Source organism: Melopsittacus undulatus, chromosome 5 (assembly GCF_012275295.1).
Source record: "Melopsittacus undulatus isolate bMelUnd1 chromosome 5, bMelUnd1.mat.Z, whole genome shotgun sequence".
Taxonomy (NCBI): domain Eukaryota; kingdom Metazoa; phylum Chordata; class Aves; order Psittaciformes; family Psittaculidae; genus Melopsittacus; species Melopsittacus undulatus.
In genome coordinates, this window is record NC_047531.1 from 33,531,637 (window position 1) to 33,819,994 (window position 288,358).

The 288,358-nt window shown below is 37.5% G+C and overlaps 1 protein-coding gene across 2 annotated transcripts; it reads right to left on the minus strand.

The window, feature by feature from the left end:
- Window positions 1-22,248: 22,248 nt before the first annotated feature.
- SEMA3A (semaphorin 3A) lies at window positions 22,249-191,111 on the minus strand. Of its 2 annotated transcripts, none has more exons than XM_034062860.1 (17): window positions 190,920-191,111; window positions 141,984-142,141; window positions 139,183-139,245; window positions 122,423-122,542; window positions 90,065-90,158; window positions 83,316-83,435; window positions 59,784-59,926; window positions 58,536-58,650; window positions 58,373-58,442; window positions 57,172-57,316; window positions 51,085-51,304; window positions 45,385-45,476; window positions 42,338-42,379; window positions 36,858-37,015; window positions 33,417-33,484; window positions 27,499-27,641; window positions 22,249-26,572 (listed from the first exon to the last, which is right to left on the minus strand). In XM_034062860.1, the coding sequence occupies exons 1-17, from the start codon at window positions 191,029-191,031 to the stop codon at window positions 26,117-26,119; spliced, it is 2,319 nt and encodes a 772-aa protein (XP_033918751.1). In that variant the 5' UTR covers window positions 191,032-191,111; the 3' UTR covers window positions 22,249-26,116. The 2 variants fall into 2 exon arrangements, with proteins under 2 accessions (XP_033918751.1, XP_030904183.1); XM_031048323.1 differs by lacking the exon at window positions 190,920-191,111 and adding an exon at window positions 146,753-146,801 and having other exon boundaries at window positions 26,117-26,572.
- Window positions 191,112-288,358: the final 97,247 nt, after the last annotated feature.

Sequence of the window (288,358 nt, forward strand, 5' to 3'; positions counted from 1 at the left end):
TTATTTTGCCAGGGAGGCAACACACTAGGTCTAGCAATTTGCATGGTAAGCTGAAATTTTGAGAAAGAATCTCTGGCAGTTAATAGACCAGACCTACAGAAGAAAACTCCACACAGCTCACAGAATTGGCTAATTGGCATGTGTGGTAAATCTGAAGTGTCTAGAATGTGATGGACTCGAGACACAGATCAGTTGTGCATATGCAATAGATTTGACACGGTTTAAGTTTGACAAAGTTTAACAGTTGCCATATTAGTCAATGTTGGCAAGTGTAAATGAGGTATAGTCAGGCTGACAACAAATTCATTATTTAGGACACACCAAAAGCATTTTTTTGATCATCTTAAAACTTAAATATTGTCTTCAAATCAATCTGATCCAAAACATTTTATTTATTTTCTAAGACAAGAAAACACAAGACTGTTTTCCCTTTCCATAGAAAATATATTTAATAGAAATGTTTGAGTTTGTGTTTATCTTCAAAACAAGATTGAATATTTCCAGTTTGTCTGCCTTAAACTTTGAGAAGCCAATATGAATAACTGCAGTCAAACGATAGTATCTTCAATATTAGTAAAAATTGCTCTCAAATTAATTAACATATTGACATTAGGCTTCATAAAATCAAAATTTTCTCCATATGCGTATTTATGTAATAATGGTCTTTACGTAATATTAATTTTCAGAATGTGTTACAATTTAACAGAAAGAAGAAAAAGCAACTGCTAGAAAAACAATAAAAAGATGACTGATCCTTTCTGTACCACAGCAAGCTTAATATACATATATATATATATATATATATATATATATATAAAGAAATTAAAGTCTTCTAACATTATCCAAGCTACAGTACTGGGAAATTCATACCCACATATCTAAACATTTTGGGGAGAACTGGGGGGGTTTGCTTTTTTGTGTGGGTTTTGTTTTTCTTTTTTTTTCTTTCAGCATTTTATTTTAAATCTGCTCTTGAATTTAAGCTTCTTTTTTAAATGCATACTGGAATAATTAGATGCACCATGAAGCAGCTTAAGCTAATTGAAGTGGCCACAAAAAAACTGTCAATGCAAATTGAGCCATCTGGATGAACAGATAAAAGCTTTGGAGACATTCAAAAGACAGGTGGCATTTAGTTACTTTCCATCTCTTCTTCACAGTATGGTTAGAAAACTGGGAGAAAGAAAAGTAAAACTGTTCAGGCCACTGAGACAAAATCTAATGTCAACAAGATATTTCTGAAATAAGAATAACAGAATAAGCATTATTCTGTATTAGGAAAAGTTAGTGTGGCACCACATGGTAATAAAAGAGGATAAACTCGAGTACATAAGCCAAAGTAGCAATAACTACTCAGTATACAAAGCAGGATCAGGTCAAACTGCAAGATAAATCATTATCTTTATAAAGTAATTATTTTTTTTTAAATTGAAGATACTTAACTGAATGCAGAATGACTTGACTTCAGTTTCAACTCAGTCATATATTTTGTGAAGGATTGGGAAAATCACCTAAGTACTAATTTTTAATGACCATGAGCATCCATTTTTCTATTTCATGTGTGTGAGAACTATGAGTGTTCAAAGGTTCTAAAAAATCAGGTTGGACTGGTTTTGAAGCCCTGATTGCAAATGATTCTGCCTTTTTTTCTTTTCTCCATTATGCCTATTCAGATTGCCAATGATTTTTATTTTTTTCTTTTTAAATATTTGTCCAGTTGTTTTCTTTAAGAAGATGAACATTTACTGTAAACTGATATATCCCTTTGTATAGTTCAGTTTTCAGCCAGCATCCCTAAACAATACTATGAAAAAAAGATACCAGAATTGGGCAAAATTGTTCAAGCCTCCTGACCCACAAAAATGAGCTTTTTGTTAAATGGAAAGAACTTGGATGGAATGTCATAATTATAAAACTTGTCTTTTGCATACATTCACAACTAGATTGTATTTAAGGTGATTTTTAGGAAGGCTCAAAGAAATAGTTCAATGGTGTTTTTATAGTATTTCTTCTTAAGATATTTTGCATAACATTTTACAAAAACAGATAAACCCCAAACATGAGCTTTCCTTTCTAGATTAATAGAAGTTAAAATTTTTCAGCCTTTAAAAAATAACCTAAGAAAACAAGTAGGTCTAAAAATAATAAATAATAACCACAAGAATTACTTGGAAAATCTCAAAAAATAAATCGATTCTGATATGCTTATGGATAATATTTGAGCTCACCTGGAAGAAGCCCCTGTTGAGAAAGGCCAATGTTTTCACAGCTGCTCTTTTTACTCAAAGATAAATAGTTCTTTTATTCTCACTTACATGTATTGGAATAGCTTTACATTTCAAACACATTTGGATTGTTTCACATGTGCTACCCCACATTTTTTTTTCTATAAACTTTTTTTGAAGTGTGGAATTTCCTTCTAAGACATCTGGGGATTCTGGTCATTATAGTGTCAAGAAGTCTGTATGAGTACCTATAGACTGGGAGAGACATGGCATCTGACCACTACAGAACCATCAATCTTATAATTATCCAAACCCTTGGAAATCCAATAGGAGAGGAGCTGCCTCTCAGGTCTCCATGCTCTTTCCCCAGTAGGTCATAAGTCTCTTCTAGGAAGCATCCTGCCAGCTAGCCTCTGAGGGAAATGTCAACTGTATACTGAGATTTACAACAGAATTAAATGGGCTTTCAGATTTAGTGTTTGAGGTTTTCACTGGGTTAATCCTGCAGGTCTGGCCAGGTTCAACACCTGTAGCTTTTTTGAGTGTGTGACCAGCAACGATCTAAGGTGTGTCAAATACTGTATCTTCTAGTGTACAAACTTTCATACAGTGGGTCATTTCAAGGGGTGAAAAACAGCAATATTAGGTCATATGGTGGATATAAAAAGCATAGTTACAGGCTGCAAAAGGGACAGACAACTTTTAGTGGGCTTTTTTGAACATAGCTACTAGTTGTGTACTTCCTAGCTATAGGAGGTCATATAACAGGTCCTTCAATTCATTACCCCAGTTAGAAGGCATATCCAGAGATGATAGATCATGAATGCTGTAGTGTTGTGCTACATGCGTGAGGTATAGTTCTAGCTGTGGAGTGCCACAGGGCATAGGCAGAGGCTGTTTTATGAGTTTAGACAGGTAAGATGTGGTAGCTCTGTAGTTGCAAACAACCAAGGGTTCCCTGGTGCCGACTTATAATAAATTTTATCAAAATAAAACATAATGGAAAAAAGACTATGAAACCAAACACAGATTTGAGGGCTACAGATTACCACTACAGGCTATTCTTGCTCACTGCAATAATTTCCAAGTGAGACCATCTCATATCAAGCACAAAAGTCATGGGACAATAAGTAAAAATCAGTGAAAAAAATCCTTATTTAAGTGTGGCTGCATTTGTCAACATTTTTTCTCATTGCACAAACCTAAAAAGCTTCTTGAGGCAGCTAAAACTCTGCATACTATTAAACCAGGCTCTGTTTTAGGGCGCTTGTCCTTACTCAGGTGCATGTGTTTCCAGAGGCCAGCTGCAGAGACAGATATGAAAATGTTTGACACTTAATAAAATATTAGAAGGGAAATTAATTAATTATTGTCATTACTGTACCTTCCTTATAGTGCAAAGATCAGGAGTGATTTTGGTTTTGGGTTTTGTTTGTGCTTTTGGGTTGGTTTCCTTTTTAATATAATCTACTAGTTTTTATTTTTGTTATCAGTATAGAGAAGTGGCTGTGGAGTTATTTGCTGAATAAACTTTCTAATCTTTAAATTGACATATGTCAAATAACATTAATTTTAGGGAGCTATAACACAAATGTAGTATAATTAATGAAAATATGCATGTTAAGCATGTTATAAGAGGTTTTTTTTGTTTGAGGATGTAAGAGAGCAGTGTTGGCATTTCATAACTTACATAGGTACTTGCTATCTGATCTATAAAACAGGGCTATTCATTTCTGATAGTACAGCAATTGTTAGATAAGTCTTTGGCAATAAACTTCAGATATGAGGGATTACATGTAAAAATACAACTGCTTCATTCTTCTGACTTAAATTGTCCTACAAATTTAGGAGCCCTCTATTTGAATCACCTCAAACATGTTCATCAGTTGAATTACCATCTCAAGCAAAATAGACCAGATTTTTATATTAGTAACTGACAAGAGGAAAAATGCTTTTCTTCTCTGCTTGTTCAATATTGTGTTAAAAAGAAAAAAAAAAGGCAGAGCATTAGTAAGGGTCATTAATGGATTTCAATAAGAATAGACTAAAATCTTTAAAATTAATCATGAATCTTCTTATGAGTAAAGAGACTTCTTCCTAGGTGGTCCTCACTTAGATTATACTGGAAACAGAAAGCAGAATTCATTTGTCAAACTTAGGCATCTAAAGTCAGACATCTAAAACTGCGCTAGTCTTGCTAGGTTCTTCCCATAGTCAAAGAAGATAAATAGGCACCTCCAAAGGATGATTTAGCTCATCTTAGCATAGATGTCTAAGACAAATGTGTTGAACAACCTTAGAGGCTAACTACCTCATATATAAATGTTCAATTTTGGGATGTCCAAAGTGAAGCAAAGTTAATTCACTCAAAATGGCCAAAACCCATTTAAAGTTCCTATCCTCCCAATATCCTGGAGTGAAAAATTGCATTAAGTTTAGTTGGTGTTCTCTCTAATCTGATTATTCTATCTGAAGGACTGGCACACAAGATATAGGAAATGAGAGAGGAGTGTTGCTTACCATAAGCAGAAAATGCTGAAGGTATTTAATATTGTAGCTTTGTATAAAGAGGCGAAACAACCTATGGTCTCTAAAGGAAATATAAAAGAAAAAAGTAAAAATTATTTTTAGGAATACATTTTTTCCATCAAAAAAATCACTCCTAGTTGTGTTACTAAATATATGACTGATTGAAATACTTTAATGTTTCACACGTAAGACATTTTGAATGTGAACATTCTAGTATTTTCCAGTAAAAGTGAGCAACTGTTCCCTAGATAGTATATCCTTTTAAACTTACTTCACAAGTTTCCTTTCACTAACTTAAACAATTTCTAACAATTATTTTTAACAATGAAACAGTTTGTACAAACAGCTCCATGTATTAGTACATCCTAAAGTCAAATAAACCCTTGTGATAATCTAGCTTGGTCTATGGGGTAAAATAGGCTACCTGATTTCTCCTTGTAAGTCCATGTTCCAAATTAATGATTTCCACAAAAATATCTAAATTTAGTTTAAACATCTGCCCCGATTCTGAATCTGCTACAACTCAGCTAACTTGCTTCTTAAGCATTCTTACTGTTGTCATTCATGTCCTCATTTGCATCTGAATTTACCCTATTTCATCTTAAGAACTGAATCTTACTAATACTTTCCAGTCTGCAGTCCAGAGTTCTTCATTAGCTGAATTCTGTCTCCCCATAAAGAACTATTGAGCTGTGATGAAAGCATGTCTTTGCTTTCTTTCGGTTAAACTAAACAGGTTAGAGAGTTCTCCTTGTTAGAGAATTTATTGAAACAAGAGTACTTGAATTTAATAATAACACCTAGAAAGACAGCTCCCCATCTTCACTGGTGCCCTGAGAGCCAGGGGGGCTGCTAAGAATTATCAGCTAGGGAGAGGCAGAGTGGAAGAAGTTGGACAAGGCAGTCTCCCTCAAGCCTTTGATAGGTTGATGTCTTGTATAAACAGTATCAAGAAGTACAGAAATACTCACTTGTTCCTGAAGAGCTCAAAATCCTTTGTAATTCACAATGTATTGAATTGCACATCCTGCCTGCAAGCTAGATGAGCATTATCCCTGGTTTAGACAGAGGGAAATGGAGGCAAAAGAGACTTGCATGATTTGCCTCAGGAGAAGATTACCCTTCTGCCTTTATTTACCAGCATTAGCTTCAGCTTTTCAATAGATAAAAACATCTATATTTGAGTGGGATCTTCAAAGGGATAAACATCAGGAAATTTCCTTCTAATGCAACCTGTTGATCTGGTGGTCCCTAGAGAGGAAGATATGTAATATGCATGATAATTTTCCTTCAGATTGCATAACTTCAAATTTCCTTTTTATTCAAACACAGCCTGATTCCAAGCCTGTTGAAAGATGAAATGATTCTCACAAGCTTTGAATTAAGCTTATAAATGTGTCTTTCATTTTAAAATGTGGTGCATACATTAAAAGAATGTTATTATTTCAGCTATTAGTTTTGGGTTTGTTTCTTTTTCTTTTCTCTTTTTTTTATTATTTTATGCTTATCTGTAATTCCATGTAGGCAAATGATTATCAAGTTGTACATATAAAATTCAAGTCAGCAAGAAGGAAAGCTAGTGATGATTTAAAATCAGTTTCTTTTCTCAGTGTAGTTTGAAGCTATTGTGTTATCTATACTAAAGTTAAAACAAACAAATAAGAAAAAGAAATTAGCAAATAAAGAGATCCTCATTTAATTCAAGAGAACATAATTATTTTCTCGATCGTGTTGCTGTTAAATTCAATTTTGTGATAGAGAAAAGCCACTGGATGGCAGCCTTGCTCCTTACAAATTAAAGGATCCAGCTTGGTTAAACAAGCTTTGTTATAAAACCTGCAGTCCAACCGCGTCCTTTGCCTGTGCCTTGGTAACGGAGGTGCCTTTGCCTGATTATTCAGAGGAATAGGGATTCTTCACATGCAGGTGCACTTAATCTTTTCAAGATGTAACAAAACCTTATAAAGCCGTTGGTGAAACATATTATGTCTGCTGATCTTTCATGTTTATTCAACCTTTTTGGGGAGGGAGAGGGTGCCATAACAAAAGAGTGGTAGAATAAGAAGTATGCAGCTTGCATGTTTAAGCAATAAGAAGATTGTTCTATTGTCTAGCATAAACCCTGCCAGTGTGCAATTTCCTTTTTCCTGTTCTCCAAATTAGTTGGTAGAACCAAGCTCCCCCAGGTGGAAATCAGTTCTCCAGACTGGTTGGGAAAAGCTGACCAAAAGTTCACTGTACAATTCCACTTTCTCCTTAAAACAACTGGAAAGTTTTGCCAAGATGCCCTGTATCCTGTTATAGTCCTAACCCTAAGCCAGCTGACATCAATATCAAATTGTATCTAGCTGAATTTGGGATTGAGTTTTCTGTTCCTGAAAGATATGTCCTGAAACAATAAAAATCTGCTTCTACAATAGCTATATTTGTTCATGTTTCTGTGAGGCATTTTTCTTCAGATGAATAAACAGAGGTAAAGGGTGGGTCAGAGCAGGTTGATCAACATAGTCCAAACACAAATCTTTTGTAGGATCCAGGTGCCCCAGTACTAAATGTGATCTTGGTATAGTTCTCAGCATGTCAGTAAGATTATAGCTGAAGAAAACTCATCTCTACTATGTTGGACATGTGGCAGATTGAGTTTCCACTTCCTAGTTTCTTCCCCCCTGCCATGCCCCTGCCAAGGCTGAGGGAATCCTTCCTCCATGATCTTCTTCTGCCAGCTGGCACAGTTGTTTTCCTTGTGTCTGTCACCCTGTAAATATTATCACTGTTCATGATCTATCATGCTGCTGTCTGTCGACATTTTGCTGCTTGTCATTTCAGTCTCAAGGAAATAGAGCCTATTCTGAAACCTTCTCATCTCTGTGAACTACTTGAACAAATCCATGGTCTGTAAAGATTTCTGCTTTTCACTGTGTGGTCTGACATTGCTATTTAGAGCTTAACAGAAGAACCTTTTTAACAACAGAGCAAGGACCCTGCTTAATCACTGAGGATTAATAAGGAGACTGCTGCCCTGTCTCCCCACCCATCTCTGACTGAAGGAACAAGTAAGCTGTTTCTAAATGAGCTCTTGACCCACCTTTCTTTGTTTGCATGTGACATGTTGAAGTAATTCATTAGATGTTTTGGTACTGGTGGTAATTCCAGAGCTGATACCCACATAGCAAAACCAGTACACACCACTTAGAAACTGGCAAATTTTCCATTTTTCTCATGGAAAATCCCATGCAAAACTCTCACTGTTATTTATGAACCCCTTGAGAAAGTTCTGCTCCAAAACCATCATTCTCTGCTGTGGCAAGCAAAGGAGAATCTGCATTAAAGAATGAACCATCATGCAGGTATCCAAGCTCCAGTTTAGGTAAGAAGTTACTGCATGCATGCCTCTTCCATTTTACAGCAACCCCCTGCCACAGAAGCATACTTTTTAGCAGAATGTTCCCACACAATAGAGTGCATGCAGTACACAAGCATCTTCCTCCCTCACTTGGGTCTGTAAATAAGACGGCTATCATCGGAAAAGAGACACTGCAATTTTAAAAACATGTTTCTCATCCCATATCTCAGTTCTTATACAGGACAAAGGCCTCAGACAATGTAAAGAATTCACACCATTTCAGCTGAACTATGCAGATGAGGTGCCTGAAGGGGTGAACTGGTGACCGGGAGCTCTGCTGAGTAGAAAAGAGTGCCTAGGGTATCGTTTAAATGCTTAAATTAAATGTCTAAAGCCACAGTGCAAAGAATATTCCCTTTTTCACATATTTTATTAAGATGTCATGATCTGAATGTTTTACTCAAATCATATTGCATATTTTTGTGATACTTACTGATTTTCTTGTTCCTGTACATTTGTTTTGCACATGGTAAACTATTGTACTGTACTGCAGATGTACCATGTTCAAAACTTTAAGCCCTACAAGGTGTCTGCCTCTCGAGAGGTTTGGATTTGCTTATAGAATATGCAGCTACGACCTCTGTTACTCTGGAGGCAGCCTCAATAGAAAACACAATTAGATGAAGATAAAATCCCCCACAACAAGTTACTAGAACATTTTTGCACAGCTGAGATTGAGAACAAACAATCCTCTATTGCTTTATCAATGCAATCTGAACACAAGACACCCTGGAGCTTAACTCTGTAAAGTACTGTACTGTACTGTACTGTAAAGTACAAAAGTACACTCCTTAAAAAACAGTTACCACATCTGAAATACAACCCCAGACAGCAACAACCATCCTCTGAGACATGGCCAAAACACATACCAACTTCTTTCCAAGTATTCAGCACCCTAGACAGTAAGGTGTACAAGAAATCTGAGTCACTGTCACTGTTTTAGGCTCATGCCTATTGTGACTGGTGGAAGATATCCATATTCTGAGTGACTGTTGATAGACTTTGTCAACACCGTATTTGAAGACGCAACTCTATCTTCCAACCTGCAGCCTGACTAAGGCTAAAAAAATCTTAACAGATTTTATGTACCATTGCCTTGTAGCAAACCTATTTATAAATAAGGTAGGTGATAAACTTACGAGGAATAAACAGCAAAACTCTTTTTCCACCTTTAATATCCTAGATTGTTATAAGCATCAGCTGGATTATGCTAGAAAAGAGAGGAATCTTTGGAAGTGGTAGGGGACACCTTTTTCTTCAAAATAGTTACAATGCTCTTTTATTTATGTAACACTGGCAAACAACATGCTTATCCAGGGCAACAATGATGACTATAAAAGTCACACAACTGAGTAAATGAATATATATGACAGATTTTAGTAGGAGTAACAATGACCTTTGGTCTTGTTTTTCTTTCATTATAAAATGTATTCACAATGACTATCCAGTAGAATACAAAAATTTCCATTTGGGGAACAGCTACTAATTCAAAGTTTTTGAGACTGCTCTGTCGTGCCTAGGACTTCTGAAGGAGACTAACCATTCACATCAAGGTTCAGTGTTTAGTTTCATCTTTTTGACATAGAAGTGCCCCCACTGTGTGCTGCAGGAGTGCTCACCATACCAGGATCAGAAATCATGTCTTCATCTCTTCTGAATGACTTGAACCATCCTTTCAAATATAAGGATGGTCGTGTCTTAGTTGCCATAAGCAACTGAAAACTAAGGGTTTTGCTAGTCTGTGCTAGTAAGTGAATGAGAGCCAGGGTTTGGGTTCAGGCCCTGGTTCACAGGTCACAATGTCTAACTGTCAATGTGTGCTCTCAGTTTTGGCCATGTCAGCTAAGACTCTCCAAATTTACAGCAATGGATTGAGGAATATAAAATGCTGTTCCCAATAAGTAATTTGGTTGTGCCCTGCCTGGATGGAGAGAACTCACTTGTATGAAAGGTACCATGTTGTGCCATATGCCCCCAGGGTCACCCAGCATTAAGTGCAAGTAGAATGTTTTATCTCTTCTGTATAAGTAGCAATTGTGACTGTAGTGACAAAATCACTGCATTGTTTTCCCTCCTGTTAACCAAATTCATGGTGCTGTGGAAGTTTAATGTTTGTAGGAAAAATCTGCATGAAGTAGAATGACATTCTTTTTCTCTTTCTCTTTTTCTTTCTCTTTTACCTTTAAATAGCAATTATTATTTACAAAGGATTCTCAAGGATGCATATTCTTCAACAGAATAGGAGTCAAATAATTAGAAACAAGCACACAACTAAAACAATTTTCCTTAAACATTCAACTCATTTCCAGGCAGCACTGGAATCAGTTAATATTTCTCATATCATTTAGTGTTTCTCATAACATTTGTCAGTCACATTCTGAGTATGTATTTTAATCAAGATTTTTCTTATTTTACCTTTTTTGTTCTTTTATTTCTTTGATTTTTTTTTTCCTGATTCCTCCTCATAAACACACAACCTTCAGAAAACCAGAGTCAAGGACATAAAATGTTATTAATATATCTTTGTTTGGGCAAAGGCATGTACCTCCACTCTGTATGTGGTAGAATTTCTTATAGTTTCTGCTGTTTCACTAAGTGAACTAATTTACCTGTAATTTATTGTTATCATAAGTGAAAAATGTGGAAATTAATAGATCTTGTGAAACAGAAAATACCTTACTGCACATAGAATCATAGAGTGATTTTGGTTAGAAGGGATCTTAAACTTCCACACTTACAGGGATCCTGTTGCCAGTCTGTTTCACTTCAGCTTTTGTCTGGTTTGGGGTTAAAAGTATGTTTTAACCTGATGCCGTACTTTCGTTCATAGCCATTTAAAGCTGCTTAACAGTGGAACTTCTTAACAACAGACATAGTGCAAATCGCATGCATATTCAGATAATATATTACATATTTACCGTACTAAATATCTTGCTGTTTCTTATATCCTGGACCTGCTCCCTCTTCCCCAACAGTGTCCTTACCTCTGATTTCTCACATCCCAGTTGATAGAATATGTGGTTTATCTGCTCATCTTACTTTCAAAGAGCAATATGTTTGGAGGGATGTGGGTTATCTGATTATATATGAGAAAATATATTCGCTGTTCCTCCCCTCAGCCAATTTTTACTGTGAAAAAACAGATGCAGATTTATCAAAAAGTAAATCTAAAAACATCAAAGCCTGCCAAATGGCTATACTGTTGACGGGCTATCTAAAAACCACTGTGGGTCTGTATAGTGTTGTTAATATATTAGCCCTATGAACAAAGAAACTAGTAACATTTATAATGAACTATTAACAGAGTAACTCTAGAACTCATTAATCTTCACAAGTTATTCCAAGTCGCCTGCATTAAGAACAAGAAATAGCAGTAGTAAAATAATAAAAAAAAAATTATTTGTTTCCAGTATCTTCTCATTCAGTCAATTTACTGTAGTGATTGCATTCACTTTTGTGGGAACATCCTTACTTGAAGGGAGCTGAGGACATCAGGAGGTGAAGGATAATTTACAAAGAGAACTCCAGGTGGAGGAAAACAAGCATATCCTTCTTGTGAATCATAACCAAAACTGACTCATGAACAGAACGAAAGGTAAGAGAGAGTTAAACACAACTGACAAAGATCAACCAACTCATCTGAATGGAAATCATCACTTTGTGAGAAATGGAAAGCAGAAGGAAGTGACCATCAAGTACTCCCTTTACAATGGTCTGATGTCACTCAGTTCGCTGCTGGACAAGGATATCAAATTGTCTGTGCTCCCATTTTAGGACAGTGGGGAAAGTCATACCTGGCTGTAAATTTTACTACCACTATGGTTTTTTTTCTCTGGAGAATCTAACCTGACAGCAGGAAGATAAATATTGATATATCAATGAATAAATATTCTTCTGGGTGATGATCTTTGTGAATACTCTCTTTCTGCCCTAATAAATGGTAATTCAGAAAATTGCTGTCCTTTAGTCTGCTTCTGAGAAACAAAAGTGAAAAAACAGGCCTTACTTCCTGAGTCACTGGATTATCAAAAGCAGTAGGAGATTAGTGTATTGGGAAAGGAAGGAATAGCTTTATGAGGATTTGGGAATCTCTGAGACCTCATCACCATCAGTGACCTTCAAGACCTTCCTATGCGAAAATCCAGCTGGACACCTGCTTCTCCTGCTCTGTGGTTTGCAACTCTTTACCTACTATATTTATCTGAGCATATTATATTCTCTACAGAAACACTAAAATCCCTTATGTGAAAACTAACCCATATGGAAAAATCATAATTCCCAGATAGTTGATCAAATATATTTCATATGTTTCAAAGATACTGTGTAGTTTAAACAGAGCTGGCTTGAACTCCTACCACATATAATTGCTGCTATGGAACAAGATATGTTTTAAAATGAGTGAGAATATGAAAAAAAGATTGAAAGGCTATCGTATACACCAAACAGAAAGCAGCTAGTTTCATATCAGGCAGGAACTGTGGTAAGGAATTTAGGTTATTTTGTAGATGTCATATATTTTGTGAATGATTCTGGGGTAGTACAAGCTCAAAGCATGTGGAAATACGTATTGCAAGTGCATTTGTTTAGAAAGGATGGACAGTCTTGTGGTTTCAGACTTGGAAAAGCTGGGTTCATTTTCTGATTGAGGCACTCAGGTAATATTACCCAGACACTGTTTATCTTTAGCCTGAGTTCTCAGCTGTAGAGCAGTGAAAGCACAGTTTCCTACATGTCATGAAGAAGAAAGAAATCTGTTAATGAGGACATGACAATATGGAGTATCTAAGTGCCTTTATGGATCAAGTCACATTCTGATTTTAAGCCCAAAAAATTTGTTATGATTGCTTATAATTAGTAAAAATTCAGTTCTGCTAACTCTGCCAAGATGTGATCACTCTAAACCTCAAACTGTCTGGTCAAAATAAGACATACTAACAAGATTTCAAAGGAAAATCCAGGTGGCTTAGGAAATGATTTTTCATTTGATTACTCCTACGAAGAGCTGCATCATTCTTGTAGTATGCCAATAAGTCCACTAAATGAAAATCCATTCATAAAAGAAGATTCAGAAAAACGTATATGCTTTTTAATTAAACATTGGAGGCATTTTGGCAGTCTATATAACACATTAAAAAGGTTAATATTTGATAAGGATCTAATAAATAATCCTTCAATTTAGTTTCAAAAATTAGTTGACTTTTAAGAGGTACTTTTAATCTAATAGTTATGAACAAATGCCAAGGTAAATAATCACTGTAGTTTCAAATATATACAGATGTCTTTCCTCTTTCAGTCATCTGTTACTCCACTCCAATACTGGGTTCTGACTGAGCAATGTGCTAAATGTTCACATATATATGCTGATATCCACTACAACCTCCCACAGCATCGAAGACACAGAAGTATGTACACTAAGCAATGAAGTCTTGAAGGTATTTTGAGAGTTACTTAGGTTGTAGAGCAATAAATATAATAAATAACACAAAATAATCCTGATCCTTCTATGGGATACAAATCATATTTCTAGAAGCAAAATTGTTTCTTATCAATATAATTGTCATTTGATTATTCACTGAGTTCAGTTCCCTTAAAAGATCCGTTAGAATGAATTAGTAAGACACTAGGCTGTACTATGCATATAGAATCACATTTATTTTTCTTTCTAGTTATTCCCCATATGGGTAATCTGAAACAAGTGATAATCAGTACAATTTTTAAAGAAGACTTATCACAGCTGTCATCATTTCCCATGATGCTTAAAAAAAATAAAATGGATAATGATAGAAAAAGTAGACTCTCTTTTTTTTTTCTTTTTTTTTTTTGTATTGTTCTGTAGAGTTCAGCTGTGCAATTGGTTTTCTCACAGTCTTTGGTAAAAACGTCTTTGGCATTTTTTCTCATTTCGTATGACAATACTTGGCAATATTTGGGTAGCTGCTGTGCTAAAGCAATTGCTTATTAGACTAATTACTAGTATCAATATTGTCTGGTATTTCTTCCCAGCTGACTGCTATACTGTCTTGCTCTTTCTTGCTTTAGTCTGTAATTGTACTTTTGGTACAGGTCATTTTCTCATTTTGGTATTCTATCATTAAACATTGTAAAGTCTTTTTATGATCTTACAATATACACCAGTAAGTAGAAACTAGTAGAGAATGCTACATATATTTGCAAAACCTCTATAGGAACCACTGACTTTTTATTAGCTGATATTCATAATTCATACTGATATTTTTTGTTATTTACATATAAGGATACTTTTGTCTAAATGGAAAATGGAATGCCTATGCATAGGAAAGTTTGTAGTAGTCTGTCTGTTTACCTGCAAAATACTTCTCAATATGGAGACATAGAGTGTACCTTAAAGTTTTATATGCAAAAATTATGTTACTTATTTCAAAGCAGAATAATTACTGAACTATGTTAAGACAGGAACCAAACACAGATCAGATATCTGAGCCCTGATGGAAAATAATTTGGGTCAGATCTAACTACAGTTTAGAATTCATAGTATCCTTTAGGTTGGAAAGAACCTTTCAGATTATAGAATCCAACTGTTAACGTAGCACTACTAAGGCCACTTACAGCCAACTGCCCGGGACTATGTCCAGAGAGCTTTCAAGTATCTCCAAGGCTTGAGTCTCTCTGGGCAAGCTGTGCCAGTGCTCAATGATCTCCACAGCAAAAAACCTATTTCCTGATATTCAGGTGGACCTTCCCCTGTTTTAGTTTGTTCCCACTGCCTCTTGCCCTGTCACTGCACACCACGGCAAAGAACCTATGATCTCTAAGTTTTGCCCCCTTTCTACTTCTTGTTTCTTTCTTCTGATAGGATTCACCAGACTTCTTCACAGTCCTTGAGTCAGCAAAATTCAGTTTTATTTATACCATTAAGAAACCATGAGCACTGGAAGAAACAGATAAATAAAGACACATATACTTCATAAAAGTAATACAGGAATTTACCACATTATCCAGAAAGATACCCAGTCAAGCATAAGGGAATCTTGGTTTAGAGTATGCACCTTGGTGATAGCCTGCAAGCTAATAAATGTGGTGTGATTTATTTCACCTCTATCCTGATAATGTCTACCTCTAATAGGATGAGCAGCCCTGATGTTTCCAAACAACCTAACTTCCCTCATTCCTCAAGAAAGAAGGGAAAAAAACTGTCTTTGAAAACTTAAAGTGTAAAATATCTTCGCAATAATGAACACTAGGAACAAAGTTCTCCTGTGAGCAGGTTATCACATTATTGGTAAATGAAGAACTGTTTACACCTTCCTCTGAGGCAGCTGGTACTTCTTGTTATCTGAAACATGGGACTGAATGACAAACATCAGTTTCATAGTTCAGTTTCAGTATGAATACATTCTTATAAAGCATCATTTCAGGAAAGATGCTGAAAAAAAAAAGCACAGACTCAAAACAGTTTGCATAAAATTCAGGCTAAGCTATTTTTATGATATGAAAATATCCTTTTCAATAATACTAGAAACTTATACCCCCCCAGAGGTGTTTATATGAAAAACTAACAGTTCTATTTAGTTTCCTTCTGCATGTCTGTTTCAGACATCAAGATCTACTGCAGAAATCTGGAGAGCCATTGTCTAGTGTTGAAAGTGTTGTCATTCACCTTTCTGAATAACAACAGACTGACACATTAATTCCAGAGGTAGAAAAGAAATGTAGACTTTTATGTAAAATAAATAGTGAGATCAAATTAACATTTTTTGCTATTATACCTTAAAGTCAAATGGAAAATCAGATATGCAATATTGGTTCTACATCCTTTCCACTCAGTTAGTCACTACCAAAACAGGTTTCCATACAGGGCTTGATCTTGTCTGAATGCCTCAAGCTATTGCTTTTAGTGACTAGTGGCAGGAAATGCAAATGATAGCTTGATCCTGTCCCATTAAAGATAATGGTGGAATTTCCAAGAGCTGTGATAGAAGCAGATTTCAATCACTCGCAAGAACTTTTCCTGATTTTTAACAGTCCATTACATCTGTAATACTCAAATGAACTGAGGGAACTCAGCGCATGCACGTGTACCCATTCACCCTTCGAATAAAAACCTGGATCTTTATAGGTTACCAATGATTGTAACCACTACTTACATATATTATGCAAATATTACATTTTTTTAATTCTTTTAGCATTGTAATTCTAATACTATCATGATGACTTGGATAAATCCTTTTGGATTTATCTCTGGTACTAGAGTAAAACGCAAGTGACAGATGTAAAATATGGCAGACTTGATTCAGGATCATCTACTTGCTAGGAGTCTCTGGAATACCAGATAACACATTAAGGATGGAGTTCCTTGGCACTGCTAAATTAAGTTTCACTTTGGGAAGACAGTGTAAGAGTTGGAAGAATACTAGGACACTGCCTTGCCTTGGGAAAATTAATAAGTATTCTTCAGTACCTCCTTGTGATACATGTGCTGGTTCTACAGTATAAATCTAACTGACCCAGCTAGTCTAAGAGCCTATGTTTAGCAGTTATACAGTCCATTTTATGACCTTTATAACCATTTCTCCTCTTAGAGGTGGTTATTTTCAACTGGATTGCAAGCAACTCAGGTGTTCAACACCTGTAACAGAAGGAACTTTCATGCCAGTGACAAAATAGGGAATAATGTATTTAACTTTAAATACCTACATTTGAAAATGAAACAAAACAAAATTATAGAAGACAGTGAGACCTGAATAGAGTCTTCCATTTTGTGATCTTTTTTCTTATGATTGTTAAGACTTTTTTTTTGTGTTTTCTCAATAAAACCCATCTAGATAATATGTTTTGTTACTTTTCCGTTCACAGCCCACCCCTAATGTTTTTAGTGTCTGTAGAAAGATTTACAATGATTTATATGGAGATTATATGCAAACTGCAATTTGTGAGGGTACCATACCTGGTACTATCCCTGGAGCCTTATTAAAGGTTTTATCTTCTTCCAAATGCAAGAGCTACAAAGAAGGATTTTCGCATTAACAACAGTTCCAAATATTTGCAGAAATGCTTTTCTATCAAGCAATAGTATGTACAATTGCCAACATATTGTCGAAGCACGGTGAATGACAAACAGGAGAATTTCTGGGAGACAAAGAACCATTATTTGCTCAGCATGCTTTCAGTGTCTGAAGAAGATTTTTACAGCTGCATTGTGTCTGCTATTTTGACATGGAACAGTGAACTTAACTATAAATAGTTTAATTCTCTACATTCAACTATTCTCTCCCTCCAGCTAGAGAAGATCATAGAGACATATAATATGGGAAATATTTATCATTGTTTGAAGTCCTGTTATATTCAATTGCTTTACACTGGCATCAAACTGTTTAGCTTTCATAAGTAACATTTTGAGCCATAGTGAATAGCTAAAGGATTGAAATTCATACCTTTCAGAACCCTGAATGTTTGATAGATTCCAGTCAATATAGAAGGTGGTAGAGCACACAGTTTTATTTATTTGGGTGAGGATCTAGCTAAAGTATGCTGGTTCACATTAAAGAGAAAAAATACAACTTGTTGATTTTTAGAAACATTGGCATGTTTATAAGAGTGATGTGTAGTTGATTATTAAAGGGAAATACAGTGGAAAATTCCACAGTGCTCTAACAGAACTAGATCAGTTGCATCTTCTAAATATCAGTTATGACAGAACAGAAAAAGATCTCTTCTCCTTAACTATATAGTGTTCAAAACAGCACAAGCAATCTTTCATCTGTACTGTATATTGGAGAGCTGTTAAACTGGGGCAATAGCTGAGCCTACATTATCTTTACATACAACAGCAGTTGCAAATCAATTGACATGAAGAGACTCAGGCATGAAGCAAGAAAACATTGTACTCTGGAAGTTGCTGTAGGAACAGCAACATGTGAGTAAGTCACTAATGAGGGATCGGTCTTGTTTAATATCTTTGTCGCTGACATGGACAATGGAATTGAGTGTGCCCTCAGCAAGTTTGCCAATGACACCAAGCTGAGTGTTTCGGTTGATATGCTAGAGGGAAGGAATGCCATTCAGAGGGACCTTGACACACTTGTGAGGTGGGCTGATGCCAACCTCATGAAGTTTAACCATGCCAAGTGCAAGGTCCTACACCTGGGTTGGAGCAATCCCAGGCACAGCTACAGGTTGGGCAAGAAGGAAATTCATGGTAGTCCTGCGGAGAAGGACTTGGGGGTGTTAGTCAATGAGAAAATGAACGTGAGCCAGCAGTGTGCACTCACAGCCCAGAAAGCCAACTGTATCCTGGGCTGCATCAAGAGGAGCGTGACCAGCAAGTTGAAGGAGGTGATCCTGCCCTTCTACTTTGCTCTCGTGAGACCTCACTTGGAGTACTGTGTGCAGTTCTGGTGTCCTCAACATAATAAAGCACATGGTACTGTTGGAACAAGTCCAGAGGAAGGCCACGAGGATGATCAGGGGACTAGAGCACCTCTTGTATGAAGACAGGCTGAGAAAGTTGGGCTGTTCAGCCTGGAGAAGAGAAGGCTGTGTGCGTGGAGACCTCATAGCAGCCTTCCAGTATCTGAAGGGGGCCTACAGGGATGCTGGGGAGGGACTATTCATTAGGGACTGTAGTGATAGGACAAGGGGTAACAGGTTGAAACTTAAACAGCAGATGTTTAGACTGGATCTAAGGGAGAAATTCTTTACTGTGAGGGTGGTGAGGCACTGGAATGGGTTGCCCAGGGAGGTAGTGAATACTCCATCCCTGGCAGTGTTGAAGGCCAGGTTGGATGAAGCCTTGGGTGATATGGTTTAGTGTGAGGTGTCCCTGGGCATGGCAGGGGGGTTGTAACTAGATGATCTTGAGGTCCTTTCCAATCCTAACTATTCTATGATTCTATGATTCTATACTAGAATGTGGTGAAGTGGGTGTCTGACTCAGAACCTCTGATAAGCTTTCAGATGTCTCAAAAACAAGTGCAAAGTTCAATGAGGAGGGAAGCTTTTCATTACACCCACTGAGCTTTACTCAGTTCCTAATTTTGTTGTAGCACAGTCAGTAAAACAACAAACTGACATGGCTGAAGTTATAATTTGTTCATTCGTTTATTTTCAAAATGGAATTCATCAGTCTTTAGTAATTTTCTCTTAGGATCTGTAAAATGATTTCTTGATTAAGAACTGATATTTAAAACCTTTAACTTGTAGTGAACTACCTTAGACAAAACCATAAAGCCATAAGATAGGGCTTTATATTAGAAGTGCTGACAAGGACCTAACAAAAAGAGCCCCAGTGTCCCTACTATAATAACAAAATAACAAACAGAAGAGGAAAGTTAAGCCTCCTTAGGAGGAACTTGCATAGTCTGTCTGTCTGTTCTGGTTTATTGAGCTGTTCAGTGTAGTGGTGGTGTTCACTGAAAGCAGAGATTATAGGAATGTATTTTTTTTACATAGTGCTACAAATCAAGAAAAAAATTACATGTGAAACCAAGGGGCCTAAGGGGCTGGCCATTGCAAAACATAGCTGAAATGTCTGCATTTCTTTTGTCTGCCCTTTTCCTCTCCTGCCCCCAGCTATAGCAAGAAATGAGAAGTTCAGGTCAAGTCATATTTAATATTTTCTTAATGCACTGGATCCTGCAGATTTACCAGAGTCTGTTTATCCTTTTTCCATGCAGAAACATGAATCTTCATTTGCCTCTGCATAAATGGGATTTACAAGGATTTTTATTGAGCCATGGTCAGTACCTGTATGCAGCTGGGGACGCTTATGTCCATTTGCACTCGTGAGGCTAGCACCAACATGCCCATGGCCCTGGACCCCATTTCAGCCATCAGTGCCTACCCCTGTGAAGCTGTAGGATGCCATCTCCAGTCCCCACTGCCCTGCCCATGGGCCATGTCAATCTGGCTTCACCTGCAGGTTGATGTTCTGTCCCCATCCCAAGGGAGGTGCATGGTAGCTGGGGGACAGGCCCTGGCTGATGGGCCATGCCCTGACACTCTCATGAGCCCCTGACACCTCTGATCCCCAGCACAGGGAGATGCCATCCCTTGTGATTCCGTGACAGATATCTTATTGTGTTGTACCTCATAGGTCAGTTATAATGAAAATGTTTTTTACTGCCCACCAAGTCCTGATTTTATCCCTGCTGATGAGAACAGACATTTTTAGGTTTAGTAGTAACAGATGTGGCAAGAATAGACTAGTTTGGAAGAATGTGAGTTTGATTGGAGCACCTGGACACAGAGAAGGTCAGGGCAGGCTAGTCATCAGAAACAGGGGTCCCCATGTGTGTTAAGAAGACATTAGCCTTCAACAAGGACTATAGAAACTATACAATGACCTTTCTGGCTGAATACTGAGTCAAGAGGAGCCCCTTTTCCTAAAAGGGTAAAAGAGGTGCTATGAAAGAAAGTGAACTTGCTTTTTAACCTACGTGAAACTTTTTCAGTATGGAAATTGCTTCGCTAGAGCTTTGGGATTTAGCTCAGACCATCCTTAAGTTCTCCAAAATGTTAACCTTTGATAAATTCCAGGACAAAAAAGTCCTAAACAAGGCCTGTTCTCTGCAGTTTCTAGTTTTTCTATGAAGCTCCTCCAACCTTTCACGTGAGCATTTAAGTGGAGCAAAGAAGCTGGCTGGTTCATTAATACTCTGGTCTACTTGTATCCTGTTACTGGATGTTCTGGGGAGAATAGTCCTTTTGTTTTAGGCTTTGGAAAAAAAACATAACTTTGCCTCACATTAAATGTGTGTTTGATGGGGAGCTCAGTGAATGTGACCTGTAAGGAAACAGAATAGTGTGTTTCAGTCTTCACAAAGGAAACATTTATAACAATTTATAGCTGAGGCGGCCAAACGTGTTCTTCAGAGATGAACTAGAATTACACGTAGAACCTCAAATACTTCAGGGAAAAGGGGATTTCATCTTGGTGAAAGCTGGCCATTTAAATGCGTGTGTGTATACATATGTATATATGTATGAACAAACAAGTATTAAACACTGAATGTTTCTACTTTCTTCCCACATGGTGTCACTGAAGGCTGTCCCTAGGCATTGTACATTCCTGGCAATGCAGCAAAGTAGTAATAGAGAACAATCAGTTTAGCTGTGCTCTGCAGGGAGTCCTAGCAAAGGGCACAGCTTGGCTCCATCCAGAAACAAGGGTCTTCTTTTGTGAGTATTTGTAATTCATGTACTGGACAGACAAAAATAAAACCCTGAAAAAGCTGTGGATTCAGGGCTTCCCATTTCCACTCTGTATTTGCAGACATCTTTTGCACCCCACTGAGTTGCCTCATTGCTGCTGAGGCCTATTTTCATTTTCAGAAGACAGTAGTAACTGTAAAATATTCTTACAACATCCATTTGAACTGGACATCTCTATCCTTGCTTTACAGGAAAGAACGTAGGCAAAGCTGGATCAATTAGTGATGGTTAAGTGCTACCTGTTGTTTTTTCAGTTGTGTATGTGGCAAATCAAAGTGTTTTCCCCACCTCTCATCTGGTATATTTAAACTTCCTGTTTTCCAGAGCATTTGTCTCATTAGCTGTTTGTGCAATGCGTAGTACTATGGCATATTACCTTTAGATAGAGCCCCTAAGCACTTCTAAGCAGCTGCTAAGTTTACCTAAGGATACAAAGGTATTTCGATAACAGACAGAACCTGATTTATTCTACTTGTTGTCTGTATAAGTCAGTTTCCAAAAGGAAGCTGCATGGCTGTACTAAGCTATTAGCATCACACAAGAGTAAGTTCCAGCAGGTACAGCAACTTGCTAACACTCGCATGGCTTCCAGGCTGATTTACGGCTTAGTGCATGGGTAGAGTATGTGTGGGGTGCATATGTGTGGCTTTATCTTCACAAACGCACATAGTTGTGCCAAAAAATAGGCTGAAGATAAGTTTGTACATTTTCTTTTGGGCATTATTAGTTAGTAGTTTTCAAAAAGAAACAATAAACACCATTAATAAAAATAGCAACCCTTAAGGCCCAGTAAATGGAGCTCCTATACATTGATAGCATTATACTGGCAACAATGCACTCCATATGCTCATGAAAGTTACAGGGCACATTTCCATGTAAACAGTCAAGACAGTGAACTTCAAATATTTGGAAGAAATGTTTATTTAACAACTGAATACATGCTAAAAGAAATAATTTACAGCAGCAGTTTCATTACACTTTTTTCTCTCCAGTTTTCTAGTTCCCATCTGAATTGAAGTGATAAATGCAAAAGTAGAATTATTTACTACCCAGTAAGGAATGTGCTTAAAGTATAAGCACATAACTTTAGCACTGATATAGCAAATAAACTACCTTATCACCTGTGTGCCAAAATCTTGCATTTTAGTATTATGCTGAACACACGGAAATGGAGTACCTCTAGATAACAGTACTTTACACTGTACCTCTTTATCTAGTCAAAAATATTTACATCTCTTTTGGCTAATGTGTAGGTAGCAAAAACTGAACTATTAAACACATACCATTGATATTCACTAAATAATACATAAAAGGATCAGTAAATGCGCATTCACATGCATTTAATTTAATTTTATTTTTTTACATAGTGACTTTATTGGGTCATAAAGATTTAACTCTGTTCTGCAACGATGAACATTTTCTCAGTTTGATGTTGCAGTTTAACATAACCATACAGTTTTTAGGAGCCATTGAACAAAATCCCATCTTCAGTGATCCATGCAAGTTCAAAGTGTAGATGAGTAAGAATAATGTAATGTATATTTGTTCCTTGCGAATGTATATCTTAAATAAATCAAAATAAATCTTTCTGGTTACGAATTAAATCCTTTATTTCTCTCCAGCTTAAACACAACTTTTTACTTACTTCTAAAGTCTGTAAGTAGAGGTTTAGAGGGTTTCATTGACGATTTACAGAAATACAATTTTTATCTTTATCTTCAAACCTTATGTTGCTTTAAACAATAATAACACAAATGGGGGTGTGAATTTTACAGAAGCTGCAGGGCTTCTGTCTAACCATTAATTCATTCAGACTTACATTCTTTTAAAAAAGTTAATTTCACATCAGTATTAGATGTTGCTTTAACTTGATCATATATGAACCTGAAAATAAAATATTTCCACTTCTAGCTTGATCTTCTGCTCTGTTATTTATATAAGCAAATATGAAGACATAAACAAGAATACTCACATCAGTAAGAACTGAAGTTTGTAAGATCTGATTATATTGATTGACCAACTATACTGTCAGGTTATGATAAAAACATTGCAACTTCTGTAATTTTGTTCCCACAGATTGTCTTTCTCTGCACAGAGAAACATATAATAAAATCCTGACTTAACTGAATCTGGGTTTTCTTCAGGGTAGTGGAATAGGTTGGGTTTGGTTTGATTTTTTTGCAGCAAGTTGCTATAGAACCAGTTGCTATGAGCATGGTAGAGAAAAAAAAGAAAGACAGCAATTCGTTAATATGTAAAAAAGGAAACAAAGGCATTTAGGGTTTGTTGAAATCCATCCGTATTTTCCCACTGAATTCTCTGAGGTTCATTTTAAAACTTTCTTTTCGTAACAAAGATGATTCTAATGACTTGATGGTACACAACAGATCTACACAAAAGGCTAAAGAGTGTTCTGTGATTACAATTAAATAATTCAACTGACAACAATGTTTATAAATAAATCATAAGGTGAGTTGTAAAATTAATACTCTGTACAGGAAAGCCCACAGCTAAACTGTTTTAGTTCATCCCTACTCAGCATATCATGAAAGCATGGGAATTTAATAGTTTATTAAAGTTCACAGGAGTCAAGTTAAACATAAGAGAGACTTAAAGTTGCTTTAAAACTAAATTCCCGTATGCTTTCCTAAATCATGGCCTCACAGACTTGCCCTGGTCTATTCAATGATTTTGGGTTTTTTGCTAAAGAATTAAATGACAAAAAAAACTTGCAAGTTCATCTCCTGCAAAAGATTCAAAGGGGACTAAAGTGACTGAGCTATTAATGAAAATCCAATCACTAAGGAGTCAAGAAGCCAAGGATTCATCAGAAAGATACCTGAATTAGTAAGTGGCAAGGAGACTGAGATGTGTTGTGAGAGAAGCTGTCACAGCAGTTGTGTGATATCTGATTAGACTGATAGTGTAGTGATTGATAAATTAAATAATCTGGAGTGAATAACAACAAAGCAGATCAGTCATCAATAGAGACACACTTTTATATAAAGCTCCTTTAGCAAACTAAGGATTTTGTTCTAGTAATTTTCCCCACAGTGACATTACTTGAAATTATGTCATTTATGGACTCTACCAAGATAAAATATGGGAGACTGGAGAAAGATGATCTCAAAACAATTGGACACCATAGAACTGGGGACCAAAGGCACATCTGTGCTGAGGTGAATATATCCACTACTTATAACCCTAAGCTAACATTTATGGTGCAAGTACATTGTCTGTTTTACCCTCTTGCTCTCCTGTATATAGAATAAGACAGAAGTGCAGGACCAAATTATCTGTTAGTATAAACTAGTCATTTAGCTGAACTTCACCAATTTACTACTGCAGCAGACTTTGCCCACAGATGAAACTGTTCCTTAGATCTAAAACAGAGAGCTGGCTTTGAGGTTACTATTTATGTGGCCTAGTGCTGGTTCTTAGCATTTGGATGATCTGGCACACATAAAGAATGGAGCACAGTAATGTGGACATATTTCTACCACTGAGCTGGGAAAAAAAAATACTCCTTAAACTGAATGTGAGCTTTGCTCATGGATATATGGCAGTCTATGAGCCACAATATTTAAATATTAGCATTCACAAATATTTACGAACCAAGAAAGCAAGAGTATAATTAGTGGAGGATATTTTAATGCTATTTGCTTCTTTTAGTAAAAAAAAATGTACAACTGAAAATCAATGCTCTCCTTTTCATTGTTTCAATTAATAACAAGGCATTTTACAAGTTGAATCATTTCAAATACCATACCATAGAAAATACCATAGGAAAAAAAAAAGAATGCAGAAGACTTAAATGCTATACAGCTATTTCCATGTTAAAATGGCTTAGTTTTAAAATTGTTTTGAAGTTACGTGTCATACAGATTACTGAGAGGGGAGGAGGTTAACTGCACTGTGACTAGGTCCCCTGGAAGATTTTCCAAACAAAAGAGTAAAGCAGCTCATAATTGGAAGTTGTCTCTTTTTTTTTCCTCTAAACCAGTAATTAGAAAGTACAATATTTCTAAGACAAAAAGTCTAATCTATTTTAGAAAAGAGCTAATGTTTGCTGCATATTTTTCATGGTACATTTAAATTATAGTTTCAATAAAATACATCTTTAGATCAAAGCTGAAAGAAGTCATCAGTAGTAGGCCAGTGTACTCCACATTTTTTTGTTCTTCCAGATGATGGATGGCTTATGCTGTTCAGATTTCCACAAACAATTTCATTCAGTATTGTTTTTCCTCTTCTAGTACATATAAACAGGAGAACTGGTAGACAAAACAAGAACAAAATCCTTGTGTCCAATCATGTGTTTAGACGTTCATCAGCTTAATGAGTTCATGCAGTTTTATGTATAAGTCTAGAAATGGTAGTGCTGATGATGAAAGGTGGGGTTTGTTTTTCTTTTCTTTAAGATGACAGCATGAAATACAGCATTTTGTTTATCTCTCAGGCAAAAGAGAAAGCAAAACTTGCCTGCTGAACACTTGCAGAACTTTCTGAGCAGTAAGCTAGGTCCCGGTGAGTTATCATCCTTGAAACACTGGTCTTTCTGGTCTTAGAATCAGAGTAGCAAGGAAGGACTTACTTACTAGGAAAGTTAGAAATGGATTTTATTTAAACCTGGTGGAAATTGTTTGGACTTTCCACTCTTGTAAACATCCACATAATGCCATGAAAAAGTTCATGAATATTGCATTTTTTTTTTCCAGTTATCTGTCTATACAAGTTTCTACTTGGATAAGGTTCCTAGAGGTAATGCAGCTCAGACACTCCGTGGTGCCCTCTCAAATTCATGGGTCCTCCTGTTCCTACCTTTTTTATTCTCTTGTAGGTGCTTCCACTTATTGGTATTCACCTGCGCATTGGCAGGCCTTTGTCGGCGTTGTTTGCGGTCTCTTTTCCAAACCTGCTCACAGAACTCATCCATTGTGTTAAGATTGGGGTGATTGATTAACTGCATAAAGTCTCTATACCAGATCTTTTGACTGGGGGTCATGCTATTGGTAGCATCCTTGGTCTTGGAAGCATCACCATCTTCTTCTTTATGGAGCAGCTCTTCCAGGTGATCAGTATCAATTACTTCCAGGGTCACTTTGAGCAAAGTTTGCATGAAGCCATGCTCCACAGCATGACAAAGATAGGTACCAGAATCTCTCTGGTGAAGACTTCGTAGCAAAAGGCCCTGTTCTGTCCGGATCATGCGATCATCTACTTTTATCTGTATTGGAAAAAAGTGGTAATTTCAATAGTTATCTTTCACAGATGTGTAACATTATCCTCTAACCATGCTAGTACCTTAGTCCTGCTCCTTTCAGCTGGTAAAACATGGCCAAAAATCCCCAAAGCAATGTGAACGGAAACTCCTTGCCAGCTATGTGCAGTTATGGAAGTCTCAGATACGCTGGAAAGACTATTGATGCATTGCAAAGAGTTTGAGGGATTAAGAATTTACTCCTAAATCCCTAGTGCTGCTGAAGATCTGTATCAACTCTGTCAGATGGTTTTGCTGTTAAGATTACAAAAGATTCAAGCCTGTAATCAGCAGAGTCAACATGGATGAATTCGGCTATATTACTGAAGCCACATTTATTATTACCTTTTAGTTAAACTTAGATATATTTGTAGGAAAGGTTTTCTGTCTTCCTACTGTTCCTTACTACAAAAGGTTTTGTGCATAGAAGTGGCTTCTGCGTAAGTGGAGAATTTACAAAGAAACTATAAGGATTAAATATCAAAATTTTAATATTCAAACAAGTAGCTGCCCAAAATACTTTAATTTCCTGAATTAATTAATATCTAGACTATAATTTCATTCTTTGTGTGCTCAGGTTGCTGCAGACAGAAAAGGCAGAAACCTGTTTGCTGCTGCCACCACCAAGAATAAATTCTAAATAATTTACTACTTATACAAACAAACCAAACAGCAAAAGTAACTAAAGCTGCTAATGCAACTGAGGATTTAGCATGCTTAAAAAAAAGCCCCAGCAAACAGCTTCAGAGTTGTTTGGGTATATTTGCAAATACCTTAATGTAACAAAAAAGGTCTGATTTCCTAACTTGATCTCCCTACCCACCAGAAAAGATTATTCTTTTAAGATGTGTGTGAAGAGGACTAATTGCTTCTCTTTATTTTTGCTAAAATACCTCTTCTTTGCGGTCATCATTTTGCTTCTGGAATTGCCAGTAGACTACGGCACGCTGAGACTTTGGACTGCACTCAAGAAAAGTGCTGCTGTTCTCTACTCCATAGATAATCTTTTCCTCCAGGGTCTGACCACTTGGGTTATCTATAAAGCAAAGAAAGAAAAGAAATTAAAATTACCAGGGAACACAAATCTGTATTGCTATGTGAATGTGTGTTTAGAAATTGGGCTTCCTTAAGGTATTTAAAGATAGAAACTTTAAGAGGAAAACTTCCTCATTTCAGTATGCCATTTGGAAAATCTCCATCAACATCATCTCTTTGTAAGAATCCCTGGTAATTATATTTTTTTAATTATTTTTGTGTTCTAAATCCTAACAGCTGCTAACATCTCAATTTCATTGTGAAATTTTGTGTAAACCTCGTTATTATTCATCAAGAAAAACATCCAGGACATGACAAGAATTTTTAATAGCAAACTGTATGCAGTAACAAAACTCAGAGTGTAGCTGCAGAATGTTTGTAATGATGCCTCCTGGGCTCTATGTTCATAATACTTTAGAGCAAAGTAATAAAACATGAGGCTATTTAAAAGTAGTATAATGTGTTTAGATTATACGGCACTGCAGTTTGCTGAAGCTGTTAATGTCCAGGAATAATGTTTTTGGGGAAATGATCTTCAATTAATTATTTCCTCTCATACCGATATAATTTATGGAAATGTAATGAGCTTAATAAACCAGACATTATGGGAGGGGGAAAAAAGAAAGTTAAATAAATTACTTCCTTTTGTAACAATATTTCAAGATATTCATCAACTGGCTGGAAATATCACATAGCTATAGGTCTTATATGGCATTTGATTCTTCTCCAATGCTACAGAGACTGTAAATCAACATGTTTCAACTCTCCACTCTTTAAAATGTTGCTGTGGACTTAAGTGGCAACAGTACAATAATCCTAGAGAGTAAATAGGGAGGAAAGGGTGGTAAGCTATTTAACATTTAGTTGATCTCACAGGGTTTGTGTCTCTTTGCCATTATTTGTCATTCTTTCCATTGTCCACTTTTGATCTTTAGCACTGGCAATCTTTAAAGAACTTCTTTTGATATGCTTTAACTGCAAAGTGATGTCTAATTAAAATCCTTTCAAAGAAATCCTTTGTCAAGTTTTATTTGCTTTCACTGTGCCTTTATCCTATTGGCCACATTGTTTAGCAAACACAGGCTGTTTGTTAGATGACTGAGCCAAAGGTAAAAACAAAATTGAGCTCCTGCTTTATGTTGAACAATCACATGTCTTTCCGTAGTGACTTGCAGCCCTGACAGAGGATCGGAGAAGGGATGGGGGACAGAAGAGGATCTGGTGCTTTCCCAGTTCTCAGTAAGGAAACATCAAATGGCCTATTAGCAATGCAAAAACAGGGAGTGGTTTAGATTGCTTTCCTCTGCTGGATACTGAACCTTTCCAGCAAGTATGTGGGGTGCTATATAAACAGCTAAGTGAAACAACTTTTATGACAGTTCTCAGAAACCACATCCCTATGAAGAATGTCAGTGCAGCTTTGGACCAGGAAGACCGCAAGCAATGGAGGAGTGAATTAGCAAGCAAAGAAGCAAGAGAAGGGTAACACAGCTGCAAGAGAATGTAGTGGGGATACCGGTGGTAAGGTCTGAGACAGAACATAGGTGAATCTGTGTCAGCGAAACAGAGAAACGCAAATTATGTAAGAAGTTAGCTGAATATAACTAGAAGTAATAAGATAAAAATTGGAAATGGAAATTATTTGTTGATAAATCATAATGGGTCCAGAATCAATACTGTGAATGGCTGACTGATGTCCTGACTTTTCTGTTTCAAGTTAGGCACTCTTAATTCAGGAAGCAAATTCACATGGCTGAACAGGCAGCCAAAGATCCTCACATAATCAAGAATAAGCTGCTTGCTATCTGAACTGGGATCTACAACAGAGAGCACATGTAGGGCTGCAGCATAAGACATTCAGTAGGAAAGATCCCCTTTTATAGACTGGGACACATATGTTACTGCTCCAGTGATGTGTCTGTGTGAAAAAAAGATTTACAAGTTTCTACAATAAAGGATGGAAATACAGGGATTTCACCCTAGGATGCATGCTCTCTTTCAATTCCTCTCTCCCAAGCTCTATGAATCATGGTTGCAGAATGGCCTGATTTGGATACTTGCATTGGAAGAAGAGCTATCAAGTCAATCTCCTAAACCTAAATGGGCTTTGAGCCCTTTATTCCCACATCCTGAAGAGCTGATTTAACCAGCAGGTTATTTATTAAGTAGCTTGCAGCACCACAGAATCATAGAATAGTTAGGGTTGGACAGGACCTTAAGATCATCTAATTCCACCCCCCCTGCCATGGGCAGGGACACCTCAACTAAACAATGTCATCCAAGGCTTTGTCCAACCTGGCCTTGAACACCGCCAGGGATGGATCATTCACTGTTTCCCTGGACAACCCATTCCAGTGCTTCCATTCACCCTTACAGTAAAGAACTTTCTCCTTATATCCAATCTAAACTTCCCCTGTTTAAGTTTTAAACAGCTTTAAAAACTTTAAACACCACTTGACTGTATTTTCCTGAGCACAGCATAGCCCAAGTAAGTTATACAGGAGCATAGCGCATGTAACACTGGTCTCATTAGATCCAAGGAGACAGTATTCTAGATAGCAAATACCAGTAGAAAGGACAAAAATAGACATTTCTTTAGCAAAGTTTCTACTGCCCATGAATGGTAGCATCTTATTAAATATCCACAGAAGTTTCTGCAGGAATATTTAGGTACCTTCCAAGAAGCTTTCATGGAAGTTACCTTGCAGTCTGGATGTTCTGATGATATTTCAAATTTTTGAGTGTTTTCTTGGAACTGGTCCATGGCATTTTAGTGTGTTAGATATCACCATGAAAAGTGGCATAAGCCCCCTTTAAATTTTCTCACAGCTTCAGAAGAGATAGTATGGGTGACAGTTGTGCAATGAGAAAGGATTTAGGACATCCTTTAAATTTAATTTCCATGACTTCAGGGAACATAAGGCAGGTCCAGAAATGTCTATAAAGTTACTGTAATATTGAGCACGAGGAGTGCAAGAAAGTAAGCAGAGTAATGGAATAATCACAGGAGCAGAGCACAGCTCTGGGACTGAGGGAGACACTGAAGAGGCTAGAAGGAAGAATGAAAGTCTGGGAAGTTAAGAAGAGCAGCTGGAGGACTTAGAAAATTATAGAAGTCATGAAGTTGGTTATGAAATTCAACCCAAAATCCTGTCTGAGAGTTGCAATTCCCAAAATGAACCAAACAGCAGTATCAGTTTACTACCCTGATAACTATCCTTTAAATGCATAATTTCTGACATAACTGAAGAAGTATGAAAGGCTAAATACTTATAGGAAGATTGCTTTGCAGATGAATGAATATCACTATACAGTTAAATTCAGTTATTCTTTGAGCTTGCCCTAAGATAAATCACCTAAAAAAAAGTGCCTCTTTTTTTTACAAATTCTTAAAAAAAAAAACAAAACTTGATCAATTTCTTGATATCACTAATATGTTAAGCTTTAAAAAAGAATTGGTCTTTAGCTGACTCATAGGTGTCTGCCCTAACACCTATGCAGCTAAGGATCCTCAGCTCCCTCTAATGTTGGTGTGTAGTAATTTAATACTATTTATAATTTGTATAAAAGGGCAACTGAAAGAGCTACCTAAGAGTTATTAAAAGCACTATTGCTTCAGACTGAATTGAAGTAAGTTCCTGCAATGTCTTGAAATATACATTAAGAGGTCATTATTTTTTCTCATTTTTCCTAGTTCACATGGAGAATCGACTGTCAGTTGCTCCAAAGAAATGTGTAGACAAGTAGTAGATGACTGCTGGAGCTTATTTTTTTGGCTATAGACAAACCCAATTCTTCATCTGTTGTCCAGGAAACCAATAGTCATAATGAACAAAAAAACTCAGCATAAGTTGGCATAGGAAGTTTATGGGTCATGCAGCTGTCTGTACAATACATGATCATGTGTAAATGACAAGTAAATAAGGAAAATTTTATTGATTTACAACTAAGGATTGATTTAGAGAAAATTTCACTCAAGAACAGTTTAAAACATTCCTTTAAGTATTTTGACAGTGCATCCTCAAAGTGTAGGCCCTAGAACTGCATCCCCCTCAGTATGCTGGAAAGTTACTGATTCTTCTAATCACCCTGTCTTCATTTCACTGGTAAGTAAAATTTCCAGTGATACCTTGCCTCATAATTGCTCGGCTCATTTTGACAAAGGTGTATTAAAGTTCCTCGTGATTGGGTGTTTAGCATGTAATAGCTTTTTCCTGACCTCGAGTTCTCATGATGGTGGTCATGAAATAACTGTGCTGGATTACTCTCTTCCCTTTGGATAGAAGATATCTTTTCAGACAAATATGTTTACCAAATATGGGAAGATACAAAAAACAAGTATTTTGAAATTCTTTCCTTCTCTATGAAGATAAAGAACAGAACTACATTTGTATAAAGCACAGCTAGCAAGGCCAAGAGATCATTAAAAAAACCCCCAGCCACATGGTAGCTCATGAGTAAAATGTCCAGATAGTAAAAAGATAAAGCTAAAATATGCTTCTGTTGGTAATAAAATCCACATGTAGTGCCTGATGAAATTTTCCTACTGGGGACTTGAACATGTCTTCTCAGCCCCAGTGCATGCATGGTTTCATGTGCATTGTTAGATTTCATGCAACTGGAAATTTGTAAACTTTCTGTTAGTCTGCATTGACTAGTTAAAATATAAACTAGTTTTAAGTTCATGAGTTCTCATAACGTGATGACTACATATTGATCATTGTCTGTTCATGCACTTTTACAATCCTTTTACCCCTTTGAGTAGCTTGACCTCAGTTTGACAATCAAGAAGTAAAAAGAGTAGCCATAGTAATGTTAGGCTGTGAGTCAAATGATTAAAAGGAAGACAGAAAAAACTATCACTAAAACTTAGTAGCAGTGAATTATAGCTGACACAAATGTACAACTTTGGACTATATATCATTCTTGCTATTACAAGGACTAGAAGGACACAAGGATTGTGAAATATCTCTATTTTTTCAGCTACCTCTTCTTCATTTTTGCTGAAATATGTCCAATGGTATAACTGTTATTATAAACGTACCACAAATGCGAGTAATAATTTTTTTTTTCCAGCAGAGGGAAGCATTGCCTAAGTGTTCGATTCACTTAGAGCTAAATGGACATTTTTCACTTTCTGAGTGAAGATCATCTGAAGGGCTTGGCAACAAATTAGAAACTGTAAGAAGTTATTACCCAAACAAGAAAGGAAGATCTGGTCAATGCACTGTGAAAACTAAAGAGTCAACAAAAAGCAGAACTAGAAGATGTCAAAGAAAACCTATGCTGAAAACACACGGGAGAGGCCTCCTACAAGGAATAGGTTGCTCTTAAGGGCTTCTAGTGTGGCTCCTACAACATAGACCATTCCATATTTAGCCAAGTTAGTTAATTATGTGTTTGATTATCATCCTATACAAACTATGTAAAGCAATGTGTACATACTTCTTCCTGTTCTGAAGGATGTATGACTCTTTTCTGACATAATATACTTAGCCTGATGGTATGCTATTATCAGGTGAGCAAAGCAGAAAAAATTAAAATGCTTAAAACTGTTAATGTGAGGAAAAACAAGCAACACACTCCACCCTCCCACTCAGTCTTTAGTGTTTGACCCAGGCTGTTGTAAACAACTTAAATTGGGGTAATGATGTATTATATTCATCTTTTGCAGATGTTCAAGATAATTTCACAGATCATTCATATGCTTCCTACTTTATTCATGCACAGTCTGCAAATTACAAATAGTTGTACTTTAGTACTACCTATAACTCACCATGATGCTGCAGGTCTGAGCAGTGGGTAAGTGGGTCCCCATTTCGGATGTCTTGTCGTCTAGTACGTCTGTAAATATCATAGTTGAAAACTGTTAGTTACCTCCTCAGTGATCAGCATTCATATTTGCCATGACGAAAGAGCAACAAATGGAACATATATGAAATTACATAGGTCACAAGTGCACCTAAACAGCACTAGCAAGGAAATCATGCTGTTCTTCCTATAATCAATGCATTACCATGGTTTGTAGAATCAGCCTTTGCAATTGAAAGTAAAGTCTCCAGAAACTGGTAAATGCATATCTCTTGCACTGAGCCTACAAAGTTTATTATAACTATGTTGGCAATATTGATCACAAAATCATTACTTAATTCATAGATACAGGAACTAAAGGGTCAAAGTATTAGCAATACAGTTCAACATGCATCAATGCATCATGCATCAACCATGAAGAAACTAGAGCTTTCCTGCACACACAGAACAGTTTAAGTATCATGACATCTTTTAGACAAATGACATGTTAGGATGGATGGATTTGAAAAAAATGTCAAAGTTCTGAATTTTCTACAAAATCTAAATTAAAATACATAGATCATTTCAGCCACCACAGATCTCACTGAAAAATTTCTGATAAAACCTTTTCTAAAACTTTTGCAAGTAGCTTTGTCATTAGAATAAACAGAATAAAACACTTGGATAGGAAGATTTTGAAGCATTATTTATTCCCTTTTGTAGCTTGAATCTGGATTCTACTTTTTCTTGTACGTCCATTTAACATAGTATATACTTTCCCCACTTTGATTTCCACTGGTTCTTTTGGAAAACATACTGATCTGCGCCAAAAAAAATGTTGTAATTAGCAGAAGGAAGCCTTTTAATACAGTATTACTTTGCATGTTTTGTTGTCTCTTTGTCTGCTCCTATTTTTATTTAAATAGCTGTGACACAAAATTCAGCTGAGCCAGAGAAAAGCGTTTCATATTAAAAAAAAAGAACAAGGCAAACAAAGATGTGTTTCAAGTGTGAGCACTTTACTTTAGGAATTGGAGAAAGCCTGAGGACTTGCAAAATTGGAGGAGAACAAAGAGGATTAGGCTGCTGAACAATGCTGTGATTTCAGATTATGGTATCCAGCAACGGATATGCAAAAGTCAAGTAGCCTTGTAAAAAGCACTATTGGTCACTCCCTTGTGACAACAACCCACATTTTTAAAAAGCCATTGCTCTGCAGCACAGAGATCATCTCTCTTCTGTTCACTAGCCCGATTTGCAGACCCACGAACAGCCCAGCATCAGCACATACTGAGAGTTCTCACAGAGGCCCCCTCAACTGCACAGCAAACTGCTCTTGGCTGAAAGATTTTAACCGTACTTTTTTTCCACTGAAAAGTACTGAAAAGTTAAACCTGAAATCAGTCATGTGAATTATGGCAACAGGGTTGTTTTTTTTTAAGGCAAAAAAGAGTCAGAATGGGCATTTTAAGACATCTTTTTGAATAAAACATCATCGAATAAGGATATTTTAGCATGCTTCAGAAAAAAAGGAATCTGCTAGTAATTGATACATGATTAAAAAATGTACTAATCCTAATTTCACGTATCATCTTCATGTTACCAATGAATAAAAATAGACCCAAGACATAAGAAAACATAAAACTTTTTGCTCCTTCCTAAATTTTGAAACATAGCATATTTATAGGATATCATTTGTATAAAAGATGTGGAAAGACTCATACTACTGTCAATGGAGTTTGGAAGAGATGTTTAGTTATAATCTCAGGAAAAATGTCGCACATTTCACTATTGTATCAACATAGTGATTTATGAAATATGAACCAGAACACATCTGCATGGGGTAAAGTTAAGTGGTCACACTACAGGAGCTCTGAACTGTCATTTAGGCTTGTAAAATACACAAAGAAAGAAAAGTAAATTAAAATCATAGCTCATAAAATCTCCTTTTTTAAAAAAGAAAGGGAAAAAATAGAAAGCAAAACCCCAGAACCAACTATTAGTAAAGCATCTGTGCAATTGCCTCAGGACTCAACTTTCTCAATATTTCTGGAGCTTAAAATTACAAGGATTCATTATTAGAAAAATGTTGACATTTAAGCTGTTTCCAGTAATGCTGATTTTGTCATAGATGCATTCAAACCTGCCTTCAGGCAGTGGGTACAGCAGGTATCAGGTAAACAGAGGATCCTCTCCCCCAGTAACACAGACCTTTTTTCTGCTGTTGCAAAGGGTAAAATGGGGTGCCCTAAGGACAGACATCAGCTTTTTCTGAGCACGTTGTCAGGATCCCAGCCTTTTTCTTCATAGTGGCCTCAAGATGTGTAAATTCTGCACCCCAAGGTTTTCCTGGAATTGTGCAACCCAGTTTAGCCCTAGAGCCCTGTCCTTTAATCCCAGTGAGAAGAGGGCCCAGTCCCTTTACCCAGCAACACTGAGCTCCTCTGCTGCTCAACAGGTTGCAGAGATGGATAAGGAAAAGACAAAGAGATCTATTTCTTCTGTCAGTGTAAGTGACAAATGGCAGGATGATGTGCTCTATGGGTCTTGAGATGGGCTGGGAGCAGGAATGGGTGCTAGTGAATACTGAGAAGGGATGAAGTTAGAAGATAAAGATCAGATGAGAAGTAGCAGAGAAGAGTGATTCAGTGATTCCTGACCTTATTGTCTCCTTCGACTCAGAGACAGTACTTAAAACATATTGACTTCTACCCTTAAAACATTCAGACCAAATCAATCTCCTAGACTCTCCTTGAAAACCACACTGCTCCGTCTCCTGTCTTTTGCCCTCCTCTACTCCAGAAAAACTGCCATGCTCCCACCACAAATTTGAATTTAGCCCATGCAGCTGAGAAAATCTGACCAGATCTTCTTTTGGGATGGGTTTAATTTATCCTTTTTAATTCTTTTCTAAAGAATTTCTCAAATACTTGTCTCAGATTAACTCTGCTTCCTAGTGCAAAAATAGAACCTGATGTTCCATAAGCAGCTTTTTCTTTTGTCTACAGTATTTGTTTAGGATACATTGTAATGCAAACCTTGAAATTTTAATCCCCTCCATCTGAAAAGTCTGTGACAAAAATGCAGGATAATCTACTTGAGCAATCAGTCCTAGTGTAAGAGAAAATTATTTTTTTTTCTTTTTGTTGTTTACTACTGAATACAAAGTCATTAATCCATTTCAGAGACAACTCTCTTCTGAATGTTTTCTTACAACAGCTTTTTAAACCAACCCAAGAAGTAGTAGTGTTCTCTTTAAATCAACCAAGACTTCATATTGCTTGTAACTCCCACAATTATGTTTTCTTTGGAAAAGAAAGAGCTCCAGTTAACCATCCCGTGAAAAATCTCCAAAGCCCTCTGGTCATATTGAGACCATCAGTTAAAACAAATAGCAAACCATGCAGACATCTGAAACTGTCCCTACCTCTTAGCAGTGGGGAAGTAACGTGAGCAAGATGAACCATCCCAGGCACAGTAAGGGTCTCTAGCAAGGCAGCACTCAGCACATGCTTTTCCATACACATCACAGCGGTGTAAAGGAAGCTGTGAAACTCCAGTGGCTGAGCCAATGTAGAGCTGTTGCTGTTACAAAAGTAAAAAAAAAAATTAAGAATTGCAAATTACCAGCTTTTTTCTAGAAAAGCATAAAAATATTAGATGCTAGGACCATTACAATTACAATAAAGGATCATGATCCTGACATACACTAAAGGCATGAGAAGAGAATTGTCAACAGGATAAAAATATAAATAGAAAAAGGCTGATTTTTGTGTGAAGGTCTTGGTAGCTTCTCCAAACAATAGCAAAGAGTAAGGTACTCTCACATTTTTTCTTTTGTATTCAGATCCCTGCCTTAGAAAAGCGCCACAGTCAGTGGCAGAACACAATGGAGAATATGCTTTTGAATTTAAAGAAAAACTTTAACATGAATTTCCTATATATGAGTTTGTGTAAGAAAACTGAAGTAAATTATGTCAGACTGATGCTAAGATGATATTTCAGCTTAGAAGTGCTGCCACACATACACTTCTTTGCATGTCTGAAAATTGTGATGTTTTATACTGTTTTCTGTAGGTGAAATACTCTAACTGAAGTGTAACTTTAACCAGGGGAAACGGCTTAATTTATTTTTGATTAAAATGTGATGAGAGGAAGATGTAGCTCAAATGCAGAGAGAAGCCATGAATAAAAAAACATACACGCATGTCATGTATGTATGGCATCACAACAGATTATCTTCTCTCTCTGTTTCCTCTCTGATACCAAATTCACGTGATCCACTGGAGAAGCTGATTTTCAAAGGGATATAAGGAAACTGAACTACTGATCCAACAAAGAAGTCCAAACAGAGATATTTCAGCTTGGCACTAATTCACAAAGAAAACAAGTGTGAGTGTAGTAAGTAAATATTTAGCTCCCTCTGAGAGGCAACAATTGGGAAAACAATATAAATAAACAAAAATTAAATGGCATAATCCATCTGTTTTGGAAACACTGACACTCTGCTACCAAAAGCTTACACTTTGTCACCCCTGCACCCATGGTGGAGTAATTAGTACATTTTTTCTGACGGTTCCAATCCAAGCAGTCCCACCAGGAAAATACACATTTGTATTTGTTTTCCTTTCTTGCAAAACATGATGTGAAAAATAGGATTTCAAGAAATATTATCAAAATTCTTAATCTCCTGCACTGTGATGATCCAGAGGTACTATTTCCAAGGAATTCAGGGATGGAAGCTGGCTGAGCTCACCTACGTACTAGAAACGATGAGCACTGGATGGCAGCAGACAGCAAAACCAAAAACACTTATAAAAGGTGTTGGGTTTACTTCTTTTAGAGACAAAAGTTTGCAATTTATACAGATACATGAATTTAACAGAGATGTCCCATGCATTTACGTAAACACCAGTATTTTCTCAAGGAAAATATGACAAAGACAGTACCCAAAGGAAAATTTACTGGCAAATTAAAAATTAAGTCCTTTCTAAGCAGCTGCTTCCATCTATTACAGTGCCATAGCTGGGTTGTAAACCCACATTCCCTGGGCAAAAATCTCTGACCACAAAGAGCTCTACACAAAGCCTTGATTGTACATACCGGTCCCCAGATAGTATTGTATCCTTGAGAAGCAGATGACAGGCAGCAGACATGATAAGCTGATTCTCTCTAACTTAAGTCACTTAATCAAGTACCCAGCTTAGGGGTACATTCTGCAGTAAAAACAAGCAGCAATTCAAATCTTAGGTGACCTAACCATTTCTCAAGGGATACCTTTTCTCTTTACTGATTATGGAAGCAGCGTAAGTTAAACGAGAGCTTCAGTTAAGCATCTTAAATGTCCAGATGGTATTGATCAGAGCCCTATGTAATTGGGGCATTAATATTTCTATAGGCATGTAGCAATGTGTGGCGCAGCTAACATAAAAATCAACCCAGAGAATGCACGTGGGAAAATAAAGAATTGTGCAAGGGTTTCCTACATACCTCTGTAACCAATTTAACTTTGTCAAAAAAAAGCCTCGCTGATTTCTAGTAAATGTCTTTAGAATTAAAGAATGACCAGAAACACACAAGGAAAAAAGAACCTGTGAGGCAAAAACAGGGTTACTTTAAGACTGTTCCTCATAGATAAGTTCATAAAGTTCGGTCAGTGAACTACAGCATGAGTTTCAGGTGCTGTACAGCCTGAAGGCTGCTGCCCTCTTTGTCACTCTTCTGATCCCAGTTTTAGACTCCAGCTGGTGATCATTATTCCGGACACTAATAATATATGAATCCAGGCAGTATGAAATTCAGAAAACAGTAACAGAATGATTTGCATCAATGACCTTACTTTGCCATACGCAGTCAAACTGCCTGTTGTGCAAAGAGTCTTTCCCAAGAGGTTGTTAATTTAATAAATCAGCTGATTATCAGATCAAAGCTGACTATGTGTGTGGGAAGGCTGTCCTTTAAAAAGTCTTGCAGAAGTATCAGAACTCCAAAAAGCTATAGGAGAGGAGACTGATGTTTTAAGCAACCCAGTGGTTTCTGTTTGCCCCACGGTGCTGCCCAAAATGCAGCCTTCCTCTAGAATTCAAAGAGATAAACAAAAAATTTCCATTTGCAATTGAAAAAAAAAGAGAGATGAAAAATGTACTGCTTAAAAAGAAAAAAAAAATCAGAATTTTAAATGGAATTTTAGGGAGCATAAGATTAAAATCCTGTTTAACTTAATTTTATTTTTTGAAAAATAACATGCAGAATAGTTCAGGGGGGTGTTTAAATGACAAATCAATTTTGAGCTGTTCCTTTCTATATGCTCACTATGGAGAGAAATGGCCATCTCTGCATAAAATTCAGTACTTTATAAAAATACTGTAGAAGTAGTCACTAAAGCTTTTCTGAAAGTTTTTGCCTTGCCTTTGAGAATCTTATGGAGGAATTAAAAAAGCTCTTCACAGCAGTTCACCAATCAAGAATCTGGACTGTACCAGCCAAGGATCTCATTTTCCCCCCCCAACTTTCCAGAAATCCAATAGCTTTTTGAAAAAGAGGATCACAGTCCTGACCTTGAGAAAAAGATAAGAGTTTGCACAGAAAAGAAGTCACTTTGAAAGCCAGGCCTGATCCTTGCTTGCTTCCGTACTTTTAAATCATGGAGCCCCACTTGACAGGCTCAGGACTCAATGGTAGCCAGGGATTTCTGGCAAGTCTGACTCACTCAGAACTGTGAATGTAGGCAGCTGCAGTATGTTACGGTGGCTCTGGGATGCTGTCCTCTGAAGCTCTATGTTTATTGCTAACTATGCATAAGTTGTTTAAGTGATAAGGTTACATAAGCCTAGGGCTCTGAACACAATTAGGAGGAATATAATTCCTGTGAGTTAAAGACAGCAGAATTGAGAAAGACTGTATCAAGGCTTAGTCTTGCACATAAAGCCTAAATTTCCTTGCTCAAAGTCAGTCTAACTCAAAGGTCAAATTCTCACAGAGTTTTATATAGTTTAAAACTTAAGCTAAGTCCCACTCCTGAAGAATTCATAGATTTTGGTGTTTAGGATGAAGAGTCCTTTCTAACATATCACATTGTCACAATGGCAAAATAGGTACGTTTGAACAATCGGCATAGCAGAACATTCAAAAATGAGGAGAAACTCCCAGTACCATTAAAGTGAAAAAAAATCAAATGAAGTGATAGTTATTCAGTAGGACATGGTGGTTTTACTGTTTGTATTTTATCCTCCTGATTTCTACAATGCATAGAATTATCATACTGTTTATATGAAAAAGGCCCTACTTATCAGAACACAATGAGTAAAGTGTTTGCATTATAAAACTACAGTATTTTAAAATCAGAAATATAAAATGGAAACATGTTGCCATATACTTATTTGATACAGAGACAGTGCCAAAAGCTTGTCATAACGTATCATGATTCTGTAATTTTTAGCCTAAGGCTGGTTGAATTTTCATGAGCTTAACCCTGCCTGAATATTTTGTGTTTTATGCTCTTTTTTAGCTTTAGACAATTTTAGCAGTATAAATTTGTTTTCAAAAGATACAGGGAAAATTGTCATCTCTCCTGAATAACTAAAGCTGCTTTAAAGACATTGTGTGAAAATGCATAGTCCGTTATTAAACATGACTGGCTGTTTTAAGGGAATGCACTTATAAAAATAATCCAAAGCAGAGCATTTTGGTATGATGTGAATATATATACATCTTGACAGGTTTGTTTTTAAATATCCCAGTATTCAACAGTACATGTTTTTGTCCTGCCATTTTTGTTGTTTTAGGTGGTAAACTGTGTTAGAAAAGTGTCCCAAAACAAAATGTTTTCTGTCAAATACCTGAATGTTTTCAGACAACTTTTCTAAATACGGTGGTTTCTGAGTTAAATATGCAGCATTTCAAACATAATATTGGGCTCTGTCTGTTACGAATGAACTCAACTTCTGTTTAATAATGTATAGCATGAGGTAGAAGAATTAACTAAACCTTATTTTCAACATACACAATTTTTAGTGCCCAGACCTCAAAGTAATACCAAATCCTCTCTTTACTGGCAATGCCTTTAATGATGGAATTCTGGAACTGGAAGATAGGCCCCTAATACCCACTTCACTCGTGGACTGCAACCCAATGTTCTTTGCATGATGACATAACTCATCAGCTGCTTCACAATCAAGTTTAAGAATAATTGCCTGTAATTGGTCAGAAATCACTTTTACTGTAAATCTGACAAAACTTTACTTCCATTCATCAAGAAGTCCAGTTCATTTTTGTTATGATCTAGTCTACAATGAAGGCTATAATACATTTCTTTCAGAAGTTAGTTACTAGTGCACGCAACAGAAAGTAGGAAATATAAATCCTGGAGTCATGAACCTCTACTTTAACCATGTCACTGAATGGAAAGACCATGGAAAATTTGGACTAAATCAGATCTACCTTCTTTGTTAAAGTCGAATGGTGAACTCAGAGGAATGTAACAGACATCGGACAGAAAGACAGGAGAAGATCTCATTTCCAGTCTTTGCTTCCACTATCTGCATTTTGTACTAGACTATTGCTACAGAGACCACAATTAGTCCCATTAAAACAAGGGATCAATTCTGGCCACTCCTGAACAATTTTTCTGTCATGAGAACATTCCATAATGTGGATTTTATTATTTTTTTAATCGAGAGCAGCCAGGCAGCTGGTTAGTTTGTGTTTAGTTTCCAACTTACCAGTAATTAACATGAACTAGACTTTCTCTGCATGTCACATTTTCCTGAGAAACTAGTGATGTTTATGTAAAGGGATGTGATGCTGCTGCTGCAATTAATATGTCTCCACTCACTGCCAAGTTACTGTCTCTAAAAGACAGAGACCAATAAATATTTAAAAGTGATTTAAAGTTTGTGCACATAGTACCTGTTTTGTGGAAATCTTCATTGCTGAAATAACAGTGGGTTCCTAGGGGGAAAAAAAAAAAGAGTTAAAATATAAAATGAGCTTTATAAACATAATAATTCTGCTAGAATGCTATTTGCCTAAGCTAGAAACTGAAATTAAACTAGACACTCCTTAGTAACAGTGTTTCTTGTTGTCTTTGGCAGTGCAATATTTTCTAGCTCTAAGCGAATTAGAATGCATGTACATATCCAGGTGCATCTTTGATTGCTTTGTTGATTGTGGACAGACCATTTTCCATGATTATTACAGTTTCATTATGATTACTTTGTTACTAATTTCACATCTTGAAATTAATTGCTAAACTTTGTATTAAAACTACATTTTAAAGAACCTGCCAGGTAATAGGAAATTAATAATGGTTGCAACAAAATATATAGATACTATATATTAAAAGTGGCAAAACTGAAATAAGCAACACATTTTAACCATATCAAGGTGAAAAAAAACACTTGTACAAAATTTTATTCATAAGAGCAAGCCTTTGTCCCAGGTATAATCCTATTGACTGGACCACACTATTCATGTTCCAAGAAGTTACTTGTATTTGCAGAGCAGAAAAGAAAAACAGGCAAGAGGTTATTTGCACCCAGGAACACCCATTATTTACTCTACCAAATGAGTCACTAGGAGAGTTATTGTTCTCCTAGCTAAATCTACACTTAATTATCTTAGCAAGCAGATGTCAAACCAATACCTACTTTCTTATATGAGAAGTTGTGGAAATATTTAATAAAATGAGTATATTTAGATCTGATTAAAGGACTGTTACACATTTTAGTCCCAGCTGCTTGAATGGATTTCAATCCTGAGAGTAAAAGTGGCATAATTAGGTTACAAAGTATGCATGTCAACACTGTATGAACTTTATTCCATCTAAAAATCTGCTATTGATCCCACACATCATACTTTTGGTTATGTGCATTAATAAAGTCCTTATTAATTTTTACACTTGTGTAGCTTTCAGTTTGCTTATCCTGAGAGAATTTGATATGGGCCATTGAATGTTAAGCATGTGGACTTGCCTTTACAAATGGGTTAACAGAACTTATATTAGAAAGCATCAGTTAAGTGTAACATTTGAAGGAAAATTGAACTCATTAGTTTGTTTGCTCAGCTGTTGAGAGAAATATGGCACAAATGGGGTTAAAAGAGGCATTTGTTATGAATGCAACAGATATAGAAGACTGTTTTGTGGAATTATAAAGGCATTGTATTCAGCACATTGCAGTTTAAGCATCAAAACATATTGTTCATGATACACATGAACACTTTAGTAAATAAAGAAAATTTACATTTGCTCAAGGTACATGTAAAATCTGTTGCAAATTCCCCATTGAAAGATCCCTATCTTATGCACACAAATGCTGCTTACTCCACTGAAGTACATTAATGCCCTCTTAAGGCTTAAATACATGCCAAAAGAGATAAATGAGCATTCAAGTAAATCAGAACACCAAAACCTTTTTGTGTAATGAATAAATACACATGTAAAGTAAAATAGCAGATTTGAATTTGTCATTAACCATGTTACTTCTGTAAAGCCTTTCTGAAATAAAACTTTCACTCTATTTATTTTCTTTCTTTCACTCTTAGATTTCTCTGTTCTCCTTTAGCTTGGCAATTCTACTTGATTTAGGGAAGAGACTCATACATTACCAACAACTGCCAAATTACCCTGCATTAATGTGATAACTTTTGCATGTATAAGAAAAGAAAAAAAGCTGGGAGCCACAAATTACTTGTCTCATTATCTCCTCATAGTTTCTACTTTATTTTTCTGTTAAAAAAAAACAACAAAAAGCCCTAAACCCAGCAACAATCAGGAAGAAAAAAATATTAATTTCTGTCCTCAAACCCCTCATAGATTGCAGAAACAGATACCTATTTTTCAGTGGTATCTTGCACCCAAACTAGTGCTTTCTGTGTGAGATTGATGTCAGTTAAGGCAAGATTGCCCATAAGAAAAGCATAAAGATAATATTGAAAATAATAATAAAAAGATATACAAGCTCTTTTTAGATATGCTGTGTCTGTTTAGAAACTAAAGGTAAAGGAATGGCAAGTGAGTGTGATGAGGACATAGTGGCTGGGCCCATGGGACAGGCTGGAGGCAAAGACCTTGTTAGAACATCTAGAGTGAGAGACCACAGGACATGGGACTCTCCAAGCATGCAAGCATCATCTTCACACTGTCAGAATAACCTCATATTCCCAGCTAGGTATCAACCCCCGAAAAGCCTGGAGCCTGTGAAACGGTGCCATAAAACGGCACTGACATAAAGAGTAACGTGGGGAATGTAAATGATTCGTTGTTGTGCACAAAACACAAGAGATCCCTGGGTTCTGTCTGGAAAGTGTTTGAAAGGTTTACTCAGCCTCGACTTGCAGGAGTGCCTATGGGATGCCTTATTTTTTAGGTGGCTCAGACAGGAAAAATGGAAGAGATTGATTTTCACAAAAAGGTACTAAAGATTAGGGGGTGTTTATGGTGTCTTGTGTCAAACCATGAAAATGAGACCCTAAAGTCATGAAAACACAAATCCTGTGTTTCCCAAATTATTAGGCATATGAAATATATGCAGATCACTGTTTTTTCTTAAATTATCTTCCTAGTTACATTATGCTCATAGTCTGAATAGTGTTAAGAGTTGATGCAACTATGAAATCTGTGTATTGCCTAAGTCTGGGAGAAAACAGACAGGCGTTATTCCCAGACTTGCACAGATACATATTTAACTACAGCATGTAACAGCTCCAAGATTCAGAGATCCTAATTCACTTTTAAAATCACAAAACAAGAGCCCAGAATGCTGTTTCTTTTATCATTAAACTCCAGCTAGCACTGGAAGTTTCAAGGTTTATTTTGACTAGTGTCTGAGCCTCTAAATGACAAGCTAATTAGAGGAGTATGCCAGGCTATTCCTTGGCTAGACTGCAACAAGTTTAGTTTGCAGCTGTCCACAGAGAAATCTATAACCTGACACTTGAAATTTAGCTGCACTTACCCGAAAGACTGTCATTTCTTCCAGCAAGACTTCTTCTAATTCATGCCAAGTCTCCTTAGGAATTGAAACCACTTTAAGAACTGTTCCAACATCTTGAGAAAGAAATAAAAGAAGAAAAAAGAAACCAAAAGTTTTCAGGTGCTTAAGATGCATGCTTCAGTTTCAGAGGAGACAGAATTCCTCGTAGCATGTAATTATTTCATGTATCAAGATTGTGAAGCTGTGTATCTCGAAGCAATTGTTCAAAATATGGGCTGCTATTTAAAATAACCTAGAAAAACACTGAATTTCAGAAGGCCATTTCACTGAAGTCTTTCAACTATCAAAATGCAGCAAAGAAGATAAACACTACTATAGTTATTAAAGAATGAAAAGGACTGAAATACCATTTAACTGACAGTATAAAATGACAGATGTTTCAGTCATTTAGCTAAGGAAGGAAATGCACTAAATTTACCCAGGCATGTTTTATTGTCCATTTTGAATATGATGTTTGTCATCCTTAAAATGCACATGAGGATGCTGTCAGAAGGCTCAGTGTGGATATAGAAACATCTGGACAAATGTTGTTAGACAGATGAAGCTGTTAGATCTCTTAAGTACATGAGATCTTCCCAGTGTCAAACAAAGTGCCAAAGATGTATAAGCCCCTTAAGGCATCTATATTTCTCTCTGTGTTAGATAATGGTCTTTGCTGAGGGATAAAAAGCCATATAACTTGTATTTTCTGCTTAGAAATAAATGTGTGCCAGCATTTTAATACTATATCCATTTACATTCTTGGAGTTTTGCAATTGGCTTTAACACTAACAAGGCCAATGCTTGAAATTCCAGAGCTGCAGCCTTTGGTTTTATGAACATTGTTGAGATGTAAAACCATCTCTGTTTTACAGCTTCTGCCTCTGTGATTTATTTGTTTGTTTCCATTAACAGAATTTTCAGGGAACAAAAACAAAACAAACAAAAAAAAAAGGAATCATTTCTAGGCTGGTACACGTCACTCCAGACTCTCTGAAATGGAAACACTCTGCATGTGACTTTTCTTTTTAGCCAGCCAAGGGTAGTGCCATGTAAACCCATCATAGGAATATCAACTATGTCCCTGAGGACATTTCAAGTTGCACATTTTATGGCAGGAAAATATAAGGCATTTTAAAAGAATAAAATTCTCAACATAACAGAACTATGAACGTAAACATTCTCAAAACAACACTGATTGCACAAAATCAGAACATATTTTGTGCATATATATATATATTCGTGTGTTAGTTGAAACTTCCAATTAAAAAGATGACAATGCACCACTTCTGAATTGAAAATATGTATAAAATTAGAGCAGATTCCACAGGTTGAAAATGTTTTTATAATGTGACTGTCATGGTTTGAGCATGTTTTGAGGGTGTTTTTTGTTCAAGGTTTTTTCCAGCCAGGTGGAGGAGGGGAGTCTGGGAGGAAGGAGAGACAGGACACCTGACCCAGGCTAGTCAATGAGGTATTCCATACCATAGCATGTGATGCCCAGGATGGATACTGGGAAAGAGAAAGCTGGAGGGAGAGAGCTCTGGAGAAAAATGGAGGAGGGAGCACATGGTGCTCGGCCGGGCAGGGTGGAGTGAGTTATGGGTCGGTGGCTGGTGGGGCGTTGTATTCTCTTCACTTGCTGTTTGCTGTATCATTATTATTTGTAGTAGTAAATGGCAGTAGGGGTTTTGTGTTATGCCTTAGCAATTAAACCGTTCTTATCTCAATCCGTGGGGGCTACATTCTTTGGATTCTCCTTCCTAACTCTCCGGGAGTTGGGGGACTTGGTTTAAACCACGACATGTGACTAACATAAAAGCTATTGATTTCATGAGAAAATTCTTGTATTTTAACTTAATTATATGAATTTTGCTTAAAATATTCTAGAAATCCTAGAATATCGTGTAGAACTGAGATTTTTCATTTTCCTATCTGCTCTTCTTTAAGCAGATGTTGGTTTCTTAGTATACACTTTTGAAAGTTTAGAAATAGGGGTTTTTTTTTCCCCCTTGAAATATGTACCTCACTGCTTTCTTTTATTAGTCACAAATTCATTCATAGATTCTTTTTAAAAGGAAAAACATTTTTTTTTCTAAAAAAGCATAAAGAAAACCACAACTTTCTATCTAGGCTGCTACATGTACAACCTCAAATAGTAAATTATACTAGATAAGTGTTCTTGGAAGTGGTTTTCATTATGGTTACTGCTACTAATTGAATATATTTAATTCAACAAATATTGAGACCAATACAGAGAAAATGCAATATAAACTTTAAACCAAGATGCAAAAAAAAAAAATCACATTTCTAAAACAGAGTAATTCAGAGCAACAGATAATTTAACATTAGTTATATTTGTAATTTAATGGATGAGTTCATTTCCTTAATTATCCTGGTAATTTGATGACTGTGGTTTTGAGGAAAATGCATGCTATGGGTAAAAGAAGAGAACTCTTATCAAATAAATATAACAGTGTAGCAATGTGTCATTATTGTGTTCTCTGTTGGACTATGCCCTCAGTCACAGTGCAGCAAATGCATTGAATATTCCTGAAATAAAAGGGGATTTTTGATAAAACAGCACAAGGGAAACTGTGGAGCCTGATCTCAGCTTCGTTAGACTTAAGCTCCTTACATAGTGCTGTTTCAACAAAAGGTCTGACTTTGAAGTGGATCCTGCAACAATTACAGTTGCTTGATGCTCAAGAAAGCCTCTAAGGTCAAAGATACACTGTGTTAATCACTACAGTGACTCTGGTCAGTCCACAGGTACTAAAGTGGGGCTTTATCTGAGTTCTAGATCAATTTTTACAGAGTAGTATTTCAAACAATTTCACACAAATGGAATCAGGCTTCTCCTTTAGGATCAATAGGCTCTTCTCAGTAAGATAAGATTACCATTATTAATTTGCTTTACTGACAGATGTACCTTGACTGTGCCAAATGATCCCAAACATCAGACACTCAGGATATGCATTAAGTGCATATCTTAAATCCTGTTTTTTTCCTGATACAATTTCAAGCATGCTGATATGATTTTATTTCCATTGTGAAACACACTGGTACAATCACAGTGGGAAAGAAACTGCTCAGCTAAAGGTTTCACCCACAGGAAAGGAAAATGTGACCGCACTGCATGGCTATTAATTATGTTGTGTTCAATTATCATTTGTCATTCAATGGAAAGGGTAAAAAAAAAGTGTTCCTTCAACATAGTGAAGTTTAGCAGCATGTGGGAATAATGTAGATTGGTGCAAAAGCAATGAGAAAATACCGAAAAATATATCTAATCTGATGGGACAGGCCTGCACAGAAAAATCTAGTCATACCCCAGAGAGCTTAACTCTGGCTCTGTCATAGGTTCAGATCATCAAGTGGGAAACTGGACTGTAACTAGAGGCACTAATCTGCTCCCCCACTTGTTCTTTGCTTGGGGAATATGTAATACACGCTGATTGTATATCTGTTTCTGGTTCCTTTGACTTTGACCAGCCAGCTCAGTGCAGCTTTCTAGCAGAAAGCAAGCAGGGCCTCAGTTCTGCCTCGTTTTCTTTCCCATGCATGAAAGATGCCCCTTCCTCATTCTCAAAGCTGCAATAAAGATGGTGAGCTCAGGGAAGCACAGAGCATACTTTGTGCTCCTGCTCCAAGCATAAGTGTTGTAGTGCCTATTCTTGTTCCATGAGAGTATAACCTCCTGCTGCAAAAAGAACAGTTTCTATGGACAAAAGTAATATGTCAAGAAATAATAACACACACTTACAAAGCTGGGGTTTTTGGCAAATGCAACTAATAATCTTTCAATAATTTTCTTAAATTTCCTGGGCACAACTATCAGCAATGTTGGATGGATTCCAGAGCAGTTACCACACACCTGAATATTAGTGGTTACGGGAATTAAGCGAGTGCCTAAATTCCCAGCTCAAGGGTAAGAGCTAAGTAACATTGAAGCTCTTTCATAGGGACAGCTTGCTTTACTAATTTAGATGAGAAACACTATACATAATGATATCTAAAAGCTATAGCCCAGGTTTAAGCAAGTCTTCCTGTACTGTCTGAAAACAGATAGGAACTTCTGTATAATTATTCACCTTAATCTAATAGAGGTCTTGAATAAAGTACAGTGAATCCCTCTGGAAGTACTTATCTCACTCCCTTGCAGGAACCAATGCATCTTAGACTGAACGCCTAACTTTGGTAAGATAAACGCCATCTCTTGTGCTCAAGAAATCAGGTCCTTATGTTTGTTCAGCATCATACTCTGGATGCTGAAGGGCTTTTCCCCTCACATTGCAAACAAGATTATTGACGTTATTTTTTTCTTCTGGACTGAAGCAAGTCATAGAAGACTTGTTGAAAGGCACAAAACACTCAATTGTAGACGGCAATGAAGTCTCCAATGTGTGATGGAAAATATATATGTTGTGCAAAAAAAATCATATGAAACTACTTTTCAATGGTTTATGGAAGAACATATTGTAGCACTAGTATCTAATAACTCAGTTCGCAGTTTTAAAGAGCTGGAACAATTTCTGCAGAGCTGCATTTCCTGCAGTAAATGTTCTGAATTGCTATGTATGCACTGTGTTTGGTGCACAAAGCTTCGTCAGCTATCAATTTAGTCATAATATAATTCAGGCATCAACATGAAAGATTCTTCTAGATTTATTGCTTTGGAAATCTGACCCCAGGTCTAGAGTACCAGAACTGTATTTAAAGCAAGTAAAAAAAATTGGAGTGTTGTAAGAGAGACAGACAGATATATATTTTTGGTCCAAAGCTGAAAAGAGACAGTGGGGTTTTGGTTTGATTTATTTTGACCTCATGATGCCAATGTCTAATTGCTAGCATTTATTTTCAATAGAAGTTTTAAGTACTTTTATTCAACGTAACTGAAACACCAGCCAACTAGTGGAAAATCTTCAAAGGTGAAGAATCAGATCCATCAGCTGCTAATCGGCATAGTCTGAGGCCACTAAAACTATTCTGAAGACACTGTATGCCAATTGATTTCTGGTCACTATTATTTCTCATTATTACCTTTCTGGAACAAAATGTCTTTTCTGAGTGCATATTTCGACTCTTATAAAATGCCCAATCTGTGTGACTCTGCAAGTCCTTTGGAAAGGATGTCATGTTTCTATTTGAATATCAGTGTTTCTTAAAACATTTAACATACCAGTTATCTTCATCTTAAGTAAAATGATGCACTCTTCTGGCATAAGAGCTGGGCATCTTAAGACAATACCTGAAATACTTGAAAGGTACACAAGACATTTCCCACAGCTGGCTGCTTGCCTCACTTGTGTTAATACTTCTTATGCTGCACTTCAAAATGGGTACCTCAAAAGACTCATTTTAATACTAAATTATAATTAATGAGGCAAGATATTTCTAATAAAATTCACTAATAACAGTAGCTGAAAAGAGAGTGTTTTGATCTGAATCCAGTTGGCAAAGCTCCTAAAGAACTGAGCTATGCAGGCCACAGCCTGAACCTGTAACAGTGAATTGATATAAGAAACACCTCCCCACATGCGCAGTTTTGAGTCTCACCCCAAATTTTCATAGGTATACAACATTCTGCCTGTGTTCTCTCCTTCCGAGCATGAAATTTTATCTGCTGTATGTGTCCATAATGCCTGGAGGAGCATACAGTATAGATTCAAGACTTCTCACCTGTGCCAATGAACATGACATCATATTGGCCATCTTCTGCATCTACTCGATCTACTACTATCTGTGTGAACTGGTAATCCACATCTGTTTTGATCATGATTGGACGGTTATTGATGGGGAATACCGGGTTGTACATGGCTGGATGACTTCTTGCAAATGTTATAACTTCATCAGGAAGGTCCTTGGTGGAATCAAAGCCTCCAAATGTTTTACTGGGGCACTGGAAATAAAAAAGGAAATAATTTTCATTTTATTTATCGAACACTAGGAAACATCTTAGAAATCAATTTAATTATAAACATCCCTACTAATGCAGTCTACAATTAAATATGAGAGGGCATCTAAATGTGCTGTGACAGACAGCAAAAGTTTATTCTGTCAATAAAAGTATCATTTTTTTTTTCATTTTGGGTTTAAATCAATATAATTAACACAATGTAAATTATCCTCATGCATATTTTTTCTTACTACTATGCAATGCAAAAGAATTTTCAGTCATTTACTGATTAGTATTAAACTGGCAGAAGGAAGAAATCCTGAAATATCTAAAATTATTTAACATGAGACATGCAATCTCAATATTTAGTTATGCGTACAACACAAAATTAATCAATTATGCCACCATCTTATTTCAAAGTATTGTCTTCAGAAGCTGATTGGAAGTCAATTCCTATCTGAGGAATCAAATCATTTAATGCTGGGACAATTCCCTGCTCTACTGACTTCTCAAACTCCTGCTTGTCTCAACAAGCCTGTGTCATCGATGTAGACCCAATAACATAGAGCCATAGAATACCAGGTTGGAAGGGACCTCAAGGGTCCAACCTTTCATAGACCCTGTTAAGGTTAAATCAAACCAAACGAGTCATGCCCTAAATCTATATCCTTTGTTTCCACTGATTCTAAAGAAAGCCTTCTGTAAATGTTGCTGATGATACTGTCCATGTGAACAATTAGGTGAGATGAGTCTTGCTAAAGAACTGAAATACCTCTTCACTGTTGTGTAATGCACAACGTCCCTGTGGAATGAATCTGGTCCCCATGTAGTAATACAATAAAAAGTCCCTTTGCTCTTCACATTTTGCTCATATTCTCCCAATGTGAGCAAACAATAGAGGCTGAAAAGGGAAGAAGAGGTAAGACCACAGCTTTGGTAGCCACAAGAGTATTCTTCCATTTTCACCTACCACGTTTCCCTCAGAGACTTGAGGACTGTGGCTTATCACCACCATTTTCCCACATCTCTTCTGTAGAACAGGTGTTTCTTGAACAACTAGAAGTTACTTTAACATAGGTATTAGTAGTGTGCTAGTAACATTGAATATATGAAGAAAATGAGCTACAATGGCATTAAATCACTAGTCCAAAGATACTCAGGAAAGAACTTGGTGTACCACACACCTAATTTGCTCATGTACCTACTGTAGACATGTAAAACTCTGAAACCCAGTTGACAATATGTTGTAGCTTTTGAACCTGAAATATAAACAGCTGGTGTTAAAATGACCTAGATAATTTGCCCTTTATATCCATGTATACAGTATCTTCCAATTAAATTAAAAACCTAGAGGACAACATCCAGACTTTGCAGGATACTCAGCAGAAGAAATCAATTGTCTTTGCTATCACCTTGATCCACATTATTAATAATTCATCAGAAATTAAATTAAAAAATCAATGTTGTCAAAAGGAGTAGTTGTTATGCTCAGCAAAGGGACACTTCCAGCATGGACATATAAAGTGTAAATTCTCCCTTTTGGGCATATTTGTTACTAAGTAAATTCCCGCATTCTTTTGCATTACATGGTATGAAAGGGAGGAAGGGAGGAAGGAGAATAGTTGATTACCGCATGTGGAGCAGACTAAGCGTAAAGCAAGTTAGTTATCTACTTTATTGTGACAGCATTTCCCAGCCTTTTTATTATTCAATGTTCTTACTCTTTTGTATAGAAATATTACAAAGAGAAAAGCAGACAGGCTATTTATAAACATTGGCCAAACATTTGTATGTCTAAAAACGTGTGTTTAAAATTTTACACTTCAATTTGAAGTTTGCTTTATATCTTGATTAATTTTCTAACTGGAGTTCAATACTAATTACTCAGATTAATTAGATGATTAATTAAATAATGCATATAAAGTGTTTTAAGTATAATAATCGCTGCCCAAGAACTAAGTATTGTTAATTGCAGCTGGAAAAACATTAAAAAAAGGATTAAACGAATATTCATTTTGATTTTTAGTAAATGAATTTCAGCTGTGTTTCAATTGCTTGAATATTTACTTTCTGGCTTATTAGAACAAAGGCTTTTACTTGCAGCAAGGTTGACCAAAATATATTTTACACAGAAAAATCATAAAACTAGAATTAGTGTCATAATTCTATGTGTTTAAATTCGAATCCCAATTTTGAGAGCCAGATTACTCTTCGGATCACCTGCTTTTCTGAGAATAAAAAAAAATAGCAACTTTGTATCTTTACCTCTAAAGTTTAAAGTGCCTTGCCTGGACTAGGCTATGGCTCAGATTCATCCCACCCCACTTTAGGAAACTGAATAAGATGAAATCAAACTCCTTCCCTTTTCAACTGAGTGAAATGGGCACCACCAGTAGGTGAGATTTAGCCCATCAATAGTCCAAACTGCTTGCAGAGGAATCTCAGCTCATGTGAACCATACAGAATCACAGAATCATTAAGGTTGGAAGGGACCACTGAAGGTTGTGAAGTCAGAGAACAGAATGGAACAGAGTGGAACAGAGCGGAGCAAGGCAAAGCAGAACAGAACTCGTCAGGCCAGATGAAATGAGACAAGACGAAATAAGACGAGACTAGACAAGAGCAGACTAGGCTAGACTGGACTAGTTGTCCTGAAGAGGACAGTGCTGCCATGTTTATTTATTTTACAACCACAAAACCAGGAAATACAACAAAGACATCATCCTTGATGCTAATGACAGGCCTGGTTTTGGTATCAGTGGGTCTAGGTCAAGCTAACAGGCAAGGTGCTTAATCAGAACTCATGCTTATATCCCATCAATCCCATTGGTAGCAAAGAAATAAATAGAAAGTTTCCAGATGCCAAAAGACAGGCATAAATACAAATATTTTGAAAAGGCTCAGAGAAATAAGCTTGATCCCGTATTCAAGTAGAGTCAAAGAACTCTTGCATTTAACATTCACCCACTTCGAATTCTTCATCTCCAGTATGCTGTCAGGTGTTTTGATCAGTCAGGAGGAGGTAACTATGCTATCACCTCATTGGCTTATTAGGGAATCCAACATAAGTCAATAGCTACCATTTGGTAGGAATAGAAAGTTCTTTGTTCATAACTGAATAGATAGAGTCTTGGTACCATGAAGCAGAGAAACCCTGAGCTCTGCAGCTGAATTCACAGAAAGTCAGATACAAATTCAGGATGAAAGCCTCTCTCCTCTCACAAATATTGTTAAAAGGTTAAAAAAACCCCACACAACCAAACAGCAACAACAAAAAACAAAACCCTAAAACAACCACAAAAACCCAGACGCCGACCCAAACAAACAAAATCCAAGTCCCATAGATCTTAAAGGAAAAATCCTGGCAACTTCTTTGCTAAACATGAAGCTGATGTAGAACTGTGTACAAAGTTTTCTGACTTGTCAAAAAAACCATTAACTTTCCTTTTTCTTTACTCATACTGGGCAAGTCACCAGATGATCAAGAAGGTTACTAGCTCCTCACCTATTAAATTCCTCCAATAATTCAGCACTACTTAACTGCAGTATGATCTGGAACTGATTCACTGTAAGAAGCTCAGGTTTTGTTTTCCCTTCCCTTTCCCCATTTTTTGAAAAAGGAAGCCACAAGTCTGACATCTAAAGGAGCTTAAAAAACTTTTCAACTTTATTTTCAACAGGATTTCAAAGCCATCGAAAATGCATCCAAATTTTTAGAAAAAAAGCTCTCAATTTAAAATTCAGTTTTATACTACTGGTTAGGATTTTAGCAACTGTGAGGAAAAAAACCATCTTTTTCAAAATGGTGTATACCAGGATTAAAGTCACTGGTGGTTGGCTAGAAGAACCTGATGACCTCAGCCTCTCTTTAATTAACATCACTTACAGTGGCATGGCCTCTTGCACTACATGATGTGACTGCAGGGCTACATAGAACAGTATAGTTAGGGATCACATTTGCACTTAGGCAAGAAAAATGTTACAATGAAATCTGACATCTTCACACTTTCTTTGTGATCTTAGTATGTTATGGTGAAATTATAAGCATAAAATCCATTCTGAGAGGGTGGCATGACAAAAAGTACACATAACTGCATTTCCCTACTTTGGCAAAAGATGTGCTGGCTTAGGTCACTCAGCCACTTAGGGACCAGATTTGAGTCACAGCTTTTCTGCTAGTTCTCAGGAATTTCCCATTCATTACTTCTCCCATTTGGATTTCAGTTCAAGACCCTCAGACAAGTCTTGAGATAACCCAGAGGTTCTGAAGCAGGCAGAGCTGTGCTGACATCCTCTGGGGCAAGTATTTGAGTTGTGAACTCAGAATTTCAGTAACAGAGTTGTGTCTAATCTCTGCTGCAGAATGAAGGTAACAGAGCCACTGCATAGCAGTCAGTTATCTCGGTCTGCTTCCATAACAGAAATATGCAACATTCTTCTTTGTCTGTAGTTTTACATAGTATCTATTATTTGCTTTTTGTCTGGAAAGATCAATCAATACTGGAATCAAAGAGGAATATAAATAAACAGAATAATAAACACTAATTTATTCAGTCTGTCAGACTGAAAAGATGATGATATTAGCTCTACAAACAATACAAAAATTCTATCCATTCACATTTTCCATGGGGATGTAAACCAATACAACTTATAAATAAACCTCTGACATATCAGCATTAACTATAGCAATTAAAAAAAAAAGTTCAGCATCAAATGAGAAATGAAACCTCTCTTCTGCTGCAGAGCTTGTATTTTAACTCTGGAAAAAGTCAGGAATCCTTTTAGCAGTTGGAGGGAGTGAGGAGCGCTGGGCAATCTGGCAGCCAGGGAGACAGTGTTTTCCTCTGCTTAAGAAATCATTCTCATTTGCCTGAGCATATACATCTTCTAACTGTTGGAGATCAGTTGAAAGATCAGGTTGAAAGAACAATTTCAAAATATACCAACAAAAGTAGAAAACCCAATGATTTAAAAGAATGGGTCTAAATTATTCCTAGGTGGGGTTTTTTTGTGGTTTATATTTATGGATTTTTTTAAAAAAATATAAACATATAATTTTTTCATTTACATCTTTATATGTATATATGTGTATATATATATATATATATTTAATCTTCAGCAATCCTATTTCAAAACTTAAATGGGCCAAGCTGATTTATGCTAGTTAAGGAGCTATCCCAATGTATATAATTAATGCTTTTTTCATAGATATCCCATCTTCTTAGCCTACTGCTAATTTCAGAGGCTGTGAAACATTTCTAAAATGTGATGGTATCAGTTGTGAATTGTAAATATGGATGTCTTAGATACACTGATATTTTAGTATTTCACAAACTAGAAACAGAAAAATGGGTAGAAACGCAGATTTCCTAAAATGACAGTGGAAATTAGAAATTACTGTAGTCACTCTGTCATCCATTGCAGAAATATCTGTCTTACTGCACTAGATTTAATGTCAAGAACAATTGAAAGTTTCTTAACAGCCAGGCAGATGCTCTGCTTTCTGTTCATTCTCACTAAGAATGGCTTAGCCAATATTTGGAACAAAGACAAATTCCAAGAAAAGGATAATGCAGAGTAATTTATTAAACATATGACTTTCAGTAATGTTCCCCAGCCATTGCACAAACTTCTGCTGAAGTTGTTAATATGAATGCCAAAACTGAAGTCCAAATGAAGTTGCTATTGCAGTTTCATACATAACAAGAAAATCAATACATTTTGGATCTGGAGGAACTGTTGGCTTTTCCTTCTGCCACCCTACCCATTTAATCATCTTTTTCAATTTCTTTCATGGATCTCAGCTCAAGGATCATAAAATGTATAATTTTTTTTTCTTTTGAAATTGCTGTATCTCTTAGGGTACTTACAGTTCCTGGTCGTGGATATGGCACTCGCCCTTGGTAGGGAACCCACTGGTAGTTTGGACCATCTCTGTGGGCGTAGGGACCAAGAAATACCCTCCTGACATCAGTCATGCTGTACATACACACAGCTGACCCCTTAAAGATGTTACTAAAAATAAAGGAAGAAGAAATTAAATCAGGTTCTTTAAATTATCAGCTGGTTTACTCCAGTGGAAGACACATGGGAATAGCAGCTTGTTTGCTTCCTAATTTATTGCATGTTCTGGTTATCAAAACTTTGACATGCTCTCAGAGCAATCCTAACTCACCTCCTGTGAAGGTTCAGCATAACTGATACAATCTCTCAGACATTTTCCAAAGTAGATGGCTGCTATTCCATTCTTTAAAACATACTGTCCCCAGAAGGGCAAACTCCCAATTTCAGTAAAACAGGGCTGTCCCAAGAGGACTATTCAGTTCTTTCCTACACTTCACATTTTTTCACTTAGCAGTCTCTTCCGTCATTTGGGCAGCACACACAAACTTCAGTGTTGTTTCTTACCTTGAGGTTTCTTACAGAAGACAGTAAGGAGTTGTAAATCACTGTCTTCCATGCCTGGTTATCACTAGAAACATTCTTTCTGTTTAAAAACTAAAAATTTTGTCCTTCACAGATAAATGTGGCAATGCAACCACTACTGCCAACCTTCCTCAGGCCAGGGCTACAAGTATAGTTTTGTTCTTGGTGAAAGCATAATGAAACCAAAACACTCAAGTCACAGTTATATGTGGTTCAATCACAGAACTTCTGAAAGATAATTAAACTTTCCAGATTTCAGCAATATTTTTTACTAATATCTCTGTGAGCAGCCAATTTCTCACACCACAGATTTTCTACTTTACCCTGCCCCCAAACAAGCATATTTATCCTTGTGCTTTTCCAGGTCTGTGTCGAAAGGGCTACAAATTCTGATCCCCACTATAAAAAGCCAATTCAATGGCAAGAACAGCCTGAAAAAATGATAGTCTTAGTGATTACTAGCTTTCAGAGTGTTGATGTACATTGTCCATAAGAAACTTAATTCATTACTTCTCACTGCCACTGACTTCTCAGTTCAAAGGTTAAGAAAATTCTGTGTTTCTTAAAAACATTTATAACAAAGAGACCTCTTTAAAACAAGCAGCCACCCAAGTTTCCATGCAAGTAAAATGATATGTTCTGTACCTGGAAGTTGTAAACACTCCATAGACTATTGGATTTTTAGGGTCTTTTGAGTTCATTAGGAACACATCCTCTGTAACAAAAACAAGAGATGGAAAACTAAGTTCAATTCATATTTATAATACTTGAAAATATTTCTGTATTCAAAACCATTTCTGCCACTTACGTAATTCATCAAAGTGTGTGTCAATGCCATTGGGTCCTGGCACAGAACAAATCAGACGTGCTTTGAGGAAAGTTGTCCATTTGTTTACAAGGCTTCTGTGTCCACCAAAGTCATTCTAAGAACAAAACCAGTTCGCATGAATATCTAGTAACAGTCTTTGTTTTTACTATCCACAGTGTACAGAGAAAATACAGTAAATAACTACAAGATGCTACTTATAGAAAACAGAGAATTCACTTTCTACATGTAAAAGCATTATTTTGTTGTCAGACACTAACTCTGAATTACTTCAATTCTACATTGTACTGTGACATATTTCATAGTAGCACATACTAAAAAATAATTAAAGGCAAACCTAAACTTCTTTATATGTTATAATACATATAGCCAGGCAGAATATTTTGCTACAGAGCAACCAGACTGACAGATCCTGCTAAAGCTGAAGGGGTTTATTATTCTTAACTGGTAGCAACAAAGTAGAAATGCCAGTCAACAAAGTAGATCAAAATGCCAGAGCAGTTGGATCAGTTGTATAGCTGCAAAACTTATGAATAAAGTGCCCTAGAGACTCCATACTTATGGGTAATTGCTTTTCAAGCAGCCACCACTGATTTTGAGGAGATAAATGGAAATTGTGCTTATGGATTAACATGAAATTTTACTGTACACATCGTATTTGCCAAAGCTACAACACTGATTAATATTATTTCATCTGTAGAAATCTTTTCAGAAGTCTGTCAGAAAAATATCTGGATGCGTATCAGTGTGGATCAGCGATTCAATCTGCAGTCATTAAGGGTCTTCTGAATGGTTGCCTATTTCTAAAATTTACATTAAACAACTGTTTTGCTAAATCTTCCTTTGCCTCTATTTTAAAGATTTTCATTAATGTGGGAATGAAAAGGTACTAACATTCCTTCAGAAAGTAAATTCTTCAAATGTTTTTTGCCTACCTGGAAGTATCACATTTCCTACAAAAGATTCTCTCTTTTGCAAGACACATTCTAAGCCTCAGAAGATGCCTATGACTTCTTAAACAAAAAAAAAAATATAGTTTGTGAAACTTCCTAAAACAGAAAAATAGTGAATAATATACATTTGAGTATTATTCATCTGGAATGATCTCTGCTTTAGCCCAGTGCCAATGTTAATACTGAATACTTTATGGGCAAGAAAACAGTTACTAAAATCACTTGCAAAGCGTCCTACAAATGTTTTCAATCTCACATGATGAAATCACCATTTTACCTTGCAGATCTGCCCTATTCTGGCATGAGTGGCTTTTCCAGTGTGCTCTCCATCAATTGCATTTTCACGGAAGAAGAAATAGATTTTGTCATCTTCTGGATTGTCACTCTCTGGTATCAGGTGAGCACTAATAAATCTAGGATCTGAGAAGACAATGCCATTGTGCATGTTATTACTTCAGGAACTGAGTCACTTGCCTTCCTTACATAAACAAATTGTGATTTTGCTTCCCAAGAATCAAGCTTTGCATCAAATGGCAAATACAGCTATGTTAGGTATATCATCACCCATTAACATGACAAGTATTTATGTTCCTCTTATCTTTAATACAGAAAGGTGTTTTCTACAGATATTTAATGAACAAAGATCTTAACTTTGTTATTGGAGCAATTAAACATTAAAGAAATCTCTTTACAAATGGTTGTATAACATTACAGCATGGATTCCTAATTCCAAGTATTTATCACTGATATTTGTTTCCTTGGATGTTTTGACTTTTCTGTAGGTGTTACACATAAAATGAGAGAATTATTGGGGCAAATATAATATTCCTAACTTTAGCAAAAATGATAAATCTATAAAGAATTTTGCATCTAGAAATGTATTAATATGCTACTATAAAAAAAAGAGTAAAAAATATAGTTGTGATTGATATTGTATACTTCTACACTATGATACCCCAAACCCTAATATTTTTCTCCTGTTTTCAGAACAAGGGGTAACGGGTTAAAACTTGAAGAGGGGAAATTTAGATTGGATATAAGGAGGAAGTTCTTTACTGTGAGGGTGGTGAGACACTGGAATGGGCTGCCCAAAGAAGTTGTGAATGCTCCATCCCCGGTGGTGTTCAAGGCCAGGTTGGACAGAGCCTTGGGTGACATGGCTTATTGTGAGGAGTCCCTGCCCATTGCAGGGGGGTTGGAACTAGATGACCTTAAGGTCCTTTCCATCCTAAGTATTCTATGATTTATGAGTTTCTATTCAAATTGTTGAAATACTTTGTCTTGTCACAGACAACCTTTATTTCTTGACAATTAAGAGCGACAACATTATTTGGTGATAAAGACTATACATCAACAAATGTAAATTTATAAATGCAGGCATTAGTTATGTAAAAAAATGATGGAACGAAGTTTTAGGAGAGAATTCTATAGAAATTATAACAGCAAATTTATACCAGTGGTGAATCAGGCTCATCACTGTATTTTACAGAGATACTTCATCTGGTATCTTTCACTATATTTAGAAAAACAAGACATATCCAACAAATTTAGTAATATGCTTTATAACCATTTTATGTCCTGCTGTGATAATTAACTGTGAACTATATTTAACTACTCAGAGTCCTGTTCCTATGTGAAATTATAAGCTATTTTAGTGTTGTGCATTAGCATCATTTCAGTGTACGTTTATTGCTATATAGTCACGGAAATAACAAACTGTACTTTGTTTTGCCAGTTTGCACTAACTGTCCTGTGAAACCCATTGCCTTACTAAGGATGGCAGTGTTTGCAAGAAACGTATCTTGATATATGCATGCATATGTTTAGATGTTTCTATTATATGAGTATGTCCTGCATAAGTTTGTGTGTGTATATATATATATTCTCATGTACTTTGTGTATATATATATTCTCATGTACTGTCTGTGTGTGTGTACATATGTATATATACAGTACATGAGAATGACCATACTGCCTTAGACCAAGGTTTATTTAGATCAATATACAAACATAACATTGTCCAGAAGTAATTATTTGGGGTAAAGAAAGAATATAGCAAGTACAATAACACTTTCCCAGAATAATCTCCTTTCCTCCAACTATTTTCAGTGTAGCTGGTTGTTTCCTGTGTGCTTAGTTATTCTCAATAGATTTTTCATCCAGGTACCAGTGTAGACTCTTCTTGAATTCATACACATCTCCATCATTCAGAGTTTCCTTTTGGAATTTGTTCCTCACATACACAATCTAATGAACTAAAACTTCTGATCTTGTGTTTTGAACATCAATCTTACTAACTTCAGTTGGTGCCTCTTAATTCCTGTATTGGAAATACCCCAGTGTTCAAGATGTGGATGAATTGTGCTCTTATACAAGGGCTATAGCAATGCGCTTTGTTGAATTCTCTGTTCTTTTTTCACTAGTTCCAAACATTTAATATGGATTTGACAGTTCCCAAGCAGTAATCTGAAGTTTTCATGGAACTTTATGTGCTGTGACCCCAGAACCTCACTTTTCATAGGTAATGCTCATTTCATAGCCCATCATTTAATATATGAACATTGGCGTGTTTTCCTCATGTTTTTTCCTGCAATTTATCACATTATTCATCAAGAATAATTTAATTTGTTGTTTGATTACTCAGCTATCCAGTTGCATAAGAACCTTTTGTAATTTTTCAGTCTTCCTTAGTCTCACTATACTGAATAACTTAGTATTGTGTGAAAAATGTTCTCATCCTTCTGCTCAGTCTCTTTTTCAGCTTATTTATGAACACACTGAACAACACAGATTACAGACCAGATCTCTGTGGAACTGTGTCTGCTGTCTGTTGTCTATCACAATAAATCTTTTTAGACATCTGAAAACATCAAACATCTGTAAGCAGCTTAAGCTTTCCACCTTAAACCCCAGTAACTTAAGCTACTAAATTTGCTTCCTTTCTTTTTAGCATGCCTTCAAGTTACAGTGATGAATGGATCAAGATAAATAGTATCTAGACTATACTGTACCATGGTAAATAACTGTTATTTTATATGTGATCTACAGGGCTTTGAGTGCAACTGGTATCACATGAAATTCAGTGCTACAGCTTGTAAAATATTGCACTGTAGCCTGTGGAAGGATACATCAGAGAAAGAGGATACCATTAGTAGACACTGTTCTGGGCTAGTGGGTGTGGAGAACCTCTTGTGTGAATACACTGGGTTTACATATTAAGGACTTACTGAAAAGGGTAGAATAAAAAAATTCAACCAAACCCTAAATACATTCTCAAATGGTTGAATGATTAATTTCTAGTGCAATGGGTTTTATAAATCATAAGGTATCAAGTTCTAAAATTAATCACTGTATTATCAGGCATAAAAAATCTAACTTTGCATTGGCCTATAATGATACTGTGTGGAGTCCCTTTTGAGTCAATAATATTGCTGGTATAGTATGGGTTATATAAACTTGCCCTAGGTTAGCATATTATTATTCTTTTCTCTCCCTCTCATAATTTTGGAGGTGAACGTAGAAACAGTAAGACAGTCTATTATTGAAGCAGGACTGACGCAAGAATGATGAAAAAAAATGTTCAAGAAATTGCTAATACTTATTTCAAACAATTCTGTCAGAGTGGTAACAGAGGACAGGGGTGTGAGGAAGGCAGTTATAACAAACACCACAGCCAGGACGCATGTGAATATGCTTTGTATACATTTTTTACCAGTGCTCATCTGGGATGAACTCAGATTTCAGTTAGTGATTAGTAAACCTAACTGAGACCCTGAAAGCAGTCACAAAGTCTCATATTAGAACACATCCACTGTATGTTATGGAACACTTTCTTTTGAATAACACTGGTGTTGCTTCATGAACAAATATCAGGCTCTTTCACCATCTAGTTAAATCGATATGTTTTAGTCAATAAAAGAGTGGTTCTTCATGTTATAGGGCCCTTGCTCTTGTTACCTAGTTTTTTTCCCTCCTCTTCAGTATAACAGATCTATGTTTATGCAATGAAGCACATGAAGGAAGAACAGCTTACATGTGTTCTGTTGCATATAGAAATAGATACATTTCTGTTTGGAATGAATATAATGGTCATAAAAGCAACATCATAATTATATGTGTGGAGAGAGGGAGAGAAATGTGGTTTGTAGGTTATGAAGCTAAGAAGTGGGTGGTGTGAACTAGCGTTCTGTAGTGTGTTCTTTATTGTTTCATTAGCAGAGGAGCTGTTTGACTTGCCCGAGGCTTGATGCACACTTTTAACTCCAGGGCTTCAGACTTTGCTTACAACTGTTTAGGGTCATGATGAATCAATCAGCCAGATGGCCGGCAGTCACGCAACACAGACCTCTCCATGGACTTTGTAGCATTTTCTTATTGCTCTTGTTTGTGGAAGGGAAGAGAGATGTTGTCCACAGATGAGGGACTTCTCCTTGATGCTCCTAATTGCTCACCCATGCAGCAGAAGAAAGAATGTCATCCATGAATGTGTATGTACAAGTATTGAGACTGCCCTGCCTTACCCTGCAAAATTAAACAGGTTCGGTAACAAGGGGTCCCCATGGGAAGTTTAAAGTAAGGCTGTCAGGGTTGACCTATTTCATACATTCAACATAGCCACAGAAGTGCTGGAAAGAACTTCAAGAAAGTTTTACTAAATGGAAAGTGGGACCTTGATCCAAACCCACTGCTGACAATTGTAAATGCTGGTGCACTACAGCTGGTGTGGATAGATAGGTGTTTCTACCTTCAGCTGTCAAGCACTCAGAAATGCTGTTACAACAGTTCAACATTTTCTTATTTAAAAGCAGTCTTCCATTGGCTAAAAGTCCAAAAATAATGTTTTGAGAAAATAGATTTAAGAAAAAATTTGACAGCAAATATTTTGCAATGATTCATTGCTTTTTAAAAACCCCACAAGCAGGCAATGTGGAAGGGTACTTTAAAAAACAGCATACATCAAACAAACATGTCTGAAACATGTTTAAGCATGATCAAAGGAGAAACAAAGCCACAGCATAAACATGATCAAAATAATATTACAGCTAAAAACACTTCTCTGATCTTGCAGCCAATGTGAACAAGCTAAAAATAAAAGATTTTTATTTAAAACAATCACCCTCAAGAAGCAAATCATTAAAGCATACACCTTTTTCAGTCTCCTTTTTCCAGGAGACTTGGCTGTGGGGCTATTTCTCAGATCACACATGACACCTTTGTAGCATCACTTTTTGTGTGCCCTCCTGCAATTACCAGCTCTGCAGACATTTCATTGGCAGCAGCCCATTAAACTGTCCTTCATGAGAAATCTGTCTCTTTAGGAAAACAACACCTTGGTCCATCTGCCTCTATGATTTATATGCCATTGTTTGCTTAGTTAAGTAATGGAAACATGTTTTGCTTGTCTCAGCACTTCAGGTGGAGAAAAAAATAAGGAAAATCGATCCGCATTGGCTCTTTTACAAATGTTACCCTATAGCAGCAACAACCACACACACATACCCCAATAGAAAGAAACAATAAAAGACAGAAATTGGATTTCTAACTGAATTATATTAGCATTTTAATGAAGATCTATAAACTTGGAGGCACAGAAATTACCTTTAGCTGTCAAGAGTGAGTAAGCTGAAGGAACAGAAGCTGGGGGTCATCTCTTCATCACTTGACAGAAGCCAAAGGGCAGTTCTCTCAGGAAATATTTTGCAAAGAGTTTGAACTGGATGCCCCTATTATTGTATATTTATGGTCAAAATGACTAATTTATCAGTTCACATCAAGAAAATTCTAGGAAACCAGGGAAATTTTATGCTCAGTAAAACTGCGATTGCTATAATTTAATGAAAAGTACTGGAGGGTGACTGGGGCCCTGAGGAGAAGCACAAGAATAGGGAAGCTGAAATAAAAAATTTAACAACTGAAATAGACAGCTACTTCATAATTGCACACAGTGCCCATCCACTGAGACACAGCACAGAGAGCCAAGCACTGTCCTCAGAGTATCTGAATTTGCCATCACAGTGAGCACTACCACCCACAGAGAGGAAGATTTGCAACATCGGTCACAAATGTGCACAGCAGAGCTGTCTGCTGTGGGCACACTCAGCAAGGTCAGAAGAGGACAAAGTTTTTAATATATGGTGATGAGAAAGAGAAGGTGGTTTGTGGTTTTACACACTCAAATGTAGTTTACAAAACACCAAAGCTTTCAGTGGTGTTCTTGCAAAATCCCTTCATTTTAATTCTTCAACTTTCACATCTTTCTTGTTGTTGATGACTCAGGCAAACGTAGTGGAGCGCTCGTGGATCCACTACTTGCAGTGAAGCTCCTCAGTAACACACATGGCATCAGACCACATCCTCAAGCTGGGAACGCTCTTTGCGCAAGGGTTAACTTGTGGCCATTCTGGAGCTAATATAAGGGTTCTGTGGTAACTTGTCAACAGATGCTGACATGGATAGTAGTACCAAGGACAGACCACAGAGCATGGATGTGACGTAAAGACACTGTTTTCAAAACCGTATATAGGCAGAGGAGCGTGGCACATAGGCCATGCATGACTAAGATGTGAGCAGCTATCGCAAGATAAGAAGCCCCTTGCTCATTGATTGATGTTGCAATGGAAATTCTCAACAGAAAGAGTTTTATAAGCTGATGATATTTATCATGCAGTTTATCTTTGAATCAAACCAGACAGATGCTGAGGAATAATGTGTTAGCTATGACAGTTTCTCCTTAGAAGTCTTATCTTGAGTGGTTTTTAATTTTTCAGACTAGTAAAGGCAATTTTGGTGGCATAATCAGATTATACTATGGGCTAACAAGTTGAAGGTTTAGCTAAGGCTTCTTGCAATTTCGAATGCATACCTTCAAAACTCTGATTCAAAACTCTTTTCAAAGCTAAGGAAACATCTTCTCTTCAGAATCTACCTGTTGCTTTCCAGTGGTGTTTTTTTTCTGAATTTTGTTGTGACATAAAGAGATTACTGTTTTTCAAGGTTGAAATGATTAAAAATAATATCACCATATTGCTCTTCCATCATTTTAATGCATGGATGCAGCAGCAACAAAACATGCAAAAAGGCAGACATTAAAAAAGACACACAATGCTTTTACAAATGTAAATTCCTCCACATCACAGTGCTATATGTACATATACAGCAGTGAGAATCATTGTGGCTTTTCAGTGTTCTGACATAGTGTCACCTATGGATCATTCTCACTGTGAGAGATGTCAAATCTGAATTAAGTGTTGGTTGTTTTTAACAAACTGCTGATTTATAGTTGGGCCTCTGCCTAGGAGGTATGACTATACAAGTATGCAAGTCTCTGAGTATTTCTTGTGAGGAACATTTTAGCTCTCACAGGAAGGAGAAGGACAAAAATGTTGATCTCAGATGCAATTATCAGTTTCTGAAGTCTTTGTTCTAAAGAGACAACAATAGTTTTCGTTCCCTGTTATGACTAATTATATGGTGAAGAAAAGTTCAGTAAAATTATAGCTTAATTCTCAATGTAAATTAGATTTCTCACAAACAATGCTTATGATCTATCCACCCTATTTAATTTAAAAGAGGTGATTATTATCTCTTTACAGAACAACCAAAATTAACACCTCTTTCCCATTGCTATGTTTTAAGGTGTTGCATATCTATCAACACAATTAATTTTAAACTGATTTACTTGTCCCTCAGAGAGAATAATTGGCAACTGAGAAAACTAGTGTCCTTCACAAACCAGAAAATAAAGTTTATAGCATATTGTCTCTGTTTAAAAATGCTTTCATCTCAGTTTTCTGCATTTCTCAACCTATCTGCAGCAAAAGCTAATGACAGCTCCAGCTAAGAGCCTATTTCTCCCTCTGTGTCATTTATCTTAAGTTTTGACATTGATGCTTGGAAATGAAAACACTGGAAAGCCTGTGCCTTAACTGTAACCTATATCTTCAGAACTCTGGATGAGTGACAAAAACTAAATATCACAGTCTTTATGTTAAGAAGCGATGCATTAGGGGAGGAAGTAGAGCATGGAGGCACTGAAGCAAAGGATGTTTCTGATTTCGGGTGTTACACACTTTTGGCAATCAGAGCCTGCTTTTTTGTGAGCTCTGAAGATTCACAGGTGGAGCACAAGTCCCTGGAGATACCCAAGCAGTTTGTGGTGGATGACCCAAAACTCAGAGATCAGACCTGTTCTTTTTGCTAATATGATTTTCTTGTGCCTTCTAGAATGCTGAGAGATGCGCAATTGTGTCTTGGTGGAATATTTTCCCTCTCTGCAGCTTGCAAATCAAGGGTACAAGAAAGTGTCCTGAGGGCAGAGAGTGAATGCTGCAGCAAACACCATCAGCCAAACTCCTGATACAGCACATTGCAGGAGACAAATCCCTGGCAGAGTGTGAGGAATAGCTGGGGATTAACAAGGCAGACATATTCCTATGTGGAGAAAGTGGGACAGTCTTCAGCAGTATGACTGGCAAAAGCATGAAAACCCAAACTGAAGGACAGTGGCTTGACAAGTATGTCTTCAGTCTCCATATGTCTCCTGAGACCTAAACACTTAAGATTTCTATCTCAGCTTCATGCAGTGCACAACACTGTCTCCATCAGAACCATTCGTCCACACATCTATTACTGTTTTCTGCCTACAATGTGAACAAATATGACCTGTGTGTCAGAAATCATCCATTTTGAAAACAGGAAGAAAAGTACTAAATTTTGTACTGTTGAGCTCATTTTGAAGTGTGTGAAAGGGGTTGTGTAGTTGTAAAAACAATATCCTCCCAATGTCATGTCAAAAAACTGGACAGGGCTCTGCCAACATCTCAAATCTTAGTGAGAGATATTCATTCATCGGGAAATGATCATCAGCCCCAGACTGTTCCCAAGCAGTGATCAAGCAGAAAACGCTCTTTAGCAATTTCCTAATATATCCAATCTCCTGTAATTTAATTTCTTAGTTAAATCCTTTAGATTTGGCCATGAAACTGAGGTAATTTTGTCAAACTATGAAAAAGGTTTTGTTGTTATAATTAACTTTTACAGCTAGTGTAAAGCAGCTTGACACAAAATCCATTAAAGTAAGATGAATTAGGGATGGCAGCAAAGACTGAAGAAAGAGCTGGGTGAATGACTGCTTTTAACTGATCTGTCAGTGCAGCACAGCAACATGAAATGCAGTAAGGCATCTGTAAGAGGAAGCAAAACCCCTGAACACAACCCGAGGTTTTTAGTGTGATAGCATCAGTTATGGCAAACTCTTTCAGTATTCATGTGAGCGTAATATGCGACTCCGACTTAATTTTGCTTCATTCAACATAAGGTATTAACATGGTTTGTACCCAATTGAAGGTACTAGCTTATTAATGATGTGAAACAAAAAAAAAAGAGAGAAAATATTTCATAGCACAGGTGTGAGGAAAACCATGCTGTTGCTTCAGATAGAAAACTCTTGCAACATCACCTTTTGCACTCCTCTGTCAGAAGGTTATTCTTCTGAAACTCTATCTAATTGCTATGTACTTTAATTCTGCACAAGCAAACCCTCCTTTTTTTATTAATTGACAGCATTTCAGAATAATTACCGTGACATTTAAGAATGAAAACCTTCTTGGAGTAATGATGAATCAGACTTATTTTAGCATTTTTAAAAGCAGTGAGGGAGGAATTTGATGTGATACATAAACAGCAGGGAGAGGAACTGGCAGAAAGTTTAGGCAAAAGAATTTAAAAAGTCATAAAAGAATGAAATGTAGTAAAGAATATAGGTCCTGTAATAAATGGGAAACTGTGAAACTTCTTTGCAAAGAATGCCTTCTAGTGACAGGACTGGCAAAAAAAAAAATTAAAGCTGACAGTTTGTCAAATATGGAGCAGAACCGAGTATTAGCAATGACAATCCATTCACACGACCTTGTGAAAAAAGCTGATGACTCACTAATCCATGTAAAGTATCTCATAGGAAGGTTTTGCACATTTTCCTCTCATGGAGCTTTTTCTGGCTTTAGTGGAAGTTCCTTAGAGAAAGAGGAGAATGGGAAACAGAGACCACAGGGGTAGGTAAATGAAGAGAGCTGTGCCCCATGACTGTCAGATTTTACAGTGTGTCAAATGTTTTCATAGAGCTCAGGAAATATGATTAATCTCACTGACATCAGTGGAACACTTTTTACTATTTACAAAGGTATTGAATTTTACTCAAATGGCAGTAAAAGAATCAATAAACACCAATCTTCAGATATATGGCCATTTTCACAGATAATGTATTATCAGTGAATGCCTTCAACTCTTTCATAAAAGCTGTGGAATGAATGGGGAAAAAAATGTAATCCAGTCTTCAAAATAACTTTTCTTCTGTTTTTCTGAATGATCAGCTGTAAAAAAAAGCTCTGACCCTGAAAGGCTATCTGGTTTCTTCTTATACCAGCTCATCTAATAAAATCTTCCTACAAATCTTGCTTCACTTACCTGAACAGATATCTTTACAAACCCACCAGCAGGAAATGAAATTTATATATATAAACATATGTTAAAAATACTCTTTTCTATAATCCAGGAATTCAACAAACCAAACCAAATCAAACCAAAACATGTCAGCCTATCACTTTAAAAGGTCAATCAGAAAGGGAACTATTTTCTCTTCATTTACTTAGTATAGTTGTGGCAGCCCTAAATGCTCAAAACATCAAATTCTGCTGGATGTTGGACAAGAGAGAGTGGTCTTAAAGAGCCAAAGTTTAACCCTTGCCTTGAAAGAGATAATTTCCCTGATAACACTACATGACGACTCACTTTCCTAACACGTGAAACATTCAACCTATAGCCATCAGTGATATGGGTATGAGAATAGAAGGAAAAAGAGCTAAAGAAAGGCATATCACCTGGCACTTCAGTTTTGGTGGGTTACTCTCTATTTTGGTGGAACTTTTGGCTATAGAAACTTTCAGAAAATGCTACTGTTTTTGAGACAGAAATTGAGATTCTTAAAAGCAATACAGGTATTTATCTGTACACTATCACATCATCTGAGGCATTCACTGATTCTGACTATCAACTATTAGCTGGTGAATACCCGTATATTTTGTCATATCTTAAATGCTACCTATAAAGTTTCCTCCAACCTTTTTCTTAATGGTATGTAAAAGCACCTATCTATATGCTCAGAAAATCAAATCTAACAGCCAGCTATTCAACAAGAATAGATGTATCTAAGTCCATGGAATCCAACGGAATAGTGAGGGATGGGATACTTTTGACACCACTTTGATGCCTAAAAGATAGGCACTGAAGTCTGAGATAAGTAATGCAGGGTGCTCCAGAGATCAAGCTGAAGAAGTAGCACTTTGCAATGCAGCAAAATGGGAAGTTCAAGATCCTTTGTAAAGATATGAAATAAGGAACCATTTGTTAAGGTTTCCTTTCGGGTGGGGAAGGGTCTGTGTATCATATCTGATAACTGCAACTGTGTGAATAAGGTATATGGACTTTCTTTGTTTATTTTCTCTGTTACATAGTTAAACATGCCACCTTTACAACTGAAAAAGAGTATCCGTTTGCCTCTCCCATTTGTTCATTTCTCATCCTGTTCTCTCCCTTACACCATAGTCATGAATAAGGCTCTATGCGCTAAGTGATGCTGATGGTGACATTGTTTCACCCTTTTGTTTTGCAAGTGTTACCTGGTGACGCCTCGGGAGGAACCCTGTGAAGTGAGTCAAATGAGAATGGAACAGTATCTCTCCTGGAAACATGGGGTTGAAAAAGCAGATGAAGAAAAATCACTAGAAGCTTTTGTATAAATTAAAATGCTGCAAAGGAAGAAAACTAATCTGCTGGGAAATTACATGCCATATTAAATATACTGATTTATAATGAGATGTTTTATCTTATCCTTTGTTGAAAGGCTACAGAAATATTAAGATGTTCTAAAGTCACAGCACAAAAGGCTCTTTAAGATGCAAGATTTGATGTATCATAGTATTTCAGAAAAAATGAAATTATAAAATTTGCAAGGAATTTAATAAATTTGAATTTTTATGCAACAGATGCTCTATCTATATTTCTTTACACACTCTTTGTGTCTACTGAATCACAAAGTATTATATTAGGCCCAGTCCAGCTCCAGTAAAGTCAACAGCCATAACTCTACTAAATAGAGATGGAATATATCCTTGAGAATAAAGCTTATATTAGAGAATCTTATATGAGAATGCAGAACATTAGCTTTGCAATTATTTGATAATGTGATTTTTGAATTGTGCTCTTGAACTACCTGAATGTGTTATCAATGTTTTAAATATATTGAGGTTTCCACTTTGTAGTAAAAATAGGCTTTTAATACAAGACAGTATTTAGCAGCCTAGTACCAGCCATCAGTTTGATATCAGCCGTGACATTATTTAATTTTCAGAATCACAGAGGTTAAAGCTCACTGAACTATAAACAGTTGGAAACATGGAGTGTAATCCCAAGGCACAGCTCTGCACAAGCTGTAATTTAAATCATATTGCATGCTAAGCTGAAAAGGCAGTGCAGGTCCCAGAGGGCATGAATAAATCTGCAGTCACTGATTTGCCACACACATTTGTGTTGGGATTCTGTAACTGTGCAAATGTGATGTCTTCCTTTAGTGCAGAGGACCTGTCATCTACTGAAATTTGTAATTAAATAACCCAAAGAACAAAAGCAATTACTTAGCTTTACAAGCATTCAATGAATTTTACACAATCTCATGAACAAAGAGAAGGGGAAGTTACGGGACAGAGAGAAAGGGAGCCTTTGAGTCTGCAGCTTAATTCAACTGTCTCTGGTGGTAGTTAAGGTTTTAATGTATAGACCAGGTATTCACATACCTGGCTTATTTTGAACTAATAATTCCATCATCAGAAACTCCACTCTGAAGTGGATGTTTCTCCATCTAAGGAGCCAATTAGGTTTCCAGCTGGCTAAGTGCCACATCAGGTGCGGCTTTGAGCAATCAGTTGTGTTAATTGCAAAGAACACTGAATGCCTTTTGGGACAAGCAATTCACAGTTCAGGAATGTTAGTGTAAAGGGGGTTAGGTTCAGCCCCATTACAAAGAACAAATCACAAAGTTTGCATATGTTGCCGACTAACAGTTGTAATTTTATGGAGCCAGGGAAAGAGGTAGGAGCAGACTAAGGGGCTGTATCCTCACATCATTAACTCTGCTGGGTGTGCTGAACATGTCAGTTATTTGATGGGGTGGTGGCAGCTATGTGGTGATGGAGGCCTTCACATTTTCAGCTCAGTAGCTCTGTCTTTCCATTCCTCTGCTTCTATCAGATACTGTAATCCAGGCCAACAGGACTAAGTGGAACAGTGTTTCAAGAGAAGACTACCTCAACTGCCCATAAACATGGTCTTCTCCACATTTGTTGTCATTTTCCTTCTATTTGTCATACTAGGAAAATAATAATTAAAAAAAATATATTAAAAATGTATATTAAGATCAGCCACTGAAGAAATAAAGCGTATTAATGAAACAAGTACTGCAGTGAGTAGATATCAGTGAGTAGATCTTTTTTGGCTGTATTTGGGATAGTCTCATTTATTATCAGCTAAGGATCTGGCCTGTGGTATTTTTTAGTGTCTAACTTTTGTCTCACTACCCAAATAACAAGTTTTAGCTAGTCTTGTCTATTTCCAAGGGTTGATTTCTAATATGTTTGCTCATGAGTCACAGCACCAGCACTATTTAAAAGAAGAAACCTGCCCAAATGTTGGAGGTGATGAATGGGAGGCTTGAATAAAGGGACTTAGTGTGTGGTGGGGAGGGGGAGGAACTGGTACAAACCTCAAAGACTGCAGGTGCTTAGAAACAGCGTGAAGGCTCAGGAAGTGTCTCTAATACCCTTTAGAGGCTCAGTCCCTGGTGTCCCACATGGCTGTACAAAGAAAACTTCTTAAAACAAAGCCATCTTATTTCTCCCTTTAACACAGACTAAAACATTGCCAAACACTTTTGCGTCTGAAGCTGTGAATTTCATTAAATTCAATGCAACTGTCTCAGCACTCTCTGGTTTTGTGGGGCTGAAACCTCTAATTCTCCTTCCACCGCCCCATGGCCAGCATGCTCTAGTCACATCACACTTAACCTTTGCCTTGGCTTCTCAAAAAAGAATTTGTTTCACTCTATTCATGGCTTCAACAGTTTGGCAAACTGCACTTGAGTGCCGCGCTGGGCCTTTATATTGAACACACTAATCTGATTGTTTTTCCACTCTACAAACTTTGGGTCAACAATCAAGCTGCTGCCAGAAACTAATTAATTTGCAAACAGGCCCCATTTTCACAGGGGGAGAGCTTTTGAAACCTATGTCAGCAGAGCTGGTCACACCATGGTGACATGCATTGTCATGGCATCCACTTTTCTGCGTAATTCTCCTCACTAATTTTTCACCACACACATGAACTCAAATTACCCAGTCAACAGTAAATCTCTATTGAATGCCCACCAAACTCTGAACATGGTGGCCTGAGAAAAGGAAATTGGTATTGACAGGGTCAACACTCATTAAATTGATGGCTAGAGCAGAAAGAGAAGGAAAAAAACCAGCAACACAAGAACATTAAAAAAAAAAAAATCAGAGTATGTCATACCCCAGTGGATGCTATAACAGACCCATTCCCACTTTGTTTAAATCAATTAGTATTCCACTGTGTGATTCCCTACAAGCAGATTTCTGCTTAACTTTTCTTGAAAAACTGGTTAGTTACTTTTGTGAATAGGAAAGTGTCGTGGTTTAAACCAAGTCCCCCTACTCCCGGAGATTTAGGAAGGAGAATCCAAAGAATGTAGCCCCCATGGATTGAGATAAAAACGGTTTAATTGCTAAGGCATAACACAAAACCCCTACTGCCATTTACTACTACAAATAATATGATACAGCAAACAGCAAGTGAAGAGAATACAACACCCCACCAGCCACCGATCTATAACTCACTCCACCCTGCCCGGCCGAGCACCATGTGCTCCTTCCTCCATTTTCCTCCAGAGCTCTACCCCTCCAGCTTTCTCTTTCCCAGTATGCATCCTGGACATCACATGCTATGGTATGGAATACCTCATTGACTAGCCTGGGTCAGGTGTCCTGTCTCTCCTTCCTCCCGGCCTCCCCCTGGCTGGAAAAAACCTTGAACAAAAACACCCTCAAAACATGCTCAAACCATGACAGAAAGGAAGCACAATTTTGGAGCTAGAAGTCACTGTTTTCCAAGCATCATAGCTGTGATGAGCCCTCATAGAGATCTTGGGATATCATGGGAAACCTACTTGAGTTTGCAAGGCCTATAACACATAGACTTTGTCTTGGGCATCTTGCCACCTAATCTGAACTTTTCCTTGAGCTGATTTGGATCTTTGTAAAAATAATAATTACAAAAAAATCCATGTAATATAATTTAAAGTGAGGTCTACACCAAAACCAATGCAAAGTGGAATCTTAGAACCCGATTACTACATCTGTCCCACACAAATTATTTTTTTTCCCTAATGAAATTCATCTCCAGGGCAAGATGAGAGGCTTCCTGTGAACTGCTGCATGCACAATAATAATAAGTAATATGCATATATTTTTATATATATGTATAGACAGATATGTCTTTTTAATCATATATTAACTGGAAGGTACACAGCTTTCTAGTAGAGATTATTACCACAGATGCCACTGCTTGAGTTATATACTGAGTTTGTCACCTTCTTGATGTGAATAGACCACTACTTTACAAACCTGCCCATTGGCAGCTCCGCAAGTTACCCATTGAATTAAGTACATACAAACAAACAATCCTCATTTAAGAAAAAATAATAAAAAAGAAAGAAAATCTTTCTAGAGAACACAGAATATCACTTGTACTACTGATAGTCAGAAAACTGCTGGCGTTTATTATTCAGTGTAAGAAGTGTTTGGATAGGTTTATCTAAATCTATCTCTTTAAAAAGCAACTCACCTGGGTTATCAAATTTGATTAAAGATTTACCCTCACAGGCAGATGCACTGATTTTTCCACATCTAGCATCTAGCCAGAGCTTGTTCCAGCTCTTTCATCCACTTTCCTCCCCAGCAAAGTTAGAGCATAGGTGATAGGAAGAGCTATATTGTCAGGTCTCACTCTGACACAAGGCTCATCAGGATTTACTGGGTTGTTGACCTGATACCATGTTCACCACTGAAATAAGCTCCCTAAAATTTAGCAGTTCTAAGGCACATCACCAATAGATCAATTCAGTGTACATGAGTGAGCACAGTTACTCAAGCTAGCAATCACTTCCAAGTCTCTAGAGAGAGACTACGTACTGCTCTGTTTGGGACTGGGGTCACATTCCACGGTGCTTGTTTTGAGACCTATGAACTTCTTTCCTGAAAATGTATTATGTGCAGCAGACAAACTTCTCTGGTCTCCACTGGAAACAAAGCACAAAACACTGAACTTCCCCATTATTTTTGATCTTATGTGCTCTATAAAGAAAGTTAAGGTATGAATTGGAACTAAGCATGGCTTCTAATCTACACTGCCAGCTATTAGTTTTTGATGTGCATAATAAGGCCGACCAAGCTAAAGCCCACGGTTAACCATGCAATACACACACATCCTTAGTCAGGTGCTCCTGGACTAATTTGTATCCTAACTTTCCCAAACATACTGTGGCTACAGCTCAGACTGATATGTTTATTGATGCAAACCTTTTGCCCCAGGTCATATTCTCTAGAGTGTCAGGAAGTCTTCAAAATATGCAGTCAAACCAGGGGAATGTCCTCTTCCACTTCATCATTCCTATTCACTTTTTTCACTCCTGCCTCAAAGCTTATCTTTTGTTTTTTACTAATATATCATACCAAAATGCAACAAAATCTTATCCCTCACTAAAATTTAATGAAAAAAAAAACCCTAACCGAATCGTAGTCTGAGGGAAGAGGTGAGTGAGACAGCATGACAGGAGAGAGGTCTATTTTCTAGAAAAATGTAAGATTAGAATTTTTCTGGTTCTCTTTACCCACTATCTTCATGATCTTCCTCCCCTCTAGAGAAACTGTAAAACACATTCTCTAATTGCTGCTAGGTCTTTGATTTCTGAATCAAGTGTTCCTCTTCCTTCGTATAAAGACATAGGGAGCAGATGAGGCAAATGGTTCAAATACATGAGTATTTTCTGATCAAGTATTCAGCTGGATCTATGGCTTCCTGAGCTGTAGACATTTCAGGATTATGAAAGTATAAATGTCAAGTAATACAAAAGCATGTAGAGAAAAGACTTGTTAGATTGCACTAAGGACAATTTAAAATTTATATTTAATCTCTCAAATTTGGATCTACAGACTTAAGGGAGGAGAAAAAAACAACCCAACTTGTAAATTGAGTCTGTATGCCATTCTGTTCACATTATTATGCCACTGTCACCATAGTTTCTGAGTACTTCCTAGCACTGTGTTAGGTGACATTAGCATTTGTCACACATGGAATTTATCACTATGAAATTATTTATTACTATTCTTAGCAATAGAGATAATGGGAATGGAGGTGGGAGGGTAAACTGAGTGAGAAATGAGACTTGCATATATGGATGTGTTTTGTTCCTGTAAGGGTCGGAGTTATTCATGACTGTATAAGCAGTGGTGGGAAAGCATGGAACTTGGTTCACACTACAGCCTGCATGATAGGAGATATCAGTTGACTAATTTGGTTCAAATATAGAAATGCATATTTTAAATGCAAGAGATTATTGCCAGCAAAAAAACAGCACCAAAAGAACAACAACAAAAACCACACACACACAGTCACACACACAGAGAACATCTCTCACTGTTTGCATTGGTAAGGTTATTTAAATATGCCCTTGTAAATTTATGGGAATGCAGATCTGGAAGAGAGACTATTTAGTTTACTCTTTGTAGTCCCTTGCGATGTAAGACAAGTGTGCTATCTGACAACACATAGATGTTATCTAAGTTCCTCTCAAAAAGCAGCTAGCCTGACTCACTGTTTATTTCTATTGCGCAGATTTTTCTAATTTGATTCCCTCCATGGTTTAAGACTTCTAATTTGAAGCCCACATATATTCATATACAGTTCATACCCTTTTTTATATATATATTCTTTATTTCAATAGCTCTTTTCTTTCTGAAAATGTATTATATTTGTTTCCTTAATCAAAAAATAGATGCACTTTATGAATGGATAATTGGGTCCTGTCAATACTGGCAGTTCAGCCATTTTCTATCTGCTTACCTTTGGTGGCATGTACTTCAGTACCTTCTGTATATTTGCATTGGGAATGAGTAAGAGGGGAGATGGGGATACTCACAGCTCAGAAAGCCAACCATATCCTGGGCTGCCTCAAGAGAAGCGTGACCAGCAGGTCGAAGGAGGTGATCCTGCCCCTCTACTCTGCTCTCGTGAGACCTCACTTAGAGTACTGTGTGCAGTTCTGGTGTCCTCAACATAGAAAGGACATGGAACTGTTAGAACAAGTCCAGAGGAGGGCCACGAGGATGATCAGGGAACTGGAGCACCTCCCATATGAAGACAGGCTGAGAAAGTTGGGGCTGTTCAGCCTGGAGAAGAGAAGGCTGTGTGCGTGGAGACCTCATAGCAGCCTTCCAGTACCTGAAGGGGGCCTACAGGGATGCTGGGGAGGGACTACTCATTAGGGACTGTAGTGATAGGACAAGGGGTAACGGGTTGAAACTTAAGCAGCAGGGGTTTAGACTGGATATAAGGAAGAAATTCTTTACTGTGAGGGTGGTGAGGTACTGGAATGGGTTGCCCGGGGAGGTGGTGAGTGCTCCATCCCTGGCAGTGTTGAAGGCCAGGCTGGATGAAGCCTTGGGTGATATGGTTTAGTGTGAGGTGTCCCTGCCCATGGCAGGGGTGTTGGAACTAGATGATCTTCAGGTCCTTTCCAATCCTAACTATTCTATGATTCTATGGAAAGCGGGAAACTATGAAAGCATTCAGGGACAAGGCAATGGCCAAAGAAAAGAGACAAATAAGAGGGGGATATCAGGGGGAAAAGGATTTGGTGTAGGTGAACAAAGACAAACTACAGATTCAAGAATGCAGCAAATGAATGCACGAAGTCTCAGCAAGAGTAGCTGCAAGAGAACAGTACTCATTTCTAACCATCCTTTTAACATATTCAATATATTTTATTAGAAAGGTAAAATTCCTTATAAAGTAGCTGCAGTCTTGTCTTTCTTTTGCCATACTTTTTTCTACTGTGCACTACATATATATTCAAAATTATGTGTGTATGTTGCTAGCACTGGGACATCCTACAAATTGCCATCAGCGGAAACAACATGAAGTGATGGCTAAAGTTCTGTATGAATGCCAGGAGAGTATCAAGTCCATGTTTCCTGCCTTGGAGCCTGTGAAATTTAAGAGGGCATTTTCTTTTTTATTGAACAGTCGCTCAGCTTCTATAACTCTCAACTGTTTATGTAACTGTAAAGTAAAGATTACCAAGGACAATAACCCTAGGGGACTAAGCACAGCTACTACCCCACTTTAAAAATTAAGCCATGGAAAGTATGCTAGAATAATATCATGGAGCTGGTTTAAACCCATAAAAAACAAGGAAATTCCAAGCCAAGGGTGGAAAGCCAGACTGACAGTCTCTTTAACCCCAGGTCTAGTAAAGTGGGTGAGTGAGGCCAGTATGCCCTCACTTTTTTGGGGTACAAACCACATTCATAATGCATCTTAATGCAGCTTCTGTGATTTCATTTCCTTTCAAATCTTCTGCAGCCCAACTGTGTTTTGCTTTTAAAATAAATGTTTATGGTTATTCATTTTGCAAAATGCTAACAATTTAAGGCCAGATCCCCTGTGCTCAAGTCAGGGAACATGATAGTGGCTCCAAGTTTTCCTTCCACTCCCCTAACCTTCAGCTCAAAACCTGCCTTCAGTACATTGCTTTTGCATTGCTTAGCATTTGATTTGGTACACTGCACTGCCATTTCTGCCTCCTTGCCTCCAGTCATGCCCTCAGCCCTTGCATAAGTGCTGCCATGGATGGTGTACAGCAAACGCTGTGTGTAGTTCATCAGGGAACTCCCTGGTACCAGGGTAAGCTGTTCTGACCTGCTCAGGCCTCCTACTCATCTTTCTTATTGCTGAAGCAGTTCACAGAAGCAGGACCTGATCTCACTTTCTTGAAATAACAATAGCTTCTGATGCCTCTACACTGTAAGAGGCAATAGTACATTTAAAGGGAAACTGTTTTTGCCTATGTGCAAGATTCTGGAAGACGTATGTGCAACATCAAAGCCATTGCTTGTTTATAGTAAAGTTGAGCAGGAGATGTTTTATTCTGTTTCAGGATTTTTTTTTTTTTCTGAGAGTTCAAAACTATTCTTGACCCTCAGTGAGACCAGCTAGGACTGTCAAAGCTTTTTGTGCAGAGAAACTCCATGCCCTTACCAGAGGAGCCAATAATGTCCAACATGAGCATGTACATTGCTTATAACAAAGTGCATGATTCAGTCTGGGGCACCGAACTGCAGCTTTTTGTATCCAAAATGATCCCAGAGTGCCAAATCATTTTACTATGTTTTTGCAAATGTCTCCATGTCACATCTGGCCAACTCTGCATCAATAATTAAACATACACTGCTACAGTGACTGATGCATGGTTCCCTACCTTCTAGATGAATGCTCCAACTACACGGCTATAGAATCAGTCTCATTTGCTTTATTTGGCTTGGTGACTGTTTAATTATTTATACAGAATGAAATGTCTTTAGAAGCCTGTGAGTATTTAATGTATTTAAAAGACAAGTCTTTAAGAGCTGCTGGTCAGCACCTTCCCTTGGGTTGGGCACACTTCAAAGCCCTCTTAACAGCAACATTTAACTCCTTACAGAAGTTGGAGCATCTCCAAAAAGTGCCTGTGTGACTTTTGCGGGAACTCTGTGTTCATACTTAAATCCAAAAGACTTAATCTCTGTGCAATGCTGTCCTTCTCTTAAGCCAGTTCAGGATGATATTTAAATTCTGGGAAAAGTTTGTAAGCTCTTCATGTGTAACTATGTTCTCCTTTCCATTTTTGGTACCAAACAGCTGTGTTTTCTGCACCCTGTCATCTCTGACCTTAGTCTTAGTATGAAGTAAACATTAGCAAAGACTTATAACTGGGTGTCTCACTCCCTAGCTGTTAAACTCCATGGGGATGAGGATTTCTCAAGTTTGATCAGAACTACTGCTCCTATCCAGCTTTCAGTTTATGTCCATTAGAACAGCAGTTTTTAACATGAGGCTAAGAACACCTTAGAAAGCAACAAGAAAAGCAAACCCAGCATTACATAGCAATCTATGTCTTTCTTTAATAAAAATTGTAAAAAGTCTGCAAACTTAGAGTTCAAAACCAGTTTATACAGATCTTTAAGACAGCAGAGTATACCTCATCCTTCAGTGAGAGCTTGTTTCATTAAAAGTATATCCATTTTAAATACACCCAAACACAAAGCTCCTTTATTTTATAATTATATTTAAAAGAGACAAATGACAAAAGAAAACAAAATGAAATTAAACAACTGTCATGTCTGCAGAGTTTCAAACTGAAACAATTATCATTTTGGGATTTCCCTGTTAGATGCTGAAATTAAAAGTATTGTGTGGAAAGGCTGCCAGGATCTTATAACTGGGAAATTTACAGTAATGGCTTAGATCTTTTAATAGGAACGTTATAGTGCAGACTTTAAGACAACCTTTCCATATTAGGAAGGTAAACTTATTAAGTTGCAATAGAGAGAAAGATTTAAAAGATGTACTTAAGGATCATTCTCTATTAAGTTATAGAAGAATAATTTCTAAAGGCCTCAGTTTGATTCTTCCTTTTTTTTTTTTTAAGTTAGCATAAAACTTACCATACAGGCATAGAGTGCAAGAGCTACACTAAGACTTGAAAAACATTTTCACCCTGTGCTATTATAAATACTGCTTTTATGGACAATACTTAAGTTCTAGAAAGCTTGAGGTTTGTCAGCTCATTATGTGAAACTGTCTTCTTCCCATCTTGAGCACAAAGCAGTTGTGGTTTCTGCATCCTGTCAGATGTAACCTTAGTGCTAATTTGGGAAAAGCAGTTCTCACATTTAGTGCTGAAAGACTGATAACGGAATCCACAAAGGAATGACAGATTTTCAGCAATGAAATACAGGGGATCTGGACAATGGCTGTGCTTTCCCACTGAATAAATCCTCTTGACTCAGCTGTCATTGTGTACATCTACTGCACAAAATCAGATTTTGCTTGCGTGATTGGACTTTACATCATGACTATCATAACAAAAGTGGGTGTTGTGTTATCTTTAACATGTTACTCTACCAGGTACCAAGATAGACTGATATGTCTGTGACTCTTGCACTTTCCTGTCTCTTGAAGTCCAGAAATCATTTCTATTATAATAAAATAAGCCAATTAACAATATTTCTGGATTACTTGGCAAGCATTGACTGTAAAACTGAAGTTTGATATACCTGATCTGGTCTTGCAGAAGATTCATACAGCTTGTCTTATTAAAATAAAGATTCGTGCAATTTGTCATATACACATTTGTTTGATACATATAACCAATGCATATGTCATATAGACAGTTGTTAATCCAACTTGCAAAAGAACTTTGTGGTTTTAATGAGTTAGAGATTGGTTTTGTTATGAGTTGTATATACAGGTAATATAACCAATATGATACTAGAAATTTCTGACTGTAGCTAATAAGAAACTGTGTTGTTAAAACATATTCTGCTCTTTTACATTAAAAAACTGTGGGAACACTTTGCACTAAATTGCAAAACCACATAAGAAAATGTGGACCTCAGCACAGACATAAATAATGTGGCTAGGAGTGGAAAGTATATGAGACCAAAAACAGGAGTGCAGATGCAAGCCGCATGTACAGTAAAAGTGGCTAGATAACTCTTCAAAAAGTAAAATCCAAATTAAAGCGAAGTAACTACATTTACCATTGCTGGCTTACTTAAATTGAATGTCAGTATTTCAGATGATGAAATCTTATTTCCAAAGTGCACATATCCTTGTATAGCTAAAGCCACGTGTAATTCCATTTAAGCTATTGGAACTTTGATTTCAGTAGAACTTGGACATAGTACACAGATGCATCTTAAAGAATTTTGGTGCATGAAGCCAAAACCATATTTTCTCTGACATTATCCTTCTCTTTCCATACACGCAAACAAAGAACTGCAGGCCTGTTATTAATATCAATAGGAAAACATAAGCTATTTTCCCTTGTAAACTACTGAATATTTTGAAACCCAATAGCTTGGAATGCCCAGGACTCCTTTCACTTGTTACAAACTATTGACAACTCTGGCTTGCTCAGGAAGCTCTGCTGATTCACTTTCTTCTTGACTTTGATGGCCAGTGGTTTTGACTCAATCTAGTAAAAAATTAAAGCCTGTACAAGGCATGGTCCTGCCCAAGGCTCTGCAGCTACTTTATGTTGATGTGTGATGGATGCCTGAACAAGCCTTGAGCTTCTGTCTAACCTGCACCCTACACCAATCTGCTCCTGTAGCATGACAGCATTAGCCAGAGTGCCTGTGTATGTTTTGAATTTAATCACACTCCACAAATCAAAATGTAATTAAAAAAAAAGGTTTCTTTATAAATCACTTTTATCACTTTTGATTAGTTTAAACGGTTTGAGATAAAATTCTGCTCCTAATAAAAGAGGGGTGTATATGTCACAGATGTGGCTGGAAGGAAGATGTGTGCTAGTCTTTAATGGCTAGATGAATGTAATCAGACAAATGTACATTTTACGTACCATTTAGCCACCGGGAGTCATGCTGCTCTGTTCTGATTGGATGATGATGCCCCAGAGTACGGAAAATGGCAAAGTCCCTGCCCATGAAGTCTGCCGCTGTGCCAGAGTACAGCTCTCCATCTGTGGGAGGATGTAACTGTAAGCAACATTTCTCAATTTTCCAGTCATGGCAAGTCAGAGAAAGATGTCAGTTCTATGTTTGTATTACACTAATAGGGATAATGAGAAAATTACAAAGCAGTAACGCAATGTATTGTTATTGAAAATACATTATTAGACCAACTTTTTCACTGCAGAGCTTAACTGTAGCCTCTCTAATGAGCTGTTAGTACAGGCACTTCTCAAAAATATCTTTGGATTCTTAGGTTAGAACAGTGACTGCCTATATACCTGTCCCTGGCAGACAGTAGCATGCAGCACCCCAAAAACCTACCTAACTGTGAAGTTCTCCTGTTTTGAAAAGTTTAGACTGGAGACCTCCAGAGGTCCCTACTGGGTTTCTGTGACTGTGTTGGGAACTGGAGAGTCCAGCTCATTCACTCTTGTTTCATAAAGTCCTGAAGTCCCTTCAACTTTTCATATAGAAACTGTTTGGTGGGGTTTTGTTTATTTCCTTTTTTCTTTTTTTTTAACCTAAGCAAGCAGATCAGTATTTTTTCTAGGAAAAGACAGAACGTGCCTTTCTCCTTTGGTCACCTTTTTAACTGTGATACTGCCAAAGGGCAACAGCTAAGGGAGAGAATAAATGAGATCATTCCCTGCTACTTTGACCCTACGCATATCACACCAGACAAGTGAATCAAAAATCGACCTCTGATACTCTTCCCATAAATGGACAAATATAGCCTAGCTGGAGATGAAACTCATAATATTAGAGTCCTAGTGTCCCTCTCCTCAGCCAGCTAGAAGTATAATGGAGGAGACAGTCTAAATTCAAAGGACTGAACAAAGTTAAGTACCTGCCACATGGTAGGGAGAATAAGTACATAGCAATTGAACCCACAAAAAACAACCAGGGATCAAAGCACAGCACACATCTTTCTGGCATTGTTGTAGAGCTTGTCCATAAAATTACTCTGAATTCAAAATGTGAAAAATGCATTTTTTAAGACTATGCCCTTTTTCACCTGTATTTGAAATAAGATACCCTACCCTATACTTTCAACATGGAAGTAAAAAGTATTATTCCTTCCAACTACTGTTTTCAAGCTAACCATCTGAAATGGGTCTTCGGTGGAAACAAACAAACAAACATGTCTGAGGATAAAATAACTCTTTCAGCTAAGGTAATAGATTTTTCATGGTCATGATGAACTCTAACATGGCCTCATTTTGAAACACACTTTAGGAACAAGTGTATTATTTTCATGGCAATTTTAGGTATTTCCATGGTGGGACAACCAGATCCAAGCATGCCTGTTGGATATCACTGGCATCTTTTTTTCCCAGAACACTGATATGGTAGTCATGAAAGTCAGGAAAAGTGAAAATGTGACAGCAGAAAAGCATGGGATTGAATGAATTCACAGCAGAGACCAGAAGCAAATAGACCAGTCGTGCCCAGCAGGAGGTGTAATCAGAAGTGAAACAGAACAGCATATCATTAATTAATGATTTATCATTCCTCTATGTCATTTTCAACTTTTTTTTGAAGGGGAGACAATCACTTAATTATAGTGATTGTTATGTACAGGTTATGCAGCTGAGATTTTAAAGAACATAAAACCTTTTTACATGTGAAAAAGGCTTTGATGCTATGCTTAACCCTTCTTTAACCTTATCTTCATTTTCTTGTCTTACAGTCCCTAGTGAGTTCTGATAAATCAATATAAATCAAAGGGTAAAAGAAAAAAAAAAAAAAAAAGCCCTATTTTGCTTCCTAGTTATCATCAGCTCCAAAAGTCAATCAGGAAAGTAAAAAATTCTATATTTAACACTATATCATTAAAGTTAAAACAAATATAGCTCAAAATTACATACTTGCAATATTTAGGGGGTTTTGGCGCCTCAGCTTCTAACTCAATATATAAACACTACTGAAGTAACAAAACTTCAGTTCAACCCAAAACTTTTTCATGCTACTAGGCTTTTGTGGATGACGCTTTCTCATCAGCAATGATAGAGTAAATGTTTTGTCAATAACAGGCTTCAGCATGTTCCAACAGGGGAAGGATCTGCGGGAAATTAATTGACCTTTCTTTGCTTTCTACTACAGGCCCTCCAAGTTCCAGTATACCTAGACCAATGTGTGCTCCTAAAGGAGCATGTTGATGTGAATGGAACATATGGATGCAGACAGAAATACATATATTGACTTTACTAAATAAAGAGGCAGCAATTAAAGTAATAGTAATAGGGTTAGGGTTAGGGTAGTAATGCTTCTTTGGGGAGAGGAACCATTTTTCCCTATACTGTACATAAACAGCATGGAACTGTGAGCACCTCCCCAAGTTCGTTAGATAAAAAGATGTTAAAAGAAGCATATATTTATTTGATGATTGTTTCTATTCAGCTTTTAAAGAAGATTACATTCTTAAACAAAATTAAAAAATGGGACAGTAGAGAAGTGTATGCTTCATTTTGGAAAGAAATATAAAAGTTGAATGGATGGGGAATATAGACAAAACCAAGCCTGGAATGACCCAGTTCCTTCTACTGGTAAAAGGATTCCCTAAATGAAATCTGCTGTCCTTGGTTAGTAGGTTTATTCACTGCAGTTTTCAGACATACATAGTCTGAAAAGTCCTATGACTGAAAACTACTATGTCTGAAAACTACTATGTATGTCTGGTTTGACTTCACTCCTTTAAAAGTCAGCAACTAAAATTTCCCAGAAAGTGAAATAACTCTAAAACCCTGAACCTCATGTATACTTAGTGGATAATTTCTATTTCCTTGGTAAGAAGCCACTGTGCTTCAGATCATGTTCATATGTATTCAGGAGTATTAAGTCATTTAAAATGATAAAAAAAAGTAACTTAAAAATATTAGTAAATTAGTGAGACACAGGAACATAAATAGCTTTGAGGATTCTGGATCATCAGAGCTTTTGAAAATCCCAAGGGGTAATTTTCTAAAGAGCAACTGACTGGTAACAGGACAATGCTGTCTCCTTCTCTGGTTATTTTTTTTTGCTTTAGAGTAACATTTTCAGTGATGTCTTCTCCTGTGATTACATTCTATGAGAATCATGCTGCCTCTCAGTTTCCAAGAAGGCAAATGGCATCCTAGGGTGCATTAGAAAGGGTGTGATTAGTAGGGCAAGAGAGGTTCTCCTCCCCCTCTACTCTGCCTTGGTGAGGCCGCATCTGGAATATTGCATCCAGTTCTGGGCTCCCCAATTCAAGAAGGACAGGGAATTGCTTGAAAGAGTCCAGCGCAGAGCCACAAAGATGATGGAGTGGAACACCTCCCTTATGAGGAGAGGCTGAGGGAGCTGGGTCTCTTTAGCTTGGAGGAGAATGAGGGGTGACCTCATCAGTGTTTACAAATATGTAAAGGGTGGGTGTCAGGATGATGGAGCTAGGCTTTTTTTCAGTGATATCCAGTGATAGGACAAGGGGCAATGGGTGTAAACTGGAGCATAGGAGGTTCCATGTTAACATCAGGAAGAACTTCTTTACTGTAAGAGTGACAGAGCACTGGAACAGGTTGCCCAGGGAGGTTGTGGAGTCTCCTACGTTGGAGATACTCAAGGCCCGCCTGGACAAGTTCCTGTGTGATGTACTCTAGGTTACCCTGCTCTTGCAGGGGGGTTGGACTAGGTGATCTTTTGAGGTCCCTTCCAACCCTTGGGATTCTGTGATTCCTCCTGCCCTGGAATACATGCTAGCAGTGCTGAGGGACTGCTTAGTCTCTATATTTTCATGCATTAGCCCACTCAAATGGAGATTGTTTAGTTAGCAGCACATAGACAGGAATAGCTGAATGATGTCTTACATTACTAGGAACTAGTTATATCATGTTCCTTAGCTAGCATTTACTTTAGAGTAGAGTAGCTGTAATGAAGAACTCTTTAAAAATAATGAAAAATGTTTGCAGGTGGATGGAACAAGGAATGTATACCGGAAAATACCAGAATAATCTAATAATGATAAACTGTTGGTTTTGTTTTTTTTTTCCCAAATATTATAATTTTTTTTTTTTTTTTTTTAGGAGGGTGGGAAAGCTGAAGATCTGTTTTATAAGAATTTATTTCAGCTGAAATAGAAAATAGGAATCCTGAGCACTAATGGCTATTAAAGATCTTAAATTACTTTTTGCAAATTAGCCTTGGTGCTTTGCCCAAATTCCAGCTTGGGTAATCACATCTCACTTACCTAATATTTACCTTCTAGTTATGGAGTCAAGAACATAGTCTTCTTCCACACTTTGCAAAATCTGCTTAGTGTTTCTGATGAAGAACAGAGTTTATTTTTCCCTCCTTTATTTAACCACATAAATTGCTCTTACTTCTCAACCTTCTTTTATCTTCCTCATATTTATATTGTGTTATTAATTATAACATTTAATTTTAATGAGTGCTGTGTAATTGTTTTACACCATTACCCTCTTGAGCCTAAAATAAGCCAGGGTTGCTTGTGAGGACTACTTCTGGCACACAAAAGGCCAGGAGTATCTGAGATATCATTCAACTTGGGAGGTGGGAAGAAGGAGTCCACCCACATTCTTCCTGGTGTGAGGCCTCTGTGGTCAAGAAGCTCCTCTGGCCTTCATGGCCCTATTGACTGCTTCAGACCAGTGCTACCTACTTCAGAAAGTAGACCAAACTCCTCCATGTAGTCACTGCTTGGCTGGTTCATTCTCTGTGCTTCACCTATTTTGGGGAGAAGCAATTATTTTGCCTTGGGTCCTCATTTTACCATAAAATTTATGCTTTTTTTGCAAAGTCAAGAATAAATCTTTGTGAAGCAGTGGTGAATCTGGTGTACACTTTCTGAGACATCAGAACTTCTGCAAGATTGAAGTAAGTGCAACATTATAACCAGTAACACCAGATGACTGAAGCAGCTATGAGGAGGAAGAGAAGATGTTTGTGTTCAGGATGCAGAATGCTAATTTTAGCCTTACCCTGACTTTTGTGTAAGTCACTGAAATAGAAATTAGTCATTGGCTTTGAATGTTGAATTTGCATCATTTTCTATACTGCTAATACACTGATGGCTCTAATTGAAGCCTGATTCAAAACAAAATATCACACTCAGTCTACTGTTCATTAGGAGGAAAAATACATGGAATGAAAATCATAGTGATATGAAGTGGACTCAAGAAAGCAAAGATGTTTTAGAGACATGCAATCTAAGCCAAAGAAAATAAGATAATCATATTTGTGCTGGAGTGAGTGAAAAAGAAAGGAAACAAAATGAATGTGAAAAGCTAGACGCTGTTGACTTTGTGCAGTTGCATACCGGGTACACCATGTAATACTGGCTTGTCATCATTCTCTTTCTTTATTGTATATTAAAGTAAACAGTAAAGCTGTTCCCTTGTGAGTAGCTCTGCCACAAATTCAAGTCACTCCAGGCACAAATTTATACACCAGCCTTTTTCACACACATTTTTGTCCTTTCTGTTTGCGCTGGGTACAAGTTGGAGCACGATGTGGATGTCTTTCCTGTTTTTCCTGTTAAAAAGTACATGTCTCCAGGGTAGCTCATCACCTGTGATCATTAGGGGCTTCGAAGACCAGGAAATGAGGCACTCTTAGGACTAAACTTTGTTTCTGTCTGTATTGAATAGCTTAACTTTTTAATGTAATGTAAATATAATAAGTATAGTTAGTAAGCAATACCATAGACTAGCAATCTGATAAAGTTCTGAAGAAGCCAATGTATCTGGTTATGTTTCATTTCCCAAAGACTTCTGAGATAAGAGAATCTTCTATTTTCTGAAAAAGCCCTGCTGGATTTGAAGTTGTAATAAATTGCCAAAAAATTACATGTGAAGGATAAAGTGGCTACACCTGGAAAGAGTCATTACAGAAGGAAGAATCTACTTGTTTCACTTAATTCCTTCTCATAAATCATATTTCTGCCTTTTATTGTTGAGGAAAAAGAAGAACAATGAATAAAATTAATTCAGTTAAATAAGTTAAATCAATTAGATAAATTCAATCAACTGGATTAGGTCAATTAGATTGACACAGTCCAGGTGTTCTATTCTTACATATTCCATGAAGTATTACTAATTCAGAAATATCTAATTTATTGAAATCCCTTTGTTCTGGCCAGCAGTTGAATTGTATTCACTGTCAGATGGATCTCCTTCAGCTGAAATATCGTTTTAAGGCCTAGACACGTGGTTGCTTGTGTATCTCCTGCTCACATGCAGGTACAGTTGGATGACAGACCTTCCTTGGCAGCAAAACAGATGTAAGAAATTACTTATTCCTGCTCTGACTTTGCTCTCAGCTACATTGGTACAACTGTCAGTGTGGCCAGCCTGTAAACTGGGCCATTAAAACACCTCCAGAGTCACCTAGCTCTAGTTTCTGAGGAGAAACACAGCAGAAATAAGGTCTTAGAGGGGTGTAAAGCAGCTCTTGTGATATCTGAATCTTGGTTTACACATACCTTGTTTCTCAAGACACCTAGGTCAACTATATTAAAAGTGAAAACAGAACTACTTCAGCCTGGAAAAAAAGTGCATAAAGCAAAGGCCTATCAAAGACAAGAAGAAAAAAAAAGCAGAAAACTAGCAATTATTTACAGTGATTGCATGTCTCATTGAACTTATATGGTGGCACCTACCTACTAAAAGAGAAGCTGTCAGCAGTTTAGGATCATAAGGGCTTTTTCCTCGGCCATTTTCAAAATGGGAATCTTCCATTCTAAAAATGTTGTCCTGTGGGGTAGAAATAAAGAAAAAGCAATATTATTTGATGGTAGAGCACTAAAAATAAGTTGAACTAAACAGAGTGCAGTATATATGATTCTTACTGGGTTTTCTGGCTTTGGGGAAGTAAAATTACATGAGGTGAGGATTTGGCAAAAATGCCCAACTTCTAATCAGTATTGTGCTGAAGGCTAGTCAAAAGCACAAATACACATGCACAGCTTGTGTCTCATCTATTCTACTTCACATGTAATTTACAAGGTATAATTGAATTCCTTTTGCTTTCACTGAGAATACTTCTGAGTAATAGTAACTGAAGAAGCTGGAATTTGAAATTTTGCCTGAAAAAAGGTAAAATCCATTTTTCATTGACTGTACCTTTCTGAAAGATATTGTAAGTATAGATTAGTACATAATACAATGCTAAAGTCTGTTTTCCTAACCTGAGCCTGTTTCACACATACTCAAATTCAGTTTTAACCATATCAAAAGTTTGTTGGGAACCCAGTAATATGCAACAAAACTTTTAAAATATACAGGCTGAGGGCAAAGCATATAGGGATACAAACTGAGATTAAAAAGGGACTCAGTCAACACTAAGTCAAATCAAGGCCAGTAAATCCAAAGCAATTGGCTTTTCAGTATATTTAATTACTTTATTTTTAACTGAGGAACCAAATCTGCCAATCCATTTGAATAGTGTGTTTATCTTACATTTTGCACTAAGGGTAAAACCAGAAGAATCGATGCTTTTTGCTTAGTAGACTTACATTCACAGAAAACTTGTGGAGGCCACACTGAAACCAGAAATTTCCAGTTCCTACCTGCACTGTGGTTAATTTGTATTAGCAGCTAACTAAGTCAAGGAGCTCCAAAGCTGGTACAGCTCCTACCCCCGTAACAGTTTCCCTGATTACTTAGGCCTTTGTACCCAGTTCTCAGCTGCTTATAGTAAAAATCCTCTCAATGAGGTGGATGCTGTTTCTTCTTTTAACTAATATTTGCAGGACAAAATAACTTAAGCTTTAACAGCGAGTAGAGTTTGATACAGCTTCTTTTTTTCTTATTGACATAGCACAAATCACTCATCTGTTTTAAGAAGACAAACAAAAAATAAGTTTCAGAACATATATCTAAATATGTCTTAATAGTAGAAACCAACTAAGAAGATGTTGCAATACTTTTCCCTGTTAGTTTCATAACATATCAGCTCTTTACCTTGATTCCCAAGTCCCTACATTTCTTAATTCTTTCCACGGATGAAGAAATTCCCCATTTCTTATTCTCATCATTCCTTTCCTAAGACATAATCATAGAACTGTTGGCTGCAAGGGCTCTCTAGATATTGTTAAATCCAGGAGGACTTGAAAGAAAACTATTGTCAGCATATGGTATTGTCAGTTTTGGTTTTGGCTTGCCAAGTCATGAGAACCTTCAGTAATGGAAGGTATATAACCTTTATAGGCAGCTTCCATTGCCCCTTAGTGAAACATTTCTTTTTCTAAACTTCCAAGGAACAACTTGTGACTTTTTGTCCTTATTATAACGTCTGCAATGATGACAAAGAGTGTATGTTTTTTCCTAACTACCTTTCAAGAAGTTATAGTCTATTCCTAAGCTGCCCATTCAGCTTCACTTCTCCAGACTAAGTCTTAGGCTAGAACTCCAAGAAAGCTTAACTAGAGTGTCAACTCCAGACTTACATTTTCTTGTGCTCACAAGTAAAAGTCTCAAAATTGCACACAATACTTTCAGTCTCAAGGGCAATGCTCAGGTGCTCAGTGCTTGAGACTTTGCACTCCAGAATGCTGTGGAGGATGCAGAACAGTATCAACAACTCAAATTTTATTCAGCAATTGCTTTGGTAATGTTTATTTAATGTGAAGATTGTTCAGACAAATAACTGATGCCTTTCTTGGGAGCAGTGAATTCAAGTAAGCATTTGGAAGCAGTACTCTCCCTGCATCCTACCATCCCCATCTTGCTCATCCATGCTGAATCCAGGCATGGGCTAGGCCAATAACCAAACATACTTCCAAATGGTATTATTTTAAACTTATTGAGTTGATGTCTCTGCAAGTCACAGGCTATAGTTTTTCTTACAGGCTTGTTTAATTACATCATGCAAGCACATAACTGTGTGTGCATGTTACATTTTTCCAAAGGGACACAGAAGAACTTCACATTTCACTACATTTACTGGACAAAAAGGTGAAGGTAAAATGGATAGCAGGATTGTCTATCTGGAGGGGCTACTTGGCTACTGCACTGTAAGATAAAAAGTTTGGATGCAGCTTTGTGAAGTCTGATCCCAGAATTCAAGCTCAGTCTCCTAGGGATATATTCTTGTAGATGTAGCCTGCCTGATTATGTTTATACAGTCATTTTGTATCTGTAATATCTCACACAGTATTAAATTTCTTCCTTTCTTTCCTCTTATCTTTCTATTTCTTAATAGTCCAGATGCATTCCTTGCTTCTATCCAATTTTCTGACTTTGTTCCTTCTAACCAGAAATGAATAAACAATGAAAAAGTAACAGTTTTTGAAATTCCGTTGCAGGGTCCATATCTAGATCTTGCACAATAAATAAAAGCAGTAAATTGAGGAGAATGTTAGACCTTAACTACAATAATAAAAAATGGCATTAATGCTACAAGCCATTTATGAAAAATATTATTATGAATCTACATTTTCTTGAGATTCCTTCTTAGTAGATGATAATTGCTCAACCTGCACACCAATGGATATTTGATAAGGCTATAAAGTCAGTGGCATGACAGTTAAAGCAGAATATATTCTCAAAATAATCCCATGTGTCATTATAAGACAAATAGGGAACAGATGTGGAAAGTGATTTGGTGTAGGAAGGATCTGATTTTTGACTGTATTCTTCTGGTTTATGTCACTGTAACTCTACTGATATCGTGTGTAGCAGGCAAGAAAGAGTTGAGTACTGGATCAGTGTAAGTCAGAGATGATCTACCTTTCTCTTTGTGTTCATGGAATAAAACATTAAAAATAAGAGGCATGACAGGGAAGCCCTGCAGTGTTTTTGTATTTCAGTTAAAATGCAATATAGAGACATGTACTATCAGTTTCTGAATGTATGGGCAAGTAATAATGACAATAAATACATCACTGCTAAGTACCAAATCAATGTATCATGGTTAGTCTGAGGCTCCAAGGAGTTTTGATAAACATAATACAGGAAGTCTAACCTGTCACAAAAAATGGCAACTTGCCCAAATATCTTTTTGGATGCTAAAATCAAACTGCTTCCATCTACATATGAACAATAAGTATAGGCAACAAAGGAATAAACTCTTCTCTATGTACTTCCCCACCTCCATTTTAAAAGCCTAGGAAGCAATATGACTAATGATAAGTACTTGATCATACTTGTAACTGGTCTGTGGTGTTAGCACCCAAATTCTGCCCTGAGATGCCATAAAAGCAAGAGATGAGATAAGAAGTCAAATTCAGTATTCGAGGGTAAAACTTCATCTCTTCTTTTTTTCTACTATCATTTTTCAGAGACAGCCTCTGCATCAGACTGGAAACTCAGGCTATGTTCCTGGTGTTATAAGTCCTGTCCACCTAACCTTCAGCTGAAAACCTGTGTGCAGGCAGTAGTGAGAGTGACAACAGCTTCTGGGTAATGACTCAGCATCAAAATCAGTCTGCCTGGAGATAACAAAGACCAAGGCTGTTGGAGACTTGGGGAACTATGGGCAGTGTGAGTCTTCTTTTGCACAGTACAGACAAGAGCTTTTAGCTAGAAAGAATTCACATCATTTCTTGTTGCCTCTTGGATTTTGGAGTTAACTGAATGAAAAGATTGATACTGCAGTGAGTCAGCAAATACCTTAGCCATAAATAGCAATTCGTATTAAAGCAAGTTTGCCAGAAGGGAGGAAATTCTCTGGAAGTGCAAAAAGAAAGAAAAAAAAAAAACCAAGAAAGGCCTTTGTATCTCACCAGTGAGTCCAATTTATTATCCAAACCACTTCTTTAGTTCCACTGATGGCCCAAAAGGACATTAGAATGTACTTCAAACATTTTTAAGGATCCTTGTTGCCAAAAACCTTGCTGTAGATTGTTTTATTTAGTTGGTGTGGGTTATTAAACTCTAGGTTTATATGTCATGCATGCTTCTCTAAATTCATAATAAAATTAGACTGTTTAGGTCTTGAAATGCCACAAACTCATAATAACAACTGACTGCTGGCTCATGGTATAGCATGTATTGTTTCACCTAGTAAATGCCTTAGGTGGTAGGAGATTACGCTTCTGGCTTCATAAAACACATGTTTTTCTTGTAGCACATAGCATGATAAATGGCAAGACTCTGTCAGAAAGAACTGCAGTTCAGATCTGGGAATGAACATGAAAGTTACTGTGATTCCCATTCTTTAGGCTGTTGATCTGCTATTTCATGGCCTCAGAGATTCATTTTGAAACAGTTGAAAAAATGCCCTATATCATGATACTGAGAGGTGACAAGACATTGCTATTTGACAAAACCTATTTAATATCTTGCTATTGAATAGCTTCAGTCAGACAGTGTACCAAAACAATGCTATATATAAATATAAACACATATATATCAACTGGATGCCCATATATATATCTGTATGTATATATACCCAGTATGAATACTTTTAAAACCATTTTTTACCTCTGTCAGCAACTAGCCCATCCAGAACTGTCTCAACAAAATAAGAATGATGAAAGCATACACTAATTGTGCTGGGGTAAAAAAAAAAAAAACAAACCAAACCAACAATCTTCCTTCCCACTTTAATGAGAAAACTTGTGAGCAAACCTGTGGTAGTGGGAAGAGCTAACCTACCAAAATGGACAGCAGTGGCTGCTGAACTTCAGGGTGATTTTGTCTTCTATTAAACTTTCCAGCGATTCACACAGAAACCATCTCAGAATTGTAGACTCTAATGCAGTAAAACCACTGCCAGTCAATAATGAATCAGTGCAGTGCAAGAAAATTAGCTGAAGAGGCTGTGTTGATGGAGTGTGTACAACTACTAGGAAGATATTACTGGTTTAAATTATAAGGCGCAGAAGATGTAGAGGGGTTTGATAGCAGTTATGCTCCCCATGTGCTCTAGTGCAACTGAAGGAACTTATATCCTTACTCTAGTAACCCTCAAACCACAAACAGAAAGAAACATATCTCCTAGAAGGGTATCATCCAGGGGTAGCTGACTGCCACAGCAAGCTGCTGAATAATAATGTAGGATGGTTCAGAAATATCCAGGATTCTGGAAGCATCACATCACTTTGATGTTAATATTGCCCTTGCTGTTTCCACAGACTTTGTTGTGCTAACATGAGGCATTTTAAAAGACAAACAGACTAAAAGTAAATAAAAAACCCTAACAAAACAAACAAAAAGAACCAAACCATACCAACCACCTGAAAACCCAGAAAAAATAAGTCCAAAATATTGCCAGAGTGCCTGGAGTATGACAGTACACTAGAGAGGCGCATTCATTTGGAGGACTTTAAACCCAGTACTGGTGTCTCTTAACTGAGTTAGAAGTTGCTGGCATTGAAATATTGTGTTCCCTGTATTATTCAGTGCTGATAAGAACAAAAGGAAAAGCCCCACTTCCCACTCAAAGAAAAACTTTCAGACTTGCTAAGGTTTAGCTTTATTCTTTCTAAATAAAGAGATTAATTGGGATGACTAAATTTGCTGCCCTAGTCATAGGCAGCAGAAAGCAACAAGTTCCTCTGAATGACAAGTCAGACTAGCTCAGAACTGCAGTTCCCAAGGGCAGGATCAATCTCTCTTCAGGCTGCAGAGGCACCTTCATACGAATTAAGGTTTGAGCTAAGAGTCTTTCTGAAATGAACACTGCTGAGGCAGGTGATTAAAGACACCTGACCTTGAAAACAGATGCTGATGGTTTGGGTGTTTGGCTATTTGTCTTTTTTTTTTTTTTTTTACTTCCCTCCCATTTAATAGTTCCAGTGAATTTCTGATTGTTATTTTGCCCAATACAACCTTCTGTGGATATATTTTATGATGATATCAAGCATATTTCACAGAAACTTTTAAGTACATTTCACTCTATGAGAAATGATTTGTTTATGAATTGTGTTACTTTTCAAGAATAATTTTAAGTGCAACAACTGTGCAGGATATGGCAATGTTGTTATTGTTATTATATTTCCTATTTCACACTTAATCTATCGAGTCATGAAAACTGTTAAATATGAGGACTTTGGTTTCAGGTTTGGGAATCATGCTGTTATGGAACTTTTAATAAGAAACTTTTATTAAAGTCATCCCTATGGAATGCTTTTTTAAAAAAAAAACTGCAAGTGCAAATAAATATAATGTGAGAAATTATGCAAAAAATACAAATATTAAACCAATGTAAATGTTGAGGCAAGTGGTAACCATTGGGGAAATAGGTGAAAAGTGATTGAAGCAATAATGCAACTGGTTTAAATCATTAATTATTAAAAAGAAAAGAAGAGAAAAAAGAAAGAAAAAAGAAATGAATGCAGTGGGCTTCTGACTTTTAGTCTTCAGGCTCCATTGGCCATAGGGTTTTTCCCTGCTTGCATGTGGGGGATAGTGGGCTCTGTAATACCTTTATTATGTTTTGTTTTTCCAACTTGAGGGTTAGCAGAATTGAATTACTGGAAACCAGTTCTAAAACCCTGTGGGAAATAACGGTAAATGACAGATCTTTAGTAAAATGTTCCTAAAGAATGGTCTCCAGCTTCTGAAGGACCTGGACCTGGAGTTCTTTTAGGCTGCTGTGCTGTGCTAAAGGGGATGGAGAAGGAACTTTGTTGAAGAAAATTTACCCGCAAAGCTGACCATGGGCTCCTAAGATCTGTCCACCTTTCTGTGCCTGCCCTTCAGGCAATTTTCTCAGCTTCCTGGTCAGTGCAAGACCTCTCAGAAAGTCTCTAAATTGATCTGTGTCCTCTTTTTCAGACAGAAGAAATACTATTTCCACTGAGCCACTTATTTGTAGGTAATCACTAACATTTTTGGTACCTGGAACTCTTATTTTTGACATTGAGATAAAAGAGACGTTGAGATGACATCCAGTTTTGTTCTGTAGATAAATGAAAATAGAACAGAGCTCTCGATTTCTGTTTCTCCTTTTATCCTTAGATGTCACTTCCACTGAAAATTTTTCCTAGTTTACAATGTTCAGAAGATGCCCTAAATGCAGTAGACTGTTCTGATAAAGCCCAAGTTTTGAGAACTTGTGTCCTTAGGCTAAGCTGAATTTGGACAATTCAGCTTCTCAGTAGGTCTCTTTCAGTCAAATATCCAAAGTCCCACATTTCTCTGCTTTCTTCTGAAATTAAATCAATTCACATCTAAGTTACCATATACCTTTTCAAAAAGGAAAATGTTTCATATCTATCTATTATCTATCTATCTATCTATCTATCTATCTATCTATCTAATGTCTATCTACTCCTCTATTTATCTACATAATTATAATTAAATGAGTTTAATGAAATGGAAACCATAGCCAAATGGACTGTTCAGGAACAGCTGGTTCAATCTATTAGTTATTCCCAGTTTGTGATCTGTAAGTACTTCTGCTTCTGATTGGAAGGCAAACCAAGTGTCAGTGTCAAATACTGAAGACTTGTTCACACCTGAACATACTAGTTTGCATACTAATATTGGGATTTATATGAAGAATAATCTCTTTCAAATAACTCTGCAACATATGTAAATAAAAGAAGGGCAGGCACAGTCAAACTGAGCAGCTGTTCAAAAAAGAAGTATATGCTTGTGAACTTGCTTTTTCAATATTCCACAAGCTAAAAAAATCAGAAATACCTGACTTTCATGAATGGTATGTTTTGGGTTTTGGTTTTGTTTTTCATGTACCTCTTTCCACCAATTTTAAAGCACTGCCTAAATTTATATTTTTGGATAAAATACTGTTCCAATTTTAACAGAAATAAATAAGTAGCTATGAAAAATATAAATTTATTTCATTATAGTGTCATCATACTATTTAACCCTTTACAAAATCTTGCAAATATAGTGATTACGAAAAAAAACACAAGAAACCAAATAACTAAACAAATATCCAAACCCAAAAAACTACATCCCAAAACAAGCCAAACACACAGCTAACATGAATGACGTGTTAACCTTGACTGATTAGTAAAGATACCACAAAATGGCATACCAGACACTAGATACCATCAAGGATATTGAACAAGTCTCAGAAGACACTGAGACTTTTGTATTGTAACTTTTTGGGTTGTCAAGTGTGATACATCACTTATGATCACCGTGTAGCTTAAACAGGGTGACCTCTTGAAGTATAACCACCATACAATGACTGTCTGTTCTAGTCAAGTCATTAAGTGGTCTGCATATGTAAGCAATAAGATATACAAACGTAAAACCAGTACACGTAACTGACTATATAACCTAAAAGTCTCAATGCTTTAAGTGATCTTTTTCTTACCCCCAACATACTTTCCATTAAAAACATTTGGAAAAGATTCTAATTGCTTTAGCAGATTCTACTATTATGTTAAATAAATTATTTGGCCATACTCTATTACATGATTGTACTAGTTTCAATGGTTATTTTTAGCATTCAAGACCAGTGCTTTCCCCCTTTGTCTTCTGGATTTCCTGTATGTTATTAGACTGTGGTGAGGTCAGGCATCAGAGGAAATAACAGCAGTGCTAACTCCTAGACTCAATGTTTTATGAATTACTGAGCATCAGTGATGTAATGGCAATAAATCTCACCCAGTCTCAGTCTTGTGTCCTGTTGTAAATAAATGAAGTTAGAAAGGTGTTATTTTATTCAAGAGCCTTCCTGATGAGAACAAAAATGCTTCCCCCAGGGGATTGTTTGTAAAATTGCTTTTATAATTAGGGTGCTGTTTAACAAGAGAAAGGTTCTCCAGTTTTCCTGGGGAACTTTCAAGTCTGAGTCAAGGGTATCTTATTTACAACACAAAACCAACTGCAAATTGAGGAAGCAACATATAGAAAGGACTTAGTCAAGTGGAGTTAACATATAAGCATATGGCCAAGGTTCTCTAATTTCCCAAGTGATTTTACATGCTCCCAGGTTGGGCACCCAATTTCAGACTCACTCAAGGGCTCTGATTTTCACCGAATACCCTCTTGGGCAATTTAAAATTCAGATACCTGAAACCATTAGCCAATTCTGAAGATTAAGGTATACATCTGCACTGCTTTTTAACCTATCTGCTTTTTAATTCCTAGCATGGAGAAATCTCTAATACGAGTACACGTCCTAACTAAAGCCTTTCAAATTCTGACTCTAAATGAGTTACACAATAAGGAATAAGCCTAGAAAAATAGTATGAACTTTTTCCCTATAATATGACCTAGTGATCATGCTTTCAGAGAATATGTACAAGTAACAAAGAAAGGACAGAGAATTATACCCACAACAACTACTATAAAAACTATTAAGTTCTGTGGTTTCCTCTAAGATACTGCAATATATCGGCAACATTTCACTCAGGGAAGTCTGTAAAGCGTCAGGTCTAGCGCGTGTTTGGTACATATTCAGGTTTAAAAAAACCCCATAAACAAGGTCTGGAATACAGAAGCTGAAATCCTGATGCTCTGGGCAATTTTGTTTTTTCCTGAGGCAAAGCTTAGATCTGAAATCTCTGGAATAAGAACTTCTCTTTCCTCTTTGTTCCCTTCACTTGCTTTCAGTGACACCATCTAGCCCTTCTGCAGCCTCATTTTATTTTTATTCATTAACAGAAACTAATATCCTCAACATTTTAATAACTGGTATTGCATTAGAGAACAACACACTTGAAAAGCTAACTTCTATTGTGGACATAGAGACATAAAGACATAATTTTAACCTCTCTCTGTGACAAGTTGCAATTATTCCTCATGGAACTGCGTTTAAGAGCAATGCATTTCTCATACAGGTTAGGGGTTTTTTTATTAAAAAAGTCAAGAACATTTGATATTCTTTTCTCAGTGCAACAAAAACTTTGCTGACACAGAAACAGCTGGATGTAAGTGGTTTTGATCGAGGATGATTGAAAAAATACATTAAAATTTGCTTCTTTATTCACTATCTTGCCTGCTTTTCTAGCTCCCAGGAGTCCCCAGGGAGAGTCAGAGACACTGGCAAGAATACATAATACACTCAGCTCATATGTCTATATGTACACTCATAAATAGGAATGCACAATGTCAGAGGGGCTAATCAGCATTCAGCCAGATAACTCAATTATAGATATTCATATTTTTGAAGAAGAAATGCTCCTTTTCTTTTTTTAAACAGAACTTTGGCTCAAAATTTTGTCTGTTTCACCCAGTAAGTTTATAGTGCAGTGTGGTGTAGTACAGTATAGTTTAGTATTGTATAGTATAGTATAGTATTGTACAGTATAATATAGATCAACTTTGTTGACTAGAACAGACAAACACATAAACATCTCACAGGAAAGAAGCAGTTGTCCTTAAAGTTCTGCTGATTTCTGGGATAATTTTCTGAGCCAACTTTAATGGAATCCAAATTATTAAGTTATTCAGCTATTTCTGAGAAAAAAAGATGACATTCAGATTACTTTACATTTCATCACCCACCACCAGATCATGGTCACAGTGTGGAGCTGTCATGGTCGTGAATCCGCGGTGTGATCCCTGAGCTCTTTGTGTGTATCTTCTCAGGCCCTGCTCTCAGAGCTTCAACCTGAAGCCCACTGAAGTTAAAGAAAGATTCTCTTCAAGTTCAGTGAATGTCAGAGGAATCATTCTCATATCCCTTTCCATGTTTACATGTTAACTCAAGGTCACAGCAAATCCTTCCAAGTGACTAAGAATTAAAACAGTTGTTCTCTATCACCATCAATTTAAAAGGTCTGAACTGATGAATATATGACTTCTAAGCTTGCATCTGTACCATCACCCTTCTGGTTTTTGTCATCATTAAAGTAATGGCAATAAACACAGAGAAGAAAAATCATGTGTGTTCTTAATCCATACAGTTTACTTGGTTTAGAATATCTGACTGAATTGCAAGCTTCGTTTGCATTTATGCAGACAAATGTTAAATGTTTAACTGCACTTATCTGTTAATCCTTGAAATGTATAACTACACACACATATACATACAAAAACCAACATAAGACCTGAAATATTAATCATATCACCTGCTGTGCCAAATCACACTTTAAATTTGTTATTCATAAACAAAAGCACCCTTAGACAAAGAGCGGAGTTCTCTCCTCAGCACCACTTGTGCAACTCTAGTGAAAGCCAACATAGCTCAACTAAAAAAATCAGGGTTTGGAAATTATCAAGCAGGATGAATATTAAAAAGATCCATGTGGGTTTTGCACATCCATTGTATACATGCATTTTTTAAGTCACCGAGTTGCTTCTAAACCATCTTGTCTCAGTTTTACAACTGACACAGAAAATATTTCCTTACTGTAAGTTAGCCCTGGATCCAGAAATTTGATCCTAATTGGTAGGTTAAAAAACACACACTTTTGTATTTATTTATTAAAATCTTCTCAGACCATCTGCAAGATAATTCTGCTCAGCTTTCTGTCACCTTGGATGTAAACATTTCAACAAGAGAAGGTGTTTGTGCTGTTTGAAGCACCTTCTGAACTCTGCTGAGCTTATTGCTTCTTTGTAGATGGAACTTTGTTTGCCTTAGATTTGAACACTGAATACAGGCCCCCGAGAAACAGGAGACAGTTTTCGAAACACTATCAACTCTAATTGGTTCCTGCCAAAATGTAAGTCCCTCAGAAAGGGAAGAACTTGAGGTATGGCCTTGCAGGAAAAGTGACCAAACATCTGCAGTGATGCTGGAGTTTCCTTGTAAGAGAATTCTCACGAGGGCTAGCAAGGCCTGCTAGTCCCATACTGCACATTTAGATATGCACAGAAAAACTGTGGGAATGAAATGTATATTTCCCCCTTTCCTTTTCTTTTGTATGCAGGAATTAAAATTAACACTTACAAATGGAAACTGAAACATAATAGCCCAGCTGTCTTCCTGTTTCAGGAGGCGTTAGTGGTAGCACAGAAGTCAAGTTGCAGGATTTGCATTTTATTCTCATATCAATGACTAAGCATCTGCTCCAAAGCAGTCAATGGCATTATCATCTTTCAGTGGCCTCTGAATTAAGGCCTCAAAAGACCAAAAGAAGCATCACTTTGTCCAAAAGAAGCATCACTTTGTGAATAAAGAAACAGGAATTTTAAAACTACACTTTTGCCTGAAAATATTTTATTTGTCCATATTAAAGATAAAATCTTATTGACTGAAGGCAGTGAGAATAAGCTGGAAGAACTTACATATTTATTTCAAGGATTCTCTGGAACTTTGTGTAACGCTGTGTTCACTGTTCTCTTCTGTATCTTTCTACAGAAAGCAATTCTGCAAACACTAGTACAGGACCTCATTTTATAGATTAAGATTGTAAAGTCACAATAGCTTTTTAAAAATAACTATTTTATTTTTTATGAAGAAGGTCAATGCCCAATAACTGTCAAAAAAAGCAGATTTATTGTTAGCAGTTTCAAGGAAAGAAATAGCAGTTTCAAGGAAAGAACAAAACCAACAGCATCTTTATGCCTCTATAAAGGCATGGCACTCCTACATTTTCAGTACTGCATGAAGTTACAGCCTTCTAACTTAGAAAACACACAGAACACTAGAAGAGATATGAAGGAAAGAAGACTGTTCTCAGTTTGCTCTAAAAGAGGGAACTGGGGGGTAGAAAGTTTGAAACAAAATAAAGGGATGTTCCTCACATGTTGCAATTTGTCGGGCATGGGATGTTGTGGATACTTAAAAGATATATGAGCTCAAGAAATGCCAGTACTAATTTACCAAACCCAAGTCATTGAAAAGCATTAAACACAGAGATTCCACTATGGGTTCAGGAAATCCCTGAACAACGAGTGTCGGAGCCTGGGAGTCTCTATCAGTAAGCACTGCTGCATGTTTGCCTTCTTATTCTCTTCCACTGGCATCCATTATGGACGCCTGTGAGAACCAAGATACTGGGCTAAATGAGCTTTTGGTCTGAACAGATTTGACTGTTCTTATGAAATGAGGCAGAGAGAAATTAGGTTATTTAGCCAGGAAATCTATGCCAAAGCAAAAAGCTAATGTTCTAGTTCCTGAACCTTGTCCAGTGCCATAAACAAAAGGATATAGTCCTGCCTCCAATCCTAGAAAAGCTGGTGGCAACTGAGCTTACTCAGCACATGCAAGGCTACGTACAATGTGCCAAGTAAAACTGGTAAGGATCACTTGTGATGGGGAGAGTGCATTAGCCTTTGTGCCCAGTTAGCCTTTAGTCTCTTTGTGATTCACAAGGAATATATGCATTAGGTTCCCAGTGCATGGACAAACTGCTTTATGCAAATAGCCACTTGTTTTTTCCTCACTTGAGTTTTATGAAAGCTAGAAGTGGATGCAAACAATCCCTCTCACAAATTTCCACCTGTAAAGCAACTTAACATTAATTAGCTAAACAAAACAATCATATAAACAAAAATTATACAGAAATATGTCACTTAGAATAAAGATCAGATAATGCATACCACAAAATTTCATCGATAATTTTGAGGGTTTTGACTGGCTTTCATGACTAATATACAGTCAGTGGAGATTCAAGTGACAATCTTATTCCAAAATGTTCCCTTCACATCCAACACTTATTAAAATAATCTAATCTGTTTAAACATATTGGAGGGAAGAAGAACTGATACATAATTATCTCTTTCCCTAAATTGTTCTTTGATTTGGTTTCAAGGTTCAAAGATCCACCCAGTTTTTGTGTTAGTAGCCAGCACTGATGTCACTGGGAGAAACAGAACGGAAGACAGAGGTGGAGGTTGAATTTGAAGATAAATTGAATAAAAACATTAGAAACCACTGGATAAGAAAAGCAAACAAACATCCAGCAAGTCCAACTCTGGCTTCATAACTGTTCCTTGTTTCTCTATGTATAATAATATCCTTCCTATTCCTTTTTAATCATGCAAACTTACAGCTGCCTTTTTCAGCATTTTTAGACTTAACTTCAAGTGCCTCACTTGATACCATATGTCACATATTTCCTCTTCTTTTTGTGAAATGGCTCCAGATAGAATGGTTTAACCTTACTTTCCTGCTGCCTGGATTCTGTCTCTTGGTATTCAGAAGCCTCTTTCTATCTTAAATGTCACTTCATTTTGTTTCAATGAATTTTGGTAATAGGTTTTAAATTCTGCACTGTTAATCATCCTAACAACTAATAACCCATTTATAATAAATTGTACCATGATGAGGATATGTACCTACTCAGAGCAGCTATAGGGCAGTAGAAGATTCCTGGTAGAAACTTTGTAAGTGTAAGCTGCAACAGAAAATGAAGTCACAATAACAGGATGTAAAATAGACCAGACTTACTCAATCTTACAATGGACAGATGCTTTTTTCTTTCTGCTGCACTCCTAACTTTCTACCACCTCTACCCTGACATCACATAAGTTTAACAGCATACCTAAGGTTTTGGGTGTTTTTTTTCTGAAGGTTGTTGTGGATTGTTTTAAGCTGGATAATAATTTGCCTTAACTCTTGTACAATTAAATTGTATCTGAAATCTCATACTGCTTCCTGAGTTGTCTTGTTGGATTCAATTTGTATAATTTTATTCCTTCTAGTTCCAAGAAATGTAAATTGATATCCAATAACTTTTCTGAAATACATTGATTCTGAGTGACTGCCTCAGTTTATTCTATTATTTCATGGTCATGAACATCCCAGATACTATGACAGGTGTGAAAGATAAGAACTGTTTCTGAAAATGCATAATTCTCTCCATACAGGAAGGATAATGCTGGATAACTGTAACAGCTGACTATGTTTCAGGTGATTTAAATCAGGGAAAATATTTTGTTACCTCTGAAATTAAGCTGTAATCTAAGTCTGGAGTGCATTGGAGATTTGGCTCTAAAATCAGCTTTAAAAACAAATACACACAACTTCCACATTCTCTCCCTTTGTGTCCAATCATTCACTGAAATACCTTGGAAAAAAAAAACAGATTTTTTTTTTAATTAATTATTTTTTTTTAAATTTAGCCACTGCAGCTAAATTCAGCATGAATCTATGCCATGATAGTTATTTGTGCTTGTAGCTTTCCCCATCTCACCTCTTTATCAGGTGGCTAGTGCATTTAAAATCCTCCTTAGAGCAGGCACTAACCTTCGTATACAACCTTTATTTTCCCACTTAAGACTCTGGCTTCTACTACAATGTTGCTTCTGTTCTTTAGGACTTCTTTGGGTGAATTTTGTTAAAGTTTTTCATATTGTTTTAAAAAAATATTACTTCATTCTTGTCAGCGTGGAGGAGTCCAAGTGATGTAGAAGTAGTAGTCCCAAAAAAGAAGGTCAGGAAGCTTGAACTACTCATTGCGGTTATTTGACTATTGAAAGAGAAACCTCCATTTAAGATAAAACCAGTCATTTTTCTCGAACATAAGTTAGAAGAATAAACACACATTTATACTATGGTGTACTTAATAGACACCAAAGGCACCAATCCTGTCAGCAATGTATTTGGCCTGTGGTACATAAAATTTGGAATGCACCAACATCAGAACTTTTGAAATAAGATGTGCTTATTTGAAATAAGAATTTCTTAGGAATTCTTAGCAGCACTTGGATCCATTAGATTCATTAGAAATTATTGCTTATTATTATTATTATTATTTTCAATGTTTATTCTGAGGTACAATATTTAATTTTATTTTTTTTTTATTCCAGGCCTCAAGAAAGTTTGAGGTTTGTTTTTATTGCCTTTATACATCCTTACACTTTTATTTTCCTCAAAGAAACTTGGAGATAATTGCTTTTAAGGGCATTTAGATTCTTAAACACCCCTTTAATTCTCATTGAAAATAAGACTGAAGTTACTAAGCCAGTTCAAACCCTAACCATTCTATGTTACTACAATTCCCCTAGTTAGGTATGTCAATATGAAAATTCAAATTCTGATAGCTAAATTTCAGGCTTAGATAAAATTGTTTTTCTGGTATTGTAATTCCAAAACTAAATAAAGTACGTAAGCTTTTTTTCAAATATGGTCCCTGGTAAGGCACAATATGTAATCATGTGCTCATAAATCCATATACATTATTGCAAATGTGGTATTTTCCCGAGTCAACACCAGTGAAAACTAGAAAGCCACTAATAAAAAATAAAGATATTTGCTCCAGTTTTAATTTTTGCCATAATTTAAATCCTAGTTAACCCCAAAGGATATTACTTTTATCCCTTTGGGAAGTTTTAGAAGGGTTAAGGTTATTTCTGACCATACTGCTTGCTACCCAGAACAACAAATAAGAAAGATGTTGTAGCTGTAATTTGAAAAAACAACCCTGTTCTTTTATTTTTTTTTTCACTAAAGGAATAATTTTGGTTCAGGATTTCATTCCTCTTACTCATATGAAGCAATGACTTACCCTCATGAGCCACTTTAGCCATTTGAGTAAGATCTCAAGCTTTTTGTTAAGGAACTGAAATCTCCAGCTTTTCTTACAGTCTTCTATTATTTGTTTTAAGTATTTCCTTATTTATTATCTTTAATACTCCATGAAAAATACTGATTGTAAAAATAATATCTAAGTCATTAAGTGTTATCTAAACTACTTGCTGCAATGTCAGCTAAAATAAATTACTTTCTTGTAAGGGATTCTGTATCATCCTTCTGCAAAAAATAACAGACATTTTCCTTTATTTTCTTTTAGCCCTCCTTTAAGACTGTTATTTTGTGGTTCTGATATGTGACTGTTTTTATAATGTCAGGAAAGTACCTTGAGTTAAAAAATTTATTGTGCTATAATGTTTCTACAGAGAGGTTTAACATTTCTGTATTAACCATCCTTTACACTGTAGTCTAACTATCTGCCTTCAAGGTAATCTTTTTTTCAATGTCCACATGAAAACAGATTTACACAAAGAAATAAAAGCCAAATTCACAAACCTACAAATGACAAGCAGAAAGGGCTTGTATTCCAGCTTGCTTTCCTGCAAATCCTCTGAAAGGCTAAACCGGCTTTTGAGTGCAAGCACTAATCTGCAGACTTGCATCACTATGCTTGAATGTAATGAGATTCCAGTAAACACACGCACTCCATGTTGACACAGTGAGCTCAGTTTAAAAGCAGCTTATTTTCAGTTACTTTCAAGGAGCTAAAACCAGGCCTACTTTAACTGAAATGAGAATGCCTGTGCAAGGATTTGCACTACTTTCGTGATACATTCACAATTTTGCCTATAGGCAAGGCTTAAGTCATGCAGAACACTCTTTCACAATCAAGACCTCCACTGCCTTGTCCAACTTTCCTGTTTCGGCTCCCTTTCTTGATTCAGGTTAAACAAGGTCAACTTTCCCCATTACTGTTCCATTTATCCCCACTAATCGTTAAAAAAAATATATAAATCTTGTACTTCTGTCTGAATAACTTATTATATGATACATGTTGGAAGAATCTTTGTGACCTTGTTCTGTGTGAAATGATGCCCAATCTTTCCATGTCCAAAATTTGGTATGTTTCAGGGTTTTTTTAGTTAGGAATTGAACTTGATCATCTAGACTAAACTCTACCAGCTTCAAGGAACTCATTCTTCAGTAAGAAGAATGAATTTCCTTCTTTCCAGGAAAAGACCCTAGGTATAGCAACAGTAGGTGGATGAAGACTTACTCTTTCATTACTCCCCCAGTTAAGTAATGGAACCAGATCCTTGTTTCTTATAACAAAAGATGATGAAATGCATAAACAGAAAGGTTTGTTAAAACAACATAAAATAAATTGTTATTCAGAAAAAGTAAATGAAGTTAAGTGCCTCAACCAGCTATAATTAAATAGAATATGCCACCATGACTATTGTTGATATACCACCTTCATGACCACTGATGCTTAGCCAAACAGAAAATGAAACTTGGATCGAGGAAAGGGAAAAAACAACAACACTATTTCCCTGCAGTTTTCTGCTGTTTGACACATGGTTTGTATTGTACGTGTACTCAGATCCCTTATGAAACTCTTTGCAAGCCTGTAAATAAATGTTAGCTACAGAGAATAAGGTTGATTTATAAATGGCAAAACGCTTTCAGATTTTGGGTTGGTTCCTTACTTTAAAAAGCTGGATGCATGGGATGAAATAATTAGAGTTACTACTTTGAAAAAGTAATCAATGCCATTTGTTTTCTGATTACATGTTTACCGCCCCTTAATTAAAAAAAAAAAAAAATCATACCTCAGGGCAAAATAACTCATTGCAAGACAGTCTTCCTCTCTTAGACTGTTGGGGTTGTTTTTCTAATACCCCTTCAAAAGCAGTTTCCAGGTCTGAAATGGCTGAATGAATCAGTATATATGCTTTTACTGTGTCCAGGAAGTAAAAATATGTATTATCTGAGAATCTGCAGCATAGAAAAACTGACCAAGTCTTTGAGAATTTTACACTTACATGTTATAACTGTGTAGGCTTGGTTCTTTTGTGTGTAGAGGGTCTTTGAAGGGCATCTAAAGATTATTCAGTGCACAGATAGCTCCATCACTGCTATTTAGCTTGTCTGGGGATTTTTTTTGGCCTGGAGACATGGGATCATTTTCACATGACAATGACTGAAGCTTCATCTTTCAAGAAATCTGAATTGCAGAGAGCAAAACCAATTAAGGCTGGACCACCTGGCCTCACAGAAGCCTGAGAACTGGAGAAGAACCCACAACATTGGTGTCATCCTCAACCAAAATGTACAGCATCTTTCCATATCACAGATAAGATGGTGCCACCACTGCTAATTATCTCACTGGCATAAAAATATGTATCATAGCATGAAAAAGGCAGATTTCTATCAAGAATTATCTCCCGTTTACTTCTGCCAATACTTTCCTAGATGTGTTGTGAGAAAAGATTTCTGTACCATGAGACAGATTTTTTTCTTCTTTTTCTGTTTTGTCAAAAGGCATGATCAGGCAAAACATTGTAAACTTAAAGCATGTGAATAAATTCATTGCCTGGAGAGAAACCAAGGTCCAGGAGGACAGCAGAGATTTGAACTTTACACCTTCTTGCTTACATATGAAAAGGTCTCAGCTGAATGATCTATTTATCTAGTGGATTACTTCTGTTTAAACAAAGGAAAAAGCAGAATACACTGCACATTTGTCACTGACGGTTTGTATAATGCTAGGAAATTATTTTTTAAATCAAAACTATGAAATGAGATTTCAACCCAGCATGGAAATTATGGGGAAAAAGTAGATTTCTCTCATTTCTGTAGTGCTCTGCTCTGTCACTTGTGTTTGCCCATGTCATATTCCCACTTGAACGGGCGATAAGAAATGTTTATATCTAGATCAAGCTGCTTGCTCAATTTTCCTGGTGTGGTTTCCATTAAATATACAGAAGAAGGCAGCAAGCTAGTAATCCCTGAAAGCACCCATCTAATGAGTCAGACTGAGCGGATAGCAAAACTCTAGTCACTGGTTACCAGGCTTTTAACTCCATGTAGCACAGAGGTGTAAAAAAGATCAAGTGAATTTTAATACTTCTCTCATCTTGAGTGGTGCTACTTGAGCTTTGCACTTACACAGTACATGGAACCCAACCATGATAATTTGACATTCCATTCCTCTTCAGCAATTTTGTCACTGTTCTTTTTAACTCAATAGCATAAATATTATTTTACATACAAGAACCACCAAGAGTGCTTTATGTTTAAAAACAAATGAGCCTATCTTCAAGTCCCTAACTTTCTGCCACCAATCATATACATTTATATGACAGATATTCTACACATAAAATAGATTACTACAAGGCTGATATCTAATTTGCTTAATTAATTTCATTGTGAAGGCATGTTTGAAGCCACATTACTGAAGGATTCCTCCAAGGTAACCATTTAACAGCTAAGTAACCTTTAATTACTTTGCAGTAATGATACACATCTAAGACAGATATTGTTATACTGTGACATCCGAGCACTTTAACCCAAAGGTAGTTATTAGCACTCCCATGCAAGATTCATTATGGATCGCATTTCATTAATGGAGAGTATTGTGTTCTCATCTGATTATGTACTCGCAAATGCTTATTAACGTATCTCCCTGAGTGTGACCATGTTGCAACTCAGAGGTATCCACAGATTTTCATAAATCAGGTAGCATTTCTTGATTAAAATATATGCAATCATACAAGAGAAAAGTTATATGGCAGCTTTTCTGGAACTGTTTGGTACACACACTAAATAGAAAAGAGTTGCTTAGTGGAGGATAATGTATATAACTATGATTAGCCATGCAATACTTGAAAGTTAAATAATTAAAATGCTAATTAATGCTGCACTGCAAGAATCACTAGTTGTGATTTATATCACTACAGGTGAGAAGACAGTCCAGACTTGCAGATGACTGCAAATGTACACAAATTAAAATAGATTAGATGACATAGCAAGTCATCACCAATTCTAATAGGCATGAATTCATCGTAATATATTTATTCATTCTGCACAATACCTTTTTTATTAAAGTTTTCCAGTGGTGACTGGTTTTTCATCCAATGTGTTTCTCACATTCTTTTCTGACTCACTGAGCTAAAGAAAACCCACATTTTTAAAAACAAAATTTCCTTCTGGGAATAAATAAAAATAACCATATGTGAATTGTCTACAGCAAAGAATACAGAAGCTGAAGAGAAAGAAAAAAACACGTTTTAGCTTGTCTTTCCTTGAGTTCCCCAGAAAAGTAGAAACTTAGTCACCCTTTTTCAGTGAAATGAGATACTTAGGAAATCACTGATTTACTCAAAGTCCACAGAAGCATGAACGAGTCAGAGATGTATTTCATCTGAGTCAGGTCACAGTCACTAAACTATTTGTATTTCATAAATGAGGGAGAGGTGAAGGAAGGAACAGGAGGGCACAGCACATTTCCCTCACAGGAATGGTACTGGAGGGAAGATGCAGAGATTCTGTACGGTGTATGCTCAGAAACTCAAAGAGGACTCAGCACATTTCCAAACAGACTTAGTGAGTACCGTAACAGAAAGCAAGTTGTTACAAACTCTGTAAACTGGAACTGAGAATGAATGGAAGAATATTTTTTCCCGCTTAACTGACTCAAAGTAGCTTTATTCTTAGATTTTGAGGACAGAAAGAGTTGACGTGATCACTTAGTCCAATTTCCAGTCTCACAGGCAGTAGGCATATGGGACAAGCACAAATATTTAAAACACTGTCTGTTTCAGTACTATTCTCAATCTCTCAGTCTTTCAGCAGTAGATTATTTAACTCTTCATGGCAAAATATATACTAATATATAAGGAAGATAATAATTTATGCCTATGCTCTGGCTTTCATATCTGTTATTTTTAGATAATTTGACACATAGTCCCATGTTCCTTCTGTGCACAAAATAGAATTGCTCTCTAAGTCATGGCCCATTCCTAAAGCTGGATTTTCTTCCCACTGACAGGTACTATTGCAGCACTCAAGCATACATGGCTGTACTGGGTCTCTATTCACATAAAAGTATTGTTTAAAGAAGGATGCAGGATTTTCTTTCCTGTAAGAGTTTTAGCATCTTGAAATACCTGATTGTTAATCTGTGTCATCTTATGCTGTCAAAACATGTGATGGCAAAAGATGAAAGGTTGTATACTGACAAAAATAATTTTCTTCAATCTTTGTGAAGATACTTAGCAAAATTTAAAAGTGACACAATGGTTAAACTGTATCTGATCTTTTTGCAGAGATCCTTTCTCTTGCAGCTATCCTCTATGTCTGTGTGGCATATATGGGATTAATTCTTACTTGCTTTCTTACATAGTTTAGTAAATTCTCTCCTTAAGAAACAAACTACTAATTACTAGAGATACTTAACTGGTTACAAATTTGAGACACTCTTCGTATAACACTGGGCAGAGGAGAAACTCAATTTCAAAACCATGTAAAGGCAAGGAGGCATCTGGAAACTATTATGAAAGGTTTTGCACATAAATATGAGTCTGTACATAAAAATGGGGATGGTCAAGATAGCAGGAGAACAATTATTTCCTGTTCCACCAGGCAAATGCTGGAAATACCTTTGTACTCCTGTTTACTCACAGAAATAGTAGCTTCACCTGCAGTTGTTCTGCTTTTTATCAAAGGAGAAGTAAGATTTAATCATTGTGGAGAAGCCAGTTTTGTCATGCCAAATGCAGCTGTTGATGAAAGAAAAAGATGCATGAGGAGCTTGGAAGCACACCAGAGAGGCCTCCCATTGTGGAAAGTGACTTTTTCCTCTGTTTGAAAGATTGCTTTGAAATCAATGAGTGTTCTCATCTTTCCTTTGGGGAAATGCTCCTTTTCTGGGAATTATGGCAACATCAGAAGCAACATCAGGAGGAGATTTTAAGGAGCTCAGGCGTGAACCTCTCCATCCTTGCTGAATAGCTTGCACCGTGGCTGTGATCAGCCTCCCTAAGCCCCTTCCTCAAACTAGCTCCAGACCAGTCACCATGCTGGTGTACAATTAAGCTCACACAATGTGAACATGCAGAGGCTATAAATATTAGGTTGATCTGAAAGCATGGAAATAGGCTGTGTTTTCAGACATGCATGCGACTTCCAAGTCCTACAGCCTTTAAAAATGAGGCCTGAAAGGAACTTCACAACGCATCAGCTCTCATAAAATTTTAGACAAAGACCAGTGAAGTTAGTTGATGTCAATAGGCTCTTGGTTAGGGCTTCATGTCTGGTTAGTTTGCTGCTATGCATTTCACAGCTCTATGGCCTGTATGTGGAGCATCACACACAGCTAAAACCTGCTATGCCATGACCTTGGCTGTTTAAAGACTACTTGACAAGATGTTTGCACTGAGTACAAACAATACAGTCACTTCCTTCAGTGGTAGAAATCATGCTTAAAATATGATTCTTCCTCACGAGGTCAGTCCCTGTCAACTGGAGCCTTGTGATATGGATCTCACAGTAAATAATGTTGCTTTGATGCTGATCTATCCAAATCTGAGCTTGGTAACTCTTTTCAGTTTTGCTTCCTCCTGTGTCTTTAAATTGAGAAATAATTCTATGTATAAGTTATTTCCTCAATTAAGTCAGCCTATACTGTAAGCTGGCTTTCCACTGTTTTTATTACATTGGTTTCCCAACAGATGGCGGGTTGTTATTTTATTTTTTTCTCCCCCATGTTGGTTGAGAGATCAAAAGACTCAGCCATATTTGTCTTTTGTTTTTGGAGGTGTGTGGATGAAATTTTGCATATGTTGCATGACTGTGAAGTTAGGTTAGTGTTTTCAATTGTTACTCTAATAAGAGGCAAATGCTGAACTTCTGTGCTACTAGAAACATTATGGGCTCTGGTGGTGAACAAACATACTATTCCCACCCAGAAAACTGGATCAACATCCTAATATGATTGCCATCCCTCTTAAAAGTAAATCTAAGTCTGCAATGAATTAGGAAAACTGTATCATCTCATGGTAAAGTAAGCTAATAATGAACCAGCAGGAATATTTACATTGTGGAAATAAATAATTCACCAATCATTCTTTAACTGATAGAAATAGTGACCATCCAAATGCAAACAGTGGGTATATTTTCAGATCCTCTGGTATTCATTACTAAAATTAATCTTCTTAAAGCAGTCATAAAAATATGATTCATTGCTCTAAGATGCTAGAAATTAACATTTTCTGTGATGATATAAATGAACAGTGAGCCTCAGACTTAGTTACATCAGCATGCATCACATAGAACTCCACTTAAAGACAAGAAGTGCTAGGAAAAAAAAAAACCCATATTTAAAAGAAAATAAATAAACCCAGATCTTCAGTGTCTTTAACTTGAATCACTTGCTATCTGAGCATATTCAAAGCTACCCATGGTTTTAAGACCTGGACTCACAAAGCAAGAGAGTGCATGTGGTGTAAGTGAAAATGCACTCAGTGGTTATGCACATGCACGTGTGCACACTCCACTCCGTGAATTTACTTTCATGGAGGTCTCCTTCTATCTCACTCTTCTTTTTTTTTTTCCTCCCCTCCAGCACCATAAACAAAAGTTTTCCCACAGTTCTAAGCCTCATTTCTTTGAACCTAATGAATATGTTGACCGGCTTTAGTTTCTTATTCATGGAAGTCATTCATCTGTGGCATACTGTATACAGTTCTCCACTGTAATCAACCAACATTTTTCAGCCACAGAAGGAGAAAGCCATGTAACAGTGAGGGCACAATTGTCTTCTCACTTATCTCAGTGGAAGCATGCTAGCACACAGATTCCTCTCATTAGGCGGCAGGGGGTTCAAAGTTGACTCTATCATTCATACTGGACTCCGCACTAAGAAAATCTGGAAAAAAGTATCCGTGTTAACAGTTACTTCCTGTAAGTTATTTTTTCAACAGTGGAAGAGAATATGCAAGATTTGCTAGCATCAAGCTTCATGCTATGTCATTCCATGTCTCTAGTGATCAGACCAGATATCCACAAAAACAGTGATGTACTCTACAGACCATGCCCATGAGCTGTCTCTCATCTCAGGGAAGTTTTCCAATAAAACCAAACTAGACCAACAGGAACATCACCTGTGGAGTGACTTTCATTTACATTTTCTTTAAAATATATCTATAAAGTAATCTTAAAGTAAAATGGTTCTCAATTTTGTTTGTTTGTTTATTATTTATTTATTTATTTATTACCTACGAATGAACCTGGAGGTCCACCATAGCAATTTGGATATATTTATCAAGTCCTAAACATCAAAAGTTAGTTGCTGAATAGCTGAATTGATCGGACTTGAATAACAACATGGGTTTCATTAGTAGTTTCTGCTGTGCAACAAAAGCCCCATGTGCTTGTAAATTCCATGTCTTTGTTCTGCTTCACATCATATCTTATATCTCCCCACTGTATGCCTTACCAAAGAACCATACTTCCATTTTTGCCTAAACCATTGAAGTCTGTAGACTGAGGAAAAAAGGTGAGGAAAGAAAATAGCCAACCACACAGTTTTGTCTCATGATAGTCTACAACTTGATCTCATTTCCTGCATGTAAATGTTCAACTTGTAAATCTCCGAGTGAACCTCAAACATAATTACTGACTTTCTGTCACGTTAGACATAAATAGATTCCAAATTGCTTAGGTGTAATTATAAAATATGCAAGGGCAGGACTGAATGCACTAAATGACAGCTGAAAACCTACAATGTTCACATTTCCTGTCAACAATTAAGCATGGCCCCTTTGCTAAATAACTTACCCCCCCAAACTATATTTGTACTGTGTCTGAATTTTAAGATATTGAGCCAGAGACTTTGCATGCATATGATTTGGAATCGTCCTGTTCTTAACAAACATACCTTTAGCATTGTTAAATGGAAGATCAAATAGATCAGCTAGTTGTCAAATACTCAGCTGTCATAAAGGCATGTCCTCCTTAATAGAATATGTCAGGATAATGAACACTAGCTGCAAATTTAAATTATTATAATTTTAACTGTGTGGTTTACATCAAAAGTTTCATAAGCATATATTTTGTATTAGGAAATTTATTCTTACAGTGTTAAAGTAAGATACTTGGGAAAAAAAATCTTGTTCAACGTTTTCTCTTCAGTGCCTCTGTTTGCTGAGGATGAAATATTCATAGCAACTGTGTAGACTTTCCCAACAGTGAGGGGTAGGAAAGATGTCAGCCATTGCTACCATGTGTGTTATTCAGTTGAGAGAATTTATCTCATAAATTCAACTGTTCCGACAGCTAAATTACCACATAAAGCTTAATAGTCTTACTTTAAAAGATCTACTCTAGAAATAAATTTTGATTGGAATTATATTTTGCTTTGGGATGACAGGACGAAGTTTTGAAAAATCTGTTTTTCTGGTTTAACTTCTCTTTTAGCAAACCTAATGTTCAAAATACAGCTAAAGGAGATCTATAGTGTATTCAAAGACAGGCCTTCATGAATAACTGCATTTAATTGTGAACCTGATTAATATTTGCTTACAGAGGGGGTTATGGAGTTTTTTGAAAAGCCTTTTAAATGGGAATCAAGTTACTTCTTTATGGTGACCTTCTACTTCTGCAATTTTATCACAAGATAATGCTGCATAGCAAGAGGTGACATTTGGGACATAGCACTCTGTCTGTCAGAAAAATTTTCTTCTCCATGACCATGTTTAAAAACGTGTAGAGCTTCCAATGATACATCCTGGTTTCTTTACAGAAATATTTGTCATATCTTACCAGAACAACTGGCTTGCTTAGGCTGTCTTCTGACAAAAGACTGTCATGTTCTGTGTCCCTTCCTTGTACTCCTTTTGCAAATATTGTCTTCAGGTCATTAGAAAGTTGCTGTAGCACATCCCTCCTGAACCAATGTCATAGTGAATTATGGTTTGGAGAAAGAATTATATGCTATATATAGCTACACATAACTGTATATAAAAATACAGACTTCCAAAATGCTAGGAAGGTTATAGCTGTGCCATGATATATTCTATTTAACAAGTGGAAGTAAATTATACACCTGTGAAAAGCTTGATTTTAAGCAAAGAGTTTTCATATAAGGTAGCCTAAGGGACTGGAAATTGATGTCATGTGGAGCAGAAGTGTAGTGGAAGATCAGGTTTGAGATTATTTTAGGATCTTGAATGTGCACAAGTCCATTGGACTGGATTAAATCCATCCTCAGGTACTGAAGGAGCTGATGAATGAAGTTGCAAAGCCACTGTCCATCATATTTGAAAAATCATGGCAGTCAGGTGAAGTTCCCAATGACTGGGAAAAGGGAAATATAACCCCCAATTTCAGGAAGGGGAAAATGGATGACCCGGAGAATTACAGACCAGTCAGTCTCACTTCCGTGCCATTTTCCACAATTATATATTGTTTTCTCCCTTATTGTATGATTTTGGCCACTGACCCTGTGCAATGCCTGCAAAAATGTGTGCCTAACACTGACTACTCTGTTACCTGCCATCTTCCACAGACAGGAACATCAGTACAGCAACAAGTTCCAATACCTGGGATTTCCCAGTGCAGAAGAAATCATTATCCTGCTTTTTATGAAACAAGGTGAAGTATATCAGCCTTTAAACAATTGAGAGGTTTCCTTTTTTCTCATGCAAAACTCCCCAGAAAATTGAAAGCAGTGCTCTAGAACATACATACCCTGTACATAAGCTAGAGGCCTGGCTCTTCAGTTTTATTTTCATGTACTATGGTAACAGGATATCTAGTGGTTTGAAAGGTTAAAGCATCTCTGAACTAACATAGGCCTAGATCTTCCTTTACTGGCATTTCTCTGTGATTATAGTGATACTTAGAAATAGTATGTCACAAATAACAATTCTATCACACAGTTGTTATATCACAAACATGAGAATAATCCTTTGACAGTACCCTTTTCTCTATATATTTGGTAGGCATATAAATGCCATATAAAGGTATAATGAATCAGATCGAAAGAAAATTAGCCTGAGGTGATTCTTAACTTAAAAAATCATTTGCTCAAATGTTTCACTTAAAAGCCACAAGTCAGAATCTTAACTGATGTAAACTGACACAGCTCTGCTGTCTCCAATGAAGTTAGGCCAATTTATGCCACATCTGCTACTACTGAAGTCAATCTTTCACCCTGAATTTTATATTAGATACTGAAAACCAACATATTTTCTACCAGCAGTAGCACTGGTCTTTCAAGTAGTGTGTACCTTCAAAGTCATTCCCTTAGGGAAACGCTCGTCTTCCACCACTCTATACTTACATATAATATATGCAGACAGACAAAAAAGACAAATGCATACATGTATCAGAACAGGATGTCCATTACTTAGAAAATGCACTTTAGACCTCTTCTAATGTGAAGTACAGAAGAAATAATAATAATAATAAAAAAAAGTGGAAAGTATAATTCAGCAAAATTTTATGAGTTGAAACAAAGATTTTTAAAATACACAGAGTCCGGAAAAAGCAAATATGTTACAGGTGGTAGCGTTGTATAACTTCATATGCAATAACTTAATGTTTTATGTACATCATAAATCTGAACCAAATTTAGAGCTTCTTTATTTATTAAGAATGAGAAATAACTTGCAAGTAAAGTGATCCCAGATCTTTTAAGTTCATGAAGTTAAAAATGAGGTTTAATTTGTTGGACAATGACAAGAAATTTGGAATTAAGAGACAATAAAAGAAGCTGGGTTAGTTCTTCAGACAGCATCTATTGATTTACCTCTGTTGAAGAAACCCTAATGCATTCCTGCTGAGGATCTGGCAAACAATTTTGTACAGCTCCTGCAATGCCTGCCTGAGCATTAAAAAAAAAAAAAAAGGTTCTACAGGGCATTCTCTTTACCTCCACCTGTGTGTAAGGGTTAAGTAAATGGAAAATCCTGTTCTTTCCTAAACACGACTGTTCCCTGATGGTTCACACAAACTACCCCAAAGGGAGCCCTAGGGAAAGGGAGCAGGGCTCCTTCCCCCTGCTCAGGCATGCACAGGCAGGTGCATTCTGCATCCTGTTGCGATTTTTCTAGTGGCTTTAATGCACCTCTGTGTCTCCCTCCAGTTGGATTTGTTCCTTTCAAGCACAGATCTGACTTGTGTAATTTTGCAACCGTTAAGTACAACATTCCTATGCTTCCGATCTTGTTTCCTCAGAATTCAGTGGGAGCAGAACATAGCTTTACTAATTACTTTCTTGTTTTGTCTGGTAATTGGTTTCTTGTATTATATTGCGTTATGTGGACAGAATGCTACATGTTGCCTAACCCTGGATCCGTGAAATTGGTGTAGGTGTCTGTGTTAGGTCATCTCACCTAAACACAGGCACATACAACATAGACATTTGCATATGAAACTATTTACGCCATTCAGTGAAAGTACAAATATAACCAATGGATGATCTTAAGCTTTAAAATAGGCTCTCCGTGGGTATTTTCTGTGTATACACATTCTACACTCTTTCTTTAATATGTTAATTTCTCCCTACTAATGGCTTACGTGCTGAAAATCTATTCAAACATTAACTTTATTCTTCTCTCGAAATACTGTGGTTATTCACTTGCACATCTGGAATGGATTTAAGCAAAGATTAGTCTGCTTTACTCCTTAGACTGCGGTGTAATTCACAACATATTAGGTTGTATACATTTGCGCAGATCATTTTTAATCAGATGCACAGCATGCTGTTCATATCCTTTTACCTTTTTATTATTATTTCTGATACTGTACTTCATCAAACTCAGTTAGACCTGCCTACTTTCATCACTAGAAATGGTTTTCTTCAAGCACAGAATTGGGCTGAGATACACTGCTTCATATTGAAGAAATATTCAACAGATATAACAATTCATATTCCTATTACTTTATGACTATCACACAAAGTAATTTATTTCCTCTCCCCAATCATAAAATTGTACCATATTCCAGCCTCCTGCAGCTTACTTCAATTGCTTCTAATGTCTCCTCTATCACTTGCTACTCTTTAAACTTTGCTTCTCCATCCTCTTCAGTTTGGCACACACTAATTTCCTCTCCTCCATCAGATTCAGGCAGGTGGATTATATTCAGAGCTCAAATAAACAAGCAATCTTATTAGACAGCAGGTACATTCCCTGACTATTCCTCTAATCAGTTCACATTTACCTCTCTAAGTGCTTGAAAAATAAGCAAGCAGATGGTGAAGTCAGTTAATTTTCCACAAGTGTTGTGGCAGAAAAATGAATCTTCAGGAAATGTTTTAGATGGTGATTTTTTAACTCAAAATCAACGTCCTGCCTTTGCTCATGTTTTATACCTTTTTTAGTATGCTAGGGAGGTATAAACTATACATGATACAGAAGCAATGGCCCTTTGACACGTCCAGTGCTGCTGTCTGACATCACAACATAAGCCATCTGGCTCTCACAGATGCAGCATGCAGGGGTTCAAGGGTTAATAATGTACCCCCCTTACTTGAGGTGTCTCTAATAGCTGCTGTCAATCAAGCACCCTCCTCTTCCCCAGCTCTGGGAAGATACACACATTTGGAATTCCTGCCTAGGTGGTATGGGAAAGGAAGCAGCAGGCTCAAGCTGAGACACAGAGACAAGCCAGCTTATTTTTCATTGCAAAACTAATAAATTCATTTATTCATCTGATTTTTCACCTTTGCTAGAGACAGAACCCAGGCTGACTGTCAGATTTGTCAAAGCCTGCCCCACTTTTGCTCTGCATGGGCAGACCTTGGCTGAGAAAGCAGTGACCCCTCCTGCAAGGCTGTCCAAAGGATACAGAAACTTGTGCCACTGGAAGGGCAGGTGGAGATGATTTTACTCATGGCTTAAGTATGAAAAGGAAGTCAAAAGCTAACAGTATCAGAGACAGTTCAGATAAACATACTCCTGACTTCCCTGGTTTGCGAAACCTTGAAACCAAGAGTCATGAAAATGATTCAGGCAAATGGGGACTTACAAACTTACTGCATAGATGACCAAAAAACAGCAACAATGCAGATTATGTTTACACTTAGGGGCTGCTAAAAAGAAGCTAAACCAAACATCCTTTTTCAGCTTCAGGGCCAAACACATCATTGACTCAAGACTTTCAAAATCCAGAATGTTAAACCAAGGCTGGATCTGGCCTCTCATCTCTGATCATCTTTTCTATAAATCCTTGATAAAGTGTGTGTTAGTTTTACGGTACAGTCATAAAACAGACAAATGTAGAAGTAAATGACCTCATACCAGCTATATCTCTGCAGATAGATTCACTTGGCAAATAGCCAAGAATTGATTGACACACATCTTACGGAACTAGAGTTAATTAATATGTCTACCAATTCCCAAATGGATCTCAGGAAGCAGAGAATCTGTTTAATGCAGTAAGCAATGACATACTGTGTGTGGTCAAGAGACAATCACTAATTGCCAAGAATGCATTCTGGAGTAAAGCATTAAAGAATATGAAAAAAAAATCCTTTCTACTTTGCAGCTCCTTTATCCCTTCAAAACCTTATGCTTAGAACATTTTAAAGACTCATGTTTCAAATACCAAAAGACATTTTTATAGGGAAAAATGCTTCCCAGACTATGAAGTCAACACTCAGAAGGTCTGTTAATTTTCCTGCAAGTAGAAATCTTGATTTTTAAACAACTGAGTACTCGATCATTTAACAATGATGTCTTTATTTTCAGGGAAATCTGCAAACCTGAATTGCAAAACCATAAGGTAGCTTGAAAGAGCTGCTCTGTAAAGATCACAGAAGCTACAAGTAACACAACTACAGATTCACCAATAAAACATATCCATAAATTCATTCTGCTGAAAACACAATCAAGAGTTAGATTCCTAAACTGAAACAGTTCATCAAGAAATACTCAGGTAAGCCAGACCAAAACCAAAGTAAAGTGGGCTAATTTATGTTACATACTCATCTTAACAGGGAAAGAAAAGATTGTCTTTTCTGGAGAGAAAAACTATTGAAATGAAGCACAGAGACAGTCTAGTCAAATCTGCAGCCAGGAAAACTAGGAAAACTGTTTTCTGTTAGTGATACTGCTTTTCATCAGGGAAGACCACCCTTATCTATTTAGTTCTGACAATCACTGACAAAACAGTCAAGAGCTACTGCAAGATTTCTGCAACACTAAGCAAGAATCAGCAAGCTACAGACTGATATAAAAAATGGGGGAAAGAGAGAAGAAAGGTGATATATTTTTCACTAAATGTAAGGAAAGAAAACCTAGGTCACATACGAAAAACTGTCTGAGAAGTAGGATTTATGAATGTGTGACAGTATTTTAATTCCCAGCTGGGAGAAAGCTGCCACGGTGTCAGACTGTACTGCTGGTAGGAAACTAAAGGGCAGAGTTGGGCCCAGAATAAACACAAAGGCTGAACCACTTCTCTTACAGCTGATACCTGTTTTGACTAAAAGAAAACCAACTAGTGCTTTTAACTTCTTGAACAAGGTAGAATGAGCTTACTCATATTTATTTAAGACCCTGGGGGAAAAGATGCTGTGTAGGGGAGAAAAGTACAGATTCTGCTGTGATTTATCAATCAGCACGTCAGCACCTGATTCAGGAGCAGGTCTTATCAGATCCACTCACCAAGCCACAGAAACCAGCAAGAGTGCATTTTGGCAGGAAGAGAACATGGCTAAACACCAATAAAGATTAAAAACAGGAAAAAAAAATATTGGTTTAAGATAGTTTACCTCAGGATGGCTTCCAACTTCAATGTAGGTGCAGACTGGATGAAAAGCCCCTGTCCCGCAAGCGTACAAGTGGGTTTGGTTGTAAGCCTTAAGCACCTTGATGAAATTAGCACATTCTCTCTGTAAAGAAAAAGGGGGAAAAAATGTATCCACAGAGTTAATTCAGTGATTATGACTAATGAGAGCTCTTCTGTGTTAGGGATATATGGCTGAATGAACAGATTTTAAAAGTGTGATCATTTCATGCTGTTTATAAACCTGTTTATTGCTAAGTATTTAATAAATAGTGTGATTTAGGTTCTCATTTAAATATCTTTCGTTGCCATTTAATAAGGCATCCACCCTAAAGAAAAGATTACACAAAAAATCTCCTAATTTTTGTTTCATGCATCCTTTATCTTTGTAATTTATGCTATTGCTGTGTTTGTAAGACAAAACCCATTTATAGAAATGTGTCAGAATAAAATAATGAAGACAAATGGACCAACTGTTTGCTTGTATTCAATTAAGTAACAATTAGAAGAAAGATGTGCCAGATGGAAGGAGTTGATGAAAAACTAATTGATACAGCATTTCTAACAATAATATGAATGCTGCCTTACCCCTGTTGTCTGTGTTTAGGGGCTAATTTTACAAAGATGAATACATATGCTAAACTTCAATGCAGTTGTTGACAGCCCCTAGAACGTGAGCTTTGCAAGACTTGGATTTAACATTTTCTACCTAAATTATCCATTATGAATAATTCTAGTTCTCATAAATTAAAAACTTAATAGCAACACTAACAGTCCCTAGAACAAACATTATGTTATCTGTTAACAAAAATGTCATTATTAATGCCTAATGTTATTAAAATAGAAATGTCTAACCTGATAGTCAAGACATCAACTTTTTCGATTTACTTAACATTATTATTTCAACAAGGTATAATGATGAAAGAAATATGTCAGTGCCTGTGAATCAGTCTACTGACACAATTAGAAATACTGGATTTCAAATAGGAGAAAAATAAGAACATTAAAATAAAATAAAGCTTTCCAATTAATTTCATGTTTTAAGGAAACTTTTCTATGCATATTTGATGACTTTTTTTTGGTACAGTGCTTGGCTGTACTTCAGGTGTACCAGGACCCATGAAGACACCACCTGGGCCATAGTCTTCACAGAATCATTGACTGGCATCATCCATCTCTGTAACTTGCTTCCTAATTAAACCAGATACTCTCAAACAGAAAATAATGGCTGTGCCAGGAAAATGCAGTTTGAGGCATGACTTAAGCCATCACAGGGGAAAGAAGTGAACTTACACAGATAGAATACTGAGTCCCTGCCTTACACAAAGGACTGTACTAAAATGGCATTGCTCTTCCAATTTTACAGTTTATTTGTATAACAGATAATGGCAATGTATTAAAAAGAGCACCCAGAGATAAGCATATGGAATCTTACTACATCCTTGGCTTACTGCTGATAACTTAACTTTCAAACCAAGACAGAAGAGAAAACATAGGGATAAGTTAAGGTAATCCAATAGGAAACTGAAAGAAATAGAGATGGATGTTACTAGAGGTCTCTCTTAATTCTTTCCATTCTGACCTTTCTTAATAAAAACACACACAATTTCTGGTGCATTTGTATTCTTCCTCCTACACATGTATAAATATGAACATACATTTATCATACGTATCCACAGACTACTTTCCACTGTCGCACTGGTAGAGTACTAAGCAAACACCTAGCATAAATCATCAAAATTGTAATGTATGTTTTGCTATTTTTCCTAATGCTCTTGTCCTTTGCTCCTTTTAATAAAAGAAATATGGAAAAACCATGACAGTGTGTTAATAATTCAATGCCTGCAAGAGTAAAAATGGGCAAATACTACAAATCCGTGTAACATTAAAAATTAATAAAATTGAAACAGATCCTTAAATTCTGATATTCTGTGTTTCACATGGAGCGTCTGATTTTGACTCTACATAATTTAAAACTGAACAAGGATTTGTACTTTATTAAATAATTCAGAATTTTCTCACTTAGAGTTGTATCTAGTCAAATTTAATCACACCACTGTTTTGGTAGGACTGTGCTTTGGTTTTTCTGGTATGATATATCATGATTTCAAAATGTCTTTGTAGTCTACTACTTCACTTTATTAAACCTTCCAAAAACTGTCTTGCCTGAAGAATGTGAATGTTGGAAGTCAGTGGACACATCTTTGCAAAACGCTTGAGAACATGGGCTAGACTCCACAGCCAGTGTGAATCAGAACAGACTTTGCTTTCAGAGGAGCTCTTCTGATTTACAGTAACACACCACCTGTGACTCTACATGCAATTGCTAAATAATGTTCAGCTGCTTATCTATAATATACAGCAAGAAGGTATTAGACAGCTAATATTTTAAAGGTGAGATGGAAAACCTGACTTAGTAAAGGGGCAGAATCTTATTTGATATCTATAGGTGGAAATTAAGAAAACCATCAGCTTCACTGAATTATTCCATATCAGCTGGGGGGGGATGAGTTCGGATGAGATTAGCACTATCATTGCCATATTTGTGTTTCAAGTGTTCAGTATTGATAGAAATGTGAATGCATTAATATCAGTGAAGTTACTCTGGATTTATAATATATTTCCAAAAGCAGATTTGGCTTATTCATCTCAGCTTTTAAGCTCTCCTTAATTCCTGGTACACCATGGTTTCTACCATAGATGTCTGAGAAACACACAACATAGTTAAACAATGGGGAAGGTAAATACCTACACCAATAAACCCTTGACTATGACAAATAAATTTATATAACATTTAAAGTTCCTAGTCCAGTTCAGACTGCTCTTATAGCTTCTCTGTGGTTTACAACTGCATAAAGGAACCATTAAGGCCTATTCAGTAAATTCTCATACACCTCCCAAACAGATTAGGTTTCTTTATATATTTTACGTGGTTGTAAAAAAATAAATAAAGAGGGGTATTAAACCACAGTAAATGACATCAAAGTAAAACTACAGTTTTGATTTAAGCCCTTGTCAACTCGGGAAGTTCAAAGTGAAGTTTCTGCCCTGCCTGGGAGATGGTGCTATTCTCCCTGGATCAATAGCAAAAGGAGCATTGATTTCAATGGCAGAATAACCAGATTCCTTCCCTTGTCTAATTGTGCCCAAGTACAGATGCACAGGTACAGTGCCATGTGTGGAAATGTTGTACCTGTGTATCTGATATTCTGAACTTAGCAAGGGCTTGCTTAGTGATGGTAAATATTAGATTTTACTGATATATGCAGACCTGGGGCAAAAAAGCTTCCCATAAATCTATAATATCCCGACTTTGAATGATTTGAACAGTTCTGAATGATTTGCTTAGAGTAAATCTCAGCACACATGTATGCGGAAGAAGATATCCTGACAAAGTGTGCGTGCGACGAATGCAATTTGGGTCTGATACTACATGAGACTTGGGTGACTGACTCCCATGTTCAGTCTCAGTTTTCTCATTCTTGCCCTCACATCAAGGCTCCTACAATGGCATTCAGGCCCCACCAGTTGTGAAACCTGGCAGACAGCTCTGCTGGTCCCGACACTAGTGGCGGCAGTCAACTTGACTACAAAGTAACTCCCTGACCCCTTTGGCTGGAGGCCTGGACTGATTTGGGTGTCTCCAACTGGGCTTGTCCCACTTGGCAGCAGCATCTCCCCTTGCCAGACCCCCAGGCTGGTGCTATATTGTTAGTGCTAAAGTCTGTGCCAGCAGACAAGGCATTTCACTACATGATCTCAGAATGTGAGGCACTGGAAAGGAGATGCAGACAACAGAAGAAATGTAGTATCTTGGTAAAATACAGCAGATGGGAGAAAATATCCACCGGAGGAAGAGGAAATAACCAAGAGCCAGACACTGTAAGGAACAAATTGTCAGGGAATTTAAACACTATGTCTGCATGTGAGTGCCCCCCGCCACTGCCTTTGTATTCATTTACACTATCCCCAGGAAAGGGATGTTGTTTAAAAGGAACATATTCTGGATATATCCATATCCTTTGAATATTGTTCTTTGTCAAGTAAAACAGCAGAAGGAAGAAAATTAGACTTTTAAAAATTACTTTCCAAGCGGAAATCTTTTTTTTTTTCACATGTGAAAACGGGGTTGTGTGGGAGTTTAAAATACACTTAGCCTAATAATGTGAATGAAAATGAATGCAAGGTTTGTAAAGTTCTTCATCAGCAGGAAATTATTACTTGGATGGGTTACGAAAATAAAGAAGAGGAGCACTGAAATCACCATAGTGAATTACTATAAATTCTTCCACCTAATAATCCTGATTATTATAATGGACAGCTTACTTAATATTAGAAACTTTTCTTGTCTACATAAACACTGGTTTATGACCTAAACCTTGAGTTTACATATACATACATACAGCAGAAAGCGTAAGTGATTGCACATGGTACACAATGATTGAAGTAGATATTAATAAAGTAAATTAGGTACATCATGTGGGAGTTACTGCAGTCCTCAAAACCCCAATTCATTTATCTTGCCTACCCCTGGAGAGGATTAATCTTCATTTATATTTCAGTAAATGGTATAAGGTTTCCCCAGGAACTGTAGGTTCTGGCTTTGGCTTTGTACAGAAGTACCTCTCTCTTAAAATCCAAGCAGCTGAGACCCTACGTCATGCTTGAGACCTTTTAGCATAGCCTGCAAGGTCTTTCTCTCTCTGACCTGACAGAGGGAACTTCTTTAGATAGCTACCTTTTTCTGTTTTTACAGCACAACTGCTGCATCTGCTTCTGCAAGCTGCCCTGTTATGGCATGATTGCCAACATCCTCCAAAGCGTGGCCAAATAAATGGTTCATGCCCCATCCTGGCTCTGCTCTGTGTGGTCCTGAAGCACTAATCAGTTTGAAGGAATATGAACTGCATCCATCACCAAAGTCCAAGAAGGCACTGCAGACTTTTCTGGGATTACTCTGGCACTTGAGAGCACAAGGACATTCAACTGAAGCTATTCTTTCCATCCAGGAGTTAAACCGTCATTTAGCCATATGGAGGGAACAGTGCCCCAGAAGTTTACTGAGCATTCTTAAGTGAGAATAAAGTTTTAACTTCAGGTACTTTATAGATATTTATGCTTCTTCTAAACTTGAACTGAAGAGGTTACAAGGCTGTCTCTCACCTGACAGTTTATTGAAATAAAAGCAGCTAAACACACTTCCATCTGTGGTAATACAGCCAAAGCACCAACCCCACTGCAAATTCTGTTGTACTAAACTCCTGCTGGTAGAACAAGTTGAGAAATTAGACTGTCATACACATTTGGAGTGTGAGTTAAGAGCCCCAGTGTGTCTGGACAGAGATCTTAACTCCAAATTTCAATTCCAAATATTATATGCTGTATATGAGGGCAAAGGGCATGCCTTGAAGAGAAGATAAAGTGTTAATGAAGTTTTCCAGAAGGTCACCCACTATATGAAGATCAATGTCTGATTTACTAACCAAACATACACACTTATTTTCAGATTTTTCTAATATTTATATATCAAATTGATAGAAGGACTTATGCAGAGAGAGATTAGCCTGAAAAAATAAATTGGAAAGAAAATGTCTGCAACTAAAAGCATAGGAGCCAAATGCAGAAAGATTGAAAAACAAACACTACAGATATGTGGCACTGATTAGGCTGTGTTATGCAGACTTTTCCCGGACAGTTACAAAAATAAAGTCCATCCATCTGTCAAAACATCTGCTCCGCGTATGAAAAGAGAATTTAGGTGGAGTTTATGAGTTTCCACTAATTATCTCTCCTCCAGAAACCTGGAATTTACAGTCTTCAATCTGGATTACTGTTGCAGCAAAGAGTTTTTTAATGACATCTTTTTAAATGGAAGTTCGTGGGTAAGTCCCAATGACCGACTAATATCCAGATTTTTCTCCTTAAATTAAGAAACCGGTTTCTTTTTTTTAACCAACATTTATGACCATCCTTCTTCTCAGCTATCACAGCAAGTGCAAATGGCTGGATTATGCAGAGCCATAAGTAGAAGGCTAAATAATCCATTACAGTATCATTAGCTTCAACAGTTTTCTGCTGATTTAATCCAGATAAGGATCAGACCCTGCAATACATTCTTCCTTTATTTCAGCCTTCCCACATAGCCAAGTGATTAAAATATCACAAGGTTTTGTCTAAACTGGATGGACAAGGGGATTTAAAGCTATCATCTAACAGCTGGACAAACAAAATAAATATGTGTTTTGTCTTTCAAATCAAAATGGACATTTTCCATATAAAGTCCCATGAATGAGTTTAATATATTTACCTTGTTTTTTTTCTCCTTCTGTCCAATTAATTGAGTTCTCAAATGACAAGGTCAGGGATATCCATGGAGAATAAGAAATCCCTGACATTACTGCTGTCACTCACATCTATCACACTGCTGAAAGATGCTCCAGACTTATCAGGGAGCTTTTAAACTTCTCTCCATTGCTAGTGGGCTACTGCCAGCTGCAGTCAGTTCAGGCTGTATTGGCAAGGTATCTTTTCAACGTGCAGCTGCATTGTTTCAAGGAAAATATTTCTGGAGTGTTAGTGCAATAAATATATGTGTGACTGCCATATACACAGATGATCGATTCTCAGCTAGATCCAGCAAACACTTTAGCATGTCAGTAAGCACGTGCAAGGAAGTCCTCTTGATGGTGAGCTCTACATGGCATATGGTTTCACAGCTCTTGTTGCCTGTGTGCAAGCTTTTGTTAAATGCAGTAACATTATTTAAAGATTATTACCATTTCCCTCTTTGCTATTACAGTAACAGTTAGAAAAATACGTTCAAAGAACACAGTCTGCATAAACAGGCCCAGGACAGGCAGGGATCAAAGGAAATTATTCCAGTCCTGTTAAAATGCATTGTCATATTATAATTCTAATTTATCGGAGCAAGCTGGTTGGTAACATTGCTGCAAAGCTGTTGTGCCAAGCCCTGCACTGGCAGTAACAGGGAAGTCCTTGAGTAGCAGAAGCTTTGTACAGCCTCTACTACTAATGGGTGGGGAAATCATGCCTGGCACCTGTACCCGGTGAGATAACCTTCCAGCTGAACCTGTATAGTCAGGTGCATGATTTTAGAGCCGGTGAGGCCAGCTGGCATGAAAATATTTGCAGACTATGATTTATTACTGCGTGCCCTTGTAGTTTGGATCAATAACATAATTTCCAACCCTGTTTTGTCAGTATTGTACCTTGCAATTATCAGGATCAATGTTTTATAGTCCTACCCTCTGAAAAGAGCCAGTCTGCAGTGCTGAGTGAAGTTGAGGAGCTGAAGTATTGGGGTCTACGTCACAGAAAGCAATTTCTATTAACTTAGTTGTTGGGGATTACATTCCCATTAGTCAAAGCCAAATAAACTGTGTGTATTGCATCACACACACACATAAATCAAGTATAAACCTTGAATATGTCTAGGTAAACAAAATACTTAGTCTCTTTTATAAATCTATGTTATTTTGTAAACTGACATCTGAATGTACTTGTGTTCCCAACTCAGAGCTTTGAAAAAGCTGGCAGAACCCTAGATTCAGTGGCCCTTATATTGTATCATGATCTGGAGACTTTATATTGGATCATGATCTGGAGGACTTGATCCATCTGCAGACATCAGGAATGACACTACCCTTAGGCATGTTAATCACTGCCAACACTGCAAAGGAACCATTGATTAATTCCGTATCTAATTTTCCTCTGCTGTCACGATGTGCCCTGAGAAATTTCAGACTGAAGGTGCTGATGAGGGTTGATAAGACATTTTTGTTGCCTAGTACAGCTTACTGTATTCCAGTTAGCTTTCCAATTAAGTCATGCCTGTTATCTGTCTGATTTTTTGATATGACAAGAGTTCATGAGAATATTTTAAATGTATAATTTACTTAAGTTGCAGGATAAGTGCAGGGATTTAAGCCATTAAATCATCAAGACAAGAAAAAAGAAGCCAACAAAGCACATGACAAAAAAAAAAAAAAAACTGAAAAAAAGCAGATATATCCTGATTCCTTCAAGCCACAAAACTGCATGCCATATTAGCAAACAACTGTATTGTCAGCACACTTGCACAGCAGATGGAAAGCTCCTCCCATTCTTCCTTTGTGTTACTGGGGGGTGAAACACAAAACGTCTCCCTGTCTACCTAGCTATTTGCAAATCCAGTAGTTACTACTGGTACTTGGTCATTTGGTCCAGACTTTACCACTAAGGCTAAGCATGGAGGTAGCTAAGCCAGGTGGGATACTCCCTAGGGTCTGTCCTCAAAACAGTCTTAAGTCAGAAGCCATTAGAAATCATTAAAAGTCGTGCTTTAAAGATGCCTCCCTTGACTGTATAGACTAAACACATCAGGCGTTCAAATCTTTGCCATTAGCACTAACCATCTAACCTAGCCATCTTAGAAAGTAGAATTTCTCTAGTTCTTTTCTGCATTCAATATGTTAAAATTACAAGACATATTTCCAGTCCTTAAATCTTCTTTCAGCAGATGCAGATGGTAATTGTTCTGGAGCTGTGAACAGCCAAAGGGATGCCAAGAAAAGGCTGCAGCACTAAATACCTGATTTAATGACTATGTCATATTTTTATACATCTGGCTAATGCATAGTTAACAAGACAAAACAAAATCTTTTATGGATGCAGTCCAGCAAACAAGTGGGTTTTCGGGATTTTGCATCCACAGCATGATCACTGTACATTAAACTTTTCAACCCCACCTCTATTTTGAATTGTTATGGTTTTCAGTAGTATGCACTTCCTACCTCACAGAATTGATTTATTTAAGAAACATAAGAGTATTTCACAAATAAAACATTGGGAAGCTTTGAGGTCAAGCAGAAGCCAGTTCTTTTATGACCATAACTTTAAAATAAAATTGAATTTGCTCTGTAGAGTAAACCTGTTCCACATTTTGGGCATGGCTTTATTAGCAAAGAAATTAACAATACGATTCAGTTTCAGCTGAAGTAAAGCCCAGCAGCAATTTAAATTGCAACCACAGTCTAGATCTACAAAGTCTCTCTCATCTATCTCTTCTATCTGGGTGGGGTAATCACCTGTCTCCTGGAGAAATCAGATTACACCCCGCCCTTCCGAATAAGATCAACACCTGCTAATTGGGTGGAGTATTTCAGACAAACAGGTTGTCAAGCCTGTTATAGGCACATAAAGCACTTAGATTCTGTATCAGCCAACTTGCCTCTATTCAGCATATTATAGGCATATACTGTAATGACTTCCACTCACAGCCACCTAAGATAAATATACTCAGAACTTCTATGTGGAAAGTGAGTGTAAAACCATGAAGTGTTGAAAGGAACCAAAAGACTGTTGCATCTAGAAGGGACAGTTGCTTAGCAGTACGTGTGACTGTAAATAAACACACTGTAAACTAGACTATGAAGTTACATATGAAGTGGGAACCCAGAAATTTGTGTGTGGATATTAAACTATTTTGACACCATAGAGAGATGTTGAGAAGAGAAACCTTAAGTGACAGAAGCTTAAAATTCCCACTCAGTAAAAATTTGGCACCAAAGTCCAATTGTTGACAGTTTGCTGAGCAGTTTTATTAGGTTGGTTTTGGGGTTTTGTTTGTTTTGTTCTGTTGGGGAGGGGGTTGTTTGTTTTTATATTTATGATACACAGATATATATAGCAACCTAATGTTTTGGGAGATGTTAATTGGGAAAGAATTACCCAAGGGAAAAAGAGATGTATAGATTATTTGATCCAACACAGATCACATCACTCAGAAAATTAACAAGAAAACAAACAAAAGGCAAGAGAGAAAGATTCAGATTCCCCCTTTACTGTTCTTACTTTTGTTGTTCCACCATCTTCAGAATACTAAACTTTCTCTACACTGAAAGGGTTCTTTTAAAGGTACTCTGTTGACATGAAGATTTAAAAACTGAACAAAGGATTAGCTTCAACATAGGAAATAATTGCATATTATTTGCTAGGTTATTGTAAGAACTTTCTCTTTAGTTCCCTTACTTATTACAAAAGGAAAAAGACAATACTGTAGCCTTGTGTACAGCAGGGAGGAATTTAGCAGACTTGGTTTTGGTGAATGTAAGTAACAGAAGTACAGAAAATAATTAGTTGTTAACTAATTTAATAGTAACATAGTGACCACATCTTGAGTATTGAGGAATGGTGATACGTGATCTTTCAGAGCAGACCTAGCCTTAATTTTTAAACTAGCCTTCCTTTTATTAAACAATGGATAATACAAAAAATTAAACTAAACAAAAAAAACAAGCAAACAAAACCCCACAACAAGAGAAAAAAAAAAAACAACAAACAAAAAAAACCCAAACACTACAAACAGAAAGAATGTGAAGCAGGACTGAAGCCCTGAAAGAAAATAGGGACTAAACATATTGATCATTTTTACTAGTCATCCAGTTAATGTGTTTCTCTGGAAAGGAATGTACAAAGAATAAATTTATTCTGTCCATCTTGGAACGCAATAAATCATAACAGGGAATTACCCAACATCATTTTGAAATAGCAATAGCTGGTAATTCAGCCATAAATAAAAGTAATTCTCAGACTTTGCCAAGGCCAAAGTAGGGCTCATGAGGAACTTCTATTGATAGAAAATTAAACCCATAATTTTGGGAATTATTATTTTCCTTCATTACTCCTTTACTTCCCCTTTGTTAAGTGTGTGACTTTGTATTTCAAAAACAACAAAGAAAACATTTCTGCAAGACTGCATTAAATTTGCTGAATATTAAGTTTCCTTCAGAAGCAAATTTCTATAGTCACACCTATAAGAAGAAAAATAAGCTCAAAATTAGAAAATTAGCTTTCTCCTTGATCTATATCAATTTTTTTCCCATACTGAAAAACTTAAATGACTTCCCATGATACATAACTGGGTAAAATAAGAAAATCTGAACAACAGCCAACTTAATTCTTCCTCTGCTTAAGTACACATTATTACCTTAGAGTAACTGATTTGCCTTGGTCAGTTCATACAAAGAAATATATGCAAATGCCTAAATGAACACAAGCTGTAGGATCAACATCTGAACTAAGAGCCATAAATGAGGCTTTATGCTGGTGCATGTGTTTTGGTGGTCCATCCAAGAAATGGAGCTGGCACAATCAGGATTTCCCAGAAAGGGAAATTCTGCTAGGGAGCTCCATGGGACTTTGAAGGACTACAGTGTAGTATGATTCTTTTTACCAGGCTCAGTTCACCTCTAACTGAAGGGGTTGTAAGTTTGTTTTATCTTTTCCCCCATCAGTCTTTCTCTTTTGTTTGTAGTCTATGCAAAGCAGTTTTATGCAGCAGCAGTATTAAAGCAGCACACTACTTACAGAATGTTTCACTCCCTCATCTCCCAAATGGTAAGGAATTCTTTAGCAAGAAATCATGCCCACATTAAAAATCTTGGACAAGATTAAGGAGCCCTCAAGCTGATAAAACAAGCATACTAACTGCAACAGCTGATAAGAGTTGAAAGGGATATGCAGTGGCACTATTTGTATTACAAAATGCCTCAGAAGTCACATTTCTTCTTCTAGTAAGCAATATTGAGAGTAAATTCTGTCCCTAACCTCACTAGAAGTACACTGCTTTGGATTTTTTCTGACTTTAGCCCTTCCTACTCCCAGGGGACATTCACCTTTCCCTCTCTCCAGGCTGGAAGGGGTCCTGGGTCTTGAGGCTCTGTTAAAGGATTTCAGTGCTATTCTGGAGACAGGAAGCCAGAAAAGAAATGGGGATGATGGTCTGTCTTGGTGACAGAAAAGCTGGAAATCTGCCTGTAGATATCTTCTAAAGGAAGAACCCTGTAGGAAAGTGACAAACTTCTCTTTGGCACACCCAAAAGAGCCAGAAGTAATTTGACAGGAAAAATTGTGCCTGTCAGATGAATTTAGAAGCAAACTTTCTAGATCTAGCCAGCACAGTATATTTAATTTTCAGATTCCTGCTTCAGATCTTTGTTTACATAAACAGATGAAAAGAATTACTTTTACTTCCTGCCTCCGTGTTCTTCTGTATTCCCTAAGGCAACAAGAGCGATAAAATGAGTTAAAGGGAATAGTGTGCATTTATTGCCAGCTTTGTTTTGCCAGAGAATCACCAGATATGGCTAAGGGGCACTTGCTAAGTTACACACCACTTCTTTTGGTTCTTATTTTTTCTTCTTTATTTCTAAATAAAATCATTGTGCACTGATGGATCTATAAGCTTGTGCAATTTCTAATCTTCCTATGATGTAAGGAGGGGCTGGAAAACTTTAAAGGAAGCATAAACTGAGATGGCATATAAACATTTTGGCTTAATTATTATCATAACAAATGAGATGGTGTATTAAATTACAGTCATGTGATTCTACCTGCATGAACTATAAACTCAGTAATTAAGTACCAATAATTAAATGCAAAGAAGCACATACAGAATATAGCTATATCATGTGTAGTGAAAAGAGTCCTATTTCTTCTTAACTGGGTATAGATTTCTGATCCAAAATGATTCCAAATGACCACCAAGAGAGCTACCAAGTATAAAAAGAGTTGATTATAGCTGAGTTTAGGTAAGAGTTAATAACTAGGTAAAATTTAATGTCAAATACCCCAAGTAGATATCTATTTCCTATACATTATAACACACGCACACAATTGTGCTGATACACTTCAGCTGTTAAGGAAATGACACAAAAGTGTAGTGTAACCCTCTGTATGGACCCACTTGTTCATATGTCATAGCATTTGTAGAAGCTTGCCGGTACCAAGTAAAAACACTTGGTACCTTCTGTATCCATATATCAACATTTATTTCTCACCAGAAACATCCAGACAGAAGCCAATTTCATACAGCATGCAAAGTGTGTATCTGTCATCATGTAGCTTGTCCTATGTGACTTTGTTAAAGTACCCACTGAAATTTTAAAGATTTATACATGTCAAGGCCAGAAAGGATCATTTTAACAATTGAATTTGGGATGGGATCTTTAACAGTGGCTAAATAAATTAGTCAAATCACATTTGAAAATAACATCCTAAGGTGCCCTTCAGAAACACGTCTTTAAAGCTTTCAAGTCGTAGAAATCTATCATAACCTTTAATAGGGATTTATTTGATTAATTGTGCACCATGTGAACTACTGCTATGGTGCCTCAGCCAAATCTAGTGCAGACATGTATCAACTAAATGGCAGTCAAAACTTTTGAAACAAGAGCAAATTAGTAGTTTAAGGACTAGATGGACTTTTCAGTCAAGAAGCTACCCCTACCCTATCCCTACCTGCAAAACTACTAGTGTTTCTGGTAACTCTTGTAAGTCACCCAATCTTTGCCTTGCTAGTTTATAACACTCCAGGAATGTCAAAGTGGAATTATTTAACCCATATGTAATGCAGAGGTTGTCACGTGTTTCTGCTGGGTCCCAGGTGCTTGTGAGATCTTAAAACCAAAATACTGAGGCTCACTAGTGAGGGATATGACTAGCATCATGTCTGTACTGCAAGCTCAGTACAAAAGCTGCAAAGTATTCTGTAGAGACTTTGTCTTCTTTGATCATTTCCAAGGTCTGGTCAGGAATCATGAGAAATATTCACAGGACTTAGAGCAATCAAAATAGATCAAATGAGAGACTAAAGTCCAGAGTAACAAGAAATCCTCACAGAATTGCTCATTTAGTAAAATTACGTAAGAAAAATATCTTACTTGTTATTTATAGTCTTTCATTTTTTTATGAACTATGTTATTTTGGTGCTCATAATACTTTACAATGAGGAAATGGAAATATGTTGTAATACTAAAGTACTTACATGGGACAGTAATTATTATTTTATTGGAAAAAAAATCTGTATTTTGTGGGAAAGTGTAGCAGTAAACTTCTATCAGAGAAATCCTGCTGTTAAGTATTGCATAGCCAGGGAAGTCTTTTAGCCTCTCTTCTCAGTTTACTCATATAAGATTTGAAACATACTTTAAAAGGTTGATCTACCAATACAGTGAGCAAAGCTTCACTAATTAACCTATATTAAGCCCTTTAAGAAACAGATATGAAAATGACTGTTTAAGGAACAAAGAAAAGGATATCAGTAGGGCAGGAACAGCCCAAGTCGGCTGCACTCCTCAAATCCCTCATGAACTGTCCTGAGCTACAAACCTGCTGCACCTACACTGGCCTGACTGACAGCGTCAGTATAAGGAATCCCTCTGAAGGGGTGACAGTAAATTACCTCTTATAATTATGAGAGGAAATCTCGGAGGTCATAGCTGAGGTTAGCAGCGGGGCAGAGCTGGGGTTATGCTTGTGCTGCAGCTGCTGCAGTGCACCTGGCCTATTAGTGAGGACTTGCCTTTTCAGCACTGATTTCCCCTGGAGATCAATAATTAAAAAAAGAAGTTGTTTAAAAAGACCTGAATGCAGAAGTACAGACTGTCCTGAGCCATCACAAGTGAAGAGTATCTTATATCTTAGCAGTGCTACATGCTGAAAGCAGTATTAAATCGAGCATGGTTTATATGGCACTTTATTTGTCCCCTTTTCCTCTTGTTCCCTCTAATGACAGTCTGTCGAGTTATTTTTATGGCCTTCATATTTCACACTCCCAAGGTACTGACAATGGCTTTAAGGAATAAATGAGGGAGGAATAATATGTTTCTTAAATGATTTGTAATCCTTTTCCGTAATTACAGTTAAAGCAGTTACGTTAAATGCTTTGCTTGTAATGCATTGTTTTATGTCAAGAATAGGTAGCTGTAACTATTTAAAGGTGATGACTTGAATACACCAAAATATATATTCCGTCTTTCTAGTTGACTACCAAAACTGGACCCATATTACATATGACCTATGCATTATCTTTTTTCTTTTTTTCACACCTGCACTTATGGTGAACTCTAAAAATTAAGGAAAAGAAAGCAAAACCATCCCCAACAGCCACATAAATGTTTATGAAAGCGAATTATCTGATTTTAGCAACTCTCAGGTTGGGCTGCACTGTGTCCTGAGCTCTGCACTCCTGTTCTACCTGTTTTCCACCAGCCTGTGGGAGTGCTGTTTCTAATGCCTACGATCATAGCAGGCAGGTAAAGTGCAAGCATCACACACTGCACTGGAGTGTGGTGTGGGCTTCATCTTTTAATCGTGATCAGCAAGAGAATCAAGGTGAATAAAATAGTTATAGTATAAACAGTCCTCTCAAGCTTACTACAGTCAGAGGATGGGGACCTGAACTTGCCAGCTTACTTCAGTATAATAGTATCTCTGTCTACAATGAATGGATTGGAATTGGCCTAATGCAATGTATAAAACATGCTCTTTCTTGCTATTGTGAATTTATAAAAGTAATTATTAAAAACTGGAAGAGTATACATTAAATTTAGGTGCTGCATCTCTTACTAATTTTCTAGGTTGCAACCCCAGCTATAAAAAAATCTGCTTAATGTGGTATCATAATACTTAGTACAAGATCAAGCTGCAAGGTTAGTTAATTTGCTCAGGCATCTAACACTAACCTTTTTTTCTTCTAAACTTGAGTATTAGATATTTTAGTCCTCACCTTGCAAAGTACTCCTGAAAATTATTTGTGAACATGAAGGTGGATTAATTTAAATGTATTATTTCTATGTAATAATCTAGCCCAAGTATCTGACACTTCAGCTGCCCCTTTACATATATAGCTTAACCCATATTTCTTAGTTTTCACCTAATCCACCTCTACTGTTCCCAAATGGCTTTTTATGAAGACAACTGTCCTCTACGGCCCCAGTAAAGACTGATGAAACTATTTTTATTATGACCTAGGAAATTATTCAGATGGAGCTCTCTAGAGGCATATGGTTGGCATTATGAATATTTTACAGATTCATCTCTGAAAATCAGGCCAATAGCATATACACATGGGGCCAAGTTCCACTCTCAGTTATACCTTGGCAACCACAATGATTTCCCATTTGGCTATGCTATGCAAGTATTTGTTTGGCTTATTCCATGCATGTATTTTTTATCATTTTTTTCTCCCTTCTTTAGCTCTGTCTTCCCATTTTCCATATTATTCTTATGAAAAAGACACTTATTACCAGTATGGAAGTACTATTATTTGGGGGCTACTGGCTATGTCTTTCCTGCCTCATAAATACAGGGAATAAAATGTACACAGGAAAGAGGGAAAATATACAGAAAATTATGTGTAGTGTAACAGAGTCTTTCCTGAGGCACCAAAAAAGATGTAGAACATTAAAACCGCCTTGACCTCAATCTTGCTACAAACTCCATGCAGAGAATAGCTCAGTGAAAACCACTGACTCTTACTGAGATCTCACAAAGAGAAAGCATTTTTTGGAACTTACTGTAGGACTAGGATCTTTAGCAGGGCAAAAATAGGTCAAAATACAATCAGGAGACAAGTACACAAAGGTTAATATTTCTTATTCTGATATTTCTCTTCCTTTCTGATATCTCTACTTCCCTCTTTCTAGTTGATTTCTTTTTTTTTTAATTAATTCTATTTAATTTGTTTCATTTCCATTAATAAATTTAAATCCTCATTCTTGAAGACAAAATTTCATTATTTTGAATAAGAAGGATGAGGTAGCTCGAGACTTAGTTTTTATCAGATATGTGACCTTACCTGGGAGGAAAAATACTTTAAGAGTTAACAAAATAAAATAAAATATAATAAAATATTTACAATGTTTTAGAAAAGAAAAATAAAATGCTAAAAAGATTTGTACTTACGAGAATATCTTTTCCAGCCCACTTGCACTCATCCCTTCGGGAATGAGATACAGGCCAAACAATCTAAAGATACAGAACAAAAATCACATTGTGTTATTTCATGCTTCAATAATCACAAATTGCAGACCAAATGCTACAATGTCTTTACCCAGTTTCTCTTTTCCCTGTTCTTTTCTTTATTTCCTTTTCTTCCATAAAATTTGACAACAAAGAAATGAAGCAATAGGAGCAAACTAGGGATAGTATGAATCACAGGAAAAATATCTTGAGATAGGAATATAGCCTGTATTGTGAATCTAAGCTGTGAGTCTTGAATAAAGATGATAAGAGTGTTGACTCTCCATGAAGTGAGTGTTCTTTCATAGTTTTAAATGTGACACAATGAAATAAGAGACTAAAAGCAAAAAATTGCAGACACTAACAATAAATTGAATCTATGTGCTTGTGATCTCACATTAGTTACAGCACCAGAAATAAAGTCTGCCTCTTCAGTGTGTCTACTATTTCACTCTATTACTAAGTTTAATTAAATAATAAAAAAGAAACCATACTATTTTAAAAGTATCCCACTACCAAAATTGAAACATTTATGCTGTTCCTATAGAGCTACCCTAACACAAGTAAACCTAACCCTACGTTTACTGGAGTGTTTGCTTAGCAGAAAATGGGTCTCACCTCATACAGAGAAAATCCAGAGACCTTCACAGTCAATTATTCATGGTGGGTTTTTTTGAAAAGCTTTTAGGAATTACATATAGAATAAAACATGATCTTCTCATAAAATGCCATGCTATTCATTTGGGAGCCTCAGATAATGCAATATGAATGGCCGTAAGTCTGGATTACAGCTTTGGTGTTCAATATAGCTTGCTAAAACTATAAACGTCAAGGCATTCAAAAAGCAAAAAGAATTAATATGGATGATATAAGAGGTCTAAGGAGACATTAGATATGGCACTTGAAAATACAGTTTGCAAACACATTTTAAATTCAAAATTTTCTTAAAACTCAATGAAATCCAAACAACCAGTCCAAGCAATAGAACATCTTAAGTCTATAAAATAAGACTGAAAATTTTATGAGCACATTCTCTCTCAAAGGATTCCTGTTACTTCCTGTTTCTATTCTCAGCTTAAAATGTACAGAGACATGTGAAAATTTAAATTTACTAGTTTGAAAAACGTTAACCAAACTTCTGAGATCTCCCAAAAGGACCAGTTCAAACTCAGTTCAAGTTTTGGGCACAGATTTCTGTATTACTAAACTCAGCATTTTAATACATAAAAATGAATGGCTAGATGTTCTTTTTCCTTATTCTTACAGAACATTATTTCTTCTAATTTGGTTTAAAATTTGCCTAAATTGTACTGGTTTTAATAGACTGGAAAATTTGGCTTTTTGAGTTGTGCTTCTTTGAAGTCCTGTGCTGCCGTCTGCATTTAGACAGGAACCTCAGTGCTTATTTACATGATGGAAGCAACAACTGGTGAGGTTTGTGGTCAAGCGCAGCACTGGCTGCATTGTAATATTGATCGAAGTTTCTTCTGTGACCCTCCTGTCTTTAATAAGCAGATACCCAAATTCTTTAAGCCTTTTGTCTGTTCTTAAATCTTAAATCTAAATTGTAAGTCTGTTCTTCTCAGTTTTTTGGAAACACTCAGTTGCATGTTACTAAAAGCAATTCTTTATTCACTATAGTAATATTTGTATATGATTTCAAATGGTATGCTAAAGGTATCTGAATATGTATGCATGCAAGATATAATTCCTCTTACAGAGCTGTTTTCTGCAACTGAAACACCTTTTTTCCTTTAATTATTCCAGATGTTTTGCACATTAAGCTATCAATCCCTCAGAGAATTCAAATAAATAGCTAGTTTCCTTTATAGCTGCTCTAAAGAGAATAGAAAAGAAAATACCCAGTTTTCCTTTTATCCTTTTTCCTTAGAGAATACAAATGAATAGCCAGTCTTCCCTCTGAACAGAAAACACAAGGTATTTATTGCTATCATCTTAGGAAGCCAATAGTCAAACAGGCCAAAGGTCAGGAACACCAAGAAAAGAAATCCCTGGGTATTGAAGCAATTTATCTCTCATAAAAGGCTACTCTCTGGATTTTAGAAAGTACCATCAAAATGCTTAATACAACAAATCAAACCTCCATAGCATTGTTTACCTTTGCAACATTTTGTCTTACTAAAATAATTTGAAAATGAAATTATTTGTTTAGCCTTGAACAAAAGCACAGTGCTGAACTGTTGTCAGCTTTTAATTCATCACCAGCTTTTACTGCAAAATTATGCTCTCCATCAGGAATGGCAAGTTTTCAAGGACCTTCTCCTCTTTTATTAAAACTGAACCTATTTTGGTTCAAAAGAAGCAGAAGCAGAGTGCCTACAAGTGCTGGGTTAAAGGAAAGAAATCAGCACTTGGACTCCCAAACAGCTGCTTCTTAGGTGCAAACAAATACAGAGCAAAAAGTCCTTTTTTTGTGTTAATTGTCATAACAGTTGTTTGGGTTTTTTAGCAGAAAAAGTGTCTTGTTTGGGACATAGGTGGGTTATTCGTTTAGCATTTACTTTTCCACAGTATGAAAAAAGCTTTGTATTTTATACACTCAGGCTATAGGCTTATTATAAATTTCTCTTCATCAAGTCAGCAAATGTTTGTGTTGTAATAGTATTCTTGACATCCAAACACTTACTCCATAATTCATACAGTGCCCAGTGTAGTCAGAGTAATAACAATGCTGCAACATTATAAGTATATAGTTGTGTTGTACAAAACATGAGTGAGCGTACCTTTTGATATTCCTTGATGTTAACCAGGTTGAAAGAAAATATGTGATCCTTTGCTCCAACGTACAGCCGGCTCCGTTCTTCATCCAAGAGGAAAGTATGGTAACTGGAGCTATTAGCTAGTCCATTGAAATTGATTATATTGTTGGATTCCAACATTTCTGTAAGATAAAAATAATACTTTAATTGATAACACAGTCAAATAAAATACACTCTAATATTTTGACTTATAAATATTTCAGTTTAGGAATTTATACTTATGGCACAGAAACCAGTGAAAGAGTTATGTAGCTGAGCTCATGAATGTTTTTATTTCAAGTACACAAACCCAAACTGACTGTGAGATTCAGTTCTACAAAAACAAAGGTCAAAATATCAGTGAAATCAATTAAAAGAGGTTTTAGGTGGTAAAATCTTATCCATGGAACTTATCAACTGTTGGACAAAGTTCAATTTTGTTCAATCAATGAGATTTACAAGGGTAAACTTGAGGATGTCCAGTTGATAAAAAACACCTCTAGACACAAAAATCTCCTGCTTTTGGCATACAAAAGAATTACATACAGATCTGTAAGTTATGAGAAAGTGCATAAGAATGACTAGTTGATGAGATAACACATGCAATCTATTCTTACATGTATTACTATCTTCCCAGCTACTGACACAGTTCCCTTGCTTGGAATTCTGTATTTATCCATTATAAGAATTAAGGTAGAGAAGGTAAGTTTGCTTCTGTTTAAGCTCAAGAATAATTTTCTAGCTCTCATGCTCTTCCCAGAACCTTTGTACTTGCCAAGAACAGGATTTCAGCAAAATGATCTGCAGAATCCTCTTAGCTATTCACAACCATTAAAAAAGAAATATGCATTTTTCTTGAAACTGCTTAAAAATATTTTTCCATAATACGGACCATACTTACATAAGCTTTCATGAAAACATTCTTTCTTTATTCCTGTCTATCTACTTTCATATCAGGACCAAATACAGACCATCCCTATCATTTCAAGGTGTATCTGCACTAATTTCATGATAAGAAATTCTCCCTGCAATGACAAATCCTGTGTGGTTTAAGCCCTGACCTTATGACACACAGAAGCAAACAAGTAGTTTTAGGAGCGGGGACAGTTCCATTGATGCTAGTGCAGTCCTCACACAGCACTCCTGTGGACAGATGAGAAACGGAACAAATATATCAGGATCCAAAGGCTGGTGGCTAGAGGGCATGGACATACCTTCCAGCACTTAATGTGTTAGCTCTGACATATATGCAAGCCAAGGACGAGTGTTTCTCCTCCCAGAACAGTCTAACAGGATTTGCCTAACAGCACAGCTACCTATTGGTTTTTGCTTTTCAATAAGATCAGGCCCTTTTTCCACCATTATTCCAATGATAAGTGAGTGTAAGACAGCATCCTCTGTGCTGCTAAAAACTGCTGTTAAAACAGAAATCGTTGCTTAATTTTCTTTTAAAAATAATTTTCCTTCTTTGTTTAAAATTCTTTTATTTTAACTGGAACAAGCAAGACATCAGGTAGAGCTTTCTTGTAGCTGCATAATAGTGGTACTTATGATTTTCCAGAATTTCAGCACCTTGCAGCTTAGTAGTCACACAGATGTTAAACTTTTCACATTCACTTATACCAGGTGCCTTTTGAAGCAGGCTGATACTCCATAATAGCAAGAATTAGTAGGTTAAGGAAGGTAAAGATAACACTCAAAGTTGCAGAACATTCAGACTACCTTTGCCTCAGTATTCTTTGCACTTACTGGCAAAAGTATCACGAGCACTAGAAGGAGTTAATTTGCGTAGCACCATAGCGAAGTGCCAGGGCATGCATTGCATTATATTCCTTATTGTACAGTTTTTCTGGCTAAATATAGCAATACAGATGTACTACAGATTAGTTTTCTAAAACTTGTACTGCTCAAGACCGAAGCTCTCCGTTTCTCTAGTATAAGAAGAAGAAATCAAATCACCCCAAGCAGTCTTGTCAAAATAATTCTTCTGGCTTCCTGCCAACTTCTAGAATTTGACTGTATTGTCCTCTAGTTCACTTATTTGCATTTTGTTAGAGACTTTACTAATTCTCTTTACATTGTAATGACTGATTCAGATGTTGAATGTCGACTCACTAAATGCAGATGATTGATTGCTTAACTTGTCTTAAAACTCCCTTGTCTAGAAATGCTGTGCTGTCATCTGTGTCTCATCATTTTTCTTATAGCTGTCAAAAACCTTTATAATTTTTTCAGCTTTAATGGTTTGAACTCGCATAGGTATGATTCTGCCCTTGGTGACTGAAGCGTAAAGAAAACTGTCTGCTGAAGTCAATGTTTCACAAATGTAAAACTGATATAAATAGAAACAAGATCAGTTAGGCACACAGCTACTTGGTTTAAAACAAACCTGAGTTCTAAACATTCACTTCTCAGATGGTGATTGATGTTTGCTTTCTTTCTAATACTCATGAAAAATGCCAGATCATAGCATTGGAGTCTAAGGTTTATTACGGCCAAGAGTAAATTACATCACTGTCTTCACTGTTCATATGTCACCACAGTATAACTTAAAAGAACCAAGTGTAGCTGTACATGGAAATACATATATATTTATATATATATATTTATATTTTTTTTTTCTTTTAGTTTTCTGTGACTTTACAGAGTGTGCAGCAATGTTAAATGTTACATTGGTGGGGATTTTTTGTGAACATGCATTTTGAAGCTGAACTAAAAGCTAAATACCATTGCCTTCTCTAAAATTAGGACATTTCTCCTGAATTTTAATCCAGTATGTGTTGTACTGTCCTATTATTGACTTCTGCAGGAGATGATCAGATTTCCAGGGTCTATTTCCCAAAAGATGAGGCCTAAGCATATTCCAAGTGTATTTCAAATCACATGAAGTCAGGTTTCTCCCTATCAGGAATCAGGTTGAGAATGTAAGTTGAGCAGAAAAATGTCATTTGGTGCTAATGATTCTCATTCACTACTAACTTAGTTAGGATTGAGTTACACCACAACTAAGAGGTGAAAACCTAAATAATCTTAGCAGTTTCTGTGCTGTTTATTCTAATTTATGTGTATTCTTCCAGTGATGAATATGCTTCATATGATATTCTGGAAAGGGCTGCTGAAGAGCAAAGCAATAGCATTTTCACAATCAATACAAATTAAGTGTTTAACTTCCTCAAAGTCATTAGTCTCAATGTGTTTACTATCCAGTGTCTTTTCAGCATCCAACAGTGACTATTGCTAAGAGAATGAAAGAAACAGCAGTGACAGGACATACTCCTCAAAGGGCAATGACATCCATCAATTTTGTTAAGCATCAGTCAGTCATGTTGGCTGGTAAGTGCTAATAGAAACCAAGATTTACCGTAACATTGCATTGCAATGATGAGGAAAATGATGAATGCCTTCAACAAGTTAATAAAATTAATACTGTCTATTATGCATACCCTAATTGTATTCCATTTTTCTGTTGTTGTTCTTATTTAACATTGATATATCCATGGCCTATGCAGACAGACAATGGCTGCCTGTACTCCAAGTAATATTTTACTTCTTCTATTCTTTGTCCAGTTATTTTTATTGAAAAGATGATGACTTTTCTCCAGCAGCTGGTGCAGCCAAGTACCACTTCTTCATTAGTTGCTCGGAGAGCATTTTCTTATTTTCTTTTGACACATCCTCAGCTGTAGTCATGCCTGTTGTTTTGAACAGGAATGAATGAACCTTATAAAGCTAACCACTGCTCATTATGGCCATAGTATTTGCTTATTAAATGCTGTATGAGGTAGATTTAGAGTGGGTGGTGATATTTGAAAGTAATAAAGGCTTCATTGCTTTTATTATAGGTGCTTGCTCCCCACATTTATTAAGTGTTGCAGGTGACCAAACCTCATGGTTTGAAATGCACCATATCTAAAACACCCATCATATAATAATGAATTTTCACTTGTGTTGATCACTGAAAACACCTAGAGGTTGAGTTTTTCAAAGTTTGGGGGCCATATTATCCTACTAACCACTTAATTTCAACTACCTTTAATTCACAGTACTGACCTGCTTGCTACAGCTATTCTCCTTTCTCTCCCAGCATCCAAGCTTGAAATATTTGACCTTTTTCAATGTGCCTTTCTGTAGTCTCTGCATGGTCTTTCTTGATCCAGTCTTACTTATGTCAGGACATTCACTTTGACAGACCAAGCTGACAAATATTAAGAAGAAAACCAGTCCCTAACTTTTGCCTTCCTTTTATTACATGGTTATTTAATTTGCTAATGGAATTGCAACTTAATAGTATGTATACACACAGAAGGCCAAATTCCTGCAGTGAAATCCATGGAGATACTCATGCACAAGGAATGTAGATTTGGTTTCTTTTTATGACACTTTTTTCGTTAAAGAATAAGCCAGAGAACAACAGCTATAGCCAAGATGAATACAGTTAGGCAGATTCTGAGGTTTGCTTTACCCATGATTGGTATTTCACTATAAACCTTGTTTTATGTCTTGTGTTCCTTCAGCTCAGTTTGTCAAGGGGAGAACATAACAAAAGAAAACCATCTTGGTTTTTTACTTATCTACTACCAGACAAACTCTCTTTTTAGCAGGAGGGAGCTTGTAACAAGTTAGAAACTTTGTGAGCTTTGGCCTGCATTCCTGCTACAGACTTCACAGTCACATCCCAGCCAAGATTGTTTTTGTTGATAAGGATCAAAGGGCCATATCAATTTCTAGAGAAATCAGAGGAAAGGTCTCCTCACCAGTATTCAGTTTTGGCCATGTCCTATTCCTGGTGACTCTGCAGAGTGACTAGATTACATAGGCAGTTCTGCTCGTCATAACACGCTTGTGAATCAAATGAGTGGGTTGCTGGTTGCACAAACTCTCGACCTTCATTCCTTTGCCAGCAACGATAAGATCTCACTGTGTATCTCCTAGCAGTAGATAAAAGATGAGTCAATGAGTATTATGCCATCAAACAGGGATTTTTCTGAATTGTGAGCAATGCCTCCCACAATGTCATGCTAGAACATTTCCTTCTTCTCTCGCCAGGCTTTTACTTTGGCTACAGAGTATCAGGTAGCCGCATGTTTGCACATGCATTTGTTGCTTACACAGATGCATACTGTACTTCTTCTGCATATCTGAATGTATATCTGTAAATAATCCCAGGTATGAATTAGTCATTACTCTCTGAGTGATTATTTACTCAATTCCAAGATACTACTTCTACCATGCAAGGAAAAGAAGTGGCTATTTTAACTTCCAATCTCTCCTGCAGCTTCCCCATTTTATTGCTCTCAGTCGAGACCAGGAATTCTGACCCTGTCAGTTATTGGAAAGGCAGGGACTGGCAGGAAATCAAGATAGCTTCCTGCAAGGTGACAGCCAATAGAGCTTATTCGGCAAAACCAGGTATATAAGCAGGGAAAAGGAAGATTTGTTGTGAGCCCACTCCCCACCCAGAATAGACAACAGCTGCCATGTACAGAGTGAAATATTTCAGTGGGGTATTTCCACACATTCTAAAAGTTGCCAGGAACTAACTGAGAGAGATGGGTGATTGTCAAATGTCTGAAATCAGGTACTTGACCCCATCCCATATCTAATGCTCACTAAACACTGCTAATTGCCTGAAGGAGGACTTGTCTTTTATTTTTTTCCCCTCTGGATTTAACTGCTTGATATGTCAACTACTTTATTTCATCTCCACCTCAGATATCACTGGGACCTTAAGATCTAGGCCTTAGTGAGGAGGATGGCTCAGCCACCTACTCTTGCAAAAAATAAGAATCTTGCTAAGAGTCAGTGGTACAATTCAAACTTGCACAAAGTAATTATTTAAAACAAAGGACATAATTTATCAATTTTTTTAAGATTTCACCTAAGAAATAAGAAAAAAAGAGGTAAAAGGAAATTAAAACACCTACAGAAATCTTTGTTTTGTTACATCTTTAACTGCTCAGACTATCCATCTTTTAGTACCATCTAAACTGTTCCGTTATTTCCAAGTTATTTTTAGAATTAGACTTTGATTTCACATTAGGCCAGAAGAAAATAAAAACAACACAGAAAAATTATAACACCACCACCTCCCCCTAACCCTCCCCAATGTATGCTTTCACCTAATTTTAGAATTACGTTGCTTGGGAATATCAGAAAGTGATCAGTTTATTCTGAAATGAAACAGAAAACAAGTTCATAAAGTGCATGAGCTCACATAGTGCAATGAGGGGTTTATCCATTTTCAGAAATGTAACGTGAAAACTCTTCTAATCAGCCCCTTTGCATTTTTTCTACATTATGAGCCAGATAAACTTGAAACTACACAGCATTTGTTGTTGATGGCAATTCGGTGTTATTGTAATTTGAATGAGATAAATCACTGGGAGAAAAGGGCAGGTTATCTTATCTGTAATCAAAATACAATTGGAACAGAGCCTCTCACAGCTGTTCCATCAGTCCTAGCTTTCTTCCTCTTCATCTACCTTATCATAACAGCTGCCAATCACCTGGTTTCACTGAAATTTGCTGGTAAGACTAAAAAAACAGAAACTTTTTTCTTGTTTTCTGTAAAACTTGTGTTTCTGAGAGAACATGTAGTTAGGTTACTACCTTTTCATTACAATTTATCAATTAGAAGCAGCTAGGACAAGATATACAGTTCTTAGTGCACTCCTGATGTAAACCAAAGCATTTTAAATGAAACACTCCTGCCTACCTTCCACCGCAGCAAAGAAAACTTGAAGGCCATGAGTATAGTTTGATTAAAACCAGATACTTGGAGGGAGGAATGTTGCACCAATGTTTTGTTTCAGTTGCACCGGCATAAGCATGGATTCCTTTGACTTCAAAATACTGATGCATATGTTTTTTATACTGTAAAACTGAGAGAAGATTTTAGCTCATTAATGTCAGCGCTATTTAGCCGCATGACAGCCCTTAAAGTGTTCTTGATTTGAATAATTGAAGGGGTCACATGATATTTCAAAGACATAAAACAGTTTTATTTTTAAAGCCAACCTGTTTTCCCTTTATTATTTACGTTATTTGTCCTGTCTCTGAAAGTGAATCCAGATTATCCTTACTGCTCTGTTGGTTTCTTATGAAACATGAGAAATGTTAAACTCTGAGCTAAACAAAGAGTTGTAAAGCCTGATTTCTTGTATTTCTAATCTCGTATTATGAATTTGGCTTTGTGAGAAAGGGTATGGAACATATTTAACTGTAAGCTTCACAGGTATTTAAGCACAACATTGCTACAAAATCACAGATGATAAATATTACGTATAGCATTTTTGTGTGTGTGAGATGAATCAGGCAGAAATACATGATGGTGAAGAGACCAGGATCTGGTTTTACCAAGTATTTATCTAAAGGGAAATCCACCTGGTTTAAGATTTGAGTAGGTAACTTTTCTACCTCCCATTTTTGTAGGTATAAGGAATGCTCAGGAGAAATAATGGAAGTGATGTATCCTACCAATGAATGTTGCACTCCTAGCTGCTAAGGACAACATCTGTACTCTCAAGGTTTTCTAAAATGTGACATAATAATATGGCAAAATACTGAGCTAATGACAATGGTTTCTAAACCTGCTTATTCAAATAGTAGAAACACTTTAGGCATATTAACTAAGCCCTCTACCCTGGGTAATTTATCCTCAGTGAGCTTAGTTTAAGATTGCACCATCTGAGCTAGCACAGGTAAACAAGCAGCTAAATCCCATTCATTAAATTACTGAATTATCAGATCTAGTTAGCAGTTAATCAATTCTCAGCTATTTGTGTGATACTGCTGGAAACAGTCTTTAAGAAGCAAAACCTGTACTGGTTATCAAGAAAGTGAAACTGTGGGTAGTTGTCACACTTCAAGGATTACCTTATCTATACAGAGTACCATCCTTGTCTCATTAAATACCATATCACAGAGCCATTAACACCTTTTCAATGACTAACAGCACAGATAGATGTTTTCCCAAAACACAAATACATTTCATTTGACCAAGGGGGATGAGATGGGAAGATTGACTTGCTCAAAATATTGACCATGCTGCAGTACAGACAAACCTGAGCTAGGCTGAAACTCACTTATGTACTTGTAGTGTCTGACAACAGTAGCCAAGAGGCCAGCAAAGACGAATTGAGTTTGCTTTTCATCTAATAGTGCTTCAGTGAAGCTCCATGTTGAATGACTAGGGTTTTAAACCATGCTAAGCAGGCAAACTACTTTGAAGTTAGCTCAGGGGCTATGACTATGTCATAAGCACAACAATGAATCAAAGTCAGATATACTAAATGCAAAGCCAGAACATCTACATGCTGGGTTTTGCACAAGTACGAATTGAGAAGTTTTAGATTAATTTATTTTTAAATTCAAAGAACCATTATTTCTGACAACAAAACAAAACAAAAGAAAAAAAAAAACAAAACTTTTTCAAGTGCAAATAAAATTGTTGGGTAATGTCAAAAACTGTCAAAATATTTGGGTTCCATTTACCCACAAGCTACTTAAAATACCATGATACCTTAGAAAATTCCTTTCTGAAAAACTGGCCTAGTGAGGTCAGTTAATTTTGTCATTCATCTCTTAACAATATTGTCCTTTCCTCTAAATTCCTAACAGTTGAACCCGAAAGTCCAAAATCCAGTCCTTATGATTCACATACCATGGACAATTAAGAGTCAAAAGTAACAACACCATCAATGGGTGTAGTGGAGTTGCAGTTGAGATAATAAAATCCTTTTCTCATGCAAGTGTATTCCTTTTTCAGGGAAAATAGTACTGAATTACTTTCTAAGTCTTAAAGAAAATTTAGTTTCAGGAGCCAAACCAACATATCACTTCTAAAGGAAGTGAGCTCACTTAAAAGAATTAATAAATATAAGGTGCTAAGTTAGTTAAGGGATATCACATATCCAGCACTTTGAGGAATTGTCTTTTCACATTAATAGAATGGATGAGTAAAATTCATTCTCAGTTTTGTATCCTTCTCTCTTCTGATAGCTCTTATTTCTTCTAATCCATAAGGGAGGGTTTGGATGAATTTCAGCAAGGGGTTTAAAGCACTGACTGCAGTTAAACAGCCTGTGTAGCTCACAGACAGATACACACAACTCTAATGCACTGTAATTGCAGCAAAATAAAGGAGACTTCCAACCACTGACCCTCTTTGCACAGAATTCAGTGCCAAAATGGAGTAAATGATGATAAGTTTTTCTCTTAATTTACCTTAATGAAAAATCAATGTTATTACACCACGGATAAAAGAATCTGATTGCTGTGGTTCTGTAATGTGAGGAATATATTTAGTGTCCATTACATTAAATATTACTTCAAATTAGTTATTATTATTTATCGAATGTTTCCAGTTATACCTACAATCTGTTAGATTAGGTTCTGTACATGAAAAAGGAATTTTCAGTTCCTTCTTTCCATCCAAATGCCATAAACATAATTAATAATCAAACATCAGCAAAGTTCCCAGTACTATTTTTCAGCTCAAGGTGAATTTTCTCAGGGTTCTGCTCCATCAACCACAGTTTCAAATTTCTTTCAGGTTACACAAACCAAACTATTTCTACTTTTAATGTTTCTGTAATTATTATACATTCAAAAGGGAAAAAGGAATTTCTAATTAATCACTAGATTCAAAATGGAAAATAAACCTTAAATGCAATTTTTACGTTAGTTTTCTGGATCATGGGTATACTCCAAAAGGGCTGTGAAGAGTGCATTTCTGCCTAAAATTTCAAGACATTCAAGAAAATTTTGAACTGTAAATAAAACCAAGATAAAACCAAGAAATTATGGTGTGAAACATTTTAACTAGTTTTAAAATCTCCCCAAAAAACATCTTAATCCACACAACACACAGCTAAGCTGTGGAAATTCCTGATATGGGCTGTTGTAAATGGTAAAATCATTTATAGTTTCAAGGGGCCAAGTGATAAGATCAAGGAAAAGAAATCCTTAAGAGGCTATCAAATTCAGAGATGCAGCCTCTAGCTCCCCAAGTTCCTGAAATTCAAATTTTAAAAGACTTAGAAAGTATTCTCGGGAGCTATCACTATCTGATTGACCTAACCCTATTATCTTCTACTATGGAGAATCCCTAATATGGAAACCCCATATTATGTGTTTTCTTTAGCTGTGGCTGGAGACAACATATTTCTCACCTAGTCAGGTATGGGTGGAAGTGCAGCCATGACTTTGGTCTTGAGAAGGAAAATAAATATGCAAGATATTAAAGGTAATTCAGCAAAATACCTGCTGCAACACCTTCCTCTCCTGGACTGTGTTCTGTGGCTGTCAGTGGGGATTCCCTGATCCACCCTCCTCCCCACTCTGTCTTCCCTCCTCAAAGCCTTTGGGGCCTCCTTGGGTGAGTGGAAGTATTTGCAAACAGCATCCCTTCATGCTGATTGAATCCATCATCTATAACAGCATTTCAACCTCTTACTCCTTCTAAATACCTTCTGTTTTGAAATAACTTGTCCATATTTGACCTTTTAAGTGAACACCAAAAAGACCCATCAGTAATTTTCAGTAGAGATGGAAGAGGGAAAGTGAGTGGATTATCAGCACTCAGGTAGCACCTGCTGTCTGGCTAGGCTTAATGCATGTCAAGATTTGGATACAACTTTGTGGTTCTTGACCTCAGATCAAAAGTTCATTTGCTTAAAGACTTATCAGTGTAAATATAATTGGACTTGTCTGAACACTGAATCACCTGGTGCATCAGGCTCTATTCAGAGCAGCCTTAGAAGGGGATTCAAAGATAATTGAAAGTAAAGGATGTTTTGACTCCACGCACACTTGGCCAGTCACACACAGCCAGCTCATAGCAGGTTCCTCATGGATGCTGTCAGCTGAAATAGCCAAACTGCTGCATGTCCAGCCACATCACCTCCCACCTTCTGCAGCACGTCAGTAAGAGTGAGGTGAGATGTACACAAATGACAACTGAAGAAGTGAAAATACTGTTGCAAAAGTAACAAAACCAAGCAATATTTTGTTCAATTAAATTAACTGGGAAGGAAAGCTGATGAGACTGCCTACCACACTAAAAATTCACTGATTCCTAGATTTCGTATTTGTTTTTTCCTCTCTCTTTGCATTAGCACAAAGAAGATCTAGTCCACACCACTGATCCTAGGTCTCTCATCAATTTAAATAAATGACAGTTTATTCAGTGCATGAACATGATAGCCTCATTACCCTCTGTGATTACCACCAGGAATAAAGTCCAGTGGAATTCTGCATCAGAGAAGAGAAATAATGGAAGTTTTATGTTTCTGAGTCTTCAAGTGGGATATCACTGAGAATCAGTGTATCATATTTTGTCAAGCCACAGAAAAAAAGTACTTTTTTTTACCAAGACAGAGATCAAAGACCACATTCTTATAAGTTTACTTTGGGTCTTGTCAGAACAGAGACCTTTGGAGGATGACCTGTAGACTGAAGGTATTAACAAAATGGCCCAGCCACACTGAAATGCAAAGCAGGGTTTGCCTTCTCTCCTTTATTATGCAAAATGAGAATTACCAACACATAACAATTTCTGAAAAATGTACCATGAAACTTAATTTAGTTAATTGTTTCATACTGTACATTTCTTTGCACTTTGGTGACTTAAAACAAGACCATTTCTCACCTAAATTCAGGAAACACTGTCCATTGGCATGGAATTGCCACACTTGCACAATGCACTTAATGAATTGCAAACATAGGTTGTGTAGACTGAGTGTAAGTTTGGTTTATGTAAAGAACACATTAACAACTGGAATGTTTTGGGGGAAAAGGCAGGGCACTTTCCACTTACCCTTCCAGATCCAATGATATTATTCATTCTCAACAGCTCTGCTGGTTACTCAGCTAATTTCCCTCCAAAAGAATGCTCCTTTGGGTGCAATATTCAAGTGTATATGTATGTCAACTGCCACACAGGCTTCCAAATGCCCACACTGATCCAAGTCACTGTTGACAGATGAGGAACATTCACACAAAACCTCTGCTGAAAGTCAAACGAAAGCTCACGTTTTTCCCTGATGGTTTCACACGAACACATTGTGGTCAATCGTATACTCCGAAGATTTGCCAAAAAAGCTTTAAAAATAATATTTTGAAGTTGCAATTCACCTAGAATTGAACAGGACACTGAGTTGGAGTTTCCAAATTAAAGCGACACTGGGTGGTTCCAAATAAATTCTAAAGTGACAGATTTCAGCTGATAGAATCTGGTGTAACTCTACTGCTTTTAGTAAACACAAATTAATTTACAGCAGATGTGGCTATAACTTAAAGCAAAGTGTCCTAAGTGTGTCTCTAAAACTCCTTATCATCAGACAGGATTGTGATTAGATCTGGAATAAACTAACATCACAATAAGCTTTCTACATGTTTATAATGTTTGAAGACTAAGTAACACCCAAGAAAGACATCACAAAGCAGCACAAGTGGCATTCCTCAGGGATCGCTGCTGGGACTGGTCTTGTTCAACATCTTTGTCGGTGACACGGACAGTGGAATTGAGTGTGCCCTCAGCAAGTTTGCCGATGACACCAAGCTGTGTGGTTCGGTTTATACGCTGGAGGGAAGGAATGCCATCCAGAGGGACCTTGACACGCTTGTGAGGTGGGCTCATGCCAACCTCATGAAGTTTAACCATGACAAGTGCAAGGTCCTACACCTGGGTCAGAGCAATCCCAGGCACAGCTACAGGTTGGGCAAAGAAGAGGTTCAGAGCAGCCCTGAAGAGAAGGACTTGGGGGTGTTGGTGATGAGAAAATTAACATGAGCCGGCAGTATGCTCTTACAGCCCAGAAAGCCAACCATATCCTGGGCTGCATCAAAAGGAGCATGACCAGCAGGTCAGAGGAAGCGATCCTGCCCCTCTACTCTGCTCTTGTGAGACCTCACTTGGAGTATTGTGTGCAGTTCTGGTGTCCTCAACATCAAAAGGACATGGAACTGTTAGAACAAGTCCAGAGGAGGGCCACGAGGATGATGAGGGGATTGGAGCACCTCCTGTATGAAGACAGGCTGAGAAAGTTGGGGCTGTTCAGCCTGGAGAAGAGAAGGCTGCGTGCGTGGAGACCTCATAGCAGCCTTCCAGTACCTGAAGGGGGCTTACAAGGATGCTGGTGAGGGACTATTCATTAGGGACTTTAGTGACAGGACAAGGGGTAACAGGTTGAAACTTAAACAGCAGAGGTTTAGATTGGATATAAGGAAGAAATTCTTTACTGTAAGGGTGGTGAGGTACTGGAATGGGTTGCCCAGGGAGGTAGTGAATGCTCCATCCCTGGCAGTGTTCAAGGCCAGGTTGGATGAAGCCTTGGGTGATATGGTTTAGTGTGAGGTGTCCCTGCCCACGGCATGGGGGTTGGAACTAGATGATCTTAAGGTCCTTTCCAACCCTAACTATTCTATCATTCTATGATTCTATGATTGTGACCTTCTGGTGGATACTACATTCATACTTCTGAAATACCTGGGGAAATGACTCCTTGTCCTTATGATGAAAAGGTTTCCTATTGACACATACATGCAGAATGGATATCTGACAGTGAGAAATCAGTGAATTCTGAACCTCCATGGAACATTACCAATGCACGTACAACCAGTGCACTACTTTTTCCAAAATTTTCAAAAGTTATTTTAATATTTTCTACTAAATAAATATTCAAGGTAAAGTACTTTCTTTTGCTTTATTTCTTCCTTAAAGAAATGTAATTCCAGCAGGAGCTTCTAATACAATGGCAAACATTTGGGTTTATTTCTAGCTAGTCTAATTATGAAAGGCATCAGGGTAGATGTGTTTTCCTTTTTGTAGCCACTAATACTAATTTGATCTACTGGGGAAACAATTTCAAAATGTCAACATTTGCATGCCTGAACCCTGCTATGAACTAAAAGGATTTGTGTGCAGAGGTCCTGCCTCAAGCTGTGACACACTACTTACCTCCTCAGAGGGAGTTAACACATTAATTTGAACAAATGAAATTAGAGCAGCCAACTCTCCACAGTGGTCAGAGGAAAAATTCCCTGACTGCAGTGGCTGACTGTAGTTTAAGTGGCATATTGTTTTATTAAACTATAGTATGACAACTAAACAAGTGCATAAACACCCCACAAAAGAGATCTTCAAGCTTGGAGGTATCTACTGATATAGTACCCAGTTACTTAAAAGGAGAGTTACAGTTGCCCTTTTTAGAAGTGTAAGCTTTGAGATTTCAGACAATAACTTACACAATTGCTGTATGTGTTGGTTTCTGGAGATGTATATGCCAGAAATACTCCTGAGATTCAGATGCTAACAAGTTTGAACAGAAATCTGGTAGAAAGGTCCACAAGCTGAGGAAGCTTGTATCTGCTCTACTGCAGTTCATGACCCTTGAGGTCTAACCCAAAGCCAAGCAAAGGCAGTGGGATTTTACTGATTGTGCTGAAAACTGAATCAAGCCAATGGATTAGGGGTATGATTCCTACAGGACCTGTGTGTTCAGCAACTTCCCCCACAATGTTTACCCTTATCTCAGAAGCATTTTTTAAAAGGTATGCACTTCAGCTAAAACACAGGGTCCCCTATGTATGTCACTACTTAACACACTTATGCACGGTGCTCCAAAAGCATTTCTTGTCTTGTGATTAAATGTTCAATCCAGCATGCTTTGCAATGATCTCTGCAGGGAGAAAATAAGCAGCAGGAGTTTCTGTTTTGCCTTAGTCTAACTCATGTGAGTTGATAGTAGGTTTTGGGAAGTGGGATTTGGTCGTGGTTCATGCATGTTATATGCATGTCCTAGTACATTACATGCTATTGGAAAACTATTTTAGAATAATACTAAAATAATGAATAGTACACACTATGCCTAACTTAGATATCTGATCTGAGCCTCAGTTTTAGTTATGTCATGAAGCAGTTTTTGCCTGAAATCATCGTTATGTACATCAGTGAATATCACAAGGTACTCACAAGGATCTCCAGAAAGAGATCAAGTCTGTCTAAATTTAAGAAACTAAATTAAATGAATCAAATCCTATTTCATTCTGAGAAAAATACTAAACTGATGGCAAGGTTTTAATTGTAGGTGTTTGTTAATTGTCACAAATTAGATGAACATATATTTTCGGCATGTTATCTTTATTTTGTTCAGTGTGAAGAATGGATGAAACATCAGATTTATCTTTCTTTTTGTGCTTTTTTTTGAGCCTTCAAATGCTAGTCTAGAAAAAAAAAGTTATTAAATTGCTTTTCATCTTTCCTATGGCAGAAATGAGAGTCAGAAACATGATTCAATGGAAGAGAAGCCATTATGATTCCTAATTTATGTAGACACAGGAATAAAGAAAACAATATTAATCTAAACCAACAGGGATTCGGTTTGACTCAGTAATCCCCTATCTTGCAGAATATTTAGCATGATGAGATAGATAATTTCAGAGCACAATCCCACACTCTGCCAAGTGTAGAAATGCACACTTGGATCCAATGGGAAGGTACCTAGACAGCCAGAAAAATTAACTCACAGTCAGTGAGCATCTAGCACACAGCACACAGGAATGATAGAGCAGCAAGATAATAGTTTAGCTATCCAGTTAAAGAATCAAGTACCTTAACCTTTTTGTCGCCTGCCTCACTCATCACACAGATACTAAATTCTGCAATAAATTGAGGTGTTACACGCAAAAGGCATTTCTGATCTCACCTTGCTGCTTTACCCAGCCTCATCCTGTGTATCAAGAGAAGCTCCCCAGAAATAAGACAAAATTTGTGCAATCAAAAGTTGCACAGAACTGCTGCAGTTCCAACATGAAATGGGCTGCTGGATCCTCCAGTTGTGTGAGGAGAGCAAGCTCTTTGGAATAAGAATAAGCAAGCTGTCTGAAATAATTCCTCTGTGGAAGTCAGACCCAGTGGTAGTGGTAGTCCAGGCTTTATGTCACAGATTCACATCCAGAAGTGATTATGCTGGTTAAAAAAAATCCAAATAGAAAGAAGCGGGACACTCAGCATGTAAATTTTCAGTCCAAAATATTACAGGTTATGAGAAAATAAACCCATTGTTTTACCACAGGAAGTACCACGCACATTTAACTAGTGTTCAAATAATAACGTATGTACTATGAAGAAGTGTATGACTTTTTCTATTTTTAAAAATTAGCACATACTCATCTCCTACTGAAGTCAACAGCATTTAACTTCTGATTTAGTTTATATACACTAAAATGTTTCTGTAAATCTGGAATATAGATAGTTTAATAATTAGGTGAATACACTCCACATTTTACTGTGGAGCAAAAGCAGAGTGAAATGGGCATTCTGTAGTTTCTTCACATCAGAAACCCTCCATATCTACATGCACATCCTAATTTCTGTATAATCCTGAGTGGTTTACCTCTTAAAATAAACAGTCTCTACCTTATGTCCTTACTGGATTACTGTGAGTAGGATGTTTACATAAAGGATATAGCTAAGTACTCACCGAACATAACAAGAGTGCAATTCATTCCCATGCATTAGAGCCCATTATAATTTGATGGCTATATTTAAATAAATCAACATTTAACTATGCCAGCAGTTACTATCTAATGTTAATATTTTAACTGTGTCCAATCCTTCCCCGCCAGAGTTTGATTCATTGAAATGTTTATCTGTACTATGACTACCCATGGAGTGTAAATATGAAGATGAGCATTTTGTGTGAGAGAAAGTAAGTATAATTTATTCTCCAGGTGTATTAGACACCAATCTAGTAAACATTATTATTTGCACAGGTACTAATACTAATGACACTGTGCTTTACCCTTTATGCAAAGATCTCACCACACTCTAAGAAATGATAGGGCCTATATCTTGTTCTCAGTCATTTATTTGGTCAGTACAGTAGTGCTTCAAAATGGAAAGAAATATTTTAAAGCTTCTTTGTGCTATCCCAATTGTCAAATATCTCCATGACAAGAAGCAAAAAATCCTGAAGTTGTGCTGACCTGTGGGGAACTGCAATGTAGAACTCCATTTTAGGCTGACACAGTATCACAAGACTGGAACTTACTGTGCCTGAGCAAGTATGGTCTGTGTAAAAAAAATATAGATGGCTGAGGGGTGATCTAATTGTTGTCTTGCCATAGATGCACAATGAAAGGATAAGAAGTAACATACAGATGTTGCGGCAGGAAAATAGTGAATGGAATATAAAGAAGTCTTGACTGAGAAGTTAAGTCTTCATCTTTGGACATCTTGAAAACTTGACTGAATCAGACACAAAAAAGCCTGACCTAATTCTGAATATAGTCTTGATTTGAACAGGAGATTGAATTAGTTCCTTGCAATATTTTTCCCCTTTTAATTAAGTAGAATGATTTAGCTTTGATTAAAAAAACAACAGAGCATTACAGGCATTTCCATCCTGTTATTAAAAACTGACAAAACCCCAAAACTCAGTCTCTCCTAAAGCTGACTTTTTCCTGAGGTATTCCTGAGGGTAAGAATTTCCTTACTGTAAGCAAGAGCAGAAGGCAACCAAATGGGCAACAGGAGATAGGGCACATTCTGACCCTTGTAGAACAGTTGAAGGATAAGGTGGAATGTCAACACCTATTGCTTCTGCATTACTGGGCAAATAAGGATCCATAGCTTTCACTGAAAGAGAGAAGACTGAAGTTTCAAATTATGTATTGTAGCTTATGCATGTCAGATACAGGAATTCAATTTTGGTGAGATTCTCAAACAGCAGAAGTGTATTCTCAAACAGCAGAACTATGATATGTAGATGTTAATCTACATTTCATTTTGCATTTGTGTTCCTCTCATCCTCAACACAACCTCTTTTTAAGTAACAACATTTACAAATCATGTGAACATGAACAGGCAATAGTAGCTCTGGATTGATATTTTCTACAAAACAGTCCTTAGTTTCTTTCATCTAAATTCAGTGTTCAGGTAGAAAGAACACATCACATATTATTATTATTGCTGTTTGCCTTTATTTGCCACATTAAAGGTCCCTGTGAAAAAAATTCATGAGACAATGTAGTAAATACCAGATAAAGGGGGAATAAAATAGGTAAACACCACCTTAATGGTGATTAAGTAACAATCTTATCACACTGAACAGATTTTGGTCCTTTTGACTTCAATGTTCTCTAAATCTCACATTAGCTGCTAGACCTAGCACTCTAGCAAGTGCAACACAGCCATAAAAAAGCACAGTGAGACTTAAACACAACTGATGCTTTCATAATCTATTTTGCAGAGGAACAGTCTGGAAGAAATAGTGAAGGTACTCACTGATTTCAAAATGAAAAAGAAATAAATATACTGTGCTAACATTGTAATGTGTTATGGCTATTTAAGAAACAAAGGAATGTTGATAGAGAAAGACAAAAGAACTGCAGCATTAAGAGTAACTCATTCTCCTTTTATGGCCTGTTACTGCATGGCTGAACATTGCCACTAACTTTATTTTCAGAACATGCTGAATTTAAGAAAACTCTTTTGTTCCATTTGCAGCCCACATGCTGACACAGCATCTCATCTCCTATTGTTCTAACTTAAGCATTATCTGATACATTTGATGTGCTGAAAGATAAAAAGCACAAAGATTGCAGTTACCTTAGAGATAGATAGCAAAAGAATTACTTAACAAAAGAACAGCTGAGAAGGGGCTGATTCTGGCAGTTTTACTCTGGTGTCTGTGTTAGACCCACAACTGTGAGTTCAGACCCTCAAGTCAGGGGTCTTTTCTGAGGCTCTGCTGTGCACTGAATGATCTCACCCTCTTCTGACTCCCACACACAGAGGTACACAGGGTAGAGCAGGCTCAACCAGTCTTAAATTCCTTTGACAGTTCTGACTCCAGATAGACGCTGTAGCAGTGGAAGAAGCACAGCTCATAGCAACAGTTACACTATTCTGAAGAAACAGATTTATTCAAGGTTAACAAATGCTTCTACTGTCATTCTCCATGGATGCTAGTTCTGGTGATGAGCAAACAGTGATCTTGCAATGGAAAACTGGTTGGCAAGAAACTTTTTAAAAGCCTGCAGCATCTGATAAGGTACAGCACTAGGCAAAAAAAAGAAAAGAGGATTTGCTCTATATAGTCACCCTGAAAATTTTTGAGAGTCAGCTGCTTCTCATAAAACCCCAGCTATTTTATCTAGGATAGTCATAACCATGCTGTACTTCATCAGTATTGCACTGACTTCATTTGCATCAACAATCTGAAGAAGCTCTCAAGAAGTCTTATTCTATCCAACTAAATAATAATAATAATAATAATAATAATAATAATAATGTTGTTTGGTTTCCCTATGTAATCATGGGACCAAGTTCCATGGGTGTGACAAAACAATGTGAAGTAGATGACCTGATCAAAATCTAAATCTGTGACTTTTTTTTTGGCAAACAGTATAGAGCATGGGCTAACAACAACATTATTATCACAGCAGAAACTAGGAATTTCCATAGCTCTTCAAGTGATCCTTTTACCTACTAAAGAGGAAATTCCAATGACTCCATGGTATAAGAAGCAAATTGCTACAGAGTAAAAGTTCTTTTACCAAAACAAAATTGTATTGTGGTTCCAGGAAAGATGAGCATTCTTAGCTCGGTTCATGAACAAAGGGTATCGAAGGCAGGAGGAAATAAAGTCTGACTCTACATAACCTGTGCCAACTGTGGTCTCATAAAGCCAAGAAATCTTGGAATGCTTTGAGAATGTAATATTTTTAGAGCTCTAATAAGGCACACCTGAGCTCCTCCTTACCACATTTAAAGATATGTGCCACAGAAGCTAAATTTTGCTATGCATTTTTGCCTATTCCAGTAACCTGTAATTAATAAGCACTCGTGGAGGAGGGCAGAACACTCAGTTGCCTGTTCAGATTCTTCTGAATTACTCCCACATACTTTTCTAAAGTGCACAACATATAGTAATGTTCTTAAATTATTCTCAAGTCATTTGGCTAAGACGAGAAGATGACGCTGCTATGTCTGCCTTGTTGAAATGAAATATTCTTCTACCCCCTGCAGATGTTCTTCCTCAATTTCTTGACTTACTAGAGTGTCTGTCTACACCAGCTGTCTTCCTTCAGCATCTCCACAGTTCAGAGCCAGAGTGAGAAGCAAACCTGCCTGATTTTAATTTTATCTAAGTAACGTAATAAAAGAGGAAACTGTAATAATTAAGCTCCTCATGCAAAATATTCTAGCTTGAATAACATTATCCACTCTACTTTTGGTATCAAAAGTTACACTGTACACAGGGAAGTCAAAATGAACTATGGCTATGTGAAGGAACTGAGGGAATGTTGGTTTCACTCCACCTAATTTGGGTGTAGGAAGAGGCGATGTTACCCAGAAGCCAGATGCATCCCAGCAGCTGCCAGAATAATTGGATCTCATATATACAGTATACGTGAACCAGAGGTAGAATGTATGTAGCCAATCATATGCCAAATAATTTTAGTAGCACAAAAGTAGAAAAAAAGCATGGAATCAAAATACACGCTGGGTGGTATAAAAACGGAGGAGGACTAGAAAAAAAGTTAGAATTCCTCAAGTTTTACAAGGAATCCAGTTACATTTTGATTTAAAAAAAATAAATCTAAAATTATATTAAAATTAAATGCTGTCTGCTTTTAAGTAAAGGAATTTAGTCTGCGTGTCATCCAGGAGTCAGTATACTAGTACAGAACACATATAATTATTCTAACCCAGTCAGAAATTGGGCTGGCACTTTCTGTGCTAGCTGATCTCCTGTAATCTTTATGATTACTTTCTGGTATATTGCAGTACTGATCCCTAAATACTCATACTGGCTGCCTACTAAGGCAACAAACACCTTATTGCTGACTTCAACTACCTAACAGGAGGCTATAGAAAAGGCTGATGCAGGCTCTTCGTGAGGTGCTCAATGATAAGAAAAGGGCAACACAGAAAATTTGGATTAGAAATCAGGCCTAACTTCTTCAGCATGAAGGGGGTCAAACAGTGTCACAGAGGCCCAAAAAAGCTGTAGAATTTCCAATTTGAAAATACTCAGAAATTGCCTGGATAAAGCCTTGAGCAACCTGAATTAGTCAGCCCTACCTGGGGCAGAGACTGGATGTAAAACAAGATGACTTCGAGAAGTCGCTTCCAACCTAAGTTACTCTGTGATTCTATAATAACGTTCCCCACTGTCACCATCTATATGGATATAACCAAAGGCTTAGGATCATATGGGCATCTCTGATAACCTGTTTCCCATGCAGTCCTTTTTTTAACAGCCACCATAGTTTTCACATAGACATTCAAATCTTCTGTTTTGATATATCCCACCACTTCTACAGCAGTCTACATGGTAAATTTCTTTCCTCATGTAGAAAGGCACAAGAATAATGACAAATTAGTGTTTTCTGTCATGGCAACATAGACACCTAAACCAGAATTAGTGAGCTAGGACAACAAAGCTGGTGAAGGGTCTGGAGAATAAGTCTTATGAGAAATGGCTGAGGGAACTGGGGTTGTTTAGTCTGGAGAAGAGAAGGCTCAGGAGGAATCTTACTGCCCTCTGCAACTACCTGAAAGGAGGTTGTAGTGAGATGGGGGTAGGTCTCATCTCCCAAGTAACACTCAATAGGACAAGAGGTAACAGTCTCAAGCTGTGCCAGGGAGGTTTAGATTAATTATTAGGAAAATTTTCTTCACAGAGAGGGTGTTCAGGCACTGGAACAGGCTGCCCAGGGCAGTGGTGGAATCACCATCCCTGGAAGTATTCACAAACTGTGTGGATGAGGCCTTCAGTGATATGATTTAGTGGTGGACTTAGCAGTCCTGGGGTGATGGTTGGACTTGATGACCTTAAATGTCTTTTCCAACCTAGCTGATTCTATGATTATAAAGCAAGCAAAAATATCCAATATAATGGCCGTGTACTATGTGTTGTGCATCACAGAGAGACATTCTAAAACTTACCAGTTTCCACTAAAAGCAAGATCTTGTAGCTCAGGGAAAATTTTTGCAACTTCTTAGAATTTGAAACTCAGATGAAACTAAACCAAATCTCAGCAAAAACTCCAGTGCTTCTGCTGCTGCTGTTGCTGTTAAAATAAAGAGATCTCAGAAGCACAAGAACACTGTGGGGGTGGATACAGAGAAAGTGGCAACCACAGACACAACTTCAAGCAGACAGGTTCAAACTTCAATGAACTGTGTAGGAAGATAAATGAGACTTCAAGAGACAACAGTGCTGTTAACATGAGGATGTTGTTAGGTGCAGAAGGCAAGCACTTTCAGTGCTGATGAATTGGTAGCTGACAGAGGGTACATCTTATAATGATGACTGTGTGAAGCCATGATACATTTTACCTGCTAGTTTTCTGTCTTTTATCACACCCATTTGAATGAATCCTTAATGAATATTGTGCTTTGTTTGCAATCAGAGAGGAGAAACAGCAGGCACACTTCTTTTAATAATTTAAATTTTAATTTAATAATTGTATTCTTTTCACTTCTGTTTCAACTTTAAGGGCTATTATTGCAAATACCGTATTTTTGCAGGTGGTTTAGGTTACCAGTAATTTTCAGTAAGAGCTCTTTTCCATCTTGTTTTCTTTTTTTTTCCCAAAAGCTCTTCTCTATACCATTATTTTGTCTAATCATGAGGCCTTCCTGGAAATATTAATCATTATGTCTACCGGACTTGCAGAAAAACCTGCATCAAGTTTCTTCAAATTGCTTCTCTGTTTATTTTAGCCACAGTCTGAATAAAATTATTTGAATAAACAGGTCTAAAGCATACCCTGAATTGTACAGTTGGGATATGAACCCAAAATCCAGCATAATTCCTGGCACTCTAGTAATAGGATTTAGTAGAAAGAAAGAATTGTATTAAATTATAAGTGTATGTGGAAAAGAATTCTGTACAGCTAGCTACATTTTCTTTATAGCAAGATATATTTTATTTCTTATACAGAAGAGCACGAGCCTAATCTGTTAAGAACTATGAGAGTTTCACCACATCATTTCTCAGCTGATCAACTAGTTTAGTTAGCTGAAAGTATTGGACTTCATGACACCATGATGTGAAATTAGGTAATATCATGTTACCCAGAAGAAGCAGTAAGGTTAAGATTATAAAATACACTGTCTTAAAAATCTAATGTCAAACCCAGCCTAAATATTAGAGTACTCTGTGGGACATGGCATTTTAATGGCTAAATTACCTATGGCCAAACTTATTCCAATTCAGGATAGAAAAGTGATCAGCTTTGAAGCTCCCATATGAGGTTTCTAAACTGACTTATTTACCATCATTTCTTTGGAATATGTGGCATGAAGCCCTCTGTGTAAGCCTATCACTGATGGATGGACATCAGCTTGATGGACAAGCACATACCATTTCTCTGTTTCAGACCTCCAAGTGAGATTTTGTATTACTGATGTTAGTTTTCATTTGGTCATGTATTCAGCTAAGCTTTCTGATCTAAAACTTTGTATTCTGAAGACTGATATATATTTATATCTCCACAGGGACAGAAGGTGTTAACCAGAGCACAGTTGTACTTCTAGGAGCTCACAAAACTTACGTAATTATTTCGGCGGCTCAGGGACCACACAAGGACATTTTGAGATATCATTAGATTAATATGGCTTGGCATGGAAAGTGCTTTGACTACTGGTCTGTGTTTGTGCAAGTGGCTCAGCCTGCTCTGTACAAGGGATGAGCTGGATAGAGCTGTGCCAAGGGTACCCACACATATTATTAGGCTTTAGCTATTACCTATAATTAAAAGCCAACTGGGCTGGTATAAGTCTCATAAAGTAACGGCTACAAAAGCGCTGGCACTAGCAACTCACACACAGTATTTACTGTTTCAAACGTTACAGGCTTAGAAAACAAAAGGGTTGGTCAGCTAAACAAAACCAGTGTAAGAAATAGGCCAATATATTCTGCACACCAACAGCATAAAAACAGTTTAGTTGAATTACAGAATAGCTTTGTTTTGCTCATTGAGCACTATTGATTTTTTTGGCATGTAAGAAGAAAAAAAAAAAAGAACAGATGGTGAAAGAAGTAAATTAAGCTGCTGGTGATGGAATACAATATCACACCGAATTACAAAGAATGAAACAGAAATCTCTTTAAACAGGCACTCACACTCAGTATAAGAAGTTCATATTGTCGAAGTTCATATGCTATTATTTTGGTTTATTTTCTAGTTATTAAGAGTTTTTAATTACAAACTCCAATAAGAATTCAAAACAAATCCAAGGAAATGTGCAAGAGAGGCAAAGGTGCCTTTTTCACTGTGTTCAACCGTAAGCCAGAGGTTCTTGCTAAAATGTTCTAAAATGTATAGTATTGTAAACCAAATCATACAAAAACCTTATACTTTTCTTTCTTAATAGACCTTTTTACTTATTGCAGATTTGAAAGAGTGTTTGTGTGGCCAAAGCCTTGACTACACTATCCAGCTCTTCCAGTTTAAATAAAAAATGTTCTCTCTCCACTCAATATCCTTCTTCGTTTATATCCTTAGACTTAAAGAATTAACTGCTGCTGTTGAAAATCAATGCATTTAAGAAAAAACTGTAAGATATGTTCATGTCAGTGAGTGTCCAGGAACTGCTGTGCAAGTAACCCTATTTTCAGAAGCTAAATTACAATGACAAACTTTGTCCTGGTAAAGCTACTGGAATTCCTCTCATTTCAGTAGAGATGCATAACTTTTCAGGAATTTGCAGTTTGACTCCAGTAATAACATTTCCCTTTTTTAATATGATCTAATCAACATTTGGGTCACAGGCACTTTACCAAATGTGCTAGAGAGCTTTATTTTTCAGATATTGAAAATCAGTTTGCCTCACAGTGCTCTCATCTTTGTGTAACTTAACTTTCCGCCAAACCACAGCACTATGTGGTGAACAGAAGTCTAGTACTAGTGTAATTGTCTCGACAGTATTATAACTCTGTCTAAGTTAGTGAAGACAAATCCTCTGTAATGTCCTTAGTTATTATTCATTATTAATAATATCAATACTTTTCACCCTTCAGCCTCCAGACACAGTTCGAAGTTGATTTGGTAGCACTAGTTCCATTTAGCAGTTGAAAAGTGAGAAAGTTAAGTTTGGTTTTGAAGGTACAAATCATATTCTGGGACCAAGCTCCTCTCATTGAAAACTGGTCTGAATCCTTGCACTCCAATTCTGAGAGACTTCTGCCTTATTGTGTGTGGAAAATTCACATTGTCAAGCCCTGACACTCCTTTTGCAGTTGCTTTTGGTAGAGATAAGGAGAAGAAATATGTCTCAATGTCTAGATTTACTTTATTATGGATTTTTAAAGCAAGGTGCCATGTTCTGAAGGTTTACACTATCCATTTTAATTTTACTTTTCAAATTTCAAGACCCATTTAGAGAAACTATGTTCACATCCATGTTTTAGGCCTACGTCTCTTACTACAGAGCATCAGTTCCCTGTTTTGCTTCATGCTGCATTTCCTCGTGCCCTGCAGAGATAGGATGATCAATGTCAACTGATAGACATTTGTATCCCTGACCATTAGTCAACACTTACTTCATCAGACCCTACCAATAGATACTGCCTGTATGACTGGAATAATTTCCAAAACTCTGGGCCTAGTATGCCTATTAACAGACATTAAGTAGCTATTTTCTCTATAGCTGAGACCTACAGCAAACAGAGCTCCTTATTCTTGAGCAATTTTTATGGCAAAAGCATACTGACAACTGCATTATCCATCTCAGCAAGCTCACAGTTGATCTTTGAGCACATTTTGTGGCTGCACCAAATGGAGCTGGCAGAATGCCATGCATTTCTTGGGAGTTTTGTGATCACAGAGAATAGTAAACTTTGGTTTACTGAATGTTGTAACATACCTGAATATGTTTCCTAGAAAGCATGACAAACAAACACTGTTCACTACATATTCAAGATCTGAAGAAGGCTCCAGGGAGATGTTATAGCAGCTTTCAGTATCTAAAGGGGGCCTGTAAGAAAGCTGAAGAGGGACTTTTTGCAAGGGTGTGTAGGGATAAGACAAGGGGTAATGGCTTTAAATGGAAAGAAAGGATATTTAGATTAGGTATTAGAAAGAAATTCTTTACAGTGAGGTGGTGAGGCCCAGAGGCTCCCCAGAGAAGCTGTGAATGCCTCGTCCCTATACGTGTTCAAGGCCAGGTTGTATGGGGCTTGGAGCAATCTGGTCTAGTCAAGGTGTTCCTGCCCACAGCAGGGATTTCGAGTTTGATGAGCTCTAAGGTCCCTTCCATCTCAAACCATTCTATGAGTCTGTCATTCTATAAGCTTAACAGTGGATCTGATACCAAACTGCTTTCCCTTAATATGCAAGTTTCTTCTGGTAGCCCATCCTGGAATCCCAGTGACCTTTGACTCATCTAATTTGTCCAGCAAACAAGAAAATAGCAACAAATCCATAAGTCATCCATGCTAGGAAGCTCTTCTAAGAAGAGTAGCACAATGGGTTGCCCAGGGAAGTTGTGAATGCTCCATCCCTGGCAGTGTTCAAGGCTGGGCTGGACAAAGCCTTGGGTGGCATGGTTTAGTGTGAGGTGTCCCTGCCCATAGTAGGAAGGTTGGAACTAGATGATCTTAAGGTCCTTTCCAACCCTAACTATTCTATGATTCTATGATGATTCTATGATATTTGGGTTGTGCAAACACCTTTAACTTCAGTACACACTTGGTGCCACTGGACCAATGTCTCCTGATTGACCAAATATGACCTTTAGCTAGGTCTACACTGGCAATAGAAACAGGAACCTACATTGTAAGGAAAAATGTGCTGAATCCATTAGCAGAATTAGCAGGGAAGCAGCAGCAGGAGAAAACAAACACCTGCTTGTCTGACTCAATTACAGCTTAAGGAGTAGGCGACCATCATCATGAACAATTAAGAAACCTCTGCACTGAATAAACTTTGCAAAAGTGACTTCAGTCACTGAGTTATAAAGTATCCCATATCTGAGTTGCCTGACAATTAGGTATCAAAATCTGTTTGCTCTCATCACTGTTAGACTCTGTCAGAATACTGTGCACCATCCTTGGAAAGTGTTGGACAACATGAGAGTCTTGCCAGATCTCTCTCATAAAGATAGCAAGATGATCTCACGAAAGTCTCTCATGTAAATAATCAAGATAACATGGCAGAAAATTCTTACTTCAGGTGCAAACAGAATCTCATGGCAAGAGAGACGAGTAGTCCTCTGATCCACTGGAGTGAAAATACCAGAAAGCTGATTTGGTCTAACTCTTCGAGATAGCAAAAACCATTATGCTAAGTTAAAGAAACTGAATGTTTTTTCTTTAAAAGCTGGGAAATATGTTTCCAAGTCTGAAAAGTTTGGCTTAAATATCTGACAAAAGTTTAAATATTTATTTATTTATTTGTCTGTTTATTTTTTTCTTCAATCTTTCTTTAGTATCCAGGGGACACTATAGTATAATGCAATGTTTGTATCTTACTTTATAATATATATACTAGAATATACATGTGCATGTACATATATACACAAGAAAGTTCAGAAAGTACCTTGACATCTGATTAAAAGTGATCTATAAATTATGGACATGATTGATTGAAGAACTTTACAGTATGGGGCAGAGCTGAGAAAAACACATGATTTTTAAAGGATGAATGAGCAAAACTATTTTGATTTGCTTTGTCTCTCTTAAAAGACTACTTTCAAAGGTGTCAAACATTCAACACTTGTGCTGACTGACTACCTTTGAAAAATCGAAGTTCGGAGCTGCTTTAGAAATATCAAAGGGTATAGATAAAACTGAATATAATTCAAAATCAGTCAATCAAAGAATCTAAAAATTCATTATCACTTTGTCTTGGTTTTGCTTAGAACTGTAAAAAAAGCTGCAGTTGTAAGATGGCAGAGAACAAAACCTAGCAACAATTGACAAGGAACTGGGGATGTTCAGCTCTAAAGGAACATGGTTACTTCATACCTTTCTCCATAACACATGACATACCATGACAGTGGTAGAGAGAACATAAAAAGGGAGGAAGACCTGGTACAGATGTACTCTGGTACAGAACTGCACAGGATTCAGCTCCTGCTCCTGTCCGAAATGCCCCTGTAGCCTGTTCCTAGGCTTGAAATGATTGTGAGTGAATCATGTTTTAAATGCTTTCTTTTGCTCAGACCCACAATCATGTTTGGTTTGTAAAAGCCTAGCATCCCGATACTCGTTAATGGTTACAAAAGATAATTTAAAGAGACTGCTTGCTGAAAAGAAATAAATACAGAAATTCTCAGTTTTTATTTTCCTTCTTTATATCTGGACTGTTTTTTGTCCCAGCTGTCAATCTCAGTGGCATCTGCTAAAACTCCTTATTTTTACTCTTCAATATTAAAATCAGTTAATACTCTGTTTGTCTTGGTTTTCTCCATTCAAAACTTAGATAATTCAGGACTGGCGTGGTTGTGTCCTTTTCCCACGTCTCTTAGGGAGCCACAGCATGACCTTGGCAGTACCACTTATTCAATGGTGTCTCAGATCCCTGCCCACCTTAGGGCTGCTTTGTTAAATGGACTATCAGGTTTTCCATACAGAAACATTCTTTTACACTGCACAGTGGCATACAGTCTTCATGTGGAGATTTAATTTCTCCCGTCACACAAATAACAGTACAAAAGTATGGCAATGAGTGGAAAAATCAACAAAGCAAAACTGAATCTCTAAAAGGTATAACAAACACTCAGAACATTGTCTTCTCTGAAGTCAATAAATGTTCTCCTTGTACTAATCTATTTCTGCTTATAATATTATCTGTTTTGTGCTAGAGAAGTCTCCAAACTATTGCCTTGGCAACCAATAAACATTAATCCATGTGAGATTTTCCTCTTGAAATACTTTCTATATTGGAAACATTATGTAGGAGGTAAATTTCGCTGGAACTGGAAAAGATGTGCTGATGATTTGATTCACATTTTTTTCTGGATTTTGCAAGAAAATGTAGTCCTGGATGTTTCTTAAGTGAGAACAATCACTATCAGCCTAATGGAATTGGATCCATTGGGCATGCCTGGGCTGTACATTTATCTGCCCCAGAAGAATGCAGTACACCAAGCAGTCCAAAGACAGACAAAATATAGCTTGCTCAAGGCCTGAAGAGGTCTGTGTAACACCAGGTCCTACACTGCTTTTTGTTACCATTCTTAACTCTCAGTTATCACGCGCATTTAATAGCTTGGTTTCAAGGGACCAAATCAAGGGTTGCATTTAGCTGGCAAGCACCTGTGCAAAAATTGGCTCTCACATCATTCCCATATGTTAAAGCACTTTCTAGCTTGCATAGCAAGACCTAGCCTGTCGACGTACCACTTAAAAGATTTTGTCAGAAAACCCAGGCAAGCAAATAATGCTGCACATTGGCCTGTCCCCTCACATAAGGCCAGATCTTGGGGTTGAGCTCGGAAAGAACTAGTGTTGTAACATCAGCTATAACCAAAGACTGTGATCTGGGTTGTAGGCCATGGAAATCAACAGGAAGAGTCTTACTGAATTTAACAGACTTCAAGTTGGGCCTCCATACAGCAATACCAAGGACTTGAACTGCATCTAGAGTCTCATACTGACTAAAGCAGTAACAAGCAGGCACAACCGGTTTAAAGGACTGATCAAAGTCCACTGATGTCTTTCCAAAAGCTTTGAACAAGAAGGGAGAGCAGTAATCCAAGAGGAAGGTGACAGGGGTTTAGGATAGCTGTGGTGATGCCCACATCCTAACATTGCACAATGTGCACTTGAAAGTCGAGTTACATGGACAATATTTTACTCATAAGCACAAACACTTTGGAGTATTTGTCAATGTGAAATAACACATTGCTTGGTTCTCTGAAGACATGATGTGAACCATAATGTGTGTTATTTCAAAATAACACATAACTTGTCACTTATCATTACTGTAACAACCTGTATTTGAATGAATCAACAATGGCAATGCATACTCACATCAGGGAAGAAGCAACTCCAGCAAAGGAGACATTCTGGGTTTGTATTCCATATGGAAAATAAAGGAAACCTGTTGTAAATGAGAACCATTGTTTCCGACTTACCTCCTGAAGAAAGGTTAAACCCCTCGGAACAAGTAGATAGTTTCCTTAACATTCAAACACAACATAGGATTAACTTTGGAGAAATGTTTTCTATGCCTAGTAACACTCATATATTCATCTATGCCAGAGCCTAGGGGACTGCACAGCTTGTGTTAGAAAACAGTCATTCTTCTTGTGTGACACTTGGAATTCCCCTGATAATCTATACTGTTCCAGTCAACTGACATAACAAACTATACCTGAAACCATAGATTAAAAATTATAAAAAAAAAAACACAGAAAAAGGAAAAGAGAAAGAGGAGTATGCACCAAGAGTTTCAGCACCAAGCAGAAGGAAAATGAAACCACTTCTCCTCAACAGCAATGTGAGGCAAACGTCTCTTTTCATATCAAAATGAATGCATATAACAAACTTGAATAATTTTGCCGCCTTTATATCTAGGGAACTGCAGAACATGAAGACGACATGTAAGGGAGAAACTCTGAAAGCAAAAATTGTCAGCTTTTAGATTTTACTTGTAGTGGAATAATCATTTAAAGAATCTTTAAGATCAGGAGGAAATTATCAAAGTGATCTCTTCAACTAAAAATACATTTTTTCTCTCCCTCCATAAGAAGCAGGATTCTCAGACTTCTCAGTTGCAGAAGTAATGTAGTCGGAAAAGTATCTTTCAAGCAACTAAACTTCTTGGGTTTGTGAAATTAGGCTGGATATACTGTTAAGGAAGAAAGCAAGAGGAAGGCTTTTATCTTGGTACCCAGATGTTTGTTCAAGCCTTGAACTAAATTGTTCTGTTATTTGTCAGTTGTACTGCTTGCCCTGAAAAGTACAGATTGAATCTCATTGCGCAAAAACATAGTGCTTGCCTCTAAAAAACACGCAGTCAACAGAAAATAAAACAACTGTGTACAAAAAGTAATTCCAGATTGGAAGCTGAGGCACAGAGATATCATCTGATATCACATAGAAAGTTTGTGTAAGATCTTCGAATTGAACATCATCTGTCAGTTCTGAGCTTTAGCCACAAGACTGGTCTTCCTCACATTAGTAACATCCATGAAACATGAAGGCAAACACATATCTGAACTTCTCAATGTCTTAAAAGTTTTATTCTTTAAAAGTAGAGCAAAACTTCTATTAAGCAAACAATAACCTGTAACAATATTGTTATTTAAAAATAGTGTATTAAATTAGGTTAAAGAATAGGATATCAATTTGTAATGTTGATTTCGCTGCAGTAAATGTTGAGGACTATGTTTTGACATTAGCACATAGATGTATGCGTCAAGATGGTTTGGAGCTTCACAAATCACATAGGAGCTTTAGGGAACACTGTTTTTCTGGTACAACACAGTTTCATAGCATGAATAAGTAAAGCTGAGAAAAGCAAGGAATTTTTTATCTCCAGGGAAATTACAGTATTCCAACATCTGTTTTCAAATTAAGACAAACAGGCAAAATGCTGAACTTCTCATAGAGTGACAACTTTAAAGAAAAAAAAAGAATAAAAAAATAGGAATGCACAACTTTTGTTTTTGATCATTTTATCTATGTCTGGTCTGGGTGTCCACCTTTCTTAGGCTTTAATAGGGAAAAACAGTGCATATACTCCACAGCCCAGTCATGGTCAAGTCATATCCCCAAATCAAGAAGACTGGAAATACTGTCCTCTGACAGTGAACTGCATCTTACACAAAGGATAAACGTGCCTCAACCCTGACGCAGACCTGTTGTCCAGAATTTCAGACTGGGCTATATGTTGCATGCTGCCTGTTATCATACAAGCCTTATGTTAATTTCTGAATACTCTCACACATTTTAGTAAGAGTTATGGTCCTGTACAGGAAAGAATGAGGAAGAAAGCAGCAAAAAAACCACAAAGGTCTTATAAACCCTGAGCACACAGAGGTTAGTGTCAGATGAATACTATATTACGTGCCTTGTATCAGCACAACAGTCCAAAATAATGTTTTCATTTGGACAGAACTGGTGGAAAATTTTGATTAAATGGAAACTTCCTCTTTCATTGACAATTCATTTTGATGGAAAACCCCTGCTTAATCCTTGTAATATACTACCAGACAGTCCCATAAGGCAAATTCTTTGTTTATGCATGACTCAAAGAGAATGTTCATCAGCCAGGTTCCTCCAGTCCTTTGCCATCGCAGCTCAGCTCTGACTTATTTGCCAGCTTAAACCTGGGGTGCCAGTTCTGTTGGTAAACAGCATGAACTGGTCAGTCACTCATTTCACACATGCCTCAGATCAATTCCTGTATGATAGTTCTTTTTCATTTACCACATATGCTGAACTGAATTTGACCTGGTGGTGAAAGGTTTCATTTACCATTACAGTCACTTCAGCTGTGCAGTCTCCAGTCTGTACACTGATTTATGGGTGGATGGATTTGCATATGGCAAACATCCACACAGCTTTATAAGTTTGCATATATGCCAGTAAATGTAAAGTCAGGGCTATGATACTAGTATGAATAATGTTTTTATTAGAAATAGCTCTGTTTGGGGTTTTTATTGTTGGTGGGGGTTTTGTTTTGCACTGTTCGGGTTTTTTTTACATGCACATAAGGATAAAATTCCATTCCATTTCCAGTTCAAGACACAGGGACACTGCTAAAAAACCCCAACCCTTCATTTCTTATTATTTCTTCTTCCTTATTTCTTATTTCTTTCTTATAACTGCTCCTTAGGAGGTATACATGGGAATCACCTTGTCCCAGGGGCAGGACTGAGAATGAATCCTGGCACTGATGGAGCCATCTCCAGGCTGATCTTGGAGATTGAACATAAAGCCAATAAGAGCCAGGTAGACCAGAAGCCAGTCTAACGTAGTGACTACTGAAGACCAGCCATGGGCAGTTAAAGAAAATGAAGACAGGAGGAGATGTAGTTCCTTATGTCAGAACTGACGAAAATTGTCCCAGGTTTTTGGCATGGGTTTTTTTTTGGGGGGGGGGGGTTGGATTTTGGATTTTTGTTGAGGGTGTTTTTTTTTGTTGTTGTTTTTTGTTTTTTTTTTTTTTTTAATAGCATTTGTTCTCCTCTATATCTGGCCTACTTGACTGACTACTGCAGAAGGCTCTTGTTTAGGTAGTTTCAACATCAACACTGCTAACATCCTCCACAAATACTAAAATCCAGTGTCCCAGTTTTCAGAAATTCTTATGGTAAGCAAGTTGTCATTCTCTCCACAACATACACGTGTACCTTCAATTAATGTTAACACTGCCTTGATGAAACATCATGACAAATATTCATTCATTCTTTGTTTCCTGGTATGAGCAAAGGAGAAAAGATCCACCTCCCACCCACATTCTGTAACAGATTTAGGAATGCAAGACCTTTCATGCTTAAATCACCCATGACACAACGCAAATGTTTATACTCACTGCAACACAAAACACATCATTCATTATTTTGAAACTTAATTTTGAATTAGACATTTACATTGAGGAACAGCTAAAAATAACTTGCAGCAGGGTGTGTTGTAATTTTGCATTGCTTAAGGATCTGGTCCAAGTATGGTTGTGCAAATAGCTTCATATTTGTATACATTATGTAGGTAAATGCATGCATGCACCTAAGGATACTTTCAGAATTCAGAGAGTTTGAGAAGTTTCTTCCCTCAGGTTGACTTCACAGAAGGACAGGTTGAGCTTAGGCAGAGCCAAAAAACCCCTTTGGAAGGCTAGTCAGTGGGAAACAGCTTCTGATCTCAGCAGGACAAAGCAGGGGAAGGAGTTTTCCTCTGTTGCATTTAGACTCCAGGTACCCTGCCACTGGTTGGCAATTTTGTATAGATGTCTAATGTCTCTGTGTCCTTTAAATATCACTTGAACAGGCTCAGAGACTTTCTTACAGTAAGTGGCCTTCTTTATATATAAATCTGTTGTATATGTCAATATACAATACAATTTCTACCTTTCAAGACCATCTTTGGCCAGCACTAGAGAAGTGGTAGGATGCCTCTGTTCCAAGGCACCATAGACTTGTTTACTCATGAGTTACTCTGTGGGTTGTTCTCTGACTGCTACCACAGTTTAAGTAACAGCTCAAATTAATTAAATCAATGCCCTTTACAGCCTACTGAAGTTTTTCACAGCCAACTGCACCATAATCAGAAGTAGTGCAAATGTGTTTCCTATCGGATTTTATGCCACAAATGGTTTCCGCTCCTGTTTTTAATAGAAAACATTCTTTTTGCTTCTTTGTTTAAATGTACACCTATCATAAAATGTGAAAAATTTTATTGCCCCACCATCCTCTACTGCATTTGGGACTTTCTGCATTTTCTTAACATGTGACACAGGCCATAATAAATTTTAGGGTAATAGAAGTGTCTCCACAAGTGGCTACATCTGAGTGGTTGCAATTTGAGATTCCTCTTGCTGTTTTGCAAAGACCACTGAGAGCCCATTGACAAGTTGTCTGGGGCGAGGGAGCACATGGCCCCATGCTCGCTGTCCCACTTTGTCAGACTGATGTCTGAAAAGGAGCAGGGATTCCTTACTCTCCTGCTAGTGCTAGCAGCTATCTGGAGTGGCAGGAAAGCAGCTCTGGAGCCTCCCGCTGTGGGGATATCTCTTGGGCCCTCTCCAATGAACTCATGTGAGAAGCAGGCAGTAGCAGCTTTCACTCAAAGTGCCTGGAGCTGTGGCTACAGTTAATAAGTTACACTCCAGTAGGGGATAAATGTTTCCACAATGCTGTGCCCTTTTTTGATAGATATGGGAATGGTTGTTGAAACTTTATTCCAACATTGCAGTATTAGTTATCTAAAGTTACTGTGCTTGAATCAGAGGAACTGCTTAAAGGCTGATTTGTGTCTAATGTGTGCTCTGTTACATTCACACAGATGAACAGAAGGTTTTAATGGAAAGACCTGTTAACAGGGAAAATGGGAGAGGGCTTGGATATGACATTCCTTTGCTTGAAAACTCAGTTGAAACTTGCTTGGCATTTAAAAATATCTGATAAAATTTTATATTGATGCACACACTTAAAAGGACTCAAAGATCCGCCACACTGAGTGAGGGTCTTTCGTAGTGACTTCAGTTGACATTGTAGCCTACTGGACATGAGGATGCAATGAAACACAGACAGACGATGTGTAGAGCACAGTGGAGCACTAGGATAAGCAAGATCAAGAGGGACTGTTACTGAATGAAAACTTTCATTTGGGAACAGAGCAATATTTTGAAGAGGTTTTTCTTTCCTAGTTTCTTCCCATTAACTGGGCAGAGATCAAAAATCTCAAGTGATCCTTACAATTGTCTGGTTTTGTTGGTTTATTATTTCATAACTGAGGAAGAACTTGTATAACCTCCCAAAAGGGCACTTCACACCATGAGTGCCATGTACATTGAAATTAATGGGACTGCTCATGTGAGTAGGAGTTTGTAAGATCAATCCTTTTTTTTCATTTTTAATCTCCTGGTAAATACCAAGACAAATCACGTTTCATTACAGGAATATCAGTGTGACTGAGCAAATCCCAGAGCCTTTGAGTAATTGTCCTTTACAAATTCAGTGAATGAAATTGCACTTAACTTTGTGAGTTACTTTCAGCACAATGTAACCAGATCAAATTAGTGTGTGGAAGCTTTTTGAGGAAGGAAATGCATGCTGTAAATGGTTACAGGAGTGATACAAGCTATTTAACAAATTATGAAGTTAGAATGAAATACATTTTGGCATTCTGAGGTAAGTACAAGGAAGCTACAAAACAATACTGGGGGAAATCACACCGGTAAACTACAGCAATAGTCCCCCATTATTTCATGATTAAGGAGTAGGTACATGATCCACATCACCTTTGAATGTGAACTTCACTTTGGAAACATTTTCTGGTCCTTGTGCCTGCCTAATCATACTTTCTGGAGCTGCTTCAGGCATAAATGGCTTAGTAAATCTTTCTCCATATATACACATGCCAATTCTATCTAAGCAGACACGAGGTACAGTAAAAAATGTAGAAAATTGTCTGTCTCAAAGCCTATTAAGATTTTTATTTTACTCTGTGGTCCTCATTTTTCCAGTGTTTACTTTCACTTTTTTGCCTTTTTGGATGCATGATGCTGTACCTTTTGAAGGATACATTTAGTTTTAAACTAAAACATTCCCCCATTCTACCTAGTTGAGCACGTACTGAAGTACAACAGCAAAGCAGAATAGTGAAATGCTGAGCAGTTTGTAAGGAAGATTAAAGTATTTTGGGTACCTTCTGGGTCAGATACTGACATAATGCAGAATAATACTCAAATCCTTTACATTTCTTCCACTCCTATCACACTTGTCTGCCAGACTTTCATTGAAGGTCTACATCTGCTTACTGCTTAGATCCTGTGCTCTTTTTTTCTTTGCCTTTTTTTCTTTCCCCCTCCTCTGGGGGAGAGGAATAAGCTTTTTTACCTTATCTTTTTTTTGAAATACTAAAAGAAATAGAAAATGTATTGTAGTGGGAGACCTGATATTGCTTTTTAAGGTTCATTTTTCCCAAGTGGTCATTATTACACCAGATCTATTTAAGGCATGGGAGTTTTCATACCTGTGAATAGGTTAAAGTTTTATGGTGCTGCTTTTCACAGCACTTTGAAATGCAATGATCTTTGCCAGGAGTTAGCTAGAGAATTATTTACATATCTCCCTTCCTACCTCAGCTGACCATTCACATGCAAATAGCAGCTTTTACAGCTTTCCACACATTTATGAAACCCAGAGATCTGACCATTTTTCAACTCAGAATGAAAGATATGACAGTGCCTTAGACTAAAACCCTGCCAGACTCTAAATTAGTTTCTTACTAGGCAATACTGAATATGAAAAAAAAAAAAAATAAAATCCAAATTTCTTGCGATGGAAAATGTTGGGATCACAGTGAATGCATTTTGGTCATAAAATAAGTATTGATTTCTTAGAGACCAGCTGGGTTACAATAGTTTTACAAACGATTTGAAAGGCAGAGCTGACTTAAGCTCTTTCTTTTTCATCTGTTGGTCACTCAGAACCCTAGAAAATAATGCAGGTCCTCAAACCCCTTGAATTTTAGAGTAGGCTCAAATCACAGCACCATGGGCAAGCCATGACATCAGGGGAGGAAAATGAATAGCAGACACTTAAGTTGGCCCTGCCTGTTAAACCCCATGTTTGAGGACACTTGACTTGTACTACTGAGCACAGTGAGTTCCAGAACAGTTCACCTCTGCATAGAACAGGTTCACAGTCTGGCCTCACACATGCAAGCAACTGCTTCTTAAACCCTGGTGTCCAAGAGACCTGACTGAATGGTTCAGCTCAGGGCAATATTGTGCTTTCATGGTGATTATCAAAAATCATTGCTGTTCTACCCTCTCACCAGTTGTTATTTTAAAAGAAGACTTGTCTTAAGACCTAAACTTTCATTTTCTGGTGTGGTTTCAGTGTCTTATAACCAGAAACAAGAGACATTTCCTAGCCTAAAAAGCTGTGTTTCACCTCTTCTCATGTAATTTACATACATTGATCACTTCCATATGTCTGGCATAAGGTAAAACATTTTCTGTTCATAGTAATGGGGGTGAACCTCCATTGAAACAAAATTCTGTGTTTGCCATATTCCTATATGCTGATAGAATTTATTTTTAAGAGAGTGACAGTTATGAGAAATGACCTTAAAAGGCTGTTTATGGTCTCAGCTATGAAAATTGTGTTAAAAACCTAGAAGTTGCATTGCTCAGTCTTGTCCTCAGTCCCTTTGGTGCAATGTCAATTAGCAACATCAGTGGTCTAAACATGAATCACTGCAGTCACAGTCATTTAATAAAGTTACACTTAGTTTACATCAGAATAATTGATGATAGTTTAAAATTTCTAATATAGAATGATAATACACATGACACTTGATACTGCTGTCTTTGAAGACGAATTAAAAAGCTTCTTGACTCCAGTAAAAGGACCTTTTACATTAGTCTCTGTTGGTCTGCTTGCCAGCCTCAAGAACTGGACTTAGCTCTTCTAGCACCAGCAAAACTGCCAGAAAAATATGTATCATGTGGTCAAATAAGACACTGTAGTCTAACAAGTCAAACTACAAACTTGTGCCTGAAGATCAAAGTTACACCAAAAATCATACAAAAATCTTGTATTTGCTCTGTATTTCTTAATTAATAGCATGAAATCCAGCGCTTTATTATGGAAAATGAATGTTATTCAAAACAACCATTACATCATGTAAATAGCATGAGGAAGTATAAAAGCCAAGAAAAAAAAATCCTGGAGTTAATTCACTGAAGGTAACATTTAAATGCTGCATTTGAGGTATGTGGAATACATGAAACAGCCAATTTTGCTTTCACAAGGGCCAGGCTGATGAAGGGAACAGGTGCTTTCTTACTTATTTTAGGAATGAGGATGTGAAGAGATGCAGAATTCCAATTCTGAATTTATTATAGCAGTTAATCCTCATTATTAGGTTTGAATCAGGGCTGTCAAGCAACAGTTTTCCAGTCAGCGAGTCACAAATGATAGGCAATTATAACTGACTGAACTGATTACTGAATATTTTCCTAAGTGTCTAAGAAAGCTGCCCTCACCCTGGAGAAGGTTGGGAGAAGATTTTGGGTACCGAAAGTCAGAAAAACGGCTCTGTGCAAAAAGAAACACGAGTTTTGTTTCCAGAATCTGTTGGGAAGGAAAACATACACTTACAGGGGCAGAGCATTAAACACCAGTGACTTGATAAGGTATGTTCAGGCTGAGTGCAAAGGGGAGGAAATGCACAAACTGAGGGTTTTAGTTTTGTCTGCTAAGCACAAGAAAAAAGAAAAACAAAACCAAACACATTTTTTTAATTCCTTCTGAATTTTAAAATGTGATTATCAGCTATGTTTAGAAATAAAGAGAACCCTATCTTAAACTCAGAGAAATAAGCCAGGATCTTGCAAGTACTCAAACACCTTTGGTAGGCAGTATTGAAAAGACTAAACAAGGAACAAAGAACTTTAAACAAGAACAAAGGTTCTTCTTCTCCAGAGACATTTATAATTACCTTCACAGTGTATTTAGTGTGAAATAGAGGTGGATACTCCAAAAAACATTGTAAAGGGTATAGAATCCCTTGGAATATACAAATGGAATTAAATTAGTTACGCTTTCTGGGTAATAGGCATGTTTCATGTCATAGGCATACACAGCTGTGAATATAATTATTATAATCACTTTAAAGTACCTGTAAGGCCTTTGTATGTTGATCAAAAATAAGCTCTGACTGAACTGTGAATATACACATTAATGGGATTATTCTGAGAGTCGGATGCAGCTCTGAATAAGCATGGCAAGTCTCTGGCCTCAAGCAATTCCTCATGAGATCACTTAATACCACTTTACAGGTGAAGAAGCTGACACAGAAGAACCAGCAAATTAACAGGATTTCACATTTATAGTACTTTCTTTGATTCCCATTACAGTACAGCCTTCCTGTACATCATTAGCTGTGGTGCTGGGTTTCTGTTAACCTCCAATCTCTGTTTGGAGGAGAGGGTAACAAAACTTCCCTAATTTGCATGACTGTTGTCCAGTAAAGAGTGTGAGTTCCAGTGGGGATTAAAAGAATGATGAAAGACACAAAATTGTAAAAGGATGCCAGAAAAGGAAGAAGAATTCCCAGTGGATTACAGTTCCATCACAGATGGGAAGCAAAATCTAAAAAAAGTAGAATTAGAAATTTATGTTAATCTTGATCTCAATACTCCAGGCTGCAGAGAAAATACAAATTTTTCACTATATAATTTATTATTATTTCATAACACTAATTTAAAAAGAGCTGTGAGGAATTTTCTTTCAAATTTAACAGATTCCTGAATCTCTTTACTTGAAATGAAACCTTGCCTACTTGCTAGAGGTCAGTTTTTATGGCTAGAGTACAAACGACTGAGGATACATATTTAGAGCAGCAGTATGGATGGGGTCTTCCCACACTGATAACTGCACAGCCATCATTCTGCAAATACTCTTCGCTGATGTTTAGGATATTTCAGAGAAGTGCCAACTAGAACTCTTTGAAGATGTTATCATAACCTCCTGTATATCTAAATATTCACTTTGTTGGTGGACTCTGATACATATTGGAAGAGCTGCAATTTAGAAATAGAGCAATTTCGTAACTATGCAATTTGCAGGTAGCTCAGAAACACATTTATATTGTTGTCTGCAAGGCCATCAGGGAAAGAAGTTTTGGTATAGCCACTGCTATAGTAGAAGGGAATATGAGGAAAAAACAAGCCATCTGGAAGATAAGGTTTTCTTTCTCAGATACCCAGACATCGTTTCTTCTATCCCTCTGATCACTCAACAGGAACTGGCATTCACCACATGGGCCTATCAGAATGAAGAACTTATATGGGACCTAGCATGATGGAGATGAGACCAAGTTGGCCTGCAGATACAACAGAGCAACACTCATCATCACTGATATGATCTTTATTGTGTTTTGAGAAAAAGAGCTTCATCAGGTGTCAGAACCATTTCAGACTATGCATTCATGTAATAGTAAAGTTGCGCTGGGGAATCCATGAAGGAAAAAAAAGTAATATTAACACCCTGAAACCTCGACTTCATTCTAATAGACCTTACTCTGTGCCTTGGCCAGGAGTGAGATCTATGTCTAGCAAAGGAAAGCTATTGCCATTCCAGTGTCAGCTGGTGATGAAAGATGTACCCTGCACTCTCTACAGCTCTTTTGGATGCTTGTGAGCTGTATTTATCATCTGTTGCTTCTAGAAAAGGCCACCAACCCCTCCCCCTTGAAAGGCAGCTCTAAATCCTTTAAATTATCTCACAGAGCTTTTTTTGTGTCCTTTTCTCACACAAGGCTGGAATTTCAAAAGGAGCCAAGAGGGGCTGTCAGAACCAACATGAGCTTTGCTTCATTGGAGTGGAGAGTAAAGGAGAGCTTTCTTTTTCTCCTTCCACAAGTTGGTTGAAAGTAAATAACTACTTCATTCTTCAGATTGTTCCCTGAAAGATCCAACTTTGCACGAAAGTATTTATAAAAGATGAGAATTTTATTTGACTGCTCACTTCTAAAGTTTCTGCAACATCCAGCTGGAGAGATAAGCAGACAGCCTAACAAATGTCAAACAACTTTAAAACATTAGAAAAATGGCAAGTACTTGTGACTTTACTGTGTTTGGTTATAAAACAGTGAAGGGTGAAAACAAGATGTGACACAAAGTAGACTAGTGCTCACGCATTTCAGGGGTTGCTGTAGATGTGTCTAGCTCAAGGGCAAACTGTAATCCCCAAAGTGAAAAAAGAATCCCCCAAACTGTAAATCTATATAGATTTTTTAGAAACGAACCTAAATTAGGTTTCATTCTGCTCTCAATACTGAAATAGTTCAGCTGAAAAATGGGAGAATCAGGGTCAAGGCACCTCTCCTCTGAGTTGCACATATACATATGTATTTTTATTTGCAAACCATGATACATGAAATTGAGTCTTGAATACATTCTTCTTTTAAAGTATAGAAATATTCAGAAAGTAACAGAGCTTTCCAGGGGACAGCTTATTGAAAGCTCTGAATGATTAAGCTATTAAATTAGTAAAGCTCTTCAGCCCCAGACAGCCACCTCCAGCATGTGTCACTGGATTTCGGATGAGCTTATTAAGGAGAAGAGTCATGGGAAATGTGAGATGTAAGATAGATAGGTAATTGTTTTTAGGAATATGAATAACATAGTCATACTGCATATTTCTTGCTATAACTCGATGTTTAATGCAAATTTAGATAGTCACAGGTGACCTCAAGATCATAGATACTGAGAGCATACGTAAGTGTAATCAGTTGGGTTTTTATACAACTTTAAATGCTCATTTAAGTGAAACTGTTTCTTAAATTAGGATGCTTTGGATCAGAATACAGCCTAATTTTTTCCATAGCATTTAATTGGTACCTTCTTTTGATACCTTCCCATAAAAAAAAAAAAGAAACTAAATGAATGAACAAGAAGCTTAATTCCTTTTAGTCACTGAAAAGCAATGAGCACCCTTAAAGTCTCATTCAGTCTGCCTAACCCAAGATTAGCTCTCTGGAGGCACCTCTCCTTGCACTGCCAGTGAAAAGAGCCTAATGTGGCTGACTATGTCAGTCAAAGAGAAAGACACCAGAGAGAACCTCCTGTGGTGCAGGAGAAAAGGCTACAGCACTCTTTAAGATTTCTGATGCTCTCAACAGCTGTGGCCATCCTTTTTTCTCTTGTACATTGGGGCACTATCCCACTTGCAAAAAAACAGGAAAAGTTGAATAAATGTACTATCCCCACAGTTATTCTCACTATCCACAGCTGTTGCTGGAAGAGAGCAGCTAACCTATATGAAGGCTGTATGTGGGAGGACCGTGAACTTGCAGACATTCCTGAAGGGAGCTTTAATCCTGCAAGGGAAGGAATTTGCTGAATCGCCCACCAGCACCAGCAGCAACTTTCACATTTAACCTTAATTAACAAGAGCACCAGGACAAGCTACAGGACTTCCATTTAAAACTTTGACATAGAGCTGCCAGGGTCCACCCCACACATTTGCTTAAAAATAAGCACGTGGGAGCCTGAAGACAATTTTACCCTTTTTAGCTTTCAAACAACTGGAAAATGTCACAACCATTGACACTGCTTAGAAGGATTTGTTTTCTTCTCGGTCACTCATGCACTGCCTCAGGTGAAGATGTGGTTTTGCTTCAAATTGAACTAGCGTCAAGTCAGGCTCCAGCTGATGTAGAAAATGTTCGAAATACTAGAGGAACTCTGTACTGCTTGTGCTTCCATTGCAGTGTTCCAGGTATGCACATGAGAAAAAAAAGGCTGTAGGCCAGAGGAAGTAAATAATAAAGATGTCCCTCTAACAGCAGCTGTGGGCATTAAAGGCTGTATGCAGAATCGATGAAAGGAAAACCAAAACCAGATTAAAAGGATCAGAGTACAGCAATTCATTAAATCAAAAGTAAAAAACACTTCCAAGCAAAAAGAAAGAGTTAAAAATACAAATAATTTAGTGGTTTCTTCTCTAGTGGAACTCCATGTAAATGCTTTCTATACACACAGAGACACATGCCAGAGAGATTATCATAAATAACCCATTTATATTGTAGTGAACTGCAACGACTGGGTTTCTTATTTAAATATTGTTTTCCTATGCCTTACAGAAAAAATACACACCTGAATAAACCATAAACAGATAGGTACGTCAGTCCGAATCAAAAAACTTCATGCACAGAAGTAAATTTTAAGGCAGACTTCACAGTAGGTCCACTGAGCTCAGTGTAACTATGGATGTCTAAATTCCTCACTAGGTTAGAGTATTAAAGATGCTGTACACCTTGTCCACAGCAAAAGAGTTTCCATTGCTGTCGATAGAGCACCTTTCATAAATAAATAATTTAGGCACTTGCAAACCATACAGCACAAACAATTATAGAGAACTCCAGCTTCTCAGAAAAGGGAGGCTCTGTAATCCAAAAAACCACTTTTTCCATTGGAATTAAATGGGAAAGTTGGAAACACAAAATGAGAATGTTGGGCTAGGTTTTCACCCTCCCTGTTCCAATTACACTGTCTGTCTCAGGCCCTAATTAGTTAGCTGAAAATTTCCCTATATAGGAAAGATCTGAGCTTAAGCACTTCCTTCATCAGCTTCTCCTTCCTGTCAGGCTCTGGGGCAGGCAGGGTAGTCCTGTGCTCTCCCCTGACAATTCTCAAGTCTCATGAAGACCCCACTCAACCAATATTATAAAGATCAACAGACAGATCTTCTCTGGAGGACTCATCAGCTGGGTGCAAAAGAATGAAGAGGCTATGGCTGTACCAAACATCTTCATTGCCTCCGGCACAAACTGAACAGTGAGGTCTGAGAGTGCCAGAGCCATGCAAAAATGCCATCATTAACGGTAAAAGCTGCAGTGTGCTACAAACCCATGCCTAGACTGCAAACATCACCAGTTTGCCTTCCTTAACAGTCTTGTTCCTAAGTCTGGGCTGCCCTTCTTTCCTTTTCAGGCTTATTGGAGAGGTTTTTCCTTCATACGGTAGACTTACAACACAGTTTAAGCAAAAGGTTTTTCACACAGATACCTTGAAATCTGAGACAAACTCTAATACTGGTCCCAACTCAAGAGAGACAGGCACCCTTGCCAATATTTCTCTTCTAATTTACTTCTCCTATTTTGTCCTGTTTTGCCAATATTTGTGGAAGTATTGAATTGTGAGTTATAGAGTTTGATGGAAAGGAAAAACCACAATCAAACCCACCAGCAGGTCATCAACTACAACCAGACTGGGTCAACAAATTACAAGCCAGGTATCATATTTACACAAGTGTACATACAGGTAATTCAGTGTGGTGTCATTCCTCCCTTGTCACGGCATGTTAGCCAGATCGAAAAGGACAAAAGTTTTACCATTACTTTCACTAAGGCCAGGTTTTCATTTGGGTCAAAATCCATAATGTAAAACTGTAAATCAACTGCACATCAAGGATGGAGAAGTTCTCACTATCGCTGAAAATTTAAACAAGACACTTATTTTTAATATGGCTTGAATTTGAGCCAGAGAGTAATAGAGCTAAATCTGTGTGCAATGCTTTTCCAGTTACTTATTCTCAAGTAATATGTATCCAATTGAGCAACAATAACAAAAGAGAACCACACATGTACTCTTACAAAACATACTTACAACATTTAGTAATTTTCAATAAAGAAATAGGATGCGACAGATGTGTTTGAGAAAGTTGGGTTTACAAGATATACTCCTGTGGAGACAAAAATCAGGGTTGCCTTAGGAAAAATCTGTAAATCAAAGAATCATTAATGGAAACTCTCTCTTTCTTTAGACTTATATGTTTATATTGAAAGGTTACTGCAGTTGGTTCTATGTGCCATTACTTCCCCATGCATAGGACAGCAAAAGAAAATAGGAAACAATAAACAATACAAGAAATCCATCTGGAGCTAAGACTATATTTATTGTTTTAAACTTGACACACTCAACTTGATCACCATCTTTCAAAGAGCTTTGTGCTCAAGAGAAGTTTTCTGAACAGAATCTGTGACCTAGTGACACACTATAGAGGCTTACAACTGTTACTGAAATTAAAGCCAGTGAGATTAAAAAAGCAAAACACAAAATACCCTCAAATAAACAAACTAACAAAGACCAACAACAAAACCCTTATATTCTTCAAGGAAAGATTCCTTTACTTTTGACACATCAACAATGACATTCCTTGTTACTTTACCATAAGGACACAACATCTTTGAAGGACGCAAAAAGAAGAGCTCAGAGGTTGAAGGGCTTAACTGAGCTTTTAGTTTTTATAGCTGGTTTTAGCACATCCAGAACTTACTGACTTCAATGAACAGGCCTTTAATCATATTAATTCCCTTTGACTGAAATAAGGATATAAACATTATCTGTGCAAAACCTCTGCAATCCGTGAACGAAGATGCAAATTCTTGGAAACTCTGAAATGGAGCAAAACCCTGATGCTACTGAACAGGAGTTCCCCCTCAGATTCCAGCTGGACAAGGATTTCCCAAGTGCTCTCCTCAAATTTCCTTCCTTTAATATACCACTGAAATCAAGGTGATATAAACCAAATAACCAGAACTCTGTTTTACAATAAACAGAAAGAACCTTTTCAGACCGCAGATGTGGCCTTAATGCATGCATTTATACACTTTATACTCTTCCTCTTCCTATCCGCAACATGCCCCGTAGGATGCTTCTAATCTATTGAAAGATTGTGTGACAAGAAGTTAAGAGGAAACAAGAATAAGAGTTCATCAAAACTTCTGTCCAGCAACCTGGGAAATGGCACAGTTAATACTGGACCTTTGAAAACAACTGACCATAGGAAATCAAGGTTGGCAGGGATTTAACCCTTCATGACTCATTTTGCTAACTGTCCAATGAAATGCCTGAGCTTTTTAACCATGTTTGACATCTAATTAGTCGAGAAAAACAAGAAGTTAAAATACATCCTTGTTTTTCTTTTGAAATAAAGCACCAACAATTAGCTCTAAGGTATTTGTTTAGGCAAAAAAACAAGCATGCTGTTAAAAGAAAGTACAATGACAGCCACTGAAAAGAGAAGTCACTTGGGTCAGTCTTTTCACCTTGTGTATTTCTTCTCTTTCAATATCATATGTTTACTTTACTCAACCACAGCTCTTTATGGAGAGGCAGAATGGTTAAGTAACTGGGTAGCTTCTTTTCCTAACTGCAAGCAGTTTGACTAGAGATGAATCACGTAATATCACATAGTCACACAGCAATGAGGTATATATACCCTGAGAGATAGATATTAGCATTAGTCAAGTATTCAGTCAGTGCCTAAAAGACATATTTTTAATACCTACAGCTTTTAAGTCTGTTCCTACTTAAGGTGTTCACATTGATCTGTGCATAAAACTCTCTGCTGGAAGCAAAATTTGCCTGGAATAGCACCAGCTGATAAAGCTTAGTCTTCCTTCATGAATAATGGCATCCCCATACTTAGGGATCAATGTGTCAGCACGGGCAACACGCTCCTCTTGACCTGGCCAGGCATTTACACTGGTACTTAACATTAAGCATATGAGCAGTCTGATCTGATTTTTAGGTTTACACATGTTTTAAGTCAAGTATGTGAATCAAAGGCCAAGGTGTGAACTCCTGTAAGTGTTTAGACTTTTAACTTGCTTTGAATTAACCATGCATTTACTTTGCCAGATAGGAAACAGGGCTGCTCAACATTTGAACTTGTTCTCACAATGATCTGCCAATTACAAAACCAGCATCAATGTTCCTTTCAGTTTCCTGTTTTGCTCATATAGAACTGACTGTATATTAAAATTGATGTCTGATATATTAAAAAAAAGAAAATGAGACCTTTTCTCCAAAAAAAGAGCAGAGCTGAAAAATAACCAATAACCAATCAGCAGAGTAGCAAAGTGTTGCTAAATTGTATACCGATATAGTACCAGGGGGTAAAAAAAGAAAATGGGTGGAAAAAAACAAAGAAAAAGAGAAAATCACTATCATTCAGTTTCAAATTAGTTTCTGTGAATTCAGTCAGTATGAGCAGGGGTAGCAGACTTGAGCCATCAATAAACTTTAAGAGGGTGAAAAAAAATAAACAATAATTAATTAGCCGTTAAACCGCTTTACAGGATATTTTTATAGCATTCATGCTTCTATACACTCATCTGAGTTTCAGCATGATTGTAAAAGTTTGGAAGCAATTAAGAAGGTTTTAATGAGTTTTGACATAACATGGAGTAATGGTAGATTTCTTCAGAATCAATCATTCAAAATAACCAATTTTGTGTTAAATACTAATGCCTTTTCTTATGAAAACTCAATTAACAGATTCTGAACAGCTTAAAGTGTTCTTTCCATACATATATTTTCAAGTTTAAACACACACAAACATGTATAGAAGTGTTCTTCAATAAAACCCTGCACACACATTTATTTCACACAGTGCATCCAAGTTTTGCAGGTGTTTAATATCTTTCTTTTTCCTCTGGAGTGTGAAGATGACGCCTGACATGGAAACAGAGAGGACTTTCCTCCCTCTCAACTGCCGCACAAGAAAGGTGAAAAAAACTGGAAAATGCATTTCTACTGGCAAGAGATGTATTAGCATTGTACTTTAAGATGAGATTGACATCTATGACCAGGCATGCACACACATGTTTCCTCTTTTTCCATGGTAAAAGCAGTGTGTTACTTTTCCTCCCTTCCTTCAGAATCGTAACTGCTGCGCCTTCTCTCAACCTTCAATAACCTGAGACTTGTGAGAAGGCAGCTCTTCAGTGAGACATGTATATAGATACATGGATTTCTACATCCCCCTTTTAGAAATAACACTCTACATTCTTATATTTTAAACTTCTTCCCCAGTTACAAGTCTCCAGATTTGGTGAATCCTTCTGCAAATATACTTAGAGAAGAACTATGCAGATAGAACAGAGTCTGCCTACCTCAGAGTCCTCCTTTAATACTGGCAGTGTTATACAAAAGTTAATTACTGACAATTGGTGTGAGTGGCATTACACAATTTCAAATGTAAACGTAATCTCACAGCTCGCTCTCTTCAGTTACGCCTTCCCTGTGATCTCTAATGAAATACATGAGACTACACCGAAAACAATCCCAGTTCAAATAAATTGCACTGCGTTAAACATCCATAGGCAGCGTTTTCTAGTGCACAACAGTCCTTTCCTCCTTTTCTGGACTGATCTGTTCCTTTCAGTTTATAGTTTCTTGGCAAACCCACCATCTACTGCTTATGTTAGGCATCTGATTGTCAGATTTGTACAAACTGAATATTCATGACTCGAGAATTAACCACTTCATGCCTAAAAAAGGAAAAATATAAATCTTCATCTATTCCATACTGTTTGAAGAAGACCCGGTTTCGGGGCTGCGCTACATGCCCAGCACGGGAGAGATTAGCTGGGTGGCCAAGCACGTCTCACTGTTTTAAAGAGTAAAGTCCGGTGAAATAGCACAAGACTGAAAAAAATCCTCCACGGATCAGCACGATCCGGAGTCCTTGTCTGCAAATGCAACTAACTCTTCTTTGTCTGTGTTTAAACTGCGTGGTACCGCCCGTAGCACGGAGGGGCTTTTTAAGTCTTTTCCTTAGAAATTCCTCCTCATGCCAGTTTCCCCCTTTTGGAAGATGGGGAAAACCAGGGAGGAAGGTGGGGAGGGGAGGCAGCGACGGGGCAAAGCAGGAGAGGTTTTGAGGCAAGCCGGGAATAAGAGCGAGAACAACAGACTTACCTTTATAGGATAATTTGAGCCTTGGCACGTTATTCTTCACATGCTGGCAGTTCACTCTTCCTGCTAGTAATACTCCCAAGGAAAGCAAGGCAATCCCCCTGAGCCAGCCCATGCTGCAGCAGCCACTGTAGGGTCCCTGCGAGCCGGAGCCGCGGAGCTCCCCGTCCTGCCGGGCGCCGCCGGGGAACTTCAGGCAACCTGGGGAGCGGAGGTAACAGGTGATGGGGGTGGGCTCCGCGCCCCGCCGCGCCCCGCCGCGCCCCGCCGCCGCCGCCAGCCGCCCCGGCCCCCCTCCTCTCCGCCGCCGCCGGGGCAACTTCAAGCCCCTCTCACGCACACGCCGCGGGCCGGAAAAGGAGGCAGCCCCCGGGCGCGAGTGGCGTGCGGGCGGGGGGGCGGCATGATGCGGGCGGCGGCGGCGGGCGGCGGCGCGGGCCGGGGGCAGGGGCCGGGGCGGGCGGGCGCCCCGTTGCCCCGCGCGGCGGGCGGGTCCCGGGCGGTAGGGGCGGGCGCGGCGGCCCCGCGCTCCCCGCGCACATGGAGCCACACCGGGGACACCGGCTCAAGCCGTGCTCGGGAGAGCGTCTGACAATGGGAGCGCAGGGAAGCTCGACCCCCCCTTCCCCCCGCTGTCACACCGCACATGCAGAGAGAAAAGGAGGGGGAAAGAGAAAAGGAAAGACATCGCAGCAGGATGAGAGGGGAGAACAGAAACCTCCACCCAGCCCGGGAAAAGCACGGAGCTATACGTTTCACGAGCTGTTTGATGTCAGTTTCCAGGTTCGGGTGGTTCTTTTTTTTTCTTTTTTTTTTTTTTTTTGGGGGGGGGGGGGGGATTAATTTCATTTTACAGTTCTAATTAAAAGATGTACGTCCCCCTTTAAAATCAACAACTGCACGACACAACAATGTTGCTACCCACATAAATAACATCTCCTGCCTATAACGTAATCCTCTTCGGGTTGCTCCCGGTTAAAAACAAGTAACAAAGTCTTCCATCAGCATAACTTTACCACTGAAGCTTTTAAAGCCTTGTTAGGGAAGGTTGCTCTAGCCCTCCTGCCCTCCCCACCTCCTGCACTACTCCAGTTCAGCAAGAGAAATTCCTAGTAAAGCCCACTTCAACAATCAGTTCAAGACATGTACAGGTCTGGAGGGGCTTATAAATTACACCGGAGTATTCTCTGAAGTGTTCTTGTAAGTTAAAAACGTTCCAAACCTTCTAATTTCCAGGGCTGTGTGATTATTTTAATCTTACATTTTTATGCCATGGAACTAGGTAATGATTTTTTGTTTGTTTAAACAAAAGGACACACAAAATCCACAGAGGTATTTAAATGTTAAGGAGCTGTAAATACAAACATGTAAGCAAACCTAAGCTCTCCCCTCCCACACGTCTGAACAGCCCCCTTCTAGTGAGTGATGGTTTATTAAATTTTCCATGCTGTGCTGAATATCGATTTAATGTGCATTTTGGAATGTAATGTCTTACACAGATATGCACCCCATATTACATTCCTAATGCAATATTGACAGAAATGCTGGCAATCGACCTTTACGAAACTTTGGCATCATCAGAGAAGTGTGATGACCCTGCTTTATTTTGTACAGAATAGTCTGTGGGTGCTTTATGGTGGCAAAATCTATGGCATTTCAGTGAGATCTCTTTACCACCATTTCCTAAGGGTTAAAAAACCAGTTATCTAGTCCCACTGATGGTGACCACTCCACACTGAATTTCACAGAGCACAGAGTCCGTTTTCTGTGTTCAGACTTAGCTGCTCAAACAGCATTTAGGAAATAGTCTTAACTTTCAAACTGAAGTTCATAGTTGAAAGTGCGGGTGTCAGTATGGTTCTAATTAAAATGTAGAGACTCTTACAGAACAAGGCTTGGTGCTGTGGTAAGGCCAGGGCTAGAATTCTGTCATTGCTGTTTTCATTGCTTAATATTCACACACCAGTGGAAAAGAAGGGGCTTTTCCCCTCACCTCTTTAACAAATTCTTTTGCTTCCTGAGCTTAATTCATTAACCTTTTGGCATTGTATCTGCCAGATTCAGCAATTCTATTGATCAGCAGCATTGTTAAGAAAATAAAATTTAAAAAAATAATGTTGATTTTGGTCATTCCCACACTTGTTATCCTGAGCATTTTCATGCTCCAGGCAGTGGATTAGAGCTCCAAAATGACAAGAGACGCTTGTCTGTTTTCCATGGATTACTTGCTACAGACATTCACTCTGCAAAGGAATTCATGTCACTTTGAGATTATTTGGGGAATTGGCCTAATGAATTATCCTTTTGTGTTGAGCAAACAACTAGAAACAAAACACAAAGGTTGCACCATATTCAGGACCTTATAAAGCACATCATTTTACAATGATGTTGCTACACTCAATTTACTTCTAGTTGCATAAGGAGGGCACAACTACTTTTTTTTCTTATAAGGAAAAGGGAGTACGAAGCTAGACTCCTATCTTTTTCATGTAGAATGAACGTGTAACACTCCACACTATTTCACAGCAACCAAATAAACAAATCATTGTCCCCAGTCAATATATATTTTGCCCAGAAAACATATGGATTAGATACAATGAGTACTAACTTATCCAAGATTGCATCTGAGAGATAAAATGCAGCATCATTTTCAGAAAGAGGAGAGCTACTTTTTGCATCCTTCAAGTGAGAGGCCACATAGTTTTTGCCTTCCTCTGCGGGGTATGTCAGTCTAAAGACACAGAGAATGGTAAAAATTGATCCTGTGGGTTGTCCTTCTGCTATTTAGCTCTCAGTAGTGCTAATCAGCTAGTCAGGAGAGCATATGCTACACCCCCTTAAAAGGAGAGGGGCAATGGCAGCACTTCAGTGGTGCTTGAAGTAGCTTTGTATCTCAAAGACACCCATTGCCATATGCTGCTTCTGCCAAGGCACAACTGGGCTCTGCTTGGAAGGAATGATTTGGCCAATGCTCCTATGGCCAATGCCAGAAATGTCAACTCTGAGAATTTAGGGTGGGCAACATCTCACTTTCAAATAACAATCTATTCACCTTTTTTCTTTGGTCTTTTGAAAGTGATATAGCTGCTGAGTTTAGAGAGAGGGAAAAAGTAAAATCCAAACTCTTCTCAGTTCTTCAAATAATACCCTTCTTCCCTGAAGAAAAGAAGACCACAGTTACTGGCTTAATTAATTATTCCATCATTGCTCAGCAAGTTCAAAAGGAATAACAGTTCTTCTGCACCTTTTCAAATATTTGTTGCAGGTTTTATTTTTATTTTCTGTAAGGGCATTTATATGACATTCTATATAGTGTTTTATGTCTCAAAACCCAGATATAGGCACTCGTGGGCTCTGTTTAACATTTCTGGTCTCATGCTCTACGGCATTATGATTTGGAGTTTTTTATGCCACCTTTCAATATGTGCAGCAACTTCAGATTGATAGATCCTGCAAAAAGTTATACTTGGATGTGTCTGGGCTTTCACTGTTGACCATCCATGCAGAATTACTCTTTCAGTCGCAAGCTGGCATCATTTGGCATTTCTCATTATTGTATTCCTTGACTCATGATTACTTCAGACCTTCTTGCTGCTGCTGTGATTTTTATACTTCGAAGCTCTTGAAAGCTTAACTGCTCTAAGAAAGTTTTTAGTGTGCTTTAGAAAAAGTACTTATGTTTTCAGAATAATTTCCTGTGGTTTAGATGAGTCATTACTTGTTTACATTGATGTGATAAGGTCCTTCTCAGAACTGCACAGGAATTACCAGAATCTTTTTCTGATATGCAGTACTAATCCAGTAATTTTTGAAGTGAAGATTTTTTGGCTTGAGTGTGGAATTTCTGGTTAAAATCAGAGAAAGAAAAAAAAAACTCACAATCTGTATCTGATTGCTAAAGACCTCCCTGGGGAATACACTACTGTAGGAAATGTGAAATCTTAACTTGGATACACTCTCTGCTATTTTCTTCCATAGCAGGTGAATTGCTTGATAAGCAGAATATTTACAATTCTGTGAAGAGTCCCTTTGAAACTGCTCCTGCTGTATACTAAATGATACTTGTAATGTGCTTTAGAATAATTGAATAATTATTGGCCAAAAAGGACTCTCAGTCTACTGCCCAATTATAAATACATTTGTCATGAGGTGCGTGAGAGACCCAGGAAGCAGTTTCACAATATACTGACTTCAGAAACAAAATCCCATTTAAGTATATCCAGGCACCATCTACCACATTTTGCTTTTTTGTCATGGACTACCGCTCTCTTATTTGGGACACTACAAACTTTTTGTAGGGACATACTGGAAACATGGTGAAAAAGAATGTTTAAAAATAATTCTCATGGCCATAGGAGGGGGGTTGTTTTACACACAGATATGGTACATGCACCAGCTAATGGAGTAGAAAGAATTGTGAACTGGCACTGGGGAACAGAAGCAATGAAGAGGAGCTTCAGATATTTGCCACGAAGGCAACATGTCATGAAGCTCTACCTTCAGGTTCAAGTCCTTTGCCTCATTCAGACAGGAATCTAAATCTGGAATCTATTTTGCATAAAGCTTAATGCTGACACAGTTGTTCTCCTCTGGAAGAAGGCCTATATGATGAAGAAAAATGCTTCTGATATCCAGACCTCCTGAAATGGATATCAGCTATAATTTTTACAGTGTTGATGATTATCACATTAGCTCGAGAAGTTATAGCTACTTGTACCTGGATTTTAAAGGATTCAAAATTCTGTGGAATAGTACTTTTTAAGTTTTGAAACAATCAGAGAGCAAAGTTACTTAAAAATGCATCAGCAAAAATGGAGATGAAGGTGTAGAGTTTAACATTTTATCAAACTGGAGTTGCCAAAATCATGGGCTTGCATCTAGATCTGGAAATTTTCTTGCTGTTGGAAGTCTAGACATGTCTTGCCCCGGAGCTCCCATGGGCTGCGTTGCATTTAGTAGCATTATTCACATCTCCTGAATCTACATGAATCCATACCATCTCTTATTATCAGATGTGACTGGGTTGCTAACTACATCAGTTAATATCTGCGTTCTCTCAGTAACACTGCATCTTACCATCTTGTCACAATCAATGTTTCCTTCATTTCTCAAGACTAATGAGACTGTACTGTATGTGATGCTTGTATTTTTGCAGTATAATGGGATCTGTATCAGTATGATGTGTTTTATTCACAATGCTTTCAGGTCTATTAAACACCTCATCAAATTCTTCAAAAATAGTCTTTGCATCCTGTTCTGTAGACAGGTTATATGCCTGTCTGAACAGCAGCATTTTCAGATTGCTCTTCAAACCTAAACAAGCCTTTCCTATCCCCTTGGCCTCTGCTGCCAAATGTGTCACAGGCAAATGTGTGCCAACTGTGATAACCAGAGCCATGGTAAGAAACCCACCTGTATAGCTCAGTGACATTAATGAGGGTTATGCAAAGCTTATTTTCTTCAACTCCTGGCATGGGTTAGTAGCTTCTGTTTCAATGGATTAGCTCTGCGATACTCATCCAAATTCAACAAAACTTTCAAGTCTATTAACTTTCAAGTACAGAGACTTCCGTCCCTCTGATTGCTTATGTTTATTGGCTGTTGGGCCTTCATTGAGGAAATACTGGCAAGGACATATGTTTTTTTACAGGAGATGAGGGAAATGCAAAGAAATATTTCATGTTCTAATTCTTCAGAGAAAAGCCAATTTAAGAAAAAATCATTTTAAAGGGGAAAACAAAGCAACAGCAGCCATGAAAATTTTGGCTCCTTAAATCCTGTTCCAGGCTTGATGTGCTGAACTTTACTGAGGGAAGTCTAATCAAGCCGGAAGGTCTCCTCCCAAATGACTGGCTGCAGAATTACTCACTTCTCTACCCCAACAGATTTAATGGTTGGTGGATGTCTGAAAAGATAGATAATAAACTGGACCTGTCCTTTTCCCCACTGATGGCTGAAGAGCCAAGTTGCAAGGTGTATTACATATAAATGCATTACAGATTCAGTTACTTTAGCATTCAAATCCAATTTGGCTTTTATCATCCACATTTTTTCAAAATTGGAACAAATGATGATACATAAAATATTTTATTGCATAAAACCCAAGGAACTTCTATGTCGCAGAAGAATAAGACATAGATCAATATAAAAATAGGGGTTTTGGGATTTCCTGCTTGTCTTTGAAAGGCCTCTTATATTCCAATTTGCATCTTTAGACTCCTGTATAATTTTCAAGGTCTGATCCTAAGGGATTTGCTCAGGGCCACACACTAAGACATTAACATGACAAGAAATTGATCCTGGTATCTCACATACTGTGCCAACAGTCACATCCTTACCTCTTCATTTGTCATAGTATGCAAGTCATTCCTGTCAGCCCTAAAAGTTCCTCCTTATCACTCCGTATACAGAAAATCCCCAGTTCTATTGTATCTGGGATCCATCATGGCCAACCTTTTGGCCCTCTGCAATTTTGCTTAGTAAACCTTTACTGCCAACTGTCAATGACTCGAAAGACACAACAGTATCTTGTGTGCCTCCCATTCATCACAGGTTTTTAAACAGTCCAGGTGAACTGCAGCAACCAAAAGCTTTAAGCATATGCAATATCTGCTGCGATTATTGTCCTTTTCTGGACCTTTCTGCTTCTTTCTCTGTTGTTGGGTTGTTTTTTGGTTTTTTTGGGGTTTTTTGTTTGTTTGTTTGTTTGCCTTTATTTTTTTTCTTCTTCTTCTTGTGTTGAGTGGTTCATTAGTGTATGACAAAGACATAAGACCTAGAAAACCATAGCCAGCTGTCATCTTCATGCATCTGCCCTATTTGGCTTTCTAGCCTGAAAAAAACTTTTTAATGAGGATGTTTCTTTTCATAGATGAATTCCAAATCTGATTCTGTTGAATAGAGCGTGTGGGTGCAAATCGCCTTTGGAAGATCAAACAGCAACACACAAAATGTAGGGGCTAAAGAGTTAGTTTATGGCTTCTGATGCCAAAACTGATAGCTATTTAATCACTACTCAGATAGCCTGTGGAAACTGGGAATGGTAGGTAAACTGTGATAGCTTAGAAAAACTTGGTTGAACTTTCAATAATTTGACCTCTGTGAGTGCTTTTAGAGTCAGCAATATGTAGAAGTGTGTGTTAGAAGAGAAGGGGGGAATTCAAAGAAAAACAAGCTCTAAGAAAGCATTAAGTAACTCTCTCTTTTCCTCTCTGAATCCCCAGTGAATAGGGATTTCAGAGGGGAGGGGAACTTTATCCCTTCTCTGGATTGAATGTATAACTATTTCAGAAAAGCTTTCCCTACATTATTTTCCTATTTCTTTCTCTGACATCAGAGTTCATGATATTTTAGGCAGGTAAATATAGACACAGGAAAGAAAGATTTCTTCTGTCTCCTGAACTGTTGAAATCTGAAACAAAGTTAGGATGGAGCTGAACCAGTCAGTGACATAAATCTTGTCTGTGGAGATTCAAGCGTAGGTTGAACGCATGCACACACATACACCACTAGAACTATTTTCTAGGAAAATAACTGAAAACCCAGCTTGTTTTCTGTTTCTCAGGCATTCTAGAAATACTTCAAATACTTTCCTACTTTGACATTTGTATGTGCATGCAGACAGCATAACTACAGAGAGCATCAGGTAGTAAAATACACATCTCTAAGTGGGCTTGGTGAAGGTGCAGTCAAACCTAAGTAAATCTAACAGTTGTAGTCCATTTCCCTTCTTTTCTCTTGCCTCCAAATAGGGTATGAAGCAGCAGCCTCAGAGCTCAGAGCTCCCTGGAGCAGCTCGCCCTGTGACTGAGGTCTTTTAGCAGTGGTAAAGGCAGTAAAAGTAAAGGAAACACAGTCAGTTGTGGGGAGGAAGGCTGCACCATGGCATCCTGACAACCTGCTGGAGACCAGCAGATAGTGGGGATCTGCTGACACTGTATAATATCTTTCTGCTCTCCTTCTCGGTTCCCTATACTTGAGGAGAAGGAAAGACAAAGAAGCTGCTATTGCCAGTAAATATTTCCCACAACAATGGAAATTCTCAGTTCTGGACCAGAATTAGCTACTTAGCAACACCTTAGTGACTTGTGATCAGACTAGGAAGGAAAAAAATCATATACTAATAAGACAGGTATTCTGTACATGCCAAATAGCTTAAATAAAACATACTTTTATGTTATATCAAAATATTAATGGAAAAAGGTTGGGTTCATACATGTGCACTCTATCTATATACATACAGAGACAATGCATTCTGTATATGGATTGTATAACATAAATTAGCATAATTAGCCATCTTCATTTTTCCTGGCATTTCACACTATCTCACAGATGGATCCCTCAGGTTTTCTTTTTTGTTGTTGTTTTTTCTTTCTGTTTAAAGCTTATATGCATCATGTACTGGTTCCATGAAGCTCTCAGCCAAATTTCAGAGTATTTCTTGAAGCTTTACATAACAATCTTATAAACTATAAATATATGTCTAGGAAGATTGCTTTTCTCCCCCCCCCCCCCCCCTTTTTTTTCATGTTTGTCTCTACCTTCAAGTGAAACAGAACCAGAATATGTTCATAAAGATGAAAATCCCATTGTTTATGCTGATTGGCACAGACTAGGCAGTGAGGGGGAAAAAACAAGGCATCTGTTGAATACAAATGAAGACAGCAGGTTGGTGTGTGAGTACTTAGGTTCTGAAGTTACTTGTCATTTGCTTTTAGTGGCTGAAACCTCGCTTTCCTCCTCCATCCTCTCCTCCCCCTGCCATGGGGCAAAGTTTTGGGAAACAAGGTGACTTCAAATGAAATTGCAAAAGGTGATGCACACAAGCTCAGTCATTTGAAGCAGTGTTCTCCCTCAGACCTAAGTTTACCAGTGATGACTTTATTCTAAGCACTCCCTTTTAGCTGCTGTTAAAGAGCCTTGCAACTCCTTGCATGATGTTGCTAACGACAGGGAACAGTGTGCCGAAGCCTAGAATTAGTGTCCTTAAAGGGTTTATTATGATGGCAAAACCAACTGTTAGGAGAGCTCCCTTATACCCAAAAGGTCTATATTGTGCTTCAGCAAAGGTGGGGGCTGGAGGGGGGGGGGGGTGAGGGGGGTGGAGGAAGGTAACAATAAATTGTGAAAATTGGAAAGAGAAGAGGAAAAAACCCAGCACCCCAGACTTCAAACAAATCTTGCTCTCCATTTTTCTTCCAAGGTGTTGAACGATACATAACGTCATATAATGTGTGTTAATTCCCTCTTCTCTGTTTTGAGGGGAATAAATGGGTTCTATTTCTGAGAAAATTTATTAAAGCCAAATATTACTGTCAGTTACCCTGGGTCAATCCCAAGCAGCAATTCAAATGCAATTCTTCTGGATTCATGCTGATGTAACGGAGAAGAGAATGTGGTGCTTGAAAAAGCAGCTGTCACCTTATGGAAAACTTTATGAAATATCTTATTTGGAAACAAGTGTTCCTCTGTGCAGTGTATTTCCCTGTACTTCTTTTTTCTCATTCTTTCTGTCTGAAGACAGTTCTCTAAAACAGAATCACTGTTGTTTCTTAAGGATTTATCTGCTTCTGCACTTATTCCCCACCTGACATCATAATCCTCTGTTTGTGACATAATAATCATTCTTTGAATGACCAACTGTGATAGTACAAGCTGGGCTTAAAATCTGATCCGAAAAATGCATTTTACTCTGATATCTTACACAATGTCATATCAACTTTCAGCTCAAGAGATAATAATTTCAACCAAGTGACAACAATTAAGTTTTCATGCAAGGGAGTGGTACACTTGATATAACTCTCTAGAGATAATTCCCACTGTAGTTTTCAGTTTTATGACCTGACCTTTAAAAATATTTCCACTCTCTACCCAGTGCTTGGTAATGCAAATCTAACGATTTTGCTGAAGTAGAAAACATTAGGTTTACTATTCAGCCCAGTTTCCCACAGGAGTTAAAAGTCACAACAAGTAGAAGCTTAAGAAAAGGAAAATCAAATGCAAATATATTTCTCATGAATTCTTCAATGAATTTCAGATACCATAATGATTTAAGAGAATAACCTGAAAAGCAGCATCCTTTTTGACAAGTGCTGAGTGAGTACCCTTCTAAAGTTTGCAGTCTTATGTTTGAGGATACAGTTTCATCTGTATTTTTGCTCTGAAATTCAGTGGTTTCTCTGTTCATCCTACCATCTTTGGCAGCTTTAGCTGGAGTTATTCATAGGTTTCAAATTATGCACATGCTTTGCTGGATCAACGCCCATATGTGTTGAAATTTTGCTATGTGTAGGACAGCCAGCACAATCCAGAAGCAGAGAGTGCCAATTTTTGTTCTTCAGCGCACTTCAAACATTAAGGAAGGACCTCCAGGAAAAATAAGAATCTAGGGAAACAAATTATCAGATGCTGTGTAGCCTGAATCTTCTCTTCTTGACAGCTAAAAACACTTGGAAAAAGTCAGATTATGCTTAAACTTAAGCCTGGTGACTAACTCAGCGAGATGCAGGACCAAGACTTCCAGAGCCTCAAAGTTTCACGGTAAAGTAGACCGTTATATTGAACTGTGAATTAACAAGCAGTTAATTTTGTGAATATTCTCTACAGCAATTGCTATTTTAAAATCATAATCTCTCATTAAAGAGCTCCCACCTTTCCACAAGTTTTGTTTCCCTAAGTCAAGAAAACTCTGTCTGGTGAAGGACTTATTTTCCTCTCAGTAAAATGTCCTGCTATGGTAAAATGTTCCATCTGGAGTGCCCAGCTATAGAACTGTAAAAGTAAATTTCTCTATGCTATCATGTCTTTGAAAGCCATGTGCGCACAAGATGAGTCTTTCATACCATAAGATGGATCTCTGATGACATGAATTAGTATATAGCATGTGTTGCTTTGGAAAACTTTGTTTAATACTAAATACTGGTTGATGATACTCTCCAGTGATATCACATTACAAAACTGATTATAAAAGTACCGCAACCACATCATGGATAAAGTTATTATCCATTCTGGTTGCCACACCAATGCCTTACCGTGCAAATCCATGCTAGATTTATTGACCGCAAATTATTGTATATGTGAAATAAAGTAGTTGGAGAAAGAAGCATATCTTTATGGCTTTCAGCACATCTCCTGTGGAAACAGCATGAAAAATGCAAAACCTATTTCACTAATCTCTTCCAACATTCTGTATATGCAACAGCCACTGCCTCAAAAGCCATATTTCTCCACTAATCACGTTTTCAAGATTCCCAAAACAAAACTTTTGGAGTACAGTTTGATAGGGACTGTTAACTTGTTTTCTTGTGCATACGTGTCTTCTTTTTTCTCCTATGTATTATATGGTTCAATTACTGGAAAGGATAAGTTTAAGGTGGTTACTGTTGTTATTGCATGAAATTGATCTGGGCTCCAGCCAAACGCAAGTCTCATTCTCATTAAGATGGAGACGTTCAGATGAAAATTAAGACCCTTCTAATGAAATATATCGGAGGATTAAGTTACAAGTGGCAGGACACATTACCTTATTTATCTAGCTGTGCTTGCGTGACTTGCTAGGCCAGCAGTTATGACAAACGTTCTTTGCGCAACCTATTTTCAAGACTATTTCCATTAAAAGTAACATGATTGAGTACACTGCTTTGCTCATAGTTGAGATATGCTTGAATGTTTATATCAAACCAATTAAACTGTGTTGTTTTAAAGCAATAAAAATGTTTTTTTAATTGCCACATGTTCTTTGCCATTTTCAAGTCTGGATGAGGAAATAGTTTGCAAGCTTTCTGTGCATGCTATTTCATCCTCATGCAGTTGACCTTTTAATTTTAACTTGCATTGATTTCTATGATAAAATATTCTAGATCTTTTTGTGTGTGTGTAATTGTACTGCTTTCTAACTTTTCTGTAACATTTAGAATATAGATACCTAAGTGATATTATTATTGTTGCTGTTATTATTGTTATTTCAGGCATTTTTCTCACTTATGAATTATCATGGTTGTACCTTGCACATTACAGGAAAAATCGCTGAGCAGCTAAGTTGAAACACTGTAGTTGCACACAATCATGTCATTAACATACCCTTCTGGCAGTTGGAAAATGTGTTATATAGCTCCCTTTGACACATATGCTCTTGTGCAATATGTACCATCATCTTCATATGCATGCATTAATTCTGAGTGTCTCCATCTGAACCAAATTAAAAGAGCCTGAATTTAAAATAGTGGGCATCCTGAGAAATGTCTTTTATAGAATGTAATATTTGGAGGCAAGTAAAGTTAGCTACCACTTCTGAAAACCTCTTGGAAAACATTATTTGTGGGTTTAAAGTTGGGGAATTAAACTATACAAAATTCTGAGCTATTTGGTCTCTGTGCAAGCAGAAAAATAAGAAGGAGTCTTCTATTCAATACCTGAAATTACACAGAGCTTTTCTCTGTGGACTTCTGGTGTCTTCTGTGTAACATTTTCCTTTGCATTCATGTAAGCCAGAATACCAAAGGTCTATTCAAAGCTGGTTTGATGTAGAAGGAAGACATGGAAGGATTTAGGGCATCAAGTTACCTGTGAGTCCATCAGGAGTGTTTGTTCATACTAAGTAAGTAGGGTGTAGCAAGTTCCTTTGAACATTAGGTTTTAATGGCACTAGTGTTACCTACCTAGAAATAGCTCTGGGTGTATGGAAACAGCCTGGGGACCAGATCAGGTAGATTAGCACCTGGACAGTTACATATATATATTTTTTTTTATAAAACATCTTAGGACTACTCAGCAGGCTGTGTGTTTTGGGGCTCAGGATGTAGGGCTTATACATAGGACTGTGTAACCCTAGGTTGTTATGCATCATCTTGACTGTGTGAACACTTAGCCTATATAGCTAGTGCATGGTAAAGATGTCTGAGTTCACAGCTCTGTCACCAATGTAAAAAGAACCTATGATGGGGTACATTTCTTGTCCCTCCACTGCAGAGTAACTCCATTCACCGCTGAAACCTTACTCTTCTCGGTGCAGCACACCACAGAAACAATTTGTCTGGCACTGAGTATTCTAGTTGGAAATCTCTCAGCAGTGGCAGGAGGAAAAATAATGGAGAAAGGAATTTATGAAAATCCCCCAAACCTAATGAAGTTCTCTGAGTTTAGAGGCTGTTTATGTGATGGGGAAAGAAACTGAAGTTCTTCCCAGAGAACTTTATAATTAGTAATGGCATTAATGTTTGAGCTGATATTTTTACTGTGTTGTACATTATCTAAGAGAAAAAACTTCTGAAAGAGCCAAATGATGAGAGAAACAAAGGCGCAGAGATGAAGAAACTTTTCCTTGAAGGGCCATAAATTCAACCAATGTACTACTTATATTAAACCATTTTGTATCTCTGAGAGGTCTCAAGTTAATGGAGGAAAGCACAATGTCAGTATGCATACCTGTAAAAGAGAGGGATGATGATGATATTGTACTTCATACACACTTAGAGAGAGGGAAAGAAAAGAAAGAGGGCATATGCCTTTATGAGGTGCCATATATTATTTTACAAACAACCTATGTTCATGGGCCATATTAGACAGCAAACTCCACTTCTGTCCCTGTCAAGTGTCCAGCTTTAGCCAGCAAAGACCTGATAGCAGATATCTACAATCATACAACAGTAAATGGAGGGCTTTGAACTCATTTGCTTGCATGAGATAAATAACTTTAAGAGACATGGTTAATAGCATACTTATCATGTGCAGAAGTGGAAGAGTTGGCTGTGATCCACTTCCGACTTTGAATTTTTACTACCACAGCTAGTATCAGATAAAAGCTGTTTTCAGGGACCAAGAAAATTGTGTCTGGGAAAACAGCGGGGTTCTGCCTCCCTCGTGACAGTTGGAAGTTAGTTGAAATGCTGTAATTTCATTTTAGCAAATAATGTTAGGACACGTCTCCACCAGAAGAAAAGTCTTTGTTACTCATGTGTAACCCAGAATGTCAGCAGTGTCTGGAACAGTACAGGTTAGTGTTATAATGGTGATAAATAAGTTACAAGAAGTTCAACTCAGAACAGCCAATAATATGTGTTACAGATCCAATGGTCATCTAAGAAATCTGGACAAGGCAGAAGACATTTACCATTTAAAGGCTTTTCTACTACTTCTTATGGGACAACAGCTCATACTACAAAAAAATCTGTCATAATACTGATTGTCAAAGGAAAAACAAAAACTGCACAGGCATAGAGATTGTCTTACGCTGTGTACCATAAGGTGATGCATCCACAACACAGCTTGGTGGATGGGACAAGATTTGCCATATACACTGCTGTATCTATGCTGCTTCTTTCTATGTATTTTAAAGAATGTCATTCTTCAGTGAGTAATAAATTCCCTGTCAAAAAGTATGAGCTTCACTGATCATTCTTTTTTTATGGAGAACATTTCACATACACCATTTTGCCTAATTTTTAAAAGTAAAGATATTTCTCCAATGCCTCTGGGACAGAAGAGTCACTTCAAGGGAAAAGAAAATAATATCTAGATTTTTTTTCCCCCTGTCAGTTTTCTAAAGTCTGTATTTCTGCTCTGTGTTTCTACTAACCACAGGTGAACAACCTCCAGGGCAGGGGAGGCAGATGGTTAAAAATATCAACAATGAAGAAGTTTGTCTTCTACCTATATACCCTTTCAAACCTGAGCTGTGTCACAACAAAGAAAGTTCTTCCAGTAATAATAGCAATTTAATCACCATTTTTGTTAGAGAAGGGTTACAGAGTTTTGGATTAAATTCAGCCTCTAGTTACCTGTGTTTAAAATGTACATGATGCATTCTCTCTGTGACATCTTTTTAGATGCAGACCAAAAGCCATGTGAACCATTTGCTGGTTCTATAGTGATGTGGCAAGACAGACTACTAATTTCAGGTGGCATTTCTATATATCACCTTAATGCCATAAATAACAGTCTTTAATAATATATATAATGGAAATCTGATTGCTTGAGAAAAAGCTGTCTTACAGTTTTGCTCTGAAAAACAAATGCATACCTTTTCCATTTGCTTATGGAGGTGACTGAGATATGGATATAAAAAGTTGCAGAATTAGAAGGCTAATCCTATTTACACTCAGGACAAATAATGCACCTGCTATAGGCAAGAGCAGTAGCTTTAGGAAACAGAGGATATAAAGAAGGCAGACGTGCTGAATGCCTCCTCTGCTTCTGTCTTTACTCCTGCAGACTCTCCCTGAGGGCCCCAGGTTCCTATAGCCCCAGAAGGAGTCAGGACAAAGGAGGAGTTTGCTTTGGTAGATGAAGATTGGGTTAGGGATCCACTAAGCAATCTGGACATCTGTAAATTGATGGGTCCTGGTGGAATACACCCACGGGTGCTGAGAGAGCTGGCAGAGGTCATTGCTAGGCCACTCTCCATCATCTTTGGTAAGCTGTGGGAAATGGGAGAGGTGCCTGAGGATTGGAGGATGGCAAATGTCACGCCAGTCTGTAAGAAGGGCAAGAAGAAGGACCCGGGTAATTATAGACCGGTCAGCCCTACCTCCATCCCTGGAAAGGTGATGGAACAACTTATTCTTGACTCCATCTCTAGGCATATTAAGGATGAGGGGGTTATTAAGAACAGCCAACATGGTTTTATGAAGGGGAAGTCATGTTTGACCAACCTTATAGCCTTCTATGAGGAATTAACTAGGTGGAGGAATGATAGTAGAGCGGTAGATGTGGTTTTTCCTTGATTTCAGTAAGGCATTTGATACTGTCTCTCACACCATTCTCATAGATAAGCTAAGGAAGTGTGGGCTTGACGATCAGGTAGTGAGATGGATCAAGAACTGGTTGAAAGGAAGAAGGCAGAAAGTTGTGGTCAATGGGGCAGAATCTAGCTGGAGGTCTGTGACTAGTGGAGTCCCTCAGGGGTTGGTGCTGGGACCAGTGCTGTTTAATATTTTCATCAATGACCTGGATGAGGGAACCGAGTGTACCCTCAGCAAGTTCACTGATGACACTAAATTGGGAGGAGTGGCTGACACACCAGAAGGCTGTGTTGCCATTCAGCGAGACCTGGACAGGCTGGAGAGTTGGGCGGGGAGAAACTTGATGAAATTCAACAAGGGCAAGTGTAGAGTCTTGCATCTGGGGAAGAACAACCCCATGTACCAGTACAGGTTGGGGGTTGACCTGCTGGAAAGGAGTGAAGGGGAAAGGGACCTGGGGTTCCTGGTGGATAGGAGGATGACCATGAGCCAGCAATGTGCCCTGGTGGCCAAGAAGGCAAATGGCATCCTAGGATGCATTAGAAAGGGTGTGGTTAGTAGGGCAAGAGAGGTTCTCCTCCCCCTCTACTCTGCCTTGGTGAGGCCGCATCTGGAATATTACGTCCAGTTCTGGGCCCCCCAGTTCAAGAAGGACAGGGAATTGCTTGAAAAAGTCCAGTGCAGAGCCACAAAGTTGATGAAGGGAGTAGAACACCTCCCTTATGAGGAGAGGCTGAGGGAGCTGGGTCTCTTTAGGTTGGAGAAGAGGAGACTGAGGGGTGACCTCATCAGTGTTTACAAATATGTAAAGGGTGGGTGTCAGGATGATGGAGCTAGGCTTTTTTCAGTGATATCCAGTGGTAGGACAAGGGGCAATGGGTGTAAACTGGAGCATAGGAGGTTCCATGTTAACATCAGGAAGAACTTCTTTACTGTAAGAGTGACAGAGCACTGGAACAGGTTGCCCAGGGGGGTTGTGGAGTCTCCTACATTGGAGATATTCAAGGCCCACCTGGACAAGTTCCTGTGTGATGTACTCTAGGTTACCCTGCTCTTGCAGGGGGGTTGGACTAGATGATCTTTTGAGGTCACTTCCAACCCTTGGGATTATGTGATACTGTGATTCTGTGAATTGATACAAAATTATCGAAGTGGTGATAAACAGTGTCATCAACACACATACCACCCCTACCCCCTTTCACGCCCCCCAGTCCAATTACTTCTAAATTTTTATGATAGAGGTAGAGGCTTCCTCCCAGCCACTGTGGAGTTTTTGAGGCTGCCATGAATAATCTGTGTATTGCATTTAAGTATACCCAAAATCCCATGAGCATAAAGGAACCACATGCAGTACTGGAGACAAAGAAATCTGTAACAGCCATGAGCTAGTACAGTTACAGCTGAAGAAGGTAGCTGAATAAGTAGGCAAACTCCTTTAGAGTTCTTAGAGAGGAGGACTTCTTACCTTGGCTTGACATAAAATGTTCCCATCCTTCACAGTGAGACTCACAAGTCATTTGAACATACATATATCTGGGCAAGAGCACAAAACTTTTGAAGGTGAGAGAGGATTTTTCAATATAAACATAGAAGAAACCCAACATTTTTGACTCTGGCAGAATAGTCATGAGTGATATATTAGGTCATGTATTTTGAGTGCCTAAGTTTTGGCTAAGGTTTTCCTCCCAGCATTGTCTTGGGATAGTAAAATCGAGTTTGCAGTGAAAGAGAGTGATTCCCCTAGCACTCCTGTAAGAATAATGGCAAGCGTAATACATATTTCAAGAAGGTGGCATTCACATTATTCTCTGCCTGCTTCCGCTGATGTTTTCTGGGGTACATGTGAGTTTATGTCCCTGCCACCAGTGAGGTGATGTAGCACCAGCAGCTAAAAGATGGGCAATAAGAGGCCTCAGTGCACTTGCAATCATTCTCCAAATGTACTATATACTCTTCCCAGGAATATCAGATTTATTATGCAAGTACAGAACCAAAGCGCAGTGCACCCTCATTAAAACTGTCCTTCCTGACAAAAATGGATTTATACAACACTTCAAAAACAGCAATTACACCCATACAGAATGAGATGGCATAAAGAAAGACCTAGGAGACTCTTAAGGAAGGTAGAGACCTGAACCAGTGAATCACCTGGGATACCCTTCTGGCTCACAGACTTTTTCCAGCTTATCCAGGAAAAAAGAAAACATACAAAGGGGAGAGGGACTATATGATTTATTTCTTTAGGCTGTATGTAGCTGGTTTATATAACACAAGTTGTACATCTATGCTACAGACAATACTAAGACCTGCCCAAGTAATAGTTTGCTTTAGAAAAGCAAAATAAAACATTAGATGACCATAACCAACAACTCTGAGCTGTTGGAATTTTGAAAAGAAACAGAGATTGTGGTCCAAATCTGAATAACCATAATGCAGGTTCTGTATAATAGATGTAACATATCTGGTGGAGACCTTAACACAACTAGGTATAGGTATGCACAGATTATAATACAGCTGAAGTCATCACTAAAATGCCTGATGCAACAAAAAGATTCCCAACTTTCTCTCAGTGCTAAATCATATGGGGATGTTTGTGATAAATCTTGCTGCCTAAGTTAAACTCTGCAAAAATATCTAATGGCTATCATAGAGAAGCCTAAAGGTTTCTGAAAGTCATGGATTTATTAAAAGACACAGTAATACATAGCTGCTATGCCAGAAAGGAGAAATCTACTTTTTTTTTTTTTTTCTATGAAAGTTCTAAGAATGGCTCTGGCAGAGTCTACTTACAGTAGTGTGATTGAAAATTATCTGCCCTGGTTCATGTATCACACTAACCACACTAACCACTAACCAAAAATGAGTTTCAGTCTGCTCAAAAGGAGGCATTGACTTAGAGCAATGGAAATAAGAAGCTTTGCATCATTCCTTCTAACTCTTTTTATGCCCTTTTAAAACAAAATTGGTCAAATATTATTTACTGCTATCAGAAGGGTATCTGGCAAAACATTCCAGTGCCTGAGAACCTGGAAATGATTATTTTTTTAGATACAAAACTACACTTTCAAACTGGAAAAGAAGTAGGAAAGATTTAATGGTTACAGTAATACTGGTGGGGCAAACATGCAGTAGAACGATGTCTATTACTAGATTATGGAGTTGTCAACACATGAAAAAAGTAATCAGATCTCAAGTTAGATGTGGACTGAGATTGTCAGAGCTACATCTGAGATAACATGGTGGAAAGTCATCAGAGTTACCAGCATGGAGTAGTAGGATCAGGATTTTCACAGAGCTTTTCAAGGGAGACTATTCAGTTCTAAATGGGGTTTATTTAAAGAAAACAACCTGGCAATTGCTAAAGTGTTACAGGAATATATATTCAAAAGGATATGTAAAAGTCATTTTGTGGTCCAAAAACACCTTAGGGGAAGGGCAAAAATGTTTTATAACAACCTAAAGTGAACAGTGAAGTAAAGAACATGGGCAAGGATTACAGCACAAGCCAAAACTAAGTGAAAGAGTGACAAAAACATGCAAATGATAAAGGAAAATCAGCACCTTGAAGGAAAGCAGACGTAGATGATATTGTTTAAATTGTCAAGGAGAAATATTCTTGTGTTAATATATAATGTTGACTCCCTGGAGATGACTTTAGCAGAAAATACCACAGCTAAAACTGTAGCTGTATGTGCTAAATATTTTTTTTTTTGCTAAACAAAATGTATATCTAACAGAAACCTGTTGCATCATAAATTCTGCCACAAAGTAGCTAGTGTTATTTTAAGCAGTTTTAGTGCAGGTTTAGAATGCAGTCATTAATTGATACTATGCCTAATGTTATAGGTAAGAAAATAGTGCTAAAATTGAAAAAAAAAAACCTAAACAAAAAACAACAAACAAAACCTAATAAAAAAACTGTGGGGTCACACTTTTAATGATAAATGGTAATCATGACTGACCTGTGGAGTGCTACCAGTGAATCTGACATGGGGCGCTGCTTGTTCCACAGAGAATAGAAAACATCAATAGGATATCAGACCCAACATTAAACGTAAAGAGACAGGAAAAAATAAAAACTTATTTTGACCTGGTGTCACCAAAGGAAGTCACCTTTTTATGAAAATAAAGTGAGAACATATTGTGAGAAGAGATGGTCACCAGTGGCATACTTTAGATGAAACCGTCATTCTGAACGTACGCATACTTTAACGAAAGGAGAAATATCTTGGAGAGACATTTGAAAAGGTCACTTCTCCTAAGGAAGTGTCACTTGGGTAAGAGTTGTAGCAAATTGACACAGTGTAACCTTTGGGCATGGCGTAACCAAAAATAAATGGACTGATGGTCCCAACGGGAAGTAAGAAGGTTTCTGGGACAGCATGTGAGAGGATGTTGGTTGCTTTAGAGCATTTACAACTAATGAATAAAATATAAGTATAAAAGAGGTTACATATATTTGAAAATCTGTATTATACTAATGATGATTCTTACTTTTATTGCATGCTTGACTGTGAAAAGAAGATATAGGATACTACATTTTTTCAGTAAACCTCTTCACATGTCTGTTGAGCTAGTGTCACATTTACTTGGTGTCTCATAGAATAGTACTGCTCATATAGAAAACCCAGGAGCTAAATGATACACAGCGAAATATCTGTATTCTGGGCAATTTTGAAGGATTATAGCAGCAACAAAGTTATGAAAGAGATGGGACAATATCCTTATTTCTAATCAATTGCCCATCTGTGAGTTTTAAGAAAAGCACAAAAAAAGTAGGAGAATAGACTCAATTTCATGGCTAAACCATCAGCAGTAGAGAAGCCAGAGCAAAATGAAAATAAGAACACTAGGTGCCACCCAGACAAAGCATTTAGCATTGATTTTTAAAGTTTTATCTAAATAATTTTCCTACAACCCCCCCAAATGGTTACAGTTGGTTCATAGATTATTTACAGGTCTTCAATTCAGTCTCTTATATCAGGCTATATCTTGTCTTCTAAAAAAAATGAGGGTTAGTCCAAAAGTCTAAAACATGCTAGTATGAAACTTCCTTCCATCATCATCAGAATCACAGATTAGCTGAGTTATAAACACAGCAAAAGCAACTATTCAGGTAGTAGTTTCCACAGTTCACATAGCCTTTATCCTGCTGTGAAAAATCACTGATGATCTCTTATCTTTGCTTCTTTACATCATTAATAACAAATTCTCCCAATTCTATTGTATAACTAGGGTTTCTAAAGTGTTTTGGCAGTTGATCTGGTTACAGTTTAATGCATGTGTATTATGTGTGATCCATGTGGATAATGACTTATCAAATAGTATATTGACAATGAAACCAATTATATTTCATCTATAGGCTAGCACCTTAGTCATCTGATTACTATCTCAAAACAAAAAAAAAAAAAAACCCAGCTACCATCATTGAACAGCATTTGTGTAGAATATGTACTCCAAGACCCCCCAGTGTTTTATCACTTCAGTACTTTTATTGATTTCTTACCCACTTCAACCAAGAATTCCATTTTTCCATGGAGATAAATTTTACAGTCATAAAAACTTTGCTTCACTGTGATTCTTTGCTATTTTCACACTAACATGTTTTGGAAGGGAAATGTTAACAAAATCAACTAACGAATTAAAAAAATCTCCATGTGAAGAAAACTTCAAAGAATTGTTCAATGACTAAGCTGTAAATAATTACCTGTGCTTCTACCTTGGAGCTTGTTTTATCCTGGCTATGGCATAGTCCAGTCTGGGGCATCCCTACCCATGGCAGGTGGCTGGAACTAGATGATATTGAGGTCCTTTCCAGCCCTAACTATTCCATTATTCTATGACAGGCAAGTATTTATTTAGAGAGAGGTACATTAGGTAGGTAAAACAGATAAAGTATTCTGTGGATAAAGTCTGAGTCAAGGATTTTAGGCCCCTCATGCAATTCCTAGCAACACTATTAAACCTGAGAAACTGACTTTTCAAATCTCGGATCAAGGCTGTAAGTGTATGGATTTTCATAGACGAATAAGGAGAGTGTTTTCCTTTGGGAAAGTGGTTAGTAGGTACTTATGCAGTTCTAACACTTTTTCCCATCACTTTGGGTAATGTGAGCATTTCCAGTTGCCACCAGTAACACAAATAAACAAACAAGCAACATGACAAACCAAAAATGTTTTCCAAATCCTGTTGTTCTAAATACAGAAGTTTTGACAGACTTCTTGTTTGCTCAAATTATCATCAAAAGAATGTTCTTGTGTAGTACTAGAAGACAAAAAAAAATCAGTGTATTTGTTACAAATTCATGTTTCTTACATTACATCAAGTTGAAGCACTGTCTACTTTTGATTGCTGTGTTTTGCTATCAGTTGCATGTTTGCTTTGGAACATAAGATCTACAATGCCTTTGATGCCAAATGTATGGCAGGTGTATGCATGTGTTCTGCACCAACAGCCAGCAAGCAAGAGGCCTTGTTTGATGAAATAAGGAGGCTATTATTTGAGTAGTAATGAGATAATGCTTGAATTCCCACTGAGCCCTTGAGAAAGCTGGTGCACATTGCCTCATGAGCTTATTAACGTGTCGTGGTTTAAAACCCAACCACAGTCTCAATCTCCCCCCCCCAGTCTTCCTTTCCCCCCCCCCCCACCCCTGCTCCTGGAGGGATGGGGAGGAGAATCAAAAGAATGTAACTCCCACGGGTTGAGATAAGATCAGTCCAGTAACTAAGGTATAACACAAATCACTACTGCTAACCAATAATAATAATGATAAGGGAACTAACAAGGGAAGAAACTAAGATACCAATCCCTGAAACAAGCCAGACCCAGAAGAGAGAGAGCCCTTCTCGGGGCCCTCCCAGTTACCTCCCTGAGCATGACATGCTGTGATATGGAATACCTCTTTGGCTAGCCTGGGTCAGGTGTCCTGTCTCTGCTTTCTCCCAGCTTCCCCTCCTCCCTGGCAGAGCATGAGACTCACAAAGTCCTTGACCAGAGTAAACATCTGAGCAGTAACTCAAAACATACTTGCTATCAGCACCGTTCCCAGCCCGAAAGTCAAAACACAGCACTGCACCAGCTACCAAGTAGGAGAAAAAAATAACTGCCACCACTGAACCCAGGACATAAGTGTGAAATGTAAAGCATTTCTTCTATGGCATCTAGGAAGGCTGGTGACACTGTTTTCTTCCTCCTTGCTCTCTACACAGTTGAGAAACAAGACTGGTTGCTGCTTACTAGGACAGATAAGGGAAGAAATTGGATATTATGATAATGTGTATAGAGGCAACCTCTTTCTGCCCTAGTTTGTAAATCTGAGCATATATACAGTTTAATGGGATTCTCAAACACAAGCAAAATGACTGTGAAATTCATGCTGCAATGTGAGGTATCTGTTTGCAAGACACAGATGCATAGGCCATGCTTGCCATAGCTGGATCAGTATTTATTACCCTATGCTGCTTTCCCTGACCTGAAAACTCCCAGTTTACTTGACATAAAGTTTAACTTTAGCTCTGACTCCACACAAACCCCTGCTTTTAACTTGTACTGACTCAGCCATAAAAAAGGACAAAAACTAAATTCAGGCAGAAACTCATGATTCTCTAACAAGGACAATTAGTGATGCTGATACAGAGAGGCTTCTCTCAGAACAATTTATCCGGGTCACACACATGCTCAGCGATAATGATGAATCATGGAGGAAGAACTGATGAATGATACGGCTCACTTCTGTGTTGAGAATTGCCCAGCATGTCACCTGATTAGGTTATCAGCTTTGCTTCAAAATGACATGCAGATAAGCACAGTGCCCAGGTGGACTCAGGAGTGCTACTCCCCAGGGGGATTTTCACACTCAAACTTGCTTAACACAAATGGTGTAAGGGTAATGAAGACTCACACCTAGAAAGGATCCCAGCCCATGTGATCTTTGATGCAAAAGTATTAAGGATAAAAATCAACCTTTCTCCATGTAACTTACTGAGAGCTTCCCTCCTCACCAGGCAAACAGTGAGTATTTTGTGACTTAAGAAAAACTAACTGCAAAGTTGACTTTTCAAACACAGAAGAAACATGACTCCGTGTATTCTCTTGAGAGACACTAGAAACAGTCGTAGATGGCTGATTATTCAATGGTGTAGAAGCTTATGGAGTAAAAGAATAATCCATGAATACTTGGATCATGCCTGGCAATCAGGGATACTGAGTTGATCAGCTCTCCAGGAAATTTCCAGTTAGAAGTTCACCCCTTAAGATGTACTAAAACAGAAGTTCTCCATGAGAGTGAGTCATGACACAAAATGTCCTTTATGCCTTGATATTTCATTTTACAATGGTTTTTATTATGGAACAATGGAACAAGTCATGACCAAAACTTTAGTCATTAACTCTTTTCTGATCTACTACCAATTTGGAAAGTGGTGACCATATGATTCATATATATTATGCCAAAACAGGAGCTCCATGAATGTTAAATTATTTGCCATGTTCACAGTCTGTCAGATGGGGCAGATAGCCAGCTTTTCAAAATAATCTCAAAGAGATCAGCACAGCTGTATCATATTTTCAGCTTGTACTCCTTTACTACTGAAACCAGCATCTAGTGTTCTCAAACTAATGCTCTCTGATGAACATGGGTTTCAATTCATATTTCTTCTTGTTTTATGTAAAAGGGGGGAAAAAGTGTGACTGGCTAGTCTGATCTATAATATCCTCCTAAGCAATATTGCAAAAATGTCACATTTGCAAAGCAGGAATAAATGAAGAAGGCAATAAACAAGTGTAGAAGTGCAGCGTGGATGACATGAATAGATGAACGGCCTAAACTAATTGTGAGAAATTAGAAGTATGAATTAGGGCGGCAACACACAATCAAATTATCTTTTCAGTGTTTCATATCTCACTTCTGTGAACTCTGTTGAGCTCATGGATGTCTATCACGAAAGGAAGAAACGTTTCCCCTTATTGTACCAAAACTGCTTCAGTTGCTATTTATCAATCTGTTTAATTAATAAATTAGTTGCTGGTTGCAATTGTCATGGGAATGCTACACAGTACTGTGAGGTTATAAGGTAAGAAAGTGCATTGGCAAAAATGTTAGAACTTAATAGAATTATGTTATTGATGATCTGGAAAACAAATCTTTCATTATGACTGTTCCACCACCCACACACCCCAATTAGGAAGAAACACTGTGCAAAACTCCGCAAGGCACCCTGTTTTAGATTGCTTATGGTCTGAGGATATTGCAGGAGACAAATGGATATGGGCAAGCAGATGGGGAAAGTGGAAGATAACAGTGAAAGGGTTATGATTACTGTAATAGTTTCCGAACATTTGATCAGGAGCCTGCTGCAGGGGCAAAGAAAAAAGCCTTTATTTTATTCTTGCATAAAGGCCTGACTACACCAGAGGATGTTAAGATAATTAGGGTAATGATGTAATTAAAAGAGAAGCTGGAGTCCCAAAAGGTATAGTTTATGATATAGGTGAGGAATTGTTTCCCATATTATGTTTTTAATATTCAATAAAGTCTGGCTTTGTGAGACATCACAGATGCTTTGAGGCATAAAAATGTCAGCTTCCAGAGGCAGAATTGGGCTGTTTCTTGAATAACTACTGTAGAAAAGGGCAATGGATAGACCTAAGCATTTTATCCAGCTTGCAAGGGCAAGCACAACCTAACTGTTCCTAAAGGGGCATTTGGCAGATTCTAGAAGTCAGGGAGAGGCAGAAAGGGAGTGGATTCAAGCTGGAGAATTCTCTCTCTGGAGCAGTTTGGCTGCATTGGTGGAAGCATGCTGCAACTAATGTGGTATCAGTGCTCACCCTCTCCATACAGCAGCTTGGCACAGCATTAGAAAGCCTTTCTGGAGGAAAAATACACCTCAGTTCTCCCCTCTCCAGCAGAAGGGAGAGCTGTGTTAAATCAGTCAAGCACTTAATAAGAATGACCTGTGATCTCCCTTTCCTTTTGAAATGATCTTATTGTCAGAAAACTGTTGTAAGTGAGAATATTTGCTCCATGAGTTTGGTTTTTTTTTTTCCCCGATTGCTTAAACTAACTACTCTTTCTATTCCACAGTGTAATGCTGATATATTATAAAATGTCTTTGTTTGCTGGAACTGTTTGACCGCTAAGGATTTCTGAGTGTGTGTATCGCCTGGCTCATTGTGTCTGTATTGATTGGAATTCATTAGCCTCTCCAGTGTCCTCAATGTCAATATGTTTTATCCATAATGTAGCAGGAATAAAAACCCCAACCCACACAATAAATAAAAATATCCTTACCTCAAAAGCACAATTAATTAAATTTCTGCAATAGTGAGATAACTTTGAGGTATCTCTCCTTCCTGTAAACTTCTGTCTTAATATACTAGATTACCTAGACAGAGATTCTCAGTCAGTAGGTTTTTAACCCTGATAGAATCCCCCCTATAGACAGCTTGAGTCAACAGAAAGACTGTCACCTACTCAGAGGGCTTTGGATCAGCTTTGGGAGCTCAAAGTCTTCCTGGAACCTGACAATTTAAGCATAACTACACCTATTCAGAGATAAGATTAAAAATGCTTGAAAAATGATACTTTCCCCCATCATACTTCACAGGGGAAAAAATCCTATTTCCAGTTTTTCAGCTACAATCTAGTAAAAAACCCCTTTGACCCACAGGTCTTCCTTCAAATAAACGGGCCTGAAGAAAATATTAAAAGCACTTAGAAAGACATGGAAATGTTATTTTCCTAAATAAATAATAATTATAATAAATAAATAATTCCTAAATATCCAATCTTTAGTTGATTATTTAGTTATTTATTTCATAAAAAAAGAAAGAAGAAATAAATAGGATAAAAATGCTGTTTAGGTTACACTGAGACTTTCTGCATAAATAAACTGAATAAAAAAAATTTATGCTAAATTCCAACACCCTCAATACCTCCCCCCCAACTCCCAACTTTGCCATTACAACTTTATAAATTACATCTTTTCTGAACTTAGAATCAGGAAACCCAGTCAGAGAGATAGTGTGAGAGTTTATCAGTGCACCTTTTAATTTAAATATTTAATTTTTATCCAGTTTCCAAAATTAAGCACAATCCCACATGAGGAGGGAGAGATTCCAATTTTTCTTTTTCTGATTCAGAGCAAGGATTAAAGGCAGGAGTCACACCTCCCCTGAGGCTGCTGTAATCATCACAACCTACAGTATTCTTTGAATGTGTTTTTTTCCCATTTCTCATACAGAAGGTCTTTCACTTTGCATAAAATACTTTAATATTTATTGAGCCAGTGAGAGAGCGTGAAAATGACTCTGTAAGACAGTGGTTAGATCAGTCCCAAGGGATGCGGGACACCTGGGTTCCTGTCCAATGAATTTTTAATTGTATTCTAAAAAGTGGAACAGCTTTAAGAGGAGAGACAAAGGCTGACTCAACTTCCTGGAAAGCATATGACCTTTGTTCGAAGCCCTAATGTTAATCAAGCAGAAGGAGTATGTAAACCCCTTTTCCTATATTTGTATGACTGACTTGATAGCTGGGCTATAGGATTTAATGAGATGATTATAATGTGCATCTCTGTTTTGCAATGGAAGCTGACTTGGGAGCTTGACTGCCACTAGAAAGAGGCTGGTGTGACTGTTTTCAATACAGGTTAACACAAACCTAGTAATTTTTCAACTTTCCAAATTTCAAAAAGCTAAGGTTTTCATTACTAACAAAATATGGCCAAGGTGAAGAGTCACAGCTGATGGAGAAACATTTTGTTTTACTATTTCCCAGAACAGCAATTAATTTGTCTTTTTGTTCTTTTATTTTCTTCAAAAAAACCCAACATTCTTCATAGGAAGCAAATACAGAATTTTGTTCAAAATAAATGCACAAGTTTTGCCTCATGCATTCATCCTGCAATATCTTTTTCTATGAAAAAAAGCATCTACAGCAGAAAGAGGTTTGATTCTTATTTCCTCAGTCCTACAGTTGCATTACCTCTATACCATGACGGGATATGAAATGAATTAAATTCAGCACGTGTAACACTAGTGAAAGGCAATGAACTTTACATCAGGAAGGAACCAGATTCATGCTATATATATGAGGAAGCAAACAGCCTTCAAGTTTGAGTTTCATGAGACACAAGAGGTATGCACCTTTTTCATTATAATTGAATGTAAGTGCTTGTATGGTTTTTTACAACCAGTGATTGCTCTTGTGGTTTTATGGCCTGGTTGTATGCCCACTGAAATCAACAGAATAAACTGTGAAAGGCTTCTGAGCTTACTTAAAAGTGCAATGCAGTGACACAGAACAACCTGACTGCCTTATCAGCAGACAGGATTTGGACGAAACAACGAAAAGAAATTGTAAGAAATTACTAAAGCAAAGGTGATTGCTTACAGAGTTTAAAATTTTTAGATCTACATGGTTTATACTTTCCCATGCTCCTTTTCCCATCAATAATCCAACCATTCATCTTCTGTGAAATCTAAACCTTCTGTGCTTCATGTTTTATTCATCCTAAGGTGCTTAATTTATACCAAAGGACAGCAGAGGGGCTAAGAGTAGCCTGTGTAAGGGGAGATGCCTTTAAAGCTATTATTCATGCCCTTTGATCTCAAGTTTTCACTCAGGAAACTTTGGTTCTGTGGGTAATTAGAGGTTGCCACTAACTTTTACTCTATAAGTTACAACAAATCCAAAGAAAGCCAAGGTTCTTTGAGACTCTAGTCATGTTTTGATACCTACAGTACTTGGAACAATTATAAATATATTCTAAACCACCAAAGTTAATTGTGACTCAAGGTTAGTTATTGTCTTTTAAATCTATTTTTTTGTAATGTAATTGATAAATAATACCAAATCCAAAAGTATTTATGACTGTTTATTTTATACACCACTTAGGCTAACACCTAACAAACTACAATATGATGGATGAAGAGTGACATTAAACTTAAACTTTCCCATGGAAATATGTTATGAACTGCACACAATCAATTATTTCAGACAAAGCCCATGCTGTTTCCTCTTCTCCTAAGACACTGCTACATATTTAGGTTTTCAGCTTGAAAGCCCATTTTGGCACCACTAATGAAATAAATTATGTTTCTTGTCAGATCTCCCACTGGGTGGCGTGTGGTACCTCATGTACGTTCATTTGTCACCCTCAAATAGAATAATACTTCCTGCAGGTTCTTAGAACAGATAACTGCCCAAGTGGAAGTTAATTAAGTCATTGGTTCACTTTGCTCCAGAGGATGTTAAACTACTGATGCTAAATGAGATACATACAGTACCACACTGGAGACACATCCAATTAAGATACCAGCAGAATTCAAATGTATATAGAGCTGTCCTCACAGATTACAGTGAAGAGAGAACTAATAGATAGTAAGCCATAGTAAGAAGGAAACACAGAACTAGAAAATTATTTTAAAGGCATCAGTAACCTTTTTCCTTGGAGAAAAAAAAATCTAGATGGAAAAAAACTGATGAAAAAAGTTCAATTTTCTCTTATTTCAAATTTAAGATTTGACATTTCATTGGCTCATATTTCCCCTAGTGATTTTTCATTTATCCAACGTAGATAAAAACAGAATCCCTCTTTCTAACTGAAAACATAGAAGCCCAAGGAGTTGGTTTATTTCTTTAAATGTAGCCTAAAACAAATGTTTACAATTGCTTAACTAGTTAAGAAATGCTGTCAATAAAGGACAGTGTCTTTTTTTTTTTTTCCCCTGTGGAAGAGCAGAATACTTCTGTTGCTTCACCAGTTAAAGAAAAAAAGGTTTCTCTTCCACAGAGGAGCATGAAATAACATGAAATAGTAGTGAGGTGTCCCTGCCCATGGCATGGGGGTTGGAACTAGATGATCTTAAGGTCCTTTCCAACCCTAACTATTCTATGATTCTATGTAGCCCAGAGTGCTTGACAGAACAAAAAATTCATCAGAATTTCTGCATCTCTACTAACCATGAGCACAACGCTTCTACCCATCAACCAGTTTCATCCCATTATAAAAGCAAAGACAGGCAGGCAATAAATGCTGACATTTCACTTTATACTTTACTATAATAGTTTTTCCTCCTGATAGTAAAACTAATTGAGGACTGGTGAATGGCTCAGAACAATAGAAATGAAAATCTTCTGCTTCTGGTTTCCCATTTCAATCTTACATTCCATTTCTAAAAGCAAAGTCTACTTTGGGCTAGAGGTGGCCTTCAGTGGCTCACTGCAATAATTTTATGACATTTACCCAGCCCTCAGGGGCATATTGCAGAATCTTAATAGTAGGAAAAGAGTAGGTAGTTGCCTCTACACATAAGGTTCTGTGAGGAACTGCCAATGCTATAGTAAAAGGAGAAAGCTTTGTCCTGAAGGCTACCAGACGGGCAAAATTCACATGTAAAGAAAGCGAAGAAAAAGAAAAGCAAAATATTTGTCTGCATAATTTTGCATATTGGCATAAAACAATAATGGACCAATTTTGCTGTCTTTGGAGAGGTTTCCTGTTACATTCATGAGAAGTGAGGCAGGATTTTCCATCAAGCAATCTAGTATTTTCCATCTCTCATTTCTATGAGAGGGCCATATTCAGCTAACATTATTAATTTTATATGACAGCAATGTAATGAGTAGATTCCTGAAGCGAGTAGACTCATAAACAGAACCAGGAGGTGGCTATGATCAGGGTAAAGCTTCTGATCCATAGCTGGGACATGCACAGGAAAGATCTCATTTGTGAGGTACTGCACATGAGAGCTTGACCTGCCAAAGGCTCAGGGTCTTTCCGTGTCAGATTCTGCCATCACAGAAAACTACTCCCCTGAACAGGTGATACATGCACTCTATGAATAGCCCTTCAGGAACAATCATGTTCTAGGTAGGTGCAGAACAGTTTGAAGATCACAAAGATGAGCATGGTTGAGGACCTGTCAGGAAGTAATGCCTCTGGGTAATGTTTCCTGCAAAGGTGAGGAAGTAAAACAGCTTGAAATTGTTGCCTGGGACTGTCAAGTGCCATACTGTCTGCAATAAACATCTATATCTATTAAAGGTAACCTAGTTTAGAGACAAAGCTGGTGCACACTAGAGGCACTGGTCACCTTCCTTATTTTGTATGACATCAAACAAACAAGGCTTTATTAAAAGTCCAGATTTTAATTTCTTTGGCTTTCTCTAAACTAAATTGCAAATATGTAGCATACAAATTGAAGATTATTTACGACAGATATCTAGCTGCTCTTTGCTAAATTCTTCTCCACCTGGTGAGTTTGGTTCTCTTTCACCTGGAAATGGAAGCGTAGGCATCCAGTGCAAATGCTGCTTTGCCCCAGAATGGGTGAGGGAAGGGTGGACAGGGAGCACAGACAGACAGACATACTACCAGGATCTTAAACTGTAATCTTCTCGATTTTGCCCTGATGTCTCTGAAATCTGTCTACAGAATGTGCACAGGATTTCCTGCCTGTGAACATTCCTTGTTCATGTAGCCTGAAAACTTTTCCAGATATCAACTGTATCTCCCTAAGAACAGTGCCTGACTCAATAGGACTGGTCAAATCTGGAGCCTTCTTACAAGAAAAGTGACCACAATGCAATGTAACTTCCCAAAACTACTATAGCATCTCTAAAAATTAAATGCATATTTATGTTGAATGCTTCTAGATAAATTTCAAAACTTTCCCAAGAAGAGTTGCATAGAGATTGTTATTACTTGATTGAAGGGCACTTACAGACATAAGGTTATAATGAAATTAAATTAAATTCAAACCAATAAGGGAAAATATATATTTCAAGGACAGTATATCCTTAACAAAGACCTCAGTGCTTTGTTAGGAGTTAAGGACTGCACATAAGCTTTGATCAAGTTGAATTACCTCTGGATTGAACCTGTGTCTGCGAATTGTTTATAGTATCTTGGGTGAAAGCAAGACACTAACCAATATATTTAGGAAAAAGTCCCTAAAACTGAGTTTGACTTGCTGGATTAATGTTATGACAGCTAGGTTGCAAAGGAAAAAGCAACAGGTTTTGCCTTAAATACAATGCCATCCCTCTCATGTAAGGAAATCCTTACAATTTAGGATTTATGACAGTGTTGCCCATACACAGTATTTCTGTTGGAAAACTTGATGAGAAGCCCTTGGTATTGCTCTGTGGCTGGGCTATGCCCTGCAGCTGTGCCTGGAGTTGAGTGTCAAACACTGAGGCTCCAGTTGTTTTGAGAAGCCAGCTGGGGTGTCAGTGGGTGGTTTCCCAGCTGGCATCTTCTCATGACTTTTGGCCGAGAGTCCTTCTGGCTGGTCTGGCAGCTCGGGACTTAAATGTGTGGCTGGGATAACATCATGGCACTGCTGTGCTCAGCTGACCTTCATAGTGTTTTTGTTTTGACTCATATTTGCTTGTAAGGAATTTGCTTTTTCTGTCATTATATAAATACAAAAACAGATCCAGGCCAAATCCCGAATCCTTTGCTTTGCAGGCTCTAAGCCCAGCCACAAATCCAAGTCCTGGCTGGGATCTGCACCACACAGCATTAGGCAAATACAGTGGCTGTGTGGCTTTGCATGCACCCAGCCCTAATGCCTCTGCAAAGAAACCTGCTGGAGCACAGGTACCTGCCCTGATCCTCCTGCAGAAACATGCATGGTGCTCACTGGCAGCTGACAAAGCAGAATTAGGCCAGCAAGATCCCCTCCTTTTAATACCCAACATTGACTGACCACTCTCTGTGAGCTGTGAGAAATCGCCTACATCACAATGGCTCCTACAGCTTTTTATTTATATAACACCACCATTACCCATTCACCCAGAAGGGACAGACCCCTTCTGGTGGGGAATTCCCAGCTGCATTCACAGACAAGACATAGCACAGGCTTGGAGTTGCAGCTCTAGACAAACTGAAAGCAAGTACCAAACAAGCAGAAAGTGGGTTTCTGAAAGTGCTAATGCCAAAGCTGAGATCTGTGGTAGTCATGGCTGTGTTTGTTCTCTTATGCCCATACCTTTCTGCAGGTATCAGTGAAGCCATAACTGTTACAACAGTAAATCCAGAAAACACTGCTTTAGTCAAGGCTTTTTACACCTCTGAGGCAGGAGAAATTCCAGTGACAGATTTTACCTCCCAGAATCAAGTCCCAGGACCAGCTTTGCTCGATGATTTTGAAACTGTGATTCTCCAAAGTGCTGATAAATCATCTGTATGTGGTCTCTGGTCTATTAAACAGCATGATCTCATCAGCCCTAAATAGCTGAGCTAAACACTCTGAGAAACTTTGAGAGCTGACAACAGACTTAGTACCAAACTGTGGGCGTCACTGTCCTCCACAATACTGTCATTAAAGCAGGCTGTGGGTGGAAGTTTGGAATCACCACTACTGCAGAGAGAAGAGACATGCTATGGCAGCATCTACATTAAACATTTGCCTTGGACTGGAGCGCTGGCCTCCAAGGTGTTGAGCCCACTGTTTTGGATGTGCTATGGGAGATGGTGGTCCCACCTGCTCACAACACTTACTTATGAAAATACTCCTGCTCCACTCCGAAAAGACTTTGGACAGATCTTAGGATGTGGCAGCTTTGACTTTAAGCATTGACTTTAATTGAATTTAAGATCAGTTTATTGCTGTGATAAGGAGGCACTCAGCAGCACTGCCCTTAGCTGAAGGCATGAGCTGAGTCTGGAGTCCATGATGGCCTCACTTAAGCAGATCCTGCTCTGCTGCTTCTGCTTCTTAAAAGCTTTGTCTGGCCCTCAGAGCCCTGGAAGGTTTTAAGATGTGAGTTATGGAGCTCCAGCTTCTACTTCATGATTTACCAAGGAAGTGAGATGATAGAACAAAATAATATGCTGTAATCAAGACTGAAGATAAAGCCATGGAAGAATCCAATGAATGCAGAATGAATGTAAATGGTTTTTCAAAGAAAAAAATGTTATTTTTTTAATTTGCTGCTAGTATTTCAGACATGCAGCAATTGGCTTTAAGCTGACAGAGGGGAGATTAAATTCATTTTACATAGGAAAAAATTCACTGTGAGGGTGGTAAGACATTGGAACAGGTTACCAAGAGAAGTTGTGAGTGCCTCCTCCTCGGAAGTGTTCAAGGCCAGATTGGATGGAGCTTTGAACAACCTGGTCTAGTAGAAAGTGTCTGTGCCCATGGCAGGGAGGTTGGAACTAGATGACTTTTAAGGTCCCTTCCAAGCCAAAATATTCTATGATTCTATGATTACTGAAATTTAATTTTACTCCTGCTGTCATATTGTCACTGATATAATGTAAGATATTTCCTCTTTTTCTTTTTTATGTAACATTTTAAAGGATACATTTATTAAAAGAAATCAGCTGTCTGAGAAAAACAAACCAAAACAAATGCTTCAACCTATGCAGATAGAGGGAAAGAAAACCCACAAAAGACTGAAAAATTATAATTTTAATATTTTCAGTTGAAAAACAACTTTGGAAGAAGGTTGCCTTTACAGATAGCTGGAACTCTTTTACCCAAAGAGAATTTAGTCAATATGTGCTAGCCTATTTAAACTCAAATGTTCCACAGAAGCATCTCAATAATGATGATATTTTTAAATGAGAAGGTTTCTGAGGTCACTTTCTGATGAGAGAAGAAAAAAAGACGAAGGCAAAAATACTGAAAAGCAGACCCTTATGATAGGAAAACACGTTTTACAGCATTTCCAAATTGGGTGTGGGGGGGAGAAGCAGGATGAGAGATACTTCTGAAAGGTTTTTGGTTTTATGCTTATTTTCTCTTTTTCTAATGCACACCAAAACCACTGTGAGGCTGTTTTCAGGAACTGGAGTTGTCCATTACATGTCTCTGATCATCTCCAGTTCATTATAATGTGACCTGTGGGCCTATGTGGTGCTGTGCCCTGGAGTTCTATCTCTCTAAATATCCTAAGTAGGGACTTGATGGGACATGTGGCTGGATGGGACCTGCAGCAATTTTCTTTTATGGGAAACCCTGGGCATAGACAGTGGGACCTGAGGTGCCTCCTGTACCATGCAGTCTCTCTGGCCAAGGAACTGGGCTACTCTCAATCCTCTATCTGAAATGCAAGCTCCATTTCTCTCCCAGCTTTATTTTAATTTGCATACACTTATGCTTGAAGAATAGATGTACTGTGCATAAATGTTCTAGCTGGCACACCACCAAGGATGTTTATACATAAGCAAATTCATCCTCGTTGGCTATTAGAGTCATTAGTCTCTTTCAAGCATTTGAGTTATCCCATTCATGGAGCAGAAAGAGTACCACTGACCTAGTGACCTGTCACAGACAAACCAGGGAGCAACCAGTGATGGACAAAGATAGCAAATTCTCAGTTTTAAAAAAATATAAATAAAAAAATCCATGAGCTTAAATTTGTTTGCATATATCATTCAAAGAATAGTAACCCACAGCTTAGGAATGAAACTATTTTTTTTTAATTAACAATTAAAAGTGAAGGTTTTGTGCAGAAATCTTGGTCAAGGTCATTGCAGTCAATGGAAAGAGCTGCTGTTTTGAGAATGCTTCAGGTGCATTTGAAAACCATAATTTCCAACTCTTCCAACTATGCAAGGAGATGGACCATCTTCCAAAACACACTTGAGAGATATACAACATCCAAAGAGGGGGAAAATCAGTCTGAAGAGATATGTCAGGGGATGAAGGGGAATGGGGTGTGTGGGGAAATGAAGGGAAAATAAGACATAATTTATTTTCTTCATGTCCCTGCAGAGTGGGATGCAGGACAGAGAACATAAATTTAGGCCTGTGCTGCTGGGAACAAGAGAGGTGTCAGAAATCACACATTTTGCAGTGTGTTCCTCTACAAGAAAGTCCTTTGAGAGAAAAGCCTCTAAGTGTGTGAGCAGAACCCATAAAATTTTACACCCACCCCCCAAAAAAAGGAAGAATTGAGAGTCCAAACCTGCCACAGGAACCTGGACCCTTAGTTTAAATTTGTCTGCAGGCCTTTTACAAGACATAGCTTGAAAAAAGCTTCATGCTTGCTGTAAAAAAGTTACATCTATAACTTTTTCATTGTAGCAAGCTGTTCTTGCCAGTGCCAAGGTATTATTTTCTACACTCACGACAGCATGTATGTATGGTCTTAAAATTCTGCACGGTAGTTTCATACCAAACTGTCCATTGTTTACATAATTTTTCATGTCAAAATGCATTCTGTGTGCCAGAAAAAAAATTGAATATATCATATTTTAATCATTTTGCATGAATTGTGTTTACTGCAGGTTTAAAAAAAGCCTTTTCCTCCCAACTACCAATCTCATTGAAAACAATTATGCTTCTGGCACAAGACTCTGAACAACATTCAGCACAAATTATGTTTCATTCTAATATTAATACATGTGATATATGAGAAATGAAGATGTATGGCTACTTGTTTCTGCTTATAATTATAGCAATGCCATTCTTATTTTTCCTCTTTTATATATGCTTTTTAGTATCTTTGGATTGGATATCTATGTGTTTGTGATCTCTTATCCAAAGGGCAAAATGACAATGAAAATAAGAGCAGCTATCCTGTTACAAGATTAATTTGGGGATGATAAATGAGTGTTTTTAGAATGGACTACATAGGTTACTACTTAAACAGGTCTTGGCAGCAAACCAGCCCTTTTCTTCAACAAAAAGGGAGAAGAAAAATGTAGAGAATGTATAAATGAGTTGATTGCCCCAGGATGTCTCTCTCAAGAAGGATTAGAGAAACCTACTGGGGCATTTTCTCTCCCCACAAAAGCACTATTTGTGCTACAGAAGTTCACCCCGATAATCATGTTACAAAAGAGAAAAAGAAAAATAAAAGATTTTCTGCTCCTGTACAGCCTCTTGTAAGATGTTTGAAGTCATAGGTGCCACTGCATCAGCTGTATAATGCAGGCTCAGCCTATCCAAAGAGAAGGAGTGATTATTAACTCTCTCAAATGCCCTTCAGTACAGAGAGGGAAAAACAAACAAAACATCTTCTGGCTAACATTGAAAAAGTGCTGTGAAACCAAACTCCACAGTCTAGGTACAGCTTTGTCAGAGCTGTGCGGACTTTAACTCCAGGTTTTAACTGACTGTCATGAGGCTCAGGCTATGGCTGGCTTTGCATGTCTTTGTACGGAAAAAAAACCCCAGAAAAACAGTATTTGAAGGGCAGCTTCTGGTCACGCACATTCTTGTTCCTAAAGCTTCTTCTTCCAGTTGAGAGATGGGGATTTCTGAAATGCCCAATCAGTTATGAGCAAGACTCCAGCATGGCTTAAGGTCAGTCATGATATGCTTTTGATGAGATGGGACATCTGTGTTTCAGTTTGGTCTTTTTACAAGAAATTTATTGGCAGAAATAAGTCTAAACCCTTATCCGAGTGTTATTCCTTCTATGTGACAAGATATTTTTGGTGGAACCTCTTAATTTTAATTCTCTTTGTTTTGTTTTTCTTGCAAGATTCCTTCTGATTCTTAACCTAGATATTAGTGAAGACAGAATGTCTTCTTTACCTTGATTATTGCTTTCTTTTACTCTAACTGTCCTGCACCTGAAAGTTTTAAAACTGCCATAGATGTTCAGATCAAGAGCCCAGTTCCTATCTGTGGAAGGCATCAGTTAGACGTTTATGGAAATAATATGAGAAAAATGGAAAGAATGAAGGGAACTATCCTCCCAGCATCATATAATCAGATCTTCTGACTGTGCAGCTCTCCTCCATGTTTTATTTTTAATCCATTTTCATTTTACTTGTTTGCCTTTCTCAAAAGCCAATAGCAATGGGCTTCAGATTATACTTTTTCTTGCTGTGCAATAAAGATACTTCATTGAAAAAAGGTATACTAACTGGTAATTTCATTATCGTCTCTTAAGCCCTGGGCTTTGGGAAATGGTGAATAGCCTTTGACTTCTTCCTCTGCCTTTTTGTTTCTAAAGACTTGAACTGGACATGAAACAAGTTGGAACAAAAATAGGGAAAAAAAGAGATTTGTCGAGAACACTATAAGTGAAAGCAAAAATGAGAGAAACACTGGTGGTGGGCATATGCTCAGAACTGAATGAAGAGATTTTCCGAAGATGAGAGAACTTGAAATGGGATCTAAGTAACATGAACACCAACACTGTATTTTAATCACTAGTCTGTGTTCCCACAAGATATTTTATTCATACTAGAGAGGTCTGTTCATTAAGTTCACACATCTACAAACAAGCAAAACAGAAAGCCCAAACCAGCAAAACAAAACAATCAAATGTTCAAACATAACAGAAAACAAGGAAAGATTCCCTCCCTGGCCCCAGCTGTTCATATTTATATTCACTTGGCAATCACTTGAAAGAATTTCTATCTGATCCATTCGTGAATGTCTGGGGGGAAAAAATGGATCCTGGATAGATTCACACTGAAATATTGTTATAATTCATGGCAATCACTACCAGCTTGATGACATGTTATGTTTCTGTTTTGCTGTGTTTGAGCTACACTATGAGTTTATGGGATGGAAAGGACAAGGATGTGGCTTTCACAAACTTACTTTCAGGATGACCTGTATGCAGGGCTGCCAATCAGTTCATGGTACACAGTGGATATCAGAGGAAGACAGGGAAGGGTACGGCTAGTTTATAAGTTTGAGAGTGGCATGCTAGTGGCTGGCCCAGATGCTACACACAGGAACACTTTTGTTAAAAAGCATGGAAATGTGGTCTCTCTACAGAGCACTATGACTGCCCTCCACCAACCAGTCTTTGGGTAGTCCAGCTACTCTGCTCAATTTGCCCCTGGCACAGTATTTGCAAATGAATGCACTGACTTGAATTTAAATATGAACCATCAGGAAGAGCTGGTGCTCAAAGCTCAGTCCAAACAAAACAATTTCCCTAAGATCTGAAGAAAAGTAAATGCATTCATAAAATTACAACTGTGAACTGTGATTCTGCCAGTTAAATTTGACTGTTGAAGATAGCAGTCAAAACTCATTTTGACACAAACTGTTACTGACAACAGAGAAACCTCTCTGTGAAGCTCTGGTATGTAGGTGTCATAACATTTGTAGCCTGACTTTAAGGCAAAGAACAGTCAGATTATAGACAGTTCTTGGGAAGGGTGGAAAAAATACTAGTAATTCTATTTGTATTTTGAATTTCAAGGATTAAGACAGCCTCATCCAAAGCCCAGTTAAGGAAAATATAGTGTTCCAATTGGTTTCACTGAACACTGAACACACACTAAGTCACAATGCCTGTCCCAAATATTTGCAGTGTAAACCTCTGAACTATTAGTGCATAGCTCACTTTTTTCAGGCCTACAGATATCGAAGCGAACAGTTACTTGCACCTGAAAGCTGAAGATACTAGCAGCATTTGGAAGCAGAAAAGATAAATAAAAGAATAACCACTAATCACAGATTTTAAGTATGTAAACAGAATGATCATTAAATCTGGTCGTGCAAAATCCTTTTTAACATTTAAATTTCACCTTTCCAGCCCAGCTCAGGTACTGGTGTTGATGCTGCCACCATCGAAAAATCTAATTCTGCTTTGAATACTCTGAGTTCTTTGATTTTGTTTTCCTAGAGTCACAGAATGATTTGGGTTGAAAGGAACCTTTAAAGAACATCTAATTCCAACCCCCAAAAGAGTGAATTTTAAAGAAATTATAACCCCAAGGAGACACAGGATAATTATGCAGGGACATGAACACTATATTACACTGCTTAATGTGCTATAGCTCCAATATCCATACAGTCGTGGATGAATAGATAGAAAGTCAGACTAGGCATCAAATGGTATGTATGTATGTATATATGTATGGAGCCGTAATGTATTTCCAATGCCAACACGCAATAGACTTAGGTTGGTCTGCACTGCTCATTACAAGTTTGTCTGTTCAAGACCAAGAATGATGAAATAAAAAAATACTCAAGAAGTCCTGTGCAAACCACTGCAAATGTTTTTCTGGTTTTGCTTTTGGTTGTTTATACTTCCTTCTGTAGTTGATGTATAGCATATAAATGATAACCACTTGCAAAGAAATATCCCATACACTGTTGCCCACTCAGAACAATTTCCTTTTCTTTGTTTGCTTTTTTCTCTCTTTTTTTTTTAATAACTATTTTTCCTGTTATAATGTTACTTCTGACAGTTGATACCAAGGCACCTCATTCACCAGAAAACAAGTGGTTCTGATTTTAATTCGTTGTTAGATGTTTGTGGTTTTCCATCCCTATCTGTTAAATTTCATTCAAAAGCAGCCCAAAGTAAAAATCCAAAGGCTCCTTTTATATTCCCCCACTCTTAACATTTTCTCTTCTCTCAGTAAAAATTTTTACTCCAGGCCTGCAGGAACTGAAAACACATTGTGGTCACCTCGGAGCACTTTGAGAAAAACAAGAGAGAACTACCAGTTAAAGAGAAAGAAGAACTTCTTAGCTCTCCAAAGGACTAAGAACTTGCTTATTGATCTCAGCAAAGTACATTGCTGTATTTAGGAAATAATGGTTGTGAGGGGCACACAGATCCAATTGCACAGGCATGCGCTATGACACTTGCTTTTGGACTCCAACCATCCAATGGTTATTAATGTCTTCATCACCTTGAACTGAATTATTGCTCAGCCCTCCATCTCTGACTGTGTCTGTAAAGCACTTTAAAAGTGCTGCTAATGCAGCATTACAGGAAATATTTAATACAGAAACAGCTTTGTCTTTGATAGTCACTAAATACAAACCAGTGAATTCCAGGATAAATTTTTATATGACATTTTTGACCTTAGGTAATGTAAATTGTTGGAGAAGCCTTGTTATTTTCACAGTGCTCTCCTGTGAGAAACAGGAGGAGGTATTCAGGTTCAAAACAAATAAACACACTATCTTATGTAATGTGTGTCAATTGCTCTGCTACTGAAGCTGAAAAAGCCATAATTCACAAGTACTGTCATTAACAGGTTTCAGTGATTAAGCAAGAACTCTGAAAATCAGGATTTTATATAAGTATTTATTTATAATAAGTATTGTACAGTTCAGGCATTTGAAAACAGAGATACTCTCCATTGAACTTTGGAAGAATGTGATTTTGAAATTATTACCTGGAGAAAGGATTTTTCATTTCATTTGGACTGTCATTGGACTAGGGCCACAAAAACCTAATCTTGTGTTTATCCAATGTTTCCTCTCAGTGCAGCATTCCTCAGCACTTCAGCTGAGTCTTGTTTTATGGCCCTTTTTACTACCCTTGCTCAAGGTACTAATTCATACAGCAACCCAATGGAAATAACTTGAAGATCCCTGTAAAGTTAGACAGTGAGAAGTCAAGAAATCCCCCTTTCAGCTGCATCCTGTGAGACCTGTACCCAGTACCAGACTTGTACACACAAACTCCAAATTAGTGAAAAAAATTGTGCCACCAGCTCATTGATCCTAAGAATGGCAGGGCAACCATTTCACTCAGTTTGTCATTATTACCTGGAAGTAAACAAATTTGCTAACACTGTTTTCAGCTTATATAAGTACACAGAAAAGCATTGCCGTTTCTAACAGTCTGGGTGGATCTGGCAGCCACTCAAAGCCAGGGACTGGAATTCTCTACAGAAAAAAAATAGCATGAAGCACATACTTTTTTATTTGATAGAAAGATTCAGATTTGCAGACTTAGGTGGCTTGATGTTGTTTAGATTTATTAGACACTGATGGAAATGCATTGGCTTGGTGAGGTGACTTGTGCTTTTTATGGGATGGTGGGGATACAGCCACTGTAATTAATGCTATTGGGTTTTATATAGGTTGCTCTAAGACCTGGGACTGGAATGGGTTGCCCAGGGAAGTTGTGAATGCTCCAAACCCCAATGGTGTTCAAGGCTGGGCTGGACGGAGCCTTGGGTGGCATGGTTTAGTGTGAGGTGTCCCTGCCCATGGCAGGGGGCTTGGAACTGGATGATCTTAAGGTCCTTTCCAACCTTAACTATTCTATGACTCTATGACCTATTACACTTATGAATTTGTTTCCCAGCCTATAGAACACACACATGTTTAGTGTCACTATATTTAAAAAACATGTAGATACAGAAGGAAAAAAGCTATCAAAAAAGCCCGTTAAGAGTGAATAAAAATTACCCGCAATATCTTAGCAGAAGCAAATCTCCTTCTGGACAAGAATTCATGTAGTGAGATTACTAAGAAACTTATATAATTGGATCAACAGTTTGGTCTTTTTTCCAGCATCTGGTTGTCACTTGAACTACAAAGCAGCTCCTATTATATTTTACAGGGAACAATTTGATTTTTATAGTTTAAGAATCCTTTGGAATTGGCCTGTGAAAGGAAAAAAAAAAAAAAGTAAAAAAGGAACTGCTTGTTTCAGAGCATCTAAACAGAGGGTGAGATCAGAAGGTGCAACACAGACTGGCTGTTTATAGTACCTTCTACTGAAACTGTTAATTCAAAGCAGTGCCCTGAAAATATCTATCAGTCTTATCCTCTCTGTCCATTTAAGGGGAAAGAATGAAATCCCAATGAATTATTGGGGAGCAGTCCAAAAGTCTCATCTCTCCTCCCTGCATAAGCCAGTTCTATCAGGAACAAAGACCTCAAATGACAGAATAACTTTCTTCTTTTTCTTTGCTAAATAAGTCATCCTTCTTGGAGTTAGAATCAAGGACAACAATATTGTCCCTTATCTTGAGTGCAGCACCACACTCTGATCTCATGCTTAGAGGAGGGGGATGTAAAGCACACAGAGCAGGAAACTCGGTGACACTCAGACTCTATTTACAGAGAGTAACCTGGTTTGTCAGCCTCAGACTTCCAACAGACATCTTCAGCGAAAGTTTAGGAAATTTCTTCTTTGGGAAGCCTGAATGGAAACTCCAGATGCAATTCTCAAAGATGCTCTTTGCCTCAAGAAATGAGGCCTCCTGGTAACTTAGAATCACAGAACAGTTAGGATTGGAAAGGACCTCAAGATCATCTAGTTCCAAACCCCCTTGCCATGGGCAGGGACACCTCACACTAAACCATATCACCCAAGGCTTCATCCAACCTGGCCTTGAACACTGCCAGGGATGGAGCACTCACCACCTCCCCGGGAAACCCATTCCAGTACCTCACCACCCTCACAGTAAAGATTTTCTTCCTTATATCAAGTCTAAACCTCTGCTGTTTAAGTTTCAACCTGTTACCCCTTGTCCTGTCACTACAGTCCTTAATGAATAGTCCCTCACCAGCATCCTTGTAAGCCCCCTTCAGGTACTGGAAGGCTGCTATGAGGTCTCCACGCACGCAGCCTTCTCTTCTCCAGGCTGAACAGCCCCAACTTTCTCAGCCTGTCTTCATATGGGAGGTGCTCCAGTCCCCTGATCATCCTCATGGCCTCCTCTGGACTTGTTCTAACAGTACCATGTCCTTTTCATGTTGAGGACACCAGAACTGCACACAGTACTCCAAGTGAGGTCTCACGAGAGCAGAGTAGAGGGGCAGGATCACCTCCTCTGACCTGCTGGTCATGCTCCTTTTGATGCAACCCAGGATACGGTTGGCTTTCTGGGCTGTGAGTGCACACTGCTGGCTCATGTTCATTTTCTCATTGATTAACACCCCCAAGTCCTTCTCCGCAGGACTACCATGAATTTCCTTCTTGCCCAACCTGTAGCTGTGCCTGGGATTGCTCTGACCCAGGTGTAGGACCTTGCACTTGGCATGGTTAAACTTCATGAGCTTGGCATCAGCCCACCTCACAAGTGTGTCAAGGTCCCTCTGAATGGCATTCCTTCCCTCTAGCGTATCAACAGAACCACACAGCTTGGTGTCATTGGCAAACTTGCTGAAGGCACACTCAATTCCATTGTCCATGTCAGCAACAAGGATATTAAACAAGACCGGTCCCAACACCGATCCCTGAGGGACACCACTCGTTACTGGTCTCCAGCTGGACATTGAACCGTTGACCACAACTCTTTGAGTGCTACCATCCAGACAGTTCTTCATCCACTGAGTGGTCCACCTATCAAATTGATGACATTCCAATTTAGAGACAAGGATGTCATGTGGGACAGTGTCGAACGCTTTGCACAAGTCCAGGTAGATGACGTCAACTGCTCCACCCCTGTCCACCACTTTTGTAGCCCCATCATAGAAGGCCACCAAATTAGTCAGACAGGATTTCCCCCTAGTGAAGCCATGTTAGCTGTCACCAAGCACCTTTCTCTTTTTTATATGCCCTAGCATGGCTTCCAAGAGAATCTGCTCCCAGATTTTGCCAGGCACAGAGGTGAGACTGACTGGTCTATAATTCCCTGGGTCATCCATTTTCCCCTTCTTGAAAATGGGGGTTATATTTCCCTTTTTCCAGTCAACAGGAACTTCACCTGTCTGCCATGATTTTTCAAATATGATGGCCAGTGGCTTAGCAACTTCATTCGCCAGCTCCTTCAGGACCCGTGGATGGATTTCATCAGGTCCCATGGACTTGTGTACATTCAGGTTCTTAAGATGGTCTCGAACCAGATCCTCTCGTACAGTGGGCCCAAGGTCTAGGTTTTCACAGTCCCTGCTTCTGCCTTCCAAGACTCGGGTGCTGCGGTCAGAGCCTTTGCCAGTGAAGACCGTGGCAAAGAAGCCATTCAGAACCTCAGCCTTCTCCAAATCCTGTGTAGCCAGTTCTCCTGAAAGTTTCCGGAGGGGGCCTACATTGTCCTTAGTCTGTTTTTTAGCCGCTACATACCTATAAAATCCCTTCCTATTATCTTTAACATCCCTTGCCAAGTTTAGCTCCAATTGGGCCTTAGCTTTCCTAACTTGGTCCCTAACTACCCTGACAACATCCCTGTATTCATCCCAGGCCACCTGTCCTTGCTTCCACCTTTTATAAGCCTCTTTTTTCCTGTGAATTTTTCTCAGCAGCTCCTTATCCATCCATGGAGGTCTCTTGGCCCTCCTGGTGCACTTCCTTCTAGTCGGGATGCAACACTTCTGAGCTTGTAGCAGGTGATCCTTGAATGTTAACCAAGAGTCTTGGGCCCCCTTGCCCTCTAGGGCTATATCCCATGGAACCTTGCTAAGCAGGTTCCTGAAGAGTCCAAAGTCTGCTCTCTTGAAGTCCAGGGCAGTGAGCTGACTGCACGCTCTTCTCACTGCCTTGAGGACCTCCAGCTTGTACAACAGCATTGCCTGGTGCATTCAATTCTGAACTGTTTATTTTGTATAGTAGGGCAATTCACAGTGGCTTTTTAAATGGATGAGGCAGATGCTGGAAAATGAGTTGAGCAGGAGGAGATGCATAAGCAATAGGAAGCTTGCAGGGGATTTCAGTAGCTCTATTTCCTGCTGTCAGCAGTGGGTGACAGTGAGTTACCGTCATTAAACACCACCGACCTCTGCCAGTCTGAACTACCTTCCAGGCTAGCCATTGATTACATTTACTTAATATAATTTATATTTTAGGAATGTACAGGGAGAAAAATGTGATGTAAAGATCCTGTGCCAGGTGTGATTAAACAAGTTGCTGAATCGGAGCTTTTGCAGTTTTCCTAATTCAGGTACAGCTTCACACATACTTTCGATATCCCTGTTTTTAGAGATCAAAGGAATAAGACTCTCTTCTACGCTACACTGACACGACATAAGAACACAGATCTTGCCATCATGATAATTACATGATGGAAGTATCACCTATTTCTCTTCTCATGCCTGTCTGCCTGATGATAAAACAATGGCTGCACTATCACATTTATGTCCTTTTGTCTAAGGACCAAGTATTAGAGGACACATAAATAATGCCATGCGCCAGAAGTCCATTCATTTGTGGGAAATATGGAAATTTCTTTAATTAAGTGAGTGGCACACTGCACTGCTGTTACACGATCAGCTGGCATTTGGTAATATCTGTTCAGGTTCAAATGCACCTTAATTGTAACAGGAACACATTTCCACCAAGTCTTCATGCTACTTTCTCTCAAAAACATCAGGAAAAATTAGACTACTATTTTAACATATAAGCTGTGTCAGGTGTCAGTCTTGCCTTCCACCCATTCAAAACCTCAGTCAAGTCAGTGTTCCTTTATTACATGGCTTTACCTGTATTTTCATCTATGGATTCAACATTTTCAAAGCAGCTCCTCATAAATGATATGCTCTGTTCTAATAGCACACTGCAAAGTTAAGAATCTTAAGCTAAGAATAGTTCCATTGAGTCTGACAGATTTCCATTGCTTTAAATCTCAAGCAACAGAGACCAAAATATGCTACTTCATTTGTTGGCTGTGGTTAATTATCAGAGATGAGCAGATATTTGTGTAAGAGTATTATATAGTCTTTACCATTTACAGTAATGTTTTGAGAAGTAAGAGCCTGATTCAACCCCTGTGCAACACTGGGAATCTATTAAATCTTTTTTGTGTTGGAACAATTTGGCTCCATTAACAAGCTGGTTTTATTGCTCTGTCTGCATAAAAACCTTGTTTTTTCTCGATTTTTTTTTTTGCCAGCAGAAGATGTGCTACATAATTGCAAGCTCTTTTACAAATTGTAAGAGCAGTGTTCTCCTCCTATCCTATTCCCTGATGGTCTTGTCCTTAAGCCCCGCGACAAGCTCAAACAAGATAAACACAGGATACAGAGAACTCTTTGAAAGAGTAACCCTGCGTTTGGAGGTGTGACACAGGATCACAGACATATTTCACCATTAACTTTGCAAAGCTTCACATCTACACAGGAGCTATTTCAGTAACACTCCTTCAGGGTACAGAGGAACCATTTTGCAAGAATCTTATGTAATGATAAAATGAGGCATTTAATTCTTCATTTGGGTTATCTATAGAAGACCTAGTCCCTTTTCAGACAGACAAGTTTCAATAAACACTGTGTCAAGGCCTGCTTACAGCATTATAACATTTTTCCTGTTCTTTCTTTAAACGTACCACCTTCCTATTACTCTTTGATGTGTTTTTCTGCTAAACAGCAATGAACCTGCAGGGAATTCAGTAAAGACTCCGTTTAGACCCATAATACAGCAAGGCTCACGGTGAAAGTGAAAGCTGTTTATGCTACTACCTTCAATTTTTGAGTAGTAGAAAAAAAGAAAACTAGTAAAGGGCAGATCTCATCCCATCACATGGTGTAGGTCACTGGAAGGCCAAGTTTGACAATTCAGCTGTGATATAACCTTGAATGGAGTAGAAGAGGCAATTCCCTGTCTTGCAATTTAAAGCTTGGAATGGGCCAGATCTGCATTCCCCATCATGTTGCTCTTCCACATAGCCTTGTCTTTTCCTGCCAAGTCACTAAGTAGGAAAAGCTAAGGCATAACTTTTACAGGCAGATCTCCAGCACAGTGTAAGTCCTGTCCTGCAAAGCAGCTTGCAAGGTGATGACAATGCTGCAAAGATCAGACACTGAATGGGGGCTGTGTTGGGAACTGTGGGGAAAATCATAGTGTTTAAAACAGTGACACTCCTGAGAAGATTTAGGTGAAGAAGTTTGGCATGAACTTAAACAGACAGAAGCATTTAATGATTGTAAAGAGAAGGGGAATTTTTTTTCTTATAGTACCTTTTTTGTCAGCGAGGGTTAAAGCAAACAGTTCTCCATGATCCCACTGTGTAATTGCTTCCATTTTGTTTAGGCAGTTTAACCTCACTTTAACCCCTCTGACTACTGTTCAAGATGAAACAAAATGACTTTGATGATCTTAGACCAGCAATAATAATAAACTCCTCTGGTGTTGTAAACCTCTTTGTGTGAAGGACAGAGAGACTGATTACTGCTCCAAACTGTTTGTGCTGTGTGATTGATAATGACCAGTTGAAATTCCCCTTGCTTCTCCCTGTGTACAAGGCTGATTTAATCCACTGGCACTTGGGAGGAGTTTACCTCAAGGCATAGAGGGGGTTCAAAGGCACAATGAAGAATGGCTTTCCCTAGACAAGTTTTGGGGGCAGAGTCTTCTGAAATTTGCAGTGTCTTGACTTGTATAACAAACTGAGAGTTAGATCCTTGGCTAGCACAAATAACTTCAGTGAAGAAGTATTAATTTTATTGCCAAGGCATATTAATTTTATTAAAGCTTGTTCTATAGTACTGTTAGCCATTCAAAGACAAAGTTGTCCCATTCAAATTATCTCATCACTTTTGGCTGCTGACAGATCTAAGGCATCTACAGACCACTCAAACTCTATCACCAAACCATCCATACCTGCAATTCCAGTGTGACAGCATGCTCTGCAATTACCACAAAATGCAGGAGTCTGGGAGAAAAACATGCTGTGGCAAGTGGAGTCTTTTAGAAACATGCAGAGTAAACACAATGCCGAGTTAAATTGACCTGATTTGCATTCATAAATGAGGTAAGGTGAATGCAATTATGCTGCAGCCCTGCACTAAAGGTCAAAAGTCATGATTTTTAATTATAAATACAAAACAGCACAACAGCAGTTTCATGGACCTGAGAGGCCATCCATATAGCACAGCTTTACAATTCTCAAACCACCCACAGACCACAGTGTGTGCATGGTGGGGAGGAGAAACCAAGAATGAGAGTCCCCCCTACTTACAGTCCATGTTTCATCAGGTTTGCTGTGTTTGGAAACATGTTATTAGTCATATTGTGTGATGAATATGAAGTTAATATTAGGGCTACAGATGACCCAAATTCTTATTTCAAACATATTACAAAACCAGAAAGAAGTAGGTTTCTTTTCAAAGGCTTCTGCCATTCTGACACTTTGGCTGCTGCTGCAGCATATATCCACTGCTTTCAGATATGAGTGGTCATACGTTTTGAGATGAAACATGCAAGATTTTTTCATAGGCTCAAATATTAACTATAAATGAAAAAAAAAGAAAAGCTCTACAACCATTTAATTTGTGCCCTTAGTTAGTTAGGGGTATCAAGTAGGCAGACATACCAACACATAAACCATTCAAAACAGTGTGGGAAAATGCTTATACTCCCACTGCTGATGGATCCATACTGTCCCTACAATACCTCTGAGTGAGGGAACAGTCTACACTGAGCTAAATTATGTTAGTTTATGGGGGTTTAACTCTGCACAGCTGCTTCTGCTGAATCGTTTTAATCCTAGGTGGACTCTAGTTAATTCCTAAAACATTATCAGAGACAGAAGACTCATTAAACAAAGCAGGATTTGGTTTTGGTTTTGGTTTTGGGGGGTGGTGGGCTTGGGGTTTTTTGGTCTTTTTTTTTGTTCGTTTGCTTGGTTTTTGTTTTTCTTTTGTTTGCTTAAATTTTATTTTTATTTAAAGGAAACTCTAGATATCTCCATGCCTGGTTTTAGGTTTAAATCATCTTCTAACATATATGACACAATAATGACCATGTAATCCCAGTAAACTGCTCTTTTGAGTGCATATGTCCATGAAATCTGTTTATAGGAGCAGGCTATACCGTAAACTTTTGTCTTCCACATGGATACAGCAAGTTATGAACTTATGCCTGGGGACAACCCCACCATCTTTTGATGATGGAGTAAGGTCCAATATGTGTTTCACTGTAACGTGAGATCAACTAATTACTTGAATTAGTGCTCACACAGCTGCAAACATTCTTTACCTGCAGCTCAGATAGGTACATAATTCTTCTCTCTCTTTGAAAACCATCAAAGGTTTTCTGTCTTTAAAACATTTGCTTAAAAACCATAATCCATATTGATCACTACAAACAAAGGTAAAAGCAACAACACACTAAGGAGTGAAAGATCTGAAGAGTGTGATGTTAATTTCCAGAGTGAAGGAAATCCACCTCTGGAGGAAGATTGCTCAGCAGATTCTTGGTTTTAATGTTCTTTTTGCAATATCAGATATATTAAAAAAGGTCTTTCAATGATACAGATCTGACTCCTACATTGAAGTGACTTCTACAAAGGTCATGTTTCAGGTGTGAAGGAGATTTCTGTGATTTGGCCACCTTTGTGATGATTTCTTGCACCGCTTCATGCATGTGTGGTAAGTTTCTCTGATACAGTTTTCATACAGGTGGAAAAGATGTTTCCAAGCAAATTCCTTTCTCAATCTGAACATATATTTAAATGCAAGCAGATTTTTTTCCCCAGAAAAACACCTAACAAATTAAGACATCTGCTTCAAGGGAATCACAAGTTTATTGCTGTCATAACAACCTGACATTTGACATGCTGTACTTTGCTGAATTAAAGACACAGTACACTGTATGCCAGAGAAGCAAGGATGGGTTATAGTTTGCAGTAATATCTGCAGAGTACAAAATGCCTATTTGCTCTCAAGTTCAAAGAGCCCTTGGAACTATGTTCACTAAAAACATGAACTGAAAGATGGTGTATGGTTAGCTCCTCTTTTTGTTTTATTTATAAAGTTGTTTGTGAGATAATACACTTAATTCTGAAACCTAGAAACCTGCCCCTGAACAGAAACACTAGCAAAGCAGGACAAGTGAAGAATCCTTCCTGTTATATTGTGCTTGTGGGAGGCAGAGGGAATCACACTGGGGAAAAGAATAGAAACAGTACTAGATAGGCATCTCCTGAAGTGCTCTCCCAAGTCGGACTTTACTGATATACCAAGGAAGAATTTAATGTATCACTCTGTTAGTGCTTTACTTGGATGACCTGCTCTGAAGCTTAGTTTCTCAGTGCTTCAGCTTCCTGTTTGCAAAACAGAGACCATAGTAACTGTCTGCCACAAATTTTTCTCTGAACCTGTTAAGTAAATTGTCAGATCCTGTAGTACCTCAGGAATGGAGATAATGTAAGCATGGAGACAGAGGGATGGAGATAAAACTACAAGGAGGGCAACCTACACTTTTTCTTTCTTTGTAAATAATATTTCTCAGACCACTGGTGTCTCAAGTACAAACAGAAGGATGAAAGGATAGAAAGCTTGAACTATTACTAGGTACTTTTTTCTCACTCTGGTATCTCCATCCTTTTTCATGAGTAATAAGGGGATATCACTTGCCAGCTATGTCTGCTGTTAACCTCCAGAAACTAGTAGCATCCTAAATCACCAAAGAATTTCTTACAGAAAAACCTGAAAGGAAGTAATAAATGTCAAGCACACATCAAAAACAGGCTAAGTTTTGGGAGTTGGTTTTGTTTGTTTCATTTCATAAAGCTGTGCTAGAATTCTTTGAATTTTTACTTTTCAAGGAACAGTCCCTATAAAGTTCAATTCTATTGTATATTGTTGTAATACACTATCTGATTACATATTTGACCCAGGGATTAATTAAGTAGAATCTCCATAATGGAAGAACTTTCTCAGTGATTTCTGGAAAGATTACATTCTGAATTCCTGTAATTTTCTCTTGTTCAATAATACAAATTTACACAAAACCTTTAGGAAGGGACTGGTAGAACACTGTGGCAATTATGTTCTTGGCAAAGTATGTGCATAAGGACTCAATATGTGACCTGCTCTATGGTCACACGTTTTGTAGAAGTATGTAGTACCTGAATAGGAAAACCAGTTCTTTCAAGGAATGATTGAAGGCCTTCTGCTAAGTTTTAAACCACTGAATGTTTGTTTTGCACTAATCAGTTGCATCAGTTGTATATGAATTGACTCGTATAAAATAGGAAAGCAGAAGGGAGCACAAATTGAAAAAGAGTACTAAAAAGGCATTAATTCAGCAGTCTGATGCTGAGTCAGAACTCAGAGTAACTCTGTCTCCTCTAACCAGCCCTGGAAGTACTTGAAGGACTGGCAAACATGAGAAGAATAATATGGAAATGACAGCATGTTACATGGAAAACAGAACATAGACAAAAGCAAACAGGTTGACAAAGCACAAGGAAGATTTATGTCCACATTTTGGATACAACATTTTGACGGTACCCATTGCTCCTTTTCTTTGCAACAACTGCAGGCAGCATTGCATGCTATGTTGTGACTTGGCTGACATAGCAGGAACAGCATCTACTTTAACACTGATGCAAGATAAGGGGAGCAGCTGCTCCCATCTAGACCCAAAGATACATTCCTTTTTTCCTTCCTTTCAAAAGTCACTCTCTACCTCTGTTCTGTCAACACTCCCCTACTAAGGGTCAGGGAAGAATTTATTCCACCTCTTTTATCACATACATTCATATGTAGCACTTCATTTACTGAGGTATTTTTTGGGGGAGATGATAACTCTGAACTCCTAAAGGTTTGGAAGACTGGGTCTTCTGATCACAAGCTCTGGGCTCCTAAAGGTCAGATGCTGCTTGCTTAGTTATGTCAATTTTATTACAGTCACTTCACTTTCCATGTACAATAGGCATTTGATGATTGATGTTTCGTAATGGGACATTCCTACTGAACTCTCTAAGAAATTCTTTCCCTCCATTCAAGAGTTCAAAGGAAAGAGAAAAATTGAAACAGCAATTGCTTAAGATTTATGTACTGTACAGTGAGAAGCCAAATACTCTCCTGTTGAATGCAGTTATCTAACAGCAATTGGGAACAGCATGTGGAAGCTGACTTCAGGTATTCTTGACTTGAAATCACAGTCCATTTTTACAAAACAATGGAAGCTAAGGTGAATCCAAAAACCATAATATAGAACCTTTTAGTCTGAAGGCATAAACTAATTCTGCTATTTAAAGCAAGAGCATAGCAAGATATATTTATGTCTACAAAGGAGTTCATTCTCTTAGAGTTTTAAATATGAATTTCATGACAAATAATTTCCATTTTCTACCCATTGGATTTTGGGTTAGTTGAAGTTGTAACTTCTTTCCATCTGGGTATGTCTCCTAGGAACTGTATTCACAAAGCCAGCCTTTCTACGCAATTTCTGGAAATAGTAAAAATTAGTATAATTCATTTATATATTCAGTAGAACAGACACCATTATAATGTCATCTGACCACTTGTATTTTCTGCTATGAAAGTAAATTCATAAAAAAATTGGAACTAACTGACAGTTTTGCCAAAGTAAGAACAGAACAAAATTGTCCCACTCTGAGTCAGTTTTTGTGGAAATTTAGTTCTTTTTATTACTGTAAATATGGTGTAGTATTTTCCATCTTTTTAAAAAGAAGAGCTAGTCGTGAGTATGTGATATTGAGACCACCAATAAGTCTGTTATAAGTTATAAGTAAGTATATATAAGTAAATGGTATCTTTGAAGTTTTGAAAAGAGCCTCACAAATAAAGTTTGATCAACTGGATTCTTTATTTAGGTGCACATAAAGCTAGAGTTTTTTGCTACACATGGTAAAAGTTCTGTCAATGTCATCCCACCTGCCCTTATGAAATGGTGCGTTATTTTTCAGCACAACTTATTGTAGTTCCTGCAGTGTCTGAAATTACTGTATTTAAACTATACATAGAGGGACCATGATTTATATGCTCCCATTCCATATATTCCATAAACACTTTAGCAATGTGAATTTCATTTCCAGGACAAGTGCTGCCACTTAGTTGCAAATGGACTATTTAATTCCCAAGCATTTTAAAACAGCTAGTAAAAAATTGAATGAGAAACTGCTTAAAAATGCTTCTCTAAAGAGGGAAAAGGTACCTATAAAATTTCAGAATGCAGTTTAGATGTTTCTAACTTTTTAAAACTTTACCATATACCTCCAAATTAAATCTCCTTAAAAAGCAAGAGGATTGATGGGCTTTGGAGTCTGGTTGCAGTGAAAACTGAACCAGAAAAAAACATATTTTGAAGAGATTATCAAAATTATGTAACTGTTAAAGCAAGTTACAAAGGCCTAGAAACTCTGCTACAGTCTTCCTAGGCTCTTGACACCCCTATCATTTTAGTAACCTAGTCTCTTTCAAAATAGTGTCAGGCAATATGACTGACACCTGTCATGGGTGGCTTCTCTCTTAGCTTCTCCTCAAAACTATCTGTGCTGTGTTATGTTTTGCTTTGGTAGGGTTTTAAGTGCCCACGCTTTTTAAAAACTATGGATGATGGCAGACAGGAGGAGTATTGCCAGAAGGAATAGAAAGCAGTGAGATTTCTCATGGTTTGGAGCAGTAGGTAATTTTACACTTTTAGATTAATCTAGCACAGAGGTCAGCTTCCTGACTTGCACAAAGGTGGAAAGAAAAGGTGGTATCTGACAGCAACAGGCAAAGGCTAATATTACCTGTCCCTCCTACAAAAGCAATAAATATTCTCAGTTTAAGCTGCTGTGACCCTAACCTAACTGGATGAACCTGTACAATCCTATCGAAACTGTCTGATCTAAAAACACCCCATGATGTCAAGTTACTTCATCTTCTGAGGTCCCATCCCTCAAAACTCTTTCCTATGTATATACAACTATGAAGCTAATAAAACATTTGCTAAACAAAACCAAATAAATTTTATGTACTATTTTGGTAAGATTGAAAGTCGTGGTTTCCTCAAGGGTCTAGTTACTTAAAATGAAGACTTCAAGGAACTGCATTCATTAAATAGTATTCCAGTTTTAGCTCCTCTCCAATAATTTTTTTCTTCATGGTGTCAGCTCGCTGAAGGAATTACAGAAAGGCATTTAACATAACTGTGTATTGTCTTAAGAGAATATGTAAAACATAAAATCAAAAGTGATTTACTTTATTTTCTGTCTCTTAAAGGCTATTTTTTTGAGAAGAGGTATTGTTCTCAACCTTCACATTTTCAGGACCTTAACAAGGACCAAAGACATATCTTCAGTGAAACCTTTATTTTCCAAAGAAAACAAAAGTAAAAAGCAAGATTTAGAAAAGAGAAAGAAAACGTTACAAAAACAGAACTGACAGTGTCCTTTCCTACCACAGAGTGATTTCTGCCATGTTATGCTGACCTTGGTCACAGCAGAAAATGCTGCAGAAGCGCAAGAGCTATTAGCAAAGAAAACTTGTCTTTGACTGAATCAATGAATAGACCTAAGACTGTCTCTCCTTTGTGTATGTGTGGTTGAGTTTCTAAAGGTTGTTCATCCTATAAGGACTGAATTCTTCTCTAAGGATTGATGCTGTGTACTGGATTTCCTCTATTCATCATGAAAACACTGACATACTATTGTCACAAACATAAAAGGACCTACTTAATCCACCAAGCACTGAATTCCCCACCAATTAATATCGGGTGGGTCTCATGGTTAGAACAAAAAACTGGAGACAAGCAGATGCTGGGACTGAGTTTGCACTGAGGTACTGAATCACCCTGTGGACAGTCTCTTGACCTCTGTGTGCCTCAGCAATCTGGCACTATCACTTTGGAAAAGGCAGGACCTCACTGAATGCCTGATGCTGTGACCAAGCCTTTTAGGCTAAGCTAGAAAACAGCAAAGCAAGCATGCTAATTGGCAAACATTTCCTGGATAATTCACCTGTTCCCTTTGACTTCCTCAAAGGCTGAGCATGACCAGGAAGTCAGCAAGGAACAAGGATGATTTAATTTTTCTTGCTGGGTGGGCTCCACTAACCTTGTATCTGCAGAACATCTGAGTGGAATAGCCAAAAATCCATACTGCCCTTAAAAAAAAAGACCCACAACAATGCCAGTGCTAGCAAGACAGAAAGTACAGACAGAAACATCTGTGTACCTGATGAGCACATCTGTACACAGGCTGCTGCAGGAGTTTCCATGGTGAATATGCCAGACTGCTGCAAAGCTGAGGATGCCTGGCTGGGAAGGAGGGAAATGGTAGCAAAATGTAGCGAAGTTCTATGGAAGACAAGCATCACTTGCTGATGATGGGGACTGGAACTAGATGAATTTAAGGTCCTTTCCAACTCTAACTGCTCTATGATTCTATGATATTTTTCCAAGACTTACATGCTTCTGCATAGGCAGTCATCTCTTCTCTGAAAGTTCATAATATCACTTGTTCTCTATCAGTGTTGTCTCTGCACACCTCCACTGACATCTGCAACTCAGGATCAAGCTTTCCTGAAGGAAACAGCTGTCCCACTACAAGATTTGACTGTCCCCATTGGTTTATAGCCATCACTCTAACATGAGGCATTGCCAGTGGAATGGCACTTTACATCCTCTTTATAGCAAAGTTGTTCAGGTCAGATTAAGAAGTACTGTGTCATCAGGTAAAAGCTAACATGATTAGACAGTTTACACAGATTATTTTCACATTTTATAACACCAGGTTGAAAAAAAGAATAATGAAGGCGATAAGGAGCAGACTTTCTCATAGAAACATGAGCCCCCTTCCGATCTGAGTGTTCTGAATTCCAGATATGGACACCTATGGGTCATACCCCTCTGTTCCTGCATTGCTGGTCATAAGTTGTCTCAAGTTTAACAGGATAGATAAAAATCCCTTGACCCAGAATATGTCACAAAAGACAGTGACTGAAGGCAATGCAATGTAGCATGGAAACAAGGAGTCCTGTCTTTCCTGAAGCAATACTGTAACCGTTAGGTAATTGCATCAAAAGGTATGCCAATACCGCTCTAAATTAATGTAGTGCAATGTAAGTTAGGTGTGATGTAAGGGTGTTTACCTAATGTCCATGTGTATACTTCATGTAGGGCATACGTTTTCTAAACCTCAGTCTTAGTTCAGCTGAGCAAAGGCAGGAAAGCTGATGAAAATGCTCAACAGCACAACTAATCACTTTCCTAAGCTTTCTGAAATCTTTTAAGTGCTTAGAAATTTTCCTGTGCCACTGCTTGTCTTTTACCATAAAATATGCTCTTCCCAAGCAAGTTTTGTGAGTTTAGAAAACACTCAGGAAGAAAGCAGTCATAGAAAACAAAACCAAAAATATATTCATGAGGTAGGAGTCTCTATAACAGCAAATTCATATAGAAAATCATCACATTGTGACATACCAGTGCACAATGACATTGAAATCAAGCCTGATGCTTCTCTCAATAAAAAAAGTCCCTATGCTTTCAATCAGGTCAGAGTTTAATACTGGTTTGAGCTGAATGTAGTTTTTCCTTCTAATTTCTTCACCTCGCCGTATCTCAAATAGCAACAACTGGAAAACTTGTTTTGAGTATTCCTAAGTATTAAAAATATGCTGGCCATTCTACATAAGTGAAGAAGACTGTACTCAATGCAATGCATTTAGCAATGTCCTTGAGTTACCTGTATTTTGGATGTAACCTAAACCCACAGCTCTTGACCACTTTTATAGCTGTGAACAGTCCCCTGGCTCCTTTCACTCGAGCAGGGGTGTTAACCCCATGTCTTGGCTTGCTTCCAGTTTACGTAATTGTTACACTTGCTAAAATTCTCCAAGAGGTTCCAACTGGAGAAGCTATTCTTCACTTTCTCTTTCAAGAGAACCTTGAGAAACACTGCTAGCAGAAAACATCTACCATTCTTTCTTTAAGAGGTGACTGAATTTCCATAATGAAGGAAGCAGTCACTGTTTATAGGTATATAAATTTGTGCAGACATAGATTCATATGTGCCTGTTTATTTGTACTAATTGCTTGAATAGATGGAGAGATGTACAACCACATGGAGTGGTCCTGGAATAGTCTTTTTAGCAAAAGGAGATATTTTGCAGCTCAGACTAGTTACAGCATTTTCGAAAGAATTACGTAACATGCAAAGCAGAAAAGAACAAAACCTGAGAGGGTTTAATTAAGTGACATAAGATGCCTATGGCAGAAATGGGAACTTATCCCAGGTCTCAAGATTTCAGCTTTCAGCATGACATAATTTCTTTCCCTGAAGAAACATTATGTAATATAAAGCAGAATATATAACAAAAATCTAGATATATGTAGTATAATGAAGAATATGTAATGAAGAATATATAGTATAACAAAGTAATATAATTATCTAATCTAATCTGATATCTGAAAATATATTTCTTTTCTGGGGAAAAGAAAGTACGAAATCTATCATGTGGTAGATATCAACAGAATATTATGTCTGTCATCTGATAAGCAGGTAGTGGTGAGGACTTGTTCAACAGGGATAAAACAGGTGCCCCAACCTTTACTCTATATCTGCCCTTGTGCTGCCCATTTCCACTTTATTTTACCTTGCTAAATCTAAGGCTAAAGTTTTCATAGTTCAATAAGGGACCTTTTACTACATTAAAGACTCTGTCACTCTCTGTATCCAAACCACAGAAGGATGTGCTCAACTTTTACCACTGAAACTGATTTCTATGTATTTCATCACTCACATTATTCACATGTTGATGGTGTAATAATTTAGCAATATGTGCCTGTGGTTTTCATTAGAGAGAGAACATCACTTAGAGTCTGACATGTCTCTACTCTCTCCCCATACAATTTCTTTGCAAATAGTTTGGCAGAGGGCAAGTGGGAAGGGATAGTCTATTTGTTAGGACAGAGTACAAGAACTCTGAAAAATCCATGGGCTGTCGCAGAGTTTCTACATCGCCCTGTTTTTCTCATCTACAAAACTGCAATAATTTTTAATGAACTCATAAGAGTATTGTGAGGTTGAACATAGCATCATGCATTGTTTGCAAACTACTTGGAGATTTTTGTCTAAAAGGTACTCTAAAAGTGCAAAGGAGTTAATTGAAACTACAGGAATCAATTCCTAATGTGTATCTCTCTGTTTATGAGCAGTTTTTTCACCTTGCCCTTATGGAATTTAAAGATGCAAAAAATACACTTAGCCCCAAAGAACCTACAATCCCAACAGAAAGTGCAGATGAAAGAGCAAGAGAAGTTAAAAAATGTCATTCCGGTTTTACGGAGGGAGAACTGAAACATGAATAATTTCATATATTTTTTTCAGGATGTACAGAAAAAGAGCAGCAGATGCAGTAATTACTGATTTTACTGGTGTTAGAAAGGTACGAGTCCTTTGAAAACCTACATCTACTTTAGGAACCAAATACAGCAGAATGCTTTACATTTTAGCACCTTCTTGTTTAGTTAATTCCTTGGGGTTTTTTTTCCACTTCCTTTTTTTTTTTTTCACATGGAGGTCATGAAACTCTTTGGGTTTGATGGTGTTTTTTATTATGAGGGTTTCTTAAGGTAGCTGAAGTGGCTGAAAACTGGGCTTGCCGAGGAAGTGCTCAGCCATGGCCCACTGGTTGATGTCAAAAGGCCAGCATCTGGTACCATTCTCCTGGTACTCAATTGCTTCTTTCTTTCAGTTCTTTTCAGACCAAGGTACAACTTGAGAAGTACACTTTGTGTTATAAAAGCCTAATAGAATGGCAGCTTTATGTACATAAATCTGTTCTCACTGCCAACACCACAACTTAGCCAAATAGCAACTGCAGTCAGAATAGCAGGAGGCCAGAGATTTCTAAGACTGAATCTGTCACCTCATCTCATGCAACAAGCTGCCTACAGCCCCAAATATGACCTTAAATTTGATTCTCCCATTGTACACAAACTACAGAGAAAATTACAAAGTGTTGATTTATTGTACTACGGATTTTCTCCATTTTCCTTACTTTTTGTTTGCATGTTTTTAGCAAAGTTATATATATTCCTTTAAATATTAAGAAAAAAAAAAAACAACTTAAACCAGTGACAGAGCCACAGTTAACTGTCAACAAATCTGTGTAAAACTCAACTGTCACAATTTACTAATCTGAACAAAGGGATTTTCATTTTGATTTTATTGAAATATAAAATTTCTTCAAATTAAAACCAAATGAATACCTCTTTATAGTCAAACTGAGACTCTACCAAGGCAGACAGCATCAAGTGCTAGTTCACACAGTGGGGTCAGCACTCTTTCTTCACTGCATTTGCCAATGTTTATGTTTTTTTTATAATCAGGAGAAAATCAAAGCCATGTGGACACCTACAGGGGAAACAGCAGGCCTCAAAATGGTTTTGGCAGGACAAAAATTGTGATTCTCCCATGGCGCTTCATTTTTTGTCAACTGAGTTTCAGTTACATTTTCATGTTAATTTCTTTTATTTTGTAAATGAGTTGGGGCTGGAAACAAATTTTCTCATTGTATTTACAGAATTTTAGAGCAACCATTCCCAGGTGGAACTACTATTAAGAAAAGCTTTATTTTAACCCACAAGCCTAAATCTAATACATAACCTCTCCATTCTTCTAAGGCATAGGTCAACACAGCAGGTGTTTCAAGTTCCTGAGAGATGTATTAAATAGATAAATTTAAACCATTCATGATTAATACAAATGTTTTGGGTTTGTTTTTTTTTTCATTGGGAAGGGGAGGAGAATATGAAATCTCAGTGGCCATACTATAGATATACCTTTAAAATATAAACAACCTTCGTAACACCTGCATGTGGGGAAACAAAGTAATATTCAAAAGTGTGTTTAATAGAACAAGTTAAAAAAAAACAACCCTACTATTAAACGAAATATTGAAATGCAAGTGCATAGGAGTCATAATTTTTAAAACAAGGACCCAAAATAATGAACAAACAGCCAATAACTAGAAAATCACCTGAAGGACTGAATTCAAAGAACTTATTAAAAATATCAGATTTACCTTTTAAAAGACCTGTGTAATTACATGCATCATGACATGGTGTGTGGGGCACACAAGGCAAGCATGTGCTGTAAAGGTCTGAACAACCTATTGCTGTATGTGTTCCAAAGCACATGGATGCACAGATGTCCAGGAGAAGAAGCCCAAAGGCAGTTTGCAATGCATCATTATGGACGTGCCTTGCTTTTCTTAAAAGTTCTGCCTATCTTACAATTTTTCATCTGAAGACCTGAATAGATCAAGGGTTAATAGGATAGGCAACATATTAAACCCATTGGGCACATTGCTACAAACAAAGCCTCTGGACTATGGGACATGGATTCCATCTTTGCTGGGTGTCAAATCTCTTCCATAGGCACAAAGTAAAGATGATACACACTTCTATCCTCCAGTCTTACAGATGTTTGTTAAACACAGCTACAACAAGCCTGAGGATGCATGTCAGAGCTTTGGTTCATTAGATTGAATGAAAAAATGTGGTCTGTCTGAAAGATATTGGATTTTTGTTCCATTTCTTTTAAGTCAGAAGAGCTAAACTGGGGATCGATTCCAGAGTTTATTCATGTGAAAGACACTGTATAAACAATTTGAAGTTCATCAGATTGTGTTATGTGTGCTTATACTGAGTACTGGGAGTGGTGTATTTCTCCATTCTGTACAAGATGGGATGCTGATTTGGTTAGTAGCTAACATCCAGTTAATATCAAATTTTGACATGTATATTTTTTGACTGATTTATGGTCAAGCCTATTGGAAAGAGACCGTATTCTAGATTCCTGGAAGTCCTTTATTAATTCACTGGGGGGTTATTTAACATCTTGCTTTCTCATCCCACTTTGTCTACTGCCAGTGCTATCTGCCAGGCAGAGAATTAATCATACCGAGTCACTATTTACGAAGACAGTGTGGTTATTTAAGGAAATTTAATATATAACCTCTCCATAACTACAAGTCAAATCCCCAAGCAAACTGTGACACTACAAGAGAAAAAACAATCAAGAGTTAAAACAATACCCATGGATTTTGGCTTTCCTTCATGTAATGGAAGGACATATACGTGGGGATAAGAAAGAGTTTAGGGAAATTGGTGTGAGTGAAATATCTCTGCCATTTGTCTTCTCAAGTATAATGGACTCTTCTTCCACTAAGAGAGGAGGCCAGTAGCTGCTTAAAAGATGTCCATTAGCCAATATGCATTTTTTTTTTATCCTATAAGATCTGAGACCCAATAGGATCCAAAACTCTAAGTCATACTCATTGATATAAGTTTTCTGCTGGCTTTGAATATCAGGGGCATTATTTACTCCACTTATTTATTTATTTTTTTTTACATGAATAAGACATGCATTTTTCCATCCAAGTTGTCTTAAAAAGCTGAAAATTTAGTTGTGGATGTTGAATTAGGTATGAGGAAGTAAGTTATGGTTCATAATTTACTACATGTAGTGGGTTTCTAATGATCTTAAAGATGTTCAGAGGAAAACCTATATACAAATGTTTAGATATACAAATGTTTAGCTATTGGTTTACTTTATATTCATGTTCATACACAGAAACCAAAAAGCATGCATAACAAGGACTTGATGTTTCTCCAGCTACCTAAAACAGTATTTAATTTTAAATATTTCCATGTGTTTATGAAATTGAAATCTTTTCATGTGAACAGCCATGATATATTCCCTCTTTGAAGTTACTAGGCACAGTGAATAAAAAAACCCACTAGAAAAATAACATTGAGACTTTGGCTGCAGGATATTTTGGGAAACAGACTTGTATCTTCAGGGCAGTTAGCTTGTAGGAAGGCATTGCAGAAAAGACACAGAAATGACTTGTCATAAATTCTCATTTGTCTCATAATATCTCAGGTCAGTAGAACTCCGTTCAAAGACCAGTCTTCATGAAATAAGGTAATACTTATTTACAGTTAAAGTGACAAAAGTGCAAACCTGACTTACAGAGTGACTCGAACACATTCTTTGAGAACCTTTAAGGAAGGAGACACTCAAATTGGCTTGAACTTCACTCTTCTTGTAGCTTCCTCATATACCGCATCTAATACATAACTTAGAGCTGGCCTAGACTAATTCTCATTTTTTTCTGTCTCTGATAAATCCACAAGACTAGAATGCGATAAAACTACCACAGATGACATTCTAGCGCTATAAATAAATATATCTACATACACCTCAATGGATCTATGTCAGCTTACACAAACTGGGCACCATCATTTCTGCTCTGCAAAATGGGTTGGAAAGTACATGCATTTAATTTTATATCTTGACTTGTGGATCTGTACCCAGTACATCTGACAGCACTCTTGATAAGTTAAAGGTTTAGTGAGTCACAGTTTGTTACAGATCAAGTGTCCTTAAGCCTCCTTGCCTTCAAGGAGCAATAAGAAAGCCTCAGCTGGTTACATGGGAGACAGATGTTCCCACTCAAATGTTGCTGATGGGTCCATTCTGCAAGATGTCAGTAAAGTATTTGAGCACTTGCGACTTTATGAGCAAAGGACAACAGGATTTCTCATCTGTTAATACATTTTGTGTTAAAAAGACAGCCAATTACCTCTAAGTCTTTACTGCAAAATTCTACTCTGTGTATAGATGAATCGGGTAACATTTAAATGCTGAATTTGAGTCAGGATTTTTGAAGGAAATAGTTAAGAAATAAAAGGAAATTTTGTTTTTAAGGTCAGAAAAATTTTGTCTTTTATGTTATTCCCATGTGGTCAGTGAATCTATAGTAGGGGTGAATTTTACTTGGCATGTTTATCCAACACTTCATCTAAAACTAGTTTTCCTACAGCTAATCCCCTAATCAACCTCTTTCACTTTGTAGGGTTAGAAAATGGGAGCTGGTGTCACTGACATCAGAGATTTTCTTTTAAGGAAAAGGCAGGAAATATCACCTCACTTCTAATTTGCTATGCAATAATCACAAAGTGCCACTTTATGTTGACATACATTGACGTATGATTGCAGTACAAAAGTGACCACACAGTCCAATCATAGCATTTACTAGCATTTAGATTCAGGTTAAATAATGTCTTTTCCTGTGTTGAAAACAGGAGTAGTCCCATCCAATTTCTAAACTTGGCACCCTGTTGCCAAAGGTAAGCAGAAGGTTGTACTGAAAACAGAAAATGTGATGGTAGGTGAATGTCTACACAATATTATTAATTATTAAGAGAGACATCCTAACAGGAGCTACAGCTCTTGGTGGTTTCATAGGAGCCTTTGTGAAGCTAGCTCTGGAAATTGCACATAATACTTCAGAAATCAAAACAAAGATTGGTACCAAGTCTTATAATTCTTACAATTACTATATTTCAAAAATTTATGAAGAAATAGTGACACAAGAAACTAAAGTACATTTGCTGCTGTGAAAATGCAGAAAGGCACAGCTGGGTACAAAGCGCTAGAGGACAACCTGGGTCTCAACATCTACCTCATTGATGTTGCAGTCACTGATTTAATTAAATTGTCTTAGAAACTAGTCAAAATTTACCTTAAAATCAGTTTGCGGTTGTGTCTCCTAGTTTTCTGATTTCCATTTTTCCTTCAACATTCTGTTTAATATTTTATTATTGTTGTTTCGATGGCAAATTCCAAGCAAAGAAAAGTCAGATTAGTACTGTGATACGCAACTAAGACTTCGGATAGCACAAGAGAATTTAAAGTGTATCTAGACTTCACTGGTACATTGGCACCCTAATTCCTCAGCTGGGTGGGAAAAAAAAGACATTGCAAAGCAAAGTGTGAGTCCCCTGCTCCAGGTGGATGTTCTTTCTTTCCAAGGAAAGCATGGCAGAGAAGGAAGTATACATGAATATCACCGTTATACAGCCCTGATCATTTAGGCAGAGGCCACATTAATTCTGTTTTCCCAGAATTATATTTTTCCTTTCTTTCTTAATACCCAGTAAAATTCTAACAGGCATCCAAGTCACTTTTCAGATTAAATTTAATTTTTTAAAAATAGCTTAGGCAGGTGGGACCAGACTCTATCTTTATTATGTAATTGTTTGATTACCTTTAAAAAAGACCATAATCAAAGAGCTTCCTGAGAACTTAATGTCCAATGGTAGAAATGTTTCATGTTCCAAGGACTCCATTTGAAGAGTTCTTCAATTTTTGTCCCACGATTACTATTGCATCTTTCTGAATAATGCTTTATACAAAGAAGTGTTTGCAACTACATCTAAGGATCTGAATTTTGGATATGATTCATTGCTGTATGTGAGGTTGTGTCACTCACACAACCACATATACTTAGGTGACCAAAGTCTCAATTTTAGAAGACTCAATACTTCATATTGACATTGTGTCTGACTATTCCACTTCAAAATGTAACTATAAATTGCACATGCCCTGAGAGTAAGGCGTAAAGTCTAATCTTTTGTCTGCTTCAATTACTCATTCATCTCCTGCTTCCAAATTTATATTGGTGTTGCAGCTCAGTAATTAGGTGATGGTCATGATTTAGCTTTACAGTTAAAAATATCAGCATGTTAAAAGACTTTGTCAAAAAATAAGTGATTTTTGTGGGTTTACATTTTAAGTTTTAGAATTGTTGACATTTTCACATTTTTCAATGAAATATTACCTCCTTTTTATCAAGATCAAATTCCATTTAAAAATCTAGTTTTCTACAGCTAGTTGCCAACCCACATCCCTAAACACTTTAAGAAGTCAAAATTTATTTCAATGAAACACTGTAGAAGCATCATAACAAGTATGTTTAATTTGTCCGACTGGACTTTCAGTATGGACTTCTGATTACATTAGCCCATCAAAGTTTTTGATCAAATTTAGAGCAGAAATTTCTCGGAAATCTTAAAAATTCTCACTGCAAGAAAACCCTGTTCTTCAAGGCTTATTAGTTAAGCATGATCTTGAGCTGCCTAATTTTTACCACTCATAGCATACAAACCTCTAAGATGTTTTACCCCAGCAGGATCTTAACTCTCATTCAAGTCTTGCCCCAACAAAGCTTACTTGAACTGTGCACCTGATTTCCTCCAGACCATCACCAGTCATTATCACAGGATTGGTGGCAATTAGAACACTCAGTCACTTGAGCCACTACACAAATATCGCCATATTCATCAGATGTAATTGGCAGTAAATGCCTGAGCAACTTTATTCAGGTGATTGCCACACATTAGCTGCCTGTCTGACTGTGTGATGTTGCAGGCTCCAGTATCTGCTCACATCACCATTGCACCTGCACCAGGTTAGCTGGGAAACTCTTCTAGACCTTGGCCTGTATGGGCTGGGAAAGAAGATGAGGATCCAAGAAGGATAGATGGGGTAATATGGCTGTAGTCTTAATTATCAACAAGCAAAAGAGTTAAGAGAAGATGATGGAACGGCATTGGGGTCTTCCTGGAAAGAGGTAAAAACTGGAGACAGAGCAGGTTAAAAAGGGTATTACTCTTCCTATCTGCACACAGAACAAAACCCTGACCAGAATCAGTCCTATCACTAGAAATCTCAGGAGCTCCTGTATTAGTCTCTACTTTCATAATGTAGACTTCTGCATTCACAGAGCAGATTTAGTCCTTTCTAAGGTAAGCATGGGGTAACTAATCCTTCTCACTTGCTGCCATTGATCTCAGACCTGAAAAGCTCATTCTCAAGAGAGGGGGAGTGTCACCATTTCTAATTCTCCTAAACTGTTTATTCCCTTAGGCAAAATAATCAGCTAGCACACCTGTGGAAAGTGAGTACAGAGCAGAGGAAATCCAGCAGGGAAACTCTCTAAAGCCACAGCTCTACGTGCTGTCACTGGAGTATGCCCGGTGTGTAATGGCATGTTAGGTAGGCATTGATCTCAGCCAGTTTATGAGGTCTGTTACAGAATTGAATCACTTGCTGCTGAAACCCACAGAGCAGAAATTGCTACTTCCTCAGCTAATCCATTTTCAAATTAACTTCCAATTGTGACTGATGACCTCACTGCAAATCAGTTTACCTAATTGCAAACACTCACTAGGGGAAGAGGAATCAATCTTTGTATCTCCTTCTTTGTCCTATTTTTCTTAATATTCAGATTCCTCACAGCTTCTTCACACTACTCCAACTGTGAAGATGGGTTTTATGAAGAAGCTGAGATTCCTTAATTGTCTACTCCCATTCAGAAGACAAGAAGGGAAAGCAGTGACTGCTGGTGCTTTACTGACAGAGTTGAGAATGTGTATTCATTTGTTTGTGAAGCTTTACTAAATTGTTACTTAGCATTTACATTGGAAGAAAATAGATGTTTTTTTGACCATTGCGCATAATTATAGATGGTTCATTTCCCAGTTTGTAGCTGCAAAGTCTTAACAGGAGAAGGGCCACAAGATCTAACCGAAGGGGAAGACTTGATGCCCATGTAATTTTTAAAAGTAGATAGCAGAAGCAACCTCAGGTTCCCTCATAAATTTGTTAGAGATGATTTTCATTATGAGCGGTGAGGTGGAGGATTTAATTTCCAAGGAAGACTATATGTAGAGATGAGAATGAATAAAGAGCACAGACATATTTCAAACTGACAAACAGAAAAGACAGAATCAAACCAGCAAATAAAGTTACATCCCGTTTAAAAAAAACCTCCTAAGTAAAATTTCAGGGAACTTTTCCTGGGATAATCAACTACCTCAGGTTGAATCCTCCCTAAATGTGATGGGATTGAATTCCTAGTAGATATCTCTTCAGAGCTAAGTAATGCATTTCCATGTAATATATATTCTACATGGTACGATAAAGTGTAGAACAATATATAATATAAATAAGCTCTGAGTGTCATGCAAACATCTCTTTTATTGTATTATGAATCATGTAAAACTAAGAAATTATGTTAAAACCATGAAAAAGAAAAAACAAATAGGCACTTAACACTAATTCCGTAAAAGAAGTCATACAGACCCATCCAAGCTGTTCCTCAAAGTAATTAGCACAAATTAAGTAACTACTAAAGTCATCACGCACTGACTCAAAACAGAAAGCAGTGAGAAAAGGTTCTCTGTGCAGCTGATTAAGGGACAGTCCAGATTTCCATTTTGCTGTGTCAGCTGGCTCAGAAGCAAATCTGCATTTCCTCCTGGAGAGATACAGATGTACTTTTTTAATAACAAAATAGCCAATATGTCTCTAAATATGATTATCGTAATCACATATAACTGGTTGTACAACTGTGCTCAGCTTCATAGGTAGGGCAGAAAGCCAGAAAATGTGGTGAACATATCCTCTTCCTCAACCCCTTGACCTACTAGTGTGATGTTTATCTTCATGCTGACATTCCTGAAAATCTCTATTTCCCCCTTGAATCAAGCTACCATATATTGAGAACAGAATAGTAACTAGTGTTCTTTTAGCATTTTAGAAATATTTCTCTTTGTATAAATTGCCTTGCTTTTGTTTTCCTTTTGTATGCCCCTGTCTTTGTTGAGTCCACATTTTGTTTCTGACTGTGTGACTTTTTGCAGCCACTCGTGCTTACGTTAAAAAAAATCCCAAGGAAGCATTGTGGCTTGTGGTTTCAAATGTCAGTTTTACTATGTCCCTGAAGTTTAGGCATGAATGACATGTTGACCTTTGAAGTAGCATTGTCCTGGGACATAGCTGAGATATTCTATTAGAGTGAGGTTTGCCTTTAACAGAAGAGGAATGTTCAGATAGACTGATTGGTACTTGGCCTCTGGCTAGGCTAAAAGTATAGCTTTCCCTCTCAAGCCTAATTCCTAGCATAGGAATGCAGAGACAAAAGGAAACACAATAGGGAGATAAATCTAGCAGAAGTCCTTCCAAGCAACTTTGTAGCAGTTTAAGTTATAAATTGGAAGACATACTTCCTCCTTTATATTTCACCCGTTTTCAACTGTGCCTAATATATCATTAAAAGATGCCACGCTATTCTGAAGTTTAGATGGATTGATGATTGTTTATTTCTTTAGGGAAATGTTTTGCAAGAACTCTAAAGAAATAGGATAAGGTATAGCTTATTTTCTTAGAGTTCTTTAATCAGAGTTAGTATGCAACTCAGATTCCAAAATATTAGGACCCCTGCTGAAATAAATAGAAGTGTTGGAGGAACAGAAATGTACTAGTGACCTCAGAGCAATTTTTAATATTCTTAAGTGTTGCTTCCAAGTTCTAAAATCTATTGAAGTGGTGCCTGGCTATTTTACTACGATATCTGGGGATAAACTCTTTATTTATCTAAGCAGGGATTCTCCTTCAGTGAATCTCATAATATTAAATAAGCTAATTGGATTAAGTAATTGTAAAAGGTACTAGAGGCCAAACCCATGAAACCAAACTCATCTGCTAATAAGAATGCTCAAGGTCATTGCAATTTCCCCATGCCATTTCAAAGAGTCTTCAGAAATGAGATTTAGTCAACATTCCTGTAAATTTAGCTTTCAGATAGGACCTCCAACAAAGTAACCAAATGTGGTAGATGAGCTCTTATCAGGAAGTAGGAGGATACCATCAGAATACAGTAAGTACTTATAATTGCTTCCCAACAAGCACGAATGACTATGATGGTACACAAGATAGTGATCTAGAACATTAAAAACATCTCTTATTAACATTTCTCGGCTTTTAGTCCTCAAATCCTGGCAAAAAAACCCCAAAACAAACAAAAAACAACCTCCCCAAAAAAAACCAAACCAAACTCCACATAATTAAGCTCAGAACTGCAAAACTGCAGTCCAGATATGTCACCTAAACAAATAGAAGAGTGAAAAGAAAAGCAGTGAAGCTCAGCTCAGAAAGCAGTGAAGCTCAGCTAGAAGGAGAAAAGCAGCAATGTAAGCAAAGGCAGCAGAAACTGCTAATCTACTACCTTCAGGATCACACTAATTTGGAAATTCTCATTGCACAATCATATTCTCAATAAAAAAGATTATGCAAAAAGGATGTTGGTTTTGCAAATACCCATCTGAAAACCAAGTGAAGTGATGCAAATTTATGATGTGGAAGGGCAGAGGGAAATCAGTGACCTCATTTACCATTTACATATAGTCACAGCTCTTAACTTTTTCTGAACACTAGCAGTCTGCTAAATCTAAGAAGTAATTTCTCAAGGGTTTGCTTGAGAAATTACACAGATATAGAGGTTTTTTTTGAAGCTGTTTTTCATTCATACCCATGTACATTGACTTATCAAATCCTCTGCATGGAAAACAAAATACTTCAGATGCACACTGGGTAAGGACTGGCAGATACCTGACAGTACTTTGGAACCAGAATATAAAGCATTAACATTTGCAACAGAAATGGAAGGAATCTCAGAAACAAGTAATTGACTCTTCAATGTAACAAAAACATTCAGTTGCCAGCATTTTTAATAAAATCCAGTTTGGGCAATTGAGGCTATGGCTTTGGTATAAGAATCCTTCCCTTCTGAAGACAAAGAAACTACAGACTTGCTTATAAAGCTGCACTTCACTGAAAGATAATGTCCTGTCACTAAATACAGCAGCCCTGCTCATTAATGCATAGAAGCATGCAAGACAATTCTGTGACCCTTTCTTCTCACAACTCAGTGCCCATTAAAATACTGTTATTTTTCCCCCTTACTTTGTAGTAGGAAAGATAATGAGAAAACTGAACATTTATAAAGGAGAACTGAAAATGCTACTTTCTCTGGTGGGTGTAAAATAACCTGTATTAGAAGACTCAGTTTTATTCATCTGGATATTTAAAATAATAAAAAAAAACAACCTACAAATACCTCTACACTCTTCAATCACTGTAAATGGTATAAAGTGGACATAATTTATGCTAACTTTGAAGCAATTTTACTCTCTCATACTGATCTGAAATAAAACTGAAAATCAAACCTATTGTCATTTCTGTATAAACTGTCCACTAAAACAAAAGTATAATTTTGATGTGACTTTAAAAATAGACTCATATCTGGGAGAGTCTGTAGAATGGGTGTCAAGATTTTTCCATTAGACATTATCTGACTACTGATGGACTTCATAATCACATCATGATTTTGACTCCATCTTTCTGGAGTACAATTATGCCAAGAAAAAATATGTATCTGCATAAAACATGGGTTATTTAACATTCATAAAATGATAAATTAACTACTGCAGCTTTATAGGACAATACTAGTTAAACCAAAAAAGTGCAACTCCTGCTCAGAACAGTTTGAAGGAAATTAGAATTACTGGAGTTCAACTGGTATCTCTTAAAGTTCTTGGAATTAAGTGTTGCATTATACTAAGCATAGCAGAAAATATGATGGCAAAATATCTATTATCTTTCTTTTATTTTATCTCTATAAACTATCATGAACATACCCAAAAGATATGCATGCAAGAAAACAGAAGGAGAAACACAGTATCTACTATGCTGCTGTCATGACTGACATTTTAATTGGCTCACAGGTGTATGGGGACTGCAGTATGTTTAGACTTAATTTCCACATGTACAATACAGCCATTACAACTAGTCTCTTCTACATCTGGGAATTACTTTATAGCATTGCAACTGTTGCTCATCTGGTCTGCTGTCTTTGCTATGAACATGAGTCTTGACAGAGCAATTGTGGAGGGATAAAATAGCAAGCAGATATTAATGTAGTCCCCTTAGGCACACTGGTTGAGAATATATCTCTGTAAGCAGAGAAGCCCAAGCCACAAGGCTTAGAATTGGATCTAAATGAAAATAAGGATTGCAGACTTCAAGTGCTGCTTCTTGTCTTGTCATGGGAAAGACAGGGTGGGTAAAAGGTACAGTAGGCACAGCAGCACATACAGACAATAACCAGTTCTGTAATCCATCTTGTGAAGACTGCTGTTGTTAAATGCAGCTTTCAGGGCGCATGCATGGAGCAAAGGCCTTTTGTATTACAGTTGTTTGGGACTTCTCCATCAAAGTCATTTTCTATCAAAAAATTATGATTTGTCAGAACAATTTTTTTTTCCTAATGAAAATGAGTGATTTTCACAAATATCTTTACTTGAAACTTTTCTCAAATAGAATCTATCACAGAATATTCCAAAGGAGTATATTTGCCTTGACTGTACTTTTACTTAGACAAAACCTGAGGGCAGAGAATTAATGTGTGCCACGGTTCAGTGGAGTTAAGTTGTATAAATATAGAACAGCAATCAGAAAGACTGTATCTCTCCAAAAACAGAGCACCAGACAGTGACATCCCTGGAGACAATTCACAGACAGGGTTTTGTCCCATCTCTTCCTTGGGGGATCACCACTAACCAGATAAAGGATGAGATTTGAAATGCAGTCTCCAACATCCCTTGAGATATAGAATGATCCTTCATAGATATTTAATTATTTTATCCCCATCAAGCCAGCAGGACTCTGGCCCAATATTTAAGTATTTGCACAAATCTAAACAGCTGCAATGAAAACAATGAAAAGAGACAGATGTTATGCTAGGCTTTATTGGAGACATGAGATAAAAAGTTTTGCTTTGCCTTTTTAACCGTAGGTGATCTTTGTATAAGTATTGAGCTATTTTAGAGCATTCATGTATCCTTACTATAAGGAAAATAAGGATGTCAGGGTTTAGGGTTTTTTTTTTCCTTTTTCTCCATCTTGTTTTTTTCTTTACACAGTTTGATTTAGCACAATCAAGAAAATAAAACAAATCTGCAGGCCCTGAAATCTTTCAGAAACCAGAGTTCTAGTTTTCCAGCCAGCTCTCATCCACATGGAGGCCAAATGCTTTTGTCATATTATTAATTCAGTCTGCACAAGAGGTTGTGGTTCTCTTGCTAGAGGAACTCTGCTATGAAATGTGGTGCCAGAAAATCTGACAAGTGCCCTCCCTCCCAGTACAATATTTTGGAGAGAGGAAGCACAGAGCAGAAGGCGAAATCTCTGCGGGTTGCTGGGGGATGGTTTGAATAGGCCTTACACTTCTTTGTGGTGTGAAGGGGGAGAAAGTTGGAGCATTTCAACAGCCCTTCTCTCTCTGTCTGCTGCAGTTTATGCAGAACAAAGAGAAACATAGCAAAAATAAAAAATCATACTGTCTCTATCCTGCTTTTTCTAGCATCTTAGAACAAGGTCTACCAGCAGATTCTAGTAGATAGTGCGTTATAGCCTATGTCTGGGAACACATATAAGAAAGGTTTTGGCAGTACAATAAAACCAAATATTTCATGAGAATGAATGCTCAGATGTTGTTTTAAACCACATTCAACTATATGTAATGTGTGGTTTTCTGTTTTTTATTATTTTTATCCTCTCCCCCTACTCTTGCCCCTCCATTTAAAAATACCTGGGAACTACTTTTAATAGTTCTTTCACCTTTCAGGTAGATATATTAACAATCATATTGACTACTGTGAACACAAGCATTAGGTCTTCAGAAGATGATTGAAACCCTAATAAATTTGAAACCGTTTTCAATTAGTACACAGGAAATTTACTTTGTGAGCCATGACTTGTTTTATTAGTGCCCTGGAGGGCAATTTAGATTGGAAAAATCAGGACATCATTGTTTGCCAGAAAAAGAAAACAGATACTTAGCTTTCATCTGTAGTCTGGGATACAGCCATGAAAAAGGGACCAAAATATTATTATCAAAAAATATTTATATATTGGGGTCAGTCATAGTTTTAGAGTGTTGGAAATGACATTCATCCTATCCTAAAATGTGTAGTTAACTTGGAAACTTGCCACATGCTAACATACTGCTTTTACTTTTAAATGAACCCAAAGTAAAACTTGTAGATTACATTTTTAACAGGTACAAATAAGATACGGGAACAGTTGCTAAAGAAAGCAGGAATCTCCCTACAATTTATCATACCTCTCAAACTTTACTCACCTGTGTTTTTTGCTACATTATATCATTTACCCTATGCTCTGTTTTTCTTCTCTATTACTGCTCAGGTTCTTAGCTAGCCAGGAATAAAAAACTTACATCAAGGACATATGATGCAGAGAAGTATGTACAGAAGGGGGTTCCTGCCAATGCATCCTAAAAACATGAACAGAAAGATCTGCCTTTAGGTCTGAAAAAATTGTTGTACAGATTGTAGTCTGGCCAATAAAGTGAAAGAGAGGATACACCCCATTAAACAACTCTGACGTCTTTTCCTGATGTACACAAGCATCAATTACTAAAGCGTTCCTTGCATGTTAACCTGCCTTGACCTCATCCACCTGAATAAGGGCCTCTTGCAGTGTGGTGTATAATTTTTCAATACTTTTTAATCATAGCCATGTCAGTGTCTTTCACACTTCAGCAAACTCCTTCAAATGATGCCAGCCTCAGTTAGATTCAGCAGCAGCAGACCATGGCTTAAACACTTAGGGCTAAATTATCATAACTCTTTCTTGACTGTGTAAGGGAGGGAGAAGTCTCGCCTCCTTTTTCCCCACACTGTGAATGTAACCCTGGGGGAAAACACAGGAATATCAGAAGACACTGGTGCACCTTCCTGCATATGCAGCAGCTGGTACGTAGGGTGAGGAACAAAATTCTCCAAGAAAAGAGGTGAAGTACATTAGTTTGTTTTATAAAACATATACTGGAAAGATGCAGCTCCAAAAAGGCATTCATACCACTTAGCATTAGGTTTCATCTGTACAATGAACGCACTGTAGCCTTCCAGTATCTGAAGGGGGCCTACAGGAATGCTGATGAGGGACTACTCATTAGGGACTGTAGTGATAGGACAAGGGGTTACGGGTTGAAACTTAAACAGTAGAGGTTTAGATTGGATACAAGGAAGAAGTTCTTTACTGTAAGGGTGGAGAGGTACTGGAATGGGTTGCCCAGGGAGGTAGTGAATGCTCCATCCCTGGCAGTGTTCAAGGCCAGGTTGGATGAAGCCTTGGGTGATATGGTTTAGTGTGAGATGTCCCTGCCCATGGCAGGGGGTTTGGATCTAGATGATCTTGAGGTCCTTTTCAATCCTAACTATTCTATGATTCTATGATTCTAAAAGAAGCTGTTCCAGAAAATAATTCAGAATATCTAAATATTCTTCTGCCCTTCTCTGTACCTACTTCTCTCCATCCTACGACTTTGATGTAGGTTTTTATTCCTGGCTGGCTAAGAACATAAGCAATGACAGAGAAGAAAAATAGAGCATGATGTAATGTAGCAAAAAACACAGGTGAGTAAAGTTTGAAATGCATGATAAATTTTGAGGAGGTTCCTGCTTTCTTGAGCAACTGTTCCCATATATTAATTGCACCCATTAAAAATAAAACTAGTACTCAGAATCTACATCTGTAAGAAGAACCTGGATGGATAGTGAACATAAGTATTTCAGGGTTCACACAAGTGAAATTACCCCATAGCTAGCCCAATTCCTATAGGAAATGGAACATTAAAAAACAGAAGAGCAATAGAGTAATTAATCTCAGATATATACAGGTTTTTGTGAAGGTATTAAAAGTCATTATGGTTTTTCTTTAGCAGCTAAAGTTTTCACTATTAAAATTTGTGCTTCTCAAATCAATCATAGATGCAGTATCTGAGCTCTTACACCTGAAACTATTTCAAACATGCAAATACCCAGCCAAGAGCCTAACTTGCAAGAGTGAGCTTTTGTTAGTGTTGCTTCTTCCAGAAGAAAAAGGCTAGCAGGTGTGAAAACAGCATTTACAGCTCAGAGTTGTAGTGTACCTGCCCTCCTATCACACATTCACACTTTGGACACATGTGACCTTCAGACAGAAATCCCACAGTCTGGATTCCCAGCTCCCAGTGAGGGAGGGACCCTGGTGTGTCCATCCACTGAAACTTCCCAAATAAAAACATGACACACAGTGTGCTAATGAGTCGGATCCTACCTCTATAAAAAGGCATGAAATTGTCAGGACACATACCAAGAACCAGAACTCTAGGGCACATCATGGACTGCACCTATGCCTTTTATAAAGGTATCATCAAATGAACTCTGTCCCTATGAACTTCTAGCTGAAGTTTTAGCAGAAAATTAATCAAAAAGCACATAATTATTGTTTACATAAATTGCAGGGTACTAGCTAGGATCTTTAAGGAACATAGTAATTCTGCATAGGATTCTTCCTCACTGGGAAACAAACAGGAAAGAACCATTAGCTCTAAGTTATTTAAATATAATACAAGAGGAGAGATAAAAGAAAAAGAAAATGAGAAAGACAAAAAAGAAAAAGAAAGAGAAAATGAGCTTACCTTACACAGCCACAAATATTTAATGGTCAAAGCAAAATTATCCAATTTGATTGGTGTCTCTTTTGATAGTCCTAAAGGAAAATAATTTTGTATTTCAAAATACAACTAATTTACAGGAAAAAAAATCCATGAAAGCTTACCTACATGTTTTGAAAAGTAAATAAGAACATGATCACTTACCATAGCATTACTTTAAAGTATCCAAAGCCTTGACTATATAACAGGGAACATTCTAAATTTAATACGATTTGGGAAAGTGCATGGCAGGGGGCTTGTGATGAAACACAGTCGTATTGCTCTTATATAAAATATCAGCCTTTTGCTGTAATGAAGTGAAGTCATCTCGGTTTGCAACTGCAGTTTGTTAGGGTTGTCTCATTAACAGACCCCTTCCCCCCCTCAAGTCTCTAAATGCATCAGTTTTTATTGGAATGAAGTTACATCTCCTTGTAAAGGCAAGCCTAGACATTAGACATTGAACAAAGTTAGTTTCACTTTTTGAAACGTAATAGCATGGTTCCACTTTGGCCTACTCAGTTAATTTTGCTTAGGAAGGGGAGAGGGGGAATTCTTCTTTGGAGAAGGGACAGATAGTTTTGCAGTGCTGTATGAATAACACACAACACAGGTGTGGAGCATTGCATAAATGGCTCTATGACAAACAAAAAGCAGCAAGCATCAGCACAGATGTCAGGTTGCCTGTGCCTAGGTGCACTTTCTGGACTTGCAGGTCCACTCAGACACATATGTGCACATTCACAAAGGCTAAGTCCAGGGAAGGACTTAAAACCACATTCCAATAGTTAAAAGGAAGCTACAAAGAAGATGGAGATTCCTTTTTTACAAGTAGTCAGATGGAAAAGACAAAGGATAACATGTACAAGTTACTGACTTGTCAGTACTTGTCAGTACTTGTACTGACTGACACAAGAGGAAAATTTTTCATGAAAACAATCAGCATTGGAAACTCCCCAGGGAAATGGTGGATTCCCTAGTGGTGAGGTATCTAGTCTAGGCCATGCTTTAACTAGAAAGGTTGGACCAGATGATCCTTGAGGTCCCTCGCAACCTAGTATTCTATGATTCAAAGTTGATCAGAAAACTCATCTTGGAGTAGCTCAAATCATCTAACTTTAAACTTCAGCTATAAAAGAGCCTTACTGCTTTCACTGGAAAAACAGATAATTCACCTTCCTACACTAACCTCAGGCTGTATAAAACCTATTAAGTTTTTTTTCTTGATCTCTCCTGGAAAAGTGCAAGTAAAGAAGCTAAATGAAAAATATTTAAGACTTTGTGCGATTTATTAAGAAGAAATTTTCTTACATAAATTGATCTTTTGAGCACTGGCAAATATCCTCTGCTGGCAATATGGTAAACTTACCACTCCCTGGTGTCAGTCACATGAACATGAATACTCTGGGCTGCAGTTTCCTGCTCTGGGACCTAGAGTACATCCAGGATCAAGAGATGCAAAAGAGCGACTGGGCTATGGATGATCAGAGAGAAGTACTTTTCAATCCTCTCTGTGTGGAATATATCCATGAAAGAGCAAGCCCAAATGGAACTAGTGCCAGTTTGGTCTATAGTTGGTTCATTTCACCAAACATTTCAAATTAAAAATTTCTGTTTAGAACATATGGACTGTGTTGATTAATTCTGTTGTACTTCTTACGGTAGATGTGCTATGGGACCTTATGGATTTGTAGGACACATCTTGCAGTTTAATCCATGCTTGCACAATGCCTAAATTTCCTTGGCAAATAAGTCAGCAAAATTCTCACATAAAATTATGCAAGGTCTTGTTTGTTACATGTGAGAACACTTTTAAGAGGGAAAAAGTTTCTATATTTGGATCATGATTTGCAGTTCTGCTGAAGTGCTCTGGATTTCTCAATGTGATTGACACAGAAGGAGTTATGCCTGTTTTTTTTTTAATAAGGAAGTGGTAAATGAGATTACAGGATACTTTTCCTGTGTAAATGTATTTCAAGAAGTTTGCTAAAAGACAGTCTAGCGTCTAGTTTTAAAGAGCTGGCAGAAAAAAACCTCATCCAGTGGAAGAAACCAGTGTTGTGAACTTGCCCACATCAGCTGTCAAACAGAAGCCAATATGCACAATTAAAGTAATTAAAAAAAATTTTAGTATCTCAAAAATACAAGAGTTGATCTTCTGTAACCTAGACTGTCAGTGATTTCAAATGAAATAAAATACGTTATCTGCTAATAGGAACAAAGTTCATAAGTCTTTCTTGTGGATATATATATATATATTTTTTTTTAACAACCATACAATAGCTGCTGATTTGCTCTCCAGGGGTTCTATTTATTTTTTTATTTTTTCCTCTCATGTTATTCTTCTTTTCAGGCAAGAGACAGGTTTCAGACCTTACTCTGCTTTTTTTTAAAGCTTGAGCAAAGTCCAGTGAGGAAAGTGGAAGACATTTCAATGAGCTATGAAAGCAAGACTCAAACTCGGTACAAACCCATCAAATCTAACAGATTTGGATCTGTTTAACATTGACGACTTAAAAACTAGATGGAGACAGAATTAATAAAAATACCTCTATGGATTCTCGCATTTTATCTTTTCTTAATCGGATCCTTCGCATATAATTAGGAAGGCAACCAAGAATGCCCTAGGAGCGTTAAACAGGTCTAGCATTCCAGTTCTCTAAGAACTTTAATCACTACATCAGCTTTGTGAGCGTACTGCTAATCCAGTCCTCTCTGAACAATGTTTGCTGGGTTTGGGATTTTTTTCTCCCTAAAAAGAAAAAAACCCAACAACCTGGTTTTAAAACACTTTAAATACAAAGTTCCTTTATTTCTGTGATATGTGTATATAACTAAACTATTGAGTTTAACAGACAATGACTGCAGAAAGCATATTCTGAATTATAGTAGAATTAGAGTGATATTAAAGTATTATTACTGTGATGCTTCCATTAAAGCTCCATCAGCACTTTCCAGAGATATGGCAACATCTGTATTTTCAGAGTTTTATCATCTGGGCACAAAAGCATTCTGCAGACTAAAGCATATGTCATGGTTTGAGCATGTTTTGAGGGTGTTTTTGTTCAAGGTTTCTTCCAGCCAGGTGGAGGAGGGGAGGCCGGGAGGAAGGAGAGACAGGACACCTGACCCAGGCTAGCCAATGAGGTATTCCACACCATAGCACGTGATGCCCAGGATGCGTACAGGAAAAGAGAGGGCTGGAGGGGTGGAGCTCTAGAGGAAAATGGAGGAGGGAGCACGCGGTGCTTGGCCGGGTAGGGTGGAGTGAGTTATGGGTCCGTGGCTGGTGGGGTGTTGTATTCTTTTCGCTTGTTATTGGCTGTATCATTATTATTGTGTTATGCCTTAGCTATTAAACCGTTCTTATCTCAATCCGTCGGGGCTACATTCTTTGGATTTTCCTTCCTAACTCTCAGGGAGTTGGGGGACTTGGTTTAAACCATGACAGCATACAACTGAAATTGTGTTAAAGACCTTTTTAACTTCACATGTGAAAAATATCCAGAATTAACCTCTAAGTCACAAAAACATAAAATAAATTAAAAGATTTATCATTAAGGGGTTTTTTTCCCCTGCTTTTTAAATGAACTTTCTAGAATATTAAATACATTCACACAGAAAAAGAAATCGTCAGGCTTTTTAAAGATTCTCTAGAGGGACATCAAAAGTCCAACTTTCAAGCACCCATTAATAATCCTTTCTGAAATGCCTACTGCAGGTGCATGCATTTCTTTCTTATACAAATGAAGCCAAAACCAAACCTCTCAATCATAAATAGAATGAGTACCAGTGGTTTTAAACATCTTTACTAGCCCACCTCTCCAAGCAAGAAAGGGCTAACAACATTCTTGTATCTCTTTCAGAGATTTTTCTCAAACAGCTATTTTTTTATAACTCAGATGTGAAGATCAACCCACCCACAAACCAACCAACCCACATGTACATGCACACATGCATGCAGAAAGGAAAACTAATCTTTACTAAACAATCTGTAGGATCCTTACTGCACTTTCTTGCATGCTTTCACTACTTCAGGGCCCATCACAGGAGCCAAACTACCTCCTGCTGGTTTTTACAGCCGAGGTTTTTCAGTCCTTTATAGGCAACATTTGACCCCTTTCCAGCTGGCTCTGATAAACAAATATGGGCAGCCAAGTCCAACGCTACCTCCCTGCTCCCTGAACAACTGCTTTAGGATTGAAAGGAGTGGACCACCCTGTTAAATGTCCCATGATTGGAAGAGCAAAAAATTCATAGGAAAATCTGGTCATTTTATTGTTTCTTACAAGACAAAAGGAAGAGAGAGAAAGGAGAGAGGGTCTTTTTGTGGATATGATTAACTTGTATTCACTTGAAAATCTAATTTGGAAGTAAAATGTTGAACTACAACCTTTTGCAGACATACAGCAATTTTAAGTTAAGCAGATATTTCATGTATACTTATGTTTTGTCTGTGGAATTCTCCACATATAAAGTGTTATTTTGGGTAGCTATTTTGGTTAATGGGTTTACACAGACTTGAAATACATTCAGATGAAACAACTCTTTATGCTTTGACATTACTTTTTTCTCACCCTATGGTTATTACATGTTATATACAATATATAATAGAAAAGTCTCAGCAATAGGTAAGAGAGAATTCTATGAGCTCACGTTGTCTGAACTACTGAGCTTGAGATGAGTCAGGACCCCCTTAAAGGAAGGATTGTGTTTCCTTGAGAGTGGATGTTCATACCCATGACACCAGCTGGGAGAAGCTACTGGGTTGATGAAAAGCATAAGAAGGAAGACTGAGTTTGTGGCATGGACAGATACCCCTCAGAAAAGCAGAGCAAACATGGAGAAATGGTAGAAAAGGAGGTTTTTCCAGGTAACAGAAATCCCAGTGAAGACTGGGAACAAGATCTTGATCTGAAAGGAAGAAGGAGCAAGGAGAGTTCCAATCTTTTAAGTTATGGCAAATCAATTTCAACTTCCTTCATCTAAGATCTCTGAGCTTTCTCTGAGTCACTGGGTTGAGGCGGTTGTCTTTAGATCTAAACCAGTTTTGAAGATTTTGTCATTTTTCTCAAATAAATGGTTTGGACAAGCTCATCTCAAAACCATGCCTGACACAACATCAAGTACACAAAGCTAGATATGTGAGTGAATGCATTTTCATAAAGATATTCTTCATTGACATTAAGCATCAATATTTGCATTAAAAAAGTTGTTCTAAGTGGTGATGTTTGGCTTTGACCCAATCCTAGAACGGTTTGTCACAAAGCCTTGAGATAACCTGCAAGCAGACGGCAAGGTTATGTATTGTGTTCTGCACAGAGATAAACTTTATCCCAGACATAATAATTGTATGATGAGTGATAGCATTTGAGAGAAAGTATTCTTTTAGTGGAAAAATGTCATGTTATTGCAAATATAATTTTTATTCACCACCAAAGCTGCATTTCTGAAAATATGATTTCTCAAAATTAGACTCACAGGCAGGCAAAGACTGCTTGTGTTTGGGTGAAGTACATTCAATTCTTGTTAGTCAGGTTTTGTGGTCTCCAGTTGTCATAAACTTTCTCTGAAGCCATATTATGCATACCCTTGTGTATCTGCATAAAATTTTGGAATCCCACTAGCAGGGAGAGAGATGTAGAAACATTTCCCTGCCTTTGAAATTATTGGTGAAAATTAACACAGTCGTTTTCAGAACTGGCTTTATTAACGAAAGCCTTTCCTGTCTGGTACATATAAGGGCAAGCACATTATTTCCAATGAAAAACAGCTTTGTAACAACGAAGGAGAAAACCTCATGGGTGGTCTTCAAAGAAAATAAAAATAGCTTTATGCTTTAGCTGCCATTTAGCCATTGGCTATCACCAGAGGCACAGGAGCACTCAAATACAGGTTCTGTATTTGAGCCCAAGAGGACCTATATTCTGTCCTCAGACTGATATGAGGAAATGCTGTTTGTTCCTCAAATCTGATTCTTAATGAATGAAATGATAAAAAGTTTTACTTTCTGAACTGACTGAAGCAAGGCTGCTGTGGAGGTGACATGCAACTGAAACTTTCTTGTATCAGCAGTCTAAATTGACTGTAATACATTTTGGAATAGGCTTTTTTTCCTTGAGCAGAGGTCCTCGAGATATTTGATATTCTGGCATTAGCAGAAGCCCAGCCCTACACTTGAGCAATTTAGCACTTTACAGAATCTGTCATTCTGTGTCTGATTCATATTTTTAAACTGCTTCTACTTCCTGTCAACCATGCACTACTGCTTTTGACTACATCTTTACTACATAGATATATATACCCATTTCTGCTCTGTTTAACGTGGGATTATTAAATTTTTAGGTGTTTGGGAGAGAAATAGAGCAATGAATAATAGAGACATCTTCTCATTTTGATATAAGTTGCATTCTCTTTCAGTACACTGGTGAATACTAGAATTTGGAAGGAGAAGAAAAAGTAGAAACCTTCTGCTAGCACATATTACAGATTTTAGCAGAATAGAGAGTAGTTTCTAAACTGCTATCTTTGACTGGCTTTGCTCAGGTCTTTTAACATTTATTTTGTGCTGTCATATAGACAAATCATTTATTGTGATAAATATCCTAGTTTGATCTCTTTTGCTTTATGCCTTCCAAATAAAATTCTGTTCAGTGGAGCAACTACATTTCTTCCATATGCAAAGTTGCTTATGACATCTCTGATCGTTCAAAGAGATGCAGAACCAGATATAACTTTAGATCAACATAACGTAATGCTATGAGTTATTTGACAATGAATGAGTCCATCTCCCATGCCTCCTACTCTTGTTAAGCTTCCTCTAGACTGCTCTAAACACACTATTGCATAAACGTCATCACATAACTTTGTCATGACTATGGAATTACTAATTGACTACTCTTTTCTCACTGATGCAAGATCTTCCCTTTATTAACTCAGCTTTTCTGCCGACAGATGTCAAAGGACATGTGATTTCCTTCTGAAAAGGTCATTAAATGTGACAAATACATAAGCAAAATTTGCTTCCTCCCTGAGGCAGGGATCCAAAAATTTTGCACAGAAGTCTCTTGCATAATACTCCCAGGCAGCTAGTTTGACAAGTCCAGCCAGCATTAGTAGTATAAACTGACTTAGTGAGATATACCTTTGAAAGTGATTCTTTACAACTGTAAACAAAGAACAACAGTGGGGAAAAGATCAAATGCTTTAAGCTTCACTGAATGTGGGTTTTTTTTTAATTCAGTGAAATATTCTGCTACCATGCTATGTTATTCCCTACATTGCAGAGATCAATAAAAGATGTTTCAACTCACATTCATGACTTCCATCCGAAATAAAATGCAGTTCTGGTGTCCTCAACATAAAAAGGACATGGTACTGTTAGAACAAATCCAGAGGAGGGCCACGAGGATGATCAGGGGACTGGAGCACCTCCCATATGGAGACAGGCTGAGAAAGTTGGGGCTGTTCAGCCTGGAGAAGAGAAGGCTGTGTGCGTGGAGACCTCATAGCAGCCTTCCAGTATCTGAAGGGGGCCTACAGGGATGCTGGGAAGGGACTATTCATTAGGGACTGTAGTGATAGGACAAGGGGTAATGGGTTAAAACTTAAACAGTAGAGGTTTAGATTGGATACAAGGAAGAAGTTCTTTACTGTAAGGGTGGAGAGGTACTGGAATGGGTTGCCCAGGGAGGTAGTGAATGCTCCATCCCTGGCAGTGTTCAAGGCCAGGTTGGATGAAGCCTTGGGTGATATGGTTTAGTGTGAGGTGTCCCTGCCCATGGCAGGGGGTTTGGAACTAGATGATCTTGAGGTCCTTTCCAATCCTAACTATTCTATGATTCTATGATTCTATAAGGCTTCAAGCCATTGGAAAACATAGGTCTTAAATGACTTAGTAATATATATTTGAATGTAATGGAAATCTTGCTATTGAGTTTACCACATATTTTTCAAGCTCTTCTGTTCTAACTCAAGTGGTACTATATTTATAATCAAACCCACTGGGTCAAGAAAATGCAGAATGTTACTTAAAAGCTTACTACTTAAACACAGTCTATATCTGTACTAAAGAAAATTAAATTCCTGGTGATGATTCAGCATCTTACATTAGCTTGATTGGATGGTCTCCATCAAATTCCAGTACTGATACTGTTCATGTTGTCTTATGGCTGGCAGTTTTATTGAAATTTTTATTAAATAGATATGATGCTGCAACTCTTTTTAGCCCTTAAAAATGCCCTGCTCAAGACCAAGGAGCATTATAAAATAAAATTTAAAAAATGTTTTATTTACATATACTAATTCTTTAATTTAAATAAAAAATACTTAATCTTCTTGACATTAAATTCAGAATTATAATTATGTTCTTAGGAAGAAGCCTGTTCCTTCTTTAGAAATAAAACTGGTTAAACCATCTCTCTGCATCAACAGCAACTCTGAGCCTCCATACAGGAGAGACTGATAAGGATTTCTATAACAACTGCTAAGAAATAAGGTCTTGTAGATGTACAATAACTTTTAGAGAGTTTACTCGAAAAGAAAATATCAAAACATGAAAAAAGTCTGTGTTTCACCATGGAGCAGAATATCTTCTTACAGGGAGAATATTATTAAAAAAAGACCAGTTTATTCTTTGATTGTGTTCTGTCATAAATCATATAGGCAGATGTGTGCCTTAGTCACGCATCAAGGTTGATTACCATTTCTTTAAGTTTATACAATGCAGACTAAGGATTAGACTTTCTTATTGTAACTTTTTTTTTCTTTTTATAGTAGATAAAATGCAATATTGCATACATTTCTCTTTGTTACAGCACATCTGTATCATAAAACCAATATTTACATCCTACAATTTTCTGCTCTTATGAAGGAAAATCTAGTCATAATTGGGTCTGCTCGTTCTCTTTCTAAGAACACATTTTGGAGGAAGTCCTCATATAGGTTAAGATAATGACAAAAATTTTTCATTTCATATTCTGCTACCCACAGGGTTATCTACTTTTTATATTCTAAAAATTGAATGATCAAGAAAATCTTAGAATATTCATATAGATGAAAGTATCTGGAGAAGAAATATTTACCAATTTAATAACTAAGCCCTGTTGAATTCCTGCAGTCATGAGTCAAGGACTTTTAAAAGTCAGGGTGTGTATAATGTTTTTTAACTGCATTGTACCAAGCCAGCCTGAACTGGAAGTGGGATTCTTCTTCAATATGCTTCTTTATCAAAAAAAATTCAGTGGGAGGAGAATATATACATTAGGGATAGTGACCCGACTTCAGCTATTATAGCTAGTCATAACCGGCATCAAGAAGAGATTAACATGAGGTTACTCAATATTTCTATTAGATAGAGTTCAAATTTGACATTAGTCATGGGTATAAAGTACATTTTGACTGGGCTTTGGAATTCAAGCTCTCTTAGTTATCTGCCAGCTGCAATGAACTTACAAAAACAAGACTGTTACAATACACAAAGGAACAAACACATGGCTGAAACAAAGAAAATCTAAGATTTGGCTGAGGAACTCATAGTAAAGTGCTCAGTATCCACCAGTGTTTGAAACTTACTAAATTGGATATATTTCTTCAAAAATTAAAACCAAATCTAATTCATCACTGAAATAGTTTTATATTGTCACAGTCACTTCATATTGTTTCCAGAGGTAAAATGTTTGACAAACGGCTCGCAGAAAGTCTAATAACAAATGTTGTGTATGACTACCACCATCGCAAAACTGTCTCCTCTTTCCACAAGAAAGGCCAAAAAGACAAGAAAAAGACAAGAGATGTGAATTTGCCTGTGAAAATGTTAGACTACTTTAAGTTTGGTAAAGAACATTTCCTATCAGTCTTAAGGATGTTTAAAAGTTAATAAAATGTAAGTCCAGAGTGCTTTTGTCCTATGATACTACAATTCATAACATAATGGATCTTGGCTCCTTGATATCTTACTAGAAACAATAACCCTAATATCTTCCTAACATTTAACTTTGAAATTAATTGGTGCATCACACACTGTACTTAGTGTTCACTTATTTCTTATCCTAGTCTGAGCAGAAATGGGACATTAATATTTTTGTGTTGTGGTTTAGCAAATATTAAAAAAAAAATAAAAATCCCTTAAAAAAACTCAGTTTGTTTTGATTTATTTTTTTTCCACAGGGGTACACTTTTCCATGTAGCTATGATGTTTATGCTCACTCTGAATCACACTGGAAGGAAAGGAGGTGCTAATATCCATGATCAAATCAGTTCATAAATTTACTTCATTGCCTAGTCACACCATCAACACTTGCTTTTCCACTGAATTTATTTCTCATTATTTCCACTCTTCCACCTCACCCATGAGTGGTTTTAAACCTACATAAATTGAAAAATATTTGCAAAAACATCCACAAGCAAAGAAGTGTTATAAAAGCAAGGGGACTTACCTTTTGATAATTCTCCCTCAAAATGAAAAAGTTTTGTACATTTTTGAGCAAGAAACTCTCCTTTGAGGCTCTTCTCTTCCCTTGCCTGTCTTGCACTGTGGCTTTAACCTCTGCCATCATTATAATTCCTTAATCAAGGACTATGATGTCACAACATTTTCATGTTATGATGGACCTCTTTGGGTTCTGGATATAATTACTACTTTTCTGGGTGTAGCTATGCAGTTGTCAAAGAAAAATAGATAATATAAGGAAACACAAGACAGCATTTGGTTATTGGCCTATTTGTTCTCTATGCTGTTACTGTTTGAATACCAAAATCTCTGGTGTCTTAACCACTAACACACAGAGGCGTTTTGCTATCTTTGAAGGAATCAGAAAGTAAACAACTGATTGACTTATTTCACCTTTCCCTGCTGAAACCTGTTGTTGGTTGAAACACAAGGAGAACCGGTATTTCTACTACATCTCATTCTACTGCTTAATCAACTTCTTTCTCCATTCAGCAGAAATTGAATACTAAAATTAGCTATAATGTAGGTCTGTGTGATGACACAGAGTATATAATGTCTATTTTTCTGGCCTTCCTTGTGCCAATGAATACACTTTCCTGGATAAATTTCTTTCTGGGCTGCAAAGTCACTGAAAATCATCTGGCAACTGTTGCTCCACACAAAGAAATATTTTTATTGCAAGCTTCACCACTGCAAGTCAGGCAGTCTCTGAGAAGAGGAATCCTAAAGAAATCAGCTAAGTAAACTATTAGAGTCCAACAGTCAAGGCTGGAATCAAAGTTTAGCTCAGGTAAGGAAAGTTTAACCAAGAGGCACACTTCCTCACTGAATGCTGCAGATGTTAATTTTCCCTGCTGGAGTTCTCCACATCTCCCCCCCAGATCCATTGATGGGATGATGGTTTATCCAAGGAGCTGTGCAAACTGCTGTGCTAAGAGTACATAATCCTTACTGACATGTGCTGGCAATAAGTACATATCTGATGGCAACCCTGATTTAGATAATCTTACGCTCTGTCCTTCTTCCTCTGCCCATGCTGAGAGCTACACTGCCAAACATAGGGTACTCTCTCTCCCAAAAAAAAAGGAGAAGCGTCTCTGTGCACCTTACCCTGCAATACAAGGCTCAGCTTTGACAATCATCTGTGGGTTGGATATGAGTGTAGTTAAGAGAGTGAAAGCACCCTGTGTGGCACAGAGGTGATGAAATACTCATCATCAACCTGGAAATGAAAGTCAGACATTCAGTCTTCAGAGCCCTATGAAACAATGTCAGTTTACCTGAGCTGCTTTGAGTCATGAGGACTCAGAATGAGAACACCAAACACGAGCAAGTGGTCAAGAGCCATAAGAGAAACTGTATTTGTGCCACAATTACCTTTACAATACTGAAACTGGGATCATTACTAAATGCAGTCCACTGCAATACAGTGAACTTGTTTGTGCCTGGAATAATTGCATTTTAAGTATAAAGGAAAGAACATACATCACTACTAAATATCTGCCTGTTGCGTGAGTGGTGTTTTTATTGCTTTAGCTCACAAGCTGATAGGAAAGTGTTGGTCTGTCAGTTGGAAATAAACCTCAGAGTATTTAAATCTTTACTGAACTATTTGAATATCATGGCCCATTCTTTGTTTCTGTTGGGTGTTTTTAGCTTGATGATTTATAACACAGAGGCTGGGTGTGGTTAAAAACTCTACTCCCACTCAGTCATTCCTAAAATGTATATTCATGGTCAGTTTTCCCCAAGGTCCTCTGGATTTGTCACTGCAGCAGTGCTATGCCAGTCCCACAGGCTGAGACCAGGCATCCTGTTTTCACTCAGTTGCACATCCCTTAAGACATACAGTAATCAGTGGAGAGGAACACACTGTGACTAAAGTGGAGTTCCTTCAAAAATTATTATAGAGCTTTGCTTCAAGCCTTTTTGCTGTTGGACTTTCTGACATGTTAAAACAAGTCCTTCCTCAGACTCTGTCCTACTAGTTCTGGGCAAGAATATTGAAGGAGACGTCATGTTATACAAAATAATTTGCTTTCTTTGTAAAAATCCCTGCAATTAAATAATGAACAACAGAAACATCTATCTTACTAGTGTGCCGGCACTGCATAAAAATAATACTTCAAGTCTCAGGCCAGAACAGTGTTTCTTACTCTTTATGCCATGGACCCACAGGAGACCATGATCCATACTCACGTCACAAAGCATTCAGCCTTCAATTCAGCGTAAGATAGATGCCCGTGTCTTCTAATGAAATTTCTGTAACCAATGAATGGACAGTACACTCAGTCCACTTCAGTCCCCTTCTGGAGGTAACTGTCTCTTGTTATTAGCAAAAATCTCCTGTGATCACTACTCTTTTGTCTTCACTGTCTCCATGAAATACTTGAATTTGGGCAGACAATTTAATCTCTGGCTTTTCTAACTAAATATAACCAAAATTTCTCTTAATCTTAACATTCTTTCTGGTGGAAATTCAGTCAGGCAATGATTGTAGAATCATAGATCACTTAGATGCCTAAAATCATAGAATCATAGAATAGTTAGGGTTGGAAAAGACCTTAAGATCATCTAGTTCCAACCCCCCTGCCATGGACAGGGACACCTCCCACCAAACCATGTCACCCAAGGCTCTGTCCAGTCTGGCCTCGAACACCACCAGGGATGAAGCATTCATGACTTCTCTAGGCAAACCATTCCAATGCCTCACCACCCTTAAAGATCATCTAGTCTAACCATAAACTAACACTATCAAGTCCATCATTAACCGGTGTCCCCAAGCACTACATCTACATGTCTTTGAAGTACCTCCAGGGATGGTGATGATCTACACGTCTTTTAAATACCTGGGCAGCTTCCCTGGGCAGCCTGTTCAAATGCCTGATAGTCTTTTGGTGAAGACATTTTTTCTAATATCCAATCTAAACCTCCCCTTGCACAACCAGAGGCCATTTCCTCTAATCCTATTGCACGTTGCTTGAGAGAAGAGATTGGCACTCACCTCACTACAACCTCTTTTCAGGTATTTGTAGAGAGCAATAAGATCCTCAGTCTCCTTTTATTCAGGCTGAAACACCTCAGTTCCCTCAGCCGCTCCCCATAAGACTTGTGTTCTAGACCATTCACCAGCTTTGTTGCCTTTCTTTGGGCACACTCCAGTACCTCAATGCCTTTTTTGTAGTAAGGAGCCCAGAACCTAACACAGTATTCAAGGTGTGGCCTAATCAGTGCTGAGTACAGCAGGACAATCACTGCCCTGGCCCTGCTGGCCGCATTATTGCTGGTACAAGCCAGGATGTTCTTGGCCTTTTGGGCCACTTGGCACGCTGCTGGTTCATATTCTGCCACCTGTTAACCAATACTCCCAACTACTTTTCCACTAAGTAGCTTTTCAGACACTCTTCCACAAGTGTGTAGCCTTGCTTGGGGTTGTTGTGACCCAAGTGCAAAAGCCAGCACTTTCCCTTGTTGAACATCATGTAATTGGTCTCAGCCCATCCTGTCCAGATCTCCCTGTAGAGCCTTCTTATCCTCTACAGCACTCCCACCCAAATGATGCAACATCCTTTCTGCACAGTCTGATCTCTCATGATTTTAACCCACAGGGTATAGTTTGTAATGGGAAAAGAAAGTGTCCGGCCATTGATTTTTTTCTGCATTTTTCCCTGTATTTTTCATAGCTGTATTTCCTCTCTTCACTTCCTAAAAGCTTACTGGAGTAAATGTCATGCAAATTTAGTCAATATCATTGTTCTGTTGGACAACTAATACACAAAGACAAACCTATTACACTAAACCACTTTTAAGTTATTCAAGGGTGATGAGGCACTGGAATGGGTTGCCCAGGGAGGCTGTGAATGCTCCATCACTGGCGGTGTTCAAGTCCAGGTTGGATGAAGCCTTGGGTGGTATGGTTTAGTGTGAAGTGTCCCTGCACATGGCAGGGGGTTGGAACTAGATGATCTTGAGGTCCTTTGCAACCCTAACTATTCTATGATTCTATGAATTCATCTACTATGCACCAGTCCGTTTAGGCATGAGACAAATTGAAATTGGCATCAAATGAGGTATGCAAGAAAAACCAGCTTCAGCTAAAGGGTTTAAAATACAGTAAGTGAAGTTAGGTAAGAACTTACAGACGCTCGATACCATGGTTTTTTCTTTCCTTCATTAAGTAATAGTCAGTCGTACAGTAGGTACTCAAAAACTTATTGATATTTGGAAAAACAAGATTATTTTTTAAAAGTCAAGTTGTTTGAATTATCCCTGACCAGACCTTATAACAATATATTAATGACTGCATTTTTGTCAATATTTAAATCAATATATTGCTAGCATGTTCCATTTGGCTTATCTTCATTTTATGACCTTACATTTATGGATGCCTAAATGAAATATTTGTTTTTTACTTACCAGTAATCACTTTGTCTATTTCATGGTTTTTATGCAGCATGTTATTTTTTTCCAGTTTTATGAGCTTAATTTCTTTCTCTTCAAAAATATACAGGTCAATATTTAATATACTGAATTTTAAATTTGATAAAATTTGAGTGCAAAACTAATGTAGGAGAAAACAGTGTTTTTTTCTTATAGGTTATGTAAATTTGAGAAATTATTTTCTTACCTTGCACTAAGGTATATACTGATTAAATATTATATCTTTATATATAGCTCAATATAATATCACAGATAAAGTAAATTATGTAATTAACAGGCATGGTTCCTGTTGATAATATTTTTTGTTTGTTATCTTGAGAGTAAGTAACTTTATAATCAAGAACAGTTAAAATATTGCTGTTCTGTATACAGGTAATACTTCTTTTCTGAAGTTTCACAATATTACTACTGGTCATGGAGGTGTTAACTGGCATTTCTTCACTGCTTCCTTGTATCCTCCCTTGTGTGTGTTAGTTCTTCTATTAAGAAGGATATTTCTTTTATTAAGATCTTTGGAGAAGAAAACATCTCTTTGTTTGAGTTTGTGTAGTATCTACCATGTTATATTTTATAGATCATCCTGCTGAAAGTATAATATCTTGGAGATTTCCAGTTTCAATATAGGTGTTATGAAAACTTGTTATACTCAAAAATTATACTTAAAATTCTATGCTAATAGCTATAAATAAGGATTAACATCTATGTAGGGAATATTTTTAATCTCAGAAAGAATCTGAAGATCAATGTGCAAGTCACACTACATACTAAAATGTGAGGGACATCCACTGGACTGAAGGAGAACAGGGTGTGAAGAGTGGATATACACAGACATTTTACACCAAAAAAAAAAAAGCTTCTATGGAGTTTAGCTACAAGGTCAGCCTAGGTTTTCAATAGGATCTCATGAGTCAGGGCAAGCTGTTTTGCAAGCTGCTTTGCAAGACATAAACTTGCTACTGTAAGCCACAGGCTGGTCTTTTGGTTAGAGCAACTACACAGTTACTGTGTACTCCCATGTTATATCGCATGATTATCATATCCTTGAGGCCACTCCTTGAAAAGCCTGAGCCATTTTTAATATGTGGTTCACTGACTTTATAGTATTATCCTTTAATATGGTAGGTTTTTCCAGGAATTAACTACTACCTTTTATTGTAGCAGTAAATTATATAGCAAATGTGGCTTTTACTGTCTTTTTACTGACAGTGTCTACGAATCATCAAGGTTAAAGGACAATGCTAAAAATATCATCACATGGCATATACGATATGGTTATACTTAATGTCAGGATTAGAGACAACTTTTTAATGTAATTAGGACTCATTGTTTTTCTTGGCATTAGATTCTCCCTCTGTAAAATGGGGATAAAAATATTAATCTTTATGATGATTAACAAAAGTAAGCTCAGCTGTTGAAAAGCTGGGTATTATCATCCTCCTCCTCTCTAGTGGAATAAATCTTTATATAAGTTAAAATTATTTTCCCTACATATTTTTCCTGCTTCAGCATTTAATAAAATAGCCTCTGGACTCCAGACGGAAATGTTTTCTTACAACACATAGTGATGCCTGTTTTTAGGCAGAAAAACAACAAAAAAGGATCATTACTTTCCTCATGAGTAACCAAAAAAGTTAGATTGATTATGTTCTGCATTCATCCACGGAAAGCCTTGGAGGAAACATTTAGTCTTATTTCTAGAAATAAAATGCACATTTTACTATTCAAAGATTTCAAAACTCTCACCATACCTCAAAAAAGATGTACTTTATCATATTTTTAAGTGGCTTTTGTTCTGAGTAAGGTTTTGTTTTTTTTTTTTTTTTTATTTTCATAAAATTTTTCTCTGTACAAGCAAGAGCAATTTTAATAATTTTGCTGCAATCTGCCTTTTTACACTCTTTTGGTGGAATGATACCTCCATCCCAGTGGTACTTGGCTGAGTGTTTTAAAGCGTTTTTGAATTCAAATATAAAATATAAATGAGACCCTTAACTAAACCACAGATGCAAATAACATCCAGATGGATCAGTACATGTATTTCATAAATGGGCCCTATCTTTGTAATGCGTTAAATTAAAATTCTGGATCCAACATGCAGTAAGTGGAAGTTTCAATTTTCTCAAAACCTTATTTGGATCTGATCTGCATGGCTGATGTCCATCTCTACTCAAAAATCCATTTGCCCAGAGGAAAACAATTCCCACTGTAGTCACAAATAGTTACACATGTTTCCATGGGTGTCCATGAAGCCAAAACTTTGCACAGGCTAGGGAAGAAACCTTGTAAGAGGAAAAATAAATATACAGATCCCATGCTGCAACTGTTTCCTGCATAAAATATTTCAAGCCCTGGCATGTCTGGACTGCATATGGAATGAGCATATGTATGCACGCACGTGTTTATATTTGTATGTACTTTCCAATTCTAATATATATATATGTATATATAAAAGGATGTGGAGGAAAACTTACATATTTGACATCACCATAAGCAAGAAGAAATGACCACTTCAGGCTGAAATGGCAATTATTTTCTATATTGCAAAAAAAGAGCATTTTATACAAATCTATGTGAATTTTATATGTGTGTGTATGTACGTGCATGCATGTTTGTGTAGAAGTATATTAAAGCATATTTATAATTGCAGGAATTAATGAGACTTGTTATACTATCAAATTCAGTAATGGAAAAACTCAGCAGTGTCACAGCCAAAGTGCTAGACACAGCAGTGGAAATGATGGGAGATTAACAGGAGTTATAATGACAGCAGAACACTTCTTGGTAGTGGCAGAAAGGCAAGCAAAGGGCAAGTGTAGCTTGGGAGGCTCAGCTAAAACTTTAAGGAAAAAAAAAGACAAGTTAACCAGAACATTAGAATTGGCAATAGTCCCACTTTGAGCAGGAAGCTGGACTGGATGCATTCACAATTTCCTTCCAATCAGCATTTCTGTGGTTCCACAAAATGTATTAAAAAGTGTGTGCAGGGTATCACATCTTGAAGAAACAACACTGCTCTGATATGATAAGCCAGGTAGATTAGTAAGGTTTAGCTACAGATATTCATCAGTAGAACAAGAGATATTTTATCAAGGTCACTGATATATGCCCATTTGTGAAAATATTCATGGATTTCTCCAATAAAAATTGTAAAGAAGTCACCCATAGCACTTTATACTACTCTCCACCACACCCCTGCCAGGCCCCCTCGAATCTCTAAATTTTACTTTTCCTTTGATGAGTATAGCCAGGTTAAGAAGTGTTAAGCAGCTGTTAGGAATTATTACCTGTATCAGCACCTTGGATTTCACTGTCTGGTTCCAGTAGTCAGCTTTCCCATTACATAGTGCAATAAACTGTTAGTTTCTTTGATCAGGAAAGATTTTCCATTATAAATGTGTCAGAAATGTACCTGCATGTAATAATGTCCATTTGATCTAGCAAGGTATTGTAGAAATATAATGTAGAAGTATTAATTAATAAAATTTATTTTAGTATTCAAGTTTAAGGTTAAAAATTATGCTTTTTTTTTCATTCACTGTATTCTCTACCATAACAGAGTATGAAATATGTACTTGATCATAAACTTTAATTTATTAATTTGAAAATGCTTGCAAATTTACCTAATGCTTCACTCATTGTCTTGTATAATTCTACACACCATGGCCTCCTTTCTTCCAAAAGAAATAATGACCTTGTATTTGTTGATTGCAGGCTCAGGCATTTTGAGACACTCTCAAAAGTTTCCTCTTTTGCCTGTGTTTAATGTCATAAGGTTTCTAAATATAAATGTAGGTATTTTAAAGTGTGTCCTGATTGCTTAATGATGAACAACTGCAGATGACGACTCTAATTATTAATTATAGATGTCTGGCTGAAATGCACTCAACAGCTTGAGTTAGAATGGGAGGAGCTTGGGTATCATTCTGACTGGTGTTAGAATAAAACTTTAAGACTGACAAGGATCATTTAGGGAAATAACTGCTGAAAAGATTAACTAGCTAGATTTTCAGCTGTAAAATAAAGAATATATCTTAGGAAAGGAATAACTCTTTGAAGTGTTAAGAAGTTAAGAAGATACCCTGATTTTGCAGACCACTGTGATCTTTTCATATGAAGTGTTAACATATGGTAAGAAGTTACCTCTTGCTGACTCCTGTCGAAGACAGATGCATGGTTGATCATGAATCCCATGCTTTCATCATGTAACCTAAATGCAGCAAATACATTTTGTACTTGGCTTTGGCTTAACAAGCAGAATTATTAGTTTCTTAATGAAGTATATGAGCCTGTGCTTAAATACAGCTTTCACTACCACACTGAAACACTGGCTCACAGTACCCAGATAGTTATTTCTGGTTCTTTAGTATTCATTGTGCACGCATATTAAAAAGTCAGTGCACATTTTAAAAATGTCACTGCCCATTTACACACCAATGAAGCTCATAGGTTTTTGTTTTTGCCATACTGATCCTGAAGAAAGCCTGGGTGCCTGAACTTCCTTTTGCAATATTTTTGGTTTTGTGATGAGGAGAAATTACAAGTCTATTTTAATTTACTACACTGGTACAGATGAAGAGCTAGCAGCTTAGTGGAGAAAAAGTAAAGAAAAAGTACTGTCCCTAGTTAACTAAACAATTCCTAATCTTCCAACTGCAAGCTCTCAATTTCCCCAAATTTACCAAGAAATACTCCCATATATAGCAATACTCAAATGTGGCATCCTCTCATTTTTACTATAAAAACTTAAAAAATTAAAAACAAACAAACAAAAAAAGACGCATTCTTATTTATTAGTGCCAATTGCTTGGGAAGTTACACTGTGGCAGTATCTACACTCCTAAGAAATAGCACTGGATTATTTTCACTACCAGCTTTGCATTGGGAGGCAGTTGGCCCATTCCACCTAAATCTGCTAGAGAATAACTTGGAATTTTTTTTAGGAGAAACCATTTCAGCAACTGAAGAGCAAATTAACCATATACAGTATCCTATTTTATAACACCTGATTTTCAAGAGGAAAGAGGAAACTTTCAAAAGAAAGGATCACATGGTCTTGGTGGAAATAAAGAAAAGGATAAAATAAAGTGTGGGAATTATTCTGAGAACACTTGCCTGCTTCATAGAAACTGGAAAGCAAAATTGCTTAAGCCCTTGCTTAACTTCTGAAATCAAGGTTCCATTCACATGTTGTCAAAAAAGCTGCCTGCTTACTTAGAGTCAAGCATTTTTCTGGGCTGGGACTGCAGTTCTCAGCACCAGGCACATCTTCCTGAAACAGCCTCATGACTCAGTCTATGAAGAAATTCCTAAGAAACACTTGATCAGATAAGGAGACTGTTTTCAAGCAATAATCATGCAAAGGTTTCCCAGATGGATGATTCTGTGCCATGAATAGAACACTGTGGGGCACCATTTTTTACAAATAACTTTTATCATTTTTTTTTAACACAGTTGTCTTTTATTTCCTCTCAATGTTGGTGGTAGGAATTGCTGTAGGCCTCACAGGAAGCAACCAGTCAACTTGGAGTTTCATAAAACAGCATACAGGCTTAAGCCAGCCCAGATATACTGTTAAGCACAGAGCTGAGTGCAAGGCAGCTATATTACCTACATTCAAGCTCACTCTTACCAGTAGATCAAATAATAACATAAACTGATTTGGGATATACCACCATCACAATTCAATGTCCTCTTAGAGCTATCTGAGGTGCTGGAAGGAATACAAACAGCTTTCGTTAAATAGTCCTCTCAGCTAATATAACCAGCTTTTCAGCTGCCTACCAATTAGCCTAAACAGAAAGCAATGTTAATGAGCCTCTTCTACTCTCTGTATCAGAAGGTCTTCAAATATAATGAAGTAACGCAGAACTCTTATAACCATGATCACAAACTGGTCTCTTGGATGCAATTTGAGTCCCCTTGAAGACAGTAAAAGTTCAGTAGTAATATCCGTGAAGAATATAGCCAAGAAGGAAGAGAAGGGAGCACTATAATCTTGTTTGGTCTTCACTTTCTCCTTCCCTAGAAATAACTCCAGAATGAAAACAGTGAGAAAAGAATTGGGCTTGTGTTTTGCATGTGATTTCCAGCAGCCTCAGCAATACGAATTGGAAGCCACCCATCTAGCTGATGCATGAAGACCACTAACCATACACTCAATAACATGTTTCCATTTTTTGCTGTCTTTTTGGATTATTTCAATGGCACAGCTCAAGGCAGCTGTGCTCAGTGCCTAAGAAGTTGCAGCTGTTCATCATGGATGTGTCAGGAAGGAGAGGGTTTGGAGCTTCTTTCCAGGGATCCTACTGTGTAGAAGGCTGGCAAGGACTGTGGAAAAGGGAGGGTATTGAAAAGGATTTCTGTAAAGCTGTTTCCCATAGTTGTGGCTTTGGTCACATGTGGCGAATAGTTGAGGTGGTTTTTGGTTGGATAGCCTGGGCACTTTCACAGCAACTCTCAGGCAGTCAGCATTTTGGAACTGGTGACTAAATTGTTCGGGGCTTTGATTTTCAGTCATTTTTCTTGATATATCTCAGAAGGCCAGTCATGTATGGATTGTTTGTAATGAAATAGCTCATTCATTAAGTTTGCTCCTTCAGGTTGCTGCCATGTGAAGCAGGGTTAGGTTTTCAATTAAACTCATAATTTTTTGGGAAGCACAATTCGGACACATGGGGTAAGTACAATAACCTAGTGAAAGGAGAATTCCCAATGTATTTGTTGTTGGAGATGGAGAAGGTTCTTTTCTGATCCCAAGTAAACAGAAGACTTTGCTTTAATTATATTACTGTAAAGAAGGCCTGATGTTTTTGCTGCTGGCCTTTTAAGATCTCAAAAGAAACATGCATTGCACAACTAGGCAGTTACTATGGTGCAGTGGACTTATTTTTAGCCAATAGCTGGAGAATTTACCAGCCAGAGGATGATATAGATATATCATGGCAGAAAACTTGTCACATGGAATCTGTACAGAAATCTATTGGGCAGTTGTTTGGGTAAATATAAATGACTTTTGATCTATTAAAATTTTGCTATGGTCTTCTGTGGTGGCCTGAAGCACGAGTGATGAATTTAAAATTAAATAAATAATGCTACCTCTAAGGAATTTTCATCTCTAGTGGTAAATGTAGAAGATATATATTGACAATTTTAATGCAGATCAAATGCTCCACAGATTATGGAATCTTTACCCGTATGGCACCCACACAGTACACTTTTATGAGTCTAGCTCTTCAGCTGCATCATTTTATAGGAGGTACATATGCTTACATTGCCTGTCTCTTGGGGTGGAACATATTTCATAT

Bases quoted from the DNA above. Each gene is read 5' to 3' on its own strand.
- SEMA3A (XM_034062860.1), bottom strand. From the start codon at position 191,031: ATGGGCTGGCTCAGGGGGATTGCCTTGCTTTCCTTGGGAGTATTACTA. The intron at 142,142-190,919 runs GTAAGTCTGTTG...TTTATCTTACAG, and splicing joins GCTCAAATTATCCTATAAAG to AAATGTTGGAATCCAACAAT. The intron at 42,380-45,384 runs GTAAGTGCAGCT...TTTTCCCCCTAG, and splicing joins AAGAAATGACAGTCTTTCGG to GAACCCACTGTTATTTCAGC.